At 47.1% G+C, this 288,358-nt stretch overlaps 5 protein-coding genes across 5 annotated transcripts; 3 read left to right on the top strand and 2 right to left on the bottom strand.

Moving 5' to 3' along the window:
* Positions 1–6,289: 6,289 nt before the first annotated feature.
* CAVIN2 (caveolae associated protein 2) lies at positions 6,290–64,534 on the top strand. Its single transcript, XM_056861234.1, has 4 exons — positions 6,290–6,311; positions 22,735–22,893; positions 36,736–37,535; positions 63,744–64,534. Exons 1-4 carry the CDS (start codon positions 6,290–6,292, stop codon positions 64,521–64,523), a joined length of 1,761 nt encoding a protein of 586 aa, XP_056717212.1. The 3' UTR covers positions 64,524–64,534.
* Positions 64,535–124,978: 60,444 nt separating this feature from the next.
* NABP1 (nucleic acid binding protein 1) lies at positions 124,979–133,505 on the bottom strand. Its single transcript, XM_056861540.1, has 6 exons — positions 133,421–133,505; positions 132,896–133,034; positions 129,543–129,614; positions 126,128–126,203; positions 125,899–125,965; positions 124,979–125,175 (listed from the first exon to the last, which is right to left on the bottom strand). Exons 1-6 carry the CDS (start codon positions 133,503–133,505, stop codon positions 124,979–124,981), a joined length of 636 nt encoding a protein of 211 aa, XP_056717518.1.
* A 2,566-nt stretch (positions 133,506–136,071) lies between these two features.
* On the top strand, positions 136,072–136,905 carry LOC130487989 (testis-specific serine/threonine-protein kinase 6-like). The gene has a single exon (XM_056861563.1). The coding sequence runs from the start codon at positions 136,072–136,074 to the stop codon at positions 136,903–136,905; it is 834 nt and encodes a 277-aa protein (XP_056717541.1).
* Positions 136,906–155,582: 18,677 nt separating this feature from the next.
* On the top strand, positions 155,583–156,440 carry LOC130487980 (testis-specific serine/threonine-protein kinase 6-like). The gene has a single exon (XM_056861552.1). It carries the CDS (start codon positions 155,583–155,585, stop codon positions 156,438–156,440), a length of 858 nt encoding a protein of 285 aa, XP_056717530.1.
* A 10,464-nt stretch (positions 156,441–166,904) lies between these two features.
* Positions 166,905–268,436, bottom strand: MYO1B (myosin IB). Its single transcript, XM_056861080.1, has 30 exons — positions 268,302–268,436; positions 251,073–251,188; positions 232,202–232,296; positions 229,930–230,034; positions 225,848–225,894; positions 223,011–223,074; positions 212,393–212,491; positions 211,457–211,560; positions 209,993–210,140; positions 208,841–208,959; positions 207,972–208,058; positions 207,679–207,744; positions 202,713–202,817; positions 200,216–200,278; positions 197,886–198,086; positions 196,628–196,854; positions 194,612–194,812; positions 192,308–192,401; positions 190,511–190,660; positions 189,693–189,761; positions 186,347–186,433; positions 185,927–186,013; positions 180,579–180,665; positions 178,901–178,975; positions 177,249–177,383; positions 175,985–176,091; positions 171,769–171,901; positions 170,851–171,003; positions 170,368–170,495; positions 166,905–167,067 (listed from the first exon to the last, which is right to left on the bottom strand). Exons 1-30 carry the CDS (start codon positions 268,434–268,436, stop codon positions 166,944–166,946), a joined length of 3,411 nt encoding a protein of 1,136 aa, XP_056717058.1. The 3' UTR covers positions 166,905–166,943.
* Between the last annotated feature and the right edge of the window lie 19,922 nt (positions 268,437–288,358).

Here is a 288,358-nt window from a genome sequence, read left to right as displayed (position 1 = left end):
CATCTTTGCCCCAGTTTAGGCTTTACTTTGTTACTAGATGCAAGTATGTTTGCCAGACTCCAGGTGGGGCCTGGAGATTTCCCAGAATTACAACTCATCTCCAGGCTACAGATATGAGTTGCCCCAGAGAAAATGGCTGCTCTGGAGGGTGGGCTCTATGGCATTATACCCCACTTAGGTCCCTCCCCTCACCAAACCCTGCTGCCCTTAGGGTGCACCACCAAATCTCCAAGAATAGAGTTGCCAACCTCCAGGTAAGGATTGCCGATCTCCCAGAATTACAGCTGATCTCCAGACTACAGAGGTCAATTCTCCAAGAGAAAATGGCTGCTTTGGAGGGTGGACTCTATGGCACAGTTGTGAAAACGAGACAATCAATCCGGAGATTGTTTCCACTTGCTTACATTGAATACGCAAGTTGCTTCTCTGCTTTAAATCAAGCTTCAAAGAACACCTATAATTTGAAAGACACTATTTTTGGCAAAGAAACTACGAAAGTCTTTTGGATCTACTGTGAACATTATAAACCAGCCGCTTTCTGGATTTACCTGAACAAAAACACTGTACCATCTTGTTCCAGGATACACACTTTGTGTTATCTTTGTACATATTGTCAATAGCGTTTAGAATACTTCCGTGTTCACGTCTGATGTTATGCCCTGAGCTTTTGTTGAAATTCATTGTGTTTAGGAATAGTAAAGAGTAATTGTTTCATTATAGACGGTTGAATGTGTTATTAATATTTGAGCCTTATACTGGTTTTTTGTTGAGCCACCTGGAGGTTGGCAACCCAAGACAGGCCGTGGCTTTTCGCAGCAAATAAGAATAGCCGCACGAAGGACTTGAAATCTCCGAGCGAGAAAAAAGCCTCGTCTCGGGGGCTGATTCGGCGGCACGGAAATCAATAGGAGCTGAGAGCCCATTGACTTCAAAGGGAACCGGCATCTGGGGAGAGGATTTCTATAAAGAGAAAATGAACAGGCCGTGCTAGTCGAAGGCACGTCAATTCCACCAAGGGTATTACCGATACCAGAAAAGCGACGAGGGGAGAGAGAAAATCTTAGTTAAAAGATTGCCTGCCTGATTTCTATATTTTTGGGCAAGCCAAGAACCTATTTCCTGAAGCCGGCTCCCTCCGATGCATTTTGAGGAGATTACAAAGACCCCAAATGTACGTTTAAAAAACATCCGTGGCCTATTGTTGACCTTTGAAAATCCCTGGAATAGGCATTTCTTTTTGCTGATGCAGATGTAGGAAATTCTACCTAAGTCCTAAGCGAGACCCAGAAAAATAGATAAGCACGCTTAATCCTCTTCCCTATCAGCCCCCTTTGCTCTCGCGGCCCATAGTTCGAGTCACTCCGTCAGCAGTTTTGATCATCTCGGCAGTGGGCGAATAGAATAAATTCTTCCCAGTTTCCTAAAAGTAGATGCAATTTTGCCACAGCCTACAAAGCCGGCCGGCCCTTACTGTTTCTGTTTGGGGGGGGGGATTCTTTCAGTAGGGCTGCCAGATAGGGTTGTCAACCTCCAGGTGGTAGCTGGAGATCTCCCGCTTTTACAACTGATCTCCTGCTGTCAAACCTAGCAGTAGCTAGTGGGGCATAGAATGGGAAATTTCTAGGGTTGCCAACTTCCAGGTACTAGCTGGAGATCTCCTGCCATTACAACTGATCTCCAGCCGACAGAGATCAGTTCCCCTGGAGAAAATGGCCGCTTTGGCCATTGGACTCTATGGCACTGAAGCCCCTCCCCTCCCCAAACCCCACCCTTCTCATGCTCTGCCCCCAAACCCTCCCGCCAGTGGCGAAGAGGGACCTGGCAACCCTACCAGTGACATCAGCCTAGGTCTCTCCTCATTGCCAGTAAGTCCCCCCCATCTCCCACCAGTTGCCAGGAGGGACCTGGCAACCCTATATTTCAGAAATTGTTTGTTTTATTTATAACCTTTCTATGCTGCTTTCCCACCCAAATAGGTTCACCAAGGTGTCGAACTTCAAAACATTAAAACATTTCTTTACTTCAAAGCAGTCCTGAAAATACATCTAAAATAATTCAGGAAGGACGTCGAAATGCACAAGCTCATGTATCAGTTGCACAGACCTGAAAGTGCAAAAATAGTAATGCGGTTTGCTAAAAACACCCAGTCTCCGTACCCTTCACACTCCTAATTCTCTCCAGCGTTTAGTGATGCTTTTCAGTCAGGAACGGTTAGGGAACCGTCTGACGGTGGGAGCTAATAAGGGCAAACAGCTTCCAAAGCACCCATGCAGCGCATACAAATTGTACTGACACGGTCGCCTTTGGAGACGTGGGTTAAAAATAAATTAAAAGCGGGTGGGGGGGGACACTCTTCTCATTTCAAACAGAGTCTGATATTGGTGTTGAGATCATCCTTCTTTTGGCAGGGAAAAAAGTCATCAGTTTTTTTTTTATTATTGATTCATTCATTGGAGGACCTTAATCTAGAACAGGGAACCTGAATTTGTAGGGTTGCCAACCTCCAGATGGTGGCTGAAGATCTCCCACCATTGCAACGGATGTCCAGGTGACAGAGATCAGTTCCCCTGGAGAAAATGGCCGCTTTGGCCATTGGACTCTATGGCATTGAAGCCCCTCCCCTCCCCAAACCCCGCCCTCATCAGGCTCCGCCCCAAAAACTTCCCGCCGGTGGCAAAGCGGGACTTGTCAATCCTAGCAGAGCCTGAGGAGGACATGGTTTGGGGAGGGGAGGGACTTCAGAGTCCCTATATTGAGCTATGGGCCCTCCCCAGACTACTAAGGGAGGCTGTATGAACACGGCTCCTCTTATCCAGGTGGCATCCTCACCGGTGTGAATGGGACCATTTTTCAGGTCAAGGGAAAACCTGCCTTCATCTGAATCAGAAATAGCCAATTCATACCGTCCCTTGGACTGGCTGGACAGTCGCTTGTGGAGGGGGGCTCTTGGAAGAGAGGCGGTCTTAGCCCTTCCGGACTCAGAGCCTTACATTCTGAACTTGTGGTGTAGTGGTTAAGAGCCGTGGACTCTAATCTGGAGAGCTGGGTTTGATTCCCCACTCTTCCACATGAAGCCTACTGGGTGACCTTGGGCTAGTCACAGTTCTCTCTGAACTCTCTAAGCCCCATCTACCTCACAAGGGTCATTTATGCATGGGGGTTTTACCTGAGGTTCGTTGCTCGTTGGACCCACACTTTCCTGTTGGGAGTCTACGCAGTAGCAGTCTCCAAGACCAAATCAGGAAGTATTTGAATCCCAGCCCCTTGAAATGCAGCTTTGTAATTGGCTGTAGTGAGAGAAAAGTTCCCCCCGTAACCCCACATTAAAAAAAGCATTTTAAGAGTCTTTTAAGACCAAAAACAAAAAACGGAGCTATTTAGAAGGAACTGAAGGCGGGGGACCCAAGACTCGTTTTTAAAAGCCTTCTGCTCAGAAAGAACTCTGAGGAAGCAGGAAGTATTTGAATCTCCCGCCCCTTGAAACACTGTTTTGTAATTGGCTGTATGCTTGCTGTGAGAGCTTCAAGCTTCCATGTCCCGTGCATTGCCTTATGCATGGGGCTTTCACCTGGGCTGAGCTCAGGGGAGAGGGAAGAGTCAGGTTAACAGAGGGGTGGAAAGTCCTGGGATTTGTGAGGGCTGGCAGCAAGGCCATCTCTACTGGACAGAAAACTCATGCATCACTCCAAGGAACAACAGAGGCAGACCGGGGTCGAATGTGAGTGAAAGTACCCATGCTTAAAAAATCAAGGTGTCTGTTGTGGGGAGAGGAAGAGAAGGCAATTGTCAGCTAGTCTGATTCTCATTAAAAGGTAGAGAAAGTTGGCATATAACAACCAGCTCTTCTTCTTCTTCTTCTGGCTAATGCAGAGTCTGGATGAAATGGGGAATGCACAAAATAAAAGTATATTTTGATGGTGTGTTTTTGTGTGGGTTTTTATTTTTTTGTACTTATGAGACAGTCCTATTTTTAGGCAGAAAAAAGATAAGAACACTTCTGCTTGGTATAAAGCACCTAACAGCCCTGAAGTGTTTTCTACCCACTTCTAGCAAAATACAAAGGCAGAAAATTTCTGTTCACCTCAACTCATCCACATTAGAACTCAGGAAAAAAGTGTAGAAAATGGAAAAACTGGAAAAAAATTTAATCATGGGGGTAAGGGTTGACCATAGGGATATTTCCCATTCAACAGGAAATATGGGGTAAGTGTACCAGTTAGAGTAGGGTATTGGTGAGCAGAATTCAAATCCCCACTCTGCCAAGAAGTTCACTGGGAGGGGCCGTAGCTCAGTGGTAGAGCATCTGCTTGGCATGCAGAAGGTCCCAGGTTCAATCCCTGGCTTCTCCAGGCAGTAGGTTATGTGAAAGACCTCCACCTGAGACTCTGGAGAGCCACTGCCAGTCAGTGTAAACAATACTAGCCTCGATGGACTGATGGTGGGGAGGGCCATGGCTCAGGGGCAGAACATCTGCTTGGCATGCAGAAGGTCCCAGGTTCAATCACCGGCATCTCCAATTAACAGGACATGGCAGTAGATGATGCATGGAATGATGGTGGGGAGGGGCTGTGGCTCGGTGGTAGAGCATCTGTGTGGCATGCAGAAGATCCCAGGTTCGATCCCCGGCATCTGTCAGTAGGTGTTGTGAAAGCCTGAAGCTCTGGAGAATTATTATGGAGTTCCTGTAATAAATCAAGTATATTAGTTTGAGTAGCTAAAAAAAGGCTCCGAGTAATTTGTTCCTGGCGCACACAAAGACTAGATGGGCTTTGCTGCCCACAACAGCCTTTGAGCACTCTGCCGAATTACTAGATGTTATATGAAAAATCTAACACGGAGGAAAGCAACGGTAAACCACCATTGCTTGTTAATTGCCTTGAAAGCCCCTTGCTGGGGTCACCATAAGTTGGCTGGAAATTTGACAGAACGTTGCAGACACACACACACACCAGGAGATGATGAGAAGAAGAAGAAGAAGAAGAAGAAGAAGAAGAAGAAGAAGAGTTGGTTTTTATATGCTGACTTTCTCTACCACAAGGAAGAATCAAACCAGCTTACAATCACCTTCCCTTCCCCTCCCCACAACAGATACCCTGTGAGGTAGGTGGGGCTGAGAGAGCTGTGACTAGCCCAAGGTCACCCAGATGGCTTCGTGTGTAGGAGTGGGAAAACAAACCCAGTTCACCAGATTAGCCTCCACCGCTCATGTGGAGGAGTGGGGAATCAAACCAGGTTCTCCAGATCAGAGTCCGCTGCTCCAAACCACTGCTTTTAACCACTACACCCCACTGGAACCTCTGGTCTGTCTCATCATACTGTAAGTATACCACTTAATCTACTCCAGTCCCTTACGCAGAGAATCCCAACTGAAAATTTACAACGGATTCACCCCAAACCGCTCTCTGCCCCTACTTCTCCCTTTCCCCATCTTCTCCTTTTGGTAATTTCCCCCAATAAAGATGAGGGAAATGATTTTCTTTCTTTCTTTCTTTCTTTCTTTCTTTCTTTCTTTCTTTCTTTCTTTCTTTCTTTCTTTCTTTCTTTCTTTCTTTCCATCTGAGGAAGTGAGCCCCGACTCACAAAAGTTGGTGCTGGAATAAACAGCATTCGCGTTTTATGGTGCCGTCGGACTTTTGCTTTATTTTGGGGGGAACTATACCTGCACTCTTATTGCAATAATGGCCCTACTGAGGAGGCCCTTTCATTCTGCCCCCTCGAAGCGTAGCCTCCGTCTTCCGCCGCAGAGAAGCAGACGATAATATCTTTCGGTAAGCTGTGGAAGATGAGAAGTTTTTTAAATAACTGTCCCTGAAGTGGGGCGTTCGAGTGCGCAAGGTCCTCCGTCTCAGAAAAGAAACATCATTTCCCCGTCAGATGGTGACACATTTCACACAGGGCACCTGAGAAAGGAGAGAGAACACACACTGTCTCTTGTGCCGGCACTTCTGAGGGTTTTCTCGAGGCACGGCTTTCTCAGATATATTTTCTGACAGCGAACAGGATTACTTGAAGTGTCTAGGTTTTCTGGTGTGAGTGGAGGTTTTTTTTTTAACTTGGGAAACTTTTGCATCAATAGAGAACTTGGAGAAATTCACTTTATTAAAAAAAAAAAAAGAGCCTCGCCCAACGTTACTCCGAGAGACAAACGGAAGAGGCGTGTCGGGCCTACCCACGCTTCCAAGAGCTGCACTCGTCCGAGGGTGAGATTCGAAAACAGGGTCACCAGGCTTAGCTTGGCAAACAGTGGGAGGGGTGGGATGGAGATATGGGGGGAGGGGTTGGCGCGAGCATGCTGATGTCACTGCCGGAAGGTACGAGAACATAAGAAAGGCCCTGCTGGATCAGACCCAGGCCCATCAAGTCCAGCAGTCTGCTCACACAGTGGCCAACCAGGTGCCTCTAGGAAGCCCACAAACAAGACAACTGCAGCAGCATTTTCCTGCCTGTGTTCCACAGCACCTCATATAATAGGCATGCTCCTCTGATACTAGAGAGAATAGATATGCATTGACTAGTATCCATTTGGACTAGTAGCCATGGATAGCCCCATCCTCCATCAGAACATAAGAACAGCCCTGCTGGATCAGACCAAGGCCCATCAAGTCCAGCAGTCTCTTCACACAGTGGCCAACCAGGGGCCTCTAGGAAGCCCACAAACAAGACGACTGCAGCAGCATTTTCCTGCCTGTGTTCCACAGCACCTCATATAATAGGCATGCTCCTCTGATACTAGAGAGAATAGGGATGCATCATGACTGATATTCATAAGAGTATAATAAAAGCCCTGCTGGATCAGACCGAGGCCCATCAAGTCCAGCAGTCTGCTCACAGAGTGGCCAACCAGGGGCCTCTAGAAAGCCCCCAAACAAGACGACTGCAGCACCATCCTGCCTGCGTTCCACAGCACCTAAAATAATAGGCATGCAACCATTCCATGGTTGCTCTTTAGATAAAAGGATCCCAATCCTCATTTGGTACCCCAGCTCTTGCTCAACCCTTTTCATGCCATCTTGCCCCGTCATCTCTTTTTAACAGCAAATGGTAACTCAAGCTGACATTTTTCCAGCCCGAGATGCATTCATCTCTGCTTTTACATTACCCAAGGACAATCCTAAATGTTGGCTTTTAAAGCATAACTGATCCACTAAAAGCAAGGGTTTTAAAAACAATATTCTTGGAGTGCCACGTCATGTTTTGAACGCTTCAATTTCCTTAGCATGGGGTTATGTCCTCCGGTGTCATTTTGATTGTTGACAAGTAGCATTATACAATGGGACAGATGCCTCAACACAGAAGGGAAAGCCTGTGACCCATTTCCTGGTACCTGTTAGATCATGAAGGAGGAGGAGGGGGAGGAAGAGGAAGAAAAAGAAGAGGAGGAAGAAGAGGAAAAGGAGAAGGAAGAAGAGGAGGAGGGGGAAGAAGAGCAGGAGGAGGAGGAAGAAGAGAAAGGAGGAGGAGGAAGAAGAAGAGGAAGAAGGAGGAGGAGGAAGAGGAGGAGGGGGAAGAAGAAGAGCAGGAGGAGGAAGAAGAGGAGGAGGAGGAAGAAGGAGGAGGAGGAGTTGGTTTTTGTATGCCGACTTTCTCTACCTTTTTAAGGAGAATCAAACCGGCTTACAATCACCTTCCCTTCCCCTCCCCACAACAGACACCCTGTGAGGTAGGTGAGGCTGAGAGAGCTCTGAGAGAACTGTGACTAGCCCAAGGTCACCCAGCTGGCTTCATGTGGAGGAGTGGGGAAATCAACCCAGTGGAAACATGAAGATGCCGGCTACTGAAGTGCAGATCAAGAACTGGTTACCTAGAAACGGGTGCTATTTGATCACTCTTGCCTAATATTGGATGGTTGTGGGATGTGCCATTAAGTTGCAGCCAATTTATGGTGACCCCACATGGGGTTTTCCAGGCAAGAGATGTTCAGTGGTGGTTTGCCATTGCCTGCCTCTGCGTAGCAACCTGGACGTCCCCTCCCCAACCCCCGCCCTCCTCCGGCTCCGCCTCCAGGGACCTGGCGACCCTACATATACCAGCTGCACGTCTCCAGGACACCCAAGACAGCTTTATACCTCTGCCTTAGGGTTGCCAGGTCCCTCTTCACCACTGGCAGGTTTTTGGGGCGGAGCCTGAGGAGGGTGGGGTTTGGGGAGGGGAGGGACTTCAATGCCATAGAGTCCAATTGTCCAAGAGGCCATTTTCTCCTGGTGAACTGATCTCTGTCACCTGGACATCAGTTGCAGTAGCAGGAGATCTCCAGCTACTACCTGGAGGTTGGCAACCCTACTAATGGGAGGATAATAAGATCTCTGCCGCAGTAAATTCCAACTGACCAACACAGCGGCAGCACCAATGCCAAAAGCATACGGGTGTGAGGGAGGGTCTTATGGGTACCTCCAGCAAGCCCAGTAAGGTTTTCATTCTGTGGGCAACTTCATATTTAATAGGTGTTTTTATTCTCCCAGACAGCACTTTCTATACACTGTTGATAAAACACAATGAATGAGCTGATTTTGTCCTGCCAGGCTCCGTGCCATTCAATTTACATCCGATGGTGCCCCGTACTGCCCAGCTGTTCAACTCTCTTCCCAGAAAGACAAAATTACGTTCCTTTTATTATATTACTATTATTATTATTCTAAGGAAATGACATTCCCCCCCCCACCCTTTCTCTGTCATGGAAATTTCATCTTACCTAATTTGTTTCTAAATGAAAAATGGGTTTTATTACGATATTCTCCAAATGGGCGAGAAAATGCACCAGAAATATATGATATGTACGTGGTTGTTTGTATGTGTGTATGTGTATGTGTTTAAAATGGCTTATTTTTATTTGTCTGCAATACCACCCTGATTTATTGTTATTTGGTACATGGCGAGGGGAAAAAAGAAGAATTCTCCTGCAGACTGTATGATTTAGTCGAGCTGATAAAGTAGAATCGTATTGCTTCTTTGCATATTAACTTCCCGGCAATACGATGCTTACCGCAGAACGGAAACATGTCCCCTTATCCTTCAAATATCACATATTTCACGGAGTACAAGGCCTCTCTCTCTTTGTTTTAAAGTTTTCAATTTCCCCTCAGCGGGGAACCCTTCACTGTTAGGATTTTTTTCCTTTTCTGGCTCAAAGAGAGATCTTTCGCAGGTTCCACCGAGTCTCTGAAGCCACCATCGACTTCGGAATAGGTAAATTCTGCAGGGGTTCTGGTACCCATGGCTCACACCTGCTGCCCGGGCCAGTTCGTACATGAATTTTCATCACTGGATTAGTCAGGCGACGCTTGCATGTGCAAATGAGCCGTTACGGATTAACCACCCCCAAGCAATTACCCTGAAGACACAGTATCATGAAAATAAAGCACCGTTTTGCATTTTCGATTCCTTTCAAATGTCAATTCCTTTCAAACTTGCCTCAGTGTTTGGCTCTTGTGGCCCTTTCTTACGTGCCCAGGGTAATGCTGATCGTACATTGGGGTCAGGAAGCAATTTTCCTCCAGGCCAGATTGGCCAGGGATCCTGGAGGGGCTTTTTTGCCATCTTCTGGGCATGGAGTAGGAGTCACAGGGGGTGTGGGGAGAAGGCAGTTATGAATTTCCTGCAGTGTGGAAGGGGTTGGACTAGATGACCCCGGTGGTCCCTTCCAACTCTTAAGATTCTATGATTCTCCTGCTCAAAAGTTCAGTATTATTTTGAAAGTTGTTGTCCCAGTATGATAGCAATACAAGCCATTTGTTTGATGACATTATCCTGTTTCATCTCTCCTATAGTGTGTCAATCTAATGCTATGTCCCTTCATTCTTTTTATCGGAGTACACATCAGGCCAGATCTGTGATGCTGCATGAGGTAATTTGGTGTCATGAGGTATACCAGAGTCGCGTCTTAATTCAGAGGCTGGTCCATCTAGGCTCTGTGCTTCCAGGTTTGAAGGGCACCCAAGAAGAAGACGATCACTGGTAGAGTACATATGAACACATGAAGCTGCCTTCTACTGAATCAGATCCTTGGTCCATCAGAGTCAGCATTGCCTACTCAGACTGGCAGCGGCTCTCCAGGGTCTCAGGCTAAAATGGAGGAGTGAAGAATGGCATGAGCCACTTTGAGTCCCCAATGGGGAGAAAGGTGGGGTATGGATACAGTAAATAAATAAACGCATACTATGTGGTACACCCAGAGACCCTGTTGCAACAGAAGAAGAAGAAGAAGAAGAAGAAGAAGAACAAGAACAAGAACAAGAACTTGTTTTTTATATGCTGACTTTCTGTACTACTCAAGGAAGAATCAAAGTGGCTTACAATCACCTTCCCTTCCCCTCCCCACAGACACCCCGTGAGGTACGAGAGGCAGTGAGAGCTCAAAGAGAACTGTGACTAGCCCAAGGTCACCCAGCTGGCTTCATGTGTAGGAGTGGGGCAACCAACCCAGTTCACCAGATTAGTGTCTGCCGTTCATCTGGAGGAGTGGGAAATCAAACCCAGATCTCCCCCACTCCAAACCACCACTCTTAACCACTACACCACACTGGAAGAAGAGTTGGTTTTTGTATGCCAACTTTCTCTACCATTTAAGGAAGAATCAAACCGGCTTACAATCTCCTTTCCTCCCCCTCCCCACAACAGACACCCTGTGCAGTAGGTGGGTCTGAGAGAGCTCTAAGAGAGCTGAGACTTGCCCAAGGTCACCCAGCTGGCTTCATGTGTAGGGGTGGGGAATCAAACCTGGTTCTCCAGATCAGAGCCCACCACTCCAAACCACCACTCTTAACCACTACACCACGCTGAAGAGGGGTCTTTAAAAAAAAAGATCATAGCAGCTGTGAGGAAGCCAAATTGGGTTGGGGAAATATCCCTGGGGAAGGGGGTGTTGAACCCTTCCACTACCACCCCACCACTTCCTCCTTTAAATCACCCGTCTCTGAAGGTGCCGCAGCATCGCAGATGTGTTTTCTGGTACCTACACGATCTCCTTAGTTCAACGGCACCTACATGCGGGGCCCGAAAAGAGGCAAAAATGTTAATAATAGTAACCTGCCGCTTTAACAATGTGTCTGTCGGAAGGCAGTTTTCTAAAATAGCCTGGAAATGACCAATGAAACTAGAGAGGAAAATCCTGTTATACCTTCACTAATCTTCTCTCTCTCTCTCTCCCTCCCTCCCTCCCTCCAGACTGGGAGAATTTGCAGGGAAATTGACAGAGATCAAAATCTCTCCAGCCTCACTGAGTATGCAAAGGGGAGGGGATTTCATTAAATGCCCCAATATGGGGATAGACTCAGCAGGAATAATGCAGCCCGTTTGTTCTAATCCAGATACGAAAACAAAGCAATCACTTACTTAACCTGGGCTGGTTACATTTTTATTATTATTATTATTATTACAGCATTAGGAAACCTGCACCAGCGTGCCTACCGTAGCGTGCGCATGATAGATTCAAGGTAATTTTCAAAGAAAAGAGGAGAACAGGCGATATTCGAAACTGATTGGCGGCAAAGCTGTGCCCTTCTGCATTCAACTGGATTCCTCCTTCCGAAAGAAGAAATCGAGGCAATCTGGCATGTTATGCGAGGCGCTTTATCAGATAATCATGAAGGAATGGAATCGTCCACAGCCAAAATGACCTGGGAGGCGTCCCAGTTGCAGTAAACTCTCGATGAATAGTGTTCTGCCTGCCGCACGGCCTATTTGCATTCCTGTTGCCTCCTATGGCTTCAGCCGACCCAGAGGAGTCGATTGCACACTGATGCCCACGTGCCAGGCTGCAGTTTGGGCTGCTGTGCTCTAAATGCAAACCAAAATGTGATCAAAATGATCCTGGGGCTAGAGCAGCTGCCCTATGAGGAGCGGTTAAAACACTGAGGGCTGTTTAGCTTGGAAAGAAAGTGGTTAAGGGGAGACATGATAGAGGCCTATAAAATTATGCATGGTATGGAGAGAGTGGACAGGGAGAAGCTTTTCTCCCTCTCTCATAATATTAGAACGCGGGGGTCATCTGCTGAAGCTGGAGAGTGAGAGGTTCAAAACAGAGAAAAGGAAGTATTTCTTCACACAACGCATAGTTAAATTGTGGAACTCCCTGCCCCAGGATGTGGTGATGGCTGCCAACTTGGAAGGCTTGAAGAGGGGATTGGACATGTTCATGGAGGAGAGGGGTATTCATGGCTACTAATCAAAATGGATGCTAGTCACGAAGCCCCGTGGCACAGAGTGGTAAGCTGCAGTACTGCAGTCCAAGCTCTGCTCATTTCCTGAGTTCGATCCCAACAAAAGTTGGTTTCAGGTAGCCAGCTCAAGGTTGACTCAGCCTTCCATCCTTCTGAGGTCGGTAAAATGAGTACCCACCTTGCTGGGGGTAAAGGAAAGGCGACTGGGGAAGGCACTGGCAAACCACCCCGTAAACTAAGTCTTCCTAGGAAACATCGGGATGTGACATCACCCCATGGGTCAGGAATGACCCGGTGCTTGCACAGGGGACCTTTACCTTTACCTTTTACATGATGCATACCTATTCTCTCCAGTATCAGAGGAGCATGATAGGTGCTGTGGAATACAGGCAGGACAATGCTGATGCAATCGTCTTGTTTGTGGGCTTCCTAGAGGCACCTGGTTGGCCACTGTGTGAACAGACAGCTGGACTTGATAGGCCTTGGTCTGATCCAGCAGGGCCTTTCTTATGTTCTTAGGTTCTTATGCCAACTTGTGTTACATGTTATTCTTGCAAAGAATCTTTAGGAAGAAACGGACGGTAGTTACATTAATCTGCATCCCCTTAGCAGCCCTTTTCTTTCCCCATTTACAACTCCTCAGATCCTCATGCTATTGTTTTACCTATTTCTCACTGCCTAATAAATTATCAGTAAATGCTCTCACATAAACCATTCGTTATCTTCAACATCGGGTGATTGGGAGCAGAGGCAAATTTCCGTCGATATAAATCTATGCGCATTGATTTTGCAGGCAAACAGCCTCAGAATTATATTTCAGGGCCAAGATAAATTTAATATCTTTAACATTTTTTGTGGTTCATTTTCAAAAGCTTTTCACTAGCAAGACCCTGGCCCATCTCCAACCACACATGCATGGGTGTCACGTGGAGTATTTTCCCTGCGTTCCTCTCCTTTTCGTCGCTGAATTTGCACTTGCAGAAGGAGTGAATTCACCTGTTCCCTTTCCTACTTTCAGCAAACCAACCTAGGGTTGCCAACCTCCAGGTACTAGCTGGAGATCTCCTGATATTACAACTGATCTCCAGCCAATAGGTTACACATATCCCTCAGGTCTTCCCCCTCAGCCCAAGTTTTGAGTTTCCATTAGGGTCACCAGCTCTGGGTGTGGAAATACCTGGAGTTTTTAGGGGCGGAGCCTGAGGAGGGTGGGGTTTGGAGAGGTGAGGGACTTCAATGCCAAAGAATCCATTTGCCAAAAAGCCATTTTCTCCAGGGGAACTGATCTCTATCGGCTGGAAATCAGTCGTAATAGCAGGCGATCTCCAGCTAATACCTGGAGGCTGGCGATCCTAGTTTCCATGGATTTAAGCACTTCTAAAGACCACCAAGGAAGTCCAGGGTTGCTATGCAGAGGCAGGCACTGGCAAACCACCTCTGTTAGTCTCTTGCCATGGAAACCCCAAAAAGGGGTCACCATAAGTCGGCTGCGACTTGACGGCACTTCACACACACACACACAAAGCCTGCTGCTGCCGGCACATGCCCAAATCTCTCCCGCAGGAAAGGGTGAGACGTCAAAGTGGTCAGCTTCGTCAGGATCGCGCCCACCGCTTTGCAAAAGGATTGTGCACCGAGGACTCCTTTACTTTGCCGAGGCAGGCTTTATCCATGAAGCATCCGGCTAATAGGTTAGCTAACGCTAATAGGTTAGCTAAAAACCTCCCGCCAGTGATGAAGAGAGACCTGGCAACCCTATTAAAACGGCATCTGGAAAAAGCAGGCAGAACATGCGGGGAGAGCAAGGTGACCTCTGAACAGGGTTGCCAGGTTCCTATTCGCCACCGGTGGGAGGTTTTTTGGGGCAGAGCCTGAGAAGGGAGGGGTTTGGGGAGGGGAGGGACTTCAATGCCATAGAGTCCAATTGCCAAAGCGGCCATTTTCTCCAGGTGAATTAATCTCTATCAGCTGGAGATCAGTTGTAATAGCATTTAAATACATTTTTATTTAAATGTATTTATTTACTTCATTCATTACCCTGCCTTTCACCTCCAGCTAGTACCTGGAGGTTGGCAACCCTACATTACTCACAGGCCCTCAGCAGCACACCTATTTGCTTTCTGATGGTCGAATGTACACAAAATTATTTAAAATATTGTTTAAAATTACATTCAGGCTATGTGTATAAAGTGTACATAAAACATATTTAAAACATCAGTGAATTTTGTGTTTTGCCTTGGGTCCCAGCCCCAAGATATCCCATTAAGCATTTGTAAATATTCCAAAAGATGGAAAGATCCAAAATACAGACCAGTTCTGATTCCAAGAAGTCCAGATAAGCACACTCAGCCTGTACTCTGCCACTGGTAAATGGTGAATTTCATTTAAATGTATTCATTTACTTCATTCATTACCCCGCCTTTCTCCTCCAAGGGGACTCAGGTGGGCTTACATCATTCTCCTCTCCTCCCTTTTCTCCCCTGTGAGGTAGTTTAGTCTGAGACTGAACGACTGGCCCAAGGTCACCCAGCGAGCTTCCGTGGCAGAGTGGAGATTCGAACCCGGGTCTCCCAGATCTGGTCCTGTGCTCAAACTATCACACGTTGTAGCAGTGGGATCTTCCCGCACGCCCATGTGGAATGTATTACGGAGAGGAATTCTCTGCTGGCACGGAATCGGTGGGGTGTCCCGATCCAGGAAAATAAATCAGATATACTGGGAGTAGGAGGAGGTCAAGAGGAGAGTCATGGGGTAACCCTGCCTTGGGAGGAGGAAAGACAAAATAATGTTCACTATTTAAAACATTAATATTTTTTGTTCCACTAATGAGATGCTTGGCAACATTCTCCAGATCGCTGGGGAACAAGACGGGCTGGAATCACTCGCGTGTGTGTCTTTAAAATATGCCCACGCCTTCCAGAGTTGACATAGCTGAAAATCTCAGCATATTTTTCATAGATTTCCCCCCCCCCTCGAGTTTGGCAGACCCAACGGTCGCCTTGCCAAGTGTATTTCGCAAGTTCTTGACATTTCTTTCCACTGGGCAGCCTCATCCGAGACGCAGCGCTTCTGGATATCAGCAGCTGGTGCAGTGGCTGACGAATGTCCTCCAAAAATGTCACTGGTAAAAAAACAGGGACAAATCTTACACCGGGCATCTTTACCCGCCCTCAATTATACATTAACGGGGGCTGTACTCTGCCTGGCGTGTGCATTTGGTTCGAACTCTGCCATAATTTGCTTTGCACTGATTTAAAAATATAATCTTTTGGTAAAATGTATTTGTCCGACAACACACTGCAAAAGACACCCTAGCAGCTGCTATGAGAAGCAGGGGTGCTAGGGTTGCCAACCTCCAGGTACTGTCTGGAGATCCCCTGCTATTACAACTGATCTTCAGCTGATAGAGATCAGTTCACATGGAGAAAATGGCCGCATTGGCAATTGGACTCTATGGTGTTGAAGTCCCTCCCCTCCCAAATCCCGCCCTCCTCAGGCTCTGCCCCCCAAAACCTCCCACCGGTGGCGAAGAGGGACCTGGCAACCCTAAGGGTTGCCCGTCTCCAGATGGGACCTGGAGATCTCCTGGAATTGCAACTGATCTCTGGATGATAACTGTCAGTTCCCCTGGAGAAAATGGCTGCTTTGGAGGGTGGCATCAATGGCATGATACCCCACAGAGGTCTCTCCCCTCCCTAAACCCCACCCTCCCCACGCACCCCCTCCAAGTCTCCAGGAATTCTCCATCCCTAGGGTTGCCAGCTCTGGATTGGGAAAATCCTGGAAATTTTGGGAGTCGAGCCTGTGAAGGGTGGGGTTTGGGAAAAAGAAGGACCTCAGCAGGGTCTTATATCTTAGAGTCCACCCTCCAAAGCAGCCATTTTCTCCAGGGCAACTGATCTCTGTCATCTGGCGGTCAGTTCTCTAATTCCAGGAGATCTCCAAGATGGAAGTTGGCAACCCTACCCATCCTGGAGCTGGCAACCCTAGTAAAAAGGCACTCTGCGTTTTGCTTGGATTTGGTCTGCACGCATTTGTAAGGGTGGTTCATTGGATACCAGATGGGTCCCTTCCCCACTCACAGAGATTTGCCTTCTGAGATTCTGGGTAAGGAAGTAAACCTTGAAGAATGGAGACTCAAAGAACTCATGCTAAAAAAATTAACAAGACATTCCCAAAAGCAAAAATGAGATATATTTAAAGAGGGAATGAGACCAAAAGGTAAGGACCAACCCACTAATCTGGATAATTGTAGCCTATGCCAAAGAGTGTAAAAGGTTCTTCAGTAAATATTAGGCTTGCCATTTGCCTGCTTACCCCCAGTAACCTGCCCTCGAGAAATGAAGAGGAGGGAGAAAAAAAGGACCCCGCATTGACACACTAGGAATTTCACCATGTTTCTGTGGTCTTTACCATAAAGATTCGGGGACATTTCTAGAGTCTAAGGAACTGGTCTCGGTAGTCTGGAGATCAGTTGTAATTTTAGGAGAACTCTAGCCCCTACCTGGAGGTTGGCAACCCTACAAACAGGACAATGGAGCTTAGAGTTGGGTAAGTGGGAAAAAGTAATTCCCCACAAAAAAGACCCAAACTCCCAGTTCTCAGATGACAGATTTCCACCACTTCAAACCCCTCTGCTCTTTGCTCTTGTTTTCAGGCATACACAGTATGCAATCATTTGTGTGTGTGAGGGTATGTGTAAGCATACACGCACATATATGTGGGTTAGGGTTGCTAACTGATCTCTGTAGTCTGGAGATGAGCCACAATTCCGGGGGATCCCCAGTTCCCACCTGGAGGGTGGTATCCCTAAAGTGGGTGCTTCCTAAACTAGAATTAGGATCTCCTGACTAAACAGAGCGTTGATTCACGGGGGCTTTGCGAGGAGATCCTCTATTTAAGGTTTCTACAGATGGCCAACTTTAAAAAAACACACACACACACACAGTGCCTAAATAAACCATTCCCCTGGCCTTTTGATCAACTGCAGAGTCCAAGAGATACCGGGAGAGGAAAATAGTTCTGAGTAATGCCTAAAAAATTCGAGCCTATCTTATTTGTGCACGCCTAGGGGAAAACTGGCTGATCTCCAGCCCGCACGGTTGCATACGGTTGCAGCCAGGTGGTTTTTTTTTTTCCCCACCCTGATTATGCTGTGAAAATAGAGGCCACACGTTTTCTTTTTCACAGGTGCCGTGAATCCATTTAATACAATTTATGAGACTGAATTAATTTTCACGACACGGGCAATTAATCATATGACCAGGTACCCTTCCCCTGCGCAAAGATTCATTCCAATATTGTTTTAATACTTACCTTAACCTCTCTAGATTAGGCGGGGGGGGAGTCGAGAGTGGAAGAGTTTAACACAGATCCATACTCATAAATAATTCTCCCCGGCCATCAACAAGAATGTGTGGAGCTCTGTGTGAGTCATATTTTCCTCAGGCTCGGCTGAAAGAGAGGCACCGATTTTGCTTCCCGTCCTGAGCGGGATTCGGTGGTATCTCCTGCCATCTACTGATAGCGCAAAAACCAAGCTGATGCCAAGGTTTTTAATTCGTTTGCCAGCACAAAACAGGTCAGTGGTCATTAGATTTGCATAAAACATCATCAAAATCCTAATCAAGCAGAAATCCATTCCTTTCTTCTGCTAGAGCTGGTACCTTTTCCTCTTGTTTCCTTTCCTTGCCTTTCCTTTCCAGCTTTTCCAGGTCCTATTCCCTCCAGATGAAACTGTAGCTATGCATAACTGTAGTTATGCTTTCCAACTACTTTCCGAATCTGGCTTCATCTGTAGCGTTGCCAACCTCCAGGTAGTAGCCGGAGATCTCCTGCTATTACAACTGATCGCCAGCCTATCTAGATAAGTTCACCTGGAGAAAACGGTCGCTTTGGCAATTGGACTCTGTGGCATTGAAGTCCCTCCCTTCCCCAAACCCCACCTTCCTCAGGCTGCACCCCAAAAAACCCCTACCAGTGGCGAAGAGGGACCTGGCAACCCTATTCGTCTGCTACTTGCAAACCTCAGTGGGTACATAACATTGCCAACCACTAGGTGGGGTTTGAAGCTCTCCAGGAATTACAAGTGATGTTCAGATGACAGAGATCAGTCCCCCCTGGGGAAAAATGACTGCTTTGGATGGTGGCATTATACCCCAGTGAGTAAGGTAGGGTTGCCAACCTCCAGGTAGTAGCTGGAGATCTCCTGCTATTACAACTGATCTCCAGCAGATCCAGATCGGTTCACCTGGAGAAAATGGCTCCTTTGGCCATTGGACTCTATGGCATTGAAATCCCTCCCCTCCCCAAACCCCGCCCTCCTCAGTCTGCAACCCCAAAATCTCGAGGTATTTCCCAACCAGTGCTGGCAACCCTACCAGTGAGGTCCCTCTCCTCCCCAGACCCCACCCTTCACCTCAAACCTCCCCGAATCTCCCAAATTGGAGTTGGCAATCCAAGCACACAAGTAAATGCTTGATTATTCACTTCCAATGTAATGTGCATTGGATACGGGTGCCTGTCAGAATTTTATTTTTCATAAAGAATGACAGCCAGCAATTCCACAGGCAAGCGATTCTGCGCACGTTGACTAGAAAGGAAGGGATAAGCTACCCATGACGGCAGACTCAACTCCTACTGATGGCTGCGAACTAGGGTTGTGCAAAAAAACAAAACAAAAAAATTCGGTAAATTTCAGGTTCAGGTTTATTGGGCCTGGTTTTTGTTGTTGTTGTTGTTGTTAAACCCAGAATAAGCCGAATACTCATACCAGTAAATTTGTATTTCGCCTTTATTTCCGGGTTTACCAAAACATTTGGGACCATTATAGTCTACGAGGATATTTTCGAAGCTCCTGAGGGGGCAATTTTGGAGGTAGAGTTCCCACATTTTCAGGGTAGCTTCCATGGACTCTCCTTGCACAAACCCCAAAAATTGGTGAAGATTGGATCTGGGGGTTTGATTTTATGGGGTCCCAAAAGGGTCCCCCCTGCTCCATAGAGAAGCATTGTAAACTTTATTGTACTTCTCTATGGAGAAGGGGGGACAACCCCTTCCGGACCCCATAAAATGAGAACCCCTGCCCTAATTTTGTGTTGGATTTGTGTTCGGTACCTGGAGGCTGGCATTCCTAGAGAGGCTCGTATGGCCAGCAACCCCTCCTCCTAGGGTTGCCAGCTCCGGGCTGGGAAATACCTAGAGATTTGGGGGGCAGAGCCTGAGGAGGGAGGGGTTTGGGGAGGGGAGGGACTTCAATGCCATAGAGTCCAATTGCCAGAGCAGCCATTTTCTCCAGGTGAAATGATCTCAATCGGCTGGAGATCAGTTGTAACAGCAGGAGATCTCCAGCCTAGTACCTGGAGGTTGGCAACCTTATTATGGACTACAATGCTGCTGACGGCTAGTTCACACAATATGTACCCCAAGGGTTCCCAACCCTTTGGAGCCAGCAGGCACATTTGGGCTCCTGACACAGCATGGTGGGTGCCGCCACAAAATATCTACCACGAAATGGCTGCAGCGGGAGGTACAATGGCCAGTTAGAATGAAGTTTTGCTCGGCAAAGCCCCGCCTGCCCCTGCCCACTTTATAAAAAGACTTGGTGGCACGCGGAAAGGTATCGGTGGGCACCATGATGCCCCTGATATATACAATACACACATGCAGGAGGGGGAAAGGGAAAGGATCATCTCTGCATGACAATCGAATTTAGAGGCGGGGGCTTTACCCTCTGCTATGCTAGAGGGAAAATTTAAGAAGATACCCAGGGAGGAGAGATTCTGCCCCTGTAAATCAGGGGACTTAGAAACTATTGAGCACGCCCTCCTGAACTGTAATTTTTACGCATTACCCCGTTCTAAGTTTATTGAGCCCCTCTTATTGAGAATGGGACCTGACAGGGCAGGAGAAAACATTGAGTTGCTCCTACAAGGGGATAATCCTTCAATCACTTTACAGGTTGCGAAATTTTGCTCAGCAGCAATGAAAATTCGACGCCATAGAACAGTTTCTTAGCCCAACTGGCAGAAGCGTCTCAGTTGTTATGTCTTTTTTTAAGTGTTATAAGTCTCTGACTGTAATTCTTTGTTTGTAAGAATATTTTAGTCCAAGTTTCTGGTTTTATCTGGCTAAGGGCCGTAAATAAACTATCCGTCTATCTGGAGTCGGGTGCGAGTTGCGCCAGAGTAATGCCACCGGTGCAAAAATTCTGTCACCTGTTTAAGTGGCAAAGAAAACGATTCCTGGATAAAATTGCACCCACACATGTTTGGGTTTGGGGTTCAATCGTGATATGGCTGATGATTAATTTGTGCTCTGTAGGGAAATGTCCCTCATTAGTAAATGTTTCCTTTTGGGACTGACTGTTCTCAAATCCTAACTTTGCGTAATGAGAAAAGGGGGCCCTCGAAAGAACCCGGATGGCGCTGTTTTGCGATAAGCCCTGGAGTGTTGCATATTTATTAATGTCCACGCTATACCTTAGCAGGCTTTTGACCTGCTCTTCATGGGTCAGAGAACATTTTCAGTTGTACGAGATTACTCATATCCCACACATCCTGATATTTCATGCGAGTAAGTGGAAACATTCTCCAGATCAAATGGCCTTTTCTTCATCCTCTGCCCGAGTCACCCGGTAATGTCATATCTTAATACAAAACTAACAATATATCAACTGGTACGCAACCTCTGGTATAAAATTATTTCCAAAATCACAACAATTTTTAGTACATGACTCCTCACATAATTTTTATTCAGCATATCTTTATACAATGCAGCATTCGGTCAGTACAAGATTGATTTTTTAATCATTTCTAACCCACCTTTTCCCAGCAATGTGAACATCGTTCTTCTCTCCTCCCATTTATTCTCACAACAGTTCTGTGAGGTAGGTTAGGCTGAGAGTATGTGACTTGCCCAAGGACACCTAGCAAGCTTGCACATAAGACAGGAGATTCGAACTTAGGTTTCCCAGATCCTACTTTGACACTCTAACCCTAATATCACCTTGGTGCACCAAACTGAACAAATGATGCCCTGCGAGGAAGCAGAAGAGTTGGTGTTTATATGCTGACTTGCTGTACCACTTAAGGGAGAATCAAACCAGCTTACAAACACCTTCCCTTCCCCTCCCCACAACAGACACCCTGTGAGGTAGGTGAGGCTCTAAGAGAGCTGTGACTAGCCCAAGGTCACCCAGCTAGCTTCATGTGGAGGAGTAGGGAAACCAACCCAGTTCACCAGATTAGCGTCCGCCACTCATGTGGAGGAGTAGGGAAACCAACCCAGTTCTCCAGGTGAGCCTCCGCCGCTCATGTGGAGGAGTGGGGGAATCAAGCCCGGTTCTCCAGATTAGAATCCACCGCTCCAAACCACCACTCTTAACCACTACACCACGTTGGCTTTCAGAAGAATAAAGACAGTAAAGTAAGCATGCCACTGTCCAAATCAATCACAAATGACATACTTAGCCTGATTCAGGCATGATGGCAAACCAGCGTTTGCTTCTATGGGAACAAGTTGAGGGGAATCTCTGACCTCACGCACTCTTCTCTTCCCTTCCTCCCGCATGTGTCTGGCTAATGCTTTATGAGCACTTTCACAAAACCACCATTTGCCATTGGATCTGAAGCAACGAATTACGGTTGGTGCTTTTCCTGCAAACCAGGATTCTAAATCAGGACCAACTAGGGTTACCAGTTGTGGGCTGGGAAATACCTGAGATTTTGGAAGCAGAGCCTGAAGAGGGAGAGGGGAGGGACTTCAGTGCCATAGAGTCCAATTTTGCCAAACCAGCCATTTTCTCTGGGGGAACTGATCTCTGTCGGCTGGAGATCAATTGTAATAGCGGGAGATCTCCAGCCACCACCTGGAGGTTGCCAACCCTACTCTGCCCCCTGCGGCAGCCATTAGGTGTCAGCAATTTTATTGCTGTGCCCACCATGCTGTGTCACATGAAGCTGCCTTCTACTGAATCAGACCCTCGGTCCGTCTAAGTCAGTATTGTCTACTCAGATGGGCAGCGGCTCTCCAGGGTCTCCGGCAGAGGTCTTTCACATCACCTACTTGCTGAGTCCCTTTAACTGGAGATGCCAGGGATTGAACCTGGGGCCTTCTGCATGCCAAGCAAGTGCTCGACCACTGAGCCACAGCCCCTCTCCATGGCTCTCCAGGGTCTCAGGCAGAGGTCTTTCACATCACACTTTACACACACACACACACACTTGCCGAGTCCCTTTAACTGGAGATGCCTGGGATTGAACCTGGGGCCTTTTGCATGCCAAGCAGATGTTCTACCACTGAGCCACGGCCCCAGCCCCAGAATTTCAAAGGGGCCCATAGGCTCAAAACTGGCGAGAGTTTGGAGACACCTGCTTTTAAGTCCATGTCTTTGCAGGAAAGCAAAGGAAATTACTCCAGGTTCCCCCCAACGATTCACACTTCCCACAGCTGGCTTTTCTAAAGGGCAGGAAGGCCCTGCTTTGGAAACTGGAGAGCGTCCCAAACAATTTAATTCTCATTATGCCAAAGGGTTGATCGTTACCTTTGTCTTTAAACAAAACATTCTTGTTGCGGGCAGGGGCGGGGGACGAGGACACACCGGAAACGGTGCATTTTTCGTCTTGCGGAGCGGAAAATGTCAACAGGAGGAAGGAACTGATGCAGGACAAGACGCCGAATCGAGGCGACGCCCAGCTTTGGGGCCAGGATCCGGTTGTGACTCTAGGGCTGCTTCCCCGTGAGGTGGACGAACATGTTCAATTGCACTCCAAATCATGTCTTTAAATTACGGGTGGGGAGATATTGGCAGGATATTAGGAAAAACCTGTTCACGATAAGGGCGCTTTGGGGATGGAATCGGTTGCCCAGGGATGCTGTGGGCTCACCCTCCTCATAGGTGCTTAACCAGAGATTGGAGGATTGTTTGTCAGGGATGCTTTAGGTCATCCTGCATTTGGGTCGCCAACCTCCTGTTGGTGGCCGGAGATCTCTTGCTATTGCAACTGATCTCCAGGCGACAAGAGATCACCTGGAGAAAATGGCTGCTTTGGAAGGTGGATTCTATGCCATTATACCCCACTGAAGTCCTTCCCCTCCCCAAACCCTGCCCTCCTCAGGCTCCCCCCCAAAAATCTCCAGGTATTTCCCAAACCGGTGCTGGCAACCCTTCGTGGAGAAAATGGCAGCTTTGGAAAGGGGACTGTATGGCATTATACCCTGCTGATGCTCCTCCATTCTCCAAACCCTGCCCATCCCAAGCTCCACCCTACAGTTGCCCACCTCCAGGTGGTAGCTGGAAATCCCCCACTATTATAACTGATCTCCAGGCAACAGAGATCAATTCACATAGAGAAAATGGCTGCTTTGGAAGGTGGACTCTAAGGCATTATACCCCACTGAAGTCCTTCCACTCCCCAAACCCTGCCCTCCTCAGGCTCCGCCCCCCAAATCTCCAGGTATTTCCCAACTGGGACCTGGCAATAGGGTTGCCAACCTCCAAGTGGTTGCTGGAGATCTCCCGCTATTACAACTGATCTCCAGGCGACAGAGATCAGTTGCCCTGGAGAAAATCGCCGCTTCGGCAATTGGGCTCTATGGCTTTGAAGTCCCTCCCCTCCCCAAACCCCACCCTTCTCAGGCTCCACCCCCAAAATCTCCAGGAACTTCCTAACCCAGAGTTAGCAACCCTGATCACCAACCATACCAACCATATAAGGTTGCCAAATCTGGGCTGGGAAATACCTGGAGATTTTGGGGGTGGAGCCTTAGGAGGGCAGGGTTTGGAGAGGGGAGGGACTTTAATGCCATAGAGTCCAATTGCCCAAGCGGCCATTTTCTCCAGGTGAACTGATCTCTGTCGCCTGGAGATCAGTTGTAATAGCAGGAGATCTCCAGCTAGTACCTGGAGGTTGGCAACACTGCATACAGTTCACCTTCCAAAGTAGTAGGGTTCCCAACCCCCAGGTACTAGCTGGAGATCTCCTGCTATTACAACTGATCTCCAGCCGATAGAGATCAGTTCATCTGGAGAAAATGGCCGCTTGGGCAATTGGACTCTATGGCATTGAAGTCCCTCCCCTCCCCAAATCCTGCCCTCCTCAGGCTCTGCCCCGCAAACCTCCCGCCAGTGGTGAAGAGGGACCTGGCAACCCTAGGGTGGACTGATTCCTGTTTCCTGGAGATCAGTGGGAATAGCAGGAGATCTCCAGCCACCCCCTGGAGGTTGGCGACCCTAATCAAAGGTGGCCTGACCCAACCCTTGAGACAGGGGCTACCTAAAACAATACCAGGGATGCTGTCGCTCCAGATATTCTCCTTCCATGGAGAATCGCATGGTACATCGAGGTTCCCCACACGTTCTCTCAGGTCACGGAGGGAGATGGCAGGGGACCAAAGAGGCGTCCTGCCAAGGACGGCAGGGCCTGGAATCTTCCAAGGCAGGGCTCCTCGCTGACCTCTGCTCCCCCATCTTTCCAAACACACATCCACCACTCTCTGATGGGACGGCGGCATTGTTTCGGCGCTTGAACCGAGTCCAAGAGTCGGCCTTTGCTTTCCAACGGTCCAGGAAACATTTTGTTCTCACACTCTAATGGCTCTCCTGTAATGAGCACATGAAAATAACAAGGAGGTTTGACTAAAAGCAATTGTGTGCGGTGTTTTTTCGGGGCGGGGAAGAGACGAAATTATTAAAAAGCCAAGGCCTCGGTTTTCCACTCCGGCGAGAAAACGACAAGGGTTTAAAAGCTCGCCTTTTCTGAAAGGGCAAATGCAAAAGTTGAGTTCTCCGGGGGAAAGATTTGTTTTAATTGTGTGCTTGCGGTGGAGACGCTGAATGCCAGAAGCACGGACAAACCTGGCGAAATCGCCCTATGACCAGTGCGGCAGAGAAACGGGGGCGGGGGAGAAGATTGCCCCCCAATGCGGGAGGATTGTGCCTTTCCAAATTTGCCTGCAGCTGGCAGAGGGCAACTGCTTTGCCCGTCCCTACTCCTTAACAGCCAGGGATAATTCATATCTCTGTGCTGAGATTATTATTATTCATATAGGGTGCAAGGCACTTAACAGCATACAAAACGACAGACCCCACAGCGTTTACAATCTAAACCAGAGGTCCCCAACATGGAGCCCCTAGGTTAGGGTTGCCAACTTCCAGGTACTAGCTGGAGATCTCCTGCTAATACAACTGATCTCCAGCCGACAGAGATCAGTTCACCTGGAGAAAATGGCCGCTTTGGCCATTGGACTCTATAGCATGAAGTCCCTCCCCTCCCCAAACCCCGCCCTCCTCAGGCTCCGCCCACCAAAACCTCCCACCGGTAGCAAAGAGGGACCTGGCAACCCTATACCCGGGACAAAAGCGCTTACAGGAGAGGCGCTTACCCCACTCCTACACATGAAGCCTGCTGAGTGACCTTGGGCTAGTCACAGCTCTCTCTGAACAGGTGTCTGTTGTGGGGAGGGGAAGGTGATTGCAGGCCGGTTTGATTCTTCCTTAAATGGTAGAGAAAATCGGCATATAAAAACCAAGACTTCTTCTTCTTTTTGATTCTTTCCTTCTCCAAACCCTCATTGCATCTGCAAAATAAGCGTGCATGGCCTGAACTGTTTGAGATGGGAGTGGCACTGCCTGCTTCCTGGCCTCTGTAAAGAGATGCCACTGACTGGGGAGAGCAGAGAAGGAGAAAGTGAGACACCCCCAGGGTGTTTTATCAAAGTGACATCAACCAGAACCCCAATCCATTAACACCTCACCTTCCATTGTCCTCAGCGTCTAGCTGGGTGTGTTGGCAAGAGCTTTGCATTAATCTTTGGTGTTTATCTCCGCTCAGCAGATTTATTTCGCTGCCTGGTCAATTCTTCAAATTCCTGATTCGGTACCCTCTCGGTAATATAAATTGCCTGGAGACGGTGCAGCTTCACTTAGGCAACACTCTTCGCCATATAGTCCATGTAAGGTTGCCAGCCTCCAGGTGGTGGCTGGAGACCTCCTGATCTCCAGACGACAGGGATCGGTTCACCTGGAGAAAATGGCTGCTTTGGCAACTGGACTCTATGGCATTATACCCCATTGTAGTCCCTCCCCTCCCTAAACCCCGTCCTACTCAGGCTCCACCCCCCAAATCTCCGGGTAATTCCCAACCCAAAGCTGGCAACCCTACTTGACACCATTCCGCGGGCCGACAGGGGGACTTGCCAGCAGCAAACTAAAGCCTAGCATGCTATCACCGGTGATGCAGTCACATCACTTCCAGCTCCACCCCCAAAATATGAAAATATGATACTATGGATTGGTCCATGGGGGGAGGGAAAGGGGGGGAAAGGGGGAAATTTGTATTGGAAGAAGGAAAGTGTAAATTGTAATTATAAAGGTATGGAAATGTAAAATGACCTCCAATGCAATAAAAAAGATATTTAAAAAAATAGTTGTAATAGCAGGAGATCTTCAGCTAGTACCTGGAGGTTGGCAACCCTAGGGCCTTGGTCTGATCCAGCAGGGCTTTTCTTATGTTCTTATGCCTTAGGGTTGCCAACCTCCAGGTACTAGCTGGAGATCTCCTGCTATTACAGCTGATCTCCAGCCGACAGAGATCAGTTCACCTGGAGAAAACAGCTGCTTTGGCAATTGGACTCTATGGCATTGAAGCCCCTCCCCTCCCCAAACCCCGCCCTCCCCAGGCTCTTCCGCCGGTGGTGAAGAGGGACCTGGCAACCCTAATTTGCCTTTAAATGGGGGGGGGGTGCCAGGTCTGGGTCGGGAAATTCCTGGAGATTAGGGGTGGAGCCTGAGGAGGGAGGGGGTTTGGGGAGGGTAGGAATTTCAATGGGGTATAATGCCATAGAGTCCACCCTCTGTCTCTCTCTCACACACACACAGAACCAAGGCACCTGCTTTTAACCCTTTGCTCTCCGGTTGCACCAGAGGGTTCTAAAGACACACCTTAGGGTTGCCAGCTCTGGGTTGGGAAATACCTGAAGATTTTGGGGGCGGAGCCTGAGGAGGGCAGGGCTTGGGGAGGGACTTCAATGCCACAGAGTCCAATTGCCACCGCGGTCATTTTCTCCAGGAGGACTGATCTCTATCGGCTGGAGATCAGTTGTAATAGCAGGAGATCTCCAGCTGGTACCTGGAGGTAGGGAACCATAACACCGCTCCAGTTGGGGTTACCTTGACTAAAAGGTTTGAGAATGTGGGCTGTGAGAAAGAACGTCACTGCAGCAACCAAAGCACTTAACGTGAAACAGAAGAACACTCTGACCCATTTTCAGGGTCACGATATGTTCCCACGGTTGGAGAGGGGGCAGAAGAGGCTTCGGCGCCTTCCAGACAATTGTTTCCTTCACACAATCATTGTGCATTTGTTACTAAATTTTTGTGCAGGGCCCAGATATCTTTCCTCAAGAACGCTTTCCTGTGGTGGGAATATTTATAGCATTCATGAGTTTGCTCTCTTCCTAAAGGCACCTGAGGTGGTACTTTTAACAGTGGAACGATGTTATTCTTTTCTCAGTAAATGCATGCATTACTATGGCAAGTACTATGCATAAAGTTGTCCTGGGTACCTACAGGGCTGTAGCTTGGAGTGGGGGGGAGGAGGGAAGCTGCCACCCCTGTGGCATGCCTCTCCTACCCGGCTAGGGTTGCCAACCTCCAGGTACTAGCTGGAGATCTGCTATTACATTGATCTCCAGCCGATAAGAGATCAGTTCCCCTGGAGAAAATGGCCACTTTGGCAATTGGACTCTATGGCATTGAAGCCCCTCTCTTCCACAAACCCCACCCTTTTCAGGCCCCGCCCCCAAACCTCCCACTGGTGGCAAAGAGGGACCTGGCAACCCTATACCCGGCACAAAAGCGCTTACAGGAGAGGCAGATCTGCTGCCCTCTCTGCATGTCACAGGGGTGGTGGCTGCCCCCCCACAGTTACAGCCCTGAGTACCTATTGGCTAGTACCTGTGCCATCATTAAAGATATGCTTTTCAATCATGCCTCCAATTCATGCTCGTGCCATTTTGTGCTATTTCTGGTTTTTAAAAAGTTAATAATAGTGTTGGTTTGGGAGGGAAGGCAGCATATGGTATAGCCCAACCGTGTCAGGTCTTGAGAGCTAAGCAGGGTTAGTACTTAGGTGGGAGGCCACTCAAGGCAGTGAGCCAGCGTGGTGTAGTGGTTAAGAGTGGCGGACTCTAATCTGGAGAACTGGGTTCGATTCCCCACTCCGCCACACAAAGCCAGCTGGGTGACCTTGGGCCTCTCACAGTTCTCTCTGAACTCTCTCAGCCCCACCCACCTCAAGGAGTCTGTTGTGGGGAGGGGAAGGGAAGGCGATTGTAAGCCGGTTTGATTCTTCCTTAAATGGTAGAGAAAGTTGGCATATAAAAACCAGCTCTTCTTCTTCTTCTCTGCAGAGGAAGGCAATGGCCAGCCACCTCTGCTTCTCACTTGTCTTGAAAGCCCCTTGCTGAGGTTGCCACAAGTCAGTCGTGACTTGACACAGCACTTAGATATGGCCCTGCTGCAGTCTTCCTCATCTCCAGTGCTGGAGAGTGGACATCTGCCCACATTTTGGAGTATCCCCCATAACATAAGGTTAATCTTCCACCAACCCATAGTGCTGGAACAGGACAAGTATAGCTCTAAGAATAGCATTTGGGCTTTTTAACTATTTGAAATTGTTCAAGACTTTCTAGTCCTTGGCTCCACCATCAACCCAAAGGGAGACTACAGCCAAGAAATCGGAAGGAGATTGAGGCTGGGAAGAGCAGCCATGAAGGAGCTAGAAAAGATTTTGAAGTGCAAGGATGTGTCACTGGCCACCAAGACTAGATTCATTCATGCCATCATATTCCCTATTACTACGTATGGGTGTGAAAGCTGGACAGTGAAGAAAGCTGATAGGAAGAAAATAGATTCCTTTGAAATGTAGTGTTGGAGGAGAGTGTTACGGATACCCTGGACCTCCAAAAAGACAAATCAGTGGGTTATAGATCAAATCAAGCCTGAACTGACCCTAGAAGCTAAAATGACTAAACTGATGTTGTCGTATTTTGGTCACGTCATGAGACGACAAGAGTCACTGGAAAAGACAGTCATGCTAGGAAAAGTTGAGGGCAGCAGGAAAAGAGGAAGACCCAACAAGAGATGGATGGACTCAATAAAGGAAGCCACAGCCTTCAATTTGCAAGATCTGAGCAAGGCTGTCAAAGTTAGGACATTTTGGAGGACTTTCATTCATAGGGTCACCATGAGTTGGAAGCGACTTGACGGCACTTAACACACACACACAACCATTTAGAAACGCTCGTTGTGTACAAGACAATATACTCTGGTTTTTTATGCACAGGTTGTTTCCATCACTGTCAAGCCTCAGGTACTTTGGGGCTTTGTTTCCATTATGCATGTATTTTCCGACCTTTAGAAGTTGCCTTGCTCTCCCTTCGCGTTTTCCCCATGTTTTTTGAATGCCATTTTACCCCGAGTGTAATGCCTGCTTCGATCCCAAATCAAAACTTGGTCCTGTGCATACTTGCCAATTTGGGGTTTCCTCCCCACGCCCATTCTCACTTCTCCCTCCCACTTGTCTTCCCCCTTATCCAACCCTTCCCCTGGAAGCTGGGATACCATGAGGCTGCTAATTTGGTCAGTTTCACAGCAAGTGTGGTCAGTTTCAAACCTCAGCCTGATAGAACAGGGGTTTTTGTGTGTGTTTTGCAACTAGTGAGAAAGCTAGCAAGAAGTTCTGAAGCTCCACATTTCCTCTTGGTGATGCATAAATTTAACCCTACGTACTCCCAGAATTTCTTCGGGGGGGGGGAAGCCCCTGTGCATAGTGATTTGAGAATTCGAGTTCAAACACTGCATCGAGAGAGCAACACATCCAGCGGAAACTACCCATGCATAAAAGGCCTCTGTTTCTATCATATCTGAAGAGAAGTGAGCTGTGGTTCATGAAAGCTCATACCCTGCCAGATATTTTGTTAGTCTTTAAGGTGCTGCTGGACACTTGCTCTGTTTCACTCATTCAGCAATTCTTCCAGAAGCCAGCTAGAGACAAGATTTAATGAAACTTAAAATAGCTCACTGGGCATGGATTTGTACTTGCTTGAAATTAAGATTGCCACAAATGTTTTTCCTCTTTGGAATAAATAAATAATTTATAAATTATCTCGAACTATTTGGAACTTCCTGTGGGGAAGAACTATTTCCTGAAAACAACCTTCTTTGTGAGAACGTTTCTTTCCCTGCCCCTCTTGGCTGAAACTGGTTCCCCATCTGATCTCTGTCACCTGGAGATCGGTTGTAATAGTGGGAGATCTCCAGCTAGTACCTGGAGGCTGGCAACCCTACTTACAAGGTTGTAATATATGCATCAGGATCACTCACGCAAAGCGCTTTGAGCACTGGCTGCACGATATAAATGCCGACATTATCTCGATGTACATCTCAGATCAGGCGCATCGGACCTCCCAGCAGGGAAACCGTTTCTCCTCCAAAACCAGCTGGGCTGGCCGCCCTCCCTTGCCCACTTAACATTCATACATGACTCCCTCTTTATGTGCCTGAACATTCCCCCTTCTTAGCGGCGGGCAAGTGTCCAGGTGCCAGGAGCTCTCTGCCTTGGCAGCCGGCCGGCAGCCAATTAATCCAGTTTGGAGAGTTGAGGTCCACCTGCCTATGAGCGACAGAGGCAGTTCGAGCTGTGTCCCCATCAAGAAGAAGAAGAGTTGGTTTTTATATGCCAACTTTCTCTACCACTTAAGGAAGACTGAATCCGGCTTACAATCACCTTCCCTTCCCCTCCCAAGAGACACCCTGTGAGGTAGGTGGGGCTGAGAGAGCTGTGACTGGCCCAAGGTCACCCAGCCGGCTTTGTGTGGAGGAGTGGAGAAACCAATCCAGTTCACCAGATTATCCTCCGCCGCTCACGTGGAGGAGCGGGGAATCAAACTCGGTCCTCCAGATCAGAGTCCACAGCTCCAAACCACCGCTCTTAACCACTACACCACGCTGGCTCAAGAGGCGAAGCAGAATCCGCTGTCCTCCCCACATTGCAGGGCAGCTTCAGAGTCTCCCATGGTATGGCGGAGGGGCTTGGTGAATATGCCACCGAAACCGCTCTCGGTCGCTCCAGATTCCCTCTTCGCATCAGACTGTGAAATTGTTGGCAAACCCTTGGGCAATCTGGAGGTTCCTCGGTGTGTTCCAAAAACATTATTTTTCTTAATTTAATTCTATTTTGAAACTATTTTCTGCTGCCTTTCTTCCCAACGTAGAGTCCCTAAGGCGGCAAGCAATCAAAAACATTAAAACGATTTTTAAAAACACGCTCATGTTGCCAACCTCCAGGTACTAGTTGGAGGTCTCCTGCTATTACAACTGATCTCCAGCCGATAGAGGTCAATTCCCCTGGAGAAAATGGCTGCTTTGGCCATTGGACTCTATGGCATTGAAGTCCCTCCCCAAACTCCGCCCTCCTCAGGCTCCACCCCCAAATCGTCCAGGTTTTCCCGAACCCTGAGCTGGCTGGCTACCCTACAGCCATTCCTTTATTTAAAATCTGCAATTGCGTTTCTCTACATGGTATGAGAACTATATAATGTATCCCATACCAAAAGTGGATGGACTTGTTTGGTCAGAGTTCTCTGCTGGAATCTGGTTCTGAGCAGCATCTCTGCTACCTCGGGACATGGAGATGGGGAAACACGGTGTCTCCGGGGAGTTCCCTTGCGGTGAACTCGATGGGCTAGTTCTGCTTCCTCTGGAAGGAACTCCTCAATTTGTAGCAAGGACGGAATCCCCTTTCTTCCCCGGGCCAGATGCATTAGTGACCGAAGGGCGTCTCCTTCATCTGGATATGCCACCTAGATCGAGGCTGTTCTTGGCAAGGAAGGGCTGGTACGGTTGCCCACTCCCGCTTGGTGGAGTGGTTAACAGCAGTGGACTCAAATCTGGAGAACCCAGTTCAATTCCCCACTCCTCCACACTGCCTTTTCTCCTGCTCCAGCAGGCAGCCCCAGATTCCAGTTCGTTTCCTTTGCTGTGTGGAAGATCATCAGTCCCTTCCTTGTTCTCTCTTATTGAGGGGCTTATTTTGTCTGGGTTTAGGGATGTCTGCAGACCTGGCTCATTTGTTGTCTCTTCAGATGAGCTTCTGACATCAGCTATATGGATGGTTGCAGTGCCCTCCACCTGTGGCCCTGGCTCAGGCTGATGCACTAATGCTGTTGAGGGCAGGGTAGTTGTTGCACTTCTAATGAGATGATTCTTCATGGGCTCCCGTCTGTCAATGGGCCATTGCTTTTCAGGGACTATATTATCACCCACCCTTGGCCCCTGCTTAGGCAGGTGCAATGATGGTGCTGTTGAGGGCATTGAGGTTGTTGTACTTGCTATAAGACTGTTCCTCAGTCTCCATTCTATCCGTGACCCATTGCTGTTCCCCATCTGACAACGCCAAGAAATCTTCTCTGACATTGTCCTCCAAATCTTCAGAATCCATTGCTGAATCCAGTATAGTTCTAAGATTGTTTGGAGAGTCTGACCAGCTAATTAGATCCATTTGACTGTTATTATTTGACATTAATTGATTTATTATTATTTGGATGTGAGGGCGATCTGGCTGCGATCAGAGTCCACCGCTCCAAACCACCACTCTTAACCACTACACCACGCTGGCTCTCCAGTAGGTGTAATTCAGCAGTCTCTCTTTCTAATCTCCCCTGGAAATTCCTTTGTAAGAAAACTGCTACTCTTAAATCAGCAACTGAATGTCCTGGAAGGTTAAAATGTTCCCCCACTGGTTTCTGAATGTTGTGGTTTCTGAGGTCAGATATTATGTCCATTCAATCTTTGTCGCAGGTACTGGCCTGTTTGTCCAATGTAGAGGGTGGAAGGGCATTGCTGGCACGTGATGGCATAAACCACGTTAGAAAATGATCTTGAGTATGATCTTGAGTATGAGTATCTCAAGAGTATAATCTTGAGATAGTATGAGTGACATTGCTGGGCCCCGTGATGATGTTGCTAGGATCTATATGAGACCAAAGTTGGCACCTTGGTCATAGAGTTGGAAGGGACCACCAGTTGGAATCATAGAATTGGAAGGGACCACCAGGGTCATCTAGTCCAACCCCCTGCACAATGCAGGAAATTCACAACTACCTCCCCACACACACACCCAGTGACCCCCTACTCCATGCCCAGAAGATGGCCAAGATGCCCTCCCTCTCATGATCTGCCTGAGGTCATAGAATCAGCATTGCTGACAGATGGCCATCTAGCCTCTGCTTAAAAACCTCCAAGGAAGGAGAGCCCACAACCTCCCGAGGAAGCCTGTTCCACTGAGGAACTGCTCTAACTGTTAGAAAATTCTTCCTAATGTCTAGACGGAAACTCTTCTGATTTAATTTCAACCCGTTGGTTTCGGTCCGACCTTCTGGGGTAACAGAAAACAACTCGGCACCCTCCTCCATATGACAGCCCTTCAAGTACTTGAAGATGATTATCATATCACCTCACAGTCTTCTTTTCTTCAGGCTAAACATACCCAGCTCCTTCAACCTTTCCTCATAGGACTTGGTCTCCAGACCCCTCACCATCTTTGTTGCCTTCCTCTGGACACATTCCAGCTTGTCTACATCCTTCCTAAATTGCGGTGCCCAAAACTGAACACAACACTCTAGGTGAGGTCTAACCAGAGCAGAGTAGAGCGACACCATCACTTCACGTGATCTGGACACTATACTTTGGTGCAGGCCTTGGTACCAGAGTTCATGTAGCTCATCACTGCAGATGAGAAGTTGTTTTAGGTTAGCAGGCTATCTGTAAGCAAGATCTAATACATCTGTTAAGTAAGATCTAATACACCCAGAAGACATCTACAAGACACCTACAAGATCCTGGTATACATCACTGATAGTCATTCGAGTGAAAGACAGATGTTTCATGATGCTGAGGGCGGGAAGAGAAGTTCCCAGCTGTTGCACAAGAATGTAGGAATGCATTGAGGGAAAGACCTATCCAGGGCGGGGCAGGGTGTGTATCCCCTTGGCTATTTTTCTCAGAGGACTTCCTTTAGATTCGGGAGAATGAATGCTGATTAATGGGGGAAGAAGAGATAAGGGCCGATTAACTCTTTCCAAGCCAGCTGTCTGCTCAAAATCTCTTTGCCCCAGCTCTATCCACAGCGGACCCAGGTGGGAAGGGGGCCTTTTGAATTCACAGGGGGCTAAACTGCCCTTTCATTTCGCACCTCCGGCCGACTCTCACCCTTCTTTGCACTTTAAAAGGCAGCCCTGGGAGAAGAGCACATTCCAACCCATCCCAGAGATCACCTGGGCAGGTATTCCGATTCGGTGCATTCCTACACCCCTTCAGAAGGACCTGGGGGCACTGCAATAGGCAATTATGGCATCTAAATGACAATGGGACCAAGGACATTCAGACTGGGGAGGGCCATCCACATCTCGGAAGGGCATCCCTCTCCCTGGCACTCCTGCTAATCAGGTGAACTGGGTTGGTTTCTCCACTCCTCCACATGAAGACTGCTGGGTGACCTTGGGCCAGTCAAGGGCTTTCTTGTTATGCCATGCAAGTAATTATTATTCCCCCCCCCATTGCAGTTTTCATAGAATCATAGAGTTGGAAGGGATCTCCAGGGTCACAACTACCTCCCCCGTTTAATCTGGGGGCTCTCCAGCCCCCACCTGGAGGTTGGCAACCACTCTGCAGGCCACCCCCCCATTGCTGCCAAGGAACTTTCTTGTTGCTGTTGTTTAAATTATCTCGCGATTGTCATTATTATTCCCCTCCCATTGCAGTTTTAACCGGGGGGGGTCTCCAGCCCCCACCTGGAGGTCGGCAACCCCCCTGCAGGCCGCCCCCATTGCTGCCAGCCAACTTCCTTGCGATCCCGTCCAAGCCATTCTTATTTTTTATCTCCTTCTCTCCCCATGCAGTTTTAATGGGGGGGGGGCGGTCTCCAGCCCCCACCTGGAGATTGGCAACCCCTCTGCAGCAGGCAGCTCCCGTTGTTGCCAATGGACCTTATTCTTCTCGTTGTTGCTGTTATAATATTACTTTAAATAATCCCGCGCAAATCATTATTATTCTCCTTCTCTCCCCCTGCAGTTTTAATCCTGGAGACTGGCAACCTCCCCGCAGGCCGCCCCCGTCGCTGCCAGCCAACTTCCTTGCGCTCCGGTCCAAGGCATTCTCGTTTTTTATCTCCGTCTCTCCCCCTGCCGTTTTAATGGGGGGGGGTCTCCCGCCCCCTCCTGGAGATTGGCAACCTCCCCGCAGGCCGCCCCCCCCGCCCCCGTCGCTGCCAGCCAACTTCCTTGCGCTCCGGTCCAAGGCATTCTCGTTTTTTATCTCCTTCTCTCCCCCTGCCGTTTTAATGGGGAGGGGTCTCCCGCCCCCTCCTGGAGACTGGCAACGCCCCCGTCGCTGCCAGCCAACTTCATTGCGCTCCGGTCCAAGGCATTTTCGTTTTTTATCTCCTTCTCTCCCCCTGCCGTTTTAATGGGGGGGTCTCCCGCCCCCTCCTGGAGATTGGCAACGCCCCCGTCGCTGCCAGCCAACTTCCTCGCGCTCCGGCCCAAGGCATTTTCGTTTTTTATCTCCTTCTCTCCCCTGCCGTTTTAATGGGGGGGGGTCTCCCGCCCCCTCCTGGAGATTGGCAACGCCCCCGTCGCTGCCAGCCAACTTCATTGCGCTCCGGTCCAAGGCATTCTCGTTTTTTATCTCCTTCTCTCCCCCTGCCGTTTTAATGGGGGGGGGGTCTCCCGCCCCCTCCTGGAGATTGGCAACGCCCCCGTCGCTGCCAGCCAACTTCCTTGCGCTCCGGCCCAAGGCATTCTCGTTTTTTATCTCCTTCTCTCCCCCTGAAGTTTTAATGGGGGGGGGGGTCTCCCGCCCCCTCCTGGAGATTGGCAACGCCCCCGTCGCTGCCAGCCAAGTTCCTTGCGCTGCGGCCCAAGGCATTCTCGTTTTTTATCTCCTTCTCTCCCCCTGACGTTTTAATGGGGGGGGTCTCCCGCCCCCTCCTGGAGATTGGCAACCTTCCCGCAGGCCGCCCCCGTGGCTGCCAGCCACCTTCCTTGCGCTCCGGTCCAAGGCATTCTCGTTTTTTATCTCCTTCTCTCCCCCTGACGTTTTAATGGGGGGGGTCTCCCGCCCCCTCCTGGAGATTGGCAACCTTCCCGCAGGCCGCCCCCGTGGCTGCCAGCCACCTTCCTTGCGCTCCGGTCCAAGGCATTCTCGTTTTTTATCTCCTTCTCTCCCCCTGACGTTTTAATGGGGGGGGTCTCCCGCCCCCTCCTGGAGATTGGCAACCTTCCCGCAGGCCGCCCCCGTGGCTGCCAGCCACCTTCCTTGCGCTCCGGTCCAAGGCATTCTCGTTTTTTATCTCCTTCTCTCCCCCTGCAGTTTTAATGGGGGGGGGGTCTCCCGCCCCCTCCTGGAGATTGGCAACCTCCCCGCAGGCCGCCCCCCCGCCCCCCGTCGCTGCCAGCCAACTTCCTTGCGCTCCGGTCCAAGGCATTCTCGTTTCCCTCCTCCCTCCCTCCCTGCCTGCAGTTCCCGTCGAGGCGAAGGCCGCGGGGAGGAGAGGGGAGCCCTGCGAGGCGGCGCCGCCTCCCGCCCCCGCTGCCCGGGATCCCCCGCCCCGTCCGGCCCCGGCCCGCCCCGCCGCCCGGCCCCATAAAGGGCGAGCGCGGAGGGCGGCGCCGGGGAGCCGGCGTTGGCGTGGCGGGGCGCCGGGTGGTCAGCGAGAGCGGGGCCGGAGCTCGGCCGCGCCGTCGGGGAGGCGCCGGATCCCTGGGTGGAGGCTGCTCGTGCTGCCGCTTGGCCCCGGCCGGCGGCGGCGGCGGCGGCGGCGGCGGGGCCTGGGCAGGCTGGCCAGCATGGGCGAAGACGGGGCGGCGGGCGAGGCGCGGCCGGAGGGCGGCGGCGCCAGCCCGGTGCCGTCGGGCAGCCGCAGCCCCAGCCTGCAGCCGGCGGCGGGGGGCTCCGGGGGGGCGTCGGCGGGGGGCGGCGAGGGGGGCGCGCAGGTGAACGCCATCACGGTGCTGACGCTGCTGGACAAGCTGGTGCACATGCTGGAGGCGGTGCAGGAGAAGCAGCAGCGCATGGAGGGCCGGCAGCTGGAGCTGGAGGCGGCCGTCAAGGGGGTGCAGGGCGACCTGGGCAAGCTGTGCAAGAGCCACGCCTCCACCAGCAACACGGTGGCCAAGCTGCTGGAGAAGTCGCGCAAGGTCAGCGCCCACACCCGCGACGTGCGCGAGCGCATGGACCGCCAGTGCGCCCAGGTCAAGCGGCTGGAGCACAACCACGCCCAGCTCCTGCGCAGGAACCACTTCAAGGTGCTCATCTTCCAGGTGCGTGGCCCGGCCGGCCCCGGGGGGGGGTGCGGGGGGGAGCAAGCCCAGAACCGTTGAGGGGCTTGGTCTCAGTGGTAGAGCATCGCTGCTGGGCGTGCGGGAGGTCCCGGGTTCAATCCCTGGCATCTCCAGTTTTCTCCATCTGGAGAAACTGGACTCTATGGGATTGTACCCCGTTGAAGTCCCTCCCCAACCTCGCCCTCCTCAGGCTCCACCCACAAAATCTGCAGGCATTTTCTAACCCAAAGCAGGCAACCATACCCCTCCCCAAATCCTGGCCTCAGGCTCCCCCTCCCAAATCGCAGAACTCAAAAATAAGCCCATGGGTAGAGTTTTGAGAATTGGGATGGAGAAAAGGTGCATCTAGAGCACTGGTTCCCAGCCAGGGGTCCACGCACCCCCAGGGGTCCGCGAGAACTAAATTAAGGTCCGCAAAACAAAGTTATAAACCCATAATAAATTAATATTTTCAATTAAAAGTTCTCTATTATAAAAATATATATATTCAAATATTATTCTAAGTTTAATGTTTAACTAACAGTTATGATTAAAGTTTATTTTCAAATTCTCAGAATTTTTTTGAACCTTGGGGTCCCTGCACCGAATAAAAAAGTCCTAGTGGTCCCTGGTCAAAAAAAGGTTGGGAACCACTGATCTAGAGAGTGGCAAATCCAAGGCAAAAGCTCCAGGGCATAAATGGGCTTGGTTAGGGGAGGCATTAGGGTTGCCAGTACTGGGTTGGGAAATACCTGGAGATTTTGGAGGTGGAGCCTGAGGAGGGTGGGGTTTGGGGAGGGGAGGGACTTCAGTGGTGTTTAATGCCACAGAGTCCACCTTCCAAACCGTCCATTTTCTCCAGGGGAACTGATCTCTATTGCCTAGAGACCAGTTGTAATAGCAGGAGATCTCCAGCCACCACCTGGAGGTTGACAAGCCTAGGATGCAATGTTAGGGTGCTTCCCCCCCCCAAAGCAGCCTATATATTGGGCTTTGCTCGGAGGCTCTACCCATTGGCATTTCTGTTTTATTGTAAGATTTGTACCTGTGTGAGCCTCCCTGGGCCCAGCTTCTTTGCTGGGGAGGGCAGGATATAAGTTTAATAGAATAAATAAATAACCAATGGTGCGTTTATTGGTTCCATATTTCTCCCTTGGCCCGTTTATACCCTGCCTTTCTCTCCAGAGGGGACCCGAAGTGCCTTGCTTTTATTTTTCTCTCCTCTGTTTTTATCCTCACAACAGTCCTGTGAGGTAGGTTAGGCTGAGAGCCTGTGACTGGCCCAATATCACCCAGTGAGCTTTCGTGGCCGAGTTTGGATTCGAACCTGGCTCTCCCAGATCCTAGTCTGACATTCCAACCACTACACCCAATAGAGACCTGAAACGGCTTTGCAGCCTCTTCTTTCTTCCATTGTAACCTCACCGCAACTTTGTGAGTTAGAATAGGCCGAGAGAGTGTGCGTGTATGTCGCTAACTTCAGCCACCCAGCATGCTGCCCTGGAGAGGAAGGATTTGAACCTATGTCTCGCACACTGTCTAACCATTACACCACGCTGGCCCTTAGGGAGGGGCTGTGGCTCAGTGGCAGAGCCTCTGCTTGGCATGCAGAAGGTCCCAGGTTCAATACCCGGCATCTCCAGTTGAAGGGACCAGGCAAGTAGGTGATGGGAAAGACCCCTGCCTGAGACCCCGGAGAGCTGCTGCCGGTCTGGGTAGACAATACTGACTTTGATGGACCGAGGGTCTGATTCAGTAGAAGGCAGCTTCATGTGTTCATGTGCTGATGCTTGCCCCTTGGGGGAAAATATCTCTTAAGTGTTCATTTGCATCTCTGTGTTTGTCAATTACATTCATACAGGTCTGGGCTCTTTTGCGGTGTCTCCAAAACGCTCCTTGCGTGTGTAGCCCCCTTTTGTTTTCTCGTATGTAAGATTCCTTAAAAGGTTTCCTGTTCAGGCCACAGACCCGGCCTTGTTCGGCATTGGCAAATATGCCGCATCCTGCACCTTCCAGTCATCCCCAAGGCCTTGAGGCCTTCCCTTTACAGATCTATGGGCTTAATCCACTCAACTTTGCTCCCAACTAGTCTGCGAAGAGTTCCTTTCTCCCTCGCTGCCTGTCTCCAGGCTGTACTCTCAGACTTCCCGTTTATTGCTTTTCCCTCCCTCCCTTCCACCCAATGCGCACACCCAAAACTATAAATTTCTAAAAACAAGGGATGTGCCAGCAGTCTTGCGCGGGCTGGAAGCCGTTTCCCGAAGGATTTCCAGATGCAGTTCTGTCATTGCTCTGCACGCGCACAGAGGCACTCCTGATAATCGATTGCCTTGCAGATAAGCAGTTACCCACCCAGGCAGAAAACGGGGTCTAGAGTCTGGCTTCCCGTTGAGCCAAGAATCGTCCCGACTGCCAGCGTCTACAGCCATTCTAAGCATGTCTACTTGGAAGTAATTGTCATCTGCCTTGAGTCTCAGCTAGAAGGGCAGGCTATAAATAATGCAAATACTTTCTTTTCACTGAGGCTTATTCGCGTGAAAGGGTTCTTATGATAGCTGCTAGATCAAATCTTTTTGCCATTTAAAATTTTTTAGCTAGGCGTGGATCGCTGTCACAGAATGTGAATCTGTGCTCCGAAATTCCACTCCGTCAACAGCGGCCGGCATTTGCTGGCACCGCGGTCCTGCCCAGAGGTTGGCATGTACCTGGCTGACTTCTGCCTCCCTTCATTTCGACAAACAATCGCTGCTGGTTTTAGGAAGTAATGTGCGATGTTTTTAATGTGTTTGGAAGTTGTTGTGTTTGGATGTCCTGACAGCTGCTGGCATGATATTCACTAGGTTAGGTGGTTTCGGTTTTTGTTTTTCATGGAAGGTTTTGCATTGGATTTGTCACTCTATAGATGCACATTTTCCCCATCTGAATTCTCAAAGCTCTGCATGGCAGCTTATTGTTGAGTTTTGAGAATATGGATGGGGAAACAGTGCATCTAAAGAGTGGCAAATCCAATGCAAAACCTTCCATGAATAAATGGTTCTTGTTTTGGATAGTTCGCTGCCGTTTCCTTTCACATGGAAACAGCAACCAAGGGGGCACAGAGGTCATCCTTAAAAGGGTCTCCCCCGATTCCGTCTTCATTTCGTGCCAAACTTTCAAGCTGTTGAAATCAGCAAAGCCACCATTTCCACCAAGGGAAGGAGCGTCCCAGAAAAGGCAGTGGCGCTTACTACAAAATTAAGGAGGGTAGGGAGGGTTGTTAGTTAGTTACTATACTCAGAACAACCCTGCGAGGTGGGGTAGGCGGAGAATGTGTGACTGGTCGCTCAGGAAGCTTTGTGGTAGAGCGGGGATTCGAACCAGGGTCTCCCAGAGCCCAATTCAACACTTTAACCACTACACCAGGCTGGTGCCGGTGTTTTAAGGTTGCCAGCTCCAGGCTGGGAAATTCCTGGAGATGTTGGGAGGGGAGTCTGGGGAGGGCGGGGTGTAGGGAAGGGAGATCTCCCGGCCCCACCTGGAGGTTGGCAACCTGAAGGTATTTAGCAGTGCAATCTTAAGTTACACCTTTCTAGGACTGTTGACTTCAATGGCGTTAGAAGGGTGTAACTTGATTTAGGATTGCGTTGCAGGTCATAGCCTGGACATAAAATACGCCCTTTCCTTTTTTAATGCTGGTATTTTTTCCCCTTTAAAAAAAAATCACATGCTGTTTTTAAAGTATTCCTAAAAACAGAACTTTTGCCTCAATTGTTGTTCCTAAGGATCTTGTTTTGGGACCTGGGCCAAACAGCAAAGATTTGATTAGCGGGCCAAGAAAGTTTTTTGTATAGTTCCCCTCCCAAGAGGTTTTTTTTCTCACACTTTGCCCTTTTCAACAGGGCCCGCTTGTTTCTTAGAGCAAAGCAAGATCAGCCCAATCGTATCCTTGGGGTTGCCCGCTCTGGGTTGGGAAATACCTAGAACTTTAGGGGGTGGAGCCTGAGGAGGGCAGGGTTTGGGGAGAGGGGAACCTCGGCAGGGTACAGCACCAGAGCCCCCCACCCTGAAGCAGCCATTTTCTCCAGGAGAACCGATTTGTCATCTGGAGATCAATTGCAATAGCTGGAGATCTCTGGGTCCCACCTGGAGGTTAGCAACCCATGGCCCTCCTTGGGTTGTGTTTGACTAAAAAATGCTCGCACTGTGTCTTGGATTGTGATTTTCTGGGCTGCGGATCAGCCCGACATTCCTGCATGTAGATGCGATCCTATCCTAGGTGTGGTAAAAAGGTCAGTCTTGCTTCAAGAGGTTTCAAAAGATTTCAGAACAGCCACTAAGTGTTTTTCCTCACACCCAGCTGTTTCCTAGATACCCTGTCCAATATGCATTTAGTTACTTTAGAAATAACACCTTTGAAGGGTTAGAAGAAGAAGAGTTGGCTTTTATATGCCGACGTTCTCTCCCACTTAAGGAAGAATCAAACTGGTTTACAATCACCTTCCCCTCCCCACAAGGGACACCCTGTGAGGAAGGTGGGGCTGAGAGAGCTCTGAGAGAACTGTGACTACCCTAAGGTCACCCAGCTGGCTTCATGTGGAGGAGTGGGGAAACCAACCTGGTTCTCCAGATTAGCCTCTGCCGCTGATGTGGAGGAGTGGGGAATCAAACCTGGTTCTCCAGATCAGAGTCCACCACTCCTAACCACCGCTCTTAACCACTACACCACGCTGTTCAGTGCTCTGACAGTTACTTTGGTGTAAGGCTGTTCAGATCTGTGGGCTTAGACAGGAGTAACTCTGCATAGGACCGCCATGTAACTTTTGAGTTTTGTTTAGTTTTTTGAGTTCAGCTGCCAGGGTGACAAACCTGTGCTTTAATATTGTCGAAGGCTTTCACGGTCAGAGTTCATTGGTTCTTGTAGGTTATCCGGGCTGTGTAACCGTGGTCTTGGAATTTTCTTTCCTGACGTTTCGCCAGCAACTGTGGCAGGCATCTTCAGAGTAGTAACACTGAAGGAGAGACACTGTCCTTCAGTGTTACTACTCTGAAGATGCCTGCCACAGTTGCTGGCGAAACGTCAGGAAAGAAAATTCCAAGACCACGGTTACACAGCCCGGATAACCTACAAGAACTGTGCTTTAATGTTATGGAAATGCACAGCTCATGGGAAAACTTCTTACTAGTGGCTGGTTAAAAGCTCCAAGTTAAGAAAATAGGGTGAAAGTTTAACTGTCCCTGGAGTGAATGTTCTTACGAACAAGGTTTCTTGAAAAACGAACGTACCCGTGGCAGAATGTACCTGAAGCCGTTGCAGTGAAAATAACCAGCAGTCGTCAACACCTTGAAAGGCAGCGTGGTGTAGTGGTTGAGAGCGGCGGACTCTAATCTGGAGAACCGGGTTCGATTCCCCGCTCCTCCACATGAAGCCCTGCTGGGTGAACTTGGGCCAGTCACAGTTAGCTCTGAACTCTCTCAGCCCACCCAGAGGCAGGCAATGGCAAACCACCTCCGAACGTGTCTTGCCTTGAAAACCCTACAGGGTCGCCATAAGGACTTGACGGCACACACGCTGACATGCACACACTTGGTCACCTTAAAAACGTATATAATTAAGTGCTGTCACGTTGCAACCTCTTTTTTCAAGGCAAGAGATAAGCAGAGGCAGTTTGTCATTGCCTACCCCTGCATAGCAACCCTAATTCACAGTGGGTAGCCGTGTTAGTCTGTTTGCAGTAGTCAAAAAGGGCAAGAGTCCAGTAGCACCTTAAAGACTAACAAAAATATTTTCTGGTAGGGTAGGAGCTTTCGTGAGCCACAGCTCACTTCTTCAGATACAGCTAGAATGTGAATCCATCGGTCTTTAAGTAGAGGAACAGTATGTAAATGTGAAAAGCCTGCTATTCACATTTACATACTGTTCCTCTACTTAAAGACCGATGGATTCACATTCTAGCTGTGGCTCACGAAAGCTCATACCCTACCAGAAAATATTTTTGTTAGTCTTTAAGGTGCTACTGGACTCTTGCCCTTTTTGACTATAGCAACCCTAGACTTCCTTGGTGGTCTCCCATCCAAGTATTAACCAGGGACGACCCTGTTTAGCTTATGAGATCTGATGAGATCAGGCTAGCCTGGCCCATCCAGGTCAGGGCAAGAGATCTCCAGCCGCCACCTTGAGGTTGGCAACCCTAGTGATGGGGAAAGCGGGCAGATCTGGCATGCCGATCCAGGGGTTAACCTCTGTCATAACGTGGCATAATGCCCATTCTGTCAGGAATTCACTCTGCAGGAGGTCTTGTCTCCACCCCCCTCCTTCGACAGTGAGAGAAATTCAAAGTGGGGAAAGAGAGAGAAAAATTCAGCCACACCCATATTGTAAATTCTTTTTGAGGACGAGAGAAGCTCTTGGAAAATGCAAAGACATATTTCATATTTTTTTTTTAAAGGAGATAAACCAGTTTCAGAGAGAGCTGTTGTAAACCGGGGGCACGCTTACCCATTGCATCAAGCTCTTAGTAACTTTGCTCCAGTTAGTATCCTGTTTGAGCCTCCTGGACCGAATGAGGCATTCCCCGCCCGTCGTTTTCTCTACCACCTGGGTTGAGCACCCCAGGCAGGCTGCCAGTGACTTAAAAACCTGTTTCCACTAGAGGAAGAGGGAAAGGTTTCTCGCAAGTCTCTCCCCAGCCAGACAGACCATCAGCAAACCTGTACGCACTTACTTAGAAATAAGCGCAAACTCCGTGAGACTGGCTTCCCAGTTGGGCTGGCAGTCAAAAGTATTCTGGCTTTACGGTAGCATGGCATTTTTAAGACACGGAGTTACTTCTGCTAACCACACCCACATTTCAAAAGCATGTTTTATTGAATTTCCTGCCTTTTTGTTTTTGACTGCCCGGCTTGTGTGGATTTACTCAACCAGTACATTTTTATCCCGCCCTTTTCCCAAAGGAGTTCAGGGTGGTATACTTCATTCTCCTCCATTTTATCATCACATGAACACATGAAGTTGCCAAATACTGAATCAGACCCTTGGTCCATCAAAGTCAGTATTGTCTACTCAGACCGGCAGCGGCTCTCCAGGGTCTCAGGCAGAGGTCTTTCACATCACCTACTTGCCTAGTCCCGTTAACTGGAGATGTTGGGGATTGAACCTGGAATCTTTTGCATGCCAAGCAGATGCTCTGCCACTGAGCCACAGCTCCTCCCCGTCACAACAAAATAGGCTAGGCTGAGAGATGTGTCACCCAGCAAGCTTCCAATGCAGACTGGAGATTCGAACCTGGGTCTCCCGGATCCTGGTCCAACACTCTAACCCCGGGCTCTGAAGTTCTGAAACAGGATCTGCACATCCAGTCAAAAGCCTTGCTGAGCACATGCCCGACCTGGCCCTGCCCGCTTTCTGAAAACCCTTGGCAGGCACCAGGAAATGTGTAGGTTGGGCACCCCATTGCTCTAACCACTGTACCACACTGACCTGTTGGCATTTTATGCTGATAGTGTTTATTTTATACCTCGGTTAACACCTGTGACTTGATGTTATCTGTTTTTGTATTATGACATGCTGGCTTTAAGTAGGTTTTTGTCATTTGCTAGCTTTAAGTAGCTGTTAGGATTGGCTTTGTAGCTGTTTTGATTTAGTTTTCAACTGTTTTATTGTGGAGTTGTGTTTAAACCGGTTGTAAACGGCCTCCGATTGTTCTCTGAAAGGGCACACAAAAACAAGCAAGCTGAAATAAATAACTAAAAAATTTTCTCTCTCTCTCTTCTCTTTATACCATGATTTTTATCGTGACTCTGTTGTAACACTTTCCTCTACTCCAAAACTTGCAGCGCGTTGGCTACTAAAGTTATCGAGCATGCCTGCTGAAAGGAATGGGTGTTTTGTGCGCGCCTTCCTCTTGCCCACTGGACGTTGTTTTGTTTCCCACATCAGTTTTTATAAATAAGACCCATTCTTTGCTATTTTCGTGGTACAAAGCAATCAAACGGATATGGCGTTTTCCAGATCGGAGTGGTGACTGATACAAGTGCATTTGTCTGCGCGTGGTTTTATAGCGTGCATAATTATGCAGAATATGTGCGTGTGCAAATTTCTTGTGCGGACCACGCACCAGCAGGCGCACCGTCAAATAGCCATTTTTTTCCCCTCCCTGCTGTGCAGAAAAATAGAAAAATGTTGGGGGAATCCCTGCAGGCTGTTAAGGGTTCATTACAAAGAGGAGACTGTATTCTTCTCAATCATTGGACGTTGTTATTTAAACACAGGATGTTTGTTTTAGCTGTTACGTTTGTGTTCTGTCCCACCTCGGAGGGAACCAAGGATCCGTTACCCACCTCAACACACCACCGCCCCATTTTATCCTCACAACAGCCCTGTGAGGTATGCCAGGGTGAGGGATAATGACAGACTCAAGGCCACCCAGCCATAGACTCAATGAGTTGGAAGGGACCATCAGGGTCATCTAGTCCAACCCCCTGCACAATGCAGGACATTCACAACTACCTCCCCCCCACACACACCCCAGTGACCCCTGCTCCATGCCCGTCTTAACAGCTGAGGAGGGTCTTCTCAGTCCGTCCCTCATCATACCAGACCAAACTAGAAGAAGGGTTGGTTTTTATATGCCGATTTTCTCTACCTTAAAAGAGTCCCAGACTGGCTTACCTTCCTCTCCCCACAACAGGCACCTTGTGAGGTAGGTGGGGCTGAGGGAGTTTGGAGAGAACTGAGCCTAGCCCAAGGCCACCCAGCTGGCTTCATGTGGAGGAGTGGGGAATCGAACCCGGTTCTCCAGGTTAGAATCCGCCGCTCTTAACCACTGCACCACGCTGGTTCGTTTTTATGCACTGCAAGTATAATCTCGCCAGTGGCTGTTTTCTTAATTGCCTGGGCTAAACTGGAATCCTTTTCCAGGTCAGGCAGGTGACAAAGCTGTCAATGGGAAGAGCTCTGCTTCGTTTTATTTCTTTCAGGATACCAGCGTCTCCCCAATGACTGCTGTAGCAATAGGAAAGCAGGCGGGCTGGTTTTTCTTTAGCTTTAGGAAAAAAAACATGGGCTGTGAGCTTTTGTTAGACGGGTGCAATCGTGGAATCGTTGGGTGTCTTTTTTTAGTTTACTCTAGATAAGGTCTTCAAACATTAGGGCTGCCAAATGTGGGCTGGGAAATCCCTGGAGATTTGGGAGAAGAGGGGCTGGGGAAGGGTTGCCAAATTTCAGGTGGGGCCTGGAGATCTCTCGGGGTTACAGCCGATCTCCAAATTACAGAGCTCAGTTCCCCTGGAGAAAATGGTTGCTTTGGAGGGTGGGCTGAATGGAGTTATATCCTGCGAGGGTCCCTCTGAGAGCCTGGAGAGAATAGGTTTGCATCATGGCTAGTATTCATTTTGTATATAACCTCGCTTCCTGGCTTTTGAGAGCCAGTGTGGTGTAGTGGTTAAAAGTGGTGGTCTGGAGCAGTGGACTCTGATCTGGAGAACCGGGTCTGATTCCCCACTCCTCCACATGAGCGGTGGAGGCTAATCTGGTGAACTGGATGTGTTTCCCCACTCCTACACACGAAGCTAGCTGGGGGACCTTGGGCTAGTCACAGCTCTCTCAGCCCCACCTACCTCACAGGGTGTCTGTTGTGGGGAGGGGAAGGTGATTGTAAGCCAGTTTGATTCTCTCTTAAGTGGCAGAGAAAGTCGGCATATAAAAACTAACCTTCTTTGTGGTTGGCTCCACCTCCTGTGGCAGCCATTGTGCGGTAGTGCCCACCACCCAGTGTCTGAATTAGGTGCCTGCAAGCTCAGAAAGGTTGGGGGGCCCTGGTTCTGAGCCTCTTAGGACCAATCTGGCCTATTCAGTTCTGACCTATTCAGTTAAAAACTTTCTTGTGTTTAAAAAAAAACCCTCTGCTTGCTTTTTTATAGGATCAGCCGTGCACATTCCATCTCCTTTTTTAGCAGCGGCTGGGATTATACGAACTCTAAATTTGAATCAAGTATGCGAGACATTCTGCTCAGTTCTGAAAAACTGCAGCCCTGGGAACTGCGTCTGTATATGTGTTTTTGTGTGTGCTCAACTTCGACCGAGGGCATTTGCGTGTTGTGTGACCGCTTCTTTGCTTTCCTGCTAAACCCCTCCAAAATGCGACTTTAAATGCATCAAGGGGGCCTGGACGGAAAACATTTGGTGGCGCGTGCCAGCTAGCCTCCACTCCTTTCCCTCTAGGAACGGCCCCGCCTGTGCCCCATTGTTCTCCTCGAAACCAGATCAGGAAAACATCCCAGCGCGTTTTGGGGATTCTGCACTCTGCTTTTTACTGCTTTGTCCCAAGAGGAAGCTTAAAATCTCTCCATGCCACTGCTGCTTTAAAATAGATACTGGACACGGATTTTAATGAACAGCTAGATTAATGTACATTTGCTTGGAAACAAGTACCAGGAAATTAAGTGGATGGTCCGGGTTAACCCGATTTCATCGGATCTCATAAGCTAAAAGCAGGGTAGGCCCTGGTTAGTACATGGATGGGAAGCCAACAAGGAGTTCCAGGGTTGTTATGCAGAGGCAATGGAAAACCACCTCTGTTTGTCTCTTGCCTTGAAAACCCCTATAGGGTCGCCAAACACGGCTGTGACTTGTACTGATGGTGCGATCAGAGTTACTCCGGTGTACGCCTATTGACATCAGCAGGTGTGATTTTCCATAGAATTGCAAACAAATTATGTATTACTCTAGGATTCTGTGGTTGTAGAATTTGGAATTATTATTTTTTTTGCAAGGTTTAATAGTAAGGGTAGAGTGGAGGGGGAGAGCGTGGGGCAGGCGTGACAGGAATCCATGAACACATGAAGCTGCCTTATACGGAATCAGACCCTTGGTCCATCAGTCAGTATTGTCTGCTCAGACAGGCAGTGGCTCTCCAGGGTCTCAGGCAGAGGTCTTTCCCATCACCTACTTGCCTGGTCCCTTTAACTGGAGATGCCGGGGACTGAACCTGGGACCTTCTGCATGCCAAGCAGGTGCTCTACCACTGAGCCACGGCCCCTCCCCATCTACCCCGTGGAGCAGGAATCCCTTCTCTCTTGCCAAAAAAAGAGTTCCACGACAACCCTCTTTAGTTATTACCAAATTCTGTGTGTGTCCCCCCCCCCCCCGACACACAAATCTTGAGACCTAGAAACTTGCTTAATCGGAATGAATATCTCTTCTCTCTTAGGCCTGGCAACGTGAGGGCTGAGGCCACCCCCCTCGTATCGGATTTTTTAAAAACTCCTTTATGTTGTGGCTTGTTCAAAAATGTCCTAGGAAACTTTTGTTTAGAGTTTTAGAACAAGGGCCAAATTAGACAAGATGCTGTCCCCAGGTTTGCCTCCATTTTGAAGAGTCCTAGAATGCCTTTGAACAGCGCTGGGGAAACCAGTTCTGGTCATAGGGTTGCCAGCTCCAGGTTAGGAAATACCTGCAGACCATTGGGGTGGAGCCTGAGGAGGGCAGGGTTTGGGGAGGGACCTCACTGCCATAGAGTCCAATGGCCAAAGCGGCCATCTTCTCCAGGGGAACTGATCTCTGTCAGCTGGAGATCAGTTGTAATAGCGGGGGATCTCCAGCTAGTACCTTGAGGTTGGCAACCCTATCTGGTTAGGACCACCACAGCATGGGTGTGTGTGGTGGGGGTCTTGCTTCCCCCTCCCTGTTTTTTCCATCCCTCAACCGCACCAGGGAGAAAGTACAGCCCCTTCATCCCCCACACTGTGGTGGTCTTTAAAACCCTCTTTAAAGCCATTCCAAGGTGTGAGACCCACCTAGGCTTGCCAGCTTCCAAGTGGTGGCTGGAGATCTCCTGCTGTTACAAGTGATTTCCAGGCGACAGATCATTTCCCCTGGAGAAAATGGCCACTTTGGCCATTGGACTCTATGGCATTATACCCTACTGAGGTCCTGCCCCTCCCCAAACCCCACCCACTTCAGGCTCCACCCCTAAAGTCTCCGGGTATTTCCCAGCACAGAGTTGGCAACCCTAGGCCACCCTGATCAGCCCGGGATCCTTCATCCTGGCTAGGGTCAGGTGGGCTTCCCAAGTGAAGAAGAAGAAGAGTTGGTTTTGTATAGGATACCCAGCTGGCTTCATGTGTAGGAGTGGGGAAACCAACCTGGTTCACCAGATTAGCTTCCGAGGTCTGAGAAGCAGAGGTGGCTGGCCATTGCCTTCCTCTGCAGAGTCTTCCTTGGTCTCCCTTCCAAGTACCGACTATGCTTTGCTTCCGCAATCTGACGAGATCGGGCTATACCATGCCGCCTTCCTTCCCTTTCCCGAAATACAACCCCCCAAAAGCCATTCTATGGGGGCTTATCACCTGGAAGGTGGGGCTGAGTCCAGTACCACTGTTGGGGGCAATAATGGGGGGGGGGAACTCTCAAGTTGTTTTGCCCCAGATCTTCTCTGCTACCCCATGAGGAGTGTTTAACCACACTTCTGCATTTGAGCAGAAATCTTGGAAAGGGGGTGGTGGGGTGGACAGATCTTCTCCATTTGGTGGGATGATAAGTCTACTGAAGAATACTTTTTTGGGGGGAGGTGCACCTGGGACCCTGAAATCCCAGCCAAAATGTAGCTGATCCTAATGAGATACGGGGGTGGGGGGTACATTAAAAAAAAAAAAAAGACTTAGCCAGGCACGGTTATACATGGCCTGACATCTTGTTAAAAGGATTTTTTTTAACACCGAGAGGTGCCTCTGTGTACAGCATTCATGCACCAGGAATCTAAGGCCTGGAGGGCAACCATGACTGTGTATTTTTTATTTCACGCAACTTGGATTTCCTAGATATCAGCCCAAAGATACTGTTAATATTCTGGGAGTGGCTGAGATACTCAACCCCAGAGTCTAAAGAACAGGCTCGCCACACCCTAGAAAGGATCTTGCAGGGAGTGCTGGCCGGCCTTCCCAGACAAACCTCTCTCAATGGTCTCTTTTATGCGGGTTTCAAAAGGAAAGACCTATTCAGTCGTTTAAAAAGAAAAGAAAGTCTTTGGACCCAGGATGAAAAGCCAAAAGAAAGAAAGGTGGGGTGAAGCGGGGGAGTGTTTAAACTTTCTGGGAGACAAACAAGCCTGATAGTTCTCCCAAAAGACAATATTAGCCTTTGGGTTTTTGTAGGAAACAAAGAACCGGTGTATGCAGAGAGTCTGAGGTTTCAGTTTAGCTCTCTGGGTACAAAAGATACAGAGTGAATTTGAGACTGCATGTACTCCTAAATACTGGGTGTTTCCACCTTGTGTGTGTGTTAAGTGCTGTCAAGTCGCTTCCGACTCATGGCGACCCTATGAATGAAAGTCCTCCAAAATGTCCTATCTTTGACAGCCTTGCTCAGATCTTGCAAATTGAAGGCTGTGGCTTCCTTTATTGAGTCAATCCATCTCTTTCCACCTTGCAGAGTAACAAATGGATGTGAAAATAAATGCATACGTTTTAGGCTTACGAATCCGATTGCCTCTGGTGGATAAGGGAGCAATCTTAAGCAGGCCTACCCAGAATACTACTAAAGCCTGTTAAGTAGTGTTTATTCCCAGGAAAGTTTTCTGGGGATGACTGTAAGAATGGCTTCCTGGTAACCTGTCATTGCACGTTTGGAAGTCAAGCAATAATAGATCTTGTAGTGTACACACAAGCGTGAATCAGCCCAAAGAGCCGTAGAAGGGCAGATAGGGAAGGGGCTGTGGCTCAGTGGTAGAGCATCTGCTTGGCATGCAGAAGGTCCCAGGTTCAGTCCCCGGCATCTGCAGTTAAAGGGACCAGGAAAGTAGGTGATGGGAAAGACCTGAAACCCTGGAGAGCCGCTGCCGGTCAGAGTAGACAATACTGACTTTGATGGACCAAGGGTCTGATTCAGTATAAGGCAGCTTCATGTGTTCAAGGGTAGATGTTTTTACACTGTTGACGCATAGGGTTGCAACTCAGGGTTTGGAAATTCCTGGAGATTTGGGAGGGGGGAGGATCCTGCAGAGGGGGGAGTTTGGGTGAAGACTTAAAGATAAAGGCAGTCCCCTGTGCAAGCACCGGGTCATTACTGACCCATGGGGGTGACGAGCAGGCCTATTATGTGAAGTGCTTTGGAACACAGGCAAGATAATCCTGTGCAGTCATCTTGTTTGGGGGCTTCCTATTATCACCTGGTTGGCCACTGTGTGAACAGACTGTTGGACTTCATGGGCCTGGGTCTGATCCAGCAGGGATTTTCTTATGTTCTTATGAATATCAGTCATGATGCATGCCCATTCTCTCTCGTATCAGAGGAGCATGCCTATTATATGAGGTGCTGTGGAACACAGTCAGGATGGTGCTGCTGCAGTCGTCTTGTTAGTGGCTTCCTAGAGGCCCCTGGTTGGCCCCTGTGTGTGAACAGACTGCTGGACTTGATGGGCCTGGGTCTGATCCAGCATGGCCTTTCTTATGTTCTTGCAGTGCAGATTCCACCCCTACCCACTGACTGGCAAACTTGCTTTCAAAAATCTTAAATACTTATCTCCCTTTTTTTTTTTAAATCCTCCAGAAGCCTATTGGTCTCTTTTAGAATTTACTGTGTCTCTTCTTGGCTTATTTCTGTTTTCTTTCCAAGATGGCTGCAGGACTCCGGGTTGTTACAAGTGGAGGCGGCACAGAAACCTAACAAAACACTGAAACGGTCATTTGCAAAGCCTGATTAAGCTTTGGCGTTGTTCCCTTTCTGCTCGGTTGGAGCCACATGACCTGCGTGATTTTTGCCGGCGCGGGTGCACGACGAACGTCACGCTGGCAGCCGCGTGCTGAAACGCAGCAAATGAATCAATTTGTGCCGCCGTCCAAAGCAGAAAGGAATATGATCGAGTTTTTTTAAAAAAACAAAAATAAATAACAATGAACTCTTTTAATAACGTGGGGGGAACGGAACGCTCTTGTTAAATTGGAGCTGCTCAGTGAATTGAAATTAAAGCCCGTTCCGGACATGGCGGTTGGTAAATATTTGATCTCAAAATGAAAGGGCAAAGAGGGCGATGGCAGATAAGAAGTTTTAATTGTCTGGTTGCTTTCCGAGAGGGACAACATGCTTCCCTGCGCCGAAATCGAGACAAAATGAGCGGTGACAGGTGCAAAAGAATGAGAGAAACAAAGAGGACCCGGGCAGTTAATGGGGGCCCTTGGAAATTTTACCGCAGTAAACCAATTAAAACCTAATAGCAATGTCTTGGCTTGGGAATTCAAATCCCCGCTCTGCCATGGAAACACCCTGGGGTGACCTTGGGCCAGTCACACACACTCGGCCTAACCTACCGCGCAGGGTTGTTGTTGTGAGGTTAAAAGGGAGGAGAGGGGAATGATGTAGGCCACCTTGGGTCCTCATTGGGGGGAAAGGCGGGGTATAAATGAAGTGAAGAAGAGTTGGTTTTTATGTGCCGACTTTCTCTACCACTTAAGAAAGAATCAAACCTGCTTACAATCGCCTTCCCCTCCCTACAACAGACACCCTGGGAGGTAGGTGGGGCTGAGAGAGCTCTAAGAGAGCTGTGACTAGCCCAAGGTCACCCAGCTGGCTTCATGTGGAAGAGTGGGGAAACCAACCCGGTTCACCAGATTAGAGTCCTAACCTACCTCTCAGGGTTGTTGTGAGGGTAATACAGTGGAGGAATACAGAACGACATAAGATGCTTCGGGCTCCCCACTGGGGGGAAAGGTGGGGCACCAATGAAGTCAGTAAATAAATATCCCAGTACTTCCACAATCAAATGAAGGTTGCAAGGCCTGTACAGGCAGCATTCTGCGTGTTCTTGACCTGCAAATAAATGTTATTTATTTGAGGATTCATTGACCCCTTTTCAAGCCAGGTAAGTTCTGGAGGCGACACCTTTCTTTTCCAGTCAACCCTTCCCTCTTGCCCTTCTATTTCTGCTTTTGCCAACTCAGGGTAGCCCTTCATCTACTGAAGCTAGGGTGGTTCCTGGAATTACAACTGATCTCCAGATAACAGAGATCAGTTCCGCGTGAGAAAACGGCTGCCTTGGAGGGTGGACTCCACAGCGTTATACCTTTTAGAGTACCCCACCCTTCCCAGAATCTCCAGGAATTTCCCAAATTGGAGTTGGCAACTCTAATTAAGCGAACTCTGGCTCATTAAACTTTGGTTTGTCTTTCAGGGGCCACAAATCTCTTTCATCGTTGAATCATCCATTGTTGAAGCATTGTGCAGGGGGTTGGACTAGATGACCCTGGTGGTCTCTTCCAACCCTATAATTCTATGATTCTATGACATTTAAATATGAAAGCCAGGGTGGTGTAGTGGTGAAGAGCGATGGTTTGGAACGGTGGTCTCTGATTTGGAGAACCGGGTTAGTTTCCCCACTCCTCCGCATGAAGCCAGCTGGGCTAGTCACAGCTCTCTCAGCCCCACCTACCTCACAGGGTGTCTGTTGTGGGGAAGAGAAGGAGATTGTGAGCCTGGTTTGATTCTCCTTAAAAGGTAGAAAAAGTCGGCATATAAAAACCAACTCTCCTCCTTCTTCAAATTCTCCTTTTGCAAGTTTCTTATGCAACTTGGTGTTGTGAAAAACTCAGGATTTCTAAAGGGTTTGGCTCCAGAAGTTGGTAACACTCTTGGCAGCAAGCTGGCACGGCTTTGCTTCTCAGAAAAATCTAGCAACTCCGACAAGACTCTTTTTGTTTTGTTTTCTCCTGTCGCCATTTCCAGTATCTGCCTGTTCCTGTACGCTTATGTCTCCGTCATGTACTCGCCTTATCGTTTTGAGCCAGATAGCGCTCTCGAGATAAACGTCCCACTGCGAGGGAAGGGGGGGGGGGAAGAAAGCATCTTTTCAGACAGGACGGGACAGAGGGGAGCGCAGAATTCAGCATTGCGATTGCCTCAAATTTGTTCCCAGTGGGAAACGGATTGTAGCACACTCCAGATATAATGTAGCCTTTCACTCATTGGAACAGAAAGCACGATCCCTTTGCCAGAACGGTTTCTTGGGAGTAAAGGGTACTGGCAGGGATGCCGCGACGCCAGTCCGCAAAAGCCCGGCAGATGTCAATTCTTATTTAGTTCCGTGGATTCCGTTTTTAAGAGAATTCTCTGTAATCTCTCCAAAGGAGGGAAGGCGGCACGGTATAGCCAGTCTCGGAAGCTAAGCAGGGCTGTTATTTGCAAGGGAGACCACCAAGGAAGTCTCTGCAGAGGAAGGCAATGGCCAACCCCCTCTGTGTCTCAGATCTCAGAAGCTAAGCAGGGTCGGTACTTGGATGGGAGACCACCAAGAAAGGCCATGCAGAGGAAGGCACTGGCCAACCCTTTCTGCTTCTCAGTTCTCGGAAGCCAAGCAGCGTTGTTATTTGGGAGGGAGACCACCAAGGAAGACTCTGCAGAGAAAGGCACTGGCCAACCCCCTCTGCTTCTCAGATCTCAGAAGCTAAGTAGGGTCGGTACTTGGATGGGAGACCACCAAGAAAGGCCGTGCAGAGGAAGGCACTGGCCAACCCCCTCTGCTTCTCAGATCTCAGAAGCTAAGCAGGGTCAGTACTTGGATGGGAGACCACCAAGAAAGGCCGTGCAGAGGAAGGCACTGGCCAACCCCCTCTGCTTCTCAGTTCTCGGAAGCCAAGCAGCGTTGTTATTTGGGAGGGAGACCACCAAGGAAGACTCTGCAGAGAAAGGCAATGGCTAACCCCCTACTTCTCAGATGCTAAGCAGGGTCGGTACTTGGATGGGAGACCACCAAGAAAGGCCATGCAGAGGAAGGCACTGGCCAACCCCCTCTGCTTCTCAGTTCTCGGAAGCCAAGCAGCGTTGTTATTTGGGAGGGAGTCCACCAAGGAAGACTCTGCAGAGAAAAGCAATGGCAAACACCGCTGCTTCTCACTTGCCTTGAAAGCCCTTTCCTGGGGTTGCCCTAAGTCGGCGCGACTTGACAGCACTGTCCACACAAACACACACACAAAAAATGTCAGATAAGATTTTCAGCTGTGATTCGGGCTCCTGGCTGGGAAACACCTCGAGATGTTGGGTGGGGGAGCCTGAGGAGGGTGGGGTTTGGGGAGGGGTGACTTTAGTCAGCTCCCAAAGCCACTTCACCCCGGGCATGCCCTCTTTAGCCGGCACGAACTTGCACTAGCAAAAAGGCAAAAAACTCTATGGAGTAGTTTCACAGGGTTTTCCAAAAATTACAATTTTTTTACCTGTATTTTTGAGCCGGCAAGGTGCTCAGGAGGTGGCGCGGTTGCGCCGTCCCCGGGCCTGACCCAACTACCCCTTCCCCCACTTTAGATTGCGCTGTAAATCACACACACACATTATTCCATTTAAACACTGAGCTTACAAAATAGATTGGCTAGGAAAGCCGTGTGTTGCAAGAGACTGTGAGGAGAGCAGTGGAAATATATTTTCATCTGGCGTGTTTTCGTTTCAGCCACTTTTTGTAAATTAGGGGGAAAGACTCTGTCCTTGAAGAGACAAATAAGAGATTATTTTCATGTGGAGCCCCTGTGCACATAGTACATGCCTTTTGCAGGGCTGTATCACTTGGGGGGTTGCTTATTTACTACTCCCCCTCCATCCCTCACAGAGATTCTCTGCATGTGGACAGCTAGTATGACAAGGAGCACTCTGGTTCCCGCATACATTCAAAGGTGGTACAGTGAATTACCAGCCAGCGTGGTGTCGTGGTTAAGAGCGGTGGTTTGGAGTGGTGGACTCCGATCTGGAGAACCGGGTTTGATTCCCCACTCCTCCACAGGAAGCCAGCTGGGTGACCTTGGGCTAGTCACAGCTCTCTTAGAGCTCTCTCAGCCCCACCAACTCTTCTTTATTTAAAGAAGCATTCCAATATCAAAGGGGAAATGCACGCTAAATCAGCAGCATTATCCTAACACCAGGAAGAATAATACAGTGCCAGTTGAACTCCATCACACTTGGGGGGGGGTGTTAAAATTCTGCTTGAAAAGAAATGTCCTAATAGCCCGTTTAAATGGGCTCCACTCACAAGTCCATCAGATGTCGATGGGTGACAGAGAATGTTCTGTTAATCGTCAAAGACAATCTCGACTTTAGAGAAGACGGCACACGTGTCAAAGATAAGGTATGTTATTGGGCCTTAGTGATAGGGGTAGTACATGGGGGGGGGAATACCCTAGGGTATCCAAGACCCAGGATGCACACTGCCTTAAGTGTTTTAGCAGCAGTGAAAACACCCTATCTGTGCAGTTTTCCGTTTTCAGTTCTTTCCGGCAGTCAGAAAAGTGATCATTATCAAGGGCCAGATCGTCCCGTGCCTAGAACGACTCGCATGGTAAATTTGTACCAAGTGAGGTTTGATTTTTTTTCCCCAATGTAACATATTTTGGAGGAGGTAGTACAGGCCGTTTTCTTCCTTCTTGGAAAATGTTTCGAAACAGCTTCCAGAATTAAGACAACGCCCAAGGAACCTGGGGGCAGGGGAGGATTCTCTCGTAGGATTCTCTCGGGATAAAATTCTTGTGCGAGGGAACCGAAGTGACCCGATTTTAAAAATGGCTAGATTTTTCAGGTTTGGCCAGTGACCGTTCAGAGCCAGTGAACTATATTTATCTGCAGGTGTTTCCATACCTGACCCTGATGCCATTCTAAATACACCTGCACACAAAAGCCTCCCCCAAACACTAGTAACTGTGTGGCCCAAGAATTCTCTGAGAAAGTTTGGAAAAGTTTGGAAATACTTTCCAAAGCGAGTTTAGGGAGCTTGCTGATTCCCTGATGTTGTTCGCACAACCTAATTATGCTGTCCAGGCAGGGAAGAGTTTGGAGAGTCACATTTTTTTTGTCCCGCCCTTCCTCAGAGGAGTTCAGGGTGGTATATGGTTCTCTCCTTTTGCGTCTCGTCCTCACAATAAACCTCTGAGGCAGGTTAGGCTGAGAGAGAGAAACTTTCCCAAGGCCACCCAGCGAGATTCATGGCTTTGAAATTGTGTCTCCCAAAACCGAGTCTAACAAACTGCTACCAAACAATGCCTCTATATTAGCTACAGCATACATTATACATCATATTTGCTTTGGCAACCGATTCAGGACAAAACCGATGTGAGCCCGATAATAGCGGAGAAACCTTGACTCCCTGCCTCCTTCCAATGGCGCTCATTCTGTTTTTAGGATTAAATGTTTATGCATTTCTTTACAGCCACAGCAAACACCGGATTTTTTTGTTTTGTTTTGTTTAATGACAGAAACCTCTTTCACAAGTTGTCCAAAGCGTACCACCATGGTGTAGTGGTTAAGAGCGGTGGTTTGGAGTGGTGGACTCTGATCTGGAGAACCGGGTTTGATTCCCCACTCCTCCACATGAGCGGTGGAGGCTAATGTGGTGACCTGGATTTGTTTTACCACTCCTCCACATGAAGCCAGCTGGGTGACCTTGGGCTAGTCACAGTTCTCTTAGAGTTCGTTCAGCCCCACCTACCTCCCAGGGTGTCTGTTGTGGGGAGGGGAAGAAAAGGTGATTGTAAGCCGGTTTGAGTCTCCCTTAAATGGTAAAGAAAGTCGGCATATAAAAACAAACTCTTCTTCTTCTACCATATCAGCCACATTGTCGGAATCAGTGAGCCTAACAGTTAAGTTTAGTCGGGCAACATAGTGGCCGCTTTCACACATGCCGAATAATGTACTTTCAATCCACTTTGCAGCTGGATTTTACTGTGTGAAACAGCAAAATCCACTTGCAAACGATCCTTAAAGTGAATCAGAAGTGGAAAGAAAGTGCATAATTCAGTATGTGTTAAGCTGTTCTACACCTATTGTATAGAAAAACCATTTTCTGCAGCCTTGACTCTGGTTTTAGACAACCTGCCCTTTAGTCATTCTCTGCTCCCATAATCCTTGATCCAAAAATCTAGGCTATCATGTTCTAAGGAATGGGGAGGTTGAACGATTCCACTGTTTATCTGGGCTGCACTTTAAAAAGATGCTAATCGAGTCCTTATGCAAATATCTTCAGTGCAAATATTTACTGAAATCAAGGAAGGGTGAAATGTAGTTGAGTGATAGCTTATGTTTCTTTATCTAGCCTCCCTTGCTATTATTTATTCACATGCCCTGTCCACATATGCATCTTGGTATCCTAGAGGTGTGTTGGGTAGAGTCTGAAACCTCATAAGAACATAAGAAAAGCCCTGCTGGATCAGACCAAGGCCCATCAGGTCCAGCAGTCTGTTCACGCCGTGGCCAACCAGGTACCTCTAGGAAGCCCACAAACAATATGACTGCAGCAGCACCATCCTGCCTGTGTTCCCCAGCACCTAAGATAATAGACATGCTCCTCTGCGACTGGGGAGAATAAGTGTGCATCTTGACTAGTATCCATTTGGACTAGTAGCCATGGATAGCCCTCTCCTCCATGAATATGTCCGCTCCCCTCTTAAAGCCTTCCAAGTTGGCAGCCATCACCACATCCTGGGGCAGGGAGTTCCACAATTTATCTATGCGTTGTGTGAAGAAATACTTCCTTTTGTCTGGTTTGAATCTCTCACCCACCAGCTTCAGCAGATGACCCCACATTCTAGTATTAGGAGAGAGGGAGAAAAGCTTCTCCCTGTCCACTCTCTCCATACCATGCACAATTTTATAGTCTTCCCTTAACCGCCTTCTTTCCAAGCTTTCCACCCGAATAAGATACTATCAGTGGCAGGGCAGAAAAATGTTTCACTGTTCATTGAGAGGGGCATGGCGGTGGTAGAGGATCTGTGTGCATGCAAAAGGGTCACAAAATCATAGAGTTGGAAGGGTAAATCTCTGGCATATCCAGTTTAAAAGGGTCAGGTAGTGAGTGACATGAAAGACCTCTACGTGACACCCTGGAGAGCTGCTGCTCCCAGAGTAGGCATTATTGGCCCAGTGGTCAGACTCCGTATAAGAAGAAGAGTTGGTTTTTATATGCCGACTTTCTCTACCACGTAAGGAAGAATCAAACTGGCTTGCACCTTCCCTTCCCTTCCCCACAACAGACACCCTGTGAGGTAGGTGGGGCTGAGAGAGCTCAAAGAGAGCTGTGACTAGCCCAAGGTCACCCAGCTGGCTTCGTGTACTGGAGTGGGGAAACCAACTGGGTTCACCAGATTAGCCTCCGCCGCTCATGTGGAGGAGTGGGGAATCAAACCTGGCTCTCCAGATTAAAGCCCACCTCTCCAAACCACTGCGCTTAACCACTACACCTTGTGAGGTAGGTGGGGCTGAGAGAGTGTGACTAGCCCAAGGTCATCCAGCTGGCTTCATGTGTAGGAGTAGGGAAACAAATCCAGTTCACCAGATTAGCCTCAGCCGCTCATGTGGAGGAGTGGGGAATCAAGCCCGATTCTCCAGATCAGACTCCACCGCTCCAAACCACCGTTCTTAACCACTACACCACGCTGGCTCCATGCACCACGCTTCGTGTGTATTACTGACAGTTTTAGTGAGTACTGTAGATACCGCCCTTCTTTGCAGGGAAGTTGGGGGCTTTGGATGATTTTATTCCTCCGGTTTTCCCCCCTTGGCGGCTTGGTTTGCGCGTGCCGGAGAAAGAGGTGACAGAATGCCGAACTGGCCGACTGAAATACACTTCAGCAAGCTGTAGATTCCAGCGCTGGCAGTTTCCTTCCCATAAACAACACCAAGCAAACAGAAAACTAGTGTGGCTGGGAGAAAGTTTCCAACACACACACCCCATCTTTGCTTACTAAGCCTGCAAATGTAAATCAGGCCTGCCTGTAAAGAGAGGAAGGGGGGGAAAAAAGGGCAAAGAGAACATCGGTGCGCCCAGGCATTGCGGCAAGTTGAACAAAACCTACGGTAGAACCCAGCAGCTCAACCCTAGCCAGTGGTGGTGTAGTGGTTAAGAGCCTGGGGCAAGTATCTGGGAGATCTGGGTTCAAATCCCGGCTTATGTTATGGAAGCTTCCTGGGTAGACCGTGGGCCGTGTCATGCACTCTCAGCCTGTCCTACCTCACAGGGTTCTTGTGAGGATAAAAGGGAGGTGAGGAAAACAGTGCACACCTCTTTGGGTCCCTGTTGGGGAGAAAGGGAGGGTACAAATAAACGGGTATGTCCTGCTTAGACCATTGAGGTAATATCTTAAAAGGGTGTAATTCTGCTTAGGATTGCTCTATAAATATCCTAAGGCCGAATCTCTTGGTCAGCTCACACACCACCTTTTCTGCTCAGCTGGAAAGAACTGTTTCTAAGCTTTCCTAAGTCCTGATTTAAACAACTGGGAACAGGGAATTGTGACATAGATAGACCAAACAACCACATACTGAATTCCTGATTCTATGTATTATACTTCTAGTTTACTTCTGCCCTTTGTTTTAACTCCAGCTCCGAAGTGATTTCACTACCCCCCTCCAGTTTCCCCCACTTCCCAGGCAAAAACTGATTTTATGGTTCCGTATTCCTTTACAGTTTATGGACAGACAGGGTGTTTGTGTGCATGTCTGGAGAAAGGATGCTCTCGTACATAATTGAGGACAAATATCCAGGTTCATCAGGGCTGAACCCTTGAACCAGTGATGAATATCAGAGGCGTGGGAGGGGAGCGCACCTGAGCAGGTGAAGAGGGCCTTCTCCCTCAGTTCATGCCATTGAAGGAACATATAATACAAAAAGTCCAACTGTCTGTTCACACAGTGGCCAACCAGGGGCCTCTGGGAATCCCACAAACAAGACGACTGCAGCAGCACCATCCTGCCTGTGCTCCACGGCACCTAATATCATAGGCATGCTCCTTTGATCTTGGAGAGAATAGGTATGCATCATTATTAGTATCCATTTTTACTAGTAGCCGTGGATAGCCATGAACATGTCCATTCCCCTCTTAAAGCCTTCCAGGTTGGCAGCCATCACCACAACCTGGGGCAGGGAGTTCCACAATTTAACTCTGCGTTGTGTGAAGAAATACTTCCTTTCCCCATTTTGAATCTCTCACCCTCCAGCTTCAGCAGATGGCCCCGCGTTCTGGCATTATGAGAGAGGGAGAAAAGCTTCTCCCTGCCCACTCTCTCCATACCATGCCTAATTTTATAGACCTCTGTCATGTCTCCCCTTAACCGCCTTCTTTTCCAGCTAAACAGCCCCGAGCGTTTTAACCGCTCCTCACAGGGCAGTCGCTCCAGTCCCCTGATCATTTTGGTTGCTCTTTTCTGCACCTGCACAAAAGGGAAGGAACTTAGGTCAAAGAGTACTGACAACTTTGATCTGAGAAGTACAGCTGCATATCATACGGAGCATACCCAGAACTGCCTGTATTGCTCTTGTTTTGCCTCAGCTTGAGACAGTGCAAATATAGCACTGGTGGTGGGAAGTGCCATGAAGTCGCAGCTGATTTATGGCAACCCCGTAGGGTTTTCAAGGCAAGAGATGAACAGAGGTGGTTTGCCATTGCCTGCCTCTGCATAGGCAACTGTGGACTTTCTTGGTGGTCTCCCATCCGAATGCTAATCAAGGCCAACCCTACTTCGCTTCTGAGATCTGACAAGATGAGGCAATCCACTTTGGTTAGTCATACCCAAAAAAAAACAAAAAAAAACCCCTCTAATGCACTAATATACTAATGCTCATTATTTGGCAGATTCTCAGATAGATACCACCTTGGTTAGTCGTACCAAAAAACCCCTCTAATATACTAATGCTAATTATTTGGCAGATTCTCAGATACCACCTTGGTTAGTCGTACGAAAAAAAACCCCTCTAATATACTAATGCTAATTATTTGGCAGATTCTCAGATAGATACCACCTTAGGTAGTCATACCAAAAAAAACCCAACCTATAGTACACTAATACTAATTATTTGGCAGAGTCTCAAGCTAGTCCATTTGAACAGAGAGTCCACCTGTGTGGAAAAGCAAAGACCGAAACACTCATTTTTTATTCTGTTGTGATTTATATTCTCCTATATGACTCCGTCGATCTCACGCTTTTCCAGTATGTTCACACGATTATCATTTATTATATTTGCTGTCTGGTAAAGACAAGGCTGTTACCCTTAGCTCATTATTTTACGGCTACTTTGAAGACGCGTTGGATGCTTCAATCAACTTATGCCTAAATGCTCATTTGCATACAGGCACTCATTTTGCATAGGAACTGGTTAGTTGTAACTACATGTGGGAGGCTTTTGGCCATGAGCACAAATCTAGATTATTCCTGGCCTCTAATGCTCCCCCCTTCTTCCCTCCCATGAGGAGCTGTGCTTGCAGACACCTTGACTTGATGTCACTTCAACTTGTTGTGGAATCTGAACGAGAGTATCTGGTTTGCTTCTGTCCTAGTGATGGAGATTCACAACCAGGATTAAACCACAATTTAGAATCCATGTTGTTGGGTGTTAAGTGCCATCAAGTCGCTTCCGACTCAAGGCGACCCTATGAATCAGTGTCCTCCAAAATGTCCTATCCTTAACAGCCTTGCTCAGATCTTGCAAACTGAGGGCTGTGGCTTCCTTTATAGAGTCAATCCATCTCTCGTTGTGTCTTCCTCTTTTACTCTTAGGATTGAAAAGTTCCACGTCTTGTTCTACAATTTCAAGCTTACCTTGATTCATGCTTCTCACATTCCATGTTCCTATTATATGCATTGAACAGTTTTGGAGTTTCCTTTTGCATCCACGTTACCTGGCAAGAAATAAACTTCAGCTTGTTAACTGGCTGCTCATAGTCGGACATCACAACAAACTGCATTAGATCGCACCGAGAAAGCGCTAACCTTGACTTCTCGTGAAGAGATAAGGGTGTGAGCCCGAGAATCTGGTCTCACCGGGAACAAACTCTGGTTTGCTGGCGATGTCTGAATAGGGGCCTACCGTTTCTGCTGACGGTAACAGTTCAACTTGGCAGGGGGGAATGGGATTCCAGAAGGGAAGGGGTGGGAGGAAAGGACGAGTCCTCTTGCATCCTGTTCTCAGTTGTGTAACCACGGTTAAGGAGCTGGCAGTGGTCCATCTGCACCGGCCCCACTAGGAACGTGGCCCAGAAAGAGTTCTGCTGTAACTGTTTTTGACAGCTCATTAGTCTTTGCCCGTGTAACAGAACAATTCCATAGGAAATAAGCGATTGTCGCTGTTTAAATGCACCGAGGCCACAACAGAACGTTTAACTTCCTTTACCTCATTATCCCAAAGAAAAATATTGATGTTGTTCAGGGCAGGGCTGTGTGTTGTTTGTCAAGTCGGTGTCATGTGAACTCTGAACAAACACATGTCGAACTCTTTGCAGGAAGAAAACGAGATCCCTGCCAGCGTGTTCGTGAAAGAACCCGTTCCCAGTATCACCGAGGGGAAGGAAGAGCCTGTTGACGAGAACAAAACTTTGGAAGACACCATGCACACCGTGGAGCTGTCGTCGGAGGACGAGGCGCACCACGACGAAGACGGCGCGGACGACAGCCTGGATGAGAAAATGGAGGAGACGAGGGCCGAGAAAATCAAGAGGTCAAGCCTGAAGAAGGTGGACAGCCTGAAGAAAGCGTTTTCCCGCCAGAACATTGAGAAGAAGATGAATAAGATCGTCTCTCCTGAACGGAGGGAGAAGATTAAGAAGTCCTTCACCCCTAACCACCAGAAGTCCACCTCCTCGAAAAGTTCGTCTTTCAAGGTCTCGCCCCTTACGTTCAACGTGAAGAAAGTTCGCGAGGGAGACGCTCCCGCAGAAACGGAAGAGAAGCCAGCAGAAGCGACCGGCAGTGAGCAGGCAGTCAACGACGAGGAAACCTCTTTCACGGAGATCCCCTCCGACCTGATCTCTCCCACTTCTCCAGCCGAAGAGGGGAAAGCCTTTGCCGATTCCCTAGAAAAAGAAACCAGGAGCGAAGAAGAAGCGGTGGTCAACAACAACGTTGAGCTCGCCATTGTCGAAGAAGACGAAGACTATGGGGCGTCCGTGCGAAGCAGAAGGGAGTATTACGAAGAAGGAAACGCGCCGGTCAGCAGGGAAACGGAACAGTCGGATGAAGAATCGAACCAAGCCGCTGTCCTGCAGTTAAACCAAACGGCGTAGGCCCTCTGAGCCTTCCTTGAGGTTTCTGAATACATGTGGCGTGTCGTTTTTCTTAGTTACATCAGTAACTAGGATATATATCTGTTCTTGCAATAAGCATGGAGCAATAGTAATTCAAGGCAGAGGGTTTAAAAAAAAACAAAAACGCAGATTTCCACACCAGGCTCATTTTTGAAACTCCAAGTGAAATGCATGGTGAAGAGGTCTGTTGCAAATGTAACTTTAATGCAATCCTGTTGACCCTATTTCACAAGCAACTCCCACAGAAAATCTCTTTCCATTATTAATTGAGAGTTAATGGTAACTGGGGGCAAGTTTAATCCCTGGAGGCATGGGTGGTCATATCTACTTTTGAAAAACTTGACACTGGTTTTATATCAATTTAATCACGCTCGGTGGGCATGTTGGGAATTTTCAGAGTTCCCTCGTTTCCCTTGACGGGGAAATGGGCCGGGCTAGCAAACCGGAGCGTGGTGTAGAAGGGCTTTCACGTTTCGTTGGGGGCGAAGCCTCCCAGCAACGTGCTCGTTCAAAGTCCTCGTTATTTTTTTCCCAGGCTGCACCCACATATCATTGGGCATCCAGTTCCAGAAATCATTTACAACTGGATTTCCCTGTGTAGACAAGACAACCCGGGAAGTGACTGATAGCTGGATTTAATGGGTAGCCCAATATCCAGTGCTGTGCAGGTGTTGCTCCAGCTATGGTGCTTTGGAAGAGTTTATTTGTGGGGAAAGAGTAAGCTTATATTGAATGAGACGCTAGTTATATTCTGCTTTGCTCGCCAGGGCTAATTGCTAGATGCTGCCCCGGGAGGCGGAGCCAGCCACACCATGGCTGCCGTCACTTACCTTCAGTCACACACGGGAGATCTTTGTGCTGTGGTGGCAGCTGTTGCCAAAACCACATTTTCAAAGAAATCTTCACACCCAATCTTATCTGCAGTGGCCAATCAGAAGCCCTGCTGGGGCAAAGCCCCACCTGGCCCCGCCCACTTTCTACAGGTGGATGCCCACCAGGTTGGGGACCCCTGCCGTAGATTGTGAACTCTGTGTTTTCCCTTCTGTGCAGGGTTACATGCCTTACCCCACGTCTGCAAAACCCATTTAGGCCTTGATGTTATGTTTTTCATGTAGTAAGTCACCATTGGGCACGGCGACCGTTTAGTTTAAACCCAGCGTCGCGTGAAAAGAGCCGGCCCTGGGGCCTCAAGGGACTGATAACTTCTTCCGCGAGGACTCCGTCATAAAACCGTTTGACCACGTGCGGACGTGTGATTAAAAAACACCGCTCCGGGCAAAACTGGCACGGTGAAGACCGCCTTGTGGTGACTTTTACCACATCAAGAAATAATATGAAAATTGGGTTTGAGCCTCAGAACTGTGTAGTATGCAACTACTGAGACAAAGCCATCCAGTTATCACGTTGCTAACTTGGTAGGGACCATATTAATCATATTTTGGGCTTTATACACAACATCCCCCCCTGGCAGTGTTCTATTAACCACCGCTTGGGGCTAGCTGATGTTTTAGTGGGAAGAGAGACCCCCCCCAAAAAAAAAACTAATATTACCACAGTTTCTAGATACGAATCCAGTAGCACTTTAGAGACCAACAAGATTTGGAGGGGGGATGAGCATTTGAGAGCTTGTATCCGATCAAAGGAGGTTTGACGCTTGAAATCTCGTACCCCCACCCCAAATCCTGTTGGCTTCTGCTACTGGACTCGAATCTCACTGTCCTACTGCAGATCAACATGGCTACGGAGCAGTGTAGTGGTTAAGAGCGGTTGGTTTGAAGAAGTGGACTCTGATCTGGAGAGCCGGGTTTGATTCCCCGCTCCTCCACATGAGTGGCGGAGGCTAATCTGGTGAACCCGGTTGGTTTCCCCACGCATGAAGCCAGCTCTCTCAGCCCCACCTACCTCACAGGGTGTCTGTTGTGGGGAGGGGAAGGGAAGGTGATTGTAAGCCGGTTTGATCCTTCCGTAAGTGGGAGAGAAAGTCGACATAAAATACCAACTCTTCTTCTTCTACCCTCTGAAACTATCTTCATTAGTGGAACTGTGCTAATAGTGAAATGCAATTGAATCGGATAGGGGCTGCTGAGGACATGTTTGGCTTTGTAATGTGTCCGCCCCCATTACAAAGAACCAAATGAAAAGTGAGGGCTTAAATCATCACCCATGGGTGAGACGGTGAGACACGTGGATTTATCTACAGGATGTATTTAAAACACCTGCCTACACTGGTTTAGGATAAAGCCCCTTGAAGAGCTCAGAGTGGAACCACGCCTTCCTCTTTTTTTCCGGAGGTCCTTAGGAGACCTCCGATCAAGGGAAGGGATACATCACGGGGAACGCTGATCGCTGGGGGAAGTTGTGCTTTGACGCACTTCACTCGCGCATTTGCTTTCCCCGAAGGAGAATTACACTGCCATCCTAAACATTTAGGATTGACTTTGACTTTGATGGACGTAAGAAGGATGTAACTTTATTTGGGATTGCAGAGTCTGATGTTCGAACCGCTGATGGGGAGCTGAGCAAGAAAACGAAGTGAGTGTATATATAATTAAACTTAGCATACATGCTCTAGCTTACTCTGCATTCATGGGTTCCAAGTATACTGATTCAATAATGGTTGTGTATATATACATGTATATTTTATTTTGGTCTATTTTAAGAGAAAAGCAGATTTTTTTAAAAGAAATGCTGTTTGCCTAATCAACTATGTTTAATTGGCAAAAGAGAGAGACATGTTGTAAAGCAGACGTAGATTACAGGCAGATATGCACCAAACTACTGTATTTAAGAGTGTAACATGAGAACTGGTTTGGCATGTTTGCCATATAATCTGAGAGAATATTTGATGAAAATACAGGAGGGAATTGGATAGTAAAATCCCACCAAACTAACGAAGACCTGCTTCTCAGTAGTACAAGGAAAACTTATCTTGAAAGATATATTTTCATTCCATGCTTACAAGTAGGGGTGCTTTGGAAAAATTATCAACAGAGTCTTTTGAAAGAGATTGTACAGTAGATGGCCACAATCCAGAATGGAGTGATGCATGTTTTCACCCCATCAATTCCCACGGGGTTTAAGCATGCATCTTCCAATTGTATGAAGATCATTGTGTATCATGAAGGAATCTCAAAAGTCTCACGTATGGTCTGGCAAATGTCCAGCAATACCACATTAACACGAGTTAATGTTGACAGTGCCCATTGAGTAGTAGACCGGTGAATTTGAACTGTCTTCATATTTTTGAACATTTATCAGATGCCTTAAGTGATTGTCAACATTCTCCTGTAGTTTTTTAAAACAGATTTCAAGTCCAGTAGCACCTTAAAGATCAACCATTTTTGGTCAACCAGCATCTAAAGAAAGGAGCTGTGACTCTCGAAATCTTACACCCTGGAAAAAATATTTGGTCTTTATGGGGCTACTGGACTCGAATCTTGCTCTTCGTCAGACAAAATGAGCTTTGACTCACAAAAGCTTACACCCCGGGAAATCTTTTGCTGGCTTTTAATGTGCTACTGGACTCAAAGTTTGTTCTACTACTACAAACTAATACTTTACCCACATAAAATTATCTCCACATATTGAACATTCACTGTGATCGTTAGAATTTATGTTCACATGGGGGGAAAGCATGGACTGTTTTGAAAAAGATGGGAGAATTTTTACTCTTTTTAGTTAGCATTGTCAGAAAATGTTACGCCACCTTGTATTTGTATTGTGGGACATACCAGTTACAGACAGCAATGAGCACAATTCTGTGCAACATACCAGTTACAAACAGCAATGAGCACAATTCTGTGCAACATACCAGTTACAAACTTGTATGTTGCAATTCTGTGCAACATACCAGTTACAAACAGCAATGAGCACAATCCACCAGGAACTTGTGTGCAAGCCCAAGGGGAAATTCGCTCATGCCCAGTTCTAATGCATTTTGGCAGGGCTTTGCAGCTGCCCCGGTACAGGGCTTGTTTTGGTAGAGTTTTCTTTCAAATGTTGCATTTTGTGTTATGTACTGGACTTAGCAATGATATAGCCTCTGAGTATTATAGTTTGCAACCAGCCGTTGGGCGTGGCCAGAAACTAAAATGCATTCCTTTTGCGTATTAGATCTCTTTGAATAACCCATTCCACTTAATTATAAATGTAAACCAGCAACAAGCCTACAAGTGCCTGACGACCTTGTTTTGTTTGTATGTATGCTTTTCTTTCAATGCCGATAAATCTGCTTTTATATAATATTGCACTAAAGCCTTGTTCCTCCCCCCCCCCCAGATATATTTAGAACCGCAAATTAAGAAAGTCTTGTAAGAAAAGATATCTACGACGGCAAACTATGCAACGAAAGCAGCTTCCTGCAATCATTTGTCACTGGGTGTTTAATCAGTGTTGATTTTTTTAAAAAGCCGGACTATTGATAGTTGATTTTTTTTTAAATAAAAAATGCAACATTATGAGCAAGCTGTAATCAGTAGAGATAATTGTGATATAATCGGCACAGATGCATCTTACTTTACATTAATAACACTGTAACGTTGCCTGTTAACTAACTGAAGACGTGAGCAAGTCAATAAAAAAAAATCAAACTTAACTGAGTTGCTTTTTGTCTGGGCAAAGTCATTGAGGAACTTCACGGAAAACCATGCTGATCTCATTATTCTTTCACTTCAGTCCAGCGAGCGAGAGAGAGCCGTGCAAAGAAGCAGGCTTTGGCATCATGCACAGCTGAATGTGCGTTCTCTTTCCCATTGCGATCATTTTCTGGCTCGCGTTGAACTCGCTGGATCAACATAAGAACATAAGGAAAGCCCTGCTGGATCAGACACAGGCCCATCAAGTCCAGCAGGCTGTTCACACAGTGGCCAACCAGGGGCCTCTAGGAAGCCCACAAGCAAGATTACTGCAGCAGCAGCATCCTGTCCATGTTCCCCAGCACCTAATATCATAGCATGCTCCTCTGATCCTGGAGAGAATAGGTATGCCTCATGACTAGTATTCATAAGAACATAAGAGCCCTGCTGGATCAGACCAAAGCCCATCAAGTCCAGCAGTCTGGCCAACCAGGGGCCTCTAGGAAGCCTACGAACAAGACAACTGCAACAGCATTGTCCTTCCTTTATTCCACAAGACCTAATATAATAGGCATGCTCCTAGAAAGAATGGGTATACATCATGACTAGTAGCCATTTTGACTAGTAGCCATGAATACCCCTCTCCTCCATGAACATGTCCACTCCCTTCTTCTAGCCTTCCAAGTTGGCAACCATCGCCCCATCCTGGGGCAGGGAGTTCCACAAGTTAACTCTGCGTTAACAACCTTTGATGTAGATGTGTTGCAAGTAGCTGAGGGTCTAGAGTAAGGATCCTCAACGTGAAGACCTTGGCACCCGCTGACACCTTTCCTGGTGCCCACTAAGTAAATGAGAAAGTAGGTGGGGCTTCTGCCCAGCAGGGCTTCTGATTGGCCACTGGAGATCAGAGAGGCTGCGCGAATTCAAATAATGTGGTTTTGATGACAGTCACCACTACAGTGTTGATTTTATTCTCTCCCACAGCTCTTTCCTGGTAGGGGTTTTTTTTGTGTGTGTTTTGGGTTTTTTTTTTAATTGCTCCTTTTGTTCCCTGCTTCCATCAAGTGTGGCTCTTCCTCTCATGGCAGCCACTTTCTGGCTGGCTCTGATTCCAGTGGTGGCCATTTTATGACCGTGTGTAATAACTCCAAAGGTGCCCACAGGCTCAGAAAGGTTGGGGATCCTTAGAGATTGTAAACACCTTTCCCCAAATTCTGATGCCCATTGGTGTTTTTTAAAAAAAACAAAAAAAACACGATCTGCAGAGGGGATTTTGAGCAGAAAAATGGGATGAGGAGGGATTGCAGAAGAAGAGTTGGGTTTTATATGCCGACGTTCTCTACCACTTATGGAAGAATCAAACCATCTTATAATCTCCTTCCCCTCCCCACAACAGACACCCTGTGAGGTGGGTGGGGCTGAGAGAGTTGTGACTAGTCCAAGGTCACCCAGATGGCTTCATGTGCAGGAGTGAGGAAACAAATCCAGTCCACCAGATTAGCCGCCACCGCTCATGTGGAGGAGTGGGGAATTAGTCCACAGCTCCAAACCACTGCTCTTAACCACTACACCACGCTGGCTTTCTTTAAAGCCCTCCCCCTGCTGTTTCTCAGCTCAAAATCCCTTTAAGTCCCTTTAGAGCTGGAAGACAGGAGCTCCCAGATACAAGTTTGCAGATGATGACCCTCTTGTGTCTTATTTTTAAATAAAGGAACAATACTGGTATTGTTAAGAGATAGAGTGCCTCTTTCTCAAATTCAGCTGCTAAGTGGGCACCTCTGCATTTCCTATTGTATCACACTAGACTTTTAATCCGGTACCTTAAAGAGATCTCCGAGCAGAAGCGTTTTGAAGGGGATGCTCTGTTTATTCACACAGATAAAACTTATGTCTTAAGGAGTGCCACACAGTCTTTAGAAGGCTTAATTTTACTGACAGGCCGAAGCATGCATGTTTAACCTTCTAGGGATAGCTGTCAAATTTCCACAGCTTTAAAACGCTTGCAAGGGAATTGAGCATCATGTTTGCATCTCATTCTCGGCTGTGCCAGTATTGTTTATATTCTTGCAAGCTTTAAGTCAAACAATGCAGCGACTGGAGGAAGTGGTCGCCAACAGACCTATTTTTATTTGGTGTTTCATGATGCTAGGATGAAAATTAAGGCTGTCTGCTTCAAGAATATATTTTAAAACTTTTGAAATGAAACAATAAGAACCACCATGGGCTCTCCACATTTAAAAAGAAAAAAGCAATGTGGATTTAGAGTGTGTAAGGAAGCAAAATTGTTTCTGGAGGCACCCCTCTCCCAAAAATAAACTTTCTAGCAGGTAAAATGGCAACCTTTAAGAGATTATATTTTTTTTAAAAAATGGAGGAAATTATATATAAAGAATCAACAGTCCTTCCATTCCTACTATGTGATCTCCCACAATCTACTGCTTTCTCAAAATTCCCAGCAAACATTTTCACTGCAGAGATATAAGGGGGAAAGTACGTTCCTTGACAATGAAAAGGGCTATAGACATCCTTTAAAAGGAAAGCAGAGAATTCAGATCAACTAGTAGATTATGGTAAAATATTGTTATTGAATTATGGTATACCAATTGCCTGTTGTTGTTTTTTAAGTACTCCAAAAGCCGCCCGGTGGTGTGGCAGAGAAAATGTCATCTGCAAGAGTCCAACCAAAGGGAAATGGTGCCGATACAGTTGGGACCTTAAAAAAAAAAGTGAGCCTTCTGTCCAGACGGTTTTCTAAAACCCAACCAGGTCTGAGAAAGAATGCCCCAAGTACAGGAAAGGGCTAGAAAGTAGACAATCAGAGGGCGATATAGCTCAAAAAAAAAGTTCACTGCAGTTTAGAAGCCAAGGTAGATTTATAAAAGTGTCGTGTGGATGCAGTCCACATTCAGCAATTGTCACAGAGGCTGGCTGGTGTACCTAACATTCTCGTCAATCTGTTTCTTAACTCATCATTCCTTAAGTGATTCCCAGATATGGCACATAGTGGGGTTGTTCTTTCCATTTTTGGAATGGACCACAGACGGAATTTGCAACTGCGCCCAGTGTGGTGTAGTGGTTAAGAGCGGTGGTTTGGAGCGTTGGACTCTGATCTGGAGAACCGGGTTCGATTCCCCACTCCTCCACATGAGCAGCGGAGGCTAATCTGGTGAACTGGATTCATTTTCCCCACTCCTACACACAAAGCCAGGTGGGTGACCTTGGGCTAGTCACAGCTCTCTTAGAGCTCTCTCAGCCCCACCTACCCCACAGTGTGTCTGTTGTGGGGAGGGGAAGGGAAGGTGATTGTAAGCCAGTTTGAGTCTCCCTTAAGTGGTAGAGAAAGTCGGCATATAAAAACCAACTCTTCTTCCATGCTCCATACATACCCAGCTAGCTCTGGAGTGCTGGAGGAAACTCTGGAGGAGGGTGGATGTGAAAACATGCAGAAAGGGAGGTTCTTCTGTAACAAGGTTCGTAGTTCAGACTCAGATAAAGATGGAAGGGGCAGAGCAGGTCAAAGGCTGGTTGCCAAACGTTTGTCCAAATAAGTTAAAGTGCATTGCAGTACGGAGATGTTTTCCCAGGTTCCTCCTCCTCCTCCTTTGTGAGCCCAGCGCCGGTTATGAAGACGTACCATGCAAGAGACGACAAAGCGTGACAAAGGTAGCACGCACACAGTTATCAGCCAAGCACTCCTAAGGAAACCTCTCCTAACTGACGTCTGTCCGTTCTAAGCCCAGGGGCTTCGTTGGCAAGGCTCCCGGTAACAACAGGGATTTCCCGTTGAGCGAGGCCTCTAGAAACTCATCTTCCAGATGTGTGGGGGGGGGCCTGGCTTGCATCGCTGAACTTTGGGCAAGTCCAGCGGGCTAGCAGTACCCCCGGACGCCTCCCTAATCCCGTCTGCATGGTTCCCTACCCAAATAAATAAAAGGTTTTGTTTGGTCAGCAAAGCCGAGCTAACACCGCAGCGGAAGCGCAGGCTTTATTCCGCTTTTACTGCCTCGCTGGCATCACAAGCTACATTTCCATTCCTCGGGCTTTTTCTTTTAACTACAAATACAGCAGCAGTTTCTGGTCTCCGAGACACGGGAAAAAACCTCCTTTGGGGTCCGTGACTTGTACGCAGGGTTGCCAACCTCCAGGTACTAGTTTTGCTCCACTTCTGAATTTTGTAGTAACAAGGTTGCAAGAAAGGTATGTTTCGCAGTATTAGAATTTTAAATGATTAGACTCACACACAGAAAAGTTTTACTCATCTGAAAACTTCTATGCCTTTAATGTTTGTAAGCCACTTTGAGTCCTGTGTTCCAGGAGAAAAGCAGCCTATAAATATGCTAAATAAAAATGAATGAATACTTGGTCAAAATGAGGCAAGCTTCTCAACTCCAACTTTCCCTTTTAACCCCCCTCTCCCCGGCCAAAAAACCCAAGAGTTGGCTCACACATTCACACACCAAGCTGATACAATCCCCTCCTGCTATTACAATGGATCTCCAGCCGATAGAGATCGGTTCCCCTGGCGAAAATGGCCGCTTTGGCAATTGGACTCTATGGCATTGAAGTCCCTCCCTTCCCCAAACCCCGCCCTCAGCCTCCGCCCCAAAACTCTCCAGGTATTTCCCAACCCGGAGCTGGCAACCCTACTTGTACAGAAAGGTCAGATGAAGTGGGAAAGTGGAAACATGACCAAGGTTCATTCCATTCTTAAGTCTTAGGGCACAAACGCCCTCCTCTCCAGATCTCCCTCCACTAGGCCAAACTACTAGGGTTACCAGGTCCCTCTTTGCCACCGGCAGGAGGTTTTGGGGGTGGAGGGAGCCTGAGGAGGGTGAGTTTTGGGGAGGGGAGGGACTTCAATGCCATATTGTCCAATTTCCAAAGTGGCCATTTCTTCCAGGTCAGAGGTTCCCAAACTGTGCTCCACTATGCTACTGTGTCTAATCTTATACGTTGTTGTTGTAAATCAACCACAAATGTATACAACACATCACAAATACAACATTCAACATACATACAGATCCACCTCAAATGATGATGAGGTAAAGGAAACAATTCATATATGAAATGTCTCTTAAGAGTACAAATATCATTCTTCTGCGCTCATCTCATTGCAGGTAAGTAGGAGAGTATTAATGTTCAAGGGGGGGAAACTTCATGGAGGATCCGGCCGTTTCAGATTCTTTGCCTATGAATTCTTCATCAGTCCTTCAAAAACGTTCCTCTTCTATTGCACACCTTAATACTATTTTTCAAAGTGCTGGATACAAGTTATTTCCCACGAAGGGTGACATTCAAAAGTACCTGGAGGTTGGCAACCCGATCTCCGGGCCCCACCTGGCGGCTGAGAACCCTAGTTCCAAGAGGAACTCTTCTTTCAATCAGGTCTGTAATGCAAAAACAACGCCTGTCTTGGCCAGGATTCTCGTTCGCACTGCAAATGTTTCTCCTCTGCAACGGGCTCAGAGGTAAGGTGGGCCCTTCAGCGTGAAAACACCCTTAATGCATGGGCAGCAAAAAGCTTCCAGATTTCCTCTACCTCGTTGCTGAGTTCCTTGCTAGCACCCGTCCTGTTTTTTTCCAATAACTGGGTGCGGCCCTCTCACTTCACAGTTAAAAAAGAAAAAGAAAAGAAAGAAAAAAAGTTTTCCTTTAAAAGCGAGGTTGTGTTCTTTTCAGCCTTGTGATTGAAAGCTTTTTTTTTTTCCTGCGTTCTCGGGCTGTCTGGTTCCACAAGATACACTCCGCTGTTGATACAAAGTCCGTTTGCTTTTTTGGCGAAAGGAAAGTTTGGCTATTTATCTTCCTTTCAAATCGGGGGATTAATATCTGCGTGACGGTTGGCACCGGCTCCCTTCGCCATAGCGACGCTCCGGGGAACATAAACCATGAGTCACAATTCCTCCCCAGAAGGCATTTCTTTTTCTAATTATGATCGGCCGAGAGATCTCGAAATGCATTCCCCCGTTACGTACTTTGGACTTTACCGACTTCGGAGTCTGCTTCTAAGCGGGATGCACCGGGCAGGAGGACTCGGGGACCTCTCTTAAGTATGGCCGTGTCGGGCTAAAGAGGCTTAAATTTGGGATTTTCCCCCCTACCCTCCAGGCTGGGAGCTGCCGGTCGGGACAGATCCCAGACTTCTGCTACCTAATAAGGCTACCCTGAGGGATAATTCATATCAGCTTGGCAGGAAACCTCATTAGGCACCCACCGCTGTAGGAGACTCCCTTCAGACATGATCTGAACGAGTTCCTATCATTAGAAATTGAATTTATTCGGACCTGCTCCCCGGCCCAATTCCCAATGCAGCTTTCGGGAGCCAAGCAGCTGTATACAGCCACGGAAAGTTTCCCAGGCTTCTGCAGTTTGTGACACTGCTCAGTTGCAAACCCCAGGTGTAACAGAGGACAGGACGGCCATCCATATTGCATTGCGCCGATGGCTATGAAGCGGTCGATTGGCGGGGCCACCGTGATGGCGGAATTGCTGTCAGAATAATTCCGGTGTTTAGCAGTCCAATTTCTAAAATTGAGGAAAGGGAAAGAGGCTGTAAGGCTGGGAATGCTGCCGCACGCAGGCCCTAGGGATGGAAAGAGTTTTTTGGGGTAGGCTGAGGATGGAGAAGAGATCTTAGGAGGTAGAAGAAGAAGAAGAATTGGTTTTTATATGCCGACTTTCTCTACCACTTAAGGGAGACTCAAACCGGCCTGCAATCACTTTCCCTTCCCCCTCCCCACAACAGAAGTGGGTGGGGCTGGGAGAGCTGTGACTAGCCCAAGGTCACCCAGCTGGCTTCGTGTGTAGGAGTGGGGAAACAAATCCAGTTCTCCAGATTAGCCTCCGCTGCTCATGTGGAGGAGTGGGGAATCAAACCCGGTTCTCCAGATTAGCGCCCGCCGCTCATGTGGAGGAGGGGGGAATCAAATCCGGATCTCCAGATGAGAGTCCGCAGCTATTAACCACTACACCACGCTGCCTCGCATTGGGCCATTCTCGGAAGATTACTTTCTTGTCTTCCCCCTTTCGCTGCTGTTCAAAACGCAGTGGAAATGAGCCATTGGACTGAACCCATTATGCAAATTTCCCAAAGGTTTACACATTCATACCCAGGAAGTGGCCTTTTGGTCTTCATAAAAGAAACACAAAACATGGTAACCCTAAGATATAAATAATATGTCATATGTTAGCCAGTTCTTTTGACCTGAGGAAATATTGCTTCTCTTGCTGTATTATGACTTTGTGATTCATAGAATCATAAAATCATAGAGTTGGAAGGGACCACCAGGGTTATCTAGTCCAACCCCCTGCACAATGCAGGAAATTCACAACTACCTCTCCCCCCACATCCCCAGTGACCCCAACCCTCCCCCTGCAATGCAGGATCCCACAATCAAAGCACTCCCAACAGATTAAGAGATGATAATTGCCATTGTGGTGTAGTGGTTAAGGGTGGTAGTTTGGAGCGGTGGAGTCTGATCTGGAGAACGGGGTTTGATTCCCCACTCCTCCACATGAAGCCAGCTGGGTGACCGTGGGCTAGTCACAGCTCTCTTAGAGCTCTCTTTGCCCCACCTACCTCACAAGGTGTCTATTGTGGGGACAGGGTTGCCAGGTCCCTCTTCGCCATCAGTGGGAGGTTTTTGGGGTGAAGCCTGAGAAGGGCAGGATTTTGGGAGGGGAGGGACTTGAATTGCCAAACTGGCCATTTTTCTCCAGGTGAACAGATCTCTATCGGCTGAAGATCAGTTGTAATAGCAGGAGATCTCCATCTAGTACCTGGAGGTTGGGGAGAGGAAGGGAAGGTGGTTGCAAGCCGGTTTGATTCTTCCTTAACTGGTAGAGAAAGTCGGCATATAAAAACCAACTCTTCTTCTTTCGTCAATGTATATCGAAGAATGTCATGAAAACATTAAAATAAATAGGTTGTTTTTAATAAGTCCTGGCTGGGGAAGATTACAAGAGGCAACAATATTGAGAAAGAAAAAATTAAGTCTGCCTCATTGATTTCACTGCCAGCACTTGTATCTCTCCACTTGCCTCCTGTCGTTACGTTCTTAAGATGAGGAAATTATCCTTGCAAGCCATTCCTTGTTTTCAAATACAAGCCGCAGCTATTATGTCATACATGGAAGCTCGATTTCCTTTCACCCAAAGGGATGAAAGACAACAGGGTGCAGAATTAAAATATCTTAAACTGGGAAGCAAAAGGAATAAAGAGACCATCTCCGGTTCCACACCGTGATCCTTTGCCACATTCCACGTTCCATATTTGCATGGGCTTTGCTACTATTGCACGGATATGGATTGTATCTATGGTGAGACCACGCGTGGAATACTGTGTACAGTTCTGGTCACCACACCTAAAAAAGGATACTGCAGAGCTTGAGAAGGTGCAGAAAAGAGCAACCAAAATGACCAGGGGACTGGAGCAACTGTCCTATGGGGAGCGGTTAAAACGCTTAGGGCTGTTTAGCCAGGAAAGAAGGCGGTTGAGGGGAGACACGATAGAGGTCTATAAAATTATGCAGGGTTTGGAGAGAGTGGACAGGGAGAAGGTTTTTTCTCTCTCTTTCATAATACCAGAACACGGGGTCATCTGCTGAAGCTGGAGGGTGAGAGATTCAAAACAGTGAAAAGGGAGTATTTCTTCACACAACACATAGTTAAATTGTGGAACTCCCTGCCCCAGGATGTGGTGATGGCTGCCAACTTGGAAGGCTTTAAGAAGGGGGTGGACATGTTCATGGAAGAGAGGGGAGTGAACATGTTCATCATGGAGGAGAGGAATATTCATGGCTATTAGTAAAAATGGATGCTAGTCATGATGCATCCCTATACTCTCCAGGATCAGAGGATCATGCCTATTATATCAAGTGCTTTGGAACACACAGGCAGGATAATGCTGCTGCAGCCGTCTTGTTTGTGGGCTTCCTGGAGGCCCTTGGTTGGCTACTGTGTGAACAGACTGCTGGACTTGATGGGCCTTGATCTGATCCAGCATGGCTTTTCTTATGTTTTTAGGAATACTAGTCATGATGCATCCCTATACTCTCCAGGATCAGAAAAGCATGCCTATTGTATTGGGTGCTGTGGAACACAGGCAGGACAATGCTGCTGCAGTTGTCTTGTTTGTGGGCTTCCTAGAGGCCCCTGGTTGGCCACTGTGTGAACAGACTGCTGGTCTTGATGGACCTTGGTCTGATCCAGCAGGGCCTTTCTTATGTTCTTATGTGCTATGTATTATGTGCCATGTATTAAACATTGGTCCAAATACCGATGTAATTTCGTCTGAGTCTGTTATTACTGGTATTTTGGAGTTGCTTAACACTTTAACTTAAGCGTCAGATTTCCTTGGGGCTAGACACCAGCCCAGAGGATTTTTCCCTCAGCCACAATACAGTGGGGAAATATTTGGCAGAAGTACCAATTAAAAGATTTACATCTGAGCACAGATGAATTTTAAATCAAGTAGTAACAATCCAAGAAATCAATTTTGTTATGAAAACAACTTAAGAAGGATAAAGTACCTGGACCGGGTGGTCTGACAGCAATTTATTATAAATGTTTTGAAGAAATATTAGCAATGCCCTTACAAATAGTAATGAATGAAATACAAGAAAGAAATATTATACCACCCATATGGCAAGAAGCTAATATAAATTTACTTATATTCTTTATTATTTACTTATATGACACAACTTTAAGGTTGACAATGAGGAAATTGAAATTGTTGAAGACTTCCTATTCCTTGGCTCCATCTTCAACCAAAAGGGAGACTGCAGCCAAGAAATCAGCAAGAGACTGAGACTGTGAAGGGCAGCCATGAAGGAGCTAGAAAAGATTTTGAAGTGTAAGGATGTGTCACTGGCCACCAAGATCAGGTTAATTCATGCCATTGTATTCCCTATTACTATGTATGGGTGTGAAAGCTGGACAATGAAGAAAGCTGATAGGAAGAAAGTAGATTACTTTGAAATGTGTTGGAGGAGTGTGTTATGGATACCGTGGACTGCCAAAAAGAAACAAATAAGTAGGTTATAGATCAAATCAAGCCTGATCTGACCCTAGAAGCTAGAATGACTAAACTGAGTGTATCGTATTTTGGTCACATTATGAGAAGACAAGAGTCACTGGAAAAGACAGTCATGCTAGGAAACGTTGAGGGCAGCAGGAAAAGAGGAAGACCCAACAATAGATGGATGGACTCAATAAAGGAAGCCACAGCCCTCAGTTTGCAAGATCTGAGCAAGGCTGTCAAAGATAGGACATTTTGGAGGACATTGATTCATAGGGTCGCCATGAGTCGGAAGCGACTTGACAGCGCTTATCACACACACATGACATTGAAGTCCCTCCCCTCCCCAAATCCTGCCCTCTACAGGCTCTGCCCCCAAAACCTCCCACCGGTGGTGAAGAAGAAGAGTTGGTTTTTATATGCCAACTTTCTCTACCACTCAAGGGAGAATCAAACCAGCTTACAATCCCCTTCCCTTCCCCTCCCCACAACAGACACCCTGCGAGGTGGGTGGGGCTGAGAGAGCTGTGACTAGCCCAAGGCCACCCAGCCGGCTTCGTGTGTAGAAGTGGGGAAACGAATCCAGTTCACCAGATTAGCTTCCACCGCTCACGTGGAGGAGTGGGGAATCAAACCCGGTTCTCCAGATCGGAGTCCACCATGCCAAACCACTGCTCTTAACCACTACACCACGCTAGCCCAGGCACAAAACAGTTGAGGACCCCTGTTCTACACAGTGCCAGTGTAGCTCTGAAGAATCTGGCTGTACAATTATTTCTTTGCATTGAGACATGCCCCTAAATTGTCCCTGAATTTGCACTTAAGACAAATACTACAAAAAATTATCTTACTTAGCCATTGGTCCCACAGGTCTCGTTTTTAAACTAAGCGTTTCTTCCAGTTCCAGTCACAGGAGATTTGGAGAAAGTGATACTCGACTCATTTAACATTGTGGTCTGAGCGATTAACTGGCCGAGCAATTTCATTGTGCACTGGATTCTTCTCGCAACTCACAGACTGGCCTTATTCCAAGAGCATGGGCATTTCCGAGGACAGATTAAAACCCTTCCCTTTTAGAAGGTGCTGAATAAAGTTACAATAAATATGTTCATTTGCAAACAGCGTCCAGTTCATACCCTGTAAATTCCCAGATTAATAAGGATCATTCTTCCTTTAATGCTTTCCAATGGCCATTCAGAAATTCTATGCATTTCGGTATTCATTCGGAACTACAGTCCACACAACCACTGACACTAAAGTTGCCAGGTCCCTCTTTGCCACCGGGGGCAGGTTTTTGGGGTGGAGCCTGAGGAGGGGAGGGTTTGGGGAGGGGAGGGACTTCGATGCCATAGAGTCCAATGGCCAAAGCGGCCATTTTCTCCAGGTGAACTGCTCTCTTATCGGCTGGAGACCAGTTGTAATAGCAGGAGATCTCCAGCTAGTACCTGGAGGTTGACAACCCTAACTGACACAGAAGTTCAACGTTCAGTGATGAAACCCATGGAACCACTTTATAGTTCAGTGAATAGACTCATACTTATTTGATTATTGGTCTCCAAACAGTGCTCTTAACCACTACACCATGCTGGCTCTCAAGATGTGTGTGTGTGTGTTAAGTGCCGTCAAGTCGCTTCCGACTCATGGCGACCCTATGAATGAAAGTCCTCCAAAATGTCCTAACTTTGACAGCCTTGTTCAGATCTTGCAAATTGAAGGCTGTGGCTTCCTTTATTGAGTCAATCCATCTCTTGTTGGGTCTTCCTCTTTTCCTGCTGTTATTATGTATGAACAATAAAGCTCATGATTAATGTTCGGCAAGAATGACATTCGAGGGACTCTGCTATGAAGGCATTGGGAAAAACCAGAAACCATGCCAGCATCTATCAACGCAATCAGGATTTCTGAGTGAAGTCAAGATAACCCTCTGAGGTGGAACAAAGTCTCAAATACCAACTCACTCATGGTTGCAGTGGGTTTCCTATGCTATGTGACAGAAACACAAAAGCAATATCACTTCACATTTACCTCATAGCTTTACTGTACCTTAATATTGAACATTACTTTTTTAAAATACGGAGCTATGATTTACATTCTTTGACCATTTTCTACAGGATTTTAGCAATTTCTCCACAGATGGTTATCAGGATTAATTGGCCCGTTCTATGAATCTGAAATGGATTAATACCCTTTTTTTGATAGCTCTGCATTTTGTTCGGTTTTACTGCATAACTGTATATGGTTATTGTTAGGTATTATAATTAATAATTACTTTAATTAGGACTTTATGATTTTAGCACTTTTTCCACAGATGGTTTTCTGGATTAATTAGACGGTTCTACAAATTCAGGCTTGCAAATACCCAAAAGGGAGCAATCCAAAAGAGGGAGCAATCCTAAATAGGTCTACTCAGAAGAAAGTCCTGTTTTATTCAGTGGGGTTTATTCCTAGGAAAGTGTTTTTGGGATGGCAGCCTAAACTGATCATCTTGGCTACCCATTCAAGAACCAGGTTTGATTCCCCACTCCTCCACATGAGTGGCAGAGGCTAATCTGGTGGACTGGATTTGTTTCCCCAGTCCTACACACAAAACCAGCTGGGTGATCTTGGGCTAATCACAGTTCTCTCCGAACTCTCTCAGCCCCACCTACCCCACAAGGTGTCTGTTGTGGGAGGGGAAGGGAAGGTAATTGTAAGCCGGTTTGATTCTTCCTTAAGTGGTAGAGAAAGTCAGCATATCAGAAACAACTCTTCTTCTTCTTCTTCTTGCTCAAGTCTATTCAGTGGCCTTTACCATTGAGTTGACATCTGAACATGGGTCCTTCCAACAATCAAACTGCAAAGCCCATTCATGGATTCACAAGTGTTCAGTCAGCTACAACTAAACCAAAAATAAAACAGGGTCAAATAGGTCCAGAGAACTGGGGGAGGCATGATAATTTTTTTAATTATTTGCAACTTCATAGTTTTAATCTAGAGGCCGTGGCCTCTATGCCCTGTTTGTTTGGCCCTCCAGAGGAACAGGTTGGCCACTGTGTGAGACAGGATGCTGGACTAGATGGACCGCTGGTCTGATCCAGCAGGGATCTTCAGAGGCTCTTATCAGGAGAAGGCCTCGGCCTCTATGACCTGTTGTTGGCCCTCCAGAGGAACAGGTTGGCCACTATGTGAGACAGGATGCTGGACTAAATGGACCCCTGGTCTGATCCAGCAGGGTTCTTGTTATGGTCTCTTTGTTGGTCCTTCACAGAAACTGGTTGGCCACTGTATGAAAGAAGATGCAGGACAAGATGGACCCCTGGTCTGATCCAGCAGGTTTCTTGTTATGGTCTCTTTGTTGGTCCTTCACAGAAACTGGTTGACCACTGTATGAAAGAAGATGCAGGACAAGATGGACCCCTGGTCTGATCCAGCAGGTTTCTTGTTATGGTCTCTTTGTTGGTCCTTCACAGAAACTGGTTGGCCACTGTATGAAAGAAGATGCAGGACAAGATGGACCACTGGTCTGTTCCAGCAGGGCTCGTCTCATGTTCTTAAGGTATTCTGTTTTAATGAGAACATATTGCCCTGTGGTGTATGGTGCTAGCACTCCTGTAATTTTCAGTAATTTGACTGGATTAATAAAGCACTTTCTTGTTTGTTTGGCCAAGTCTTTATGCAATAATACCACTGTATAAATATCTCTTTTCAGAACTGGACTTTGGGAGGGAAGGATAATAACAATGCTTATAATTACTATAATAACTTATGATTACTATAATAACTGTAATAATTAAGTTAAAACTAATGTTACAAATGTATAAATGTAATAATTAAAAGAATTTAACAAGAACATTTTAAAGCCTTGTAACAGGATAAACTCTCAAGAGCAGAATCTGTAATTTTGCCATCGAAACAGTACAGCAGAAAAGTTCATTTGGGGTCTTTTATTGTTTTTATCAGGAATTTACCTGTGCCACTAAAAAGTATAGAAGGGGGAAGGGTTGAATTGGAGAAAAGAGGTGCGTGGGATGAAGAAACCGGAAAGGTCAGGTGAACAGAATCAAAAGACTTCCAGAAACTCGCAATGTGTGTGTGTGCGAATGTGTGTATAATCGCTTCACTGAATGAACTCGCCCATGAACTTTTCTTCCTTCAGAATTTCTGCTTGATTATATCACAAAAGCACAGCAGCCGTAGCCGAGTTCTGCTTCAGAGTAAAGGGGGAGAAAAATAATCCCGCTGCCGCCTGCCCATATTTGTTTCAGATGAATTTTCGGCAGGAATTGGATCTATCAATCAAGCAACCCACGTCCGAGAGTTTTTCCACATCTCACGCTGTGTTTCAGCAGCGTTTCCTTACCTTGCGGCTGCTTTCCGAAAGCCCTGCGTGAACAGGAGTCAAGTAAATGAAATCTAAACCAGCCCTTAGCGCAAAATCTAGGGCAGCAACCTCCGAAATGGCACCTGCGGGTGCCGTGAAGCTCTCCTCCGACCTGTTTCCTAGTGCCAGCTCACCCCTCGAGCCTGGGAATGAGACTCCAAGGACCTTGAAAGGAATGGGGAGCAACGGGCAATCTTTGCACTACCCCGTGGCAGGGGTGGGAAGTGCCGTAAAGTCGCAGCCGACTTCTGGCTATCCCATAAGGTTCAAAGAAGAAGAAAAGGTGCACAGCACCAGAGGTTGCAAGACATTTAAATAACAAATGGTAGCGACTATGAGAACATACAAAATAGTTGTAAGAAAAGTTCAAAAAAAAAATTGTGAGACGTGTGTGACAAGGGGGGGGGGAATCTCTCCCACATCTCCTCCTCCTTCGTTTCACCTCAGATAACTGAGACACGGAGGCTTTATTCGGTTCAACAATAAAATAGCTGCATTTTATTATACTTTACAGGGAAAGGTATTGGAGGAAAAAGTAATATTTAAGAAAAGGCACACTTTTTTTACGTAAAGAATGAGTTGCTCAACAAGCACAGCACAGGTGTTATTTTACTTAACCCAAGCTTCCAACTCTTTAAGGTAGCTTAGTCCCAGAACCTGCACACAAAGGTTCAGGTGTATACCCTGGTGCCTAAAACTAGTCCTTTTTCTCACCATCAGACAGAAGTCTGATCTGTAAGCTGTTATAAGGCCTGGACCTGATTATACAACCTAATGTGGGTTATAGCTTCCCAAGAGGATCCTCTGTGTGTCTGTTGTTAATCATAGAATCATAGAGTTGGAAGGGACCACCAGGGTCATCTAGTCCAACCCCCTGCACAATGCAGGAAATTCACAACTACCTCCCCACAGCCCCAGTGACCCCTACTCCATGCCCAGAAGATGGCCAAGATCCCCTCCCTCTCATGGTCTGCCTACGGTCATAGAATCAGCATTGCTGACAGATGGCCATCTAACCTCTTCTTAAAAACCTCCAGGGAAGGAAAGCCCACCATCTCCCGAGGAAGCCTGTTCCACTGAGGAACCGCTCTGTTAGAAAATTCTTCCTAATGTTTAGACGGAAACTCTTTTGATTTAATTTCAACCCGTTGGCTCTGGTCCGACCTTGTGGGGCAACAGAAAATAATTATTCTTCAGGTCCAGTTAGACGACGTCACAGGCTGAGCCCCTTAGAAACTGCTATGGAACGGAGAGTATCTTGTGTGTTTGAGTCCCAAGAAGAAATGGAAGGAAAATAACCTGCCAAGTGCCTTCCGTTGTAAATTTTCCACAATCTCGCTTGAGAAATCCACAGCTCGTAACTGGAAAGACTTGCTAGAGCTATTTCTTCCCTGCTCCCTCTGGAATTTTCTTCCCTCTCTCATATTTATTCAGAAATGTCTCGCGCTCTGGCTTCCTTCACTTTTTCTGTTTTAAGTTGCTCCGTGCTCTCTTGGGATTGTTACACAACAGCTCGCTTTGTAAGGAAAGTTCCCAGTTCTAAAATGAAACCATTCGGTAGCTGCCCTGAATCGGTAGATTTAGTCGTTGTTCTACGAGATCTAAAAAGCGATCCTCATAGTGAATCCATCCCAGCACTGTGCACAGACAAGAGTTCTCTAGGAATTCAGGCAGAGAGCTTTCTCAACTGGAATGCCCAAAATTCTTTATGGGGAGAAGTCAAAGATTGAACCCAAGAATTAGGGTGGCCAACTCTGGGTTGAACACACATGAAGCTGCCTTATACTGAATCAGACCCCTGGTCCATCAAAGTCAGACCGGCAGCAGCTCTCCAGGGTCTCAGGCAGAGGTCTTTCACATCACCTACTTGCCTGGTCCCTTTAACTGGAGATGCCAGGGATTGAACTGAGCCAGGGAAGTTCCTGGAGATTTGGGAGTGGAGCTTGGGAAAGGCAGGGTTTGGGGAAGGGAGGAATATTAGCAGGGTATAATGCCACAGAGTCCACCCTCCAAAGCAGCCATTTTCTCCAGGGGAAACTCAACTGATTTCTGTTGTCTGTAAATCAGTCTTAATTCCACGGGATCTCCAGGCGCAACCTGGAGGTTGGCAACTCTAGCCAATTGGAACTTGATTCCGCTTTCCAAATGTTTTTTTTTTAAAAAAAAACATGCTCCACCAAACAAGAGAAGGGAGAGAGAGGAAGGCAAGTCCGCTGGCACCATAACTAGCAACGATCATGCCTGTCACAGGCTGCAAAGTGTGAATATGGCCATTGTCTCTGCACAAGCACACAGATGAATACTGCATTTATTGACTCTCTTCTGTGCATCGCTCAGAAACAGTACTTGCGCTCACCAGTCTAATTTTCTGAAGCCCAGGGCCTTTTATGCGTGGCTGTTTCCCTCATCGTTACTCCTCCAATGACTTAGCTCAGTGGTAGCTCAGTGGTAGATCATCTTCTTGGCATGCAGAAGGTCCCAGGTCCAATCCTCGGCATCTCCAGTTAAAAGGGATCGGGCAAGTAGGTGATGTGAAAGACCTCTGCCTGAGACCCTGGAGAGGCGCTGTTGGTCTGAGTAGACAATACCGACTTTGGTGGAGCAAGGGTCTGATTCAGTATATGGCAGCTTCATGTGTTCATGTGTGACTTGGGGTCTTTGTGTTGATTATGCATGCCGTTTCTGACAGTCAGAGGTTGCTTTGCTCTCCCCCTGCGTTTCGCCACATGTTGCCCGCATTCTGAAATTCGAGATAAAACAGAACATAAGAATATAAGAAAAGCCCTGCTGGATCAGACCCAGGCCCATCAAGTCCAGCAGTCTGTTCACACAGAGGCCAACCAGCTGCCTCTAGGAAGCCCACAAACCAGACAACTTCAGCAGCATTGTCCTGCCTGTGTTCCCCAGCACCTAATATCATAGGCACGCTCCTCTGATCCTGGAGAGAATAGGTATGCATCATGACTAGTATTCATAAGAACATAAGAAAAGCCATGCTGGATCAGAGCAAGGCCCATCAAGTCCAGCAGTCTGTTCAAGCAGCGGCCAACCACGTGCCTCTAGGAAGCCCCCAAGCAAGACGACTGCAGCAGCAGCATCCTGCCTGTTCCACAGCAGCTAATATAATAGGCATGTGTGAGGGTTCCCAACCTCCCTGTGCAAACTCCATAAAATCACTTGTTCAGACGGTCATGCAGAAACAAGGAACTTTATTGGAAGCTTCAGGTTAGTATAGGCCTTACAATGGCAAAGTTGCAAGTGCTAGCAATTTCACAAAGACAGAATTATAACCCCTACAGGGAAGCAGATGTCAAAAGCATGTTATGGGAATCTACAAGATAATTGTGCATGGTACAGGAACATCAAAGACCTCAGGAAGCTCGTTATTACTATCTACACACCAAGGCCATAGCTGGTGGGAGGGAGTCGGAGAGAGCAAGGGAGGAGGATGGTGGGAAGAGACATTCCAACCTGGGGCCTGCTGGACGCAGCGCCTGAACCAAAGAAAGGCAAAAGGCCTGGACTGCTTTTATGAGTCCGGGGGGGGGGGGGGAGCACACAAAGCAAAAGCTTACAGACCCTTACAGCATGCTCTTCTGATGCTGGAAAGAACAGGACTCTGAAAACGGGGAAATGCAGGGGGAGAACAAGGTGACCCCTGAAGGTCGGAAACGGCATGCAGAATCAAAACAAAGACCCAAAGTCATCGGAAGGGTGACCACAAGGGAAACAGCCATGCATAAAAGCCCCAAGAGAAAAGTAAACCCTGCTCCCTGTGAGGTCCATAGCAATATGGAAAGCATAGGGCACGGCTTCATAATTTCCAGGCTCCCCCGCCCTCTGTGCAGGGTGTGCTTAGAGGTGTTCGTCCTCTATTGACATCCGCCCCCCAAGTAGCTGTGTGAAAAGGCTTGTACTCAAAGTAGAGTTGCCAGGTCCCTCTTCGCCACCAGTGGGAGGTTTTTGGGGCGGAGCCTGAGAAGGGTAGGTTTTGGGGAGGGGAGGGACTTCAATGCCATAGAGTCCAATTGCCAAAGCAGCCGTTTTCTCCAGGTGCACTGATCTCAATAGGCTGGAGATCAGTTGTAATATCAGGAGATCTCCAGCTGATACCTAGAGGTTGGCAACCCTAGCTCAAAGCCTCTACTGACTCTTGAACAACAAAATCAAATAACTCCATCGGGACAAAGACAATATAATCCCACACACACCCCTGCCTGCCTCCCAAACCATCTCAGCTCCATGAGAAGTTGCTTCCAGGATGCAACAGGGGTGGTCCAGTCAGGACTGAGTCATCCACTGCATAAAACATTTGCTATCTGCACACCTGGGAGAGGGAAAGAAAACAGCACACAGTCTAGAAGGCTGGCTTCAGGAGTTTGAGGAGGACACGGCCAGCCTAGACACATGATCCCAAGACACATGGAGCCTGAGGAGAGGACAAACAGGATCCTCCCGTGGCCCATTCTGCTAAGGAAAATGGTTTGGAAGTGAAGGTAAAAGCGCTTCCCTGTCAGGATCAGGCGTCTGTCCCTACCATCCCATAAGCAAACTCATCCAGGCAGGTAGCTCTGAAGCAGTAATACTTTATTAGGAGCAACAGGAAAGATTAAAGAACTGACTGTCTACAAACAGGTAAGGCTTGTAATGAGGAATCCTTGGCAGGTTACATGTTTAAAAGCAATACAGGCTCTGGAAGTAAACATGGCGAAGCAGCTCCGAGATAAGGAGTTCCCAGGAGGAAAGACTAAACAGCAGCTTGGCATCTGCACTGCCTGCGAAAACAGGACAGGCGAAACTGTACACAGAGTTCACAGGCATGAGAACCAAGGTCTTGACATCCAGCCAAACGCTGGCCTAACTCATGTCAAGAGCCTTTACTACAGACGGAGAGAGCAAGGCCTGACATTCCCTTCACAGTGCTCCAAGCCACACAGAGTGGTGGAGCGGAAGAAGAAGAAGAAAAGAAGAAGAGGAAGAGGAAGAGGAGGAAGAGGAAGAAGAAGAAGAAGAAGAAGAAGAAGAAGAAGAAGTAGAAGAAGAATTGGTTTTTATACCCTGCTTTTCCCTAACTTTAAGAAGTCTCAATGTGGCTTACAATCGCCTTCTATCCCCTCTCTACTACTGGCACCTTATGAGGTAGGTGAGGCTGAGATAGTTCTGAGAGAACTGTGACTAGCCCAAGGTCACCCAGCAGGCTTCATGTGGAGGAGTGGGGAAACCAACCTGGTTCATAGGGCTGCCAACCTCCAGGTACTAGCTGGAGATCTCCTGCTGTTACAACTGATCTCCAGCCGATAGAGATCAGTTCAAGTGGAGAAAATGGCTGCTTTGGCAATTGGCCTCTATGGCATTGAAGTCCCTCCCCTCCCCAAACCCCACCCTCCTCAGGCTCCAACCCCAAAATGTCCAGGTATTTCCCAACCCGGAGATGCAACCCTACTGATTCACCAGATTACAGTCCGCCACTCTTAACCACTATGCCACGCTGAGTCCCCCAAAGTACATGTGACTGCAAGTCCTGTTGGAAGACCTCTGACCTGATTCACGTCACATAAAGCTGGGCCTTCCCCTTTTGCCAGGAAGAGGCAGGGCATGCTAACAAAGCAATAATGCTTTGGATCTTCTCGGGTGGTCCATGCAAAATAAGAATTGGAGCAATTGTTCGTCTCTTTTTCTGATCCTCAGCCTGGAGAATACATCACCATCCAAAATCAGCCTGGAGGCTCTGCTTATAAATTTCTTTCCCTTTTTATACTGAACGGTTCATTGGCTACATCATTCTGTCTTTCATTTCACCCTTCGCTAATTGTGAAATCCAGTATATTGGGTCGCTGTTTTCTAATTGTGAAACCCAGTTTGTGGGATGTATTATGATTCCCCCCCCCCAATTATTCTCTAAAAGTATAATCCAGTTTTATTGCACCATTCATTGAGTCTATTATACAGGCCTCTTTTGGCACTGTTCCTATTCAGCTGCAATCCGCCTTAAGTCGCAACGAGGAAGGCAGACAATAAACTAAGTAAATACATAGATGCTATCACACAAAAAGTTCAAGCTGTTATGGTCCAAAGATGTTAGCTTACTCAAAAGTAGAACGTCAGTTTCTTCTCTAGGAATGTGGAACAGTTGTCATCCAGTGTAGTATTGTGGTTAAGAGCAGTGGTTTGGAGCTGTGGACGTTAATCTTGTGAACTGGGTTGGTTTCCCCACTCCTACACATGAAGCCAGCTGGGTGGCCTTGGGCTAGTCACAGCTCTCTTCGAGCTCTCTCAGCCCCACCTACCTCACAAGGGTGTCTGTTGTGGGGACAGGGTTGCCAGGTCCCTCTTCGCCATCAGTGGGAGGTTTTTGGGGTGAAGCCTGAGAAGGGCAGGATTTTGGGAAGGGAGGGACTTGAATTGCCAAACTGGCCATTTTTCTCCAGGTGAACAGATCTCTATCGGCTGGAGATCAGTTGTAATAGCAGGAGATCTCCAGCTAGTACCTGGAGGTTGGCAAACCTATGTGGGGAGGGGAAGGGAAGGTGATTGTAAGCCAGTTTGATTCTTCCTTAAGTGGTACAGAAAGTCGGCATATAAAAGCCAACTCTTCTTCTTGATCATCCACAAAAAGTTTATGATGATAAAAAGGTATAGGATTGCTCGATCAAAAGGAGCTCTGTACTGCCCAACTCCATTGAATGTTCCATGAAGCCTTTATGTTCGGAACTGAGTGTCACTTAATTCATACCATAGTCGTCCCCATTACTATGTATGGGTATGAAAGTTGGACAATGAAGAAAGCTGACAGGAAGAAAGTAGTCTCCTTTGAAATGTGGTGAAATGAGGAGAGTTTTACAGAGTTTTACAAAGACCGTGGACAGCCAAAAAAGACAAATTCGTGGGTTCTCGATCAAATCAAGCCTGAACTCTCCCTAGAAGCTAAAATGACTCAACTGAGGCTATCGTACTTTGGACACATCATGAGAAGGCAAAACTCACTGGGGAAGACCATAATGCTAAGGAAAAGTGGAAGGCAGCAGGAAAAGAGGAAGACCCAACATGAGATGGAATGTTTCTAGAAAGGAAGCCATGGCCTGTTTTCTGTTCAGACCAGAACCAACCGGTTGAAATTAAATCAAAAGAGTTTCTGCCTGGACATTAGGAAGAATTTTCTAGCAGTTAGAGCGGTTCTTCAGTGGAACAGGCTTCCTCGTGAGGTGGTAAGTGCTCCTTCCCTGGAGGTTTTTAAGCAGAGGCTAGATGGCCATCTGTCAGCAATGCTGATTCTATGACCTTAGGCAGTTCATGAGAGGGAGGGCATCTTGGCCATCTTCTGGGTATGGAGTAGGGGGTCACTGCGGGGGAGGTAGTTGTGAATTTCCTGCATTGTGCAGGGGGCTGGACTAGATGACCCTGGTGGTCTCTTCAAACTCTATGATTCTATGACCTTCACTTTGCAAGACCTGAGCTGGGCTGTTAACAAGGGTACGTTTTGGAGGTCATTAATGTACAGGCTCGCCATAAGTCAGAAGCGACTTGATGGCATTTAACACAAGCATACACATAAGGGTCACTTACATTTATTCCATAATAAAATAATAAATCAAGGACCCATTGAGCGAAATCTACTTTGGACGCCCACAGAGACCACAAAGGCAACAGATTCTGGGGCAAGTTCACATAGTCTCTAGTGCACCAGCAACACAATCTGAGAATGATATTTTAGCAAATCGTCCTCTTGTTTCAGCTGTCGGCAGGACATTCAATCTGGCAAGCATAAAAGCATAATTTCAGGAAAGGCTTTGACCTGTATTTTGGAAACCAGGCCCTGATCCTGGCAACAGTATTTCCCATGACATATGTTAGTAGGGTTGCCAGCCTCCAGGTTACATTCCACCCTTTGACCATCCTCTCCTTCTCCCTCTAATCCCCCCTAGGACTCTAAGAAATTCCCTCCAGTAACTATCATGAGTAGGGCTATGCAAAAAAAAAACATTTTGGGTGTTTTTTGGGTTTGGGTTTATCAAACCTGGACATTGGGTTTATCAAACCTGGAAAACCTGGATTTTTCAAAAAAAATCAGGTGTGATAAACCCAAACCCCCAAAATACTGGAAAAACCTGAATCTGTCGGATCAGCCCGACCGGCCTTCTCCAGGGTCCAAAGAACCCTGGAAGCCTGGGGAGGGCAGGGTTTAGGGAGGGACCTCAGCAGGGTGTGACGCCATGGAGCCCACCTTCCAAAGCAGCTAATGCGATCCTGGGGTGCATCACGAGATGTCATAGTTCCGCTGTACACAGCATTGGTCAGGCTGCACCTGGAGTATTGTGTGCAGTTCTGGAGGCCTCGCTTCAAAAAGGATGTGGACAGAATGGAGGCGGGTGCAGAGGAGAGCGACGAGGATGATCAGGGGCCTGGAGACCAAGCCCTATGAAGAAAGGCTGAGGGACTTGGGAATGTTCAATCTGGAGAAGAGGAGGTTGAGGGGGGACATGATTGCTCTCTTTAAGTATTTGAAGGGCTGTCGCTTAGAGGAGGGCAGGGAGCTGTTCCTGTTGGCAACAGAGGACAGGACTCGCAATAATGTGTTGAAATTGTGAAAGGAAAGTTACCGGCTGGATATTGTGTGTGTGTGTGTGTTAAGTGCTGTCAAGTCGCTTCTGACTCATGGCGACCCTATGAATCAAAGTCCTCCAAAATGTCCTATCTTTGACAGCCTTGCTCAGATCTTGCAAGTTGAGGGCTGTGGCTTCCTTTATTGAGTCAATCCATCTCTTGTTGGGTCTTCCTCTTTTCCTGCTGCCCTCAACTTCTCCTGGCTTTTAGGAAAAAGTTTTTTACAGTAAGAGTTGTTCGACAGTGGAATCAGCTCCCTAGGGAGGTGGTGAGCTCCCCCTCACTGGCAGTCTTTAAGCAGAGTCCGGACAAGCATTTGCCAGGGATGCTCTAGGCTGATCCTGCATTGAGCAGGGGGGTTGGACTAGATGGCCTCGATGGCCCCTTCCAGCTCTAGGATTCTATGATTTTCTCCAGGGGGACTGATCCCTCCCAATCAGCTGAACATTGGTGGGCCAGGGCTGCAATTGCTTGGAGGTTTCCCATCATGAGTGGACAAATGGGCACCCTAGCCCAACACATTTCAAACGTTAACTGCATCATATAAGCAAATCAGAAATGCACAGTTCAAAATGCTCCCTCTTTACGTTCGGTGACTCATGGATGGCGCCACCTCTCGCTGCCGTGCTGGACACCATGCACGAAGTTGCAAACACAAATCAGAACACTACCCCAATCAGCCGCTAGGATAATTCACCCCTCCCTCCCCAGAACAGAAGAGTATTGCAACCCTAAGCCACCCATCCATCATGGCCCACGGATTAAATGAGTCACACAGGCAGTAAAATCTTTGCCATGGCCCGGTGCGCTCATTCGCTACAGCAAGCCCAGGCAAAGCTGCTGCACAAAGCCATGTCTCTCTCGCAGAGCCGCATACCGGACTGATGTCACTCGCTGCCGATGCAAAGAATGCAAGGAACAATACAGGGGCAAGACCCCGCTGTCACTTCAACGGTTCGTGGCAATCGTAAGTCAGCTCCGATTAAGAGATCAGCCAGCAAGCAGATGCTCGGGCAGCGCTAGGCAAAGCCCGCCGTTGATGAAAAACCCGCCCTGCCGAAAACACAGCAGGGCCCGGACGCTTCTATTAAGTTAGCTGTATTACATTAGCATTGTTTTGATTTTATTAAATTTTGTATTTACGGTGTAAGAACATACAAAAGGCCATGTTGGATCAGACCCAGGCCCAACAAGTCCAGCAGTCTGTTCACACAGTGGCCAACCAGGTGCCTCTAGGAAGCCCACAAGCAAGATGGCTGCAGCAGCACCATCCTGCCTGTGTTCCACAACACCTCATAGAAAAGGCCTGCTTCTCTGATCCTGGAGAGAATACGTAAGCATCATGACTAGTATTTAAGAAAGATGTAGACAAGCTGGAATGGGTCCAGAGGAGGGCAACATAGATGGTGAGGAGCCTGGAGACCAAGTCCTATGCGGAAAGGTTGAATGAGCTGGGTTGTTTCCCATTGCTCCAGAAGGTTGGACCAGAACCAACGGGTTGAAATTAAATCAAAAGAGTTTCCGTCTAGGCATTAGGAAGAATCTTCCAACAGTTAGAGTGGTTCCTCAGTGGAACAGGCTTCCTTGGGAGGTGGCAAGCTCTCCTTCCCTGGAGGTTTTTAAGCAGAAGCTAGATGGCCATCTGTCAGCAATGCTGATTCTATGACCGTAGGCAGATCATGAGAAGGAGGGCACCTTGGCCATCTTCTGGGCATTGAGTAGGCGTCACTGGACTTCCTGTAGAGCGTTTGGTCCGAGCGCCATTGTTTCCTGGGGGCTCCCAGGAAACACCAAGAGTCGTTTAGATTTGGAGTGCAAAAAGCACTCCAACTCGGTCCTAAATAGTGGATCGGGAAGCAGGAAATTCCCCTGCAGCCTTCAAGAGCGGTTTGGACTCCCATATTCTCTGAGAGAGCTTTTTTAAGCCTCCCGTAGAGTTGGAAGTTGTCCCCGCCGGCATAGGGGCTACCATTGCCACGGACGACTCTTTGGATTATAGGCTTTGACCTCCTCTATACATTAACATCAAATAATCTATGAAAAGAACAAGAAGCCTCACCTTTGGAAGTCAGAGTGAGTAAAAAGACACTTTTTGCCTTTATCTTGATTGGGAAGACCTGAACGACGATAAAAACACCTACGAAAACAGGCGACTCCCTGCCCAGCGTAACGAGACTTTTAAAATAAACAAATGCCATTAAATGAACTGACTAAGACCTTATCAACTTGATCAGTGAGTAGACACAATAAAAGGGACTTGTGAATGACTTTACAACTACCAATTAAATGCTTTGAGGGGAGGGAGGGAGACGAAAACCTTCCCCCCCCACTTCCGGCTTCTTTGATTCAATGTCCAGCCACGTCGCCTCTTAAGACCGGAAGATAACAAGAAGGGCTTTGTTACCATCGAAAAGACAGGGCAGATTGGAAGACTTGAAGTGAATCTCCCCGGTGTAACCATCAAATCGTTCCTACTACTTAACCACCGAGAGGAGACGACGCAGGGTCTATGATACTGCAGTTTCCTGTCTACTTTCTTTTCTTTATCTGTGCTGCTTTGAAGCATAATTGAGGATATCTTGAAAATTACAAAGCCTGCTTCTATATAAGAATACAAGCAGATATGTCAAACAAGAGGATGGAAGAGATGTTACTCAAACAAATGGACATGTTTGCAGTGCAACAAGATTTAGTCTTTGAAAAACAACAAGCGCTCTCACATCAAGCATTTCAACTAGCTGAGGTGATGAATATCCTATTTAAATCAATTAATGGAAAACTGGACACAATTATTGAGGAGATCCACAATATGAAGACCCAAGATTTTAAAGAGGTAGCTGCAAGTGACCAGCAGGCAAGGAGAGAGAGCAACATGAGAGAACTCAATACCTCTACAATTTACTTGTCTGAGTCACTGCTGACGGGAGGAGCATTATTATCCCAAGAAAACACTTCCTGGCAGCCAGCGATGGAGGGAGACATGATGAAGGATTTTACCAAGAAGATGCTGGAAATTTTAACAAGAAGCCAATGGATACAATCACCGGGATCTTCTTTTACATCTTCAGAGGCCAGAATTGCAGCTACTATATTGAAAAACGGGGGGTGGGGATTGGGAAATAAAGAAGGACTGGCAGATCCCCTCCCAAAACAAGATAATGGCTAAAATGATGCTTATTTTTGGGGTGTAAGGGAGCCACGGTGGATTTACTTTGATGAATTTTTAATGGGAAAATTTGTTTATGTATTGATCTAATCCCTTTAATTTAGAATAATAGAATGTTATATAGAGACAATGATGATAATATTATAACTAGGTAGGACTTGAAATTGCTTATAGAAGTAGTATAGATAGCTTAAAGCAAGTTTGTATGAGAGAAAATAAGGATTAGAAATTAATTTGAAATGCAAAAGTGTTAACCAGTAGAATTAGTGACTGAAGAAGATGCGGGGAAGTCACATATAGTAGATAGCATAGAATATTATAGATAACATATTCTCAGTAATAGCAATGAACTTTTTTTTGTTACAAGCAGTTACAACTGAATATATTGTTGAGATATGTTTATTTTAGTTGAATTGTAGAAAATAATAAAAATAATTAAAAAAAAAAAAGAGTAGGCGTCACTGGGGGTATTGGGGGGGGAGGTAGTTGTGAATTTCCTGCATTGTGCAGGGGGCTGGACTAGATGACCCTGGTGTTCCCTTCCAACTCTATGATTCTAGTAGCCTTGGATAGCCCTCTCCTCCATGAACAAGTTCACTCCCCTCTTAAAGCCTTCCAAGTTGGCCGCCATCACCACATCCTGGGTCAGGGAGTTCCACAGTTAAACTCTGCTTTGTGTGAAGAAATACTTCCTTTTCTCTGTTTTGAATCTCTCATCCTCCAGCTTCAGCAGCTGACCTCACGTTCTAGTATTATGAGAGAGATAAAAGCTTCTCCCTGTCCAATCTGTGTATCTATGATGTTAGCCGCCCTGAGCTCGGTTTTCCTGGGGGATATAAATAAAATTTCTATTCTATTCTCTTCTATTCTGCACTCAGGAGACTTTCTGTGCTCATCGAGGTGTGAAAAAGTTATCAATTGGGGGGGGATGTGGCATGTTAAGACTGGGCAGGGGTGGACTCATGGTAGGTCGAGATGAGGGGGTAAGGTTGGCAGATCCAGGTTGGGAAACTCCTGGAGATCTGGGGATGGAGCCCGGGGAGGGCAGGGACCTCAGTGGGGTACAACATCATAAAGTCCGCCCTCCAAAGCTCCCATTTTGTCCTGGGGAACGCATCTCCATAGTTTGGAGATGAGCTGCAATTTGGGTCCCACCTGGAGGCTGGCATTCCTAGTCAGTAGAATTGTACTGATGGAAGAGTCAGGAGGGGATATTTCATCCCCCCCCCCTCTTCTCTGCATCCTACCAGCCTACAGGTCTGTTTCCCTAAGCACATCCCATGTCCTCAGGGATATTTTTTCTGAGGGTACAAAGAGAATGCAGAGGATGAGAGGAATCTGGGGGAAACTCATGAACACATGAAGCTGCCTTATACTGAATCAGACCCTTGGTCCATCAAAGTAAGTATTGTCTACTCAGACCGGCAGCAGCTCTCCAGGGTCTCGGGCAGAGGTCTTCCACATCACGTACTTGCCGGGTCCCTTTAACTGGAGATGCTGGGGATTGACTCTACTAACTGGGACCGTCTGCATGCTGAGCAGATGCTCTACCAATGAGCCATGGCCCCTCCCTATCATTGGTCCATCATGGTCAGTATTGTCTACTCAGACTGGCAGCAGCTCTCCAGGGTCTCAGGCAAAGGTCTTTCACATAACCTACTTGCTTGGTCCCTTTAACTGGAGATGCCAGGGATTGAGCCTGGGACCTTCTGCATGCCAAGCAGATGCTCTACCACTGAGCCATGGCCCCTCTCTATCATTGGTCCATCATGGTCAGTATTGTCTACTCAGACTGGCAGCGTCTCTCCAGGGTCTCAGGCAGAGGTCTTCCACATCACCTACTTGCCGGGTCCCTTTAACTGGCGAGGCCGGGGATTGAACCTGGGACCTTCTGCATGCCAAGCAGATGCTTTACAAACTGAGCCACAGCTCCTCCCACCTTCCTCACAAGAAAACGCCATTATGCTTAAAACCGAACCAAAAATACATGCCGTCGACAAAAACTCGAAAGGCTGATCAAAAATCCAAGGAGACGAATTAATGCTCGCACTTGCTGAGTTTAACATTATATATTGCACGTCATGAAAGAAAGCTATTAGCAAACAGAGATCTCTACGGAGATGCTTAGGGTGCGTGTTGGTGCTCTTAATTCTCCACCCCCCACGGTGCAAAAGCCAAACCACTTCAAGAATAGCAATTAAGCGTCAGGCCCGGTGAAAAAGGCCCACTTCCCACACCAGGGGCTATAAACAGACTCGGTATCTTTCTCTGTAAATGTCATCCGGAGGCAGGCTAGAAATGTGTTGTGGAGGGAGGGGGAAGATGCTTACCCAAGGCATACGCGGTAATGGAACTCAAACGCTCGCTGCTCTCCGTGGGCTCCAACGGCAGGCGCATAATTTGCGTGGCTTGAGATTTGCCCCGTCACACCTTTCAGAACAGGACTGAACACGAAGTACGGCGGGATTTCTCTCCCCCCCCCTTTTCTGAATGTGTAGTGCAAAACAGAAAATAGCGGGTAGTAAAATATGTAGGGTTGCCAACCTCCAGGTAACAGCTGGAGATCTCCTGCTATCACAATTGATCTCCAGACTACCAAGGTTAGTTCCACTGGAGAAAATGGATGCTTTGGCGGATGGACTCTATGGCATTATACCCTGCTGAGGTCCCCCCTCTCCCCAAACCCCACCAGGCTCTACCCCCAAAAAAAAATCTCCAGGAATTTCCTAATCTGGAGTTAGCAACGCTAAAAATATAGGGTTGCCAACCTCCCTGTAGTAGCTGGAGATTTCCTGCTATTACAACAGATCTCCAGCCAAAAGAGATCAGTTCCCCTGGAGAAAAGGGCCACTTGGGCAATTGGACTCTATGGCATTGAAGTCCCTCCCCTCCCCAAACCCTGCCCTCCTCAGGCTACGCCCCAAAAACCTCCCGCCGGTGGCGAAGAGGGACCTGGCAACCCTATAAAAATATGAGTTTTTTTTTCAATGGCCCGATTTGGTCTTGTTTCCCCACTGGACTGTCCAAACACAGATAGATACTGACTGTTTACCTTGTGCTTAGAATAGTCAAAATGCTTCACAGCAGCCCTTGTGACTCTTGGCAAAGGTAGACCTGCGTTTTGGGGACATAAAGTTGAGTCTGGAAGATAAGAACTCTGCAAAAGGAAACCAACGTCTAGGACAAGGGTGTCGAACTGAATTGCTACGAGGGTTGGATCTGACATAAATGCCCCTTGGCCAGGCTGGGCTGTGCCTCGGCCAGTCCAGATCAAGAGCCGGGGGTGGCTGCCTCGGCTGGCTCGCGGGTCAGATAAGAGCAACCAAGGGGGCTGGATCTGGCCCTTGGGCCTTATTTTTGACACCCCTGGTCTAGGTCTTTCATCACACCCTCCCTCCAGGCCTAAAGAAGGGTGTGCTTGGTGCTCTTCCCTTCCTTGGTTATCACAACAACCCTGTGAGGTAGGTGTAGGGTTGCCATGTCCCCACTCACCTTCGGCAGGAGGTTTCTGTGCCGATCTTGTGTGTGCGCGTGCCTCCTCGCAAGGAGCCTTAGTCTACTCAAACACTTAGTTTGAGAGGTAAAGGGCCACAGCAACCCTATACCACTCAAACTAAGGGTTTAAGAAGTCTAAGGCTCCTCGCGAGGCGGCACTTCCGGTTGTAAACCCCCGGTAATGTGCCCCTCTGCCCGCCGACCAGCTGAGGGCCAGCGGGCAGAGGGGCACATTACCGGGGGTTTGCCCGTCACCAGCGGGCCCCTGGCAACCCTAGGTAGGTGAGACTGCGAGAGACTGACACACAGCCGTAATCGTTTCGCTGTTCCACTGTTAATGGCTCAATTCCATCCACTGCAGACCTTGGTGCCTGAAATTCCCTTGCAGCGGGGAAGGGGGTGGGCCTGAAACTGTGGGACAACCTACCAAAGCAGAGTCCTTCAATACTGACCTTACTTGCCGGTTGCAAATTCAGCCTGGCTGTCTTTTTTCTAAGGACATGCCTAAGCTCCTTCTGTGACCTCGAATGCAGAATTTGATTGTGCTGTTCGACAAGGCAGAATTGGGGTTCTTAACTTCTGGAATCATTAAGAACATAAGAACCGCCCTGCGGGATCAGACCCAGGCCCACTAAATCCAGCAGTCTGTTCACACAGTGGCCCACCAGGTGCCTCTAGGAACCCCCAAACAAGATGACTGCAGCAGCATTTATCCTGCCTGCGTTCCACAGCACCTCATTTAATAGGCATGGTCCTCTGATCCTGGAGAGAACAGGTGTGCATCATGACCAGTATCCATTTTTACTAGTCGCCATGAATTGCCCTCTCCTCCATGAACATGTCCGCGCCCCTCTTCTTGTTCATTTCTTCTTGATTCAAGTATCTGGTCCTATTCTTTTGGTGTTTAGCATAAATGGCTTTGAGCCCTGACCTGGCTGGCCCAGGCCAGGTCTCAGAAGCTAAGCAGGGTCGGCCCTGGTTAGTACTTGGATGGGAGACCACCAAGGAAGTCCAGGGTCTCTATGCAGAGGCAGGCAATGGCAAAGCATCTCTGTTCATCTCTTGCCTTGATCTGGATGGCTCAGGCTATCCCGGCTTCCTCAGATCTTGGAAGCTAAGCAGGGTCAGCCCTGGTTAGTAATTGGATGGGAGACCACCAAGGAAGTCCAGGGTCGCTACGCAGAGGCAGGCAATGGCAAACCACCTCTTTCCTTGAAAACCCCATGAGGGATTGTCATAAGACGGCTGCCACTTGACAGCACGTTATACACACACAAGCTGGTTTGAATGGTGGAAAGAAATGAATTTTTTAAGTAAATACCAGTGCTGGGAAAAGTTGGGTATTCTCACCCAGAAGAAATGCCCAGAATGATGAGTCCTCCCAGCCATTTCTCTCTTGTTTTCCTCCACAATAAACTGTTAATGCCTAACAAGGAAACTGGATCGCACAGTCAGATATAAACTGCTTTTTTAAACCAAGCATGGCAGGATGTTTGTTCATAGAAACAACGTGCATATAATTGCTGGAAGCCAACAGCGCAGGCCGTCCGCGCCGGCTTTAATGCCGAAAGGCATCACCGTCTGCTTGTCACCTCTAATGGTATGTCTTTAAGGAATCTGTCGCGGGTACCTCGTCAGACTCATAAAACTGGGAACTTGCGTTAACAGACAGGGAGGTCCCTGAAGGCACGGGGAGCACAGGCCAGATTGAAGCAGACAGTTAATTTGTAGCTGTAAAGAAATAATGATATCCTCATAAAACAGCTCTAAAAAAAAATCAGATTCTTCTTAGACTGCTGAAACCCACACAATGTATATATACATACGGTAGTTGACATATGCAATTTAGCAGAGGGTCTAAGAAAAGGGGGAGGGAAATCACGCAGGTGTTTCATCCCGTAGATCAATACTTCCATCTGCTGGATGTAGACGGAATTTAATGCTTAAGATGACTCCGTGTTCAAACTGGCTTGGGCTGTGGGCGGGGGTGTATATTTTATTTAAAATATTGTCGAAGGCTTTCACGGTCAGAGTTCATTGGTTCTTGTAAATTATCCGGGCTGTGTAACCGTGGTCTTGGTATTTTGTTTCCTGACGTTTCGCCAGCAGCTGTGGCAGGCATCTTCAGAGGAGTAACACTGAAGGACAGGGTCTCTCAGTGTCAAGTGTGTAGGAAGAGTAATATATAGTCATATATATAGTAATATATAGTTATCTGGATACTGACAGGACAATGATTAGCACATTACCTTTGTTACTTTTTGCAGGACAATGATTCAGCTCAAACCCAACCCCTTTCTGACTATTTATTACTCTTCCTACACACTTGACACTGAGAGACACTGTCCTTCAGTGTTACTCCTCTGAAGATGCCTGCCACAGCTGCTATATTTTATTTATTTGCATTATTTATGGTCTGCCTTTCCCACTGGGCAGGAGCCCTGTGGCGCAGAGTGGTAAGCTGCAGTACTGCAGTCCAAGCTCTTCTCACGACCTGAGTTCGATCCCAACAGAAGTCGGTTTCAGGTAGCCGGCTCAAGGTTGACTCAGCCTTCCATCCTTCCGAGGTCGGTAAAAAGAGTACCCGGCTCTCTGGGGGTAAAGGTAAGATGACCTGGGAAGGCACTGGCAAACCACCCCATAAGCAAAGTCTGCCTAGTAAACGCCGGGATGTGACGTCACCCCATGGGTCAGGAATGACCCGGTGCTTGCACAGGGGACCTTTACCTTTACCTTTTTCTCACTGGGACTCAAGGCAGATTACGCAGAGCGGGTCAACAGAATCAACAAGACGGGACGTTCAGTAAACAATGCAACAGGATTTGGGTTGTAGATCCAACTAGTGGTCTAAAAAAACCCAGATCTGAAGCAAAGCATAAGTGTTAATATGACATATTAAATGATGCAGAATTACCCCATAGGATTCAACCCACAGCAAACTATACACAGCGCTATAGACCACAACCCCCAGTGTGGTGTATTGGTAAAGAGCGGTGGACTCTAATCTGTTGAACCGGGTTGGTTCCCCCACTCCTACACATGAAGACTGCTGGGTGACCTTGGGCTAGTCACAGCTCTCAGCCCCACCTACTTCACAAGGTGTCTGTTGTGGGGAGAGGAAGGGAAGGCGACTGTAAGCCAGTTTGATTCTCCTTAAAAGGTAGAGAATGTCGACATATAAAAACCAACCTAATCTATTTCTTCTTCTTCATCGTGTGTGTGTATGTCATGGATCTGAATACTCATGCCCTGCTTGCGTGTAGGGTTAATCTCTTCTGCACCCAGAAATGCTGGTTTGTTTATCCTTCTACAGCACTGCTTTCATTGGACGTCACTCTTCTAGATTGGTAAATATCACCCAAAACCTAATTCTGTCTCCCACCCCTCCACCCTTTAGTTGCCTTAGCTCTTGTGTGAATAGTGTGTGTGTTTATATTGTGTGCTTGGAACTATTTTATAACAAAACTTCATTTTATTTGACAAACTGCCTTGAGAGTTTTCCAAGGGACTTATCCCTGTATACAAAGGTTTAAAAGATCCTGGTTACCAAACCTCTCGTCAGGCTTAGTCTCCAATTCTAATTCCCAATACTCTGGTTTCTCTTCAAATCATATAACTCTTTCACCTCCTATGCTAATTCCCCCCAACTAAAGCAGAGACAATCTAATGTGGGTAAAAGCAGTTGGTGATTTTGTCCATTTGGGGTTGGCACCTGCAAGACCCTACTGGAATGAGCAATGCTGTCATCTAGTATCTTGGAAGCTTCTTGAAAGCTCTCTATGCGCAAAAGTGCCTCTAAGTACAATTTTTTAAAAAATGGCCATTGGGGGAGTAACGTACGGTTTGTCGACCTCCAGATGGGACTTGGGAATCTCCCAGAATTACAGCTGATCTCTAGAGATGAGTTGTACTGGAGATGGCTACAGAGATGAGTTGTACTGGAGAAAACAGCTGCTTTGGAGGGTGGACTTTGAGGCATTATTCTCCGCTGAAGTTCCTCCCCCCAAACCCCGCCCTCCTCAGGCTCCGCCCCTGAAATTTCCAGGAATTTCCTGACTCAGAGTTGGCAACCCCAGGGCGCTATGGTGCCTCTTCAACTTGACATTTCTGCAGAAAATAGCAACCAAAATTATCAGGGGGCTAGATAAGGTTTCCAAGTCCCTCTTCGCCACAGGCGGGAGGTTTTTTGGGTGGAACCTGAGGAGGGTGGGGTTTGAGGAGGGGAGGGGCTTCAATGCCATAGAGTCTAATTGCCAAAGTGGCCATTTTCTCCAGGTGAACTGACCGTTATCGGCTGGAGATCAGTTGTAATAGCGGGAGATCTCCAGCTGCTACCTGGAGGTTGGCAACCCTAGGGCTAGCGCAACTGCCCTATGAGGAGCGGTTGAAACGCTTAGGGCTGTTTAGCCTGGAAAGAAGGTGGTTAAGGGGAGATATGATAGAGGTCTATAAAACTATGCATGGTATGGAGAGAGCGGACAGGGAGAAGCTTTTCTCCCACTCTCATAATACCAGAACACGGGGGTCATCTGCTGAAGCTGGAGGGTGAGAGATTCAAAACAGATAAAAGGAAGTATTTCTTCATACAGCGCATAGTTAAATTGTGGAACTCCCTGCTCCAGGATGTAGTGATGGCTGCCAACCTGGAAGGCTTCAAGAGGGGAGTAGATATGTTCATGGAGGATAAAACTATCCATGACTGCTAGGCAAAGTGGACACTAGTTATGATGCATACCTATTTTCTCCTGGATCAGATGAGTGTGCCTATTGTATTAGGTGCCGTGGAACACAGGCAGGATAATGCTGCTGCAGTCGTCTTGTTTGTGGGCTTCCTTGAGGCACTTGGTTGGCCACAGTGTGATCAGACGGCTGGACTTGATGGGCCTGGGTCTGATCCAGCAGGGCTTTTCTTATTTTCTTATGTCCTTATAGGGTTGCCAGCTCCAGGTTGGGAAATACCTGGAGATTTTGGTGGCGGAGCCTGAGGAGGGCGGGTTTGGGGAGGGGATGGACTTCAATGCCATACAGTTGCCAAAGTGGCCGTTTTCTCCAGGTGAACTGATCTCTATCAGCTGGAGATCAGTTGTAATAACAGGAGATCTCCAGCTACTAACTGGAAGTTGGCAACCCTATGTTCTTATGGCATGCTTAAGGCCTCGGGATATCTGAATCCAGCCCTGCTTGGGACAGTGCAGAAGGGCTGAAAAGAAGTCCACCAGGAGTGCTGTCAGCTTACAAAACAAGCATTTGAAATCTTTCCTTTCCAAAGGCAGGGCCTGGGACCCAGGGCCCAGTTTGACATCCCAGCATGTGAATGATGAAATGATCTTAAGACACACCTGAATGCCCGGCACTTGCTTTCTCCTCCTTCAGTTTCCACAAGCCGGGCACGAGGAAAGGGATGCAAATGTGCTGCTTAATGCTGAAACCTTTCAAGAGCCGGGTGAGCAACGCTGGCTGCTTGTCAGACAGAATGTGCGTGTGTGTGCATGCTTTATAGACAGTACTTCCAAACACACTTAACTAAGGAGTACGAAACATGGAGCTCAGTAAAACAGTAGAATGGAGCGATGGAATCCGAGCTGGAGAACCAGGTTTGATTCCCCTCTCCTCCACATGAGCAGCGGAGGCTAATCTGGCGAACCGGGTTGGTTTCCCTACTCCTCCACGAAGCCAGCTGGGTGATCTTGGGCTAGTCACAACTCTCTTAGAGCTCTCTCAGCCTCACCTACCTCACAGGATGCCTGTTGTGGGGAGAGGTAGGGAAGGTGATTGTAAGGCAGTTTAAGTCTCCCTTAAGTGGTAGAGAAAGTCGGCATATAAAAACCAACTCTTCTTCTTCTACAGGCATACCTTGTTTTATTGCGCCTCACTTTATTGCACGTTGCAGATATTGCGTTCTTACCAATTGAAGGTTTGTGGCATCTCCAGCCGATAGAGATCAGTTCCCCTGGAGAAAATGGCCACTTTGGCAATTGGACTCTATGGCATTGAAGCCCCTCCCCTCTCCAAATCCCGCCCTCCTCAGGCTCCGCCCCAAAAACCTCCCACCGGTGGTGAAGAGGGACCTGGCAACCCTAATTACAACTGATCTCCAGCCGATAGAGATCAGTTCCCCTGGAGAAAATGGCTGCTTGGGCAACTGGACTCTATGCCATTGAAGTCCCTCCCCCCTCCCCCAAAACCTGTCCTCCTCGGTGACCTGGCAACCCCAGTGTTAAGATTGTCCTGCACATATGCTTCATCTCCTTCCCACATACCTAGACAGCCATTTACCTCTGAGCAAGAGCTCTCAGATCTCTCCATCCTCTCCTGACTGAAGGATTAAACCCAGAAGCCGTGATCTGACCTCTTCTTAGCCCAAGATAATGTTCACACGGGAATTTCTCTTTGATTTCTCTGGCCCAGCTCCTGATGACACTGGGCCTCTGCAGTCAATTGACTAGGTCCCATGAAGATCTTCCCACCATATACAAATAGTTAAAAAAGAAATTGGCGTCCTGTGTATCACTACGTCACTACTGGGGAAAACCAAGAAGTGACATTGGGTGGCTCTAGGAATTGCTAGAAACGCTATGGGTTTTGGCAATTCCTAGAGCTACCCCCATGTCACTTCCAGGATTTCCCTGAAAGTGACTTAGCGGCACGCAGGACATCTCAGCCCCCCCATGTTCCTGAACACATGAACACATGAAGCTGCCTTATACTGAATCAGACCCTTGGTCCATCGAAGTTAGTATTGTCTACTCAGACCGGCAGCGGCTCTCCGGGGTCTCAGGTAGAGGTCTTTCACATCACCTACTTGCCCGGTTTATAGAATCATAAGTTGGAAGGGACCACCAGAGTCATCCAGTCCAACCCCCTGCACAACGCAGGAAACTCACAACTACCTCCCCCCCACACCCCCAGTGACCCCCCCACTCCATGCCCAGAAGATGGCCAAGATGCCCTCCCTCTCATGATCTGCCTAAGGTCATAGAATCAGCATTGCTGACAGATGGCCATCTAACCTCTGCTTAAAAACCTCCAGGGAAGGAGAGCTCACCACCTCCCGAGGAAGCCTGTTCCACTGAGGTTCCTTTAACTGGAGATGCCGGGGGTTGAACCTGGAACATTCTGCATGCCAAGCAGATGCTCTAGCACTGAGCCACAGCCCCTCCTTCAGGAGTCCCTGCTCCCGAAACCGCCCACTAGTTGGCCTGGCATCCCTAGCGGACTGCCGGGCAGTGCCACAGCGTATGCCAGAAAGTCAGCTATCCAGACGACCCCATCATGGTATACCAGGATGAATTCAACGGTCGCAGATCCTCCGGCTTCCTCGATGGAAGCCATCCTCCTGTTATTCATTCCCTTTCCGGTATTATCACAGGGGGGAAGTAGGAGTTGCTGGTCCTCTGGCTGCGTTTCAAATTCTGTTTGAAAAGAGTGCAAAACTACGAGCGTGTTGCGAAGTTCCTAGTCCCTGGGGGGGTTGACCTGCCCTCATTCAACAGGGCGAGTCTTATAAAGCGGCGCTGAGCGCCTCGCGGCGGTCACGCCGTTAATACCCTGGGCCTTTTGAAGTCTCTCAGTCCTGGTGTGCGAGATTATTAGACTCCCCGCTCCAGTCACCAGAAAGATGGAGATGAAAGTACCCGCTTCCCAGCAGAGGGATCGCCTTTATAATCCGGCTAATCTCTTGCTGCAAATTTAGGCAGGGGGTGCATTCTGCTGGGGGGAAGAAAATGCCCAGAAAGTTACGTTTTGCAGCATTCTCTCTGGTTCTTTCATTCTGTCGAAGGGTTATCGTCACTGACCTTCCAGCCGCGGCCAACGCTGCCAACATCCGATCATGTCCTTCAGCGTAACAAGGAGACCACAGAATGCTACTTTGCACTTCCTATGCCGAGTAACAATGTTTACATAATTTGGGGACGCAATAAAGCTATGGGAAAGACTGCATGCGCAGGTATTATTATACGTTGAATTTTTGATTTTTCTTTCAAAGGAGGGAAAAACTGAGAATAAAAGAACATAAGAAAGGCCCTGCTGGATCAGACCAAGGCCCATCAAGTCCAGCAGTCTGTTCACACCGTGGCCAACTAGGTGCCTAAGGGAAAAGGTTGCCAACCTCCAGGTACTAGCTGGAGATCTCCTGCTATTACAACTGATCTCCAGCCAACAGAGATCAGTTTGGCAATTGGACTCTATGGCATTGAAGTCCCTCCCCTCCCCAAACCCTGCCCTCCTCAGGCTCACCCCCAAAAACCTCCCGCCGGTGATGAAGAGGGACCTGGCAACCCTACTCTAGGAAGGCCACAAGCAAGACGACCGCAGCAGCATTATCCTGGCTGTGTTCCACAGCAAAGAATATAATAGGTGTGCTCCTCTGATACTGTAGGCTCACTCATCTGTAACCTGGGTTTTGAATTAGGGTTGCCAACCTCCAGGTACTAGCAGGAGATGTCCTGCCGTTACAACTGATCTCCAGCCGATAGAGATCAGTTCTCCTGGAAAAAATGGCCACTTTGGCAATTGGACTCTATGGCATTGAAGTCCCTCCCCTCCCTAAACCCTGCCCTCTTCAGGCTGCGCCCCAAAAACCTCCTGCCAATGGCAAAGAGGGACCTGGCAACCCTAGTTTTGAACGCTCACAGTTATAAGCCCAGCACTGGATTGTTGCCATAGGGCAGGGGTCGGCAAACTCATTAGTCAAAAGAGCCAAATATCAACAGTACAACGATTGAGATTTCTTTTGAGAGCCAAATTTCTTAAATTTAAACTATATATAGGTAGGTACACTGTTTATTAACTTAATAAACTTTAATTAAAGTTTTAAGTCTTAATTAAACTAAAGGTATACTGAATAAAACTTGATATCATACTTAATAGTGATCTTATTTATTGATAAAAATTAAATTGTAAGTCCCTGCCATTTCCCCCGCATCATCCGGATTCCTCATCTGGAGGCCTGGTCTACCTCCATAAAAGCCTATTGGTAGACCTGGCCTCCGGCTGAGTCCCATTGGGAGGTCAGGTCTACCCACTGGCTTTCTTGGCAGTAGACCTGGCCTCCGGAGGCTCTTAGAAGCCAATTGGTAGACCTGGCCTCTGAAGGGGGACTTTCCCCCCCCCCCCCGTCCTCGGAGTCCAGGTCTACCGCCAAGAAAGGTCTACCGCCAATGGGACTCAGCCGGAGGCCAGGTCTACCAAAGGAAGCCCTCCCCACCCAACAGCTGATAGGCGGGGGGGGGCAGGAACCGCCGAGCTGCCCACCCAGCAATCATGCGGCTAGAGGGGAGGGGAGGTTTTAGCCTCCCAACCACTGAGGGAAAGGGAAAGGGGGACCCGGCCATTCTCCATGGCGGGGGGCGGGGAGAGACAGCGTGCCCGCTCGCCCGCTCTCTGTCAGGTGCGCCGGCTCCGCAGCCCGGCTGCCGGCGCAAGTGGGCACAAGAGCAGGGGCTCTGAACCAAGTTCGGAGAGCTGCACTCAACGGGCCAAAGAGCCACATGTGGCTCTGGAGCCGCAGTTTTGAGAGCCCTGCCATAGGGTACATGTTGAGGCTCAGACCCCCCTCTGCAGGGTACCTCTTAGGGTTGCTAACTCCCACTTGGGAAATACCTGGAGATTTTGGGGAGGTGGAGCCTAAGAAAGGTGGTGTTTGGGAAGGGGATGGAACTCAGTGGGGTGTCATGCCATAGAGCCCACCTCCCCAGGCGTCCGTGTTCTCCAGGGGAGCTGATCTCTGTCGTCTGAGATCAGATGTAATCCTGGGAGACCCCACCAAGCCCACTTCTGAATTATGGGAATCAGGCACGATTCTGTTCAAAATGCAAATCTGAAATGAAAAGGCATGTGGTTGGCCTGAGAAGTCAGTACGTACAGGACAGCTGCTTGGAGCTGTAGAGATGGCTCTGTCATGGTCCCTTTTCTAAGGCCTTTTATGCATGGCTGTTTCCCTCCCAGTCACCCCTACCTCATTCGGGTCTTTGCCTCACTCTCCCCCTGCATTTCCCTGTGTTTTGCCCGTGTTTTCAAATTCGAGATAAAACTGGTCTCTTAAAACACGCCCGAAATGTAGGGAAAGGCAGGGGGAGAGAGAGGCAGCCTCTGACGTTTGGAAATAGCTTGCATAATCAACACAGTATTGATCATGCATGGTGTAGCGTGGTATAGTGGTTAAGAGCAGTGGTTTGGAGCGGTGGACTCTGATCTGGAGAACGGGGTTTGGTTCCCCACTCCTCCACATGAGCGGCGGAGGCTAATCTGGTGAACCAGCTTGCTTTCCCCACTCCTCCACATGAAGCCAGCTGGGTGACCTTGGGCTTGTCACAGCTCTCTTAGAGCTCTCTCAGCCCCACCTACCTCACAGGGTGTCTGTTGTGGGGAGGGGAAGGGAAGGTGGTTGTAAGCCGGTTTGATTCTTCCTAAAGTGGTAGAGAAAGTCAGCATATAAAAACCAACTCTTCTTCTTCTTCTTCACCTGAAGTCATCGGAGGGGTGACGGCGAAAGAAACAGCCATGCATGGAAGGCCTAAGAGAGATTGAGTGCCAGACGGCTGATGTGACATGAAATTCCCCACTCACGGAATAGAGGAAAACAAATCGCCCGGGGTCGACGGTACCTAGGTAATCACTGCAAGAAATAGGCGAGACACTTTGACAATCAGCACGAGGCACGAGAGTTGGCTTATTTACTCAATAGAAAACACTTCGCAGTCATTCATAATTACCCCCTCAATACAAAGCAATTTTATGATTTAAAAGAATGCTTTAATTCCGAAAGGGGCCTGGCCGCGCACCAGCAATCAGCGCCGATCTTGGCAGCCGTTCAGGCAGCCGCCGTCGACGGCGGCTGTAATTCCATCTCATTATCGTGTTTACAGGCACATGCGCCAGAATCAGGTAACTCGGGAAGAGATGGAGAGGGACTCAAGCGCACCGCCGGGCAGCCGATTGGCATTTCTTTCTGCGCGCGCGGGGAAGAGAGTCGGCACTCGATTTGGGTCACCCTCCGCTCACTCCCAAACTTCATGCTGGAAACGGAAAGGCTCAACATTGGTCATATTAACACATGTCCAGTGAAAAAATCATGTTATGGCTTTGTGAAAGCCAGCGTGGTGTAGTGGTTAAGAGTGGTGGCTTGGAGGGGTGGACTCTAATCTGGAGAACCGGGTTTGGTTTCCCTACTCCTCCATATGAGCGGCGGATGCTAATCTGGTGAACTGGATTTGTTTCCCCATTCCCCCCCCCCCCGCCCATGAAGCCAGCTGGGTGACCTTGGGCTAGTCACAGCTCTCTTAGATCTTTATCAGCCTCACCTACCACACAGGGTGTCTGTTGTGGGGAGGGGGAGAGAAGGTGACTGTAAGCCGGTATGATTCTTCCTTAAGTGGTAGAGAAAGTCGGCATATAAAAACCAACTCTCCTCCTCCTCCTCCTCCTAACCCTTGCCTGCCCTGTTGGCTTTGGGGAAAGGAGACTTTTGGCTGCGAGTAGGGGGGAAAGAGGAGAAAGGGGAGGGGAGGAATGAACAGGAGCGGCATTGCTGCCCCCCGTCTGCGGGCCGTCCGGGGCAGTTGCTCTCTTTCGCCCCTCCCTAGATTCAGCCCTAACTGGGCTGCACCTTCACAGTACAGAACATTGTATGTAAACTAACAGAATTAGAAAATCCTTTCTCCGTCACGCGCACACCACAAACTTGACTCTGATCCTTTTATGCTGCGTTTGGCGCCTCTGTAAAAGCAGATCATTTCAGGCTCAGAAAAGACCGTGCTCCATCATGCATTGTTTAGAGGAATCAAATTTTAACTATCCCTCTAAAACTCTCATTAAAATGAGCCCGGGTTTACCTGCCGTGACATTAATGAATTCTAATCCAGTGATTACTCCGTGTTACATTAATTAGCACTAATCCAATGATTACCTGGTGTTACATTCGGGCTGTTAAGAGCGACGTCCTGAACAGACTTGCCAGAACGGCGCATTTTCCTTTTTCCAGGAAGCGGGAAGTAAGATTTAATATCTGTTTAAACATGCAAATATCCCAATACTGGAGGAGGCAGCCTTTCTTGTCGGTGTGGAAGGCCAAAATCCAGAGGGAAAAGAAGGTTTCAGGGAAGGGAGGCCAAGAGGCGACAGGAAGGAAACAGGGAAAGGACAGAGAAACCAGGGGTATGGGTGGAAGGGGGACTGGGAGAGAAGAAGAAAGGTTTTTTAGAGAGAGAAAACTGAGAAAGGAAAGTCTACGGGAGGATGGGCTAATACCACAGTACTCAAGATAAGGGTTTGGTGTGTAGGGTTTGATTGCCTTTGGGGTGTTGTTTAAAAATGGTGTTATGCTGACAAATGACAAAGAAGATGAGATGAAAAGGAAGTTTAGAATACTAACATAAGAACATAAGAAAGGCCCTGCTGGATCAGACCCAGGCCCATCAAGTCCAACAGTCTGCTCACACAGTGGCCAACCAGGTGCCTCTAGGAAGCCACAAACAAGACCACTGCAGCAGCACCATCCTGCCTGTGCTCCACAGCACCTAATATAATAGGCATGCTCATCTGATACTAAAGAGCATAGGTATGTATCATGACTAGTATCCATAAGAACATAAAAAAGCCCTGCTGGATCAGACCAAGGCCCATCAAGTCCAGCAGTCTGTTCACAGAGTGGCCAACCAGGTGCCTCTAGGAAGCCCACAAACAAGACAACTGCAGCACCACCGTCCTGCCTGTGATCCAAAGCACTGAATATATTAGGCATGTTCTCTGATCCTGGAGAGGATAGATATGCATCATGACTAGTATCCATTTTTACTAGTAGCCACGGATAGCCCTCTCCTCCATGAACATGTGCCCTCCCCTCTTAAAGCCTTCCAAGTTGGCAGCCATCACCACCTCCTGGGGCAGGGAGTTCCACAATTTAATTAATTTCCATAAGAGTGAAAGTGTTGGGGTGTTTTTTTGTTTCTTTGTTTTTGCCATCAAGTCGCAGCTGACTTATGGCAACCCTGTAAAGTTTTCAAGGCAAGAGACGAACAGAGGTGGTTTGCCATTGCCTGCCTCTGCGTAGCGACCCTGGACTTCCTTGGTGGGCTCCCATCCAAGTAGTAACCGAGTCCAGCCTGCTTAAGCTTCCGAGATCTGATGAGATCGGGCTAGCCTGGGCTATCAATGCCATGGCGAAAGTGTTGTAGAAAGAGTGTATTGATAATGTGAATAAGGATGTTGGTGACCAGAGCGCTTGGCATAATTTTGCAAGGATTTGGTTGAAATGAAAAACATAAAATCCAAGGTCATGCTACTATGCTACGCAGTCATTGTTCCAAAAGACAAACAGAATATAATTGCACATCTGTTGTCAGCTGCTAGACTAGTATTTGCAAGATATTGGAAATCAGCCCTAAGTCCTACAGTTGACGAGGGGATTCTGAAACGTAAGGAAATCTTTCTCCTAATCAATCTGACAAATTTAAAGAAAGGAAATGCACAACTGCAAGGAACGTATCTTGTAAAAATATAGTGTCTATTCCTATGTTTATATTGTAGCATACTAATAAACCTTTTTTCTGGAAGAAGAAGAAGAAGAAGAAGAAGAAGAAGAAGAAGAAGAAGAAGAAGAAGAAGAAGAAGAAGAAGAAGAAGGAGTTGGTTTTTATATGCGGACTTTCTCTACCACTTAAGGGAGACTCAAACCGGCTTACAATCACCTTCCCTTCCCCTCCCCACAACAGACACCCTGTGAGGTAGGGGAGGCTGAGAAAGTTCTAAGAGAGCTGTGACCAGCACAAGGTCACCCATCTGGCTTCATGTGTAGGACTGGGGAAACCAACCTGGTTTACCAGATTAGAGTCCGTCCCAAGTACTTACTTTGCCCAAGTAAGCAAACTGGATATCTTTGCCAACAGTTATCACTTTGCCTGCCGTACCATTTCCTGCCACGAGATGGATGCAACGAATACATTTCCCAAAGTTTTACACCAGAATACGGTTGTAAGGACAGATCAAGTCCGGGTCATCCCTGCCTAGACTGGACACCTCCAAGGACAGATGCAGGGTCACAAACAAGGGAACATTGCCTTTGGTTCCATAGCAAAAGAAAGTGAGAAAGTTCAACAGAATAAATAATGGAGAGAATTAATGATGAAGAGAGGGGGAAATGTTTAATGTAGAAGTGGGGAGACGAGAAAAACAGCCTGCAGGGCCAGCTGGGGAAAAGAAAACCACGTTTCACATCTTCGGCATCCTCAGCTATCAAATAGAGCCAGGGTGGTGTAGTGGCTAAGAGCGTGGTTTGGAGCGGTGGAGTCTGATCTGGAAGACCGGGTTTGATTCCCCTACTCCTCCACGTGAAGCTAGCTGGGTGGCCTTGGGCTAGTCACAGCTCTCTCAGCCCCACCTACCTCACAGGGTGTCTGTTGTGGGGAGGGAAGGTGATTGTAAGCCGGTTTGAGTCTCCCTTAAATGGTAGAGAAAATTGGCATATAAAAACCAACTGTTCTTCTTCAAATCCCTAGACCCCAACAGTGAAGACACTACTGGCGGGCGGGGGGGAGGTGTAACTCTTCTGTGACGTTAGACTCTTCTGACACCAGTTCAGGGGATCACTTTTATGCCTTCCTCTTGTGCTGTCAAGGAAAAATACTCAGGAAGTCTACGAGAATGTCTTCTGCATGAATTTATAAGGCCCTGAAAGTGAATTTTGGGCCCCCTGCCAACCAATTCCATCTTGTAACATCCCCAGATATTGGCCCCATACTGCCGCCGTAGCTTCCTAGAGAAAGAACTTTTCAAGTAGCCCCAGTGAATCGATTGACTGTTTTAATTAGAAAATATATTTTTGATTTTTTTTGTGTGTTGTTTTGTTTTTCCTGCAGAGGAGTTCTAGCACTCCGCACTCGTTTTATCTGCGATTCATGATGTACGGGAGAAGCAGTGGCTTTGGAAATTGCCATTCATGAAAAATGGTTATTATTTTTGTTTTATTCCCTTTCTCCCTCCCTCCCTCGCTCCCTCCCTCCCTCTCTCTCTCTCTCTCTCTCTAGGGTGCCAACCAAGTGTTTGGGAAATTCCTGGAGATTTGGGGGAGTGGAGCATGGAGAGGGTGGTGTTGAGGAAGGGGAGGGACCTATGGAGTCCACCCTCCAAAGCAGTCTTTCTCTCCAGGGGAACTGATCTCTGTAATCTGGAGAACAGTTATAATACCAGGAGATCTCCAGGCCCCATCTGGAGGTTGGCAGCCCTGTTACCCACACAGCCTGCACCATCGCAGAAGGCTTACAGCTATAGCTCCCAATTTGGGGGCAAACCTATGTTTGGACCGTACAACTTGAAAATGTGCCTGGTAGGAACTCGGTTTGCCAGGTCCCTCCTGGCCACAGGCTGGGAATGGGGTTAGTGCTGCCAGGTCCCTCTCCGCCACCAGAAGGAGTTTTTTGGGGCGGAGCCTGAGGAGGGGAGGGTTTGGGGAAGGGAGGGACTTCAAGGCCATAGAGTCCAATTCCCAAAGCAGGTCTGATACAAAGCCCTCATGTCTCTCCCCAACCCACACAAGGCGTTTCTAACATAAAGGTTGCTAGGGTTGCCAACCTCCAGGTACTAGCTGGAGATCTTCTGCGATTACCGCTGATCTCCAGCCGATAGAGATCATTGCTGTCTCTGCTGACACTCCACATAGGGTTGCCAGGTCCCTCTTCGCCACCGGCGGGAGTTTTTTGCGGCAGGGCCTGAGCAGGGGGGGTTTGGGGAGGGGGGGGACTTCAATGCCATAGAGTCCAATTGTCCAAGTGGCCATTTTCTCCAGGGGAACTGATCGCTGTCAGGTGGAGATCAGTTGTAATAGCAGGAGATCTCCAGCTAGTACCTGGAGGTTGGCAACTTTAGGTAAAAAGCACTCTTAGTCACTTCTGCAACCTAGGTGTTCAGATTCAGAAACAAAAACAGAATCATTGAATTTGTGTTAGCATTATTTTGCTTGGGCTACAGAGAAATCAAGATGCGTTCGCTGAAATGCTAGCACAAAAGGCCCTGGCTAATCCGCACAGTACATAGATTCCGAAAGCCTTCCATTTACTTGCCAGATAATTTGTCCCCATCCAAATTTGCGCTGGTTTGTCAACAGGGGAGGTGACCTCTTTTGCTGCACCTTCACAAATTAGAGCACAGGGAAGCCATTTAGCATTCAGGGAAAGCAATCGGGTTGTCAGAGTTTGGCAGCTGACTCCCAAAATAGAACTGAGAAGGAAACCTCTAGCAAATGGTAGCTTGTGCAGAAAAATCACAGCGCTCATAAATGAGGGCAGCCCTAAAAGTCCATCAGGAACAAAGGCAAAAATCAGGACAAAATAAATAAGAATCACCCCAAAGCAGAGAGCTGGAAAAGCAAAATTATTTGTGCATGTATCCACAACTAAAGTGTAGGAAGATGCTCCTTTATAGCTAGGGTTGCCAACCTCCAGGTACTAGCTGGAGATCTCCTGCTGTTACAACTGATCTCCAGCCGATAGAGATCAATTCCCCTGGAGAAAATGGCCACTTCGGCAATTGGACCCTATACCTGGGGGTTTGGGGGGTCGAGCCTGAGGAGTGTGGGGTTGGGGAGGGGAGGGGCTTCATTGAGGTGTAATGCCATAGAGTCCACCTTCCAAAGCAGCCCTTTTCTCCAGGCGAACTCATCTCTGTTGTCTGGAGATCAATCATAATAGCGGGAAATCTCCAGGCCCCACCTGGAGGTTGGCAATCTTAGAACTGGCAATCCTAGCATAATGCCATATAGTCCACCATTTAAGGGTAAAGAGTAATGCTTCAGGTCACAAACTGGCAACCCCAATAATGCAATTTGTGGTGGGTAGTTGGCATCACCCCCTGGCACAGTGGTGTGCATTTGACCTTGTCAACAGAAAAGAAAATGCTAACCACTGCAACGGAAGGAAGCTTTTGAAGTTTTACAAACTGGCTGTGCTTTTAAATGGGATTCCCTGGTGGCTGCTTTTAAATGCTTAGTACAGAAGAAAGTCAGCCTAGTTTTAATTAAACTTCAATTAAAACTTGACCCTTCTCTGTAACCAAGGAACTGCAACCATCAAGCTGGGAGACAGAGAAAGCAATTAATTTTATTGCAAAAATGCTTATTAGGTTCCTAAAATATATAGTTTCAATTCTGAATACAGAAAGCTAATTTTTGGGTTCTTTCTTTCTTTTTGCAGACTGAACTATTTTGTTATCAGCTGTTAATCAATGTTCAGGTTATATAAAGTTTCCCCCCTTGTAGTAAACTTTTCCTTATAGTAAACTTTGCAGAAAGTCATGGCGAGAAGATAGAGCTACTGCTGTTTTCTGTGATCTGCCTCCTCTGTGCCCCTAGTGGCTGCATTACATAATTGCTTTAGAAGTAAAATAAATTGAAATGCATTTGCTAAATGCAGTATGATGCTGGCTTCAGGGACCTTCCAGGAATTTTGTCCTTTCAATCCCCTGCCCTGCCTCACTCTTGGCAGCCCTGAAAACCTGCTGTCTGATCCCTAATTGGAGATAGTGGGGGTTGAACCCAGGACCACCTGCACTCCAAGCGGCTGCTCTGCCACTGAACCACAGCCCCTAACACACAACACATGCTGTCAACAGCCCTCTTAGGACATTTGCCCCAATAATTTGGTACTCAGAGATTTAAAAACTCTGTGATCTAGGTTGTTTTTGTACTTTTGGGGTTTTTTAAAATTCAAATTCCACTGAAAATAGCATTAAAAGAGAGATAAGATTGCAGTACTTCAACAAAATAGATTCCAAGCTGCAATCAACCAAGATCTCCAGTTTCCCTTTGCCTCCTCGGTGATCATGCTGATTAGCTCAAATTAAACCGCATGCCAAACAAACAGGAAAGAGGAAAGGCGAACATTTCCCTAACAGCCAAGTGCCATTACAATATAAGAAAAACAAAAATAGCCTCCCCCATGTACCTTGGCTCCCCTGTTAAATCTTGAAAGACGCTTCACCCTGACAGATGGCTGTGCATTCCCAGAATGCCCCTCAGGGGCCATTAGAAGAGGCTGATAAGTTCTAGGATGGAGAGAGCTATCAAAGCCAACCCAAGTCAAGGCAAAATTAACACCAGTTCTTTGTTTTTTACATCCCACTACAAGATACTGTAACTCACTCTATGTTAGTGTTGCCAATCTCCATGTACTAGCTGGAGATCTCCTGCTATTACAGCTGATCTCCAGCCAATAGAGATCAGTTCCCCTGGAGAAAATGGCGGCTTTGGCCATTGGACTCTATGGCATTGAAGTCCCTCCCCTCCCCAAACCCCACCCTAAGAACATAAGAACATAAGAAAGGCCCTACTGGATCAGACCAAGGCCCATCAGGTCCAGCAGTCTGTTCACACACTGGCCAACCAGGTGCCTCTAGGAAGCCCACAAACAAGACAACTGCAGCAGCACCATCCTGCCTGGGTTCCACAGCACTGAATATAATAGGCATGCTCCTCTGATACTAGAGAGAATAGGTATGCAGCATGACTAGTATCCATTTTAACTAATAGCCATGAATACCCCTTTCCTCCATGAACATATCCATTCCCCTCTTAAAGCCCTCCAAGTTGAGCCCTCCTCAGGCTCTGCCCCAAAAACCTCCTGCTGGTAGCAAAGAGGGACCTGGCAACCCTACTCTACTTAGGGCTGCCCTTGAAATTCATTCGACTGCTCCAGCTGGTACAGAAAGTGGCAGTGAGGCTCCTTGCCAGGCCTCGCCCTGAGACCAGATACAGCCAGTGCTCTGTCAACTGCACTGGCTCCAGCTGGAGCATCAGATTAGGTTCAAGGTGCTGGTTTTGGCCTTTAAAGCCTTACATGGTCTGGGACCCTCGTACCTCTGCTGGTATACCCTCCAAAGGACTTTATGATCTGCTAATAATGTAGACAAGCTGGAACATGTCCAGAGGAGGGCAACAAAAATGGTGAGGGGTCTGGAGACCAAGTCCTATGAGGAAAGGTTGAGGGATCCAACCTGGATCTGGCAACCCTATGCCCTCATCCCCTACCAGTGGCCGGGGGGACCTGGCAACCCTATCTGTGGCATTAGACCTGGAGATTTTGTGGGTGGAGCCTGAGGAGGGGAGGGTTTGGGGAGGGGAGGGACTTCAATGCCCTAGGGCAGAGGTGTCAAGCATGTGGCCCGCAGGCCGGATTCGGCTCCTGGAGGGCTTTTATCTGGCCCGCAGAGCCGAGGCTCCTAGTCCCCCTCTCCCCTCTCCCTCATCCTTTTCTGGCTTCCGGGGCCCGTGCATGGCCGGGGAGGGAGTGGGGAAGGCTTCTGCCCAGTTGCACAGGGCTGCGTGTGCGGCCATGTGTGTGGGGAGGCTTCAGCCTGGTCACGCCGGGCCATGGGGCCGTGTGCGCGGGGAAAAGGCTTTTCTTTTTTCTTCCCCTTTTTCTGTCACTCTCTTTCCTTTTCTTTCTCTCCCTCTCTTTCTCCCTCTTTTTCTGTCACTCTCTCCCTTTCTTTCTTTCTCTCCCTCCCTCCCTCCTTTTCTTTCTTTCTTTCGTATTTATTTATTTATTTATTTATGTGCACATGGCCCGGCCCGGCGAAGTGACATTTGTGTTATATCCAGCCCTCCTAACAAATGAGTTCAACACCCCCGCCCTAGAGTCCAATTGCCAAAGCGACCAGTTTCTCAAGGTGAATGGATCTCTATCGGCTGGAGATCAGTTGCAATAGCAGGAGATCTCCAGCTACTACCTAGTATCCCAAGGGAACCTGTTGACATTGCTGTGGCTTAATATTGAACCTTAGTGGACTTTGCAATATTTTGGAATACTATGGAATAGATGATATAATGTGGGGCTGAAGAAACCAAGGGGAAACGGCCGTCCCCCATCTTTTGGATTTATACCTAAGGGATATCCTATGGAACTGATCATCTTTGAAACATTAAGAAGAGGACATTTTTGCCTGTGAAATATACTGTGATCTTTGTGCTTTAATGTATATATTAGTCACACATTGGTTAGGTTTAATTGCTACACACTGTTTGTCCTTTGGCTTTATCACGTATTATATACTTGTTTGCTATATCTTGGCTCTGTGCATTTGTGTACCATTTACCCGTGCTAATTTCCAAACCTTGAAGGTATGGGCACGGAGGTGCCCTTGTTTTTGTTTTGCTTACTACCTGGAGGCTGGCAAACCTAATCTAGCCTCTGCTTAAAGAGCCAGCATGGTGTAGTGGTTAAAGAGCGGTGGTTTGGAGAGGTGGACTCTGATCTGGAGAACCGGGTTTGATTCCCCTACTCCTCCACATGAGTGGCGGAGGCTAATCTGGTGAACCGGGTTGCTTTCCCCACTCCTCCACATGAAGCCAGCTGGGTGGCCTTGGGCTAGTCACAATTCTCTCTCAGCCCCACCTACCTCCCAGGGTGTCTGTTGTGGGGAGGGGAAGGGAAGGTGATTGTAAGCCGGTTTGATTCTCCCTTAAGTGGCAGAGAAAGTCGGCATATAAAAACCAACTCTTCTTCTTCTTCTCCTCCTCCTCCTCCAAACAAGGAGAGCCCGCCACCTCTCGAGGTAGCCTTTTCCACTGAGGAACTGCTCTGTCAGAAAGTGACTGAGTGCTCCGGACAGATCATCCTGACACAGATTCCGGCTTCATGTTTAATTACCAGCTCTTTTTTTAAAAGGACTGACTTCATCTCCATTATGAGGTAGCTCGAGCTGTGGTTCTACGTGGTCAGAAAGCACTCGGTATAATTATAGCATTGGCTACAGGGCTGGACCGGTTACGCAGGTCGTTCCATCAGCCTCATGATGGCCACAGGTGCTCAGAGTCACCAGGCAAAAAAAAAAAAGCCCCATGACCCTCACTGCAAATTAATACTACAGGGCTTGACCGGGAAGCAGAAGGCGGGTGATAATGCGTACCAGGCACTCAAATGCAGCCGTCCATGTTCAGCCACCTTCCTTGAAGAGACACTGACATTCCCTCTTGCACATCATTTCCCCTCATCTGCATCTGAGGGAAGGGCTGTGGCTCAGTGTTTGAGCATCTGCTTGGCATGGAGAAGGCCCCAGGTTCAATCCCCGGCGTCTCCAGTTAAAGAGACCAGGCAAGTAGGTGATGTGAAAGACCTCTGCCTGATACCCTGGAGAGCTGCTGCCAGTCTGAGTAGATAATACTGACTTTGATGGACCAAGGGCCTGATTCAGTATAAGATAGCTTCATGTGTTCATGTGTTCACTTAAGTATATAATCCTTTGGGGAGGGGCCATGGCTCAGTGGTAGAGGCTCTGTTTGGCATGCAGAAGGTCCCAGGTTCAGTCCCTCCCCGGCATTTCCAGTTAAAGGGACTAGGCAAGAAGGTGATGGGAAAGACCTCTGTCTGAGACCCTGCAGAGCTGCTGCCAGTCTGAGTAGACAATACTGACGTTGATGGACCAAGGGTCTGATTCAGTAGAAGGCAGCTTCATGTGTTCTCCACAACTCCTTCAAGGAGCTCAAGATGGGAATTGGGGGGGGGGGACTCTATAGCCTTATATCCCATTGAAGTCCCTCCCAAAACTCTATCCCCAGATCTACAAGGCTTTCCATTCTTGGGCTTGCCCACCTTAGATGGCACACAAGTTCCCCCTTCCCAGTGTTGACCTCCCAGTAGCGTTGACAGCTCCAGGTTGGGAAATACCTGAAGAATTTGGGGGCGGAGCCTGAGGAGGGCAGGGTTTGGGGATGGACTTCAATGCCATAGAGTCCAATGGCCAAAGCAGCCGTTTTCTCCAGAGGAACTGATCTCTGTCCGTTGTAATAATGGGAGATCTCCAGCTAGTACCTGGAGGTTGGCAACCCTAAACCCACCAGGAGACCCTGGGCCCAGCAATCTCAAAACCCGATCTGTTTGTTTGAGCTTTCCTGTGTCAACAGCATTGCTGTACTTGATGTAGCCATTGCAAAATACTCAACATAGCTTAAGTCCCTTTTTTTTCAAGTTTAAAAACAGTTTTAGAAAACGTACTGTTGTTGTATGACTGGGGTTTAGGTAACATACTAAGGCGGGCTAGATTCCTTTTCCTGTTATGGCAAACTGGATCTCTGAGGCCCTAACCAGATATGTATTTACTTGACGTTTTAATTTAAATTGTATTTTATTGGCTGTTAGCCACCTTGAGCCCAACCTTGGTTAGGAAAGGCAGGGTAGAAGTCTAATTAATAATAATAATAATAATACTTCCAAGGTTGAGGTAAGAATTATATAAAGGGATGTATGTGTGATGTGAATAGTTGCCTTGGATCCCTGATCAGGGAGGAAAAGCAAGGCATAAATAAATAACAAACTTGAGAACTTTTAACATCGGGGAGCTATTTTTTTTTTAAATCTACTCTAGTAGAGAATTCTAGACAGCTCAAAAGGTTTGTATCATCCAATTTTTAAGCAGAGGCTAGATGGCCATCTGTCAGCAATGCTGATTTTATTACCTTAAGCGCACCATGAGAGGGAGGGCATCTTGGCTATCTTCTGGGCATGGAGCAGGGGTCACCGTGTGGGTGGGTGGGGAGGTCTTTGTGAACGTCCTGCATTGTGCAGGGGGTTGGACTAGATGACCCTGGTGGTCCCTTCCAACTCTATGATTCTAATTTCAGCCCTTCTGCCATAATAAGCCTGGCTAAGGTTCAATTTTATATGTTCAGACATGACCCTGCTAATTGAGTCATTATGAACTCTCTTTTATTGTATGTATGTGCTTGGTGTGGTGGTATAATGTATTCATGTGGCTTTTTTGGTTCACGGTAGGTACAGATGTCGCTCTCCGTGAGCCAGAGTACTTCTCTAGCCATTACACCACACTGGCTGCGTAGGGGACAACAGTACTTCGTGGGACCAATAAATGGGCATCAAACACCATGTTATGAATTTACAAGGACAAGAGGAACAGCATCTACAAGTGAAAAAAGGCTTTCGCTTAAAATGTAGAGGCTCCAAGCAAAAGGCTTCTCTCTGCAAACGCTAGCTACCTTCTCCCACCACTGGTGCAACACACTTTCCATGCCCCTTGACCAGAAGCCCCCAATCCTTTTTGAGCCTGCAGATGCAAAATGGCCACCATATTTCTGTGAATATCACTTACCTAAGCATAATTGTTGCATTTTGCAGTAGACTGAAGGCCTATGCATTTCTCAAGTATCTATAATTATGTCAAAAAATAAACATTCCATTGAGTATTGTGGTAATTCCCCGCTCTCGATTCCTGCAGGAAACCAACAAGGGTCAGTTCTCCAAAGATAGACCTGTTTTTATGCTTGCATGTCTCCGGGTGGGCCCCTCACCACCAGGAAATATTCCTTTTTTCCACTTAATGTGTTTGTGTGCTGTCAAGTCACTTCTGACTCATGGCGACCCTATGAAATCAATGTCCTCCAAAACGTCCTACCCTTAACAGCCTTACTCAGGTCTGCAAACTGAGGGCCGTAGCTTTTCTTAGAGTCAATCCCATCTCATGTTGGGCCTCCCTCTTCTCCTGCTGCTTTCAAGCTTTTCCTAGTGTTACCATCTTTTCCAAGGAGTTTTGTCTTCTCATATAATGTGACCACTTGCATGCTACGCAATAGATACACCTTCACCACTGAAGTGTTGTGCTTTTGAAAATTCATGCTTGACAAAATGAAAAAAAAAAAAACATCAGGGGAATGCAAAGCATCTTGCTAAAGTGTGTGAATGAAGACTGAAAGGGGATACGATAACTAGTACTTGACGGGCTGTCATAGAGAGGGTGCCGAGTTGTTTTCTGTTGCCCCAGAAGGATCAGACCAGAACCAAGTTGAAATTAAATCAAAAGAGTTTCCATCTAGACATCAGGAAGAACTTTCTAACAGTTAGAGGGGTTCCTCAGTGGAACAGGCTTCCTCGGGAGGTGGTGGGCTCTCCTTCCCTGGAGGTTTTGAAGCACAGGCATCTGTCGGCAATGCTGATTCTATGACCTTAGGCAGATGAGAGGGAGGGCATCTTGGCCATCTTCTGGGTGTGGAGTAGGGGTTACCTGGGATGTGGGGGCGGGAGGTAGTTGTGAATTTCCTGCATTGTGCAGGGGGGTGGACTAGATGACCCTGGTGGTCCCTTCCAACTGAATGATTCTATGATAAGAACCATCTGACTCATAAAACCGCTCACTCAGAAATAAGTCAACAGTATGCGTTTCCAAGCAAGTACAATCAGGGTTGACACAAAAAGAAGATAGAAAAAGCCATCAAAGAGATCAGATTAGAGATGCCTATCTTGACAAAGGGGGGGGGGAAGGTTAGATTTTTCTTTTGAAATGTGGTTAGTGCAACTTTTATTGACGAGGTCCGCTTTCAGAAAAAAGTTAACGACAACAACGATGGGAGAAGCAGTCATTTTACAGCATTCCAATAAATTCCAAACGTGATCCCAACAGTGACCAGACAGACTTGATTCTGAGGGTTATTGGGTACAAACCCCCAAGAGTATTTACATTGTCTTACAAGGAGATGTGTAATTTTTTTGACAAAGACCTTCAGACCCTGCAGATTTTCCTTTTTATGCTTAGTTGCTTGAAAACAATCTGCATTAACTGCCTTGACACCGCATTTCTAGAGATCTAGGTATTAGCTTTGTAAGTAAAATCAGGCGTGTCTCAATCAGGCACTCGAGAGTTCAAGTTGCTAAGAATCCCAAGAGGGGTCTCCCATCAGCACTGACCAGTTCTCTTGCCGTCTCCTCTCCACAGCAGTTTGGCCCGATGGCCGCAAACCAGCAGAAATAAAGGGACCAAGTCTTGCCCTCGACTGAACCCCTTTTACTACAAGTGTGAGATTTACCAGCGCCATCCTAAGCAGTTACACCCTGCTAAGTCTGCTTCTAAGGGCTGAGAAGAGCTTAGCCCTGCTGAGAACCGCACCGGAAGCATCCAAACGCTCTCCTATTGTGAAAAAAGGAGACGGCACAAAGAGGAAAAACCAAGGAACTAAAACGTTCAAATGCATAGGGGTTGGGTTTTTCCACCACTGGCACAGGGCGGCATGTAGATGCTCCTCACCTAGATAATGATAGTCACGAACAGCTGTACCATACTTCTATGATTCTATAAACTGGCCATTGTACCACCCTTATTTTCAGCGAGACTCCTGCTGACGTCATACTGAAGATGCTCCGCCGCACCCTTTAAGAGGATTAGAACTCAGTTCTGAAATGCATGGTCAGAATCAGAATTTTCCAAGCCATGTTTAATATCTCTTGCCTAACAGGGGTGACTTGCGCAACTCAGGCGTTTTATGCATGGCTGTTTCCCTTGCAGACACCCCGCCCCGACTACTTCGGGGCTTTCTTTTGATTATGCATGCATTTCCCAATCTTCAGAGGTCGCCTCGCTCTCCCTGTTTTCTGGATGCTCGCGAAACACAGGGGAAAACGTGCAGGGAGAGCAAGGTGACCTCTGATGGTCAGAAATGGCACACATAATCAAAACAAAGCCCCAAAGTAGTCAGGGGGGGGGGGATGACCGCGAGGGAAACAGCCCTGCATAAAAGGTTGCTGCTTCCCAAAGGGTCACAAAAGGAATCTGCTTGGACTTACTCCAGAGTATTTCACATGGGATCACGGAAGGAGCAGCATGCATGGTTTGGCAAGAGAAACTTGGCCTTCTCCAGTCAAACACAGTCGTTCCCCAAACCAGAGAACATATCACTCTTCTCCATGCTAGCAGCGCTGGACGCTTTATCTGCATTTATTGCTGGGTCACTTTAACAAGATTGGATGATGTAGACCAGGGGGGGCCCTCTTCGTTCTGGAGCTCCTGCTAGCCACACGGGGCTCACAGAAAGAGGAAAGAGACGTCTTAAGGCTGTATGGCTGGCTAAGCTCAAAAGGAACAGGGGGGGGGGAAAACAGAACTCTAAAATAAACACCCAAACATAAAAAATCAGCTTTCATTTTTGGGGGGGAGGAACCCACCTCTAATTTTCAACAAAGAACCCCTGATTTTTAAACTAGGACCCCTATTTTAAGACAGGTTCCCCTCCCTGAAATATAAGATATCAGCAGCTTCACGGCATTTTCTTGGGGAGAGGGATGCAAAGGGGGGTTGGGGGGGAGACACACGACAGAATCCTACTTTCCGTGCAACAGAAAGCAGGAACTGAAAGGACAAACCCTTTTCACAGTCGCCATAAATAAAAGTGCAGTTAAGTGTTTCAAGTAGGGTGTGCCGTTTAGACTGAGCGCGAGGCAGTTTGGGGCTCGGTCATCTTTTGGAGGCCCTGCGAGGGTCCCTCCCATTACTTATGGTGACCGGGAGGGGGCGAGGGTTATTTGACGGTGCCGCTGTGGAAGAAGAGGCGGGGGCCCTTCCGCTGGCCCTCCCTGTTCCTGCATAGGAGGCCGGATTACTGTACCCCGACGATAACCCGCTCCCCTCAGACGCTGCCTGTAAGCCGTTTCCTGAAAAAAAAGGGGAACAGAAGACTGCATCAGAACTACTTCAGGGTGCGACTCTCAGCTAAGGAACATTTAGTATTAGGAGGCCTGGAAAGGCATCTGGGGAGACCACGAAATCTCCAAGGGCAGATTGCTTTTGCAAACACTCGTGTGAGGGTAGAAGAGTTGGTTTCTATATGCCAACTTTCTCTACCACTTAAGGAAGAATCAAACCAGCTTACAATCGCCTTCCCTTCCCCTCCCCACAGACACCCTGTGAGGTAGGTGGGGATGAGAGCTGTGACTAGCCCACGGTCACCCAGCTGGCTTCATGTGTAGGAGTGGGGAAACCAATCCAGTTCACCAGATTAGCCTCCGCCGGTTATGCGGAGGAGTGGGGAATCAAACCCGGTTCTCCAGGTCAGAGTCCACCACTCCAAACCACTACACCACGCTGGCTCTGTATTAAAACATGACACGGCAGCAAACCCAGTTTTGATCCTGTGATTGTTGTTTGTTTGTGGTTTTTCGTGTGGAGGAGTGGGGAAACCAACCCGGTTCACCAGATCAGAGTCCGCAGCTCACGTGGAGGAGTGGGGAATCAAACCCGGCTCTCCAGATCAGAGTCCATCGCTCCATCTGTGAGCAGAACCATCTGTGAGCAGAAGACAAGACAGGCGGAAAGCTTGGATCCAAACAGTGGAATTCACGAACTCGTTTCCAAAATTGAAAACAGAAGAGACTTACCAGTTGGCCCAAAAGTACAAGTACCCATATTAGTTGGCAGAAGGGAATTACTCTGTTCTCCTGGCCCCTTTAAGAGAAATACAGACAGACAAATTAAGATACCAGCCGCAAGGAGTACACGGCTCCTCAGATGTCTGCGAAAGATGCCCAAATGACCTTCGGCGTGTTGTTACTCTTGGTTTCAACGCCTGTCACTACCCATCTGGGCAGCTCCCGGGAACAAACGTACCACTTTGCCGGGCTGCCCCAGGTGGTCGGAGTTGGGGTCGCTGAAGTTGGGCACTTCGGAATACACCATGCAGAACCTGTTAACGAATAAACACGACCGTCAGACGCAGGAAGGCGCCTCAGGCACAGATTTGGGTCTCGCGTGGTTCAATTGTGGAACTCCCTGCCCCAGGATGTGGTGATGGCTGCCAACTTGGAAGGCTTTAAGAGGGGAGTGGAGGGCTATCCATGGCTACTAGTCAAAATAGATACTAGTCATGATGTATACCTATTCTCTCCAGGATCAGAAGAGCATGCCCAATATATTAGGTGCTGTGGAACGAAGGCAGGATGCTGCTGTAGTCGTCTTGTTTGTGGACTTCCTAGAGGCACCTGGTTGGCCACTAAGTGAACAGGCCTTGGTCTGATCCAGCAGGGCCTTTCTTATGTTCTTACTATGCACACCTATTCAGTAAGTCCCACCAAAGTCACTAAGGACAGGATGTTAAAAGGCCAAGGGTTGTTTCCAGATTATGATTTCCACTATTGGGAATTTCCACTGATTCCTCCTTCCTGCTGCAGGCCCCCTCCCCAACGTTGTTCCCCAGGGCCCTCTATTCCCCAGGAACAACATATCATTGAGATCAGCAGGCCACTGAGGAAGGGGAGAGGCAGGATAGTCCTGTTTCCCCGATGGGAAATTTAGACTGGCTCCAATCCCAAATCCATACCTCAGCCTGTGATATTATGAAGTCGCCCCTGTTGAAATCTACTGTTCCAAACAAGAACATTTCAAGGTGCAGCTTAATACAGATTCAAAAACCTAGCAAACGGCTTCACAAATCCCACGGTGCCTGGAGATTTCTTTGCTGCGCCAAGTATTTCCAGCAATGTTTTTTTATTTTGTTGTGTTCTCTCAGGGCAGCTCAGTAGACGTGCAAACTTACCATTTCATATCAGGATATGTTTTTGCTGGACGGCATAAAACGACAAGTGCATGAATTTAACTGCTTGTTTATTCATTTCTTAACTGGCTGCTTTCTAGAGTGGCTTCGATATTCAATTAAACAGAGTTTTTTAAAGCAATGACGGAAGTTATGAGAAATTGGGGAGAAGCTGGGTTAGGGACAGATGTTAGCTTTTCACTGCGATGATAAACCTGGGTTACCTATACTGACTTACAAACTACAACCATTTTCGCCAGAGCTTTAACAAAATTATGAGAAGCTGTGAAGAGTTTAGGATTAGGTTTTGGTGGCAGCAATACGGTCAATTAAAGCACAAAACCCTGAGGACTGGAAAATGTATCTGGCTCCGAGAGCCAAAAAAAAACTGGTTGAAGGCTGGCCTGGTAGCTCTCAGGTTGGAACAGATCTCTTTGCTCTATGACCCTACTGTCTCCATTACCCGTCATTCATCCTTCATGTACTATGACTGAAGAATACAGCATATTCCCTACCTGGCTCCTCAATATTCTATATTGCCTACCCTAACTTACAAAAACAGAATTTGGGAAATCAGTATTAAGCTCGCTCAACCCCAAGTTCTGTTGCCAGGGAGGGTCAAATTCTGAAACAGAATCATCGTTCAAGGTAAGCAAACATGCCTGTTGCATTTTCTCAGTAGAACACTACTTTAAACGTTGCCTATTGGGGCATCAAGCAATTTCATCACCAAAAAAAAAGTATTTCTATTTCTCTCTCATGCCATTCATCCAGCTTAAAAACTTAACCATTTCCCCCCTAAGAATCACAGAGTTGGAAGGAACCAGCAGGGTCATCTAGTCTAACCCCCTGCACAATGCAGGAAATTCACAACTGCCTCCGCTCCCACACACACCCCAGTAAATCCTACTCCATGCCAGAAGACGGCAACAAAAACCCTCCAGGATCCCTGGCCAATATGGCCTGGAGGAAAATTCCTTCCTGACCCCTAAGTGGCAATTGGCATTTCCCTGGGCATGCAAGAAAGGGCCACGAGAGCCAAGCACTGGCTCCAACCTTCCTGCCTACGTTCACAGAATCAGCATTGCTGACAGATGGCCATCTAGCCTCTGCTTAAAAACCTCCAAAGAAAGAGAGCCCACCACCTCCCGAGGAAGCCTGTTCCACTGAGGAACCACTCTGTCAGGAAGTTCTAACATTTAGCCGGAAACTCTTTTTATTTAAGAGTACAGGTTTCTCTAGATATTCCTCCACTTTCACTTCTGCTGAAAGTTAAAGAGGCGACGTTTTGCAAGTTCAGGCAGAGATGCTGCCATCGTAAACGGTTTTTCTGTCCCAGTTACAAAATTCCCACCGATATTACAGCACTTTTTGTCCTGGTTCTCTCATGAGTGTTCGTCACTTGGGAGGCGGCCGGCCAGGAGGTACCAACCAAATATTGGGAAGCATGGCAGATAAAGCAAGATGACACAGAAATTCTGCTTGGAATGGTTATTCCTGCAAGGGGGGGGGGTGGTCGTGCAAGTCAAGTCGCTATCCGAGCGTACATCTGTGAATGAGCCCCCAAAGTAGACGGCTGAGCTCCCAGATTCAGAACCTGTGATTCAATGCGAACCATATGAAAGGGAGGGGTCGTGGCTCAGTGGTAGAGCACCTGCTTGGCATGCAGAAGGTAACAGGTTCAATCCCCGGCATCTCCAGTTAAAGGGACTAGGCAAGTAGATGATGTGAAAGACCCCTGCCTGAGACCCTGGAGAGCCTTGGAGGGGCTGTGGCTCAGTGGTAGAGCATCTGCTTGGCATGCAGAAGGTCCCAGGTTCAATCCCCGGCATCTCCAGTTTAAGGGGCCAGGCAAGTAGGTGATGGGAAAGATCTCTGCCTGAAACCCTGGAGAGCCGCTGCCAGTCTGAGTAGACAATACTGACTTTGATGGACCAAGGGTCTGATTCAGCACAAGGCAGCTTCACATGTGTTCATATGCCAGCAAAGCAAACCAACGGCCTGGCCCACAGAGCTTGGATGACCATCATTACGACTCACCAGACAGAGGGGGAAATTTACCTTTACACCCCTGGCAGAGGCTGGCTCCTCCAGAGTAGTGCGGAAGCTCGCATTGCGGCCGCCTCTACCGTGCCTAGCCTGTGGATAAATAGAGGACTTCAGTTTTTTAACCCTGCAAGTCCTTCGGCGCAATAATCCAGAAGCGACCACTGGCGGGCCTCCACTTACCTGTTGACAAATGTTTTCAGGTGAAGGAACCTGGGCCAGACAGAACCCACGATGGAACCCAAATCATCCCTTAACCCCAACCGGGACTCCCGTACACTTATCTGAACTGGATGCTCACAACCAAAACTCTTTGGCATGGACAATAAAGCCCCTTTAAGCTAATAAAGAGACCGTGGGGTGCGTGTTTCCTTCGGGCCTGTCCACAGACCACAGTTCATACCTACCAGTAAGGCCTGCAAACTAGCGTAAATATGAGATACTCACTCCCCGATTTTTTGAAGTTCTCCTCCCCTTCCGGTGTAAAGTGTAAGACATCCTTTCCAGAGAGATGCGTACCTAGCCAAGAGAGCACCAGCAGCGTTAGAAGGAAAACTGGACAACGAATCCTGTTTGCCAATCCAAAAGACAGGGCCCGGACAAAATTCAGTGCGTCTGTACCCCACTGATTGCAACTGGCGAGTATGGCACGCGATTAATCCTCTGCCGCTGAAATCAACTGGGTTCTTACGGGCTTAACCTTGGACAGATTGTGTCCAAAACACAACAAAACGACCTGCCAGTCAGTCGGCCAATAATGGATCCGCTCACCAGTTATTCAAATGTTTGTCTGGTCAGCAACAAGCCACATAGTATGATCCCTGGACCTAGAAATCTATACAACACAAAAGACAAGATGCGTTTTTCATGCCCTGTGCAAAGAGACGCCAAGCAATCTGACTCTCGAAAGTGGAAAAATGGCACAAAAACATCTATGGAGAACAGCAAGAAAATGTATTTCAGAATCATTTTCTAAACAACCTCAAAATAAAATAGCAACCCTGCCTGTGTTCCTCTGCATCTATTACAAACAGAGTTACAGCACCCTGGGAGAGAATATGTTTTCCCTGCTAATTGGTCTCTTACAAAGCACGCCAGATTCTCGGTTGTGATTAAAGATAGCCCACCAAAGGAGGAGGGAGAAAGCATCTGCTTGTCATACAAAAGGTCCCAGGTTCAATTCCAGGCATCTCCAGTTAAAGGGACCGGGCAAGTAAGTGATGTGGCCTGAGACCTTGGAGAGCAGCTGCCGGTCTGAGTAGACAATACTGGCTTTGATGGGCCAAGGATCTGACTCAGTATGAGGCAGCTTCATGTGATAATCCATCTTACCACTCTGCGCCACAGGGCTCCTTTCAAGATATGGGGGGGGGGGAAGACCTGTCCCCTCCCTTCTTACTAGCATAGTTTTGCTCAAGAGGTCACCCCCCCCTTAGCTTGGCCCACTGGAAAACCTGGGCTTGCCTTGCACAGAATAACTCAGCAAAGAAAAGGGAACACACAGAGGACAGGAAAAGGAAGTTGACAGCTGTTTTCCTATCTTTCTTCAAGCCACTGCATTTTACAGAAATGAGTCACGCGTCGGCCTAGTTAACAGGCCTGACTGGGAACGCAGCTAGATTATGACGGGTACGGAACTGAGGGCTGAAACCCAAGCCCCATTCAATCTTGTATCTAATGCCACGGCCGGCCAGGAAAAGGAAGCGTCCTTCCCCCGGACTCTCACCCCACAGGCTTTCTCTCAGGACTGCAGATGGACACAGCGGTGGAATGGGGAGGTTTTGCTATCCTGGAAGCCTCTGGCTGCCAAAGCAGCTGCAGCAACCCCCAGCCCCCATACGCCTCTGGGGCAGGCCAAGCTTTAAGCACAAAGGGCGGCCTCTGCCCCGGCCTTACTTAGGGCTGCCAATTTCCAGGTGGGTTACAATAATGAAAAACACCTGTGCCAGAGATAACTTCGTTAAAGAAAATGGCAGCATGGAGGCTCAAAAATATCCAACCACACTGGAATTAAACAATAAACCATATAATGATATATAAGCATTCATTCATGCAATTCTCCAAGTGTAAATCAGCATGCAGCCAACCGGCTTTCTTCCAATGCAACATAAAAGCTGAGGTTGTCTTCTTTCTACTTGGAGCTGATGAAAGCCCTTGAAACGTCCACCAAGACTAGCCACACGTTCTCCTTTCCTTTTTTTTTGGTCATGGACACTCTGGACCGTGTTTTATAATTGCAACGGATCGGACTACTGAAATATTGAGACTGTTTGTTTGCAATTTCGGGATGGGAGTCTCCCGCCCATTTCCGGAGCTATTTTGTGTTTATATCTTGACTTGAACGTTAGTCGGGATCGACTGCATGCTGATTTACACTTGGAGAATTGCATGAATGAATGCTTATATATCATTATATGGTTTATTGTTTAATTCCAGTGTGGTTAGATATTTTTGAGCCTCCGTGCCGCCAACCTCCAGGTGGGGCCTGCAGATCTCCCGGGATTACAAGGGACCCCCAGACCACAGAAATCAGTCCACTTGGAAAAAATTGCTTAACACATGAAGTTGCCATATACTGAATCAGACCCTCTGTCCATCCAAGTCAGTATTGCGTACTCAGACCAGCAGTGGCTCTCCAGGGTCTCAGGCAGAGGTCTTTCACATCACCTACCTGCCTGGTCCCTTTAACTGGAGATGCCAGGGATTGAACCTGGGGCCTTCTGCATGCCAAGCAGATGCTTTGCCACTGAGCCACAGCCCCTCCCTATTGCTCTCCAGGGTCTCAGGCAGAGGTCTTTCACATCGCCTACTTGCCTCGTTCCTTTAACTGGATATGCTGGGGATTGAACCTGGGACCTTCTGCATGCCAAGCAGAGGCTACGGCCCCTCCCCTTTAGAGGGTGGACCCCATGGCATTCTACCTGCTTTCCCCAGGCCCCGCCCTCAAATTTCCGGGGAATTTCTCAACCGGTCGTTGGCAATCCTAGCTGTACGACAAGAGTCCCAGAGGACGAAAAGGGGAAAAAAAATATTTTTTGTTGTGGGTTCGAGTCTACTCTGCTGGAAGCAGCTTGTGCTCCAAGAAACGCTTCAGCCTAGAAGGTGACACGGGACTTTTTGTTTTTTTGCAGCGACATATTAACAACTGGAATCTGTCAGGCTGTTCAAAGACCAGCAAAGGAATTCTGTTCCTGTCCTCCTCCCCGATATGAAACTCCTTTTTAAAAAACTTACTTTAATTCATACCCTGCCTTGTCTTCCCAGTGGGGATCCAAAGTGGCTTACATCGTTCTCCTCTCTCATATTTTAACGTCACAACAACCCTGTGAGGTGGGTGAGGCTGAGAGAGCATGTGACTGGCCCAAGGTCGCTCAGCGAGCGTCCACCGCAGAGCAAGGATTCAAAACCAGGAGTATCCCAGATCCTCGTCTGACACATTGGCTCTCTTTTTGAAAAGCGAGACACAAGACAAGGCTGATTTCAACCTCCTCCTGGCACGAGGTCCGGGTTTGAGCAAACAGGAACACTCAGAAGCGGCTTAGTGTTTAAGAGTGTCAGACTAGTATCTGGGAGACCCAGGTTCAAATCCTCACTTGTGCCATGGAAGCTCGTTGGGTGCCTCTGGGCCAGCCACTCTCTCGCCCTCACCTACCTCACAAGGGTGTCGTGAAGATAAAAAGAAAGGAGAATGACGTTAAGCCTTCGGGTCCCTATCGGAGAAGACGGCAGGGTATAGATGAATTAAATTTTAAAAATTAATTAAAGAGGTCGGGCTGCCCAGCCACATGCCCACGACGTACCCTTTGGTCAGCCGGATGATGTCGCCCGGTTGGATGAGGCCGCCCAGCTCGTCCCACACCGAGATGGTGACGCTGCCCGTCTTGTCGGCCACCTTGCAGGATCGCACCTCGTGTCCGTCTTTGGTCTTGGTGACCCGCCCTGCAGGGGGGAAAGTTAAAGGGGGGGGGAGAGCAAGCAGAGAGAAAGCAGGACATGAGCGGATCTGGAAGAGCACCAGCTTAACATGCCACCTTAATATCTTGTTAAAATGAAAGTTTGCTTAGAACTAAAACTCAGGAATAACATTTTAAAAAATAATTAAATCATGAGAAATCCAAATATATAGAGATCTGTAACGAGCGAAACCTGCTCTCTGCTGCCTGCTTGGGGCCAGGAGAGGAAATCAGCCCAGCCTGGGGGGGGGGCCTGCATCTTCACCCCCCCTGCCAAGAGACCACGTGTCACCAGCTCTTTACACACCACGCTGCTCCAGAGGAGACCTGCAAAAGGGGGGGTTAGGAGCCCCTGGCCCGCCCCCCACTTACCGATCTCCAGCACAATAAAGACGACATTTAAATTTTTCAGCCCGGGCTTTATGTCTTTTATGAAGTGGTAGGTGTCGTTGGCCATGGCGCTACTCGCGAGGAGGAAGGCACCCGGGCAGGGCGGGGATGCAAAGGAAGGGGGTGCAAAGGAAGGGGGGGTTGCAAGGCGTGGATCGGGACCACCCACTGTGGAGGGGGGGAAGGCGTGGTGGGTGGGCGCAGGAGGCACGCGCGGCTCTCCTCGCGTGTAGGCCGGAGCGGGAAGAGCCACAGGGCGCGGGGGGGGGGGTGTTTTCGAGAAATAAGGGCTGCTCAGCCAGGGAAGGAAGCGGCTCCTTCCCCCGCACTGAGCCCCGCAGCTCGGGCCCTTTTCGTGGACGGCAACCGGGGAGAGGGGCTTGCTTTCAGCCCCCTTCCCTCGCTTCAGCAACGCCGCTTTCACACGTGCTTCCCAAAACACGCGTGCACCAGCCACTGCAACCCCACCGCTTCCCCCAGCCTCTCTAAAGGAAGCATGTGGCTGCGGCCGGCTTTTTAAAGCGGGCGGGCCGTACCATTTCCCCGACTCTCGAGGGGGGGAGCAGGCAGGGTTTGGGAAAAGAAGGCCAACGAGAAGGGGGGAAAGGACGGGGAAATCTGCACACAGGGAGTTCCGATGCCCCTTTTAAACCCTGCTCTGGCCCTCCCCGCGCCCAGGCTGTGCCCGTGTTACGGATGGAGCGGTCCGAAGTGGCTGGTTGTCCCCCCCCCCGCGGGCGGAATGGACGCGCCCTCTGGAACGCGGAGACTCCAGAATGGAACGGAGTGTGACAAAGCGCCCCGTGAGAGGCGCTGATTGGCTGGCGGGGCTCCTTTTGTCCTCTGGCCTAGAATCTTTGCATCCTCCCCCGCCCCCTTCCCCTCTCTCGCCCCCCTCCCTCCACGCTCTTGGGGAGGGGGTGGGGAGGGCGGAGCCTGTCTGGCCAGAAGGGCGAGACTGCAGACTCATCATGACGCCTGGCTAAAGGAATCGGGGCTGGGCGATTGTTGTTGTTGTTAAAACATTATTATTATTATTATTATTATTATTATTATTAATAATAATAATAATAATAATAATAATAATAATAATAAATAATAATAATAATACATAATAATATTTGCAAAGCCATGGACTTTCTCCCACTGTCTCCCCCCACCCTTCTAAACGCGAGTGAGAAAATGCATCTTTTATTCCTTCTCTTCCCCCCTTCTCCTCCCCCCCGGCTCTGGGGGGGGGGAGGTCGAGCATGGTTAAAGGTCACAAAGCCTGGCTAAAGGAATCAGGGCTGGCCTATTATTATTATTATTATTATTATTTGCAAAGCCCTGGACTCTGACTTCCTCCCACTGTCTCCCCCCACCCTTCTAAATTCAAGTGAGAAAATTCATCTTTTATTCCTTCTCTTCCCCCCTTCTCCTCCCCCCCCGGCTCTGGGGGGGGGGGAGGTCGAGCATGGTTAAAGGTCACAAAGCCTGGCTAAAGGAATCAGGGCTGGCCTATTATTATTATTATTATTATTTGCAAAGCCCTGGACTCTGACTTCCTCCCACTGTCTCCCCCCACCCTTCTAAATGCGAGTGAGAAAATTCATCTTTTATTCCTTCTCTTCCCCCCTTCTCCTCCCCCCGGCTCTTGGGGGGGGGAGGTCGAGCATTGTTAAAGATCACAAAGCCTGGCTAAAGGAATCAGGGCTGGGCTATTATTATTATTATTATTATTATTATTATTATTATTATTATTATATGCAAAGCCCTGGACTCTGACTTTCTCCCACTGTCTCCCCCCCACCCTTCTAAATGCGAGTGAGAAAATGCATCTTTTATTCCAGAGCTAAATTTCTGGATAGGATCTTGAAAGGCGTACATTTCTGTTCTGAAACCGAAAAACAGATTTTTCTACTATCAGACTCTGGTGCACACGTGACTTATAAGAATGTCTCAATTTGCCCTGGCGGCTAAGAAGATAAGAGCCCTCGAGGCTGCAAAGAAGGAAAGTGTTTAGGCATAGCAAGTGAGAGCACTTTTAGTTTTAATGGATTTCCCCCCTTTATTGTATAATAATAAATTGTTTTACTTTTTATCCTGTAACTAATTTTTAAATCAGTTTTCTTTGAACATGGCTGCTTTGGAAGGTGGACTCTATGGCATTACACCCTACTGAAGTCCCTTCTCTCCCCAAATCTCACCCTCCTCAGGCTCCACCCCCAAAATGTCCAGGTATTTCACAACTTGGAGTTGGCAACCCCAGTGAGCTCACCTTTGGAATCTGGTGGCACGGCCCAGATCCCTCAACGAGAATTGGAGTTAATAGTATTTGAAAAGACGTGGAGATAGACCTGAATCAGTGACAGGACATCAAACCTTGCCGAGGTTGTAGCTCAGCTGAAATTATTCACTCTGTTCCCAAAGGGATTAGGTGCCTGCCACCACTGATTATGTGCAGGGACGCATAGCGCATGACACTCTTCGCACTTCACAATACCTGTATGAGTAGTGATGACTTCGAAGCCTGGCCTCCACAAGGCACATGGGGAGTGAGGGACTGGAGATGCCATTCACAATGGGTTGAAGCGCTGAGACCCAGAAAGGCAGAAAGAAACTGACGACGTTTTCATCTGCACCAGGTCACCATGTCCAAGGGTTCCAGGGGAGACAAGCTTTTGGGCGACCTGGGGTTCAAACTGGGCCAAACCCTCGGGGAAGGCAGCTATTCCAAGGTCCGGGTCGCCACCTCCATCAAGTACAAGGGCCCTCTGGCGATCAAGATGGTGGACCGCCGCCGGGCCCCTCGTGACTTCGTCGAAAAGTTCCTGCCGCGAGAGTTGTCCATCCTGCGAGGGATCCGGCACCCGCACATCGTGAGGGTCTACGAGTTCATCGAGGTGTGCAACGGGATGCTCTACATCATCATGGAGGCGGCCTCGACGGACCTGTTGCAACTGGTCCAGCAGGAAGGGAAGCTCCCCTGTGCCCCGGAAGCGCGGGACATCTTCGCCCAGGTTGTGGGGGCCGTGCGCTACCTCCACGACCGGCATCTGGTACACCGTGACCTCAAGTGCGAGAACGTGCTGCTCACTTCCGACGGCCGCCGAGTGAAACTGACCGATTTCGGCTTCGGCAAGGAGTCACGGGGGTACCCGGAACTGAGCACCACGTACTGCGGGTCGGCCGCTTACGCCTCCCCCGAGGTGCTCATGGGCACCCCCTACGATGCCAAGAAATACGACATGTGGAGCCTGGGCATCATGCTCTACGTGATGATTACCGGATCCATGCCCTTTGACGACACCCACATCCATAGCATGCCCTGCCACCAGAAAAGAGGGCCCGTGTTTCCCGAAGACCTGCCCGATTTATCGGAGCCCTGCAAAGGGCTCGTGAACCAGCTGCTCCAGTTCAGTCCAGAATCCCGGCCCTGTGTGGGACAAGTCGCAAAGAACGGCTGGCTGAAGGGGACCACGTAAGCGGGATGGCCGGCCTGACTCCTGAACCATTGGGGCAGCCACGACTCCAACCGGAGGAAGCCCCTTCGGGGGGGGGGGACATGTTAACAGAACGATGAGCGTGTAGAGTCACGGGGAAGAGGTTTCTAAGATGTTGAGCTTGGGAAGTAGGTAGGCCAATCGGTTCTGGGAGGGGAAGACGACTTCGACACAGGTTCCTCCGAAATTGAGGGACTTGCTTGTAAGCAAATGTATTTAAGTTTGGGGTGCTGATGAGATCTTTTGAACCCCCCGTTTCTTGTGTTGGCTTTATTATTTCTCAGTTGTCTGGCGCAAAAGGCATTTTTCTTTAATGGAAAGGGACAACCCAAGGTTGGTTGGTTTACGACCAACAAAGGAACGCTGTTCAAGGGTCACTATTTTGGCATTCTGGCCTTGTTTAAGGGAGCACACTCTACTTAGGATACTCCTGATAACTAGGGGGCCAACCTCCAGTAGCTGGAGATCTCCCACCAACTGATCTCCAGCCAATAGAGGTCAGTTCCCCTGGAGAAAATGGCCACCTTGGCCATGGAACTCTATGGCATTGAAGTCCCTCAATAATCTCCAGGTATTTCCCAACCCAGAGCTAGCAACACATGTATTTTATAGCTGTGGTACACACAAACATAGACTCTCAAAAAACGGAATCTCCGCTCTGCCATGGAAGCTTGCTGGGTGATTTTGGGCCACTCACACACTCTCACCCTAACCTACCTCACAGGTAGGGTTGCCAGTTTCCAGGTGGTGACTGGAGATCTCCTGCTATTACAACTCCAGCCAATAGAGATCAGTTCCCCTGAAGAAAACGGCCGCTTTAGCCATTGGACTCTATGGCATCGAAGTCCCTCCTCTCCCCAAACTCCGCCCGCCTCAGGCTCCACTCCAAAAATCTCCCGGCGGTGGCAAAGAAGGACCTGGCAACCCTACTCACAGAGTTGTTAGGAGGATAAAATGGAGGGGAGGGGAATGAGGTAAACCACTTCTGCTTCCCAGTGAGGAGAAAGGAAGGGGAAGAAATGAAGTAAATGAACAAATAAATATAAACAAATACTCTAATAAATCTAGATTTGCCGTTGTATGTACCAAAGCTGGAAATTATGCATGTTGTTCTATTAATATAAAATGGAGACTGCATTTCTTCAAGAGGATTGTGCATGAGGAGCGGGCCGTGGCTCAGTGGTAGGGCGTCTGCTTGGCATGCAGAAGGTCCCAGGTTCAATCCTCGGCATCTCCTGTTAAAGGGACTGGGCAAGTAGGTGATGTGAAAGACCCCTGCCTGAGACCCTGGAGAGTAGACAATACTGACTTGGATGGACCAAGGGTCTGATTCAGTATAAAGCAGCTTCATGTGCTCAATATCCCCATGCGCACAGTTTATTTTCTTCATTTGTTTCCAGCTTTTCTCCCCAGTAGGGACCCTCTCCGCTATTTTATCCTTACAACAACCCTGTGAGGTAGAATCATAGAATCATAGAGTTGGTACTACCAGGGTCATCTAGTCCAACCCCCTGCACAATGCAGGAAATTAACAACTACCTCCCCCCACATCCCCTGTGACCCCAACCCTCCCCCCACCATGCAGGATCCCACACTCAAAACACTCACGACAGATGGCCATCTAGCCTCTGCTTAAAGACCTCCAAAGATGGGGACTCCACCGCCCTCCGAGGCAGCACATTCCACCGTTGAACAGCCCTCACCGTCAGAAAGTTCTTCCTAATATTTAGGTGGAATTGCTTTTCTATTAGTTTAAATCCATTACTCCGTGTCCTAGTCTCTGGAGCAACAGAGAACAAGCTAGTTCCCTCATCAACATGACATCCCTTCAAATATTTTAACATGGCTATCATGTCTCCCCTCAACCTTCTCTTCTCTAAACTAAACAAACCCAACTCCCTAAGTCTCTCCTCATAGGGCATGGATTCCAGACCTCTGACCATTCTGGTCGCCCTCCACGCTCCAACTTGTCAACATCCTTCTTAAATTGTGGAGCCCAAAACTTGACACAGTATTCCAAGTGAGATCTGACCAATGCAGAATACAGTGGTAGTATTGCTTCCCTTGATCTAGACACGATACTCCTATTGATGCAGCCCAGAATTGCATTGACCTTCTTAGCCGCCATATCACACTGTTGACTCATGTTCAGTTTGTGGTCCACTAAGAGTCCCAGATCTCTGTCACATGTACTGTTGTCAAGCCAACTCTCTCCCATCCTGTACCTGTGCCTTATGTTGTTTCTGCCTAGGTGAAGTACTTTACACTTCTCCCTATTGAAATCCATTTTATTTTGCTTATGGCCCAGCTCTCCAGTCTATCGAGGTCATTCTGAACTCTGACCCTCCCCTCCGGGGTATTAACTACCCCTCCTAACTTGGTGTCATCTGCAAATTTGATTAGCATACTCTCTATTCCATCATCCAAGTCATTTATAAAAATACTGAGTAGTACCGGTCCCAGGACAGACCCCTGTGGCACCCCACTGGTCACTCTTCTCCAGGACAAAGTTGTGCCATTAATGAGCACCCTTTGGGTTCAGTTGGTCAACCAATTACCAATCCACCTAACAGTAGCAGTGTCCAGCCACTAGGCGGATAACATGTGACTAGCCCAAGGTTACCGAATGAGCTTCCAAGGCAGAGTGGGGATCCGAACTTGGGTCTTCCAGGTCCTATTCTGACATTTGAACCGCTACACCGCACTGGCTCAACACTGGATCTGCCAACATCATAACAACTGATCAGAGCTTAAGAGATGAGAGAATCCTACAGGAATACAGAGTTAGATCACAGTCCTCCACAAGATTCCTGAGGACTGCAAAGGGCAGACTCAGGTTATGTATAGGGTTGCCAGCTCCAGGTTGGGAAATACCTGGAGATTTGAGGGGTGGAGCCTGAGGAGGGCGGGGTATGTGGAGGGGAGGGACTTCAATGGGGTATAATGCCATTGGGGTATAATTCTTTGGAGTCCTCCTTCCAAAGCAGCCATTTTCTCCAGGGGAACGGATCTCTGTTGCCTGGAGATCAGTTGTAATCCTGGGAGATCTCCAACCACCACCTAGAGGTTGGCCATCCTAGAGAGCCAGTGTGGTGGTGTGGTTAAGAGCGGTGGTTTGAAGCGGTAGACTCTAATCTGGAGAATCCGGTTTGATTCCCCACTCCTCCACGTGAGCGGCCGAGTCTAATCTGGTGAACTGGGTTGATTTCCCCACTCCACATGAAGCCAGCTGGGTGACCTTGGGCTAATCACAGTTCTCTCAGAACTCTCTCAGCCCCACCTACTTCACAAGGTGTCTGTTGTGGTGAGGGGAAGGTAAGGAGACTGTAAGCCGGTTTGATTCTTCCTTAAGTGGTAGAGAAAGTTTGAGCTTGGTCAAAATGCAGAAAACTGTATGTGTTCCCTAGAATGTCAGATCCAAATATTCACAACGTAAATGGGGTTATTTAAAATGCACGGTTTCCACTCCGCCCTGCTTTACAGCCACGTGGCTTCAGTTCAGGCCAGGATTCCTCAGCGTATAGCTGGCAGACAGCTAAGTCACTAAGAATAGACGTTGGGTCATTCTTGTGAAATTATTTAGGCTATTGTCATCAGACAATTTACCCCTAAGGAATCCCATTGGCTTCGATGGGATTGTTCCCTTAATGATGAGTTTGAGGACTGTTTAATACCTTACGGCGTTCAAACACAGTGTATGAAAGAACAACAAATGTCCTTCCAGTAAAGGAAACAGTATAACCTGAATGTATAGGTATACCAGGTGGTGAAGTTCAAAAGCCAAAGTTCTGTTGGCTGCCGTCCTACACACACTAACAAGGAAGTAAATTTTCACTGAAGAAAACAGGGCTTGTTTGTGAGCAAATGTATCCCGGATCGGGCAGCATGATCCTTTTTAACTAAATCGGACCTGTAAATTCTCAGGCACGATTGTGACCCTACAAACCGAAACGTTCTAAATATTTCAGGATAATTCATTAAAAAAAAAAAGTTAATTATAGAGATCCTTAAATTCAGCTTGTTGCATAAATTCCCTTCCACTGTAGGTTATTATATCCCAGAATCATGTTAGGATGTCCCACAAGTAACAAGAGATGAAAATCACCAGAAAGCTGGAAAAGTAGTTGAACGCCTGAAATCCAGTAGTCAATGGTAGGATATTTTTGGTGGTGAAAAGTGGACAGGTATGAAGTACTAACAAAACACAGAGGTAGAAAACATTTAACTCACGTACAGTTCATGTGTTAAGTACATTTATGCTGTTCAAGGATTCCAGAGTGGTTTGCAGTCTTAACAGCCTGGGGAGGGGGCAGGGGGCATATCTAGAATGTATCTCACTTTCCCCCCCAATTCTGTCCATCACACCCTTCCAGGTAGCCTGCTATTACAACTGATTGACAGCCGATAGAGATCCATTCACCTGGAGAAAATGGTCGCTTGGGCAATTGGACTCTATGGCACTGAAGTCCCTCCCCTCCTCAAACCCCGCCCTCCTCAAGCTTCACCCCAAAAACCTCCCGCCGGTGGCGAAGAGGGACCTGGCAACCCTACCTCTATGTCTTCAAAACATAGCAGGGCCTTCATCCCATTTATAGGGTTGCTAAGCGTGGTGTAGGAAATTCCTGGAGATTTGGGGCTCCAGCCTGGGGAGGGTGAGGTTTAGGGGATGGTCCTCGGCGGTCCTCAGTGGAGTGGAATGCCCTAGAGACCACCCTCTGAAGCTGCCATAGGGGAACTGATCTCTGTAGTCTGGAGATCAGGTCTAACTTCAGGAGATCTCCAGTCCCCATCTGGAGGTTGGCAACCCCACCTCAGTAGCCACTGCAGATGTCCTGAGGTCAGGTGAGGCGAGGGTAAGACTGGCAGGAAAAATGGCCGTCACCGCCTCAGATATGACCACAGGTTCCGACGTTACCAGAGGTGGACAGGAAGCAGCTTCCGTACTACTGAGGTAAGAGGGCGGGGAAGCCACCTGTTTTGATTTTATCAGTTCCGAAAAGTTCGCCTCGGGAGCCAGCCCCGTCCTTTGCCGCCACCGCAAATTTTTGGCTTCCAGTTAAGCCACTGGCCCCAGAGTGCCGCGCACGTTCTGCTGAAAGGTTTGCTTCTTGGTCGAAGTATTTCCGGCCCCCTGCGCGCCACCTCGAAGAAAGATTCGAAGCAGCTTGCAAGCACGGCTGATACCGCACGATGAAAGAATAATAGAATCATAGAGTTGGAAGGGGCCACCAGGGTCATCTAGTCCAACCCCCTGCACAATGCAGGAAATTCACAACTAGCGTCCATGGGAAACGATGCTGAAACGCGTAACAGCCGAAACTTCAAGCGTCAAGGAAAATGTAGTCTAGAGTTGACGAATTCTGTAAAGAAACATGTGGATTGCTGTTGTTGTTTTTTGTCAGAGATGGTATAGCTCTAACTCAAGTAAGATCGAGTAACCAGTTTTACCTGTTCCTCGCAATTTCCTGACTACTGGGGCATTTCTGCCAAAGGTGAATCACAGAGTAAGAGCAAATTAGCAGTTTGCCAGATGAGGCCTGTTCACCCTTAGCTCGTCTAGATCTGGTCAGATTCCAAGCTTGAAGGATGTCTCAACAGGTACACCAGAGGACAAAGTTGAGAAAACAGCAGCATAAGTTGTGAGCCTGAGATGCTAGGGGTGTGTGTGTGTGTCAGGGCCACTGAGAGGTAACCTAGGCTGAAACAGAGACTCGGTGCCATCTGTCAGTAGTCAGTGATGGATAGAAGAAGAGTTGGTTTTTATATGCCGACTTTCTCTACCACTTAAGAAGAATCAAACCGGTTTACAATCACCTTCCCTTCCCCTCCCCACAACAGACACCCTGTGAGGTGGGTAGGGCTGAGAGAGCTGTGACTAGCCCAAGGTCACCCAGCTGGCTTTGTGTGTAGGAGTGGGGAAACAAACCCCGTTCACCAGATCAGATTCCACTGCTCCAAACGACTAAGGGAGAAAATGATGGAGGTTTACAAAATTATGCACGGGGTGGAGAGAGTGTTGACAAAGAGAACTTTTTTCTCCCAAAATACTAGAACTCGAGAGCATCCAATGAAGATGATGGGCAGTGGATTTAGGACGGATGAAAGGAAATAGCAATTTACACAAAGAGTGATTACAATGTGGAATTCTCTGCCAGAGGATGTAGAGATGGTCACAGGCGCGGACAGCTTTAAAAGGGGATTAGACAGATTCATGGAGGTTTATTGGTGGCTACCAGCCATGGTGACTAAAGGGAACCTCCATTTTCAGAGGCAGTCAACCTCCGAATTCCAGTGCCAGAAGGCAACATCAGGGGAAGACCTCGACCTCTATGTCTTGTTGTTGGCCCTGCAGAGTGATTGGGGTGCCGCTGCGTGAGACAATATGCTGGACTAAGTGGGCCCCTGGCCTGATCCAGCAGGGCTCTTCTGATGTTCTTCTGATGTTCACATTTAAATACATGGGGTATTTCTCCAACCACATCATGATCGTTATTCTCCATTTAACTTGTCCTCTTCAACCACTTCTCCAGCATGGCGTAGTGTTTAAGAGCAGTGGTTTGGAGCGGGGGACTCTGATTTGGAGAACCGGGTTCGATTCCCCACTCCTCCACATGAGCGGCGGAGGTTAATCTGGTGAACTGGATACGTTTCCCCACTCCTCCACATAAAGCCAGCTGGGTGACCTTGGGCTAGTCATAGTTCTCTTCCAACTCTCTCAGCTCCACCTACCTCACAGGGAGTCTGTTGTGGGGAGGGGAAGGGAAGGTGATTGAAAGCCGATTTGAGTCTCCCTTAAGTGGTAGCGAAAGTCGGCATATAAAAACCAACTCTTCTTCTTCTTCTTAGTCAGTTTCATGGTGGGTGTCAGTCAATTTCATGGCCAGTGTTGGTCAGTTTCAGTGCCGACAAAACACTATCTGCAGGAGGAAGGGACCCACGCATACGTGTCTTTTTACGCTAGAAAAGTGGGGTGGCAAGCCACGTAACAATGACAACATCGCTGACCACTCCCGTTGGTTCAGACGCTCCATGTTTTTCCTGGCTACGTGCGGAAATTTACTCTGAGTAACCCCAAGTAAATCCAGGAATTAATTCTAGGGGGAAAGCCCCTGCGCAGAGCGATTTGAAAATTCTGCAAATACTGTGCATCGAGAGCAGTAAATCCAGCTGAAACAACCAGAGCATAAAAGGCCTATGTTAGGCCTATTTTGGCCCAAGTGAAAATCCAGGAAAAAGTTGGCACATGGGACTGAACCAAAACAAAAAAAGATGTAGCTTCTTCCTTCAACCTAAACGGTGGTGTTCTCAAGGTGGGAGCCAGCGTGGTGTAGTGGTTAAGAGCGGAGGTTTGGAGCAGTGGACTCTGATCTGGAGAACCGGGTTCGCTTCCCCACTCCTCCACGTGAGCATCGGAGGCTAATCTGGTGAACTGGATTTGGTTCCCCACTACTACACACAAAGCCAGCTGGGTGACCTTGGGCTAGTCACAGCTCTCTTTGAGCTCTCTCAGCCCCACCTACCTCACAGGGTGTCTGTTGTGGGGAGCGGAAGGTGATTGTAAGCAAGTTTGAGTTTCACACATGAATACATGAAGCTGCCTTCTACTGAATCAGACCCTCGGTCCATCAAAGTCAGTATTGTCTACTCAGACTGGCAGCGGCTCTCCAAGGTCTCAGGCAGGGGTCTTTCACATCACCTACCTACCTAGTCCCTTTAACTGGAGATGCTGGGGATTGAACCTGGGACCGAGCATGCCGAGCTGATGCTCTACCACTGAGCCACAGCCCCTCCCTTACGTGGTAGAGAAAGTCAGCATATAAAAACCAACTCTTCTCTCTTCTTCTTCTTCTTCTTCTTCTTTTCCGCAGATGCTCCTCTGAACAGGCAGCCTGATCGTTTCCAGAACTGGCAATTAAATCAGTTTTGGCAAACCAAGGGCTGTTTGCTTGGGTGGAAGGGAGGCCAAGAAACCTGCCCAGAGTGACTAAACAGGCTTACCTTCTCCTGCGCGATAAGCAGGGGTTGCCATGGCAGCGAGAGCATTTCGAAGCCCTGCGCCTAAGTGCTCATTAGGTGCCCGGAGCCGTTTCCCAGCTGAGTTGGGTTGCATAATTAGAAGCAGAAATTGCTAAACCGCCACCGTCGCTAAAAAAACACGCAACAGATTTTAGCAAAACAACAGGACAATTACATACAGCATGAGGCGCAACATGCTGAAGGTCAACTTACTTTAGAACCAGCTCATAGAATCATAGAATGATAGAGTCAGAAGGGACCTCCAGGGTCATCTAGTCCAACCCCCTGCACCATGCAGGAAATTCGCAACTTGCTCCCACACACACACACGCACCCCAGAGACCCCTTGTAATGTATTCAATTGGGAAGCAAGACTTGCACTGAGCTTGAAGTTTACCCCAGGCTCCTTCGCCTGCATTTCTCATTGGACTATGGACCATAGCCGCCCAATCACGGACTTGGGGGGGTGGCTCCGGGGGGGGCTGGGATTGGCATATAAATCAGGGGTATTGTGCTATTCAGGCAATTCAGTTCAGTTCCTTCTGGAGCTCCATTCTGGTTGAGTTCAATTCCAGTTGTTTATAAAGTGGTTGTTGTTGGAACGCCGTCTCTGGCCTTGTGTATTACCCATGCATATATAATACCCCTAATCCATGCCCAGGAGCCCCATGGCGCAGAGTGGTAAGCTGCAGTACTGCAGTCCAAGTTCTGCTCATGACCTGAGTTCAATCCCAACGGAAGCTGGTTTCAGGAAGCCGGCTCAAGGTGGACTCAGCCTTCCATCCTTCCGAGGTCGGTAAAATGAGTACCCAGCTTGCTGGGGGTAAAGGGAAGATGACTGGGGAAGGCACTGGCAAACTGGGGAAGGCACTTCTAAACAAAGTCTGCCTAGGAAACGTCGGGATGTGACGTCATCCCATGGGTCAGGAATGACCCGGTGCCTGCCCAGGGGACCTTTACCTTTACCTTTAATCTATGCCCAGAAGATGGCAAAAAAAAGAAGAAGATGGCCAACCCAGAGCTGGCAACCCTCAACCCTGGCTTGAATACAGATCTCAGAGTGAATGTGGTCTTTTCCCCCATCCTAATTTCCAGAAAGTTCCCATCCCCGTGAGGGTTGGCCTCTACTGCTATGACAACCAGTCCAGTCCGCCGCTCCTCTCTCGTGAAGTTGTAAAAAAGAACGCTGACGGAAGAACTGCTTTTTAAAAAGCCAGCTAGGAGGGGATCATGGCGAAACTTTCAGACTCAGCTGTAAAACGGTAGTAGGTGTAGCAATATGGAAAAAAGTCATTGTGTTGTGGTACCTGGGAGGAGCCAGGAAAAGGCAAATGCAACCCCCACTTTCTGTTTCTCCTCCATTGGGGTCTGAGCAGAGTGAGAGAAGTAGGGTTGCCAACTCCGGATTGGGAAATACCTGGAGATTTGGGGGGTGGAGCCTGAGGAAGACAGGGTTTGGGGAGGGGAGGGAATACAATGGGGTATAATGCCATAGAGTCCTCCTTCCAAAGTGGCTGTTTGCTCCAGGTGAACAGATGTCTGTCACCTGGAGATCAATTGTAATAGCAGGAGATAAGGTTGCTACCTCCGGGTTGGGAAATACCTGGAGATTGGGGGTGGAGCCTGAGGAGGGTGGAGTTTGGGGAGGGGAGGGACTTCAATGCCATAGAGTCCAATTGCCAAGGAAGCCATTTTCTCCAGGGGAACTGATCTCCATCGGCTGGAGATTAGCTGTAATAGCAGGAGATCTCCAGCTACTACCTGGAGGTTGGCAATCCTACCACCTAGAGGTTGGCAACCCTATTTGTAATGCTTAATAACAAAGAAGGGAGCTTGGAAAATAAGTGGAGGTTGAAGAGTTAAACACTCTCTGCCTAGGGTTGCCAATCTCCAGGTACTAGCCGGCGATCTCCTGCTATTACAACTGATCTCCATCCAATAGAGATCAGTTCCCCTGGAGAAAATGGCCGCTTTGGCTATTGGACTCTATGGCACTGAAGTCCCTCCCCTCCCCAGACACGCCCTCCTCAGGCTCCGCCCCAAAAACCTCCCACCGGTGGCGAAGAGGGACCTGGCAACCCTAACTCTGCCCTGCACAGCTCCAAGGCAAACTGAGGCCTGCAATTTTTCCTTTTGTGGACATGATCTTCATTTTATGTGTTTGAGACCCCAGGCAGCAATCCTGCATGAACTGGGAGTAGACCTCATCAACCAGTGTAGCAGGACTTACTTCAGAAGAAGATTGAGCTCCATGAGAAATTATAACACCATTAAAAAAAACCCGATATCCTCTATGGGTTTTTGCTGTTTGGGATTGCTGAAGTTTGGGATTGATGAATAAGAGAAGAGCAGTGCCATCTACAGCAGGCAAAGAGACTAGACTTAGCATGCGTGCCTGAATTGGCTTGATATTCTTAAGGGCACATCTACAGTTAAACTTTCTGGTCCTTCCCTTCTTCCAAGGAACTCTGCGAGACGTAGTTCTGTGAAGGGAGCTGCCCACAAATCCTCAAGCATGCTAGGGAGCCAGCGTGGTACAGTGGTTAAGAGTGGTGGTTTGGAGCGGTGGAGTCTGATCTGGAGAACCGGGTTCGATTCCCCACTTCTCCACGTGAGCGGCAGAGGCTACGGAGAACCGGGATAGTTTCCCCACTCCTCCAAACCGGCTTACAATCACCTTCCCCTCCCCACAACAGACACCCTGTGAGGTAGGTGGGGCTGAGAGGGCTGTGACTAGCCCAAGGTCACCCAGCTGGCTTCATGTATAGGAGTGGGGGAAACAAATCCAGTTTACCAGATTAGCGTCCGCCGCTCATGTGGAGGAGTGGGGAATCAAACCCGGTTCCCCAGATCAGAGTCCACCGCTCCAAAACCACCGCTCTTAACCACTATACCAAACTGGCAATTATCATCTCTCAGTTATCATCTCTTAATCCCAATTGAGGAATACGTAAATAACCGTTGACTTTATTCTTGGGCAGTCTTTCCATTTCCCAACCTTTTGTTTGTAGAAACTGCCCCAGTGATTCTGTTTCTCTCCCCCCGCCTTTCTTGCCGAATCTCGCTTTTGTGGTTCTCTTCACTGATCTCACAGAAACCCGTACATGCAATGAGAAAACAACTCCCGTTAGGAGAAAGGAGCTTTTTATTTTCTCCAGATGCAAAAAAATTTGCTGCGTTTTTATTCTTTTTTAAAAAAAAAAAAACCCTGATAATGGGACCAACATTTTCCATCATTTATCGCAGCTCTTCCTCTTTTTTTTTTATTGAGCTGTGCTTCTGTTCTTAATCTGGGTTGCTTAGTTCGTCATCAAATATAGCCAGGTAGCAATTTTCTCCTCTGTTTTTCTCTACCTATTACAGAAAGAATAGGCCGCTGAACCACGTTTATTCAATCCTTATCTTTTTCATTTACTGATCCTTCAAATATTTGCCTTCTTATATAACTTTAATGGAAAATTTCCCACCCCTGCATTTTCGTTTCTGCTTGGCTGTATAACAGAGGACGAACGTTTTCTACCTAAGGCTTCAGCCGAAAACAAATTTCCTGTTTCTCCAAAATATCCCCCCCTTGTTCATTTACAAAAAGAGTCTTTAATGGTAATTAGGGGCACCAGCAGTTCAAAGTTAAGTGCCTGTTTATTATTCTTAATTGGAAAGGTGTATCTGCCAACGGCATAAGAATTTATTAAGGAAGATAATGACTGGATACGTTGCTATGGTTGTACAGTCTTCTGGTTATGTGCATAATACTTTTCAGATGGCAAAAATAACCTTCGAGTCCTTCCAGATGTGAACACGTGTCAAAATTAGGGTTGCCAACCTCCAGGTGGTCGCTGGAGATCTCCTGCTACCACAACTGATCTCCAGGTGGAAGAGATCAGTTCATCGGGAGAAAACGGCCCCTTTGGAAGGTGGACTCTGTGGCATTATACCCCATTGAAGTCCCTCTCCTCCCCAAACCCCACCCACCCTTCTCAGGCTCCACGCCCAATATCTCCAGGTATTCCCCAACCCGGAGCTGGCAACCCTAGGTGAATGCATTTGCAAAAGGAACCGTAGCAAACCAGGGCACACCGCATGCTTAATGGGCAGAGGCCTGCAAAGACCACATCACAGGATAAACTTCCCCCGTTTTATTGAAGCACTTCCAAGGCTAATAGCCGCGAATACAAATTGCAATGATAATTATTCGCTAATAACCTTGGGGGAGAACATTACCAGGCCTCTGTGAGTAAAAAGTAAAAGCGTTTGTGTGAACTCTACAGGAAGTGTGACAAGCAGCAGATTCCAAGAGACTTGGATAATTTCGCATATCACAGTCAACACCTGAGGGGGGGGATAAATTGAAACTGGTTGGTGTGTTTTAAATGCCGCCCATTAGCTGAAAGCAGAGGGTTTAAAAAAAAATAATCTAAATGTCTATTCAAGCTCCTGTTCAAAGTCACGATCTTAACTGCTTCAGGAGTCTCTCCTACTTCCCCGACCTTCTCCAGAATCATAAAGGAGCCTAATTTTAGCTCTCTGTCTTTCTTTACTCTGCTTTGGGGGGAGCGGGAGGGAGATCTTGGAAACTCTTTATAAAACCAGCCTCCAGAGAGTTGGGTTTTTAAAAAAAGGAAGCCAAGTTAATGCCTGTCGCCCATCACCTGTCAATGAACGCAACCAAATGATACTTGGATGGCTTTTATCTTGGATGGCTGGGGCACACACATTTCTGGAGATATTTCTAATCACCTCTCCTTCGCCCCCATCGCCCTCCACAAAGACACCAGCATAGCTATTTCTTAATACTAAAATCCTGAACACTATTTTTTTCCAGGTTTCAGTTAATTACGTCGTGTTTCAGGGGTAAGAGGGTTGCCCGGTCCCTCTTCGCCACCGGCGGGAGGTTTTTGAAGGCAGGGTTTGGGGAGGGGAGGGGCTTCAATGCCATAGAGTCCAATTGCCAAAGTGGCCATTTTCTCCAGGGGAACTGATCTCTATTGGCTTGAGATCAGTTGTAATAGCAGGAGATCTCCAGCTAGTACCTGGAGATTCCCCGCTCCTCCACATGCAGCCTGCTGGGTGACCTTGGGCCAGTTGCAGTTATCTCAGAACTCTCTCAGCCCCACCTTCCTCACAGGGGGTTTGTTGGGGGAGGGAGGAAGGGCAGGCAATTTTAAGCTGCTTTGAGACTCCTTAGGGGCCCCGTGGCGCAGAGTGGTAAGCTGCAGTACTGCAGTCCAAGCTCTGCTCACAGCCTGAGTTCGATCCCGACAGAAGTTGGTTTCAGGTAGCCGGCTCAAGGTTGACTCAGCCTTCCATCCTTTTGAGGTCAGTCAAATGAGTACCCAGCTTGCTGGGGGTAAAAGGAAGATGACTGAGGAAGGCACTGGCAAACCACCCAGCAAATAAAGTCTGCCTAGTAAACGTCGGGATGTGACGTCACCCCATGGGTCAGGAATGACCCGGTGCTTGCACAGGGGACCTTTACCTTTTCTGAGACTCCTTATGGCAGAGAAAAGAGGGGTATAAAAACCAACTCTTCTTCTTTTCTTCATAACATCTTAAAGACCAGACAGATTTTCCAAGGTGGCCCAGGGTAGCCTGATCTTGTCAGATATTGGCAGCTAAGCAGGGTCAGCCCTGCTTAGTACTTGGATAGGAGGCAGGCAACAACAAACCCCCTTTGAAATTGTCACTTACCTTGAAAACCCTACAGCTGTGACTTGATGGCACTTAACACACACACACACACAAGCTTTGGAGAGTCAAAGCACCCTTCTTCTGTTATACAAGTATTCAAGTTGTCTGTTACACAAGTTCTTGGGAGAAGAAGCTGAAATCTCAGTTCCCACATTTGGTTTCATAAGCTCTTTTCTACAGACACATTAAAAAAAAAAACCCCAAAAATTTAGATGTTAAGATAAACCATGTTCCCCACTTACATTTTCCAAAATAAGTGAAAAACATGTGTCTGTTTGTTTGTTTTCCGTTCTTTCCTATGACCTTGGCTGAACGGTCTCACAGATTGCTGGTGATCTTTTTCCTTGACCACAAATAGGAACGATGAAAAAAGAATATTTCAGTTATTTACAAACTCCGCAGCCCTGGCCCCACACACACACACCCAGCATCGGCTGCAGGTTTTGCACACTCTAGGACAACCTGAAGACCAGGTCCCATGAGGAAAGGCTGAAGGAGCTGGGTATGTTTAGCCTGGAGAGGGGAAGACCGAGAGGTGATAAGATACCCATCTTCAAGTACTTGAAGGGCTGTCATAGAGAGGATGGTGCGGAGTTGTTTTCTGTTTCTCCAGAAGATAGGAGCAGAACCAGCGGGTTGAAATTAAATCAAAAAGGTTTCCGGATAAACATTAGGAAGAACTGATCTCGATTGTGTGCTATATAGAGATATAAACACCAGGGGGCAGTAAGGGAGCGTATAAAAAACAGGCATATTTGAAAAGCAAAGCCATTCCACTGAAATACAAACTCAAATCTTGGGGTAAAATCCTAGTCTCTTCACTACAGGAAGCCAGCACAGTATAGGGGTCAGGGTGTTGGGCTGGGCCCTGGGGAGACCCGGGTTCAAATCCCTGCTTAGCCGCATCGCTCAGCTGTTGAGCTGGAGGCTGTCCAGGTCTCACCTACCCCGTAGAGGGTTGCCAGGTTGCCCCTGGCCATCGATGGATTGAGGGTTGCCTGATCCAGGTTGGAAAGCTCCTGGAAATTTGAGGATGGAGCCAGGGGAGGACAGGGACCTCAGCAGGGTACAATGCCATAGAGTCCACCCGCCAACGCAACTGATCTCTGCAGTCTGGAGGTGAGTTGTAATTCCAGGAAATCCCCAGGCCCCACATGGAGGCTGGCATCCCTATCCATGGTTGTTGTAAGGCCAACATCACAAAGAGAAGAACTCAGGACCCTGCCCTGAGATGTCTGGAGAAAGGGCAGTACAAAACATGATACAGACAGACAGACAGACAGACAGACAGACAGACAGACAGACAGACAGACAGATAGATAGATAGATAGATAGATAGATAGATAGATGAAGAGTTGGCTTTTATATGCCAACTTTCTCTATCATTTAAGGAAGAATCAAACCAGCTTACAATCGCCTTCCCTTCCACACCCCACAACAGACACCTTGTGAGGTAGGTGGGGCTAAGAGAGCGGTGAATAGCCTAAGGTCACCCAGCTGGCTTCATGGGCAGGAGTGAGGAAACAAATCCAGTTCACCAGATGAGCCTCCTCCGCTCATGTGGAGGAGTGGGGAATTGAACCTGGTTCTCTGGATCAGATGTCCACCACGCTCCCAACCACCTCTCTTAACCACTACACCATGCTGGATGGATGGATGGATGGAGAGAGATGGATAGATGAATGGATGGATGGATGGATGGATGGACGGAGAGGGAGTGGGGAGGGAGGGAAGGATAGATGATACCTCCAGGCTGATTCACACAACACTCAATATTTCTTCACCCTATGACTCAGAGCTGGGTGCTTATGCCCCAATATTTCATTCCTTGGATCCTGATTCTCTGATAAAAACACATGAAGCTGCCTTATACTGAATCAGACCTTTGGTCCATTAAAATCAGTATTGTCTACTCAGACCAGCAGCGGCTCTCCAGGGTCTCAGGCGGAGGTCTTTTACATCACCTACTTGCCTAGTCCTTTTAACTGGAGATGCCAGGGATTGAACCTGGGACCTTCTGCATGCCAAGCAGATGCTCTACCACTGAGACCCTATGATATTTGTCTGCAGTCATTGTGATCCACAATATTTCCTTCCAGGGCATTCAGTTCTGCCATTATGGCCCAAGCACGCGATCCAGCCACAACCACTGTCCTCACAGATGGGTGCTTCTTCTAACAGCTCCTCTGAGGAAGAAAAGCGTCTCTGCATTTCTCAGTGGGAACTGAGCCAGGTTAGGGGATTCTGAACTCGCTGAAGGCAAACTAGGAAAAAATCCCCCAAAGGACTTCACTCTCTGTTCTAGGCTAACCTCCCTGCATTCATCTATGCCAGCGGTTCCCAAACTTCTCGGGCCACCGCCCCCTTGGTTCCACAAACTCAACCCCAGCGCCCCCTACCCTACCCTATAAAAAGCATGATTCAAAATAGGGGTTTGCATGACTCACTAAAGAAGACAATAACAATAAAATTTCAAAACAGTAACATTGAATTGCACATCTATTCAAAATCAAATTAAAACTTATTTAGTTGGAATTTATTCAACAGAACTGATGAACTTGATCTAGTGGTACCAGCTCTTTAACGTCTGGGGGAAAAATTCTGATAGTTCCCACCAAATTTCCCAGCATGGTGCCGCAGCTTGATCTATTGTAAATTAGTGAACAACACAGTTGAAGGGGCCCACCTCTAGCACCCCCTGCTTCCCTCTTGCCTGTTAGTGCCCCCCTAGGTAATCCCACCCCCCGGAGGTGGAACTGCCCACTTTGGGAACCACTGATCTATGCTGAAAAGCGTATATCTCTCAGAGCTGGTCTAAAGTCACTGCAGCTATGATTCACAGGAAATGCCTGGAATTAATAAACTACCCTCAAAAGTCAAGAGCTTCCTATAGTTGGCCAAAAACTGGATTTTCCCCCCATACTAAAATAAGAACATTTGTGGTGGCATCATTCAGATCCAAGCTGGACTCTCTCCCCCAACTTCAGATTTTGGATGTGGGCTCCTTTATTCCTCTGCTTTGGTTTCAATTATCGGTTTGAGCAAACATAACCCCCCCCCCCCGTTTCTTCCACGTTTCCACTCTCCCTTCCGAGTTTTCCCCCTCCTTTCCCATCCTCTAGGCAAGCCTGGAAGTTGGAGGAATGCCTCGGGTAGAAGAGACATTCTGTCAGTCTCAGGCGTCTGCCTCTAGCACCCCTCAAGCATACTCATCCAGACAGGTAGATCTGAAGCAGTAAAACTTTATTAGGAACTAAAAAGCAAATTAAAAGAACTAACTGCACGCAGGCAGGCAAGGTTAGTAATGGAGACCCAGTATGTCAACTTATGTCAAGAGGCCGTCTGGCTCTTGCGTACAGTGAAGAACCTGACACATTCCTGACTCAACCACTTCAATAGGAACTCTATAATTAAACATAAGAACATAAGACAGGCCATGCTGGATCAGAACAAGGGCCACCAAGTCCAGCAGTCTGTTCACACAGTGGCCAACCTGGTGCCTCTAGGAAGCCCATAAACAAGATGGCTGCAGCAGCATTATCCTGCCTGTGTTCCATGGCACCTAATAGAATAGGCATGCTCCTTGGATACTGGAGAGAATAGGTGTGCATCATGACTAGTATACATTTTGACTAGTAGCCATGGATAGCCCTCTCCTCAGTGAACATGTCCACTCCCCTCTTAAAGCCTTCCAAGTTGGCAGCCATCACCCCATCCTGGGGCAGGGAGTTCCACAATTTAACTCTTCGTCGTGTGAAGAAATCCTTCCTTTTTTTCATTTTGAATCTCTCCCCCTCCAGCTTCAGCAGATGACCCCGCGTTCTGGTATTATGAGAAAGGATTCTCTGGGTCTGGCCCTGGAAAGGAGATGGGACGTGGGGCAGGGCACGAGAAATCTTCTCCGCTCTCGTCCCTTGGCAGATAGCAAAGCGAATTCTGTTAAGTCCTTCTGCTTCTTCTGTGATGTCCAAGGGCAAGATGCTGAAGATGGCCAAGAACCAATACAGTGAGTTGGAGAAGGCACTAATGTCTGAGAACAGGGCCCATTGGGAACTGGACAGAAATGCCGAGCAGTAAAAAAAAATCAAAGCTGAGGGTGACAGAGAAGCTCTTCCAGGCCAGTGGAAACCAGTAGGTTTTGGGTGTGTAAAGTGCCGTCAAGTTGCAGCCGATTTATGGTGACCTCTTATGGGGTTTTCAAGGCAAGAAACTAACAGAGGTGGTTGGCCAGTGCCTTCCTCTGCATGGCAACCCTGGTATTCCTTGGTGGTCTCCCATCCAAATACTAACCAGGGCTGACCCTGCTTAGCTTCCGAGATCTGACGAGATCGGGCTAGACCATGCTGCCTAACCAGTAGATTATCCCTGGGTCACATGACTCTAATCTGGCGAACCAGGTTTGTCTCCCCACTCCTCCACATGAGCAGCGGACTCTAATCTGGTGAACCGGGTTTGATTCCCCACTCCTCCATATGAAGCCAGCTGGGTGACCTTGGGCTAGTCACAGTTTTCTCTGAACTCTCTCAGCCCCACCTACCTCACAAGGTGCCTGTTGCGAGGAGGGGAAGGAGATTGTAAGCCAGTTTGAGACTCCTTAAGGGTAGAGAAAATTGGGGTATAAAAACCAACTCTTCTTCTTCTTCTTCTTCTTCTTCAAAAGGTATACTGGTAAATGTAAACAAGGGATCCCAAGGTCTCCCTTGAGTTTATGCAAGCGCTAATGGCAGATGAAATGAAGACAGCCAACCCATCCCTGGCAACGCCAAGAGGGAGTGACCCATGACACCCCTTGGGCATCACAATACCCAAGCTGTCTGTATGATGCTCCTGCCTTGAGCACTCAGTGGGGGAAATGGGGGGGTGAAGATCAACACCTACCGCACACAATGGGTTAAAGCCTTCAGCCCTAGCTTTACAATCAAACGCCCCGGTCATTCCCATCCGAACTCTGCACCATGTCGAAGAGTTCTGGAGGGGACAGATGGCTTAGCGAGCTCGGCTACAAGCTGGGCCAGACGTTGGGCGAGGGGAGCTATTCCAAGGTGCGGGTGGCCACTTCGGCCAAGTACAAAGGGCCGCTAGCCATCAAGGTGGTAGACCGACGCCGGGCGCCCCCTGACTTTGTTCACAAGTTCCTCCCGCGAGAGCTCTCCATCTTACGGACCATACGCCACCCCAACATTGTGCGGGTCTTTGAGTTCATCGAGGTCTGCAACGGGAAGCTGTACATAGTGATGGAAGCCGCCTCCACCGACCTGTTACAGCTGGTGCAACAGCTGGGGAACCTGCCCTGCACCCCAGAAGCGCGGGACATCTTCTCCCAGGTCGTGGGGGCCGTACGCTACCTGCATGACCGCAACCTGGTGCACCGCGACCTCAAGTGTGAGAACGTGCTGCTCACCGCAGACACCCGCCGGGCGAAGCTGACCGACTTCGGCTTTGGCAGGGAATCGCGTGGGTACCCGGACCTGAGCACCACCTACTGCGGATCCGCGGCCTACGCCTCCCCTGAGGTGCTGCTGGGTATTCCCTACGACCCCAAGAAGTACGACATCTGGAGCTTGGGAGTCGTGCTGTACGTGATGGTCACCGGCTGCATGCCCTTTGATGACACCCACATCCACAGTATGCCTCGACGCCAGAAGAAGGGGGTCTTCTATCCAGACGGCATTCCCACCTTGCCTGACCCCTGCAAAGTTTTGATCGCCCAGCTGCTGCAGTTTAGTCCCGCCTCCCGACCAGGGGTGGGGCAAGTGGCCAAAAGCAGCTGGCTGAAAAGTGGACTCATCAACAAAGAAACCCCTCCGAGGTAGACCCGCGCCGGGATAGACTTGCGCGGCTCTGGCCTCGACCTGACCAGAGCACTTGGCGGGAAAAGAAAGGACGCTAAAGTACTATCGACAAAGAGGATGGAAGCCGTGCGAGAGGCACGGGAGCCCGTCTGCGGCGTTCAGAGGGGTGATATTAATTGGGTGCTACGGGAGAGCCTTTGAAGGAATGACGCAAAGCCCGAAGGAGACTGCACCTAAAGATTTCCACGACATGGTGTATTGGCGGTTGTACGGGTGGGTTGGGGGCGCTAAACGTTGACCAAAGGATACCTAGGATGCTGGGAAGAGTGGATGGCAGAGCAGGTTGTGATGGCAGAAAAGGGCCATGACCCTCTTCGAAAGGCTTGGACTTCATAGTGGGACCCCCCCGCTCACCGATTTGTGGGTGAGGCAGTGAGACGTACAGCCGCAAAACGTTGTCTGAAGTCTAATACACAAATAAACCCTGAAGCTCCCATATGGTGACCTCTCTGTGCTTCTCGTCCTTTCTACGTCGTTTCTTTTAGTACACCCCCAGCTGAGGTTTGTAATGATACGCACACTCTGGAGTGCCTTCATCTTACAAGGAGACAGCTAGATTTTAGGGGCCCTGACCTGGATGGACCAGGCTAGCCTGATCTTGTCCAATCTCGAAAGCTAAGCAGGATCAGTCCTGGTTAGCATTTGGACGGGAGACCACCAAGGAAGTCTTAAGGCTGCTATGCAGAGGCAGGCCATGGCAAACCTAGGGTTGCCACCAGGCCCCTCTTCGCCACCGGTGGGAGGTTTTTGGGGCGGAGCTGGAGGAGGGCGGGGTTTGGGGACTCGGCATCAAACCTTAGCTATGACTGCTCAAAGGGTTATTGAGTAGGGTTGCCAGCTCCAGGTTGGGAAATATCTGGAGATTTTTTTTTTGGGGGGGGGGTCCTGAGGAGGGTGGGGTTTGGGGAGGGGAAGGACTTCAATGGAGTATAATGCCATAGAGTCCACCTTCCAAAGCGGCCATTTTCTCCACAACTGTCGCCTGGAGATCAGTTGTAATAGCGGGAGATCTCCAGCTACCACCTGGAGGTTGGCAGCCCTATTGTTGTGAGACTAGAATGCTGTTTTGACCTCTCTACAGGAGGGGTGGGAAAGAAGCTCAAGATCAGAACAACCCTGCAGAATGGATGAAACTAGGTTTCCCAGGTCCCTCTTTACCACAAGCGGGAGGTTTTTGGGGTGGAGCCTGAGGAGGGTGGGGTTTGGGGAGGGGAGGGACCTCAATGCCATAGAGTCCAATGGCCAAAGGGACCATTTCCTCCAGGGGAACTGATCTCTATCAGCCGGAGATCAGTTGTAATAGCAGGAGATCTCCAGCTAGGAGGTTGGCAACCCTAGGTCTCCTTGAATTACAACTAATCTCCAGACTACAGAGTTCAGTTCCCCTGGAGAAATTGGCTGCTTTGGAGGATGGACTCAATGGCACTCAGGATGAACCCTGCTGAGGTTCCCCACTCCCCAAACCCTCCCCCTCCTGCTCCATCCCCATATCTCCAGGAATTTCCCAACCTGGAGACCAACTTTGTTGCGTATCAGTTTGCCCTGCAGCTTCCCTAGTCAATACAGGCACCTGAACAACCCTCTCCAAATGACCCTGAATGTATCTATCCTGCTGTGCAGGTAGAATTATTGTTGTTGCTGCTGCTGCTGATGTTATATCCCACCTTTCTCCCCAATGCGGCTTACACTGTTCTCGTTTCCTCCGTTTTATTCTCAAGACAACCCTGTGAGGTTGTATATACCAAAGTCGTGATGTATTGACTGCGAAGCCTGGTTGTGTATGACGCCATTCGTGAAGCCATTCAACATTTACAGCTTGCATCTACAAATCCCACCCCCCACCCCTGAAAAATCTTTGGATTTTATTAATTCCATTTGTAGATCATTTCTCCCATTTTTTTTTAAACCCTAACAAACGGAAATACTCCAAGTGTGATTAATCTGGCACCAGCAACAAATCGACCTCGGCGGGTGCATCTGTCCAGAATCCCGGGGACGATCATGGGACATGCGGCGAATGTTTCGAGAGGACGTTTCCCCTCGAGAAGCTTGGGAAAGCAGCAGGGGTGAAAAGGACAAGGAGACACGTGGTGGGGGGAGCTGGATACCCCACAAGCCCTCCTCTCCGAGCAGATGGTAATCTCAGTAAGGTCACTAGCTAACTGCATGTGCTGGAACGGTTTAGGAGAGTCGGAAGGAAGGGGGCGGGAAATCAAACTCAGTTGCAAGTCTTATCACTGCTAAGCTTCACATTCTGAAAATTGCATTAAACTGTAGGTTTAAAATATGAACCCTCGTGATGGTTGGATTTTGCAAATAGCACATTTGAAAACTGTTTTTTTCATGCTAGTTTTCTCCCATTGTGAGCACCCTGTAGAGCAGGCTTGTCCAAACTGCGTCCCCCGGGCCGCATGCGGCCCCGGCGGCTATGAATGCAGCCCAACACAAAACTGTAAACTTACTTAAAACATTATTAATCAGCTATCGTTAGTGTTAGTGTATTTTATGTGTGGCCCAAGACAATTCTTCTTCTTCCAATGTGGCCCAGGGAAGCCAAAAGATTGGACACCCCTGCTGTAGAGGCCGAGGCCTTCTCCTGATAAGAACATAAGAAGAGCCCTGCTGGATTGGACCAGTGGTTTATCTAGTCCAGCCTTAGGGTTGCCAACCTCCAGGTGGTGGCTGGAGATCTCCCACTATTACAGAGATCAGTTCACCTGGCTGCTTTGGCCATTGGACTCAATGGCACTGAAGTCCCTCCCTGCCTCAAACCCCGCCCTCCTCAGGACAGAGATCTCCAGCCACCACCTGGAGGTTGGCAGTCCTAGTAAGAGGATGGGGCTAGAATTGGGGAGGGCCAAGTCAAAATCCCCCACTTGCCACAAAACTTCCTGCGTGACCTTGGGCCGGTCACACACTTTCAGCCGAGCCAACCTCACAGGGGTGTTGAGAGGATAACATGCACTAAATAATACAAGAGCTAGTGTAATGGAGTGGTTAGAGTGTCAGACTAGGAGACTTTGAATCCCCGCTCTGCTATAGAATCACACTGGCTGACCTTGGGCCAGTCACAAACTCTCCGCCTAGCCTACCTCACAGGGTTGCTGTGACAAAAAAGGGAGAAGAGGAAAAACGATGTAAGATGGGGAGGAAACCATGGCTCAGTGGACAAGCCTCTGTTTGGCATGCAGAAGGTTCAATCCCTGACATCTCCAGTTAAAAGGATCAGGTAGAAGGTGGTGTGAAAGACCTCAGTTTGAGACCCTGGAGAGCTGCTGCCAGTCTGAGTAGACAATGCTGATCTTGGCAGACCAATGATGTGATTCAGTATAAGGTAACTCCATGTGGTTATGTGTATATAGGGTTGCCAAGTCCCTCTTCGCCACCGGCGGGAAGTTTTGGGGGCAAAACTGAGGAGGGTGGGGTTTGGGGAGGGGAGGGACTTCAATGCCATAGAGTCCAATGGCCAAAGTGGCCTTTTTCTCCAGGTGAACTGATCTCAATCAGCTGGAGTTCAGTTGTAATAACAGAAGATCTCCAGCTACTACCTGGAGGTTGGCAACCCTATGTGTATAAGGGAGGGGCTGTGGCTCAGTGGAAGAGCCTCTGCTTGGCATGCAGATGGTCCCAGGTTCAATCCCTGGCATCTCCAGTAGGAAAGACCAGGCCGTAGGTGATGTGAAAGACCCTTACCTGAGACCCTGGAGAGCTGCTGCCAGTGTGAGTACACAACGCTGACCTTGATGGACCGAGGGTCTGATTCTGTGTAAGGCAGCTTCAGGGGTTCATGTGCCACTTTGGGTCCCTATCGGAGAGAAAGGTAGGGTTGCCAGGTCCCTCTTCGCCACCGGCGGGAGGTTTTTGGGGTGGAGCCTGAGGAGGGCAGGGTTTGGGGAGGGGAGGGACTTCAATGCCATAGAGTCCAATGGCCAAAGCAGCCCTTTTCTCCAGGTGAACTGATCTCTATTGGCTGGAGATCAGTTGTGATAGCAGATCTCCAGCTACAACACGGAGGTTGGCAAACCTAGAGAAAGGCGGGATATAAACGAAGTAAAGAAGTTGCCTTTCCTTGTTGATGGTTCTTGATGTCGAAAGCTTGATTCTGGGGACTGACACCAGGCCAGAACAACTGGCAGTTGAAAGAGGGTTTTTTCTGTCAGGGAGGGGGGGAAAGCCAGCTTGCAGAGGCTGCTGATTCTTTACCTGAAGGCTGGGCCTAGCTAGGGTTGACAGGTGACCGGCATCCAGGGTGGTATGATGGCCAGTGTGGTGTAGTGGTTAAGAGAGGTGGTTTGAAGCGGTGGGCTCTGATCTTGACAACCGGGTAGGATTCCCCCCTCCTCCACATCAGCGGAGGATGCTAATCTGGTGAACCGGGTTGGTTTCCACACTCCTCCCCATGAAGCCAACTGGGCAACCTTGGGTTAGTCACAGTTGTCTTAGAGCTCACAGGGGGTCTGTTGTGGGGAGGGGAAGGTGATTGTAAGCTGGTTTGATTCTTCCTTAAGCAGTAGAGAAAGTTGGCATATAAAAACCAACTCTTCTTCTCTTTTTCATTCCAAACCCTGTGACTGAAGGCAATTTGTGAATGTGTGGCTTGGGGGGAAAGGGCCAATTTACCATCCAGATTTTTTAATAAATAAATAAAACCATGGAGATGAATTATGCCATGTGTAAAAGCGAGGAAAAGAATCCAGTTCACCAGATTAGCCTCCGTCGCTCATGTGGAGGAGTGGGGAATCCAACTTGGTTCTCCAGATCACTCCATCACTCCAAACCACCGCTCTTAACCACTACATCACGCTGGCTCTGACCTGAATTCTGGAGTGGTGATAAGTGCTGTCAAGTCACAGGCAACTTATGTCAACCCTGTAGGGTTTGCCCAGTGACCCTGGACTTTCTTGGTGGTCTCCTATCCAAATCCTAACCAGGACTGACCCTGCTTAGCTTCCAAGACCTGATGAGATCGGGCTTTCCTGGGCCACCCAGGCCAGGGCAAGAGACATTCAGAGGTGGGTTGCCATTGCCTGCCTCTGCGTAGCAACCCTGGACTTCCTTGGTGGTCAACTATCCAAGCGTCCAAGATCAGGCTAGCCTGGGTGATCCAGGTCAGGGCTAATTTTGGAGTAGTCCCTGAAAAGTCCATAGGGCTATTTTTCCATGCCAAACTTCTTTTGAAAAGCTCTGCTGCTCAGCTTCTGAAGTCCAGCGTCAGTCAAGCATTTTTCAACAAGTGTCTATTTCCCAATGCGTGATTGTATTAGAATTCCCCCCCCCCTTTCTCTGAAGAGCACAGAAGACATCTCCATAGTCTTTGGAGGAGCTGAACCTAAATTTCCTCGGAGACAGCAGAAAAAGAAATGCTTGCAAACAAAGAACTGAGGATCAGGGCAAAGGTTGGGAGACCAGAGAACCGGCACTTTAAAGTTCAGGAACTTTCCCAGCACGCTGAATTGTGGGAACTTTTGCTTTACCAGGGAAGAGCTGTGCTATTTTTAACGTTTTTTATTATACAGTTTGTCACAAGTTGTCTCGGGAGACTATCAACAATCATGTTTCAAACACACACAAAAACCCAAACCCTTAAACATTTCCCCACTTGCGATGTAAAACATCTGGAACGAAGGAACAAGCTCCCAGAAGGCATCGACGGCTCATTTCTTAGTTCAGGTCTCATTTGTACACATTTAAACCGATTGGTTTGTAAAGCTGCTGGAACGCTCCTTCAATATGGACGGATGGGTTTGCTTGGGGGAGGGGAAAGGAAGCTCCCCCTCCCAAGAAGACCGGCGCTTTAGCCCATTCTGTGCGGCACTGAATTCCAACCATTCGTACATAGTTTCCCCAAAATATAGGCTATAAAAGATTTGGGCTGGAAAGCGGCCAGCAGGATCTGACCATGAAAGTACGCTCGCATGGGGAGGGGCTGCGGCTCAGTGGTTGAGCCTCTGCTTTACATGCAGAAGGTGCCATGTTTAATCCCCGGCATCTCCAGTTGAAGGGACCAGGCAAGTAGGTGATGTGAAAGACCCCTTGTCTGAGACCCTGGAGAACCGCAGCCAGTCTGAGTAGACAATACTGACTTAGATGGACCAGGGGTCTGATTCAATATAAGGCAGCTTCATGTGTTCATGTGTTCAACACCTGATCTGTAAAGCATCCTGGCCTCCCAACACCCCGTTCGCCGTCTGCTCCTATACGCTGTGTCACACACAAGAAAAAAAACTGATTTTGGAGAGAGACAGAAAATGAAGAACCGTCTGTCCAAATACTGCTGCTATACTGTTCTGCGTCACCTGCTCCTCGTTTGTAACCTAGTTTGGAGCAACATTTCGGAAGATCCTTTTAGAGCTGCTTCTGGCACATAGTTAAATGGTGGCACTCCCTGCCCCAGGATGTGGTGATGGCTGCCAACTTGGAAGGCTTGAAGAGGGGGAGTGGACATGTTCATGGAGGGGAGGGCTATCTGTGGCGACTAGTCAACATGAATACTAGTCATGATGCATACCTATTCTGTCTACAGTATCAAAGGAGTATGACTATTATCTTAGGTGCTGTGGAACACAGGCAGGATAATGTTGCTGCAGCCATCTTATTTGGGTGCTTTTTAGAGGCACCTGGTTGGCCCCTGTGTGAACAGACTGCTGCACTTGATGGGCCTCGGTCTGATCCAGCAGGGCTTTCCTTATGTTCTTATGAATACTAGTCATGATGCATACTTATTCTCTCCAGCATCTGAGGAGCATGCCTATTGGCAATTGGCCATAAAGCAATTACCAGCAGCATTTAACGCAGTTCGCCCTTGAATGCTTGAAAAAAATACTTCAAAGTTGCTGATGAAGCTTTTGTGAAACGCAATATGACTGGCCTTGCGTTTGCACCCGACGGATATGCCTCTGCGGACCATGAAAGGTCCCTGTTCAGATACTTTCACAACTTACTTTGAGGCTTTGTGACTATGAACAATTGTGCTGTTAATAAATTGCAATTCCACATTCTGTAATTTTGTTGTTATATTGTATGCATGTGTTTTTCTGGACTTTGCATTTGGTTTATTTCTAGGCATGAAGTCAATGCCCAGTAAATATTGATTGTTTTCTTAACACACGGCATATGTCTGTTTGTGTACCGTGATTTATTTTGAGCCTTCGTGCTATTTCCTAAGGTATTCTATTATGGCACAGGTTGCTTGTTTTATTAACCACCTGGAAGTTGGCAACCCTACTTCTACCCCTATACCAACTTCCCCTGAGGCTCCAAAGTCTGTGCTTGCATGATGTGGCTCAGTCTATTCCTTCTAACAGTCAGAGTCTCCGCTACAAACTGCGTGCAAACGTTTTGCAGCTGTAAACCAGCCTATGTTGTGTTGCTCCCCATTTAAAGCAATACCGTAATCTTGTGGGTAAAGTGACATGTGCGGTACTGTTTAGCATCTGGGTTTGTGTGTGTGTCAGATGTGCTTCCAAACACACTACAAACAACTTGCTTCACTTCTAAAGTTGGGTTCCTTAACAGATACTAACTTGCCTGCAGCTTCCCCCAGCTGGATAATGTTGTTTACTCACAAATTTTCTTGTGGGGAGATGCACGTTGATGCAAAATGCTGCTTTTCTGATAAGGCATTGCTGGAAAACGGCACCGTTCGTTTGGTCCCTTGGATCACTGGTATGGCTTTCCTGCATGCATGCTCCGAAAAGAAAGCCAAGTGGTAGTTTGAAGGCCAAGCCAACATGGGGTGTAAAAATAGCACTCTCGTTCAGACAACAGACTGTGCCCCAGACTCAGAGGGGTGACGGCTTGACCCAATGACTCCTGGTTCCAATATATGTGTCGCTTAAATGGGACAATGACTGTCATTTTGGAATGGCCTACCACAGGAGGTCAGAAAAGCTCCCACTCTCCTGGCTTTCTGTAAACTACGAAAAACTGAATAATTCAGGAGGGCTTTTTTTGCACTAGTAATAGGGACGCGCTGTAATGAAACGATTTGGAAAGAATGCTTTGGCAAAGTGATAGGGACTCCAGTTCTAGTTCAAAATGAGCACCTGAATGCAAACGAGCATTTAGGCGAAACTTGATTATAAGTTTCAGTGTATATCCAAAGCAGCCATTAAGTAATAGACTCCGTGATAACATAAGCAGGACAGAATGTTGGGAACTGATTCTGCACACGGAGAGCAATAGAAAATGTGCGATTCACCCACTCTATCATGTGTGCATTTTGCTTGTCATGTTTGGGGAGAAGTTTTCTGGTTCAGACTGTGAAATTACTACAAGCATACCTCGGAGATATTGCGGGTTTGGTTTCAGACCGTCGCAATAAAGCGGATATCGCAATAAAGCGAATCACACTAATTTTCTTTGATTTCCCAGTGCATATAAAAGTTGTTTGCACTATGCTGTAGTCTATTAAGTGTGCAATATCATTATGTCTAAAAAATGTAATAATAATGAAAAGGTTTGACGTATTGTGAAAATTACCAAAATGTGATACGAAGGGAGTACGTGCTGTTGGAAAAATGGTGTCGATAGACTTGCTCGAAAACGCAATATCCGCAAAGCGCAATAAAACGAGGTGCACCTCTATATACCATAAATACGAAATGCACCTCTATATACCATAAATTCCATCAACTCCAATTTGGTACTTGGGCATTACATACGAGGTCCAAGAGAAATGGCAAGCTATTAAAAATATCTTCAAAAGATCTTTAAAGCCACTTTGTCCAAGATCTAACGGGAAAGACTCTGAATTGCAAATGCAGAAGTACTGATTTTTATTTTAGATGGCCACTCATCTGAAGAAAAAACAACACCCTTGATGGATCTGCTTTGCTTAACATCTCTACTTTGCAGCATTAATACAGTTTTGGAACCCTTAATAAGTAACATGATGCCAGACAAAGTGATTTCAAAGCTTTTCTTTATTTATACTTGGGCTTTTAGCATTGCACATTTTGTGCAGTAATCTCTCCTGGAAGGCAAGTTCTTGCATCATACTGAGAATACAATAAGGTCTAAAACCATCCGTAGATCAACAAAACCGAACAATCACATACACACAATCTCCTTTAGCTAACTTCTGCCTAAACACTTGACAAAGACACCCCATAAATCATCATTCTTGGCTAATTCTCCTGGTTTATACAAGGCTTTAAGATTGCAATCCGAATTCAGAAAGTTTAGAACGCAGGTCTTGACTGTAAAGTGTTTCTGTGCACACGATACATATCAGGTGCACAAACTTATATAAAACTGTTTGAAATACAAAAATATGGTTATCACAAGAGTACCAAACAGCACAGAACTAGAACAATTATTTACCATGAATATCAAATGTATGTACATCGTCTCCAACAGTGATAGATGTAGTGTACATCTGGAAACTCTCCCTTTGGACTGAACACAGTACCGACCCAATTTCAGTCTTCAGAACAACAGATACACAGGATGTCCCAATCCCTGTCTTTTTCCGACAGAATTTATTATAAATAAGTTTCGCAAGCTGTATAAATGCTTTATTGCACATTGTACAGACATGTGCCAATGTCCGGGGTTTAAAAAAAAAAAAGATTTGAACCCTTCATTTGACAGACATGTTGTTTGAAATCATCTGCACTTGGTTTCCCCATGAGAGCAACTGTACGCTCTGGAGCTTTAACATTTAAAGGTTAATTTTAAATGGATGAGGAAACCCTATGTAAAACAAAGAACGTGTCATGGGCTACATGACTACAAGTAGCCCCCTAAAATACATGTTGCCTGCCTAATGGACTCCTACGGCTTCCTACACTTGAAAAGGCATTAAAAGCTCACAATTAAAAAGCCCGCTGCAAAACTCCTGGCTTCTTCGATGCAAATAAAACATAAACATATGCAGCTGCTGCATATGTAGTCATACATTCTTTCTGCCTTGCAGAACCAAGGGTTTCCTGCCCTAGATGCTCCCATTACAGAGCGGCTCTGTGCTGTTTACAATTAACGGAGTAACCGCTTCTCTTAGGGAATTTTGCCAGAGCCAATCCTGGCTTGCCATTAACCCTTTGGACTGAGCTTTGCCCCAGAACAGAACGAGGAAAGAGACGCAAGGAACGCCTTCCCAGCGCAGCCTGTGTAGCCGGAGGGGCGGGATTCCAGGATAACAAGGATGAAGAACGGGGCTATAAGGTATATGGGCCTGTAATAAGCAGCACTAAAAAAGTGAGGAATAAATAAAAACCATTACAAGTATGAGAAGACATCTGGTCTGCCTATAATACTCGGTCAGCAGACAAAGCCCACGTACGGACAGTAGAGATTATCATACTAAAACATCTTTGTGTCGATAACTTAGTTACATCTTTCAGCAAGGGCCTCCCAAAGCTACTGGCAGAACGCCCCTCCTGATCCCCCAACCCCAACCCCGCTAAAATTGCACCATTACAAAGAACGGGTTCGTGTAAAGTAGGAGAGAACACAAGAGAATTAAGGCACAGCAACTTCAAGAAGCCGGTTGTTTTTTCGCTTGCAAGTTGGAATGTTGCCATTTTTCTGGTTCCCCCGCACGAACTTCACGCACACTTTGTCCTGTCTGAACTGAACAAGAAACCTAGAACAATAAAAACAGGTTTCGATTAGGGATGTAGAGTTCAGTGCGGTTGAACGCGTTGATCTTTGTACAGTTCGTTGTTTAGGTGTTCTCTGCAATGGCATGGAAATGCACAAGGCGTGAGGAATTCCCCAATCTTTTCCATATCATCAATAAAAACAGAGCAAGTGAATTATGAAGCAGCCTGATATCAGCAGATCTTGGAAGCTAAGCAGGGTTAGCCCTGGTTAGTACTTGGATGGGAGACTACAAGGAAGTCCAAAGTTGCTAGGCAGATGCAGGCAATGGCAAACCACCTCTGTCTCTTGCCTTGGGAATCATATGAGGGGTCGCCATGAGTCAGTTCCAATTTGATGACATTTAATTATTATAAGTGAACAAATGGGGGCCCATGAAATTTGCCGGGGGGAATCTCTCCCCCCATTGCTGAGCCTGCTGAGGCCGCCCCCTCTCGGTTGGGGAGCCCACTGCAGGCTTGCCAGCTGAGGCAGCAACAACCCCGCTCCAGTCCCAATCTCTATGCAGTTGTCAGTGTCCCGCCGGTCCAGAGCAGCTGCCTCTAGGCCGGGAGGGGAATGCTGGCAGCCACCAATAGTAAGTGCATTCCCTGCGCATGCGCACAGAAAGGTTTGTTTAGTTTTGGGGGGATTTAACCCCCCAGATTTTTTAAGTTTCAGATTTTTCTGCAAGCCTAGGGGGTCCCCTAAATCTGCAGAAAAACCTGTTGGGGTCAGTCTGCTCCCTATCTGCGGATTTATGTATCTGCAAGCAGGAGGCAGACTTGGGAATTAGATATACAGTTTACGCTATTTCATATTTCTCTCTTCAAAGTTTCTGGTTTTTCACAGTTGGAAACGTGCAGGACATCTTGCGTCAGGGCCAGTCCTCCCATTCTGCAAACTGAGACAACCTGCTTCAGGCAGCAAATTTTTGGCAGAATGTTGTCAGTTATTTATACTATTTGGGAGTGAGGGAGCAGAGTGTTTGGATTGTCTGCCTGGGGCATCAAAATGTGTTACGGTTCACCGAGTACAAAAGCTAATTCTCACCTTAGAAAGACCATTAAAGAAGGTTCAAAGGCAACAATTATAGAAAACATAAACAAATATTACACAAGGTGTAAAAGTCTCGGCACCGCCAAAGGTACCCAATTTCAGTTCTACCTTCACAGAACCAGCCGTAACTTTTCCGATTCTGCTAGTCTTCCAGCAGTAAAAAATATATAGATATATATACTATTATGGAAAAGGACAAAAACAAAGAAGGCCAGGATCTCCCGCCCAATCCCCTTTTAGGCCAGGCTAATTTAAAAAAAATAAACGAGAGAAAGAGAGATTTCTGACCAACTATATCTACTGGTAAGGGAAGAGACGAGGTTTTCCTGACAACCACAGCAGATCCAGATGCCTCACGATCTATCACTACATTTTATTTTTATTCATTATATCCTGGCTTTCTGGCCTCACAACGGCCACCAAGGCGGCTAACAAATGAAAACATACGCCGTAGAACCACATTTTAAAACCATGAAAACCACCCCGAGGTACGCATCCTTAAAACAAATAAAAGCAGAGCCAAAATACATACAAAAAGAAGTAAAAACATCGCTCAGGAAGGAGGGTTCACTGAAGTAATGCCAAATAAAACCAAAAAGGTCTTTGCCCACTGGCAAAAGATGGCAACAGACGGGGACAGATAAATCTCCCTGGGGAGACAATTCCAAGGTTTTCGTGCCCCTACCGAGAAAGTAGGGTATAAAAACCAACTCCTCTTCTTCTTCACTACATCATACTGGCTCTCGGTTCAAACTATGTTTAAAGGATACACTCCTGTCAGAGAGCAGGCCTCATGCTCCATACCGAATCTTTCCCCCACCTGTCTTCGTCTCGCAACTTTCAGATGGGGCCAGACACTTTGACTTTATTTATTGCTGCATACCATAATACGGCGATCCTAAATCTGCACCCATCAGTTTGTGTATGCAACAACTCGAATCCTTCCACTGAGTGTCAGTCATAATACTATGTGTGGCGTTGGTGCGTATGAGATCCCCGACCAAACAAATGTGCTAAATAGTTATCAAACACCAAGATGCACTCGGACTTACCCCTCAAGTACATCAACCACTGAAAGTGCAATAAATTAAATGCACTGATTCTTGTAGGTTATCCGGGCTGTGTAACCGTGGTCTTGGTTACACAGCCCGGATAACCTACAAGAACCAATGAACTCTGACCGTGAAAGCCTTCGACAATAAATTAAATGCACTTTTTAATCGTATTACGGGAAAACCTCAGCTCCTCCTCCAGATGAAAGCCAACGTGGGCATTTTTGCTCATGCCAAACACACTAAAAATTCATAAGCCTCGGTTTCTTCCCAGACCCTCTGGCAAGCAAGGAATTCTACAGCAATAAATTAGTGCAAGAGTGAGGGTATGTTGCCAGACTCCATTTTACGAGAACACACACTGCAATTACTAGGAGGGGCTGATTTGGCTGTCTCTCCTTCACGGGAAGGCCGAGCGCTCACAGGATGCAATCAATTATGTCCCATGCATTCCTAATAGTGAAGCTGGCTCTACGATGAAAGAATTTCCTATGGACCTGTGGCCATGCTCAGATACCAGGAGGAGACCTAACAGGGTAGGTTGTGACATAAACACCTTCACACTTGACCCGCAGGAGTATTATGTAGATAAGCCTGGGAAGTGGTCAGGGAGAGGGGACGGAAAAGGGACAGAAAAGAACGGGGAAGGTTCCTCTGTGAAAACGGTCTTAGGCCAAGGGGGAAGATCAAACATGGCTCACACCTTTAGTCAGGGAGGAAGGGGGAAAGAAAGGATGAAGCAGGGCCTTCTGTGTTGTGGCACCTGCACTACATGTTCCCTGTCCAGGTATATTAAGTTACATTTTTTGCTTGCAGGTAAATACTTCCTTTTTTTTACAAGCTTTTCCTGGGTGATAATTTGTTAATATCATGTGTTTCTTTTCTGTTTTTTTTAATACTGAAATTTCTTCTTTTTTATGCTCTGTAACTTTGTAACATTTACATTGTTCCAGACCCGGATAGCCCAATCTTGTCAGATCTCAGAAGCTAAGCAGGGTCAGCCCTGATTAATATTTAGATGGGAGACTACCAAGAAAGCCCAGGGTTGCTGCACAGAGAAAGGCAATGACAAACCACTTGCCTCATCTTTTGCCTTGAAAACACTACGGGGTTGCTCTAAATCAGTTGTGACCTGAGGCAAAGAAAAAAAATTGAATATTTTTTGGCATTAAAAACATGCAGAGCCCACATACTCATCAGATATTTCAATGCTGAGCTTCTGGTTGGTTTGGCTGAGCGTGGTCCTGTAAAGCTTGGTAGCCATTTCGATCAGATGATCACTGCTGAACAGGAAATCCCCCTTTCCGGCTGCTCCAGACCCCTGGCAGAGAAAGGAGATCCCGTGTTGAAACCAATAATGTGAAGAAGAACAGTTGGGTTTTATTGCTCGATTTACCTTTTTAAGGAGACTCAACCCGGCTTACAATCGCCTTCCCTTCCCCTCCCTACAACAGATACCTTGTGAGGTAAGTGGGGCTGAGAGAGTTCAGAGAGGACTGTGACTAGCCCAAGGTCACCCAGCAGGCTTTCTGTGGAGAAGTGGGGAATCAAACCCGGTTCTCCAGATTAGGGTCCGCCACTCATGTGGAGGAGTGGGGAGTCCACCACTCTTCACCACTACACCACGCTGGCTCTGTGTGTGTTTGTGTGCTCATCCTCCAAGACTGGATACCTACCTCTCTGAGATGTACGGCAAAGAAGCCATCACTCTGAGAGCTCATGGACACTTTAGTGACATCCTCCAGGGGAACCTCTGACTTGATGTGCCCTGACTTCTGATCCGCCAGCAGGACGTGATTTTTCGTGAGCAAGAAAATCCTTGCAGTGCACTGAGGAAGAACGAGAAGTCATTTCTGACCCTGTAGAAGCACGTGTTCCACAACACCTTTGCAAGTCCAAATTTGGGGCCATGTTTTCAAAAGTCTGGGTGATCTGTGAGGCCCGCCGAATAAAGCGGCCACTGAGCCTCTCAGGATGAACAGCCCACCGACAAGTGGGATTCAATTAGAAGTTTCTTGCTCGGTGGCCATCTTCAAGGCACCCACCCCCTCTCGGTTGCAGACAAGATGATGGTTCGGAGCTGCTATAAGGGGAGGGGCTTCCCCTCAGACAGAGCCTTAGTCTGGAACAGCCTCTATATTGTATTTCCTACAACTGAATTAACTAGAAAAATATACAACCTGTAATATATTTTTTTTAAAGAACAGAGAAAAGGGATACCCCACTGGACTCAAACTGACCGAGCCTTTGACGAGCCGTGCTGGCAATCCCAAAACAAGAAACGAAGCCAACCCCAAGGCTCCATGTTGGAAAACACACTGGGCAGCCCACTCCGGAAACGGTGAGAACAACACTTCACGGGAAGTATCGATTTCTCACGGTTGTTGGGTTCACGATACGTAAAAACTAGAACACTGGAATACGAAATGCAATCGCTGCTGCTAACCTACCGCAGTGAGGAGTCCAGTGAAACACTCGTGCAACACAAAAGAAAATAATATACCGGGTTAAAGAGGTCTCATAATGTGAGTTTAGGACAAATTAAGCCTCTTCCGCATCAGGATCTTTCCTCATCTGGACACGGCTATTCCTACCTTCCCGTTCGCTCTGTTGATTTTGTTTACTACTTCGGCAATGATAATTTTCTCCTCCACGGCGTCTTTTAGTTTTTTATACTTGGGGTTCTTGCTGATTTCGAGGTAAGCCCCTTGGAAAGGCTGCCCGACGCTTTAGGGAGACAAAAGGGAACAAAAAGTTAAGAAGGGATCGGTAAGAGAAGGAGCCCCGTGGCGCAGAGTGGTAAGCTGCAGTACTGCAGTCCAAGCTCTGCTCACAACCTAAATTTGATCCCAACGGAAGTGGGTTTTAGGTAGCCGGCTCAAGGTTGACTCAGCCTCCCATCCATCCGAGGTCAGTAAAATGAGCACCCGGCTTGCTGGGGGTAAAGGGAAGATGACTGGGGAAGGCACTAGCAAACCACACCGTAAAACAAAGTCTGCCTAGTAAATGTCAGGATGTGATGTCATCCCATGGGTCAGGAATGACCTGGTGCTTGCACAGGGGACCTTTACCTTTTAAGAGAAGGAATTGGGGACCACTTGGACATAAGTGTAACTTGGCTTGCAAGTAATTCTGTGCTTGAGTGTAGAGCATTACTCCAGTCTAGGCCCACTGAAATGAATGGGCTTAGACTGGAGCAACTCTCCGTAGGATTGCCCTGTACGTTCAGTATGCAAAGGCAGGGAAGTTGATTCACTTTTCTTTAAAAAAAACAAAAACAAATAAATAAGAAGATTGACATCTGCAGAAAATATAAGTAATATGCTAAGGTCAGCAGATGAGTTAATCATATACATCTTTAAGACAAATCATATTACAATAAGTAACAATATAAATGTAAAGCAAAATATAGATAGATCACAATGGGTAGCTGTGTTAGTCTGTCACTAGCAATAGAAAAGAGCAGGAGTCCAGTAGCACCTTCAAGACTAACAAAACTTCTGGCAGGGTGTGAGCTTTTGTGAGCCACAGCTCACTTCTTCAGATACACCTAGAATGTGATTCCATCTATCCTTAAGTAGAGATGGAATCACATTCTAGGTGTATCTGAAGTGAGCAAAATATAGATGTTTAAGAAAGTTAGATATGAAATGCAAGAAGCTCCTTACATGATAAGAGAAATGCAAATAGTATGAGTTAATGTTATTGCTGAATGTAAGAAAATAAGAAACTAAGTTGAATAAATGGTAGAGATAATAATCCGACGGCTGACTCCAGGACAGAATAAAGCACACAATGTAATGTTTTATGTGAGTTACGTGTTTTGTAAAATGTATGTGTTATGTTTTATTTTGTATGTTGTGTGTATTTGTAAGTTTTAAGTTTAAATAAAAATTTAAAACATTAAACAAACAAAAAAGCAACGAATAAATAAAGGCCAATAACAATCGTGGGTTTGTATGCACAACTGCTTTGGATGGTTTTGCATTTATTACAGGTCTTTTCTTGAACGGCACGTGGAAGGAGACCTTCCTTGCTGTCAGCTGCAAGAGAGAAGAAGAAAGGGCGTGCTGCAGTTCCTTAGAACTAGTCCAGTGGCTCTGACCTGCAGTACATCGGGTGATTGGGGTGAACACCAGCCCCGACTGATCGGAACTCAGGCCCGGTTTGCACCTGCCGAAGAATGAGACAGCAGAATGGCACAGACAGCTGCGGGCTGCTTTGTTGGGGCATTCCAGCTCTGAATGTTCCTTTGCATGAAAGAACCTCCATGCAAGTAGAAAAGGAGCTTCTGCCTCCTGTCTTCGGTGTGATGGTTTTCTACTGGCGGGGAGTTTGTCACATAAAGGATATTCCAAAAGGTGATTCTGTATGATGCTGTACCTGCCGCCTGAAGCAGGTACAGCCCATTTAACTGCGCTGGCATTCTACCTCTTGACCCTCCCTCATTTGTCCACCTTGCAAATCAGGCTCTCCACTGCAGACGAGTAGACCATAGGCTGCTGGCAGGAATGAAACCGACCGGGGGTGGGTGGGGGAACCAGCTCATCTCTCCTGTCCCATAATCCGCCATGTTTTAAAGAGCTTTCTTGGAAGGATAAAAAACAGTTCCACAGCCCAAATCGGGTTAATTTCAAAAACAGAAAGAGATTCGTGAAGTGAGAAGTTCAGATTCGTGCAGTGAGAAGTTCAGAAACAGAACTTCTCACTGCACGAATTCCTCAAAGTTTCAAAACTTATGTTTGCTGCCTTTATCGCATGAGATAAGTACGTCTGCTTCCGAAGGGGAGAGAAGAAAGAATGCAGACCGTGTTATTCTCCCACAAGCAATGTGAATTGGGCAATTCCCCACACACACATACACACCACCTGACATGCCGGGAACAAACAGTGCTGGTTGAGATTCAGCAGGAATGCAGACTTTTACCTGTCTGAGAAACCGATAAGAGAAACTAGTAGTCAAGGACTTAAGTCAGGAACTGTAATTCTGTGAAAAAGACCTGAGCATGAGAGGTTGCAAGACGCGAACCTCGCAACAGGAAAATAATCCTCTCCTTTTTCATTTTTAAAGCACGACAGCGCACAATGGGTGTTTCCGATGTATCCTCATATCTGTAAGCATCCCACTCATTTATCTCACAACAGGCACCTGCTCTGCTTCACTGTATTATACTAAAAAATGGAATATGTTCGGGGGGGGGGAGTTCCACACTCCACGGGGTTAAAAATAACTCTGTCCTATTTTTCTCATTTCTCTCCACTGCTGCTAAAGACAACAAGGAGCTATAGGAGGTAAGGAAGCAAATAAGCAGAGAGAGACAGAGAGAGAGAGATGCAAGTCAGCCGCCTGTTGTAGCAGCTGTTAGACCAGAGAGCTGCTACAGTCACCCAAAGGCTTCTTCATAGGCTCTGGGTGCGAACTGTCTCTTTGAGTGGAGACTGCTGGTCACAAACCAAATCCGAACAGACTGCTGGACTTGATGGGCCTTGGTCTGATTCAGCAGGGCTTTTCTTATGTTCTTATGAATATTAGTCATGGTACATGCCCATTCTCTCCAGGATCAGAGGAGAGTGCCTATTATCTTAGGTGCTGTGGAAGGCAGGCAGGATAATGCTGCCATGGTCGTCTTGTTTGTGGGCTTCCTAGAGGCACCTGGTTGGCCACTGAACAGTGCTGGACTGGATGGGCCTTGGTCTGATCCAGCATGGCTTTTCTTATATACACAGAATCAGAGTTGGAGGGGACCACTAGGGTCATGTAGTCCACCCCCTTGTACAGTGCAGGAATTCCACAACTACTTCCCCCCCACATCCCCAGTGACCCTTACTCCATGCCCAGAAGATGGCCAAGGTGCCCTCCCTCTCATAGAATAGAATAGAATAGAATCATAGAATCATAGAGTTGGAAGGGACCACCAGGGTCATCAAGTCCAACCCCCTGCAGAATGCAGGAAATTCACAACTACCTCCCACACACTCCTAGTGACCAGAAGATGGCCAAGATGCCCTCCCTCTCATCATCTGCCTAAAGTCATAGAATCAGCATTGCTGACAGATGGCCATCTAACCTCTTCTTAAAAACCTCCAGGGAAGGAGAGCTTACCACCTCCCGGGGAAGCCTGATTCCACTGAGGAACCGCTCTGTTAGAAAATTCTTCCTAATGTCTAGACGGAAACTCTTTTGATTTAATTTCAACCCGTTGGTTCTGGTCCGACCTTCTTGGGCAAAAGAAAACAACTTGGCACCATGAACTGCCTAAGGTCATAGAACCAGCATTGCTGATAGATGGCCATCTAGCCTCTGCTTAAAAACCTCTAGGGAAGGAGTGCTTACCACCTCCCGAGGAAGCCTGTTCCACTGAGGAACAGCTCTATTCTTATGTCCCCATCATTTTTTGAGCCTGCAGGCACCTTTGGAGTTCTGGCACAGCGTGGTGGGCACAGCCACACAATGGTTGCTGCAGGAGGAGAAGCCAGCCACAAAATGGCTCCCGCAGCTTACCTTCAGTCACACGGTGAAGATCTTTGTGCTGTGGTCACCGCTGCCGTCAAAGCAACGCTTTTAGATATCTGCACAGCCCATCCAATCTCCAATGGCCAATCAGGAACCTGGCTGGGCAAAAGCCCCCCTTGGACCCACCTACTTTCTAAACACACTTGGTGGGAGCCAGGAAGGTGCCGATGGGCACTATGGCACCCTTGGCACCATGCTGGAGACCACTGGCCTACCAAAATCTCTCCAGTCTCCCAGAAGCGAGGCCGTTTTTATCGGGCAGCCTCTGCTCAGGCAGAAAAAACAGTTCTTTTTACCTTGATGGATATAAAGCTTTTTTGTCCTTGAAGAGCTCGCTGGCTTCCAGTTTTTCTTCATAAATGGCTTTCTTCTGATCCGTGAACCCGTCTCTGTATTTTTTACACTGCAAGAAGCATGATGGATGGAATCACAAAAATTATTCTTTGAGAACGGCTTCCGCTGGCGTGACTTGCTATTCAATATGCATTTTTCTAAAGCATTTCTGGTTTGAATCCATTTTCTGCCTTCCCTCATTTAACCACCAAACAATATGCCACAAAATCAAGTTAGTCTTTAATGTGGTAAAAAGCACCCCCAGCACATTCTACCTGCATACCACCTGATCCTTAAACAACTTATCGAGCTACAATGTGTTTGCTAAACCATGAGACACTAACCACAGTGACAATAAGATTTATGTATTCTTCAGTTGCTTTTTTTGTTGTTTTAAAACTAGTAAAACTAACACGCACACCAGTGTATGTGTGGTGAGTAAAGTACACATCAACTAGGAAAGGGTTACTATTAAGATTTATCTTTATCCTTTTCTGCTTTAATTTCAGCTGTTTTCATTGAGTGCCCTTGAACACATGAACACATGAAGCTGCCTTCTACTGAATCAGACCCTTGGTCCATCAAAGTCAGTATTGTCTACTCTGATCGGCAGCGGCTCTCCAGGGTCTCAGGCTGAGGTCTTTCCCATCACCTACTTGCCTAGTCCCTTTAACTGGAGATGCTGGGGATTGAACCTGGGACTTTCTGCATGCCAAGCAGATGCTCTACCACTGAACCACGACCCCGCTCTATGGCTCTCCAGGGTCTCAGGCAGAGGCCTTTCACATCACCTACTTGCCTGGTCCCTTTAACTGGAGATGATGAGCTTTGAGCCTGGGACCTTCTGCATGCCAAGCAGATGCTCTACCACTGAGCTACGGCCCTTCTCAGGCAAGCAGAGAAAAAGCAACACTGAATCCAACGAAAACACCTGGATAATGCCAAAATTGTCCGCTATGCCCATTGCAAGCCTTATGTAACGTAACTTAATGATTACCTGAACTGTCAGAACTGAAGACCATACAAGTACGACCTGGATTCTCCACTCAACAAGTTGGGATCTAAACGCTATTCAGTTTCTCTTGATCGGGGCCCCTGTCTATAATAATGGCATATTCACAGCAGCTACTGGAGGTTTTTATTTATTTTTATTTTTTTGAAGTATCCCCAACTTTTAATGAAAAACAGAATATTAACATCATAGGGATTGATGCTATTTAACGCTACCCTCCATAAGTGGAATATCCTCTTCAGTTCTTTGTGTGTTGAATCCAAGAAAAGGTAAGGCCTTGCAGGCCAGTTTTTGTCTATCGGTGATAAAGAAGGCACCTTATTCTTCATTTCCAGTAAATACTTTTGTATCTGCATTAAGAAAAAGAAAGGCATTCTGATTAATCGAGGCTTCCTGAAATATTCAATTAGGACCGTGTTCCCTGTTAAAAGGCTCAACATATTCACACATAATCCAGTTTCGTGAAAATTAAAAACTACTATGTTTCTAAATACAGACTGAGAAGTTGCCATAGCAGACTGGAATTGCATCAATACATTATGTATTCCCAAAGCACTCAAAAGGTTTGTTTTCTGTGTTACATCCTAGGAGACAGGACTATTTATTTGTTTGTTTGTGTTAAGGGGGCCTTAATTTTCATTTTTCATCTTAGTAGAAAATTGTGAACAATCAGATCTGAGACAATTTGTGGAGCTTTAGGTGATACGCTTGACTCCATGACATACTGAGGGAGGGTGCTTTACACGGTAGCTGAAAATAGATCGTTATGATTTTTCACACAATGCATAGTTAAACCGTGGAACTCCCTGCCCCGGGATGTGGTGATGGCTGCCAACTTGGAAGGCTTTAAGAGGGGAGTGGACATGTTCATGGATGAGAGAGCTATTCATAGCTGCTAGTCAAAATGGATACTAGTCATGATGCATACCTATTCTCTCCAGGATCAGAGGAGCAGGCTTATTATATTAGGTGCCGTGGAGCACAGGAAGGATAACACTGCTGCAGTCGTCTTGTTTGTGGGCTTCCTAGAGGCACCTGGTTGGCCGCTGTGTGAACAGACTGCTGGACTTGATAGGCCTTGGTCTGATCCAGCAGGGCTTTCCTTATGCTCTTATGTTCACAATGACAGGGAAACGTGTTAATCTTGATACCTGGGACCGTTGCTGCTGCATTCCAGCTCTATGCAAAAGAGCAACGTATTTACAGATTATGGCAGGGGTCTGCAACCTTTTTCAGCCTGAGGGCACCTTTGGACTTCTGACAGAGGGTGGTGAGCACAACCACAAAATGCTTCCTCAGGAGCCAGAGCCAATGATAAAATGGCTGCCACAGAAGGTGGAGCCAACCACAAAATGCCAGGGAGCGAGAATATGCATAACTCTAATACTGTGGTAACTTGTCAATATTTCAGGCACCAGCTCAGTAAAATGAACCCATTTTTTTAATACATTTTCTTGCATGGTCCCTGCTTACCTTCAGTCACACAGTGAAGATCCTTGTGCTGAAGCAACTTTTTAAAACTCTGCACAGCCAATCAGATCTCCAGTGGCCAATCGGAAGCTCTGCTGGGCAAAAGCCCCACCTGGCCCCACCCATTCTAAATACACTTGGCACCTGGAAAGGAGCTGGCGGGTACCATAGCGCCCACAGGCACCAATCTGGAGATCCCTGGTTTATGGCATAGGTATTGCAAATAATTCGGGAGTCATGGTGTGATTTGCTATGTAACATAAAAACAGGAGATTCCTTAAATCAGCCCTTTCTGTACATCATAAGAAATATCTCCAAAGGGCCACGTTATTCTTTTCCAGGTAAAACAACACTGTTGAACAAATACTTAGAACGTTATGACTATGAAAGTACGTACGATTTTCTGAAGGATGAACTCATAAATTTTCCTTCCTGCGTTGGCTCGGAAAAATTTCCTGTACTCTCTACGGACCTGACAAATTAAAATGATCCATGTCAGTATTCAGGCGTTTTTATTTTTAACACTATATCAACTTTATAAGACAACTAGCAGTTGAACTTCAGCAGAGCCCTACAGAAGTAAGTCCACAGACAAGATTCTCTCTAGAAGCTCCTTAAACACGGTTCTTTTCTATGACGGGGTGTTTTAGAAAAATGAAAATAAAAGCCGCTTTTGGTGATGTCTACATCCACCCACAGCCTGGAAAGAATCCCACCCAGATTCACCACCACAGGGAGAATTAGGCCTCTCTATCAGTAGGGTTTTCTCACGTTAGCTGATGTCATACACACAGCAAATCTCCTTTCCTGCCCAATAGCATTCATGAGTCAGATTTTTTTTGGGGGGGGGGATCTTTTAGGGAAAAAACAAGTTGGGTGCAGTTAGCAATTAATGTTGAACACATGAAGTTGCCTTACACTGAATCAGACCCACGGTCCATCAAAGTCAGTATTGTCTACTCAGACCGGCAGCGGCTCTCCAGGGTCTCAGGCAGAGGTCTTTCACTTCGCCTACTTGCCTAGTCCCTTTAACTGGAGATGCTGGGGATTGAACCTTGGACCTTTTGCATGCCCCCAAAAAACAGTGCTGGTATTCATATGTAAGGTTGCACCAATTTCCCCCCATAGGACTTGGGAAAGCCCCCCCCCCCCAAAGGTGCCGGTTCTCAGTACCAGTGAGTAAAGGTAGTCCCCCTGTGCAAGCACTGGGTCATTACTTACCCATGGGGTGACGTCACATCCCAATGTTTACCAGGCAGACTGTGTCTACAGGGTGGTTCACTGTTGCCTTCCCCAGTCGTCTACACTTTAACCCCAGCAAGCCAAGTACTCATTTTACCGACCTCGGAAGGATGGAAGGCTGAGTCAACCTTGAACCGGCTGCCTGAAACCAACTTCCGTCGGGATCGAACTCAGCTCATGAGCAGAGCTTTTGGCTGCAGTGCTGCAGTTTACCCCTCTGCCCCCACGGGGCTCCAGTGAGTGCCAACACAAAAAAGGCCCTGCCAATACCATTCTTTCTAATATGCATTCACTTCAAGTGACTTTGACTGGTTCGGTTCCCCCTCATTTCTGTCCCTTAGTAACTGAAGCTATTAAAAAAGCACTGGATATTCGCCTCTGAATTTAGAATTTGGGGGGAATAATATACCAGACGGGGGAAATGAAAATGAAAATCACAGTGGTTTCCTACTGAAGCAAGAGGAAGGTTTAGAAAAGAACAGCCTGAAATCGCTGCATCCTGAACTGTTGCCAACTCAAGTCAGGGTCAATAACAGTAACAGCATCCTTCCGGGACATTTCAGGTTTCCCTCTGATAATCCACGTTCCTGGTAAAATTAGCAGGGTGTTCAAAACTAAAGGCAGCTGCACAGAGACTTTAAAAAACACTGCACGGGGTTTAGCGCAATAGCTTTTTTTTTTAATTTAAAAAAAGTCCATGGGGGGAAAAATTGTTAAACATCATGCTTTGCTCTAGCAAATCCCAGCACACCCGAAAGTCGATTACAGGTTAGTAGGCGCCACGCTTTATCGAGTTCATTATTGACACAAGGGAGTCGTTTTGAGAAAGGTACCTTCAGTCCAAGCCAGTAAGCCCAAATGACCGCAACGGCATGCTTACGCCTAGCTTCCTCCTTCAAGCGTTTCAACTCCCTTCGAGCCTAGAATGTTTTAGATAGTGAATCACAGAGACAGCCTAATGCAGACACCACAAACGACAGGAAAGAGGGTTTTTTTGCCCATCGACAGAGCGGAAGATGCAGGAAGATGGGAAAACAAAAGGCAACCTCGGAGACTTCACGTGGATGGGGTCAAAGCGTGGCCAGCCCGCTAAGCCGATTCACCAGTCAGGAGCAGCGGAGCCCCCCTCTCTGTGCTGGCACTATCCTAGGGCACGTTATGTTTGCCTGTCGTAAAGGCGGATTGATCCCCCAAAGGAGGGGTCTGCAACCTTTCACCATCAGGGAGCCAAAGGATGTCAAAACTCAAAGCGCGACAACGAGCCGGTCGAAGAAAGCTTGTTTGCGTAAATGAAATGACTACATAATTTAACGTAACAGATATGTCGATTAATGATCCAGAAGGGTTTTCAGCAGCCCAAACTCTGGCTGTTCTGAGTGCTTTATTACAAAGCGGCACCCATGTGGTCTCATGATGCCCTTTTATGCATGGCTGTCTCCCTCGCGGTCCCCCCTCCGACAACCTGAGGTCTTTGTTTGGATTACGCATGCCGTTTCCAACCGTCGCCTTGTTCTCCCCCTGCGTTTCGAAGGACCTGTTTTATCTCGAATTTAAAAACGGGAGCAAAGCATGGGGAAATGCAGGGGGAGAGCGAGGTGACCCCTGACGGTCAGAAACGGCACGCATAATCCAAACAAAGACCCGAAGCTGTCGAAGGGGTGACCACGAGGGAAACAGACATGCATAAAAAGGGTGCAATGTTCATAAATATACACTGCGGCATCCCAGCCAATGCTTTTCGTTTTAGTGCCTGCGCATGGGGCCAACTTAGAATTACTGGTAACTGCTCACCTCTCTCATCTCCCTTTCCGTACATAATCTCCAAGAAGTCCTTGAGTCTCTTAAATTTTTTTGCCTGCCATTATTCTAGCATCCCACTACATATAGCTTAATGGAAAGATTTTCTTTTCTTTTTAAAAGGGCTATATTAGGTTTCCCAGCAGCCCAAATAACGAAGCTTAGCCCCAGCTCGTCAGATTTGGGAAGCTAAGCCAGCTTGGCCGCTGTCAGTACTTGGATGGGCAACCGTCAAGGAAATCCAGGGTCGGTATACAGAAGCAGGCAATGGCAAACGGTCTCTGAGTGTCTCTTGCCTTGAGCAGCCCATGGATAGGGTCGCCATGATGACTTGACAGCACATTATTCATTTCATTAATGAGGTTTCCTAGGGAGACACCTTTGGCTCTACAACTGTCAGGTTGCAGACCCCTGCCCCTCCAAAAGGATGTTAATTCAAAGCAGCCATCAGATGCCAGCCAACATACCCAGTTCACCAAAGGCTGGTACCTGAAGCGCAAATGGGACCGAGCCAAGGACTTCTGGCAATTCTACTGGCAGGTCATACTCAGCTCTCTGCAAGAGTATGCAGGTTGAGTATCCCTTATCCGGACTGCTTAATATTTCAGATCTTTTCGTATTTTGCAATATTTCCATATGCATAATGATTAGGGTTGCCGGAAATACCTGGAGATTTTGGGGGGTGGAGCCTGAGGAGGGGGAGGGACTTCAGTGCCATAGAGTCCAATTGCCAAAGTGGCCATTTTCTCCAGGGGAGCTAATCTCTATCGGCTGAAGATCAGTTGTAATAGCAGGAGATTTCCAGCCACCACCTGGAGGTTGGCAACCTTAATAATGTGGATGGGACCCAAGTCTAAATACAAAATTCATTTAGGTTTTATATATGTTTTATATACACTTTATACACATAGCCTGAATGTAATTTTAAACAATATTTTAAATAATTTTGTGTACTTTGAACCATCAGAAAGCAAATTGGCATGCCGCTGAGGGCCTGTGAGTAATGCCTGCGTGCCGGCTCAAAAAGTCTGGTTTTCGGGTCAGTTTGGATATCGGCTGTCCGGATAAGGGGTACTCAACCTGTACTATTCTTAAGAGCATTGGTGCCCAAGCGTGTTCTTCCAAAATCTTGTAAATTAACCTTTTATCTATCACCACAGAGACATGCAACATAAATACCCCATTGCATACATAATATTTTGGTACCTATAAAACAAGGGGACTGGGGAAACATGATGTTTTTTTCCCCCTTAATAGAGCACAAAATAAATAAATAAAACTAAATGTGCAGGCATGAGTTTCTGCCATTCCTTTTTTTGCAGTTTAGTATTAGTAGAGGGACAGACACCCGCTGTGTTTAAACGGACAGACACGACGTCACATACTGGCCATAGTGATGCACCTGCAGCCTGCTCATCTTTAGAAAAGATTTGTTTTGCAAACGTGGTTTCAAATATCACAATGTCAAACCTGTTATTTAAGTCTGTATTTAAAAAAAGTTTTACAAGGGAGCACCTTTTAGTTTTTATCATGAGACACATTAGTAAGTAAAGAAAAATTGCAGTATATTAGTTTTTGAAGAAAGTTATCTTCTGCCTTTCCCGTTTTGTCATATTTCTGTAATGGCTGGTTTGGGACCAATTTATGGACTTCTTTCACAGCAAAACTTTTGTTTTTGTTTCGCTATCAGCTTACACTAAGAAAGGACAGCAATAAAAGAATTTTTCGTATGAGGGTTCATCGCACGATCTCAGTTACTTGAACTGGAAACAACTCACCCATACTGTGCAAAAAGAATTTCCATTGGTTATCTAAAAGGCTAGCTTCATCTCAAGACAAACTACCCAAATCCTGATCCAACACAATTTCACTTCAGCATTATCTTAGCCCTTAATGCTAAATAAAGCTAAATCTGGTTCTTCAAACTGGAACCCCAAACTACTAATTCTGATATATCCTCTCTGAAGTTCAAGTTTTGTTTTGTTGTTCGTAAATCTACTTCTCCATCTAGCCCAGAACTTGTTGTGTTGACTCATGACAGCCCTGAGGTTTCAGGCAGTGGCTCCATCCCAGTCCTGATGCCACTGGAGATGGCAGGGACCGAACTCAGGGCCTTCTGCATGCAAACTAAGCTCTCTGATTGTGGCACAGGGCCTGCACCAAGAGGAGGACTCAGCAGGGCATGGAGGAGGAGACTACCGGTGGTGAGCAAAGATGGACAATGGTGGGGAAGGGGAGAGGAGACAGAGAAGCTGCCACTACCAACCCAGAAATGGGTACATATTGGGGGACCCTTAAAGGGAGGGAAAGTCTCTTGATTGGAGCCCACAGGATCAGGGAGCTGACAAGTTCAGCTAGGGCAGGGGTGTCAAACATTCGGCCCACGGGCCGAATCCGACCCCTTGAAAGCTCTTATCCGGCCTGTGAGCCAGCCGAGGCAGCCACCTCCCCCAGTCCTGAGGTGTCAATGATCAAAGACTATTAAATAACAGAAAACACTGTAAGAGTATTATTGATTTAAGCATGTTTGTATTTTAAGTAAAAAAAGAGAGTAAAAAATAATATGATTAATTGGCTTTGCCTCTGTCTTCTATAAAGTTTGTATCTCCGGCACCTGGCATTACATTTTATGGATACAGTTGGCTCGGCCCAACCAAGTGACATTCATGTCATATTCGGCCCTTGTAACAAATGAGTTTGACACCCATGGGCTAGGGTATTTCAGTGGGACCTCCTTTGTCAAAGGGAAAATGCAGAGACTGAAATTCTTGGCATTTTCCCCTCCAGAGCCGGTTATTCAGACTTGCATATTACTCAGTTGCTCTTGGAAAAAATATCTGAACAAAGCATCATCCTGGATTTCCGACACTGGCATTTTCCTTTGACAAACTCATAATAAAGGAACAAGCAAAACAGCATTTCTGAAAATGAGCTCCGTAAAGCTACAGTAGTATGATGGAGAATCGACTGACTGAATCGTTGGCGTACCTACAGAGGACCTCGGGCAGCCCAAAACTGGTAATGGTTTGTCACCTCCATTTCTAAGGCATCGGTGTTTTGCCATGGGTATCATAGGGCGAAATTTCTATACCCAGAACACACCGCGGGGAGGCACAATGTTTAATTTTGTGCCGAAACCCTCATGGGATAGAGGAACAGGAGCTGGGGCTGAGGGCTAACTAGCAACACCCTGCCTTTTCTAACTGCCCTATCAGCACCGCCTTTGGCTGCTTCCCTTACCCAGTCTGAAGACCGACCTGCTGCTCACAACTCTTCTCTCCCCATGTAGCATGGCCTGCCCCCGAGAATCCTCCCATATGCCCCCAAAGCTCCCCCCACCACCAAACTCCTGCCCCCAGTATAAACATTCCTCTCGTCGACATCTCCTTTTCTACCGACCAAACAATTTCAAACCCAACTCCTGGTTGGTAAATGCTGGCAAAATGCTGGACGCCCGCGCTGCTAGCTTTGAGCAGGGTTTCGGGAGAAGCAGATGCTGCGTCGTGCACGCGCCGCCATTCGTAGGCCATTCTCTTTGGGTTACTATTTCTCTTTGGCATTATTTCTTCGTCCTAAAGATGACTCGGGAAAGGTTGACTGAAACATGAAACCGGGAGGCAAATGCATGTCCCCGCGGGACTTTGCATTTGCACAATTTTTGTTTCAATTAGGCTGCTGCTTGAGCAAGCCGTGTGACTGCTGTGCACAGCCCGGTTTAAACTGTGTAAACTGTGTAAAGTTTAAACTGTGTAAAGTCCCACAGGAGTGTGGGTTTGCCTCCCGCATGTCATGTTTCAATCAAGCCTCACTCATATAGAGTTCTATATGCCTTGATGGGAACTGGAGGAATCCAGAAAAAGATCTCAGGCCTTCTGTTTACATGTTAACATGTCAACTCTTTTTTTAAAACGAGAAACCATCTTTAATAATGTTTCAGAATAAAAGAGAGTGTGCCGTGCCCTAAAATGTGAAGCATAGAACTGCTGTGAATTTAAATTTTATTATAGCTGTGTTAACAGCGTTTGTGTGGGACCCAAATGAAATCGACTACTGCAAGTGCATACTGAAAACGACCTTTCGCTGTGAAGCACAGGGGTTTAGTTCAACACTTTTTAGAGATCTAGTCTACTCGTTTGCAAACTAGGTATCTAATGGCTTGTTAGCAAAGCAAGTAATCAGAGCGACGCAGCCGGGCATGCCAAGAGGGGTATTTCAGCAGGAAATTTTGCAGCGAAGATGGATACCGACGGCTACCAATGATGGCATGCCGATGTTCACTAAGCCAGTTTGTAAGAAGGATTAATTCTTGCTCTTTTGCTACGGACGAAGATTGAGCGTTGGTGGTTAAGGAAGGGGGGGGTCACATGACGTTTGCACGGAGTACCTTAAATCCAAGCCAGCAAGCCCAAATAGCAGCAATAGCAAGTTTATTCCTAGCCGCCTCCTTCAGCCGCCTCAGCTCCCTTCGCGCCTGTGGTGCATTTGGAAACGAATGACAGAAAAATTTTGAGACAGAAAAGGCTGCTTCAATTTCCAAGTGGAGAGAGAGCAAGGGGGAGAGAGAGAAACGGAAAAAAAGAAACCAAGTAATTTCATACGGTGAAAACGAGAGCGTGAGCTGGTTTTTCTGGGCTGAAACCTCTTAACGTACAGCCGGGTGAGGGGAGAAAGAAAGGGGAGGAAAATAAGGTGAGCGATGTAACTTAAAGCAACTGAAAACGCTTCCGGCGGATCTCTTATCTCGAGGACCTTCGCTCCAAATGGTGGTTCTAAAACAACAGGCGCCCGTTGCGGGGCTTCTCACCTGAGCGCCATGCCAATAGGCTGCAATGGTTGTGACCGCTTCTTTGCAGCGTTTCTGGTGCTTCAGTGCTCGCAGCAGCTTTCGAGCCTATGAAAAATCCCCCCATGCAAGAAAAAAGTTACCATGAGCCACAGACTTAGGGGCATATTGTCACTAGTGCTGCTTCCACTGGTGTAATCTGGGTCTAAAAAACCAGACACATGGTGCTCAATATAAGCTGAAGCCATTGCTCTGAGAAAGCAGGGTGGTCTAACTCTTCCCTCCCCACATTTTTTCCCCACTTGGAAATGGCCTGCCCTGTGCTTAAACCCAGGTAAGGAAAAAGACAGTTATGCTTTCTTGGTGCCGGTCCCCCTTCACAGCTGACTAATGGCAATCCCGTAGAGCAGGGGTGTCGAATTCATTTATTACAAGGGATGGATATGACATAAATGTCACTTGGTCGGGCCGGGCTATACCTCGCCATGATTAGCATTTGAATGGGAGACCAGCATGGTGTAGTGGTTAAGAACGGTAGTTTGGAGCAGCGGACTCTGATCTCGAGAACCGGGTTTGATTCCTCACTCCTCCACGTGAGCAGCGGATGCTAATCTAGTGAACTGGATTTGTTTCCCCGCTTCTCCACACAAAGCCAGCTGGGTGACCCTGGGCTAGCCCCACTCTCTCCACCCCACCTACCTCACAAGGTGTCTCTTGTGGGGAGGGGAAGGGAAGGGGATTGTAAGCCGGTTTGATTCTTCCTTAAGTGGTAGAGAAAGTCGGCATATAAAAACCAACTCTGCTTCTTCTCACCAGCCCAGATCAGGACTGGAGGGCGTGGCGGCCTTGGCTGGCTCACGGGCCGGATAAGAGCTCTCAAGGGGCCAGATCCCCACGGGCTTTATGTTTGACATCACTGCGTAGGGTTTTCAAGGCAAGAGATGAACACAGGGGGTTTTGCCCGTGCCCAGATAGCAACCCTGGACTTCCCTGGTGGTCTCCCATTCAAATACTAATCAGGGCTGACCCTGCTTAGCTTCCGAGATCTGCTGAGATCGGGCTAGCCTGGGCCATCCAAGTTAGGGCAAATAGGTGGTAGTAAGTGCCATCAAGTCACAGCTAACTTATGGAGAGCTCTAGCAGTTTTCAAGGCAAGAGACGTTCAGAGGTGGTTGGACACTGCCTGCCTCTGCGTAGTGACCCTGGACTTCCTTGGTGGTCTCCCATCCGAGGACTAACCAGGGCCGACCCTGCTTAGCTTCTGAGATCCAATGAGATCAGGCGAGTGTAGACTATCCTAGTCAGTGGTCTTTTCCCATACTCGGACTAAAAGCAGAGAGCCCATTTTTCATTAAGGTCATGGAGGAAAAGACCTGTTTCATCCAAGGTCCCTCAAGGGCTTCTTTTAGGGCAAAACTGCACATCTCGAGCCCCAAATTAAGGCACTCAAGCATCACATGTGGTTTGGCCATCCGACAACGTATGGGGTTGACAATACGTCCGCCTCCCTCTCCCCTAAATAAATGACAAAAGGCATCTCAATTCTTTTATCTAAATCTTCGGATTTAACTAATTTCTGTCAACTATGTCTTGGGCTTAAGGTACTAAACATAGTAACAGGAAGGGCTTTTAAAGGAGAGCCTTTTTTCCTAAGAGATGTTACCAGTAGAAATCAGACTGGCGCCCAAACTAAATTTCCCAGACTCATCTAATTCTCTTGTTGATTTGGGATTCTAAGCCACAAACAATCATCTTCCTAAAATACTCAACAGATTACATACAGTGCAGATCCTAGAGGAAGCTCAAATTAAACAAGATTGTATTTTCAGCACTATAGTCCAAACAATTTTTCCCCCAATAGACATTTCACTCAACAATTCTTTTGCATTTTGAATTCTTATGGCAGAGGAAACAGGAAACGCTGGTATACTTGAAAGCTGGAACTAAATACAAGGTGGCCAAGATCGATTTCCAAACCCCAGCATGCCTAATATATTAGGTGCTGTGGAACTCAGGCAGGATAATGCTGCTGCAGTCATCTTTTTTGTGGGCTTCCTAGAGGCACCTGGTTGGCCCCTGTGTGAACAGGCTGCTGGACTTGATGGGCCTGGGTCTGATCCAGCAGCATTATCCTGCCTGTGTTCCACAGCACCCAATATCCTAGGCATGCCCCTCTGATACTGAAGAGAATAGGTATGCATCATGACTAGTATACATAAGAACATAAGAAAAGCCATGCTGGATCAGACCAAGGCCCACCAAGTCCAGCAGTCTGTTCACGCAGTGGCCAACAAAGTGCCTCTAAAAAGCCCCCAAACAGGACGACTGCAGCAGCATTATCCTGCCTGTATTCCACAGCACATAGTATCATAGGCATGCTCCTCTGATCCTGGAGAGCATAGGCATGCATCATGACTAGTATCCATCGCTTCTCGGCCTTTTGGCTAAGATCAAGTGTGTGTGACTAGTATCCATTTTTTACTAGTGGCCATGGATAGCCCACTCCTCCTTGAATATGTCCACTCCCCTCTTAAAGCCTACCATTAAAGCCTTTCATCCTCTGCCCCAAGGGGAAAGAGAGAGAGACAAGAAAGATGTAAACCTAGTGGGAAACTGTACGTTCCGTGCTTTGTGCGTCACAGAAAGTGGTACCACCACAATGTCATTCATTGCCAAGTTATTTTTTTGTTGTGTCACTATTCAAGGTGGGGTTTCTTAGTATTCCTGATCATGGTGCTCGAATCTCCCACCACAATAGCGTAGGCCAAGATACTGGTAGATTCTCTCGATTCCAGGTCTGAGTAGCTGGACATGGCAACTATTCTGAGGACAGTTTTTTACGGTGGTCAGAGGACTTGAACAGGATTTGGGAGACCCAGGCTGACATTCCCATCTGGCCATGAAACTACCCAGGGGGCCAGCGTGGTGTAGTGGTTAAAAGCAGTGGTTTGGAGTGGTGGGTTTGATTCCCAGCTCCTCCACATGAGCGGCGGAGGCTAATCTGGTGAGCTGGATTTTGTTTCCCCACTCCTACACATGAAGCCAGCTGGGCGACCTTGGGCGAGTCACACTCTCTCAGCCCCACCTACCTCACAGGGTGTCTGCTATGGGGAGGGGAAGGGAAGGCGATTGTAAGCCGGTTTGATTCTCCCTTAAGTGGCAGAAAAAGTCAGCATATAAAAACCAACTCTTCTTCTTAGACCGAGCACTCTTTCAACCTAATCTACCTCACAGGGTTGTTATGGAGATAGAATGGAGGGGAAGAACTCTGCTCAGCTCCTTGGGAGGAAGGAAGGGATCAAAACACAAGAAACAGCGGTCACAGTGGGCAGAGGGATAAAAGCACATTCTGAATAGACAAACTCACCTGCCACCCTCTGATATACGACTGAACCACGACGGCAGAACTCTTGGTCCGCTGGTACCGCTTCTGTTGCTGCAGTGAAGACAAACGTGCACGCGTATCAAAACGGCGAATCGGGTTTCTAAAACATATGAGCACTCATTGAACCATCTTGATCTCATCAGTTCTTGGCTGCTTTGCAGGGTCGGCCCTGGTTGGTACTTGGATGGGAGACCACCAAGGAAGTCCAAGGTTGCTACGCAGAGGCAGGCAATGGCAAACCACCTCTGTTCGTCTCTTGCCTTGAAAACCCTACGGGTTAACTGCTATCTCTCCACTAGGCCAAGGTCTATGCTAGTTTTGCTATAACCTATCAAGTTTAGTTCAAAATGCTATTTTTGACTTACAGAAGGTACAGACGCATTCTCGATGAGCAGTCTTACAAATATGAAGCTCTCTCTGCTGCGGCAGAGACCACTGATACAAAGCTGTCTGGTTTTTATAGTGTAGAGGAAATGGCCTTTTAGAGGCTCACTAGCTGGAGGCCTTAAAACAAACACAGAGAGAGACCTTGGATGACAGAAAAGTCTAAGTTTATTTTACCGGTAAAAGGAGCGCTCAGCCCCTAGCCATGGGCTAGAAGATGACGTCTTGTCTTAAGGCCTCCAGCTAGTGAACCTCAAAAAGGCCATTTCCTCTTCAATAGCAAGTGATTTTTTTCCCAATATGTCTTTTAATTAGGAATGTATAACACCATGTTTCATTTTAAATGCATTATTATCTGTAAGGAGCCCTCAAGACATGACGGGATAAGGACCTGCATAAATGAAACCCCGTCTTACCGCGTATCTCCTGTACCAGGCAGCGATCACAACCTGACTTCTTTTCATGAGCAGGAACTGCGATCGGCACCTCCAGCCCCTATAGATCTTCTGGATTAATGTCGCCAAATCCTCCAGGCGCTGTTTCCGCAGGTCTTCTAATTTGAAGAGCTACGAGGATTGAGTAGGTTTGGAGGGAGGAGGAGAAAGAGGAGAAGAAGCAGAAGAAGCACAGAATAAAAAAAAAAGTTTACCAGGATATGTTCCCCCCATGGTCTTTGCTAGGCAGTGGAACCAGAAAACCTCCCCTAAGATACATGACTGGTTGTCAAAAATAAAAGGGGTGTAGTGGTTAAGGGCAGTGGTTTGGAGCGGTGGACTCTGACCTGGAGAACCGGGTTGGTTTCCCCATTCCTCCACATGAAGCCAGCTGGGTGACCTTGGGCTAGTCACAGCTCTATTAAGAGCTCTCTCAGCCCCACCTACCTCACAGGGTGTCTGTTGTGGGGAGGGGAAGGGAAGGTGGTTGTAAGCCGGTTTGAGACTCCCTTAAGTGGTAGAGAAAGTCAGCATATAAAAACCAACTCTTCTTCTTCTATTTCAGTGAAGCAAACCACTTACCAAAAAATAATGATGATGATATTAATAGTGTAGACAACAACCACTGAAAGAATGGATAAGAACCATTCAAAGAATGGAAATGTTCATTTTATAATAAGATATAGTTTCGGTTAAGCGAGAACGGGCTACGGATGCAGGGTTGTAAAGTACTTTATGTGACTTTATGTGATTATGTAACTATTTGTTTTTCATTTATGTATCTATTTACTGTTGACTGTCCGTTTTTATTAATAAAACTTTTTAACAAAAGTACAGAATTAAAAAAAAGTTTACCAGGATATGTTCCCCCGCTCTCCAAAGAAAGCAAGTGAAATACAGCGATGGGAAATGCAGTCGTGGATATGGGGAAACATGCCGCCATAGGCAAGATTTGAGTCCCACAGCACCGACAAAATATCCAGGGTAAAAGCTTTCGAGAGTTGAAGCTCCCTTCCTCAGGTAGGGACTTTCAAAAGCTTATATCCTGGACACCTAGTTGGTCTTTAAGGGGCTACAGAATTCAAATCTTCTTCTACTGAAGATCATCATGGTTACCCACCTTAAGCTAGGCCAGATAGGATGCTTATTGAATGGCTTTGGGCAAGTGACCCTCTCCGTTTCACCTATGTTGTGAGGCTGTTATTACAAAATGCGGCTCCAGTGGAGCCGTAAAATACAAACACGATGAATCCTGCAAACTTTTTTTATCTGCAGTTCAGGAAGGACACGCAACTTTGTGTGGCATAGTGGTTAAGAGCGGCGGGCTCTAATCTGAAAACCGGGTTTGATTCCCCAATCCTCCACGAGCAGCGGACTCTGATCTGGTGAACCGGATTCAATTCACCGCTCCTCCACATGAAGCCTGCTGGGTGACCTTGGGCTAGTCACAGCTTTCTCTGAACTCTCTCAGCCCCACCTACCTCACAAGGTGCCTGTTGTGGGGAGGGGAAGGGAAGGCAATTGTAAGCCACTTTGAGACTCCTTAAAGGTAGAGAAAATGAGGTATTGAAACCAACTCTGCTTCTTCTTTCAAAGGATGTGGGGCTAAGCTTGGCAGATGGCAGGTCACTGTCATAAAAAATAGCCTGACTACCACGTACTCCGCAGGTATTTGGGTTTTCCCTCCAAAAAACCTTCATTAACCCTCAATTCCTCAACAATCTGAACAAGACAGACAAATCTTTCAAGGTGCTTTTGAGAAAGGGTTCGTTTACGTACTGTTCTAGGATTGCGGATGAATATTTTCGATCTACCGAAGGCATACTCTTCTTCAGGAATCTCCAGGTCATTAAATAGTACCTCTACTCCGGCCCTATTTAAAGAAAGCATACAAATGTTTTGAAACTATTATAGCTGCCACAAAACTTAAAAACTTGCTGCATTTGGCATCAGCAGTCTGAATGGGTGGGGGGGAAACCCAGGATTGTCGGGGGTACATAAAAGCCGCGAATAACATTTTTTCCATTCTGTTTTGTAAAAAACATTATGGCCCAGAAGGGCAAAAATACAATGCAAACAGATAAGACTTCTGCTCTGATAAAAGATTAGACTCTGCTTCAAAACCAGCTTGCGCAATTGTCAAAGCGATAAAACACTTTGCACAACATTTACACAAAACGGCAACAAAAAAAGTTGCCATTTAAGCACTGTGAAGGCTGACCAAGATCCTGAAAACACTTTTCCCCACAGCTGAAGGGCCACAGAGATGTCACAGAGACAGCCAACCAAATCTCCGTTAAACAACCACCCAATCCTTGCATGTCTTTTACTGAATGTCAGATTTCTAGGAAAATGCACACAGATTGATTTTTGTTTGTTTGTTTGTTTTTTCAAATTTATAGCCCGTCCTCATCCTCAGTGAGCCAGGCTCAGGGAGGGTAACAATAATTAAAACACATAAATCATCCAAGTATCATTAAAACATCAATTGATGACGTCAGGATTAGTCAGTGCGACTGTTCCGAGTGGGATCACTCCATGTGTGCAAAGGGCCATCAGGTTGAAGCCGACTCATGGCAACCTTGTAGGGTTTTCAAGGCAAGAGATGTTCAGAAGTGGTTTGCCATTGCCTGCCTCTGCATAGTGACCCTAGCCTTCCTTGGTGGTCTCCCATCCACATACTAACCATGGCAGACCCTGCTAAGCTTCTGAGATCTGATGAGATTGGGCTAACCTCCAGGTCAGGGCCGATTACGCTAAAATCACATGCAAATTAAATGGGTGTACCTGCATTTGGGGAGGGGCCATGGCTCAGTGGTAGAGCATCACTGCTTGGCATGCAGAAGGTCCCAGGTTCAATCCCCGGCATCTCCAGTTAAAGGGACTAGGCAAGTAGGTGATGGGAAAGACCTCTGCCTGAGACCCTGGAGAGCTGCTGCCGGTCTGAGTAAATAATACTGACCTCGATGGACCAAGGGTCTGATTCAGTATAAGGCAGCTTCATGTGTTCATGGGTTGTATTTCTGGGGAGAGGAGGGGCTATAGCTCAATGGTAGAGCATCTGCTTGGCATGCAGAAGGTCCCAGGTTCCATCCCTGGCATCTCCAGTTAAAGGGACTAGGCAAGTAGTGATGGGAAAGACCACTGCCTGAGACCTTGGAGAGCCCCTGCCAGTCTGAGCAGACAATATTGATTCTGATGGACCAAGAGTCTGATTCAGTATAAGGTAGCTTCATGTGTTCATGTGTAAATGGAGAGTATTCCTTTCATGTGAAGACACGATTGCTCCAATGTTTGAGGAGGGGATGTGGCTCAGTGGTAGAGCATCTGCTTGGCATGCAGAAGGTCCCAGGTTCAATCTCCAGTTAAAGGGACTAGGCAAGTAGATGATGTGAAGAACCCCTGCCTGAGACCCTGGAGAGCCGCTGCCAGTCTGAGTAGACAATACTGACTTTGATGTACCAAGGGATTCAGTACAAGGCAGCTTTGTGTATTAATGTGTTTATTATTAAGAGCCCAAGATATAATCCTGCACCCTTCCTCACTTCGGCCAGTGGTTAACCGTGGTGGTTTGGAGCGATGGTGTCTGATCTGGAGAACTGGGGTTGATTCCCCACTCCTCCACATGAGTGGCGGAGGCTAATCTGGTGAACTGGATTTGTTTCCTCTCTCCTACACAATGAAGCCAGCTGGGTGACCTTGGGTGAGTCACAGCTCTCTTAGAGCTCTCTCAGCCCCACCTACCTCACAGGGTGTCTGCAGTGGGGAGGGGAAGGTGATTATCAGCCGGTTTGATTCTCCCTTAAGTGGTAGAGAAAGTCGGCATATAAAAACCAACTCTTCTTCTTCTTTTTGGCTTCGGATGGGCCACTGGTGATCTGATTGTGCAGGTTTTTGCAGCCGTTGCTTTGGCAGCAGCTGCCACCACAGCACAAGGATCTTCACTGTGTGACTGAAGGTACACTGCGGCAACCACTTTGTGGTCACACCTACCACGCAGGGTCAGAATTCCCAAGGTGCCCACGGGCTTAAAAAGTTTGCAGATCTCTTCCTTAGGATGCCGAAACTTGTAAGAATCCTTACCTGGCCCGGCCTCTCCAACGGGGCCACGTTTGCTTGCAGAGCATTTTATACCTTTCCAAACAAGGTTCGTACGGCTGCCTGAACGCGTATCCCGCCCTCCGAACTCGGACATTTTCCAGGAGCCCCAAATAGTGAACCTGATGACCCACCAGCGCCTCGCTGAAGACGTGGGCGGCTTTTTTGTCGTTCGGCTTGATGCACCTACGAGTAAAAATATTGTACTGTTAACTTCTTGCGTGCAACATTAAGCAGTGTCAAGCAGCTTCCTAAATGGACCCTCCACTCTGTAATAAACTGCTTACACTCCCCCCCCAAAAAATATTCTTCCTGTACATTCACCTGTAAACAGGTTCACATATTTGTTTTGAGTCTCCCATGAAAAGAAGCCAGCTTGTGAACACATGAACACATGAAGCTGCCTTCTACTGAATCAGACCCTTGGTCCATCAAAGTCAGTATTGGGGGTTACCGCATTATGTATTCCCAGCGATGTATTAAGAGTTTGAAAACGTTATTAAAAACATCGCTTTAAAAGGGTTTTTGGGTGTCACGGCTAAAAAATGGTTGGAAGATGTCTTCACAGCTAAAGGGGCCAAATAAAGTGCGAGCAGTATTTTTTTATAACAGTTTCAAATTCTTAATACATCAGTGGGAATATATAGAAAGTGCGAACAGTATTTTTTATAACATTTTCAAACTCTTAATACATCGCTGGGAATACATAACACTGTCTACTTAGACCGGCAGTAGCTCTCCAGGGTCTCAGGTAAAGAAGGTCTTTCACATGTGATTTGTCTCTTCAGCACTATGACTTGTCTCTTCAGCACTGGAGCTACTTGGGTGAAATTGGGATTGCAGGCAGTTTAATGCAGCAGGTGTTTTAATTGTTTTATTGCTTGCATGAGCAGAGAATAGATCCCCCCCTGAGGAAGCTTATGCGAAATGCATAGGGGTACTTTAAATATTACATTTTTATTCCCTGGCACCAATTGTTGCTTTTTGTCTCTGTTTTGTTTTGGTGCGGCTCCCTTCCTTTCTGCTGGATTACTGGCATTTCAATTTGCACACGCTAATTTCAAACGGAACCAAACCTCCAAAGAAGAGACGCAGACAACCTGCTGAGATTGTGAGTGGGATATAAATTTGTTCTCAGCTTGAGACGTCGTCAGAACTGGCCCGAGTCAGCAAATGTGCTTTAAGCTGACCAAGTGCCTTTGTGTTATTACCTATCGACTAATTGCAGGTGAGCACGCAATCTGTCAGTATCTGCTCAATATTCAGCGTTTCATGTGCACTGGACCTAATAAAAATTATATTAACTCTGGAGTTAATATAAACTCTTAGGGCTGTTTAGCTTGGAAAGAAGGCAGTTAAGAGGAGACATAATAGATGTCTATAAAATTATGCATGCCCATTCTGTTGGTGCTGTGGAATACAGGCAGGATAATGCTGCTGCAGTCATCTTGTTTGTGGGCTTCCTAGAGACACCTTAACCACCTTCTTTCCAAGCTAAACAGCCTTAAGCGTTTTAACTGCTCTTCATAGGGCAGTTGCTCTATAAACACGTATAATATTGGTTGCTCTTTTCTGCACCTTCTCATTGAACCATCAGAAAGCAAAGGTGTAACTATCTCCCCAAAACACCTGTATCAGCTGTTAAACAAAAGCAACAATGAACAAACTAACAACGGCAGGCTTTCAGTCTCCACCTAAAATGCAGTGTACCCTGCATTTTATTTTTTTAGGTGAGAGGAAACATTGAAAGCAGGCAACATGGATCTGCCTGCATGCTCGAAGGGTCTGGTTTTCAGATCACTCCGGACATGGGATGGCCGGATGAGGGATACTCTCCCTGTATAAATAACAAGGCGCAACCTTTTCTTGCAGTACAATGCTCAGGTGGCAAGTGGAACCAACCCCTCCTCCCTAGACAACCTTCCTGGCATCCATTAGTTACTTTTCCTTCATCGAACTATAAGTAATCACTTTCTAAAGCTTTAATTCCTTAGAGGTTACCTGATGTAGTTGGGATTTTTAGTTTGTAAGTTTTTCATCAAGGTTGCCACGGAAGACTTGAACTGTGAACCGGCCGTGGGAGGTCTCTTTAAGTTAATCTTGGCCGGGTTTCCTTCTGGGAAGAGTGATTTGATGAGGGGGTGGTTGGCTTTCCACATGGCTTGCGACAGGTCGCGGTACAGCAGGTCGTTATTCTTGTCTACAAATCCTTCCACTTGATACATCACCTGAAGGGGGCAGACCGATAAGCAATCACAAATGAACAAAAGAAGCAAAAACAAATTTCATGAGTCAGAGTGGATAATCAGTTGGGAGGGCCTGACTGCTTACACACACACCCCAAATATTCTTCCTGTATGTTCACCCGTAAACAGGCTCACATATTTACATGTTTCCTTTGTTATGAATCTCCTGTGAAAAGAAGCAAGCTTCTGGCTTGTCTCTTCAGCGTTGTGGCTTGTCTCTTCAGCACTGGAGCTACTTGGGTGAAACCAGGAAAGAAAACTAAGCCTTCCTGTGATTCTCTTTTATATATATTTATATATATATATTTGAGGGGGGTAGAAGAGAAAGTCCAGTCTACTGGTCTGCAGTAGAAGAGAAAGTGCAGTAGCACCTTAAAAGGCAACAAGATCTCCAGTGTACAAGCTTTTGTGAGTCAAAGCTCCCTTCTTCAGCTCAAAAGCTTATACCCCAGAAATCTTGTTGCTCTTTAAAGTGCTACTGAACTCGAATCTTATTCTTCTTTATTTGTGTATGTATGTCCGTTTGTCCATGCGCACCCGTGGAGTATCTCCTTTCTTGGAATCTTAATTTCCTTTCCTTTCCCTGGATTTAACAGCCACTAGCAATCCATCTTAATTTATATATGCTCCTGGAACTTCAAAAGCAACCATGTTTTCAAGTGTCCAAAGCCGGAATGACAAAACAGTGCATAGTAGAAGTTGAAGAACTGGTTTTTAGACGCCGATTTTAAGGAGAATCAAACCAATTTACAATCTCCTTCCCTTCCTCTCCCCACAACAGACACCTTGTGAGGTAGGTGAGGCTGAGAGAGCTCGAGGAGAACTTGACTAGCCCAAGGTCACCCAGCAGGCTTCATATGTAGGAGTGGGGAAAGCAACCCGGTCCATCAGACTAGAGTCTTGCCGCTCATGTGGAGGAGTGGGGAATCGAACCCAGTTCTCCAGATCAGAGCCCACCACTCTTAACCACTTCACCACATTGGTAAAGTCATCACGGAGGTACATATGTTTACCTTGCCAGCGTAATGTTGAATTCTGAAGCAACTGTGGGGCAGCGAGGTGTCGTTCAAGAAGCGCGAACACTTGCTCATGCGGCTTTCGAAGTGCTGGTGAGTGGCACAGACCTGGTTCAGCTTTTCTAAGAAGGTGTCATCAGTAACAACCCCGGGCCGGAGGCATTCCTCGTCGAGCATCGCCAAGATCCCGTTCTGATTCTGCCATTGAACAATAAGGTCGGTTCAGGTGGAGTTCAACCACTGCGCACAATAATGAATGTTCCCAGCACTACCACGGGAACCTACACAAGATATTAGCCAACCAAATCTCCAATCTTAAATCAGGCAGGATGTATCCCACATGAAGCTGCCTTTAAAAGCAGTCAGATAGTCTCTCTTCAGAGTTTTCCCATGTCTTTTAACTATTTGATCCTTTAACTAAAGGCATCTGGGATTATATATGGAGTTTTCGCCGGCAGAGAAGATGCTCTACCACACAGCTACAAAACCTCTTTTTAAATATTTTTAATTTTATAATATAACAATAATAATTGAAACAAAAAATACAGAAAAACACACACACACAAAAGAACATAGATACAAAAAGAATATGAACTACAAAAAAAATAAATAGAAAAACAGCCAGATAAAATAAATAACACTGAGAATACTACCACTCATAAAGATGATCTCACATGCTTGAACCAAGATATTTGACAGCTACTATCTAGAAGCTGTGACTAAACTGAGGCTGTTGTACTTTGGACACATTATGAGAAGACAAGAGTCCCTGGAAAAGACAACAATGCTAGGAAAGGTTGAAGGCAGCAGGAAAAGAGGAAGACCCAACATGAGATGGATGGACTCTATCAAGGAAGCCACGGTCCTCAGTTTGCAAGATCTGAGCAAGGCTGTTAAGGATAGGATGTTTTGGAGGACATTGATTCATAGGGTTGCCATGAGTTGGAAGCAACTTGACAGCACTTAACACACACACACTATCTTTAGTATCATTAAGAAAACAAATTACTACCCTTTAGTTTCTTAATAAACTATAACCATAACACAAATATGTTATTAGTTTATGTTTATTATATAATCCTGAACTACTTTTTTAAAAAAATGCTGTTTGCAAGGTAAAAATGTGCTTGTACTATCGCCATTCGTGGTCACATGAACACAACTGAAGCTGCCTTATGCTGAATCAGACCTGTGGTCCATCAAGGTCAGTACTGTCTACTCAGACTGGCAGCGGCTCTCCAGGGTCTCAGGCTGAGGTCCTTCACATCACCATCTACTAAATCTTTTTAGCTGGAGGTCATGAAGATCGAACCTGGGACCCTCTGCTTGCCAAGCAGATGTTCTGCCACTGAGCTGCGCCCCCCCCCCATTAGGCATCTGTTTAATTCGATATGCTAATCAGAAACAACTGTCTCCATCTCATCTTGCATGATTTCATTGGTAAGGGTAGGAAAAGGTGCTGGAAGAATGCCAAGAGGGAAGAGGAGATCAGAGATAGCGGGACCCAAGATAATCTGCTGGTTGAAAATATTTGGTACTGCAGAATAACTGGATATTGCTGGGTCTGTGCCCTGTCTCATTGTAAAGCACGATCCCAAAGCCGATGTTTTAGGTTGAAGGTAAAGTTGCCACATTTCCTAAGGCAGAGCTCCTGTGCCGTTAGAAACTGCCTGACCAAGATGCAGAGGTAGAAGATGGAGGAGGAGTTGATTTTTATATGCCGACTTTCTTTATTACTTAAGGAAGAATCAAACCGGCTTACAATCACCTTCCTTTCCCTTCCCCACAACAGACACCCTGTGAGGTAGGTGGGGCTGAGAGAGTTCGGAGAGAACTGTGACTGGCCCAAGGTCACCCAGCTGGCTTCGTGTGGGTGAGTGGGGAATCGAACCCAGTTCTCCCTATAAGAGTCCATCGCTCTTAACCACTACACCACACTGCCTCTGTTGAAGTGCCATCTTCAGGTACAAGCATATGTTGTCTCTGAAGTATATCTTGACAAACCACCAAGCTCTTTGGTTTGCCTTCCTTTTAAAAGCATAATTTCACCTTGACAGGGGGTCCTGGTCATTTTTTGCAAGAGACTGACAGCAGAGCTTACTCAAATTCCCCCCTACAGAATGTTTTCCGAAACAGGGAAACAAGAATACACTGCACAGAGTTACAAATGCTCTTATGCCAGGAAGGAATAATAGAATGCAACACGTTCTTTGCGGAAATACATAAACCATCACACAGCAAACCTAACGAAATGACATCAACAGAATAAGGACATCCCAGAAAAGCACGTCACACATTTCATATTCAGAACAGTGATGACGACTTACGTTTTCTATTAGGTCACAAATGATAGCATTGTTGAAGTACTCGATGTGGGTCCATTCGATGCCCTATTGAAAGCAAACAGAGGTATAAAACAGTGGGCAGAAAAGACTTTTTAAGGACTGAACTAGCCAGGCTGGACACTCCTAAGTACACTTATGCAGAAATCAGGTCCCAATGAGTTTGATGCAACGCTCCCACGCAGAGCACACTTGGGATTTCGGCTTTAGATTCTTATTTTTCGAAGGGATTTTAGATGGGCATTATTGTTATTGAGGAGGTCCACTCCATCTCACAAACCATGTCGAGGGCAAAACCTGCCAACGGGGGCCTGGAGAAAAAAAATCCTGTCCCTTTAACAACAGCAGCAGCAGCAGCAGCAGAAGAAGAAGATGAAGAAGAAGAAGAAGAGTTGGTTTTTATATGCCAACTTTCTCTACCACTTAAGGGAGAATCAAATCGGCTTACAATCACCTTCCTTTCCCCTCCCCACACCAGACACCCTGTGAGGTAGGTGGGGCTGAGAGAGTGTGACTAGCCCAAGGCCACCCAGCTGGCTTCATGTGTTCGAATGGGGAAACAAATCCAGTTCACCAGATTAGCCTCCGCCGCTCATGTGGAGGAGTGGGGAATCAAACCCGGTTCCCCAGATCAGAGTCCACTGACCAAATCACTGCTCTTAACCACTACACCACGTTGGCTCTCTGTTCCACATGTTTTGATAGCTTTTCTCCTAAGAACATTAGCTTGCTCAGTGACTAACGATGCAGCGTAAGATTATAAGGCATTAAGGATCAGTGGGAAATGTGGTAAGGAAACCAGAACAATAATCATGTAAAGATGATGCTTTATACAAAGTTGTTTTTATACATGTGCCCTATTATAAAGGGAGGTAGAGGAAGCATCTTAAAAGTATTTCTGTGTGGATCGGGGGGTGGGTGTCCTTAATTGGCAAGAAGATGGAGGGCCTTTGTTTAAATACTGCCCCCTGCCCCCCTCCTAGCATCACAATTATATCTGCGGCTTTCGCATTTTGTCAAAAATGCAGGAGTTGCTCGGCGTCGCTGGAGCAAAACGAGCGTCTCTGAACAGCTGCCAGACTTGCCGTCCATTCCATTCCCCCGTCTGTGTCAATTTCCCATGCACTTATTGAAATGGAGCCAATAAACCCCCTTTTAGCGCGAAGCTGAGAGTCGATCGTACTTTGTGCAATCCCCACAGAGTTTAGAAGGGGAGTCCCTCCGACTCTTCGGTCTGATTTTCGCCTGGAGATTGGGTGAGGGGACAACCCCTAAATTTCAGGGACGCTCCCTGTAACAGACACCGCAGTCCCAGTGGCCCAAGATCAGGGCCCAAGGGACAAACAGTAGCCCAGGCAAGCATTCTTCAATACATGGGCCATATCTCCCCCTTCCTGAGTTACCTTGGTGTATACTTGCAGTATAGGGCCAGGGAAATAAAACAGAAAGCGTGCGGCATCTTAAAGATTTCCAGGACTTTATGGACACATGTTCCCAAGAGTGGAAAGCCTAAACCAGGGGTGTCAAACGTAAGGCCTGTGGGCCAAATCCAGCCCCTTGAGAGCTCTTATCCAGCCCCCAAGCCACCCGAGACAGGCACTACATACTTATTGAACCCATCCCAATCTGGGTGCTGCCGGCTCGCCAGTGGAGGCAGCCACCCCACCACCACACTCTCAATTGGCAGCCACCACCACCCCCAGGGTCCTGATCTGGGTTGGCGAGGCATGGCCCGGCCCAACCAAGTGACATTTATGTCATATCTGGCCCTTGTAACAAATGAATTTGACACTCCTGGCCTACATACTTATTGAACCAAGTCGTGAGATACAGTCTGTTGTTTCTACGTTTCCACTGGGCTCAAGGAGAATAAAAAAGAATCTTCTGCACACCCAAGTCCCTTTAATTCTCACATGCGTACTGGGGGGGGGGGCAATCCAGATGTTGGCCTTACTCCTTTCCTATCTAGATTCGAAGGCCCCTCTGCTCTTGACCTAGAGTGTCACAAAGCTGGAGAGATTCTAAACAGAGAAAAAGAAGCATTTCTTCACACGCCTAGTTAAATTGTGGAGCTCCCTGCCCCAGGAAATGATGGCTGCCAACTTGGAGGGCTTTAAGAGGGGAGTGGGCATGTCCATGGAGAAGAGGGCTATTCACGGCTACTAGTCATGATGCATACCAATTCTCTCCAGTATCAGATGAGCAAGCCTATTATACATTAGGTGCGGTGGAACGCAGGCAGGATGGTGCTGCTGCAGTCACCTTGTTTGTGGGCTTCCTAGAGGCACCTGGTTGGCCACTGTGTGAATAGACTGCTGGACTTGATGGGCCTGGGTCTGATCCAGCAGGGCCTTTCCTACGTTTTGCATCTTTTTCTGAGCCACCTGGTGGACTCATGGAGTGGAAAGGCGGCCATCAACATTCCAAGTAAATGGATATCAATGAACTGCGAGGAAGAACATGGGAGACCGAGGAGCCTCACCTCTCGTATGTACTCCTCCTGCTCTTCTTTCAACGTGAGCTCAATGAAGATCTGCTGCAGCTTCTCGTTGCAGTAGTTGATAATGAACTGCTCGAAACTGTTATCCTGCAAAACGAAAAGGAGGAGGAGGAGAAGAAGAGTTGGTTTTTATACCCCGCTTTTCTCTTCCTTTAAGGAGTCTCAAAGTGGCTTACAATCACCTTCCCTGCCCCTCCCTACAACAGACAGGCTTCATGTGGAGGAGCAGGGAAACAACCCAGTTCACCAAATTAGAGTCCCCTGCTCTTAACCAGCTGGCTTCACGTGGAGGAGTGGGGAATCAAACCCGGTTCAGATCAGAGTCCACCGCTCCAAACCACCGCTCTTAACCACTACACCACGCTGCCTCTCAAAGATCAAAACCAGCGCCTTGAACCTGATCCGGTACTCCAACTGGAGCCAGTGAAGTTGGCAAAGAACTGGCTAAATGTGCTCCCGGATCGAGGCCCCAGTAAGGAGCCTCACCGCAGCATTCAGCACCAGCTGGAGTCTCTGGATTGGTCTCAGGGGCAGCCCTACATAGAGCGAATTACACCATTTGCCATGAGCTAAAAATCTGGCGTCCCTAGGTGCCTGTGATTATTCTTTCAGGTATTCCTCAGTAGTTTAAGTGTGAACCTTGACCCTTTAAAAACAAATGGCAGTTTTCCCACGGATTTTGAGAGAACCCTAAAAACAGCACAGTTCTGCTTGCTCATGAGTCACATCCTTTCCAGCACAATAACTCAGCCAGTTACCCGCCAGGCACCCTCCCAACACACATTTGTCCTTTCTACATTTCACTGTATTGCCAGCTCAGCGCTCAAACTCAGCAACACCGCTCTGTTTACTATTTATGACGCATTCCCCATCTAATCTACTGCACATATCCTCCAACTATCCAAGCAAACAGGGTTAGGAATCTCAGAATTCCTCCACCGTTGTCCTCTTCATGATGAGAAAGAAGAGCAAACTAGCCGTGAAAAGCATTTTGGATGAGGCCATCATGTGACTGAAGCAAATGAACCTGAATAAGAAGGATCTACATCATACTTAAAGAAAAAAATTTTTAACGAATGAACCGTTCATTTGACAGCTACTAGATAAAGCTAAGTATTCCTAGCGTAATGGCCCGGGGGAAAGCAAATTAACCTGACGTTTCTCCTTGATCGAGAACTGTGATGCGCGTTTCTCTCTCAAGCTAGGGAAGTTCATTAATGCTAAAGAGAGGGCTCTTCAAAAGGCACTCGGATAATATTTAATGCAAAACTGGAAATGTATGCATTAGCTAGATTAATATAGCGCTCTCAATCAGTACAGCAAACGTTAGCATTTGATGAGCTCTTTAATAATGAATCAATTCAGGCACGATAAGTAAAATGTTAAGAATGGATTCTGTTTTCCTCTTGAAGACTTGCACAGGGCTGGTTCATGTGTGTTCAGTTCTAGAAATACTGTCTGATCCAGCAGGGATCTTCTGATGTTCTCTATGCCCTGTTGTTGGCTCTCCAGAGGAACTGGTTGGCCACTGTGAGACAGGATGCTAGACTAGATGGACTCCTGGTCCACCCAGCAGGGCTCTTGTTATGTTCTTATCAGGGGAAGGCCTCAGCTTCCATGCCCTGTTGTTGGACCTCCAGAGTGACTGACTGGCCACTGTGTGAGACATGATGCTGGGCTAGATGGACCACTGGGCTTTTCTTCATCCACTAAATGGTTCCAGTGTGTGTGTGTGTGTGTTAAGTGCCGTCAAGTCGCTTCCGACTCATGGCAACCCTATGAATGAAAGTCCTCCAAAATGTCCTATCTTTGACAGCCTTGCTCAGATCTTGCAAATTGAAGGCTGTGGCTTCCTCTATTGAGTCAATCCAGTAGGGCTCTTCATATGTTCTTATCAAGGGAACACCTCGGCCTCTACACACTGTTGTTGGACCTCCAGAGGAACAGGTTGGCCACTGTGAGACAGGATGCTGGACTAGATGGACCCCTGGTCCATCCAGCAGGGCTCCTCTTATGTTCTTAACAGGGGAAGGCCTCGGCCTCTGTGCCCTGCTGGTTTGGCCCTCCAGGGCAACTGGTTGGCCACTGGGTGAGACAGGAGGCTGGACTGGATGGACCACTGGTCTGATCCAGCAGGGCTCGTCTTGTGGGATTAAAACAGCACAGAAGGCGTTAGCAATTTGCCTGAGAACAGAACTGAAATCAACAGGTTTATGCAAACGCCAGTTCCAAAGTTCATTAGACAAACAGCTCTCCACAAGGCATGCTGGGTTTTCAAAATACCTTTCCCAATTCTTTCCTCTCTTTCAATGCCTGCCCACCATTTCAACCCCCCCTTTTCTCTCAACTATGCCGGCCTCTTACCCCTATGTCATACATCCATGGTTGGGGTCCTTGCAATTGAAGGATTTATTTTTTATGTTTAATCTCGGAGAGAACAAACAATTTGCCACCCAAACAACACGGAGTAATTAGCTCCTGGGGGAAAACCTCACAAACATCCCCTGGAAATAAGGCAGGAAGGCATCGCGGCTGTTTCTTCACACACGGCTGCCGTTGGCTCATCTTCCTCAGTAATGAATTCTGTCCTTTCCTTTATTAGAGTCAGCGTACAAAACATCGGCGTACAACTGAAGCTGGTAACAGACCAACTCTACTTGGGTTCTCTCCTTCCTTAAAACAGTACTTTGTGGAGAAGGGCGGGACAGACGTTTTAGAAATAAATATTTAGACCTCTTGGCTCAACAACTCTTTTAAAAAGCGAGTGATGAGGAAACGTAGTTGAGGACTGTGGCATTCCAACGTATTTCAAGACTGTGCTGCGTGTACATTTGTATTCTACATAATTTCTGGCCTTACAGGAGCTCCATAAGGCAGAAATGGAGGAGAGGGGTATTCATGGCTAGTAGTAAAAATGAATACTAGTCATGATGCATACCTATTCTCTCCAGTCTCAGAAGAGCATGCCTATTATATTAGGCGCTGTGGAAGACAGGCAGGACAATGCTGCTGCAGTCATCTTGTTCCTAGAGGCACCTGGTCGGCCTCTGTGTGAACAGACTGCTGGCCTTGATGGACCTTGGTCTGATCCAGCAGGGCTTTTCTTATGTTCTTATGCATACTAGTCATGGTGCATACCTATTCTCTCCAGGATCGAAGGATCATGCCTAATATATTAGGTGTGGTGGAACAAAGGTAGGAGAATGCTGCTGCAGTTGTCTTGTTTGTGGGCTTCCTAGAGGAACCTGGTTGGCCACTGTGTGCACTGCTGGACTTGATGGGCCTGGGTCTGATCCAGCAGGGCCTTTCTTATGTTCTTAAATGAGTTTGGGAAACAAGCACATCAGGAAGAGTACAAAGGTAGCTTGCATTTTCTTGATATTTTTATATCCGTGCAAGTTGGCTGGTCTACATGAAGGTCATTGCAAACTTTAAGTTATTGGATGTAAACCTGGAAAATTATGCAAAGTGATACACGTGCATTCTGCAAGCATGCTAGTACTCATCTAGGAGTTATGATGGAAAAACAGGATAAAAATTTGACAGAAAGAGGCTGCAGCTCCCGGCTTAGCATACAGTGGATAACAAGCAAATGGCTCTAAGCACGTATAAGCAAATATGTGTGTGTCAACATTGACTTCAGGGTGTGTGCACACAGTCTTTGGACTACCAAAGTCATGCAACTTTGTTTGCCTGAAATTTAATCCAGAGGGATTTACTTTAAGCATACACCACTTACACCAAACACCCGTAAGTCTGCTCAATGAGTTCTTGAAAAGGCAAGTTGGCTTTTCTGCTTTTAAGTAAACTCACCCACTGATTTTACTGGCACCTGCCTAAATCCCACCTGTCTCAGAAATGAGTGCTGGGCCTTCCAGAGCCTCAAAAGCAATCCTGTATTTTCTGGCAATAGTTATACCAAGGTCAGCAGTTACATAGAAAGAAAAGGCACAATTTTATTGCTCTGCTAAACCAAGGTAGTTGAAGATGTGTTATTTCTTGTTATCAACAATACAAAGCAATCATGATTGTAAGCCACCTTGAGCTAATACAGAACAGATTCACATATACATATGTGAAATAACATTTAGACTTTAAATAAACTAACAAGAAAAGTGATGTAATTAATACTCGTGATCCTTCATGGAGGGCTGAAAGAATTCTTCATGATCATTACAGTAAGTTGGGTTTCACAGGCTTGCTGAACATGTATGTTACACATGAAGCTGCCATATACTGAATCAGACCCTTGGTCCATTCAAGTCAGTACTGGCTACTCAAACTGGCAGCAGCTCTCCAGGGTCTCAGGCAGAGGTCTTTCGTATCACCCGATCCCACACTGGGGATTGAACCTGGGATCTTCTGCTTGCCAAATAGATGCTCTACCACTAAGAGATGCTCTATCACTGAGCCACAGCCCCTCATGCAAATCTCTCCCCCCGCCTCGAGAAACCTGTTAGATATATGCATGGAACGCCCCCAAAATATATGTGGGGAGAGTGACCATTTCCCCCCACATTTCCCCTTTTTGTCACTGGTGGAAAATATAGTGACAATATAGCCGTAATGTTAAGTCTCCAGCTCAAGCACCGGGTCATTCCTGACCCATGGGGTGACGTCACATCCCGAATTTTACTAGGCAGACTTTGTTTATGGGGTGGTTTGCCAGTGCCTTCCCCAGTCATCTATACTTTACCCCCAGCAAACTGGGTACTAATTTTACCGACCTCGGAAGGATGGAAGGCTGAGTCAACCTTGAGCCGGCTACCTGAAACCCACTTCCGTCGGGATGGAACTCAGGTCGTGAGCAGAGCTTGGACTGCAGTACTGCAGCTTACCACTCTGCGCCTCGGGGCTCCTTAATACAGCCGTACAACATTGCATTTATTCTTCCCGTAGTATTAGATACATCATATCTTGTTACAGGCAGGATAATAAAGAAAAGTACCTCAAAAATTTCAAAGCCGTAGATGTCCAGAACTCCCATGACTTTCTTCCTTACTTTCGTTTGTGCCTAGAAGAAAGCCAGCATTACTTTCATGTGCTTAATTGAGATTTCAGTAAGACTGTCCAATCTTTATTATGACAGAACAATCTTTTATTTGGGGAAAAAAACATTATAAGAGTACAGCTATTCTTAACCCCCTGACACCGTATCAGTACTGTGCTGCAAAAGGACGCACGCACACTGTTATTCTCCAACTCATTCATTCTAATTACATTGATTTCAGATAACGTTACCTTAATGCTCTCATTGATTCTGGTAACAAGCCAAGAGAAGAGTCTACTGTAAAGATTCTTTGCCAGAGCATCCCGCGCATAGTAAGCCTAATTAAAAACAAAAGAAACATACAAATTTTAGAGATATTTGCGATTGTCACAGACACTATTTGCCTCTGGTATGTCTTAACAAGGAGGCAGCCCAGACCATGTTTGTTCGGGGTTGCTTTCGAGAAATATCAGAATGTGAGGGAATTTCTGGTTGGTTTATTAAAAGACTGGTAAACTGCCTTTGTCATTATGAATTCACCCTGTGGGGAGCTGCCTAAAATTGAAGAAGAAGAAGAAGAAGGAGAAGGAGGAGAAGGAGGAGAAGGAGAAGGAGAAGGAGGAGGAGGAGAAGGAGAAGGAGAAGGAGGAGAAGAGGAGGAGGAGGAGGCGGTTTTTATACCTTGATTTTCTCTACATTTAAGGAGTCTCAGACCGGCTTACAATTGCCTTCCCTTCCTCTACCCACAAGAGACACCTTGTGAGGTAGGTGAGGCTGAGAAAGTTCAGAGAGAACAGTGACTGGCCCAAGGTCACCCAGCAAGCTTCATATGAAAAAGCGGGGAAACAAACCCGGTTCCCCAGAGTAGAGTCCGCCGCTCCTAACCACTACACCACGCTGTAGATTCAGGAGTCCCACCTTGGGCTTGGTTCTGAAAAGCTCCCCTAGGAACCACCCAAGACAGAGAACCGTTTGTATTTCCACAATGGTGTCATGGGGGGACATTTCTCCCCCTCAAAGAGTACCAATTAAAGGCTTTACCTCAGACCACACGCAAGCTGCTACAACGAAGAGAAAATTCTTCCTACGTGTCTTAACATACATAAACACCTGCAGATACCTGAGCCACATTTAGGGTTGTGGAGACCTTCTCCTGCTTGGCTTCAACGGTTCGGAAGCTGAAGGCCCTTTCCAGCACCGACTGATCGATGCCCGTCAGCTCACATATTTCTTTGAGTTCTGAGGAAGCAAAGGACCTCCACTTATCTCATTTTGGTCTTTTTTTAAAAACAAACAAACACCAATTACATGCATTAACAACGCTAAAATAAGTTATGTGCTTATAGTCATAAACTCAAAGACCTAGTGACTCAGAGGGAAGTATCTTTGAGACAAGAGAATCAGAGCTGGAATGCATGTTACAGCCAGGGTGAGGAAGCTACCAAGAATAACACGCCATGGAAATCGCCGAGTCTGAACCCGTTGGAAGATTTATCGCGTGGCGCTGCTTTGAGTCTCCGTGCCATCTCTGGTGATGGCCAGCAACATGGGGGCAGTGTTGAGGAAGCAACACAGTGTCACAGAAGAGAATCATAGAGTTGGAAGGTACCACCAGGGTCATCTAGTCCAACCCCCTGAACAATGCAGGAAGTTCACAACTACCTCCCCCCCCACACCCCCAGTGACCACTACTCCATGCCCAGAAGATGGGGGTGGGGGTGGAACCTCCAGGATCCCTGGCCAATCTGGCCTGGAGGAAAATTGCTTCCTGACCCCAGAGTGACAATCAGCATTACCCTGGGCATGTAAGAGTTCAGAGAGAACTATGATTAGCCCAAGGTCACCCAGCAGGCTTCATGTGGAGGAGTGGGGAATCAAACCCGGTTCTCCAGATTAGAGTCCACCACTCTTAACCACTTTACCACGCTGGCTCCCAATTCTCACATGTGTCGCCCAACATGCATAGCCATTTTAGTTTGACTCTGCTCTTTGGATTCAGCCTAGACAAAAGACCAACTCCAAGCCTTGTGCACATTTCTTAGAACCATAGAATCATAGAGTAGGAAGGGACCAACAGGGTCATCTAGTCCAACCCCCTGCACAATGCAGGAAATTCCAAACTATCTCCCCCCACACCCCCAGTGACCCCTCCTCCATGCCCAGAAGATTCTTATTCACCTCCTTATTCAACAAGTGTTTCCAGAGCCAAAATAAATCTAAAATCAAAGTGAAGATAAATCTTAGTAGACTCAAGGCTATAAACATGAATTACCATTTTTATCTTTGATTTTACTTTCGTCCAAGCCATTCACCCGGGATTCAGGCTTGAACTCGATATTCCCCAATTTTAAAACGGCGGCAACCATTTCGAAAACCGACTGCGTTTCGTGGTCCATAAATCCCACAATCTGCATGGCATTCTGGAAAAGGGAAATTGAGATGCATTACACTTAAAAAAACAAAAACGTTTCCCCCTTCCTGCAAGGAGCTCGTCAGAGAGAAGGGTGGCATTCTCGGCCACATCCGATCCCCCAGTCACCCCACGAGAGAGAGGAGGAGAGGCTGGCTGAAAAGTCAATCGAAGAGCTTCCTGGCTGGGTTGGGATGAAGCCCAGTCCTTCTCAGCCCAAGCTTGACACTCTAACCACTCAGCAACACTGTCTCCCACCAAGCACAGCACAGCGGGATTAGCCCACAGCAAACCGTAGCAGCAGAGTAAAACATTTCTTTATCGACATTATAAAAGGAAGCATGCCTACGTTTGCTCATACTGTCAGCAATTAAGTCTACCTGTGGCAGTGAATTATCTTCAAATCTTATGATTCAAGAGCTGGAATCTGATAAAGACAAGTACTAACAAAACTAGAAAAAGAGTTGGTTTTTAATATGCCAATTTTCTCTACCTTTTAAGGAGAATCAAACTGGATTACAATCCCTTCCTCTCCCCACAACAGACACCCTGTGAGGTAGGTGGGTCTGAGAGAGTTCGGAGAGGACTGTGACTGGCCCAAGGTCACCCAGCTGTTTAGATCCGGCCATTTTCCTGATCTAAACAGCCTGCCCATCCTCACTTCTGCCAGAAAATAAGCAGCTACACAGGAATCTTTGATTCCCCTGCACCAATATCTGATAAAATTAGCAATCCCTCTGCAGATGCTTTTAAGTGGAAAGTCAAATTGTCAGGAGACTCAGGCACAGACAGGGTGGCCGACTTCAGCTTGGCAAATTCCTGGTGGTTTGGGGGCTGCACCTTCGGGGAGGGGAAGGAACTCAGCGGGGATGGGATTCCATCTGGTCCACCCTCTGAAGCTGCCGTTTCCTCCAGGGGAACCGATTTCTATGGTCTAAAATATCAACTGTAATTCCGGGAGAACTCCAGGCCCCACCTGGAGGTTGGCAACCCTAGTCATAAAGCCCACTACCTGAAGCTACCATTTCCTCCAGGGGAACTGACCTCTATGGTCTAAAAGATCGACTGTAATTCCAGGATAACTCCAGGTCTCACTGGAAGGTCGGCAACCCTATAGATCTCCTGCATCTGACCTCGTGCATAGACATTATTTTCAAACCTTATGTTTTAAGGAGACTGAATCACGTGGCTTGAAATGTGAGACTCTCGATCAACTAGCTAGAAACCTCAGACATTTAAGAATGCTGTCCCAGGGCAAGCTGCCAGCATTAACACTTCGAGCTTAAGCTGAACCGGTTCCGAACCCAAAGTGACGCCAGTCCTTACCCTAACAGTTCTGAAGTTGGCCGCATCGTCCACGCCGTTCACTTTCGCGGAGTCCAGGCTCAGGTAGTTGTATCGACTGAAATCTCGCTCCAGCTTCAGTTTCTCTGACGAAAGGAAATGAAGTATTTTGAACGCCAAGAGTCCCCTTAGCGGTCTTTGCTCGGCAATAAGCAGGATGCTCACGTACAATGTGCAAAGCAAACACGTTTTATATAAAACCCGCTGAAATACATGTGGCAAGTCTTGGCCAATTGTAGACCTGTGCCAACCTTTACATTGTGGGAAAGGGTACTGAATGCATAGTGACAGAGCAACACCAGAATCCTTGGATGAGACATATGTCCTTCATCCTTTTCAGTGTGCCTTCAGGGCAGGGTTTGGGATTGAGATGGTTTTAGTGGCACTTGTAGATGAACTCTGTCTCCAGATCGCTAAAGAGAATGTATCTCTGTTTGTTGTTAGAATTGTCAGTAGCCTTTGATACGGTGGATAACCCAATACTGGAAAGTGAAGTGCCTGGAAAATGAAGTGAGTCTGGGTTACGGATACCGGGGACTGCCAAAAAAAAAAACAAATCAGTGGGTTACAGATCAAATCAAGCCTGAACTGACCCTAGAAGCTAAAATGACTAAACTGAGGCTATTGTATTTTGGTCATGTCATGAGACGACAAGAGTCACTGGGAAAGACAGTCATGCTAGGAAAACTTGAGGGCAGCAGAAAAAGAGGAAGACCCAACAAGAGATGGATGGACTCTATAAAGGAAGCCACAGCCCTCAGTTTGCAAGACCTGAGCAAGGCTGTTAAAAATAAGACATTTTGGAGGGCATCGATTCATAGGGTCGTCATGAGTCGGAAGCGACTTGACGGCACTTAACACACACACACACGATTCTATTTGATAGAATTTTTCTAAAAGGCAGCGCTGTATACTTACGAAGCATCTCTTCAGATCCGCCAGACAAAATCTGATAGAAAATGTGAAAGTTTCTTTCACCTCTCGGTTGCTTAACGACCCGGGATTTCTCCAACAGATCTAAACGTAAAACAGTGCAGTGATTAGTTTTCCACCGCTCAAGCGTGTCTCTTCTTCGTCACTAGTACGTATGTATCGGGACCATCAGGGAGAGAAGCAATGTTTGGGAAACAGAGGTAGAATCATCCAAGCCCTCTGCCTGCTCCCAATTTCCTAACCACAGTCAGATGACCACAGTATGCGCACACACATCTGTCCATAGAGGTACACACATCTGCAAAAGCCTCCCTTTAACCGTAACTCGCCAGTGGGGCCTTTTTAATTGAACGCCGTCTCCCGTTACGCAGAAGAACAGAGCTTCCATTCACCGCGCCTTTTGTCAAAAGGCCCTGTGTACACTGTGCTAATTGCAGGAGGCGACATGGAGACCCAAAGCTGCTGGTAACTTTCTGAAATATTAATAAGCCGTATTGTGCTGCGTCTTGTTCTGGAAGCTGACAGAGCGTTAAACAAAGTAGGAGAATTACAGGGATAACTTGTCTCCGTCACGCACTGAGGCCCGTAGAGGGGAAGGCCAGGTCTACTAGTAAATGTGCACTTAAGGAACGTGGTACAAGTCCGAAAGTGGAGGCGGTGGTTGCCCTGACTTAAATGATGCTGTGAATGTGAAGCCAACCTTTTCCCATTATTAATTCCAGCTATTTATACGTTGAAAGGGGTTTCCGTAATAATCTAACATAAATCTTTACTTTTCCGTAATAATCTAACATAAATCTTTACTTTGATGCATGATCCAGACAACGTGTTCTTTGACAGATTTAATTTGCGCAGTGGGAAGAAGAAGAAGAAGAAGAAGAAGAAGAAGAAGGAAGAGGAGGAGGAGGAGGAGGAGGAGGAGAAGGAGAAGGAGAAGGAGAAGGAGAAGGAGAAGGAGAAGGAGGAGGAAGAGGAGAAGGAGGAGGAGGAGAAGAAGAGTTGGTTTTTACACGCCGACTTTCTCTACCACTTAAGGGAGAAATCAAACCGGCTTACAATCACCTTCCTTTCCCCTCCCCACAACAGACACCCTGTGAGGTAGGTGGGGCTGAGAGAGCTCTAAGAGAGCTGTGACTAGCCCAAGGCCACCCAGCTGGCTTCATTGTGTAGGAGAGAGAGAGGAAACAAACCCAGTTCACCAGATTAGCCTCTGCCGCTCATGTGGAGGAGTGGGGAATTGAACCCAGATCAGAGTCCACCAGGTCATGTGGAGGAGTGGGGAATCGAACCCAGATCAGAATCTCCAGATCAGAGTCCACCGCTCCAAACCACCACTCTTAACCACTACACCACGCTGACTCTCAAACCAAAGTATGGTTTGAACATGTTTCAGTAATTATTTTTCTGTGCCGTGGCAGGGATATACATATGGGGTTGATCACTGCTGAATTGTCTGGCTGCACCACGTTTAGATCAGGGGTCCCCAACCTTTTTGAGCCTGTGGGCATTTTTTGGAATTCGGACATAGTACGGTGGGCACATCCACAAAATAACTGGCACAAAATGGTTGCTGCAGGAGGCGGAGCCAGCTAAAAAATGGCTGCCGCAGCTTACGTTCGGTCATACAGTGAAGATCCTTGTGCTGTGGGGGCAGCTGCTGCCAAAGCAACGTTTTTACAAATCTGCACAGTCAATCCGATCTCCAATGGCAAAAGGCTCACTTGTAGGGTCACCAAATTCCAGGTGGTGGCTGAAGATCTCCTGGGATTAAAACTCCAGGTGATAGAGATCAGTTCACCTGGAGAAAATGGCTGCTTTGGAAGATGGACTCTATGGCATTCTACCCCATTGAAACCCCCTCCCCAAACCGCGCCCTCCTCAGGTTTCACTCCAAAAATCTCCAAATATTCTGCATTGCTTTAAAAAGGGTAAGGGCCAAGCAAACTCCACCACCACTGAGTCTGTACCACCACCCCTGCGATGATGGTTAACACTAACTACTCAAGAGGGCTGCATGTGTCAGGCACTAAGGAACCTAACTGTACAGTGGTCAGAGACCACTCAACACATAGTTAAATTGTGGAACTCCCTGCCCCAGGATGTGGTGATGGCTGCCAACTTGGAAGGCTTGAAGAGGGGAGTGGACATGTTCATGGAGGAGAGGGGTATTCATGGCTACTAGTCAAAATGGCTACTAGCCATGATGCATACCTATTCTCTCCAGGATCAGAGGAGCATGCCTATTATCTTGTGTGCTGTGGAACGCAGGCAAGACAATGCTGCTGCAGTCGTCTTGCTTGTGGGCTTCCTAGAGGCACCTGGTTGGCCTCTGTGTGAACAGACTGCTGGACTTGATGGGTCTTGGTCTGATCCAGCAGGGCTTCTCTTATGTTCTTATGTTCTTACCAAAAAGATGTTTGTCTCTCAGATGCTACTGGACTCAAATCTAACTGTTCCACTGCAGACCAACATGGCTACTTTCTGAAACTGTGGACACGTCTAGGAGTATGGGTCACGTCTAGGCGTATGGGTCACTAGGGGTGCGGGGGGGGGGGAAGGTAGTTTGGAATTTCCTGCATTGTGCAGGGGGTTGGACTAGATAAGCCTGGTGGACTAGATAACCCAACTCTATGATTCTCTCTTTCTCCTACAAGCCAAGATCCCTTCACAGTTTCCATGTACCATCATTTCCTCCCCTGCATTGGAGGGCTTTCTTCCACTAACTACAGAAATGGCAAGAGAAAGAAAGAAAGAAAAAAAAACAAGAGAAAAAAACACACCTCGCTCCATATTTATGTCAAGTCTGTGACATTCAAAGGGGACCGTACCCAGAATGCTGCCAACACCCCATATGGGCCCTGCTGATAATTTCCCTTGCCAGCAAAAACATTATTGATGTGATCTTTGGATTCACTGAAAGCCATAATGTATGATAATGAATCCTGTGATTTACGCACCCTATAAAGCCAAGTAATTGAGTCCTGCTTGCAATATATGCTTATGTTGGTCGTGCAGATGAAGAGCAGAAAAGCGGAAGGAGCTGAACAAAGCTTGGAAAACGCAGCAGTTTGAAAGACAAAGCAAAAAAAAAGCATTTTGAACAAGCAACTGCAGGCAGAATGGAAGGTGCTTTACCCCAGCGATTACTGAATTAGAAGAAGACGACGAGTTGGTTTTTATATGCCGACTTTCTCTAAGGAAGAATCAAAAGGGTTTACAATCACCTTCCCTTCCCCTCCCCACAACAGACACCCTGCGAGGTAGGTGGGGCTGAGAGAGCTCTAAGAGGGCTGCAGCTAGCCCAAGTTGACCCAGCTGGCTTCATGTGGAGGAGTGGGGAATCAAACCCGGTTCTCCAGATCAGAGTCCTTAACCATCTCCCATTGTTACAAGAGGCAGCGAACAGTGGCTGGAGAGTGTGAGCATGGCGTAGGCGCCAGAGAACTATGTGTCTTCCTAAAGGCACTTGTCGGGCACCAGGAAAGGTGTCAGCTGGCACCCAGGCACCCACGGGCATCACGTTTGGGGACGCCTGGCCCACCCAATCCCACATGTCATTTTTAAACAAAAGTATGTGGGCAATCCCCTAGGTGTCCTCCTTTACACACACACCTCCGGGACCACCACAGACTCAATGTCGCCATAGAGGCGCACTTGACATAAGCAAATTGTGTTGTGATTTACTCAGCAGGTTTGCTTTTGCCGGCATGGTATAGTGGTTAAGAGCAGTGGTTTGGAGCGGTGGACTCTGATCGGGAGGAAAGGGTTCGATTCCCCATTCCTCCAGATGAGCGGTGGATGCTAATCTGGTGAACCAGGTTGGTTTCCCCTCTCCTACATACGAAGCCAACTGGACTCTGATCTGAAGAACCGGGTTTGATTCCCCACTCCTCCACATGACCGGCGGAGGCTAATCTGGTGAACTGGATTTGTTTCCCCACTCCTACACATGAAGCCAGCTGGGTGACATTGGGCTAGTCACAGTTCTCTTAGAGCTCTCTCAGCCCCACCTACCTCACAGGGTGTCTGTTGTGGGGAGGGGAAGGGAAGGTGATTGTAAGCCGGTTTGATTCTCCCTTAAGTGGTAGAGAAAGTCGGCATATAAAAACCAACTCCTCCTCCTCCTCCTCTTCTTCTTCGCCTCGCTACACGCTGTTCATTCATTCGCCTCCTCTCTGCCTTGCAAAATTATCGCATGGGAAAGGAATTCCACAGTATGTATCTGGTTTTGTCGAACGCTTACGGGAGACCGACACAAACGCATTTCTGTGCTTGCAGTAAAAATGAACTGGCAAAATACTGGACGCCGGCCCGGCTGTAATTACTCACACGCCTCCGGGGGCTTTAATACAGTTTCCTGAGCATGTTCATTTAGTTCTGTTAGATGTGCCCAGCCCTCTCCCGGCTTTGCTACAGAGCAGATTTCTTTAAAAAAGGGAAGTGAAAATAATTAGCAATTTCCCAATGCAAACATTCCCGGTTCAGCCCTTACGGAAATGTTCCAGAAAGCAGTGACAGGTAGGAAACCAGATATTTACGATAACGAGAAGCGACCATTCCCCATTCCCAATCTTGGGTCAACCGAGGCTCGGCTAACAAAAAACAGAGAGGACAATTCTCCTTCCTTACTGCAGCTCTTTCTGCTGTGTGGGGTTTTCTTCGGGAGAACTGCAGAGGGGCTTTTGGGGTGGGGGGGCTAGTCACACGGAGCTTCTGTGGGAAGGCAAGCTAGATCCACGCTGGCAAGTTCCTTGAGGTTGCCTTGTGCAAGGTCCAACCCATTGAACATGGGAATGTAAGAAAGGCCCTGCTGGATCAGACCGAGGCCCATCAAGTCCAGCAGTCTGTTCACACAGTGGCCAACCAGGTGCCTTTAGGAAGCCACAAACAAGACGAGTGCAGCAGCACCATCCTGCCTGTGTTCCACCGCACCCAAAATAATAGGCATGCTCCTCTGATACTAGAGAGAATAGGTATGCATCATGACTAGTATCCATTTTCACTAGTAGCCATGGATAGCCCCATCCTACATAAGAACATAAGGAAAGGCCCTGCTGGATCAGACCAAGGCCCATCAAGTCCAGCAGTCTGTTCACACAGTGGCCAACCAGGTGCCTCTAGGAAGCCAACAAACAAGATGACTTCGTCAGCATTGCCCTGCCTGTGTTCCACAGCACCTGATATAATACATATAAGAACATAAGACAAGCCCTGCTGGATCAGACCAAGGCCCATCGAGTGCAGCAGTCTGTTCACCCAGTGGCAGGTTAATTCATGCCATCGTATTCCCTGTAACTATGTATGGCCGTGATAGCTGGACAATTAAGAAAGCTGACAGGAAGAAAGTGGATTCCATTGAAACATGATGTTGGAAGAGAATGTTACGGGTACCATGGACCGCCCAAAAAAAAATAATCCGTGAGTTCCAGATCAAAGCGAGCCTCACCTGTCCCTAGAAGCAAAAATGACTAAACTGAGGATATCGTACATTGGTTACATTATGAGAAGACAAGAGTCACTGGAAAAGACAGTCATACTAGGAAAAGTTGAGGGCAGCAGGAAAAGAGGAAGACCCAACAAGAGATAGATTGACTCTATAAAGGAAGCCACAGCCCTCAGTTTGCAAGATCTGAGCAAGGCTGTCAAAGACAGGACGTTTTGGAGGACTTTCATTCATACGGTCGCCATGAGTTGGAAGCAACTTGATGGCACTCAACACACACACACATGATGGCCCAATAAGGTAATTAAAACACTCATTTATGACTCCCGCTGGAGTGCTAGTAGCCCGCATATGCGCCAGCGTGTTCTCCTTATGACTTTGGCCAGACAAGACAGATGACTCAGCCACCCCAGGGTTACTTGGAGTGGCTAAGGGCATACCTGTGCCATGGGTTGCCGAGGGCACAGAGAGCAGACAGCAGCTGTACATAAATGCCAACTCAATATGCATCTGCCCACAAATAGACAGAAGTTACATTAAGCCGTCTGCATCGAACAAAATCCATTTCCTGCCATTCTGATCATAGAAGTTTCTAACTTTCCACTCCTTCAGTTGCCTTACAAATTGAATTCACATTTGGGAAAAGAATGGAAATACAGGCATAACTCGGCGATACTGTGGGTTCGGTTCCAGACCACTGCAACAAAGTGAGTCACACATATTTTTGGGTTTCCCAGTGCATATAAAAGTTAGGTTTACACTATACTGCAGTCTATTAAGTGTGCAAAAGCATTGTGTCTAAAACAACCCACGTGCACACCTTAATTAAAGAATACTTTTTTGCTAAAAATGCAGCGCAGAGACAGGAAGCGAGCACATGCTGTTGGAAAAGAAGAAGAAGAAGAAGATGATGATGATGATGGTGATGGTGATGATGATGATGATGATTTGGTTTTTATATGCCGGCTTTCTCTACCACTTAAGGGAGATATACACCAGCTTACAATCACCTTTCCTTCCCCTCCCTACAACAGACCCTGTGAGGTAGGAGCAGCTGAGAGAGTGTGACCAGCCCAAGGTCACCCAGCTGGCTTTGTGTGTAGGAGTGGGGAATCAAACCCGGTTCTCCAGATTAGCGTCCACTGCTCCAAACCACCGCTCTTAACCACCACACCACTACACCACACCAACGAAGAGTTGCCACGGAACTTCAACGTGTAAAAAACGCAATATCTGCGAGGGGCAATAAAGCAAAGTGCGGTAAGACGAGGTGTGCCTGTATACATCTCCGCCCAAACTAGATAGTCCGAAGTTACATTAAGACGGCTGTATCGCACACAAATGCATTTCCTGCCGTTTTGATGGTAGAAGGTTCTGACTTTCCATTCCTTCAGTTGCCTTACAAATTGAATTCACATTCGGGGAAAAGAATGGAAACACATCAGAAGGAAGAAATAAATGTCACCAGTTTAATATACTCCGAACGCTCCAGGAACAGATATTTTTAGCCGTTTCCCCTTTTTCCAGTCTCCAGCAGATACTATCATCCTGGCCCCTTCTTTTTTGTGGCAAGCAGCTAAGTTAAAAGTTAAATATAAACACCCAGCTCGACAAACCACACATTTCCTTCCAAGACTAGTGTGTCATCCCAAAGGGCTAGAGAAAAGGAGGGGGGGGGACTTCACACGGAGGAATTCTGCCCGCACGAGGATTAGTGTCTCACTTTAACTGCTTCTGCAGAGCGGTAGCAAATTCAGAATCCCACGGGAGCCAAAAACAGAGTATTATTAGTAGCTTCAGAAAGACGGGAAGGGAAGCGTTTTAACCCCTCCTCATAGGGCAGTTGCTCTAGCCCCCCTGAACATTTTGGTTGCTCTTTTCCGCACCTTCTCAAGCTCTGCAATATCCTTTTTTCGGTGTGGTGACCAGAACATTACACAGTATTCCAAGTATGGTCTCACCGTAGATTTGTACAAGGGCAGGATGATAGCAGCAAGTTTTATTCTCTATTCCTTGTCTAATTATGGACAGCATGGAATTTGCCTTTTTCACAGCAGCCGTGCACCGGGCTGTCCGCCGGGTCTCTTTTTCAGGCATAACATCTGCGAACAGCTTCAGATTCCCATATGTCCAGACCCAACTGAGTGAGAAAACTGACATCCAGCATGCCATAGGGAGTAGGATGAGGGAGACGTGGTTCTGAATGCGTGTTTGACCTCTGCAACTCATCAGATGTTTTGGACTACTCTCTCTCAACCCTCGCTTCCCTCAGACTTTTTGCAAAGGTTCAGTGGGGAAGGGAGACAATTGTTCTGTTGCTCCAGAAGGTCAGACCAGAAACAACGGGTTGAAATTAAATCGAAAGAGTCTCCCTCTAGACATTAGGAAGAATTTAACAGTTAGCACGGTTCCTCAGTGGAACAGGCTTCCTCGGGAGGTGGTGAGCTCTCCTTCCCTGGAGGTTTTTCAGAAGAGGTTAGATGGCCATCTGTCAGCAATGCTGGTTCTGTAACCTTAGGCAGATCGAGAGAGGGAGGGCACCTTGGCCATCTTCTGGGTATGCAGTAGGGGGTCACTGGGGGTGTGGGGGGGAGGTAGTTGTGAATGGTCTGCATTGTGCAGGGGGTTGGACTAGATGACCCTGGTAGTCCCTTCCAACTCTGTGATTCTGCCCTGATCTCCTTGGGGGGAGGGCTAGTTAACCCAGGGTTTGTCAAATCCCAGGTGCCGGGCCACCATGGCACCTACAAATTTCTTTTTTTTAAAGTGACTTTTATTTAGGAAATGTTTCAACAGGTCAAACGTTAAGAAAAATTAAGTCGGTACAAACCAGTCCTGGAAAATATGGGTGTATGCATTTTATACATATTACAGAAAAAGAACAAAAACATGTTTTTGCAGAGATATTGCCCCACCCCTTATCCAGAGACTCTACTGAGCATCAAGGGTGTCCCTTGGTGACAATACCATATCAGGAGAAGTTACCTGCATATCGATTTGAGAAATTTATATCCCATCTCAGAAAAGCCCTTTTGGTTTCCAGAAAATAAAATAGTAATAGGGCACCTACAAATTTCTTGTGGACCCTAATCTTTTCAGCAATTATTTTTATTGTAAGGTTTTTATTGTGGCAACAGCTACAGTCACCCCCTTATTTATTTACAGACTACAACCCTTTTCTCATATCACAGCTTGTACAATATTACAAAACAACTGTGAAGAGCTTAAAAGCAGATTTTGTGCTAGCAATAATGAGAAAATAATGGTCATTAAAATACAAAACCCCAAAGGCTCAAAAAAGAGTCTGGGGTCCACATTTTGTGGCTGGCTCCTAGGACCAAAGAACATTTTTCAAGGCCTGTGGTAACAGTCTAAGTCAGGCTGTGTGCGCCCTCTCACCTGCCGACACCTTTCCTGGTGCCCGCCAAGTAGGGTTGCTAGCTCCAGGTTGGGAAATATCTGGAGATTTTGGGGGGCGGAGCCTGAGGAGGGCAGGGTTTGGGGATGGGAGGGGCTTCAATACCATAGAGTCCAATTGCCAACGCGGCCATTTTCTCCAGGTGAACCGATCTCTATGGGATGGAGTTCAGTTGTAAGAGCAGGCGATCAAGTCAAGTTTATTGATACGGTCTATTTGACCAGCCAGAAGTTAGTATATCAGATTGCCTAACTTGATAAAACTGTAAAAACTATTTACAAATGGCAAAAAATGATAAACAAAATCCGGTATTAATAAGATATAAAACATTAATGCATAACACAAAAGTGGCTTGCCAACTTAAAATTACTAAAAGTATAAAAGTATAAAAGAATTTCACAGGTTTTTTTCCACCCTATTTTCACATATTTTAATTGCGATGGTGCAGAATTTGGCAGTGGGGAGTGAAAGATGAGGAATCTCCCCCATCAGACGCTTTTTAGACAGGAACTCAGCCAACTTGTCTGAGAATCCACTGATCAGGGGAGCAATAAGTCTGATATGAGCCCCATGATAAAATGAACAGCTGAACAATACATGTTCGATAGTTTCTATGTCACCTGTCCTACAAGGGCACAGCCTTTCAGAGCAGAAGATCTCCAGCCACCACCTGGAGGTTATTATAATAAATGGCAGCACGTGGCTTCAAAGATAATATAATGAGAATATACCAACTGGAAAAGAAAACAATATTTATAGAATATAATGATTCTATTTTTTGGAAAATCCAAAACACAACATATATTCGTAAACACTGTGTTGAAAGCCACACAGAAACCTCACTGGGTCTGAAATAACAAAAAAAATGTATATATACAGATTGCTTTTAACAATCTGTGTGGCTTTCAACACAGTGTTTATGAATATATGTTGTGTTTTGGATTTTCCAAAAAATAGAATTATTATATTCTATAATATTGTTTTCTTTTCCAGTTGGTATATTTCACATTATATTATCTTTGAAGCCATGTGCTGCCATTTATTATACTTTCTACTACTTCCAGCATAGGTATTTTCTTCTTTCAACCACCTGGAGGTTGGCAACCCCACTGCCAAGGTTTTTTTTTTGGGAGGGGGGTAAGTAGCCAGGGCCAGCTGGGGCTTTTGTGTAGCGAGGCTTCGGACTGGACACTAAAGATCTGACCGGATGTACAGCTTTTTAAAATCTACTGCCACCATGGCTCGAGGACGTGTGGCTGAAGGTAAGCCATGGCGACAATTTTGTGGTTGGCTCCGCCTCCTGCAGCAGCCATTTTTTGACGGCACCCACCTTACTCTGCCAGGATTGCAAAGGTGCCCGCAGGCTCAAAAAAGTCGGGCACTCCCGGTCTAAATAAATAAAAGCTGCAGGACGGGTGGAGAGATTTGGAGCAGGCAAATGATTTGCAAGGCATCTCTCTTCCATCTATCCATCCATTTGTTAACCCCAGGTTTTTAAAATCTTGAAGCCGCTCACTTGTGCAAGGGGAAGAAAAGCCCTCCGGAAAAACAATTACAGGTCACCCGACCCTGGGTCATTTCAACGACACATCATTTCGCGAATTTTCCATCCTTTTTTTTGCACACAACCGGACTGAAGAATCATCGCCGCCAACCTCCAAAATAAATTACCCTTCCCTTTCAGAGGTGTAACTTAAGCCATAAAACGTCTCCCGCGTCCAAAAATCAATGCCAGAACTCACAGTTGCTTATGACTCCACCGAGAGGGTCGCCTTTGAAATCGAACTCAATGTCCATGTACTTTCCCTGTGAAGAGAACGTGAAGAACTTCAGAAACGGGCAGAAAAAGCGAAGCAGGTATCTCAAAAGGGGCTCTTTGGATTTCGAGCTGTATTGGTACGCATACCCTGATAAACATTTCTAAAGTGGTGGAGGTTCCACCACTTCTGCAAGTTGAATAGGTTAATAGGTGGAACTCCCTGCCCCAGGATGTGGTGATGACTGCCAACTTGGAAGGCTTTAAGAGGGGAGTGGAGGGCTATCCATGGCTACTAGTCAAAATGGATGGTAGTCATGATGCATACCCGTTCTCTACAGTATCAGAGGACCATGCCTATTCTATGAGGTGCTCTTAACCCCTAAACCACGTTGGCTATCAAACTGATGCTATCATATTGAACAGCTGAATGAGAGACGCCGCGTACAAACTCAAGACAGGAAGACAGCATCCCGAAAGAAAGAGACGTGCTATTTCTGCCGCTTGGTTTTAGGCAGCCGACCAAGCCGAGGATAGCATTAAAAAAAAAACTTATATAATTGCAGGTTTCTGTCACCAGACAGCATCAGATGTAGCCTTCGGGCCCCTATTTTAGCACCTGAGTCCAATACCGTGTCTTGCTAACAAAGCAAAATAAAACCCTTGCCTACGCAGTTTGATTCTTCGATCAGGGTAGCCAGTAGCACCTAAAAGCACCTATGTTTCACCTCATATGGCTGTTTGCATTTCAACAGGAGGACAAACAAACCTGTAACGCTTTTGGTCCAGGCTTGTTTTCCGAAAACATAACATAAAAGTACAAGTTTTATGGGGTGGAGGTGGGACATGGACTGTCATATAGACCAAACAACAGCTTCTTTCCACCCGGCTAAGCTACTGAAAAATATATCCGTGTGCCCGAATGACTGTTTTTCACCAGTGGTGTAGTGGTTAAGAGCGGTGGTTTGGAGCGGTGGACTCTGATCTGGAGAACCGGGTTTGACTCCCCACTCCTACACACAAAGTCAGCTGAGTGAACTTGGGCTAGTCACAGTTCTCTGCAAAGTCACATGAACACACAAAGCTGCCTTCTCCTGAATCAGACCCTCGGTCCATCAAAGTCAGTATTGTCTGCTCAGACCGGAAGCTGCTCTCCAGGGTCTCAGGCAGAGGTCTTTCCCATCACCTACTTGCCTAGTCCCTTTAACTGGAGATGCCGGGGATTGAACCTGGGACCTTCTGCATGCCAAGCAGAGGCTCTGCCACAGCCCCTCTCCAAAGCTCTCCAGGGGCAGAGGTCTTTCACATCACCTACTTGCCTAGTCCCTTTAACTGGAGATGCCGGGGATTGAACCTGGGACCCTCTGCCTGCCAAGCAGATGCTCTACCACTGAGCCACGGCCCCTCCCACTCTCTCTCTCAGCCCCACCTACCTCTCAGGGTGTCTGTTGTGGGGAGGGGAAGGAAAGGTGATTGTAAGCCGGTTTGAGTCTCCCTTAGGTGGTAGAGAAAGTTGCCATATAAAAGCCAACTCTTCTTCTTCTTCTACTTTAAGCTAATGATTTTGATGGAGACAATTGCAAATTCTCTAACTGCAGAGAATTTCCTCAGCCTGCAAATTCCGCTTTCAACGCTGGCTTTCAACGGTCATTTCATTTACGTAGCACCTTGGAAATTAATTTGTTTTCCTTCCTTTTGATACCCCAGCTTCAATTTTTACCTTCGTAAGTCACATCAGAATTCTAATAACTGGGTTATTTCTTTCTGCCCTAGGAGTTATAAGTCTCAAGAACTAGGTCATTTTTGCCAGCGCTTCCCTGCTCTAATGTGTTTCCAGTGATCTATGGAGCACTACTGTGTTACCCATTAAATCCCACATACAATTTTTTTTTGCCATCAAGTTACAGCTGATTTACGGCAGCCCTGTAGGGTTTTCAAGACAAGAGACGTTCAGAGGTGGTTTGCCATTGCCTGCCTCCGCATCACACCCCTGGTATTCCTCGGAGGTCTCCCATCCAAATACTAGCCAGGGTCAGGGCTGAGTGTGTGTGACTGGCCCAAGGTCACCCAGCAAGATTTTCTCTGCCTTTTAAGGAGAACAAAACTGGCTTACAGTCTCCTTCCCTTCCTCTCCCCATAACAGACACCTTGTGAGGTAGGTGGGGCTGAGAGGAGAGAACTGTGACTAGCCCAAGGTCACTCAGCAGGCTTCATGTGTAGGAGTGGAGGAAAGCAACCCGGTTCTCCAGATTAGAGTCCACCGCTCTTAACCACTACACTGCACTGGCTCTAACTTTAAGAGATGGTTTATATACCTTAGTAGGCATCTGACCTTCTAGTCCATGAATTCATCCTCCACTGTTTAGTATTTCAAGTTATAAGCGGGGGCGGGAGTAGACGGAACCCGCCAGATTTCTCCTCAAATTAATTCTACTTTTTCCAGCCCTTAAGTGGTTGCCGTGAAGCACAAATACAGTTCCTCAGACACTTGTACAATGTGAAATGAGTTGACCAGAGACCTAGCAAAGCATTAAAATTAACATCTGGCTTATAAAAGCTCAGCCAACTAATGAAAGTTTTAAGGGGCTGGGTAGACTCAGGTTCGAATCCCCTGAGTTCCCACGGCAGCTTTTTGTTTGCCTTGCTTTCAGAAACGGTACAGTACAGAACACGCGCGACCTCGCAGTGTCTTGATAAACAAAATAAATCACATATACAAAGACAAAAAAAGGGAGAAAAAAGGAAGCTATAAAGATTAGAAAACATCACTTCTATTGGGTTTTCTATAATGGATGCTGCTCCACATTTTATATGGATACTTACAAATCTAGAGGAGTTATCATTCCTTATGGTTTTGGCATTTCCGAAAGCTGGAAGAAAAATGGAGAGAGAAGTAAAATGTACACGAATATAGGTAAATATTCAAGTCAAACAAGAGAAAAAATCAATTTGGGTACATGGTAGCGTTATGTCCTAGTATTCTGACAGAGCGGTTCCTCAGTGGAACAGGCTTCCTTGGGAGGTGGTAAGCTCTCCTTCCCTGGAGGTTTTTAAGCAGAGGCTAGATGGCCATCTGTCAGCAATGCTGATTCTATGACCTTAGGCAGATCGTGAGAGGGAGGGTAGGAAGGATTGTGCCTGTGTTTTGCTCTCATGGCTCCTTTCTTACACGCCCAGGCCAATCGCCACTTTTGGGTCAGGAAGCAATTTTCCTCCAGGCCAGACTGGCCAGGGATCATGGACGGTTCCCCCCCCCCCATCATCTGGGCAAGGAGCAGGGGTCACTGGGGGGAGGAGGAGGGGAGGCAGTTTTGAATGTCCTGCATTGTGAAGGGGGTTGGACTAGATGACCCTGGTGGTCCCTTCCAAGTCTGATTCTGTGATGGATAGCTGCCACAATTCAAAGATAATTTTGTATGTAAAAGGACACAAAACATGGAGGGACTCTATAACAACCATCATTTTGTATGTGAACCGTTTTATGGAGATCGATTAGATGTACTGTTCATGAACATAACTGGGCAGGGAGGCGAAGCTCCTTTGGAGCCAGTGTGACCCCGCGCCACCTTATCATGGGAAAAAAATGGCACCTACGTCATCCTGGGGGAAAACACGCCGGCGTCAGGGAGCTGCAAAGCTGCGCTGGCCCCCGTCACCAGCACAGCCACGCCTGCAGGGAATTCCCAGAAGGGAAAGCCCACACCGGTGGGGGGAGCGTTCCCGGGCCATTCCAAGGGGTGGAGCTGATGTTAGTTAGCGTCCAAACCCCTTTCGCCCCAGAAATGCCCCCTCAAGCTGCGGCGTTGCTACACCACCTTTTCAGGTGGCATAGCCACGCTTTGCTCTATGGGGGCATTTTCGCTTTTTTATTTTAAAATTCTTTTTTTCTGTCCTTTCGGCAGCCAGGATGCCTCTGAGGAGGTGGTGCGGCTGTGCCGCACCCAGCTGCCATGGATCTACCCCCTTCAGGAATGGGCTGTATGACTAAATGTGTTTACTTTGTACTGACTCTCAAATTCAAATTCAAATTTATTTAGTCAAAGACCAGCAGAATCTGATACAATACCAAAAAATGTGTTGAAACTCTCTAATATTATTAATACAGTAAAATAATAATTCCCTGATCTAAATGCATAGGCTTCTAGGTGCTTCTAGGTGCTACTCCAACATTACAGGAATAGACATATCTATATACATAGATACTTACATACAAATATATACATACATATATATATATACATACATACATACATATATATATATATACACACACACACACACACACACACACACAAATATATACATAGAGAGAGAGAACACAAGAGTCACTGGAAAAGACAATAATGCTAGGAAAAGTGGAAGGCCTCAGGAAAACAGGAAGACCCAACAAGAGATGGATTGACTCAATAAAGGAAGCCACAGCCCTCAATTTGCAAGATCTGAGCAGGGATGTCAAAGATAGGACATTTTGGAGGACGTTGATTCATAGGGTCGCCATGAGTCGGAAGCGACTTGATGGCACTTAACACACACATGCATTACATCTAAGAGGTTACATTTAAATACACATAGAACTTTATACAGGGAGCTGGTCTGACTCTCAATGAGTCTAACATGCAAATTATAATTTCAGCTTGAGGTAGAAGAAAACTGCTTCTGGGGGAAAACTAAGGTCACTCACTGGCAGCGGAAAGAAATATTCTTGAGGCTTAAGATGGAGAAAAACGAGCAATAGCTGCATGTTTCATATTTACACAGCCTTTCCGAATTACTCACGGTGGCTTACAATACACTGCAAGCAGTTTCATGCCTAACAAGAGGACTTGGTATATACAACTCTATATCTATACACATGCCTCCCCATCTATCCGGTCATCTGTCCAGCATCTCCAAATGTCAGCGATGACTAGATGGTTGAGAATGATGCAGGGGGGAGCTATTTGTGATTTTGGGTATGGCGGCCAGCTTCTAGTACATACAACCAGGTTAACGGTAGTTCCCCCCAATATGATTGTATCCTCCTATAAACAAATGTGTCGAAGACCTGGCAACATAAAGCACATATAAACAAATACTATGCCGTGCTTTGATGCATTTTAGAAAACAGGTATTCTCCTTGTAGCAAGGGAAGGCGGCATGGTATAGCCTGATCTCGTCAGATTTCGGCAGCTAAGCGGGGTCGATACTTGGATGGGAGACCAACAAGGAAGTCTCTGTGGAGGAAGGCAATGGCAAACCTCCTCTGTTTCTCACTTGTCTTGAAAGCCCCTTGCGATTGGATCACACTTACATACATATTCTCCTTGTAGACCCACATCCAACCCCCAGGGCGACACCCCAAAAATCTCATTTTTGATTGCCAAGACACCATTAGGAATTCATGTGATGCAGAAGATTCAGAAACACTTTTTTTTAGTTCACAGCTGCCATTGGGGGAAGGGAAGACATTATGGGTATCAGGTGCAGGTTGGGAAATTCCTGGAAAAGTGGGGGTAGATCCTGGAGACAGCGGGATTGTGGAAAGGGAGGGACCTCAGCAGGGTATAATGCCACAAAGTCCACTCTCCAAAGCTGCCATTCTCTACACGGGAACTGATCTCTGTCATCTGGAGAGCAGTTATAATTCGGGGGGGATCTTCAGGCCACGCCTGGAGGTTGGCATCCACAGTAGACACGGGGGACTGATTCATTTTCTCCATCTAAATCCTGCATTCCCCCTAGCAAATTTTTGCTCTGCGAGGGAAAGCATACAAGCTTCCCCAGTTCACCACCCCCCCACCCCCCATGGCTGCTTTAAACTAAAGGGAGGAAAAATGGAGGAGGGGGAATATCCGAATCATGAAACGTCTGCACCGCATCTAGTTTGACTCTTTGCAATGATGATGACCTAACTGCATTCTGGCCCTCCTGACTCACGGGACGAAAGCGCCCACTGCTGTGGACAGAATCGGGCCCTCTGTCTGCCCTTTCCACAAATACACAATCAACGTTCAAGTCGCTGATATTTCCGCGGGTGGGAAAATGTTGTTTCTGCTTTAACAAATTTGCATTTCAAGACTTCCCCGGATCAAAAGCGCTGAAAGCCAAACAACAGAATATGTTGCTGGATAAGTTTTGGGATAAATGAAATAATTGTTTTTGGGGGGGGAATCTTAATGCAGAGTGCCGTTTGCAAGCAATAAATCATCTTTCAGGAACCGGGCCTTGGGGCTGCATAACATTACTCCCGTTGCGAAACACTGGGATCTTTTATAAATGATGCAAATCTAATACAAATGGTCCATTATAAAAGTCTGGAGACACATTCTTCAATTTCACCATAAGCTCATTGTTTCCCTATCTGCCTCTACAGTAGCTGCACCGGTTGGAATGCAGAGTGCGTTTACTGGAAACTTACTGGACAGGCAAAATTCTTATTGACAATTATAACGACGATCTGCTGGACAGCGTGGTGTAGTGGTTAAGAGCGGCGGTGTGGAGAAATGGAATCAGCTATCTAGGGAAATGGTGAGGCTCCCTCTCATTGGCAGTCTTCAAGCAGAGGCTGGACAAGCACTTGTCAGGGATGCTCTAGGCTGATCCTTCCTTAAGCAGGGGGTTGGACTAGATGGCCTGTATAGCCCCTTCCAACTCTATGATCCTACGAGGCCAAGGCAGAATATGTAAATGTACAAATATACCTGAAACATGAAGATCAGGTGAGAGGAGAAACGGGAACAAGCCTCCAAGACCTTTCCACCCCTCATTTGTGGGAGTTGCAGAAGATCAAATAAACTTTTGACCAGCTGAATTGTTTGTTTCCCATTATCGCAGTGAAAACCTTTTCGCTGCATGTTCAGAAAAATTGACAATAGTGTGTGGACAGCAACGCATCCATCAGTAGATGTTCGTCGCTAAATTCTTACCTTCAAGCACAGGATTAGACTGCAGGAGTTGTTCCTTCACTTGATTCACTTCCGCTCCCTTGCCACAAACGGCGGCTACGTAAGACATGACAAGTTTGCTGGCTTCTACAGATTAAAAGAAGAGTTAAAATTAGAGCAAGTCCATCCAATTTACTGCTACCAATCCCTGAAATATGAAACTATGCATCGTTAAATTGTGGAACTCCCTGCCCCAGGACGTGGTGATGGCTACCAACTTGGAAGGCTTTAAGAGGGGAGTGGACATGTTCATAGAGGAGAGGGCTATCCATAGTCAAAATGGCTCCTAGTCATGATGCATACCTATTATCTCCATGAGCATGCCTGTTATCTTAGGTGCTGTGGAACACAGGCAGGATGCTGCTGCTGCAGTCGTCTTGTTTGTGGGCTTCCTAGAGGCACCTGTTGGCCACTGTGTGAACAGACTGCTGGACCTGATGGGCCAGGGTCTGATCCAGCATGGCTTTTCTTATGTTCGTAAATAAACCCGGAAACATTTTGCTCAGGTTCAAGGTTTATTTTCTGGATTTGCCTACTTTAAAGCAAACTGAATTTTTTGCAGTGTGGCAATGAGCAGGCAAGGAAAGAAAGGACCTGCAACAAGGATCACATAACAAGTCTTCTGTTTTCGCCGTCACATTTTAATATTATTCCTTTCTCTCCGAATTCCTTGCTCACTGAAACTCAGAGTGAACACCCAAAAGATTAAGTCAAAAAGCATCACATGCACTCAGTTGCTTTCCCAATTGCTTGCTGTATCTGAGAAAGGGTTTTTTTTCCAGGAGAAGTGTGAATTTGCATTTGGAATATTCCCTCCATCGTGCCATCTCAGGCAATATGAGAAGAAGAAGAAGAAGAAGAAGAAGAAGAAGAAGAAGAAGAAGAAGAAGAAGAAGACTTGGTTTTTATATGCCGACTTTCTCTACCACTTAAGGAAGAATCAAACCGGCTTACGATCACCTTCCCTTCCCCTCCCCACAACAGGCACCCTGTGAGGTAGGTGGGGCTGAGAGAGTTCAGAGAGAACTGTGACTAGCCCAAGGTCACCCAGCTGGCTTCCTGTGCAGAAGTGGGGAAACCAACCTGGATCACAAGATTAGAATCCACCGCTCATGTGTAGGAGTGGGGAATCGAACCTGATTCTCCAAATTAGAGTTCACCGCTCCAGGTAGCCAAGGAGAAATATGGCAATGAATTTCTTCTTAGCTACTGTGTGTATGTGATGTGCCGTCAAGTATCTTTCGACTTACAGCGACCCTGTGAAGAAATGACCTCCAAAATGTCCTATCGTCAATGGCTGTGCTCAGGTCTTGTAAACTGGCCTTGGCTACTACCATAAGAAGAAATAGGGAATCAAAAGTGACTGATTCTGTCAAGTCAGACAATCCCTTGTGCAAAACAAATTGCCTCCCAGCTGTGGAAAGCCTAACTCTGTTGAAACTAGTGAACCTGACAGCTCTCCTTGAACAAGGCACGCCATTTCCTTACCTTTCGACGGGAATTATTCCAGACCTGCGTTAGGAAGCACTGAAACAGAAAACTATGGGGACTCGAAGTAGGGGACTGTGCTGATACGATGACCTTAGAATTATCCAGACATTAAGAGGCCCGCTATTCAAGAATAAACCCAACTCTTTGATCCAAGTGGAGCTTTGAGCAAATATCCAAGGTTTTTTTTTAAAGGAGAAACAGTTTGGCTTTAAAAGAGACTAATAATCCTGTATCTTCTGCACAGGCTGTGTAAGGCAGGGTCCCCAAACTTGTTGAGCCTGCGGGCACCTTTGGCTTTCTGATCTCGCCAGATCTCGATGGTATTGGAGCCAGGTAATCTGTTCATTGATTTCACTATATTCCATTAAGGCACATTTATTATCCTTCCATACCAATAAGTCTTGATAAGTAAGAAATTGTGCTGGTCTCAGTGGTTTCAATGTCAGCATCTCTTGTGTATCAGCATCTCTTGTGTAATGATCTCGCCAGATCTCGAATGCTACGCAGGGTCAGCCCTGGTGAGTATTTGCATGGGAGTCCAGGGTTGCTACGCAGAGGCAGGCGATGGCCAACCGCCTCTGAACGTCTCTTGCCTTGAATACCCTACGGGGTCACCACAAGTCAGCTGCGACTTGACGGCACTTCCCACCTCCATCGTCACAGGGAAAACAGCATGCTCCTGCTATCACGAAGCCGTCAGGCCCAGAGATCCCACAAATGGCTCCAAAAAGAGCGTTTTTATATGAAGGAAGCGGTACCTCACCTGTTTTTCCAGCTCCACTCTCTCCGGTGATTAGTATACACTGATCTTTATCCTGGTCCCTCAGAGATCGGTACGCCTCGTCCGACAGGGCAAAGCTATAGAGGGGAAATGTGATTAATTGAAGAAGACAGGTAAGACACCATGCATGATGCGCGCACTGTATTCTGCTGACACGGCGGTCAAGGGGAAAACATTGCTATCTAGGTCATTCCTATCACTATTGAGCAGGAACAAAGCGGATCTAATTCTTCCAGCCTCAGACACAAGAATTTCTCCACATTTGTCTGATAAAAGTTGGACTGATAGTTGAGAAAACATGTCCAAGTGAGTGCAAGCAACCATTGGGGATGGTGGGGGGGGTAGTAGTAGCAGTAGTAGTAGAAGCAGTAGTAGTAGTAGTAGTAGCAGCAGCAGCAGAAGCAGCAGCAGCAGCAGCAGCAGAAGAAGAAGAAGAAGAAGAAGAAGAAGAAGAAGAAGAAGAAGAAGAAGAAGAAGAGGAAGAGGAGGAGGAGGAGGAGGAGGAGGAGGAGGAGGAGGAGGAGGAGGAGGAAAAGTTGGTTTTTATATGCCGACTGTCTCTACCACTTAAGGAAGAATCAAACAGGCTTACAATCACCTTCCCTTCCCCTTCACCTCCCCACAACAGACACCCTGAGGTAGGTGGGGCTGAGAGAGCTCTAAGAGAGCTGTGACTCGCCCAAGGATACCCAGTTGGCTTCATGTGGAGGAGTAGGGAAACAAATCCAGTTCACCAGATTAGCCTCCGCCACTTATGTGGAGGAGTGGGAGAACCAACCCAGTTCACCCGATTAGAGTCTATCACTCATGTGGAGTGGGGAAACACACCCGGTTCTCCAGATTAAAGTCCGCTACTCATGTGGAGGAGTGGGGAAACCAACCCGGATGTCAAGATTAGAGTCCACCGCTCATGTGGAGAAGTGGGGAAACCAACCCAGTTGTCCAGATTAAAGACCACCGCTCATGTGGAGGAGTGGTGAAACCAACTCAGTTCTCCAGATTAGAGTCTGCTACTCATGTGGAGGAGTGGGGAAACCAACCCAGTTCTCCAGATTAGAGTCCGCTACTCATTTGGAGGAGTGGGTAAACCAACCCGGTTCTCCAGATTAGCCTCCGCCGCTCATGTGGAGGAGTGTGGAATCGAACCCGGTTCTCAGAGTCAACGGCTCCTAACCACCGCTCATAACCACTATTCCACAATGGCTTTTACACATAAGAGACCCGGCAGCCATTTGCATCTCTCCCATAATCTGCTTTTGGCACTGAATATCAGCTTGCATTGATTCTCATCTACTGCCTGTGTAATTTATGCAATCCTGAATTTGACTTTAAAAAATGTACAGAAGGTCAATGGCTTCAAATAACGACTAAAGTTATTAAAGCACTGGAATGTGTTTTTTTTGCAGCAGGGGGAGCGATGAAATGTACCCCTTTTCCACTGAGTGCGTTTCACAGTGTTGTACCACCACCTTCATCTGCATCAGTGTTAGCTCCTGCATGTTACTGAGACTGAACCTGTCAATTGACTTGCATTAAAGATCAAAATTCCATTTTAGATTAACTCATTTTTATGGGTCACGCTTCAGTGTAATTAAAAACAATTTAATTAAAATTAGATGTGATTTAACCTCTTAAAATTTAAAGAAAAAGTAATCCATCTTTAATCCACCATGGTTATTGCAGGTTCCCTCCCCCCCATAATAATTGCCGGCACAATTGTTACGATTACTGGCCAGACATGCTGTCTGACCTTTTTCCAGGGCATGAGGACTTCTATTTATACCAGTGGTTCCCAACCTTTTTTTGACCAGGGACCACTAGGACTTTTTTGTTCGATGCAGGGACCCCAAGGTTCAAAATAAAAATTCAGAGAATTTGAAAATAAACTTTAATCATAACTGTTAGTTAAACATTAAACTTAGAATAATATTTGAATATATATTTTTATAATAGAAAACTTTTAATTGAAAAATATTAATTTATTATTTGTTTATAACTTTGTTTCGCGGACCTTAATTTAGTTCTCGCGGACCCCTGGGGGTCCATGGACCCCCGGTTGGGAACCAGTGATTTATACAGACATATTGTGTGTGTGTGTGTGTGTGTGTGAGAGAGAGAGAGAGAGAGAGAGAGAGATTCGATAAATTAGATAAATTAGATAAGATATGGGTGGCCCTATAACAAATTACAGAAGGAAATATGTATGTGTGGAGAGGGCGGAATATCTGAAATAAACCAAAGGAAAACATTTTCCAAGACGTGACTTAGAACTGCTTAGGAAAAAGGACACTGAAGAAGAAGAAGAACTGGATTACAATTGCCTTGCCTTCCCCTCCCCAAAACAGACACCTTGTGAGGTAGGTGGGGCTGAGAGAGTTCGGAGAGAGCTGTGACTGGCCCAGGGTCACCCAGCAGGCTTCATGTGGAGGAGTGGGGAAACCAACCCAGTTCACCAGATTAGAGTCCACCACTACTAACCACCACACCTTGCTGGCTCTGCAGAACATTTATGCAAAAAGAACAGCAACGCAAAAATTTTATCATTCACAGAAACACAAAATTAATATAAACAAGCGCCCATTTAGAAACTGGTTTTTCGATGTTAAACTTTTTAAACCAAGCACATATGGTGCTTGTAGAAACATAAATATTGTTTGCCAAGTTTTCCGGCTAGATGCTTTATAGACGTTTGGAAACCGCATTCAGAAAGAGGACAAAGGCCTGGAAGAAAGTTTTAAGAAATTCTATCTTTCGTCCATGTCAGCTGTCTTTCATGGCAACCAGAAACCACTGGCTGAGCTCGCTAAACCCCAATGACGTGGTGCTTTCAAACGGCCTCTCCTCTCCGGGAAAACTCCTCGGATACAAATATTGAATGGCTCGATCCGCCAGCAGCCATTTTTAGACTGACCACAAGTGGCGACCCATGAGCCTTGGCCGCAAACTCGCCGATTCAACATTTACGGAGGCCTCTGCCATGTCAACCTTGACTCAGCCAAGCTCAATGTAACCAAGAGCAGCTGGATTTTACACAGGGCTTTAAATTACTTTCCAGCGTTAATATCCACCTCTTCCGCATTAGCTGTGCTTCTGGACCCCATTGATATGAGGAAGTTTGTCGAAACGCCGTCTTAAAGGATAAGCGACATCTCGTCGAGGATTTATCCAGAGGATATCACTGTGGTTCTGGCTGGCACAAATAACTAGCAATTTAAAACTTCCTCCTTCCGTCTAATAGTATATGATATTGTATGAGACAGCGTGGTGCGGTGGTTAAGAGCAGCGGACTCTAATCTGGGGAACCGGGGTCGATTCCCTACTTCGCCCTACGAAGCCTGCTGGGTGACCTTGGGCCGGTCCTCTCCGAACTCTCTCAGCCCACGCAGAGGCAGGCAATGGCAAACCACCTCCAAATGTCTCTTGCTTTGAAAAACCTGCCTATGGGGTCGCCATAAGTCGCAGGCAACGTATGGAGACCCCATAGGTAGGTTTTCCAAGGCAAGAGACGTTCGGAGGTGGTTTGCCATTGCCTGCCTCCGTGTCATGCCCCTGACTCTTGCCAGGGTTGATGCTGAGAGTGTGTGACTGGCCCAAGGTCACCAAGCAAGTTTCCATGGCGGAGTGGGGATTCGAACCTGGGGTTCCCAGATCCTAATCCAACACCTTGACCACTACACTACAGAAGAAGAAGAAGAAGAAGAAGAAGAAGAAGAAGAAGAAGAAGAAGAAGAAGAAGAAGAAGAAGAAGAAGAAGAAGAAGAAGAAGAAGAAGAAGAAGTTGTAGTAGTAGTAGTAGTGTCAGGTAGAGGTATTTCACTTCACCTGCTGCTTGGTCTTTTTTAAGTGGAGATGCCAGGGATTGAACCTGGGACCTCCCGCATGCCAACAAGGTAAATTAAAAAAAATTATGCACACACACACACACACAAAAACCCTCCTGATGCTCAGCGCAGCATCTGATACTGTGCAAAGGGACACGGTAAAAAAGGAAAACCAGCAGTCCACAGAGAGAAGCATTTTCTGCTCAGACACAAGGCGGTTTTTGTGCCATCCTTTTCGATACCGGCCCTTAACTAAACGCTAAATGGGGAATATCAGTGTCGTTGTTCCTTTTAACAACTCAGCCTCGAGTATTTTGAAAGGAACAACAATCTGCTCTGAATACCAGAGAAGCCGCTCAGGAGAGAAGCGGCAGATTGTAAGGGTAATGATAATGCAGTCAAGTTAGAATTATGTGCAGCAAGGTAGATACAGAATATTCAGGAGGGTAACCCTGTTACTCTATAGTAGTAGGACAAAGCTCCATTTGTCAGATATAAGTAAGAATGAAGAGTGGCGGGTCCCCTACAGAGAAGCTTCAAAGGGAGATTACAAGGCTGAATCGCTGAACAAGAATACATTAACGAATTCAGGACAATGGTCCTGCCAGGGCTAAATAGGGACACAGGATTCTTACCCAAATTCAGATGCTAATTTTCTGCCTTCCCAACCTCTATGCTTATTGCTCAGCTTCAATCAAGCTGATGGTGCTTTGCATTGTTGGTCTGCATCCTGGCTCCAGCTGGCTCCATCCAGCTGCATCCTGGCTCCAGCCAGCATGGTATAGTGGTTAAGAGCGGTGGTTTGGAGCAGTGGACTCTGATCTGGATTCCCCACCCCTCCATATGAGCGGCAGATGCTAATCTGGTGAACCCGGTTGGTTTCCCCACTCCTACGCATGAAGCCAACTGGGTGACCTTGGGCTAGTCACACTCTCTCAGCCCCACCTACCTCACAGGGTGTCTGTTGTGGGGAGAGGAAGGGATGGTGATTATAAGCCGGGTTGATTCTTCCTTAAGTAGTGGAGAAAGTCATCATATAAACACCAACTCCTCCTCCTTCTCTCTCCCGCCTGCCTCAGCATGGGCTGAGAGAGTTCAGAGAGAGCTGTGACTGGCCCAATGTCACCCAGCAGGCTTCCTGTGGAGGAGCAGGGAATCGAACCCGGTTCTCCAGATTACAGTTCACTGCTTTTAACCACTACACCCCAATGGCTCTGGTGCTACTAGACTCAAATATTGTTCTACAGAATATTCAGAAGCACAGAAGAATACATATGAAAGAATCATCAATAATCATTATTTTTGCTGAGAAGGGAAATACAACAACCATTACCAGTGGCCTTTAAAAAAAACTCCATTGCTTCAAAACTACACTTCACACAGAATTTGAAACTGGGAAGGATAATATATGCACCACTGTGTCTTATCATGGGAGCTACTGAGAATCCTAAGGACATTTAAAGGGTTCCTGTGCATTCAAAAAAAAGAGGTAGTAAGTACAGGCAACCAGCAATGCCTTACTTGCTTGCAACGCATCCCCCTTGGATTTCAGAAGCATTTAAATGTCAGTTGTCATTTTCCTGCTCCAGTTTACTTAAATGCATTAGCTATTTTGTCACACTCTGCTGAAAGAAAGAGCCCTGGCCCGGGTGGCACAGCCTAGCCCGATCTCGTCAGACCTTTTAAAGCCTTCCAAGTTGGCAGCCATCACCACCTCCTGGGGCAGGGAGTTCCACAATTTCACTATGCGTTGTGTGAAGAAATACTTCCTTTTCTCTGTTTTGAATCTCTCACCCTCCAGCTTCAGCAGATGACCCCCGCGTCCTGGTATTATGAGAGAGGGAGGAAAGCTTTTCGGGAGGAGAGCGGGATAAAAATATACTGCATAAATCCCATTTTCACTCTTAGCAACATTTAGCCATCTGTAGATGATGAGCGAACCCATCACTCTGTGACGGCGAATGGCAACGTATCAATGCGTATCCCCTCATATCGTTAACATCCCTAGCTATAAACCTCAACTGAATGCCAGTCTTCAGAGCGGCTGTGTAATTACGGAACCCAATACCGTTCTTCTCGTTTTAAGAGTTTCAAACCATCTGTTGCAAATTATTTCGCCAAGATGTCAGCAAGGCTGCGCTTGAAAATGAAAGGGGAGCTTGTTGGAAAGGATTCGTGTCGAAAGCAAGCATATCAGTCGACCGCAGTAAGAAACCCTCCCCTGACCGAGTTTCTTCTGGATGACATTTAAGCATTGGAATAATTTACTCCTTTAAAACTACCTATTAAAATTGCTCCATGTTGGCCCCCTTCCTTTTGTAAAATTATATTTCAGAGATGCAAGGATTCCATCAGGGCTTTTTCTCTCCAGTTTTTATTTGCAACTTACACGGTATTCAATTTTTTAAAAGCCGATCATCATTAGGTTCGTTTCAGAAGGGAATTCACAATCCCACAATCGTATTCTAGGGGGGAGGGGCCGTGGCTCGGTGGTAGAGCATCTGCTTGGCATGCAGAAGGTCCCAGGTTCAATCCCCGGCATCTCCAGTTCAAGGGCCTAGGCAAGTAGGTGATGTGAAAGACCTCTGTCTGAGACCCTAGAGGGCCATATCATAGGGAGGGGCCATGGCTCAGTGGTAGACCATCTGCTTGGCATGCAGAAGGTCCCAGGTTCAATCCCCGGCATCTCCAGTTAAAGGAACCAGGCAAGTAGGTGATGTGAAAGACCTCTACCTGAGACCCTGGAGAGCCACTGCAAGTCTGAGGAGACAATACTGACTTTGATGGACCAGTATAAGGCAGCTTCATGTGTTCATGTCATGAGTCCCCAATGGAAGACAGGAGACAGGCAAATCTCCCTGGGGAAAGAGTTCCAGAGTTCTAGTGCCATGACCGAGAAGGCCCTGTCCCAGGGTGCCACCTGCTTAAACTCAGAAGGTGGAGGAAACCAACGTAGGGCCTCCGAAGACGACTATGGTGGTCAGATGGGTTCATAAGGGAGCATGCAGCCCTTCGGGCATGCTTAGACTTCAATTATGGCAACCTTTCAATGAAAGGGAGCTTCAGATTCATGAAAGAGCTACTAAGGACACACACACACCTAGGGTTGCCAGAGCCAGGTTGGGAAATACCTGGAGATTTTTGTGGAGGAGCCTGAGGAGGGAGGGGATTGGGGAGGGGTTTCAATGCCATAGAGTCCAATGGCCAACGCGGCCATTTTCTCCAGGTGAATTGATCTCTATCGGCTGGAGATCGGTTGTAATAGCAGGAGATTTCCAGCTAGCATGTGGAGGTTTAATACAAAAAATACAGCACAAGGCTCACAAAATGCTTAACCCATAATGCAAGAAATGTTTATAGTTCACCATAAGTAAACATTTCTTGCATTGTGGGTTAAGCATTTTGTGAGCCTTGTGCTGTATTTTTTGTATTAAGCCACACTTATTGCAGCATAGGGGATTACTTTTGTTTGTTTCTAGTACCTGGCGGTTGGCAACCCTATACATATTTGCTCTTCATGGCATGACTGATGTTGGCACCCTCTGACTACCTCAAGACATGAGCAGGGAGTGGTCTCTTCAGCCAAAGTCTTTTGTGATTTGTTAGGCAAAATCTTTAGGCAAATTATTTCAAAACCCATCAACATCCCCCCCCCCAAAACACACACACACAAAGCCAAGTAGTCACAATTTTCAACCAAGAAGGGAAGCCGTTCTTTTTTTTTTAATGTGGCGTCACCTGCCTCTTTTTTTATTTCACGTGCCCATTTCTCCCAGATGCCTGCAATTCCCCCTGACAACACAGCTCTTCTCTTTCCTGAGATCTGTCCTTCCACAGTTGCCATAAGAGGTTGCCGTGCTTGAGTTCCAGCGTGGTGTAGTGGTTAAGAGCAGGGGACTCTAATCTGGAGAACCGGGTTTGATTCCCCACTCCTGCACATGAGCGGCGGACTGTAATCTGGAGAACCGGGTTCAATTCCCCATTTCTCCAAATGAGCGGTGGACTCTAATCTGGAGGACCGGGTTCAATTCCCCACTCCTCCCAGTTCTCCAGATTAGAGTCCGCCACTCATGTGGTGGAGTGGGGAATTGAACCCGGTCCTCCAGATTAATGAGTGGCGGACTCTAATCTGGAGAACTGGGTTCAATGCCCCATTCCTCCAAATGAGCGGCGGACTCTAATCTGGAGAGCCGGGTTCAATTCCCCACTTTCCCCCATGAGCGGCGGACTCTAATCTGGTGAACCGGGTTGGTTTCTCCACTCCGCCACATGAAGCCTGCTGGGTGACCTTGGGCTAGTCCTCTCCGAACTCTCTCAACCCCACCTACCTTCACAAGGGTTTGTTGTGGGGAGAGGAAGGGAAGGTGATTGTAAGCCGGTTTGATTCTCCTTAAAAAGGTAGAGAAAGTTGGCATATAAAAACCAACTCTTCTTCTTCGAAGAGGGAATTGTCTTTCTAGCATAACGGCTGCCTTCGAGATACTCCCTTCACTGACCTTCTTACCACACTTGTTCTTCTGCAGTGCGTTCTCCTCACCAGTCAAACCCGCGCTTGTTCATGGCAGGTGGCAGATCCCTCTTCTACAATGCCCCACCATCTGGAAGGCCCTCCGAGCCTTCAGGGCTAATTGACCCCCCCAGTTCTTTTCAAACCCCACAACGCTGGTTCCCACATAGGTCCTAGCTCTTAAATGCTCCCTGAAGGGGAAAGACAAAATCAGCCAATGCGCATTTCTCTTCCTCATTATCAGAGTCTCAAAGCGGGGTGCCGCGTACGTCTCTCGTCTGCAATACGCGCAGCTTGGATTTATTTGTTTCTCTTTAAGTTCCCGTAGAAATGTATTAAGTTTGAGCCACGGCGTTAATTATTCAAAGCGATTTCTCGGCAAAATGGCACCGGAGCATCAATTTGATTCAGCGCTTTAGATGGAAATGTAAGGAAGAGAAAATTGCCTTCCAAGTATTTTACGATTTTTTAGTAGGGTGGGAAATAGGAGGGGGGGCATAAAAGAGAAAGGGAATGGGACTCAATGCTAAAAATAGGAAGTCTTCACATTTGCAAATTTTACAATGAACAGCTGCAATTCCTACGTTTAACATATACACTAAAGGAAAAGACGGAGTTCATGCATCTTGGAAATCACCTGGTCTTGCCTCTGCTGCCCAGGTTCCCTGGATACGCTAGCCACACAAGTCATGACAGTGAGCGGAGGAGGCTAATCTGGTGAACCGGGTTCAAATCCCCATTCCTCCACATGAAGCCAGCTGGATGACCTTGGGCTAGTCACAGCCCTCTCCGCTCTCTCAGCCCCACCTACCTCACAGGGTATCTGTTGTGGGGAGGGGAAGGGAAGGTGATTGTAAGCCGGTTTGATTCTTGCTTAAGTGGTAGAGAAAGTTGGCATATAAAAACCAACTCTTCTTCCACTAAAGACCAACATGGTTTTCCACCTGAAAACGGGCTTAACTATTGCTACAAGTTACTAGAGGTCCATCTTAAACACGGGCAAGGCCGGCAAGGGATTTGTGTAAAGGTTTGATTTTATTAAAATGGTCTCAACACTGTCAAGGTCCATCTCGTATCACACCCGTCGAGGGATTTGCGTTCCCAACAGTCAACGTGTAACTTTTTCTACTCCTTCCCATAACTCACAAAGCCTTCTTTTTCGCCGGTAAAACTATTAGTCACATAAAAAATCCAGATGGCACATATGGTGGCCTTGTTATTTATTAAAGACCAGGGCTGGGAGATTCCGGCTTTCAGCTTGTCAAAGAATAGACCGCTGCTAAGAATTTCGGGCAACCCGCTCATTATTGTTACTTTAAAGAACGGCCTTGGGGCAGCAGATGGATGCTATTCATACGCTGTTAAAATTGGAAAGGGGGGGGAATTAAGGCCTTAAACATAATGGGCCATTTTCCAATGAAAGGGATTGGCAGCTGCCCTTAATTGCGGCTAATACGACCATTAGTGGTTGTGATCGCCAATTGCAATTAAACATAAGCAGACCAAGTCATTCCTACTCTCGCGTTTGTCGGATTCACACAGAGTTGTACACAGACCGTTCTTATTTCCTCTTACTTTGTAGCTCGATTCCTTTAAAAAAAAGTATCCTCAGCATTCTTTATGCATTGACTTCCTTTTCCTTGAGGGATTGATTGACAAACGGTTTCCCAAGATGCGTCGAATCTACCGAGAAACCCATCTGACAAAATCCGCTGGTTCCCAAGTTTACATTTTTGGAAAAACATCCTTCCTCTAAAACACAATCAGAAAGCCTGCCGACTTCCTCGTTTCGAAATCTAAGATTACCTCCCATTTTAAGGCAACAGAACCACTTCTATGTCTGAGAAGACTGAGAGGTGATATGATAACCATCTTCAAGTACTTGAAGGGCTGTCATATAGGGGATGGTGCCAAGTCGTTTTCTGTTGCTCCAGAAGGTCGGACTAGAACCAACGGGTTGAAATTAAATCAAAAAAGTTTCCGTCTAGACATTAGAAAAAACTTTCTAACAGAGCGGTTCCTCAGTGGAACAGGCTTCCTTTGGAGGCGATGAGCTCTCCTTCCCTGGAGGTTTTTAAGCAGAGGCTAGATGGCCATCTGTCAGCAATGCTGATTCTATAACCTTAGGCGGATCATGAGAGAAAGGGCACCTTGGTCATCTTCTGGGCATGGAGTAGGGGTCACTGAGGTGTGTGTGGGGGAGGTAGTTGTGAAATTCCTGCAGTGTGCAGGGGGTTGGACTAGATGACCCTGGTGGTCCCTTCCAACTCTATGATTCTATTAGGTGAGAATTTATTGGCTAAAATGACAGCTTACCCAACTTACGTTGCAACAAAGCTCATGACTTCATATTAAGCAGTCTTAGGCCTGGTGTTGGACAATGCCTCCCTTTTCAGTGCCCAGGATAGAGCAGGGTCAACATCCATGAATTCATGTGTGTGTGTTAAGTGCCGTCAAGTCGCTTTCAACTCATGGCGACCATATGAATCAATGTCCTCCAAAACACCCTATCCTTAACAGCCTTGCTCAGGTCTTGCGAAATGAGGGCCATGGCTTCCTTTATAGAGTCAATCCATCTCTTGTTGGGACCTTCTGCATACCAAGCAGATCATCCACCACTGAGCCACAGCCCCTAAAAACAGCTTCCTAAAAAGAGTCATCATCATTAAATACTCCAGTCACAAAGACATTTCAGTTCTTTCTCACACAAGTTAGTTGACCTACTGAAACAATAAAAGAGATCTTCAAACACTCTTAGGTATTTTGCAGGAATCTTGGAACATTACAAAAGGATTATGCCCCCAAAACAGGATTGGCTGTTCTCTATGACTACTGAGCAGTAAAAGAACTTGCGACAGGAAATGCAGACACTGTTACAGGCAAAGCATTTTAACTATTTCTGATTCATAACTTTGATATACAAGTACAAGAACATTATGCACTTCAGATAGAAGCATTTTGAAATATCTTTTGATAGTCGCAGCAAATTGGAATTTAGTTTAGGAATACATGCAGGAGCTGATCTTCACACACGTTGGATAACGCACTTTCAATGTGTTCTAGAAGTCATTTGCAAATGGATTTTTCTGTTTCACACGGGTCATTTATGCAGGGGAAGTATGTGTTTGGTTTGCTGCACAGTTTTCTGATCCGAATTCTCAAACATCATGAGGGCTCTCTCCCACAAAGAAATTCCAGGAGTACCTTGTGATTAATTAGGCATCCCCATTGAATCAGGGAGCTTCTAAGTCCCTCCCCCTGAAAACGCAGCCTTGTTGCAGTTTACTTGGAGGGGGCGGGTCAGCTCTTAAAGGGGCTGCTCTCTGTCTGTGCGTGGCCTTTTGCAAAACTGGGTATTCCTCCTGTCCTTTCTTCCACAGCTCCCTGCCAGGAGCTGCCTTCCAGCCTCTCTTTGGTTGGTGCCTTCCTGCACATTTAATGAAGGTTTCACTCCCTCTTTTGTGCTTCGCTTTGAGGGAAGGGGTTGGATGGGAGGGACAGACATGTGGGAGGGAGAAGCCAGGATGGGCATGGGGAGAGAAACCCTAAAGTTAGGACTATGCAAGAGAATGGTGGGGATTTGCCTCGCTCTTGCCTCGAAGCAGAATTTAAATTTGTTATAAAACAGCATCCTAGAACTGCGGGGAAAGAACGAGGCGGGAGCGAAGTCACTTCTGAAGATGGGTAAAATCATAATGCAAAGGAAGCCTGGAAGCAGTCCTGCAGGGATTGCAAGCTAAATACCCCTGCATAAACAGCCACAGGAAAATCCAGTTGAAAACAACTGCTAAAGTGCATTATCCAACATGTGCGAAAGCCACCTGGGTTTGCAAGGAATAGGCATGTAACAACAGAAAGCCAAATATTTCAAAATCTCACACAAGATACCTTGCGACCTTAACTCTTTTAGGAACATTTGGATCACTATATGTACCTTAATTCAACCTCTGCTTAGTCCACACAAAGCACAGCTGACTGATAGGGCCAACCTAAATAGAACTGGGGGTGGGGGAAAGTACCGTCAATTTGCAGTTGATTTATGGCGACCTGGTAGGGTTTTCAAGGCAAGAGATGAACAGAGGTGGTTTGCCATTGCCTGGCTCTGCATAAGCAACCCCAGATGTCCTTGGTGGTCTCCCATCCATGTATTAACCAGGGCTGTCCCTGCTTAGTTTCTGAGATCTAACAGTAGAATTATAGCCCTCTTAGTCCACTTAAAGCCTTTCTTCTGATGGATTTAGAAGGGTGTAACTCTACTTAGGACAGCACTGCCAAAGACTTTTAATAAAACTGTTTTATATCCCAGAAAGTGAACCATACATAGTTTTCTTAATGAAGAGCAGATATTTTCTTAAAAATTAAGTTTGGTCACATCAAAACACTATTTGAGATTTTGCCTAAATCGTAAATCCTTGCAATATCATCCTTACTGGAAAAGACAATAATGCCAGGAAAAGTGGGAGGAAGCAGGAAAAGAGCATGAGACAGATTGACTCAATCAAGGCCCTCCGTTTGTAAGACCTGAGCAAGGCTGTTAACGATAGGACATTTTGGATGGCATTACTTCATAGGGTCGCCATAAGTCAGAAGCGATTTGACGGCACTCAACACACACAACTTCCTCTAAAACAGTCTTCCTGATGGAAGGCAAACAACAATAACCTCTTCCAGCTGCCAAACGTGTTCTGATTTTTACATTTCTGCTGCTACATTCAATATGCATCAACTTCCTTAGATCTAGAAAAGTTGAGACTATATCCACCAATATCAAAAGCAAACTCTTAAGCAGGCCTTAATACCGCTCATATACGAACAATGTCTTAGAGCAACCCTTGTAAGAAGATGGTAAAGAAAAGGGTTTCGTAAGCAGGGCACTTGTTGCCTGCCTTATAAAAAAAGTTCTGCTGGGGGCCTCTTAGGAAAAGAATTCCACATAGCTGGGGACAATGCAAAACATGTGCATCACGGCACAAAGATCTGCGGCCTGAGGGAATGTCATGCGCACAGCCACCACATATAAATCTGTGAAAATCCAGCGTCCTGAAAAGTTGGTTTCATTGTTCATTTTGGACACCTTCATTTGGACAACTAAGTTGGACACCAACTTAGTTACACAAGGATCGATGTGAAAGTCACCACAATGATTTAGAGTCCCGGCGTGAGTTTGTAAAGAGGCACGCAAACATTTGCACACTTAAATTTAACCACGTCGCTTCAATCTGCACTTATATTCCAGTGCAGAATCTAAGCACCACTTGGACAGTTTTCATGCTGTCAGCAGTTCTCAGTACTGCAAGCATTATGACTTCTCTTCTTCCCACACTGGCTACTTTACAAAGATTCTCTCTAAACTTCAGCTCTCATGCATGAACCACAAGTTCCACAAAAAAATGTGTATCCATGTTAGTGTATAAAGCATAGCTCAAGGTCAGAGACAATGCCTTATTAAAAAAAGAAACGGTAATAACATCAATACTGGTGAGACTTAATAAAATACATTTCTAGTACATTTAATAACAGTTAGATAACATAACAGCTAGACAGAATTTAGCAGTTAGGATTGCCAGGTCCCTCTTCGCTAGAAGCGGGAGCCTGAGGAGGATGGGGTTTAGGGATGAGAGGGACTTCAATGCAATAGAGTCCTATTGCCAAAGCAGCCATTTTCTCCAGGGGAACTGATCTCTATTGGCTGGAGATCAGTTGTAATAGCAAGAGATCTCCAGCTAGTACCTGGAGATTAAATCCAGATCATATCACGTTTCGCTTGCTTCATCAGCCTACTGCGAAATATTATTTAGAATCTCTGAAATTGACCTCCGTGGGTTCTGCTTCTCTCTGGCAATGTACCTGGAGGTTGGCAACCCTACTAGCAACGTATGCAGCATATCACTTCTTTTTTTTTCTTTCTTTTTTGAACTGTCAAGTTCAAGGCAAGAGACAAACAGAGGTGGTTTGCCATTGCCTGACTCTGCGTAGCAACCCTGGACTTCCTTTCCTTGGTGGTCTCCCATCCAAGTACTAACCAAGTTGACCCTGCTTAGCTTCTGAGTGCTTCCATTCTTCTGAGTAATGGAAATATGGCAGAGGTGAATCAGACTCACTGGTAGGGTTCTCAACTGCTCAGTTGTGGCAGACAATTGCCCGTGAATCAACTGCGCTACCCGCTGACTATCAGCTGGTTTACCCCAGAAGTAATGGGGCCACTCTATTATTTATTTATTTATTTATTTATTTATTTATTTATCATATTTATCGCCTGCCCTCATTCCTAGCGAGCCAGACTCAGAGCGGGTAACTACTCTAGCACATTCCTGCAAAAACTCTGTCGTTTCCATAGAGCAGTGTTCGTCATTCTGGGCTATCATTGTTCCACAAGTGGAACAATTTTTGAAAAGCGCCATTACCGTAAAACTCTTCATAACAGAATCAGAAAAAGGAAAGCGGGCGCGATCCACACATCCTCTCTCCACGGTGGCAAGGAGAGAACTGAGGGATGGCCGATCCCCCTCCCCTCCGTCATGCGGGAAACTGATGGAGGGGGAGAGGAGGCGTCCCTTCTAGAAGCTTTCCAGACTAAAAGTTCTCTGTGACCGGCCTGCGCATTCGCAGTACCCATGTGGGACTACACAGAGGCCAGGACGATGAGTTTCAGCATTATACAAAGCCCGGGTTTAAAAATACTATGGGCCCAAACGGGCAAGAGTGACATTCCACTGATTTTAACAGAAAAGGTTTAAGCACCTGCCTCACTCTCCCGATGAAACCAATAGGACTTAACAGCGCTTAGCTTTGGCTGGATCGTGCCCGAAGTTGATTCTATGCTTATGATTAACAAAACAAAACACAATGCACAACGCAAAAGCAGCAAATCCAACTGAATCAGCCTCCCACATAGGAAACTATTTGCTGGTTTCTCGTTCTCCCGCCAACTGCATTGTCATGAGAGTCTACTCAGCGTATTGCATCAAATTAGCACAAGAAAGGCATTTTGGCAACGGGAAAGGAATTCCGCATCGGAATTTGAACGACAGGTCAACTCAGATAAGGCGAAGTAGAAACAACCCAGCAAATAACACTCTGACCTGCAATATGAATGGTAGACCATCCTTAGGATCTCACATACCAGTATGGAGGAGGAGGAGGAGTTGGTGTTTATATGCCGACTTTCTTTACCACTTAAGGCAGAATCAAACTGGCTTACAATCACCTTCCCTTCCGCTCACCTTAACAGACACCCTGTGAGGTAGGTGGGGCTGAGGGAGCTCTATCAGAGCTGTGACTAGGCCAAGGTCACCCAACTGGATTTATGTGGAGGAGTGGGGAAACAAACCCAGTTCACCAGATTAAGTGGAGGACTGGGGAATCAAGCCCGGTTCTCCAGATCAGAGTCCACCGCTCCAAACCACCGCTCTTCACCACTACACCACTCTGGCTCTCACAAGCCCTCACAGATGCTCAGCAAAGGGCTTCGAGCGGGATTTCGTCACTCCCATCAGAGCAGTTCTTTTATCAGCCGTTCTTGAAACCTAGGATATATTCAGTCCCTCCCTAAATACTTCAGGGCAGTTATAATTGCCTCAGAGCGCCCTACCACTCAGACGTCTGTCACAGAGCTTCGTTCTAAAGCTTAGGGCTTCTTGAAATACTTGTAAACCACGCAGATCTTAATCTAGGTGAGTCCCAATGAAGGTAGAAAAACCAGCACGGATGAGTCTTTGCCACAAGAGGCTGAGGCTGCAGCAACAAGCATGGCTCGAAACACCAGTCCCGAGCGTCCTGAGCAAACCCACGTCCCGTGAACAAAACTTTGTGCATTAAAATGAGGAATCTGTCAGGAAGCAACCCATCACAAGGATTACAGAAAGTTACGAGAAGGGGGGGGAATCAACAGCAGATCTGACATCACAAGCAAAATGATCAAGTATTCAGAATGATATCCAGGTTGAGTATCCCTTATCCGGACTGCTTGGGACCAGAAGTGGTCTGTATTTCGGATCTTTCTGTATATTGGAATATTTTGACATTTTTGCACATACCTAATGATCGTGCTTCGGGGCTTCCTTTCGATTATGCATGCTGTTTTAGCCAGAATCTGGAAAACACGGGCAAAATGCACAGAGAGGCGACCGCTGACGGGCGGAAAAGGCATGCAGAATAAACAGGAAGCCCCGAAGCAGTCGGCGGGGGGTGACAGTGGGGGAAACGTCCCTGCATAAAAAGCCTGGCCTAACCATTCAGGTCAGGGCAGTATCCTATGAATATCCAATCCTACATAAATATGTTTCAGGAGGGTAGCTGTGTTAGTCTGTGGTAGAAGAGCTAGATTTGAGTCCACTTGCGCCTTGGGCCAGTCACAGTTCTCTCAGAACTCTCTCAGCCCATGCAGCAGCCGGCAACGGAAAACCACCTCTGAACGTCTCTTGCATTAGAAACCCTTCAGGCTCGCCATAAGTCATAAGCTGTGACTTGACGGAGCACTCACACCCAGCACCTTAAAGACCAATGAGGTTATCACGATGTGAGCTGTCGAAAATCAAATCTTCCTTCGTCAGATACCACAGAACACAGAGTCCGCGATCTGTGGGTACCTGAATGGTTACTGATATCTGAAGAAGGGAGCTTCGACTTGAATTAGGGTTGCCAGCTCCGGGTTGAGAATTACCTGGAGCTTTTTGGGGGTGGAGCCTGAGGAGGGCGGGGTTTGGGGAGGGGAGGGACTTCAATGCCATAGGGCCCGATGGCCACAGCGGCCGTTTTCTCCAGGGGAACTGATCTCTATCACCTAGAGATCGACTGTAATAGCAGGAGCTCTCCAGGCACCACCTGGAGGTTGGCAACCTGAAATTGAATCTAGGTGAGGGGGAAGAATGTTTCTTTAATGTCTGGATTGTGGATTTCCCAGAGGCATCTGGCTAGGGTTGCCAGGTAGGTAGGATTGGCGGGCCTGCCAATCCACCCAGCCGCTCTAGAGCCGCAGCTGCGTGCAAGCGCATGCACACGACAGCACGTCCGGTTTCATTTCCGGAAGCACCGCATCGCCACGGCTGCTTTTGCACTCATTGGGGGTGCAAATTTTGGAGGTTTGAGTGTTAAATCGGCCACGGCGACGCCGTGCTTCCAGAAGTAAAACCTGTCAACGTGTGCATGCGTTTGTGCGTGAGCCCCGCCCCCTAAAACCTCCTTCCGATCGGTAGGAGGGACCTGGCAACCCCACATTTGGCTATTCACTTGGCAACCAGATGCCTGGGTGACACAGACCCCCTGTCTGATCCTGAAGGGCTCTTCTTATGGTACCAGACCATAAAGACCCAAAGAGGAAACGGCAAAAAGGCATAGCCAAGCGACTCCTAGGAGGTCTGATGCTTGGCGAAGGACTAGAACGGCTCGCTTTAGAACGGAGTCAAGCATAGAGGACCGTTCATTGCCGCAATCAAACACAAGAGCCCCATTCAAAAACAAGGGAATGTCTTTCACATCCAATACGCTTCGGAGTTATCATTTTTCTCTCTGAGAATACAGGAGACATATTTCTTCGCTCGTACCTCCGTGGAACCGGGCAATTCAATACTCTCATACACTCTTTCATTGTTAACCAGCCTTCCCGAGGTATAAACATTCAGGACATAAACTGCTTACGCAGAGAAAAGTTGTGATAGCCGAAGCACAAGACAGGGTCAGTTAAGCGCGGCGACGCTCCCAATGAAACAAAACACTCTAACTGTGAGTAGTCCCACGGACTCCAATGAGTACCAAGTACACAAACCCCCGTTGGCTTATGGCCCCTTCTTCCTAGCCTCCAGGCATTGCAGAAATTCCACAGCTATTCTTAAAATGCCCGAGTCTAGCAGGTGCTGTACTCAAACTGGAGGTTATTTTAGGGGACGAGTTCTTTGCAGATGTTTTTAATGACTATCTTAATGCGCCGTTTCAAATCGGAACGGCGAGCAGTTCTTATCAAAGCACTCTAGCTTTTATACCAAGGAAATGCCTATTAATCCGAGCTCAGAATTATTCACCCCATGCAATTTGCAGACTTTATTCAAAGGGCAATGGTCAGGTTTTCAGAAAACTCTAGGCAAGGAATGTTATGATGAAGGAGAGAGAAAGAGGGAAGATTATCACCAGCAGAAGGAATAACTAAAAAGGATTGATAGTCTACAGGTGGAAATTCACATTACTGAGGCAAACATGGACACCCCCTCAACTTCATTCCATTTTATTTATTACTATTTAATAGGCTTATTTACCTCTTCTCCAAAAGAGTATTGTCCAAAGAGGTTTACATAAAATCTATCACTTTTGCTAACTTTCCTGATGCCTAACAGTATTCCGACAAATTGCGAATCTCCTTCTGTGTTCTGTTTGTAACTAGTGGTTTGCCACTCGTTTCTCTAGGTTCACAGACCTGGTTTGTGGTTTAGATTAAGAAGAACGGTCTCATCTTTCTTTCATAATACTGGGTCACACCAGTGGATTGCAAATGCCTTCCCCCTCTCGACACAATTTCTTCTGGCACCAGACTTACATGTGAGGGCTGAGTTCGTAGAAGTTTCTGTTTCGGTATTCTTCCACCTTCTCCGGGGAATAAATAGGCAGCGATCTGTAAGGATTGACCGATATCACCACACTGCCGATGTAAGTCTGCAGAAGAAGAAGAAGAAAATGTACAGTGGGGTTTTAACAGAAGATACTGCAATGCATCTACCAAGTTATTTTTAGGCATATGGGGTTCTTCTAGAGCATCCGTACTGAAAACTGGTCTTCCTTACGATCGTCCTATTGTCAGAAGTAAATGTTGAAGACGTGCCTTTCACACCTACAAACACCGGTTGATTTGCAAATCATTCTCTGACAGATGTTGATACAGAGGATACATGACTTCAAGAAGCAGGGGAAAGTTACAAACTTTCAGATTTTGCTTTGATGGCCAAACTAACACAACTGGTCAATATGAAACCAATGGAAGAATTCGAGTTGAAATGGCAGCCTTTTTATGATTATTATTCAGGTGGTAAATAAACAATCTAATGTATCAGATAATGACTTAGTAGAGAATTTGCAGTGATATATAAAGTGTAGGTATGTTTAAGATATTTGATAGAGAGGATAAATTGTGACTTTTAAGATGTTCTAGGGTTTAGAATTATCTGGTAATATTCTTTTCTTTCCTTTTAAATACAAACTATATTAAGGCTTGGAGGACGAAATTATGTTCTATTTCATTTTTCCCCTTTCCCTTCCTTTTCTTTTCTGTACCCCAAATATATAAAATAAAATAATAATAAAAAAGAAGCAGAGGAAAGTCCACAGAGAACGCACACAGGGTTACATACACTGACCCATTCGCACCTGGTATAACTCATATTTCTTTATGATGGAAAGTGAATAGTTTGGATAAAGATAAAGCTAGCTAGACTAGACTAGAAGAAGAGTTGGTTTTTGTACCTCAACTTTCTCTACCTTTAAGGAGTCTCAAAGAGGCTTCCAATCACCTTCCCTTCCTCCTCCACCCCCACAACAGGCACCTTGTGAGGTTGGTGGGGCTGAGAGAGTCTGGAGAGAACTGTGACTGGCCCAGGGCCACCCAGCTGGCTTCATGTGTAGGAGTGGGGAAACCAACCTGGTTCACCAGATGAGAGTCCGCTGCTCATGTGGAGGAGCAGGGAATCAAACCTGGTTCTCCAGATTACAGTCCACCGCTCTTAACCACTACCCCACGCTGGCTCTCAAAGGGCAAAGACTACCTTACATCTTACTGCCTTAAGACATCTGGAAGCCAGTCCTCTTTCTCTTAGCAACCACAAACAATGTCATCCAAAGGGCCACCATTTTGGAAAGACCTCCAGTCATGTTCCCAAGTCTCAAGCACAGCTTCCAATGATCTATCGCCACATTGTAAACTGAGCTCATTTGAGGTCTGGATCCAGCGAATTCCCAGTGGAAGGCCCCGAAAGTCACGGATGTTTCACACATTCTCCCCTGACAGACTTTGCTGACCATGGGAAAGTTTGTGACCAAGGTTTTTGGGATCCATGGAGCCAGTCAACCATTGCAGTTTGGAAGGCTACAGTGGGGAGGGGATGAAAAGGAATGCTTCCCTTCTACGGCATGGAAGTATGCGTAGGCCTAATTTAATGTGTTTATGCTTTCCTGGCATTGCAAAATTAGGAAATTGCCTCTTCTCACTCTTCTGTCAGCAGAACTGCGCTGACAAGAGGCAGAAAGGGCCTGCAGCATACGAAAGAAAGAAAGAAAGAAAGAAAGAAAGAAAGAAAGAAAGAAAGAAAGAAAGAAAGAAAGAAAGAAAGAAAGAAAGAAAGAAAGAAAGAAGAAAGAAAGAAAGAAGGGAGGGAGGGAGGGAGGGAGGGAGGGAGGGAGGAGAGAGAGAGAGAGAGAGAGAGAGAAAGAAAGAAAGAAAGAAAGAAAGAAAGAAAGAAAGAAAGAAAGAAAGAAAGAAAGAAAGAAAGAAAGAAAGAAAGAAAGGAGGGAGGGAGAGAAAGAGAGAAAGAGAGAAAGAGAGAAAGAGAGAAGAGAGAGAGAAAGAAAGAAAGAAAGAAAGAAAGAAAGAAAGAAAGAAAGAAAGAAAGAAAGAAAGAAAGAAAGAAAGAAAGAAAGGAGGGAGGGAGGGGAGGGAGGGAGGGAGGGAGGGAGGGAGAGAGAGAGAGAGAGAGAGAGAAAGAAAGAAAGAAAGAAAGAAAGAAAGAAAGAAAGAAAGAAAGAAAGAAAGAAAGAAAGAAAGAAAGAAAGAAAGAAAGAAAGAAAGAAAGAAAGAAAGGAGGGAGGGAGAGAAAGAGAGAAAGAGAGAAAGAAAGAGAGAGAGAAAGAAAGAAAGAAAGAGGAAAAAAGGAAGGAAGAAAGGGGAGGGAGGGGAGGGAGGGGAGGGAGGGGAGGTAAGGGAAAGGAAAGACCCAAGTATTTACTAATTCTTAAGAACAATCTGGCATAATTAAATCTTCATATGTTACTGATGTTCATTTACTTTATTTAAGCGCTTTAGGCTGTTTTTCTCCCTGGTGGAATATCATGGTCCTCAACTCTTATTATCAAATGACCGTGGGGTGGGGGTGGGGGGTGAGAATCGACAGCAGGAAGAGAAAACAGATCAATTGCCGTTTGATATCATAAAACCAGGAAAAAGTCTTCAAAAATTAAGGACGCAATACTCAAATAACTAAGCCACAAAATCGCTCTATCTTTTAGATGGCAAAACTGTTTGAGGAAAATCTTTTTTTTTTTAAATCTGTGGATCTCCTAAAGGGAAAATTAGACAAGGCACAACATACACAAAAGATTGATAGGTTTTGTCAAAAACTATTATTTAGAATTGCGGCGGGGGGGGGTTATCAAAGCCACGCTGAGCACAAGAAAACCGATGTACTCCATACCTAGTTTAGCCCCATCTTAAAACAACTAAAATTTTGCAGGGTCAACGATTTATGGACCGAAGGCTCTCCCACATGTGCCTACGCTTAAACTGAAGTATGTTTAAATGCAAGTTACTCCTTTGGTTTGGGCATATGACACAGGAGTCGGCGTGGTGTAGTGGTTAAGAGCGGTGGTTTGATGGGAGTCTGATCTGGAGAACTGGGTTTGATTCCCCACTCCTCCACATAAGCAGCGGAAGCTAATCTGGTGAACCAGGTTGGTTTCCCCACTCCTCCACACAAAGCCAGCTGGGTGACCTTGGGCTAGCCACAGCTCTCTCAGCCCCACCTGCCTCACAGGGTGTCTGTATTGGGGAGGGGAAGGGAAGGCGATTGTAAGCCGGTTTGATTCTTCCTTAAGTGGTAGGGAAAGTTGGTATATAAAAACCAACTCTTCTTCTTCTAGTCTCCGTGTCTAAGGAGGTCCCGCTACCACAATCCCACCATGTAGCTCTTCACTCTAAGGTTAACTGTATGGCACTTTCAGGAGAAAGGACTTTTTAAATTTTTCCAGGGAAAACAGAACTTTCCCACACAAAGATCTTCCTTCCCAGCAGGACTCCAACATAAACAGAGCAGAGATATAAATGACTTAATTCCTCGAGCATGGAGCAAATGCAGATGCATTCCAGGGATGAAAACAGAAGTCCTGGGGTTGAGGGGTGTGTGGAAATGCCGCCGCATCCGAGGGATCTGAATATCCTTAGCTTGCCGGGTGTTCTTCTATGCAGCTACTAATTTTAAAGACCCAAGGATTGGTCTTGTGACTAAATCAGGGGGGGGAGAGAAGATTATGTGGATTCCAGCCTCTGCTTTACCACAGGCCTAGTTATGAGCTGGAACAAGGTCCTCTGTACATCCATAACACCTGCGGTTAATACCCAGGATAAAAAAAGGTTGTTTCTTGCATTCCGGCTGCTACTACATTAGACAGGTTTCCAAAACCTAAATCACTGCAGGCCTCTAAACATTAAGGATCTAATCGTTTAAGCCTCTGGGTCTGGAACATGAACGAAATCAGTAGAAAAAACAGCAGAGAGATTTGTACTTATGCACATCTGAAGCTGCCTTATACTGAATCTGGCCGTTGGTCCGTCAAAGTCACATAGGGTTGCCAACATCCAGGTGGTGGTGAAAGAAGGAACCTATGCTGAAAATAGTGGTAACTGTACAAAGAGGCAGCACGTGGCTCAAATTAATAAACATCAAAAAAAAAACACAATTGTGTTTGTCTTACTGTCAAATGTGTTGAAAATAGACCACCAAAACAAATGAAAAGTGTGTCAAAAACACACACACAATAGCCTCGGAGGGCTAGCCTCGCAGGGCTTAAGGCAGTGCCAATAGGCTGAAAATATAGGAAAGCCGAACAGCTAAACAAAAATAAAGCCTCCCGGGCTGAATATAAACCAAAAAAGATATGGTTATAAGCAATACCCAACAATAGTGGTGGTTGTAAGCAATACACAACAATGGTGGTATTACAATCACAATAGTAACAAAACAAAACAACAATGCGGTCCAAGGTGGGTCCGTCGCAAAGACGCGTTTCGAATCTTCTTCAGTTTGCCGACCCAACCACTTTTAGAGAAGGAATTAGAACTTAGTAGAATAGTTCATCACATGTATAACCCCATCTGATACTACAAGATGTTAAGGCTATCCCTCCGAGGCTATTGTGTGTGTGTTTTTGACACACTTTTCATTTGTTTTGGTGGTCTATTTTCAATACATTTGACAGTAAGACAAACACAATTGTTGTTTTTTGATGTTTATTAATTTGAGCCACGTGCTGCCTCTTTGTACAGTTACAACATCCGGGTGGTGGCTGGAGAGCTCCCGCATTGAACACGTGAAGCTGCCTTCTACTGAATCAGACCCTCGGTCCATCAACGTCAGTATTGTCTACTCAAACTGGCAGCGGCTCTCCAGGGTCTCAGGCGGAGGTCTTTCACATCGCTTACTTGCTTAGTCCCTTTAATGGAGATGCCTGGGATTGAACCTGGGACCTTCTGCATGCTAAGCAGTTGCTCTACCACTGCGCTACAGCCCCTCCCCACTGCAACCAACACGGAAAACAGGAACGTGAACGCAGTGGGGTGGCAATAGCCTTAGTTTTAGTCATTTTAGCTTCTAGAGACAGTCCAGGCTTCATTCGATCTAAAACCCACTGATTTGTATGGGGTTTTTTTGGGTGGTCCACGGTATCCGTAACACTCTCCTCCAACACCACATTTCAAAGGAATCTACTTTCTTCCTATCAGCTTTCTTCATTGTCCAGCTTTCACACCCATACATAGTAATAGGGAATACGATGGCTTGAATTAACTTGATCATGGTCGCCAGTGACACATCCTTACACTTCAAAATCTTTTCTAGCTCCTTCGTGGCTGCCCTTCTCAGTTTCAGCCTCCTTCTGATTTCTTGGCTGCAGCCTCCCTTTTGGTTGACGATGGAGCCAAGGAATAGAAAGTCTTGAACAATTTCGATTTCCTCACTTTCCCCGTAACCCAGCACAAAGTTAAGAATGGGTAAACCATTCATGTCAGTAGTTTTCAGCTCACCTAGCTCTACCTCGGATCACCACTCTTGTCTTCAGGGTAAAGTATCTTGCTGAGGGCCTTTAAATATGCACAAGGGAACCAGACATGCGGGCGCGACAGGATGGGGGCGAAAAACTGCATTATGCTTCTATTCTTATCTACAACCCAATCCGCCACCCCCAAGGGAATTCCCAAACCCGTCTGCACCTGCTAGCATTCCCCCAGGTCAGTTGAAAAGACCATTTTGTAACCTCAGTTGAATGTATAGGCTAGCAATTAGATCCCATCAGAATGCAGACAAAGCCTCAAAGTGTTTAACTCATCCTAGCACCTTCTTCCCCCTATCTCGACACTCGGGAGATTCCACAGCTGGCCCCAACTAGGGCAAAAAAGTGGCCAGGGACAAAAGGTATTTCCAAAAAAAGGATCCTGGATCCAATCTCCCATCTAGCAATCCAGCTTGGCTTCTCGTCTCGGTCCTCTACACTGCCCGAGCGGCAACACGACCTATGTGTGTTACAACTACTGACTCATGCGTTTGCAAGATCGGCACCAGGCAGACCGAGCAGGTTTACACAGGCAAATCCCATCACACGCCAAGGCAATGATTAAGGCTTTGTATCAGCGGGATCAGCACATGCAAAACGTTTTGCACTATTCTGAACACATGAACACATAAAGCTGCCTTATACTGAATCAGCCCCTTGGTCCATCAAAGTCAGTATTGTCTACTCTGACCAGCAGCAGCTCTCCAGGGTCTCAGGCAGAGGTCTTTCCCATCACCTACTTGCCTAGTCCCTTTAACTGGAGATGCCGGGGATTGAACCTGGGACCTTCTGCATGCCAAGCAGATGCTCTACCACTGAGCCACGGCCCCTCCCCACATGCCTTTGTGGAACTCAGAGTACACATCAGTTCTCCCCTTTGTAAAAGCCCCAAATTATGTTTTATATCAGATTAAGGACAGATTAAGTATGTCTTCTACCTGGGAATTAAGATCACAGGGAGAGGCTCCTCTGACTGTCCCGACCATCAAAGAAGCCGGTCTGGTGGGCTAATGAGAGATGACCTTTTTGGTGGTAGCCCGCTCGATTTTGGAACAACTTCCCCAGGGAAGGTGCAGTTGCCCGCCCCCCTCCAATTGCCAATATTCAGGAGGCAGTTGAAGACAGTTTTATTTAGGATTGCATCTGCCTAATCTGGTTTTTATTGACTGGCAGTCTTAATTGAGATTTTAAATTGTGGTCTTTTATGTGTTTTCTATTGTTGTCGTTGTATTTACACTGTAAGTAGCCTTGAGCCCTGACCTGGATGGCCCAGGCTAGCCTGATCTCATCAGATCTCAGAAGATAAGCAGGGTCAGTCCTGGTTTGTATTTGGATGGGAGACCACCAAGGAATACCAGGGTTGCTGTGCAGAGGAAGGCACTGGCAAACCACCTCTGTTCATCTCTTGCCTTGATCTGGATGGCCCAGGCTAGCCCGATCACATCAGATCTCGGAAGCTAAGAGGAAGAGAAGAGTTGGTTTTTATATGCCAACTTTCTATACCACTTAAAGGAGAATCAAACCAGTTTACAATCACCTTCCCTTCTCCTCCCCACAACAGACACCCTGTGAGGGAGGTGGGGCTGAGAGAGCTCTAAGAGAGCTGTGACTATCCCAAGGTCATCCAGCTGGCTTTGTGTGTAGAAGTGGGGAAACCAACCCGGTTCACCAGATTACAGACCGCCGCTCATGTGGAGGAGCGGGGAATCAAACCCGGTTCTCCAGATTAGAGGGCACAGCTCCAAACCACCACTCTTAACCACTGCACCACGCTGGTCAGCCCTGGTTAGTATTTGGATGGGAGACCACCAAGGAATACCAGGGTTGCTATGTGGAGGAAGGCAATGGCCAACCACCTCTGTTAGTCTCTCGCCTTGAAAATCCCATAAGGGGTCCCCCATAAGTCGGCTACGACTTGACAGCACTTTACACACACACACACACACACACACACAGAAGTAGCCTTGAGATCCACACAGCTGAAAGGCAGCTAGTAACTGCTTTAAATAAAGAAATAACATTAAAACGCAAGCATTCATGGACTCCTTGGAATGGGACGTTCCCACTTTCTTTTCCTGCCGCAGTCTGCTCAGGGCCACCCCCCTCCCCTCCAATTTTGTCTGTGGGGACACGAGGACGCTGCTTGCCCATTACGGCGTACCAGAGACGATCCCATGTTTGGTATGATGCTGCGGACTGGAAATGTGTTCAGGACCCCCCTCCCAGCTCCAGGCAGATTACCGCCAGCCGTCCTTGGAAAAAGCAGAGCTTTCTCATTTCCCTAACCGCGGAGAGGGGAGGGGGTGGAAAGCGACAGCTCACCAGGGACTGGATGCCAGAGATCCCTGGGAATTGCAAGAGAGGTGGGGAGAGTAGTGTGTCTCGCCAGACGGAGCTCTGAGAAGGGGGCGGCGGGGGGGAGCCGATGCCTAGCCGGTGCTCGGAAAAATCACAGGACGGAAGGGAAAGGGATGAAAGAGGTCAAAGAGGTCGACAGTCCTGCACTGGAAACAAGCATCAGGTTTGCTGATGTGTCCTGAAAGCACTCTACGGCTGTTTCCCCGCGGTCACCCTGCCGCCCCCCACTACTTCACCATTCATTTTGATTCTGCGTGCGTTTTCCGACCTTCAGAAGTCGCCTCGCTCTCCCCATGCATTTCCACGCATTTCCCAAGGGGAGAGCGAGGCAACCTCGGAAGGCCGGGAAATGCATTTCCCCACGCCTTTCCCCCGCGTTTTCTGGATGCTGGCAGCAACTACCCTATGAGGAATGTTTAAAACGCTTAGGGCTGTTGAGCTTGGAAAGAAAGTGGTTAAGGGGAGACATGAGAGAGGTCTATAAAATTATGCATGGTTTGGAGAGAGTGGACAGGGAGAAGCTTTTCTCCCTCTCTCATCATACCAGAACGCGGGGTCATCTGCTGAAGCTGGAGGGAGAGGGATTCAAAACGGATAAAAGGAAGTATTTCTTCACACAACACATTGTTAAATTGTGGAACTCCCTGCCCCAGGATGGGGTGATGGCTGCCAACTTGGAAGGCTTGAAGAGGGGAGTGGATATGTTCATGGAGGAGAGGGGTATCTATGGCTACTAGTAAAAATGGATACTAGTCATGATGCATACCTATACTCTCCAGGATCAGAGGAGCGTGCCTATTATATCAGGTGCTGTGGAACGCAGGCAGGATGGTGCTGAAGTTGTCTTGCTTATGGGCTTCCCGGAGGCACCTGGTTGGCCAGTATGTGAACAGTCTGCTAGACTTGATGGACCTTGGTCTGATCCAGCAGGGCCTTTCTTATGTTCTAGACTCTTACATGCATTCTCACATCAGACACAACAAATCCCTACATTTGGGAGCTCCAAGGCAACCAAGCACAAGACGATGGAAAAATCCTCCATTCGTCCGTGGGCATCTTGGCCCAATGCCAACGGAGTCAGCAATTTCGCTTGTTTTCATAAGCACATTCTCCAGCTCCGTAAGGCAGCTAGATACTCAACCCCTGTAAAGCTGCTATGAAAAATCGTACGAAAATATAACTAATTTCAGAAACTGGTTCCAACACGCTGTTTTTTCAAAGCGTTAGGCTGTCTCTCTTTACGCCCTTCCCCCGTGTTCTTTAAAATACATGCGCGTCTGGCCACCTATGTTTAGAGACTCGGTGGCCTGCAATAGCACACCGTAAAGATCTTTCCTGCTAGGAAAAAATAGTATTTTTAAAAAAGAATGCTTCCCCGCCCTGGAATATTTCTAACACTGTTATGTAATTATCTCTCCAAAAAGACACCGAAACGAGAAACCTTCAATTCGTACGTCTCGCTCTGAAATCAAGCACAGCTTTCATCCGTGCCGAGTTGTATGTAATCTGTAGTTTGGCTTATGGGGGGTGACAGCCTCCACCCTGATTTTAAAGACAAATGAAAAGCAGCTTTTTTAAGAAGAACAGCTATTTTAAGAAGAACAGCTGGGAGGCTGATTTGCAAACATAGATCTATTACAGTTGCCAACTTCCAGGTGGGGCCTGGAGATCTCCCAGAATTACAACTGAGCTCCAGGTTACAGAGATCAGTTCCCCTGGAGAAAATAGCTGCTATGTGCTGCGTGCTGTTTTTGCTTAGTTACTTTTTGTTATTTCCAGCATTGGTTGTTTGTGAGTTTTGCTAGGTAACCTCCAGGTACTACCTGGAGAAATCCTGCTATTACAACTGATCTCCAGCAGATAGAGGTCAGTTCACTTGGAGAAAATGGCTGCTTTGGCAATTGGACTCTATGGCATTGAAGTCCCTCCCCTTCCCAAAACCTGCCCTCCTCAGGCTCCTCCCCAAAAACCTCCCGCAGGTGGCAAAGAGAGACCTGGCAACCTTACTTTTAAGGAGAATCAAACCAGCTTACAATCCCTTCCCCTCTCCACAACAGACACCTTGTGAGGCAGGAGGGACTGAGAAAGCTCTAAGAGAGCTGTGACTAGCCCAAGGTTTGATTCCCCGCTCCTCCACATGAGCCGCAGACTCTAAGCTGGGGTTTCATACAATCCAAAATGCGTAGAAGCGAAGGTCTCTGTTTATTTTAATTCTTTCTTTTTTTTAGTGAAAAACGTTTAATAACTGGTTGAGGGACATTTTTCCCCCTTGAACTTTACAGGCCTTCTGAAAAGATTTATAGTCTTCACTGTGTCTCCTCAAGACTGTCTCCTGATCACTTTTTTTTAAAAAGTATTTTGCAGCGTCGGCTGCTTTGCAAGATGCATTCTCTATATACCGCTCAATGACTGCTGATCGACAGCGTCTTCCTTCCATCGTCCGCTTGGAAACAGGCCTTCAAAGCGGAGGGCCCGTTTGTGCAAAATCACCGCTGGATACATACATCCAAGCATAGACAGAAGCGGCAGTAGGGACCTAGGCGTGAAATTTATCATCTTCACCTGTACAGTTGAAAACATAAGTACCTCTCAACCATTTCTTGTTCTCCCCATTCTGAAGAAGAAAAAGAAGAGGAGGAGGAGGAGGAGAAAGAAAAGTTGGTTTTTATATGCCAACTTTCTCTACCACTTAAGGAAGGATCAAACCAATCTTGGGCCAGTCACAGTTCTCTCAGAACTCTCTCAGCCCCACCTACCTCACAGGGTGTCTGTTGTGGGGAGAGGAAGGGAAGGAGATTGTAAGCTGGTGTGAAACTCCTTAAAAGTAGAGAAAGTCAGCATATAAAAAGAAACTCTTCTTTTTTTACAGTTCTGAAAGATACAACTCCAAACCATGACACAGAGAAAGTCTCATTTGGAACCCAACTCTTTTTGTTAAAATTATTCACACATGACTACTGCATTAATGTCAGGTGTTTTTTTTCGCGTCCCACCACGTATTTCACTCGACAGCAGCTTTTGAAACATTAATTCCAATATTTGGTGTACGATCAGGTTATACTTTCTAGAAAATGCCGACCATCGTCATTTTTTTGCCCTGACTCAAAGGGAAACGGGAACCGCATGCTAACTCTACACTACTGTACTTGTCTATGCAAACAGACCAGTAAAAAGAACAGAATGGAGGAACAGAGAAAGAAAGGTCTATGACTGACTATGGCAAATATGAGAGACGGACAGAAGGACAGCAAGCCGGAAGCCAGAACGAAAAGAGCTAAACCCATAAACTGTACCTCTATTCCCTATGTGCTTTGCGTTGCTGGTTGCTTTAAATACATTGCTAGGTTTTTGTTTCATTTAGCTGCTTGGGTTTGTGGCTTTATGAATATCTCGGAAGCCAGGTAGGGTCAGTGCTTGGATGGGAGACCACCAAGGAAGACTTTGCAGAGGAAGGCAATGGCAAAACACCTCTCCTTCTCAGATCTCGAAAGCTAGGTAGGGTCAGTGCTTGGATAGGAGACCACCAAGGAAGACTCTGCAGAGGAAGGCAATGGCAAAACACCTCTCCTTTTCAGATCTCGAAAGCTAGGTAGGGTCAGAGCTTGGATAAGAGACCACCAAGGAAGACTCTGCAGAGGAAGACAGTGGCAAACCACCTCTCCTTCTCAGATCTCAAAAGCTAGGTAGGGTCAGTGCTTGGATAGGAGCCCACCAAGGAAGACTCTGCAGAGGAAGACAGTGGCAAACCACTGCTCCTTCTCAGATCTCAGAAGCCAGGTAGAGTCAGTGTTTGGATGGGAGACCACCAAGAAAGACCCTGCAGAGGAAGGCAATGGCAAACCCCCTCTGCTTCTCAGATCTCGGAAACTAGGTAGGGTCAGTGCTTGGACAGGAGACGACCAAGGAAGACCCTGCAGAGGAAGGCAATGGCAAACCACCTCTGCTCAATCACTTGCCTTGAAAAACTTCAGGGGTCACCATAAGTCAGCTGCAATTTGACAACCCTTTACACACGCACATGGGAATCTTTGCTGTTAGATTCAAATGTTATGCTATCTTGTAATCCATTCACTGATTGCCTGGCATCATCATATTTTGTAATCCACTTATACTGATCAACTGAATATTTTTTATCATGCTCGTAATCGGCCTTGGGTGCCAGTGAGAAAGGCTGACTACAACTGAAAATAATAATAATAATAAAAAACAATAAAACCGGGTAACTTAAGCTCTAAACTACATAGTGGGAAGAGAACGAGGAAAGATGTTTTTAGAACATTTCTCCCCCACCTTATCTCCTCAGACTCAAGGTGATTTTCCCTTGGGGCAATGGGAGGGAGGGGAAATTGCAAAGCAGAGCAAGAATTCAGGCAAGGGAAAATAGGGTAGGGGGTCAGGAATGGGGTGGGGTTGAGTGGGGAGATCAGCCTCCGTCTTCTCCCTTCGGCAAATCCCACTCCGCTCCGGAACCACCAAACCGCTTCTAAACCTTCGCCAAGGTTGAAAAGTATTTTCAGACCTTGAAATGAGTCAAGCTGAAAGAGAGTAATGCGGACACAGAGTCACTTTCCCTGTCAGCTACTCATACGCCAAACCAATGCACAGAGCAGTTTGACACTATGGGGAGGGGAGTGTTGCCAGGTCCCCCCTGGCCGCTGGTGGGGTATGGGTGGGTAGGGTTGCCAGATCCAGGTTGGGAAACCCTTAGAGATTTGGGGGTGGGGCCTGAGGAGGACAGGGACCTCAGTGGGGTACAGTGCCGTAGAGTTCACCCGCCAGAGCATCCATTTTATCCAGGTGAACTGATCTCTGTAGTCTGGAGGTGAGCTTGTATTTGAAGGGCTGTCACTCAGGGGAGGGCAGGGAGCTGTTCCTGTTGGCATCAGAGGAGAGGACTTGCAATAATGGGTTTAAATTGCAGGCGGAGCGGTACCGGCTGGATATTAGGGGGGAAAGTTTTTTTACAGTAAAAGTTGCTTGACAGTGGAATCGGCTACCCAGGGAGGTGGTGAGCTCCCCCTCACTGGCAGTCTTTAAGCAGAGGCTGGACAAGCACTTGTCAGGGATGCTCTAGGCTGATCCTGCATTGAGCAGAGGGTTAGACTAGATGACCTGTATGGCCCCTTCCAACTCTATGATTGTATAATTCTGTAATTCCGGGGGATACCCAGGTCACACCTGGAGGCTGGCATCCCTGGGGGAGGGAGTAGAGCACTTACAGCACACCTATTGACTGCACTTCTTTTGAAAAAATTAGTAGCCCTTTCATTGATTCATGCTCCCTAAAGAATGGCGGTCATAATCCACAAGTCCCACATAGACAGCGTAGTCCTCTACTCTCATACGAAGAAGAAGAGTTGGTTTTTATATGCCAATTCCTCTTCCTCTTAAAGGAGAATCAAGCCGGCTTACAATCACCTCCCCTTCCCCTCCCCACAACAGACACCCTGTGAGGTAGGTAGGGCTGAGAAAGCTGTGACTAGCCCAAGGTCACCCAGCAGGCTTCATGCGTAAGAGCAGGGAAACAAACCCGGTTCTCCAGATCAGAGTCCACCGCTCCAAACCACCGCTCTTAACCACTACACCACGTTGAAGAGAATCCTTAGTAGGGAACGTTTTGTTTGCCTCAGGCTTCCCCTTTTTACAGAACAAAGTCTCAAATTTCAGTCAACAGAATTCTAATGAAGTATATAATGTTTGCAGGGGGGTCGTGCAACATCACCATGGGGCCGTGAAAAAAGCAAGCGCCTCAAAACCCACACCGTAGTACAATACCATTGGTTTGGAGTAGAAACAACATTCCTGGCATTGCTTGGAAAAGAAAGTTATGAAGCGGTACAAATCGGGCCGCGGGTACCTGATGTATCAGCCTGGGGTGGGGGGAGAAGCTGTTTGTTTTTATTGGCATTTGACCGTTTTTCTAACCACAAAGGACTTTGCTTTCATCTTCTAGGTCCTGTCCTGAACAGCATACATGAGTCAACAATGACTTTGAGGGCAACTGACCAGTCGGGTTGTGCGAGGCCCAGGAGAAGATGCCACCTGCTTCGAAGTTGGAAATTCAAACAAACCCAAGGGGAGTTTAATACTCAACAACCAACAAACAAATAGGGGAGTTGGGTTTTGGAGGGAGACGGGATAGAGGTACCCTTGGACTAGGCAGGGAGTTCAACAGGGACTGTAGGGATGACATAAGAACATAAGAAAAGCCCTGCTGGATCAGACCAAGGCCCATCAAGTCCAGCAGTCTGTTCACACGGTGGCCAACCAGGGGCCTCTAGGAAGCCCACAGATTACACGACTGCAGCAGCATTGTCCTGCCTGTGCTCCACCGCACCCAAAATAATAGGCATGCTCATCTGATTCTGGAGAGAATAGGTATGCATAATGACTAGTATCCATAAGCACATAAGAAAAGCCCTGCTGGATCAGACCAAGGCCCATCAAGCCCAGCAGTCCGTTCACACAGTGGCCAACCAGGTGCCACTTAGAGAGCTCTAAGAGAACTGTGACTAACCCAAGGTCACCCAGCTGGCTTCATGTGGAGGAGAGGGGAATCAAACCCGGATCTCCAGATCAGAATCCACTGCTCCAAACCATCGCTCTTCACGACTACACCATGCTGGGAGCGAAGGAAGCTCAAATCAGTCTACAGCAGGGGTGTCGAACTCAATTGTTACGAGGGCCGGTTATGACATAAATGTCACTTGGTTGGATCGGGCCATGCCTCGCCAGCCCTCATCGGACGTGGGGCGGGGGTGGCTGCCTCAGCTGGCTCGTGGGCCGAGTATGAGCTCTCAAGGGGCTGAATCTGGCCCCCGTACCTTACACTTGACACCTCTGGTCTGGGGGCGGGGAAAACCCTACAGATCTAAGGCCGATGTCATATGCTGCAGAGAGACAGACTCCAGTTAGCCCCAAAAGATACATCAAGAAACAGAATAATGACTAATAACTGGAGAAACTATGATAATGAGTTTTGTATCTCTTTGTTTTTGTTTTCTAAAAAATGATTTTCGGTGTTTTTTTTCCTTTCCTCCTTATTATTAATACTATATGATTATTGCTTATCGAAATGCATTAAATAAGGGGAAAGTACAATAATACCACAATGACTTATAACAACTAGAAATTATGAATACAAAGGAGATTTTAGATATTGTAGGGAGGGAGGAAGACGGTGGGGAAGTCAATAATCAATTATATGTAATATTGAAGACATACACCTAGCAATCCTTTAATTTTTTTTATATTGGCCTATATAAGATGTATTGTCAAATGATATGCAGACAATTACTGAAAAACAAATACATATATAAAAAGAAACAGAATAATGACTGACGACGCCTCTTATTTCCCCACCGGATTTAAAGTTCTGTTTCTTAAAAAGCGCACAATGTTTCGAGTCCTTTGATCTCATGCAGACCAATGAATGCAGGACTGCTACAGAATCCTTTTGCCAACACGCATATCCCAAAGCGTTTGTCTTTTTTTCAGTTTCACAAGCCGGTTTAGAACCAAACAAACTAAAGACAAACCGTCTCCTTTTCAGCCGGGTCACTCAACGGCAGGTTGACCTTACAAAGTGCTAGCCTGGAAGGGGGTTGTTTGTTTGTCTTGCAGTTTCAGTTTTTTATCTTGCAATCACTGCACACATTACACCACACAGTAACTTGATACAGAAAAAAGGGGGGAAGGGAAGAAAAGAAGAAGGGCCCTGACAACAATTCATTCAAAAGCATTTTAAAAAAAAGGGCTAGCTTGGCTTTAACAAAGAAACAGAGAGAGACAGAGAGGGGATGATAAAAGGAACACATAAAGCTGCTTTATACTGAATCAGACCCTGGTTCCATCAAAGTCAATATTGTCTACTCACACCGGCAGCATCTCTCCAGGGTCTCAGGCAGAGGTCTTTCCCATCATCTACTTGCCTGGTCCCTTTAGCTGGAGACACCGGGGATTGAACCTGGGACCTTCCGCATGCCAAGCAGATGCTCTACCACTGAGCCACAGCCCCTCTCCAAAGCTCTCCAGGGTCTCAGGCAGAGGTCTTTCCCATCATCTACTTGCCTGGTCCCTTTAGCTGGAGACACCGGGGATTGAACCTGGGACCTTCTGCATGCCAAGCAGATGCTCTACCACTGAGCCACAGCCCCTCTCCAAAGCTCTCCAGGGTATCAGGCAGAGGTCTTTCCCATCATCTACTTGCCTGGTCCCTTTAGCTGGAGACACCGGGGATTGAACCTGGGACCTTCTGCATGCCAAGCAGATGCTCTACCACTGAGCCACGGCCCATCCCTACAGATCCCTACTGAGGGCGTGCATCCTTAAGATGCAGAAGCATTCTTGGGACACTCCAGTGCATGAGCACTTGTTTCTTTTTACTTTCAAGAGCAGCACCCAACAGGCCAAAAGCACACTGTTTCGCTCTGAACTGCAAAGACTGGCACCTGAAAAACCACCCCCCACCAGGTTAGTTGTGTGTCAAGTGCCATCAAGTGGCTTCCGACTCATGGCAACCCTATGAATCAACGTCCTCCAAAACGTCCTCTCTTTGACAGCCTTGCTCAGGTCTTGCAAATTGAGGGCTGTGGCTTCCTTTATTGAGTCCATCCATCTCTTGTTGGGTCTTCCTCTTTTCCTGCTGCCCTCAACTTTTCCTAGCATAATTGTCTTTTCCAGCGACTCTTGTCTTCCCATAATGTGACCAAAATACAACAGCTTCAGTTGAGTCATTTTAGCTTCTAGGGTCAGTTCAGGCTTGATTTGATCTAGAACCCACTGTTTTTTTTGGGGGGGGGGCAGTCCAGGGTATCCATAACACTCTCCTCCAACACCACATTTCAAAGGGATCTACTTTCTTCCTATCAGCTTTCTTCATTGTCCAGCTTTCGCACCCATACTTAGTAATCCCTTAAAAGAAAACAAAAGATGCAAAAAACTCACACCGAGCATATCTGGTTTCATCCACTCCAGCCAGCAATGAAACACACGTAATTCCAACAAGAGGTTGAGAAAGACAAGGGAAATTAACGGCGAGCTAAGTACACAATCTTACGGCCTGGCAACCAAACCCTTCAATTCCCATAATTGTAAATCTGCTTTGTGCATATATGTCCTGTAAGGTTATCTGGACATTTCCTCAGCAGGCTTTTTGCGGGAGGCTGAACGGGGACAGTGACAACCACCCCGCCTCCCCTTACCCGCTGAAGAATGTGTTTCGAAGACAGTTGCCTTTACTATCTAGTCTTAACAACAGCCATTTACACCAAGGTTTAGATTCAGGAAAAAGATGCACCCGATCCTGGCATTACTACACAACCACCCTTTTGTAAGTTTCCACATAAGCTCCTGCATATGGATATTTTGGCAGGGTACTCACGTATATCTCGTTGTGATCGAAACGCTTTTGGAGATTACTGAGAAAGGATTCCTCCGTGAGGGGTTCCAGAAGCACCATATCTCCGACCCCGATCATATTGTCCAGAAGAGATGTCTTTGCCTCCATCTTTGCCATTTTCCTCTACTGTAGAAAACAGAAAAGAACAGGCAGGAAGATTAACTTTTTAATACACGTTCAGGTTGCCTAGACACAAGAACGAAGTACTTCTGATGACATTTTTAAGGCACACCAAAGCCAGGAGAGGGGGGGGGGAGAAAGCATTTAGGAAAAGATTGTTCACAGCAGGCAGCCGTAATCAAAGAAAGATATGGAACAGAAGCACTGAAAGCACTCGAGAGTCGAGAGCCGTCAAGGTCAGAAAACAACAGTTTCCACTGTCTGCCTTTTGCAGTATAGGCAGCTATGAAAAAAAAAATTATTCAGGAAGGCGGCAGGCGCCAACGGAGAAGAGCGCAGATTTCCTACACCTAGAAACAGTTTTGTCCTCTTACCCGTCTGGGCTATCACAAAACAATGATTTTACAAACCTGTGGCTGGAATAAGCAGTCTTGCAAGGTTCTCAAAACTTGCATTTGCCAAGGTTTTTGCTCCTTTAAAAAGGTAAAGGTCCCCTTGCAAGCACTGGGTCATTCCTGACCCATGGGGTGACATCACATCCCGACGTTTCCTAGGCAGACTTTGTTTACGGGGTGGTTTGCCAGGGCCTTCCCCAGTCATCTTCCCTTTACCCCCAGCAAGCTGGGTACTCATTTTACCGACCTCGTAAGGAAGGAAGGCGGAGTCAACCTTGAGCTGGCTACCTGAAACCGAGCAAGAGTCCAGTAGCACCTTAAAGACTAACAAAATTTCTGGCAGGGTATGAGCTTTTGTGAGCCACAGCTCACTTCTTCAGATACAGGAATCCCATATCTCTATTCAATCCAGGAGAATGCACTGTCTTGCGCTTTCTCCTGGATTGAATAGAGGTATGGGTTTCCTGTCTCATCGCCAATGCTGATTTCTCCACGCCTGCTGCCCCTCAGCATATCACACCTAATCCAATCGCACCTGCTAATGTCATTTACTTGCTTTTGACATTTACATTGCCATTGTGTGACTAATCCACTCTTTTCTACTAAAAGATAGATGGACTCACATTCTAGCTGTATGTGAAGCAGTGAGCTGTGGCTCACGGAAGCTCATACCCTGCCAGGAATTTTGTTAGTCTTTAAGGTGCTACTGGACTCTTGATCTTTTCTACTTCTGAACAGCTCCAGGATTGACTGGGAATCGGCTGCAGCCCCTCTGCCTTCCAAAGCTGCCTTTGCTGGAATTCCTCCACATACAGGAGAAACTAAAAACACAAGAGATCTGAAGTTGAAAAGCTGTCCAACCCAACCAAAACAGGACTACAGCCTTACTACACCTCTCAGGGGTGTCTACACCGAAGAACTCCCTTCCATTTGCACATTTCCAAACAGGCGCTATTACATTATAGGCGCCCGAGCGAAATGAAACCGTTTCACGTTAAGTAAATACGCACCAATGGGTTCGAATCGGAAGGAGCTGTCAGGGAGCCCAGAGGAAAACCGATAAGGCGCATATATCCAGACCCTAAACGTGCAAACATTTGTGCAGAAGTTGCAACGGACGCATGGGAAGTCAGAGGCACGACCTATGGGCACGATTCCAAAGCTTCCATCCCCCCTCCCTGCAAGAATACAGTTCTGCCAAGACCGACCGTCTGCACAGGGCTTTGAATTGCTAGATTCTGATAATGCAATTCCTAGAGGGGGAGATCATGAAAAGAATAGCCGCTGCCAAGCCAATTTCTATTTATAGAGCACGCATCTTCTCAAATGGCCTGATCTTACACTTCAGTAGCCCAATAATTCAACTCACGAATGCCGGAAGCTATCATTAATGGACGCTGTTTTAATTACAGAAAGTGGTACGGGAAGGGACTGTATTCTCTCCAGAAATTCTCTCCGTTCTCATTGCTATGAAAATGGCACCCCTCGGGAAGAATCCTCAAGCGCCCTTGGTTAGAAATGCAAAAGCCCAGGGGCGGACTGCCTATTGATCTTGCAGGGAAATTTTTCCAGGTGACTGGTAGGGTTCCCAATCTCCAGGTAGTGGCTGGAGATCTCCCGCTATTACCACTGATCTCCAGGGAACAAGAGATCAGTTCCCCTGGAGAAAATGGGCTTTTTGGCAATTGTGACTCTATGGCATTGAAGTCCCTCCCTTCCCTAAACCCCACTCTCCCAGGTTCCACCCTCAAATATCCAGGTATTTCTGAACCTGGAGTTGGTAGGGTTGCCAGCCTCCAGGTGGTAGCTAGAGATCTCCTGCTATTACAACTGATCTCTTGGCAACAGGGATCAGTTTCCCTGGAGAAAATGGCCACTTCTGCCATCTGGACTCTATGACATGGAAGTCCCTTCCCTCTCCAAACCCCACCCTCCTCAAGCATCGCCCCCAAAATTTCCAGGTATTTCTCAACCCGGAGCTGGCAACCCTAGCCACCGTCCTAGAGGGCCGCTGGTGGCCAGGAGAAAGCAGAGTCAAGCCCCAGCAATTTTGCCCGAGCCTCAGGGGCCGCTTGGCCCAGGCCCCTCGCCAAGGACGGCAATTGACATTTGCTCTCCGAGTGTCGCCTCCGGAGCGGCTTCCAGTTTGGCAGATGATGCAGCGGGTGACTGAATGTCTGATATTGGCTCTGCTGAGCTTTGGGGCCCTGCGATGCGGGCTTGTGACACAGTAGGAGCCGCTCGGCTTGTGTCGCCCCAGGACCCTTTTCACTTCCTAGTCCAATCCTGCAAATGCCCCCTGCGGAAACAGTTACCCACTTAGGTATGCATCATGACTAGTATTCATTTTGACTAGTAGGCATGGATAGCCCTATCCTCCATGAACATGTCCACTCCCTTCTTAAACCCTCTCTTAAAGCCTTCCAGGTTGGCAGACGTAACCACCATCCAACAATGTGTTGTGTAAAGAAATACTTCCTTTCAGTAGGCACTAAAGACAGACATGGGGTTAGTTAGATAAGAAAGGACTTACTCTAAAATACCAGTTTAATTCTCTACTTTTTACCTTTTGCTGGGGGACTACAGCACATTAATATATAAACACTGGGAAGATCATCATCTTGAAGGAAGTTTGAAAGGGCTAAAAATGGAGGCTAAAATAAAATTATGTCCCACATTAGAAAAACCCACAGACATGTCCTAAAAGATGCTTATTTTGTTATATAGTAGTCAGTGAGATTGCCTGAATGAATGAATGAATGAATGAATGAATGAATGAATGAGCTAACGAACAAACAAACAAACAGAGAATGCACTCTGGGGAATCCAAAAGGTTGACAAGTACAGAATTTATTCTTCAAAATATTATGATTTGAAAGTTGTGTTACTGGACTTCTGTTTTGTTTTACAACAACAACAACAAGAGTTGCTTTTTATATGCCGACTTTCTCTCCCACTTATAGAATCATAGAATCATAGAGTTGGAAGGGACCACCAGGGTCATTTAGTCCAACCCCCTGCAAATGCAGGACATTCACAACTACCTCCCCCCCCACACCCCCAGTGACCAGAAGATGGCTAAGATGCCTTCCCTCTCATCAACTGCCTAAGGTCACAGAATCAGCATTGCTGACAAATGGCCATCTAATCTCTTCTTAAAAACCCTCCAGGGAAGGAGAGTTTACCACCTCTTGAGGAAGCCTGTTCCACTGAGGAACTGCTCTAAATGTTAGAAAATTCTTTCTAATTCTTCCTTAAGACTCAAACCACCTTACAATCACCTTCCCTTCCCCACAACAGACACTCTGTGAGGTAGGTGGGGCTGAGAGTGTGTGACTAACCCAAGGTCACCCAGCTGGCTTCGTGTGGGGGAGTGGGGAAACAAATCCAGTTCACCAGATTAGCGTCCACCGCTCATGTGTAGGAGTGGGGGAATCAAACCCGGTTCTCCAGATCAGAGTCCACTGCTCCAAACCACTGCTCTTAACCACTACACCACGCTGGCTCTCAGGTAGGGAGATAAATCTCATTATTCAATAATAACAGAATAAAAGGTGAAATAAAGGGTTGTTGGGGACATGGCAGAGAGACAGCAAACTGATTCTCTGCACCTGTCTCCACTGAAATATCAACCCTTGAGGGGGTTGCCTGTCTGCATAGTAACCCTGGACGTCCTTGGTGGTCTCCCATCCAAGAACTAACCAGGGCCGACCCCACTTAGCTTTACCTTCTGAGATCGGGCTACCCTGGGGCTTACAGGTCAGTATGACTCTCACTGCGAGACGTTAAAGTAAATATGAGAAGAGTTAGGAAAGAGAAGGAAAAAGGAGGAGAAGGGAAGATTTAAACTCCCCCAGTCTCAGCCAAAGAAACCCACACTAGCCTCCTAGCACCTGCAATATCCAGAACAACTTTACAAACCAGATACACATCTATTGTCGTACGCAGGCTATCCACAACGTTAGCATCAAATGCATTCTGTCAAAAGTCTCCAATCCAGAACACACTTGCTGATGGTAAAGCCAGCCACAATTTATTTAAATTGGAGACATATTATTCAGCTTAGGCAACTGTTACCTGAAAGTGTTGCTGGCATCCTTACAAAAAGATGTAAATCAGGGGTGTCAAACATACGCCGAGGGGCCGGATTCGACCCCTTGAGAGCTCTTATTCAGCCTGCGAGGCAACCACCCCGCTCTCTCGATCTGGGCTGGCAAGGCCCGGCCCGGCCAAGTGACATTTATGTCATGCCCGGCCCTCGTAATAATTGAGTTCGACACCCCTGATGTAAATCTTTTACTTTCCCCGTGAACATTTCACCTAAAAATCTGTACAGAAGGGGTAGGGGCAGCCATTCCACGGTAGCGTCCACTATGGTGTCTCAAAATTCCAGACGTGTCTACAGGCTCAACAGGGTAGGGGATTCTGTTTCAGAACACAGGCCGTGGCTCAGTGGTAGAGCATCTCCGTGGCAAGCAGATGGTCCCAGGTTCAATCCCCAGCATCTCCAGTTAAAGGGACTAGGCAAGTAGGTGATGTGAAAGACCTCTGCCTGAGACCCTGGAGAGCTGCTTCCAGTCTGAGTAGACAATACTGACTTTGATGGACCAAGGGATTCAGTAGAAGGCAGCTTCATGTGTTCATGTGTTCTTTCTAGGGGGAAGGGCTGTGGCTCAGTGGTAGAGCATCTCTGCTTGGCGTGCAGAAGGTCCCAGGTTCAATCCTTGGCATCTCCAGTTCAACGGACTAGGCAGGTAGGTAATGTGAAAGACCCCTGCCTGAGACCCTGGAGAGCCACCGCCAGTCTGAGTAGACAATGATGACTTTGATGGACCAAGGGTCTGATTCAGTAGAAGGCATCTTCAGGTGTCCAACACATTTAAAAGCAACAAGCATGGATTCTGCAGAGGGAAGGCTCACCAAAATTTCAGATTTATCCAAGACGTCAACAAGTGTACAGACAGAGCCCATCTGGCAGCCATGACACTGTGTATTTTCATGAAGCTGTTGTCACTTTGCACGAACAAAAGATGCCTGGAGAACATTATGAACAGACAAGCCTTCTGTTGCCGTTCCTGACTTCCAGAGCTATGTCTACGAGGAACTCTTGGTCAAGGATAACGTGCAGTCATCAAATCCCTTCACAGGCCATACAGATCATATCGAAAGGCTTGGCACAGGGGCGTGGAGGTCCTGTTGACGTTGAAATCCAAGCCAACCAGTGTTTTCCAGAAACAGAGCACGCAGGTGAACATTTTTGGCCAGAAAAAGAGTTAGACGTCAATTGTGCAAATCTGATGATTAGGTATGAAAGAAATGGTCATACAAGCAACACCTGGCAAGATACTATTGGCTGCAGTCTCCCCCTCTTGGAGGTACTGATGAGTACTGACCCCCAAGCACTTGTAAGGGATGCTCTAGAGTCTAGGCTGATCATGCATTAAGCAGGGGGTTGGACTAGATGGCCTGTATGATCTCTTCCAACTCCAGGATGCTGTTATTCTAACTGACACATGGTGACCCCATCCACAGGGCATTCCAGGCCAGAGACAAGCAGAGGTGGTTTGCTGTCGCCCTTCTTCCGTGTAGCAACTTCAGCCTTCCAAGGTGGGTTTTCCCATCCAAATACTAACCATGGCCGGCCTTGCTTAGCTTCCAAGCTCTAAATGTGTTGGATTAGATTACTGCTATTGGGGAGAACCCTTTTAAGAGCCAGCGTGGCGTAGTGGTTAAAAGCGACGGACTCTAATCTGGAGAAACGGGTTCGATTCCCCACTCCTCCACCTGAAGCTTGCTGGGTGACCTTGGCCATCACAGCTCTCTCCAAACTCTCTCAGCCCCACCTACCTCACAGGATGTCTGTTGTGGGGAGAGGAAGGGAAGGCGATTGTAAGCTGGTTTAAGTCTCCTTAAAGGTAGAGGGAAATGAGGTATAAAAACCAACTCTTCTTCTTCTTAAGAAAGTTTAGGAGTTATATTTGACACAGAATGCTGTGATTTGAGGCTTAGCAGGATTTGCGTATGGAGATACACCACTCCGGTGCTTGTTGGCTGCACTAGTTCCCAATTTGTCTCTGGGCTCAATTCCAGGTGCTGTTTTTATTACTCTGAAAGACCCGGACCCTGTAAACCTGAGGTAGTATCTCTAGGCATTCTTGGTCCTGAAGTTGACAGCCTGCTTTGGAGCTCTTCTTCTTCCGAGAGGTTCCCTCTGCAACCACCCGGGTTTCTCGGTGCTTGCCAAGATCCAGAGCAGTTCTTCATTAATAAGAATGTGCAGTCAGCAAACCCTTTAAAGATCCTATCCAGCACAGTGTAGTGGTTAAGGTTGCAGTGAACTCTAATCTGGTAAACCAGGTTGGTTTCCCCACTCCTCTACATGAAGCCAGCGGAATGACCTTGAGCTAGTCACAGTTCTCTCAATACTCTCTCAGCCCCACCCACCTCACAAGGTGTCTGTTGTGGGGAGGGGAAGGGAAGCTGATTGTAAGCCGGTTTGATTCTTCCTTAAGTGGTAGAGAAAGTCGGCATATAGAAGCCAACTCTTCTTCTGCTTCTGCTTCTTTAAAAAGGTATTCAAAGTAATAAAAAATCCTAACAAGGGCATTTGTGGCTTTTTTAGTCCGAAGCCACGCATCTCAGTTTTTACCACTCTACAATTACATGCTACCTCCCATACTAAATGCATCACGGCTATGGAATTAGGAATGCGCAAGTAGCCAAACCATTAAACTTCATATTCCAACCCTGCTACATAAAGAGGTACTTCTACTAACAAATGCACAATAGCAAACTTTAAAGCCCTTCCTGACTTGGGACTCACATATTTGAAGGACTGTCTCCTTCCATATGTCCCTGTGTACCAGGGTGGATGAAAATCACTGTGTGTTTTTTTTTAATTTAAAAAATTGGGTTGTTAAAATTTTATCAGGGGAGGGGTCATTTAAATCATATTTTTTTAAAATAAAATGCTTTTTGAGGAAAAATCTATATAAACATAGTTTTCTGTTTAAGATACTTTATAATCCAAAGCCTTATACTTCAAAGCAAATCATATAAACAAAACAGTTGCTTCGATACTTATCTGTGGAACATTTGTAATAGCTGTTTCCATCAGATGTTACACACATGCCTATGGAAATAACATTAGCTATGCAAATCTTGCTTCTGTTTCCAAAGAGGTGTTGTTATGGGAGCGACCATTATGTCATATGGGGGAAATTATACACAGGTGTGTTAGGTCCAAATGCACACCTGCCTTGCGTAAAGGGCTACAGTAAAACTAAACTCTCCAACTTGCTTCACGTCAGCCAAACGGCAGCACACAAATGTCTCAGGGACCAATTTGCAGCAGCATGTAAAAATGTTCAGCCTTCGGTTTCGAGAAACATTTCGGCTGTGGTCATCTCTAGAAAAGTATTTCCTTAGAGTAATAAGGGTGCTTTCACACATCCTGAAAAATGCACTTTCGATCCACTTTCAATGCACAGTTTGCAGCTGGATCAGTTTGCTGTTTCAGTGTGTGAAACAGCAAACTCCACTTGCAAATGATCGTTAAAATGTATTGAAAGTGGATGGAAAGTCCATTATTCAGCATTTGTGAAAGCACCCTGTGGAACTCAACAAGATCATAGAATCATAGAATTGGAAGGGACAACCAGGGTCATCTAGTCCAAACCCCTGTACAATGCAGGAAATTCACAACTACCTCCCCCACACACACCCAGTGACCACTGCTCCATGCCCAGAAGATGGCCAAGATGCTTTCCCTCTCACGATCTAGCTAAGGACACTGAATCAGCATTGCTGACAGATGGCCATCTAGCCTCTGCTTAAAAACCACCAGGGAAGGAGAGCTTACCACCTCCCGAGGAAACCTGTTCCACTGAGGAACCACTCTGTCAAAAAATTCTTCCTAATGTCTAGACAAAAACTCTTTTAATTTCAACCCATTGGTTCTGATCTGACCTTCTGGGGCAACAGAAAACAACTCGGCACCATCCTCTATATGACAGCCCTTCAAGTACTTGAAGATGGTTATCAGCTTGTCTACATCTTTCTTAAACTGCAGTGCCCAAAACTGAACAAGATGTTAAAGACATCCACAATTAGATCTCCAACCACTGTCTCCGGACATTGCAAGCCCTTCGATTTGGTTTGGGATCAAGGTACAGAAACGAAGGAGGCTTACAGGACAATCCTATGCTGAATTCCTCTAGTCTAAGCCCATGGAAAGAGAGCCAGCATGGTGTAGTTAAGAACGGTGGATTCTAATCTGGAGAACTGGGTTCGATTCCCCATTCCACATGAAGCCTGTTGGGTGACCTCGGGCCGGTCACAGTTCTCTCTGAACTCTCTCAGCCCATGTGGAGGCAGGCAATGACAAACCAAATCCAAACATCTCTTGCCTTGAAAACCCCTATGGGGTCGTCGTAAATCATCTGTGACTTGACGGGACTTACCACCACCACCAAGCTTATTGAAATGAATGGGCTTAGACTGGAGTAACCCTTCTTAGGATCACACCATTAAGTTCTTCCCCCTCCACGTGCCGTTTCTAGGCCAGAAATGTCCTCCTCCCCACGCTACCATTAACCCTAACACAGAAAATAAAGTGTCACTTGGCTAATGGCTGTGGGGGGGGGGATTTCTCTCAAGGAAAGGACCCAGAAGGAAGAGTTAAATTGTCCACTGCCCTTGAATCATAGCCCCAATTAATAGGGAGAGGGACCCATGAAGCTGCCTTATACTGAATCAGACCCCTGGTCCATCGAAGTCAGACCGGCAACGGCTCTCCAGGGTCTCAGGCAGAGGTCCTTCACATCACCTACCTGCCTGGTCCCTTTAACCGGAGATGCTGGGGATTGAACCTGAGACCTTCTGAATGCCAAGCAGATGCTCTACCACTGAGCCACGGCCCCTCCCCATATAATTTTAAAGAAAACTAAAAACTCCAGAGATACAACTGCGGAGTTTCAGCGTCTCGTACGATTAACAAGAGCAAAACTGCACACCAGGAGGAGGAATAAAGTTAACAAAGCGCATTTTACTATTTGTATCCCAAGTGACAATTCATACGCCCTCTAGAATTACACTGCTTCTTTTCAAAAAAATTTTAATGCAGCTATAAACTTCTTTAAAACTAAAGTCTGATGTTATCTTTTGACCTTAGGTTACACAGGTAGAATGTGTACAACTCTCAGAGAACAGAATGTATTCCTGGGGCCTTTGTTTATTTTGTTGTCAGAGTAGACACCGGTGTATGCTGTGAGTCAACCTTTATCCTAAAGTTGCAGCATTTCTTTTCTTCCAAAAGAGACCTTCCTAAAAAGATAAACATAGCATCCCACACTAAAGTTGCAATCAGATAACTTGCTTAACCTTGCCAAAGTAAAACACATGCAGCCAAAGTAAAACATATATGCCCTTCCCTTCCCATGTAAAGAACTGTGGTTAAAAACTAATTCGTTACTCATCATGGGAAGAAGAAGAAGAAGAAGAAGAAGAAGAAGAAGAAGAAGAAGAAGAAGAAGAAGAAGAAGAAGAAGAAGAAGAAGAACAAGAACAAGAAGAAGAACAAGAAGAAGAAGAAGCAGGGGAGGAGGAGGAGGAGAAAGAGTTGTTGGTTTTTATACCCTGCTTTTCTCTACCTTTAAGGAGTCTCAAAGCAGCTTACAATCGCCTTCCCTTCCTCTCCCCACAACAGACACCTTGTGAGGTAGGTGAGACTGAGACCGTTCTGAGAGAACTGTGACTAGCCCAAGGTCACTCAGCAGGCTTCATGTGGAGGAGGGGGGAAACCAACCCGGTTCACCAGACTAGAGTCCACCACTCATGTGGAGGAGTGGGGAACCAAACAGGCTCAGATTCCCTGAGGAGGTGGATCTAACTCTGTTCCACCCACATGCCCGTTTCTATAGGTCACAAGTAACTTAGGTTAGTTTTGAACCATGATTCTCCATGCAAGAATGGAAGAACAAGGAATGCACGTGAAGCTGCCTTTTACTGAGTCAGACCCTTGGTCCATCAAGGTCAGTATTGCCTACTCAGGCTGGCAGCAGCTCTCCAGGCTCTCAGGCAGAGGTCTTTCATATCACCTACTACTTGATCCTTTTAACTAGAGATGCCAGGGATTGAACCCGGGACCTTCTACAATGCCAAGCAGATGCTCTATCCCTGAGCTATGGTCTCTCCCCACCCCAGCAAGCGCATGAAGCTGCCATATATTGCATGAATGAGCCTGACGGGGGAGTTCTGTCCCATTTTCACTTAACCACGGTTAAGACAAATGTCTGAATTTGGCCTGTGGCTGCATCCAAAAGTCACACCGAACTGTGGTTCTCACCAAGCACAGTCTAGAATCCAACACGCAGGCTGTGTTTCAAATGTACAGGCAAGCTATGGCCATATGCAGTTCCCAGAGCGCCTGAACGCTCTCCCAAACCATCTGCCTGACCTTTTGGCTTACAATACAACACATGCTCTGCCTTGTTACTATGGGCAAGCCATGCCAAGGACTCGGATGCTCAGAACCCTTTAAACTGTTCCCATTACATTTATTCCTTTACAAAAAACAAATTTAAGCCGAGTTCTCTGCTACCCTTGCCTTCTTTTGCTGTTATACTGGGAACTGTCTCTGCCCGTCTCTTGGAGACTAACTGATGGTCAGCAAAAATGAACCCTCCAAGCCCTTACAAGATGGGCATTTATCTCTCTGATGCTGTAATACTACAGGTAAGAGAGATCGATGCCCACCCCTCGTAAAACGATGCACCGAGGACCTTTCAAATTTGTCAGTATTTGAACGTAAGGTATATAGATGGCAATTGTGTATGGACTTATTTTTAGGTATTTGGAAACCATTTATAGGAATTTGTGTGTACATTCCGCAGTCACTGTTATATTTTTTTGTTTCCACTTAAGATATACTTTCTCCCCTTTTTTTCTTTCCCTTTTTTTAAAATTGGTTACTGGATTTTGAGGGTTCCCCCCTTTTTTTTGATCTTTGTTGTTGTAAGAAATGTTTAATTTTTAAAAAAAAAACTTTACAAAAATCAAGGACCAGTTTTACAGAGGGATTTGCTGTAAAGTAAACAAAAAGCAAGTTTATGGAAAGATCATAGAATCATAGAGTTGGAAGGGACCACCAAATGGCCCTGACCTGGGTGGCCCAGGAAAGAAGAAGAAGAGTTGGTTTTTATATGCCGACTTTCTCTACCACTTAAGGGAGACTCAAACCGGCTAACAATCACCTTCCCTTCCCCACAACAAACACCCTGTGAGGTAGGTGGGGCTGAGAGAGCTCGAAAAGAGCTGTGACAAGCCCAAGGTCACAAAGCTGGCTTCGTGAGTAGGAGTGGAGAAACAAATCCAGTTCACCAGATTAGCCTCCACCGCTCACGTGGAAGAGTGGGGGATCAAACCCAGTTCTCCAGGTCAGAGTCCACTGCTCCAAACCACCGCTCTTAACCACTACACCATGATCATCAGATCTCAAAAGTTAAGCAGGGTCAACCCTGGTTAGTGCTTGGATGGGAGACCACCTTTGTTTGTCCCTTGCTTCGGCCTGGATGGCCTTGGATAGCCCAATCTGATCAGATCTTGGAAGCTAAGCAGGGTTGGCCCTGGTTAATACCTGGATGGGAGGTCACCAAGTAAGTGCATGGTTTCACGCAGAGACAGGAGATGGCAAAACCGCCTCTGTTGGTCTCTTGCCTGGAAAACCCCACAGGTCTCTGTTAAGTTGGATGCAACTTGACAGCACTTTACACATGCTCATGCCCACACACACACATAGAAAGAGAGAAGTAGAAAAGAGCAAGAATCCAGTAGCACCTTAAAGACTAACAAAATTTCTGGCACGGTCTGAGCTTTGGAGAGAGAGACAGATTTGTGCTGAGGGCAAACTAGAAACCGGAGGAACAGGAGCCCCATGAACCAGTGAGTGCAGATGTTATATTTTCGTTTTCCGTCCACTCAGGATTCTTGTCTCCGTGGCCTGGCTGCCTCAGTCGTACCATAAGCACCATCTGCCAAATCCAGACATCCTGGCAAGATGCAATTTGCTGAAACTCAAGGTATGCAAACCCACTTACAACATATTGTCGAAGGCTTTCACGGTCAGAGTTCATCGGTTCTAGTAGGTTATCCGGGCTGGCATATTTTTTTTTAAAAAAAAAAACCAACAACAACCAACAATCAAAGGATCAAAACTGGGTTTGCTGCCGTGTGATGTTTTAATACAGAGCCAGCGTGGTGTAGTGGTTAAGAATGGTGGACTCTGATCTGGAGAACAGGGTTCGATTCCCCACTCCTCCACATGAAGCCAGCTGGGTGACCTTGGGCCAGTCACAGTTCTCTCAGAACCCTCTCAGCCCACACAGAGGCAGGCAATGGCAAACCACCTCCGGCCGTCTCTTGCCTTGAAAACCCTACGGGGTCGCCGTGCGTCAGCTGTGGCTTGACGGTACGCACACAGAGACACGTTTAAACGCCGCTCTTGCAAGCTCTGATGGTTGAGTCACCATCACGCAATTAAATAATATTTCCTTGATTGGAAACCACTCAGCTAAGAGTTTTGCAGGATATAATTTTTAAAAAAATAAATCATTCATATGCGGAAAGGCCCTCAGGCGCGGCAAGATGATTAACGCGACACAATATTATAATGGTTTTCATGAACACTTGGATGGCAGGTCTTCGCTAGAGGGAGATGAATGGAAGCGCACTCTTGATCTACTAGTTGAATGCAAAAGTTCACAATGAAATAGCTCTTCTCTTGTTACCTTAATTGCTTTAATTCCTCCCCTCCCCCTTAAACTCTTCCCCTGTTTCCTAATCCAGAAAACCTCCTTCACAACATATCTTCCCTGACTCATCCCAAAGTCACAGGGGTTGGTCACACGGCTCGCTATTACACAGGCTCCGATTGCCAGAGCAAAAATGGGAAGAGGATCCAAACAAGCAAGCCAAGCGCAGTTAATTGGCAGCGTGCCGCGCTAAAAGGGTCTGGAGAATTGCCCAAGGATAGCAAAGACATCCAACCTGCTACAAAGCCACAAATCACATTATAAGATCCCTGCGCTTATCAGCATTGCCGTCAATTCTAGAAAGCCTTGGTGGTGCTAGGTGGAAAGTCCCGCCAAGTAGCAGCAGACTTATGGTGACCCCATAGGGTTTTCAAGGCAAGCGACTGAGCAGAGGTGGTTAGCCATTGCCCTCCTCTGCAAAGCCTTCCTTGGTGGTCTCCCAAGTACCAACCCTGCTTATTTTCCGATATCTGAGAATCAGAGGTGGTTTGCGATTGCCTTCCTCTGAAGAGAAGAAGAGTTGGTTTTTATATGCCGACTTACATACAGAAGAAGAGTTGGTTTCTATATGCTGACTTGCTTTACCACTTAAGGAAGAATCATACTGGCTTACAATCTCCTTCCCTTCCCCTCCCCACAACAGACACCCTGTGAGGGAGGTGGGGCTGAGAGAGCTCTAAGAGAGCAGTGACTAGCCCAAGGTCACCCAGCTGGCTTCGTGTGGAGGAGTGGGGAAACCAACCCGGTTCACCAGATTAGCCTCCGCCGCTCACGTGGAGGAGTGGGGAATCAAACCCGGTTCTCCAGACTAGAGTCCACTGCTTCTAAGCACCACTCTTAACCACTGCACCACACTGGCTCTTGGGGATGGGACCCAAGTCTAAACAGAGAATTCATTTATGTTTTATATGCACTTTATGCACATAGCCTGAATGTAATTATAAGCAATGTCTTAAAATAATTGTGTATACGAAGCATTAGAAAGCAAAGGTGTGAGAGGGGCTTGGTATGCAGCTGAGGGCCTGTGAGTAATGCCCGCATGTCGGCTCAAAATGTCCGGTTTTCGGGTTAGTCCGGTTTCTGGATGTCTGGTTAAGGGATACTCAACCTGTAGCAAATGGAGGCCTGCCTGACTTCATGAAGCTTCACACCTGGGTTGGATTCCAGTTCAGTAGCAACTTAAGAGACCCATTAGATTTCCAGAGTATGAGCTTTCGAGAGTGACAGATCCCTTTGTCAGATGGAGCTTTGACTCTTGAGAGCCAGCGTGGTATAGTGTTTAAGAGCAGTGGGTTGGAGCGGTGGACTCTGATCTGGAGAACCAGGTCCGATTCCCCACTCCTCCACATGAGCAGCAGAGGCTAATCTGGTGAACCGGGTTGGTTTCCCCACTCCTCCACATGAAGCCAGCTGGGTGACCTCGGGCTAGTCACAATCTCTCAGCCTCACCTACCTCACAGGGTATCTGTTGTGGGGAGGGGAAGGGAAGTCGGCATATAAAAGGGGAAGGGGAAGGTGATTGTAGGCCGGTTTGATTCTTCTTTAAGTGGTAGAGAAAGTCGGCATGTGAAAACCAACTCTTCTTCTTCTTCTTCTCCTGTAATGTTGCAACAGTATCTCCACGTATGCTGTCCATGAAGCCAGCTGGGTGACCTTGGACCTAGTCACAGTTCTCTCCAAACTCTCTCAGCCCCACCTACCTCACAGGGTGTCTGTTGTGGGGAAACGTATGGAAGGAGATTGTAAGCCGGTATGATTCTTCCTTAAGTGGTAGAGAAAGTCGGCATATGAAAACCAACTCTTCTTCTTCTTCTTCATTACGTATATGCAAATACTCCCAAAATACAGAACGCTTCTGGTCCCAAGCATCCCGGATAAGGGATGCTCAACCTGTACTTGATAGTTCACTGCTGCTCTACCTTCCTCCCAGGTACGTTGATGGCATACAAAGACAGCAGAGAAGAAGCCAAAAGCAGACACCGCAGCGTGGTGATAAAGGAAGGCGCCTGGCCTTAAACGGCCAGAGGCGGTAGTTGCAAAGCTGTGATCCCTTACATCTGGGTTCATTCCAAGAGGGTGCAGCGTTCCTGCCCGCAGGTCCTTAAGGTGGCTCGTAACCCGGTAATTATGACACAGCAAAGAACTGCAGTCTGAATGTGTAAGTGATGCAACCGGAAAACACCCATCTCTCACGGCTCCTTCGGTCTCCTCCATCTCATCACGATGAAACGGCCGAGCGACTTAACCCACGTCAAACTAGGGTTGCCAACCTCCAGGTACTTCAATTCAAATTCACACAGAAATCATATTATCAAGAATATCACAATTATATTTCAATACCTAAGTCTACAATATAGAAAATACAACCAACATAGTCACATACAAAATAGTGGTTTCACATCAAAATTCACAAAAGTGTAAATACAGGTAAGTATATAAATATCCAAATCTAATCTATAGGTGTCTAGTAATATTCCTTTCATAACAGGCTCAAGATTCATCAAGATTTACCTGTATTTACACTTTTGTGAATTTTGATGTGAAACCCCTATTTTGTATGTGACTATGTTGGTTGTATTTTCTACTATATTGTAGACTTAAATACTATATTGTAGACTTAGATACTGGAATATAGTTGTGATATTCTTGATAATATGATTTCTGTGTGAATCTGAATTGAACTACTGAGTACACAGAAGTGTCTATCTTTTGCCAACCTCCAGATACTAGCTGGAGATTGTAGGGGGAATTCTGCTTCTGGTTCTTTGTGATTGGATTTCTCTGCCTGCTCACTTACCAAAAGCAGAGCCCAGAGAATTTGACAGGAAAGATAGACCTTGCACACAAGATACTCTTAAACAGCATACCAAACGTATAACAGTAAACCATGAAGTTTATTGGACTTACAAGAGAATAAAAGGCAAAGAAAGAAGCAATACTTGGCTCAATATATATGACAGAATTTAACAAACCCACATACAAGTTGACACACAAACAAACAGCTAGCAGAGTATTCTTGGGTCGTTCCCAAGAAGAGACAGAGATGGCAACCACAAATTATGGAGCCTGGTCTCTCCTTGAGAAGGACAAAGGACTGGGCAGCTGGACTAGCCTTTTATAGGCTAAACCGTGAGAAGGGGGTCCCAACTGGACACCGCCTTTCAAATTCTTCAGGAGATGGGTTTTCGCAAATCATGGCTAATCTTGTTTGGAAAATATCCTGTTCCAAAATAAGTTTCCCAGATCCAGAATCTCTGACAACATAAGCAGACAATTTGCTGCCTGTCTAAATGACCTTGCTATCCCTAAACATAATTTTGGGGCACCTAATGTGTTTTGGCTGACTAACTTCTAGCAATGCAATCTCCTGTACCCTTTAAGGTCAGAAGCCTTGTTGAAGCTGGGTCAGCTAGAGGCCTGCCCCTTAAAAGCCATAGTCAGGCCTTCATGTGGCTTCTAAGCTACAGGTTATAATATTAAGGTATAAAGATGGTTCTTCTTAAGCCAAACTAATGTTTAATATAAAAATTCTCACCACAGAGATCTCCCACTATTACAACTGACCTCCAGGGGACAGAGATCAGTTCCCCTGGAGAAAATGGCCACTTTGGCCATTGGACTCTAGGGCATTGAAGTCCCTCCCCTCCCCAAACCCCGCCTTCCTCAGGCTCCGCCCCAAAAACCTCCCACTGGTGGCGAAGAGGGCAACCCTACGTCAAACTATAGACAGAAGTGAGCGACTTTGTGATTGTGGATCAGGGAGTTTGGCATTTTTTTGTACATTGTAAAAAGCACGATCTCGCCAGAGACAAATGGATCACAATACACATTTAGAGGTGGGGACCTGCCCCAAAGCAAGAGATAGTTGCAAAGTTATTGGCTGATACTGACCCAAATGTAACCCTTGCAGTGGCAAAAAATTTATCTATGGTTTTTAATGATACCTCTTTTTAACTGTACTGTTTAGATGTTATATTTTGTATGTTTGGGTATTTATGTATTATGGAATGTATTGAATTTGTTTTGCTCATGACCTGTTGGTCCACGAGCATAAAGAATGGAATAAAGGAATAAAGGAATGGACAGAAGCAAGATTATGTTGCCCCTCAAGAGAGCTACGGGTTCAGGGACAGCCTAGAATTGTAAACTTCCTTTCATTAAAAGAGAAAATATTTTTTAAAACAACAACAACACAGAATTATAGTTATGGAAGCAAAGAAAAAACGTCCTTTTTTGCTAGCTACAATTTCTGGAAGCCTACCAACACTTTTCGCGCTTTTTCTCCTCGTTCATCGTAACGAAAAAAGGGTGGATGAAAATGATCCACCAAAATGAAACTCCCAATTAAACAAGTCACTGGGCAGGTTACATTCCGGTTTGCTTTGTTTCCCCTTTTGTCGTTCTAATTCCCAGAGCTTCGCTCCGGTACTGTTATTGCTGCTGAAGAAAGATGAGATTAGAACGAGGCATGAAGATCTTCTCTTCCCACAACGATCAGAAATGTGATGATCTCGGGGGACCTTGGGAAGACAGATTCCCCACCCCCAAACGGCTGCAGCTTTCTAGTGGAAAACGTAATGGCCTGATCACGTTTCAAATGCTAAGTCTGCTAGGATGTGGAACTAAATCTTAGATGTCTCATTCATGTTTTGAATCTCTCACCTTCCAGCTTCAGCAGATGATCCCATGTTCTAGTACTATGAGAGAGGGAGAAAAGCATGGTAGAGCCTCTGCCTGGCAGGCAGAAGGTCCCAGGTTCAATCACCGGCATCTCCAGCTAAAAGGAACAGGTGACAAATGTTGTGAAAAACCTCTACCTGAGACCACGAAGAGCCGCTGCCAGTCTGAGTAGACATTACTGATCTTGATGGACCGAGGGCGGCTTTGTTTGTGGGTTCAAACCACACTTCCGCTTCTAACCAATACCTGAAGGCATGCCGTTTCCAAAGCTACTGTTCTTGCAGCTCATATTTGCATAGAGTGACCCAACTGTTTACACAGCAGTCCTGTATTTGACTGGGTATCAGGCCAAGCATGGGGCATTGCAACGGTAAGGCTGTGTTGCTTCAGACTCAAGGGTCATATATGCACAAAGAGCTTCTCCCAACAGTATCTTGAGCACTCTACCTAGAGGAAACCGCAAGAGCACAGCTCCTGCCCAACTGAAATGCTGGAAGGGCAAAGCCAAGGAAGCAAGAGGCTACGCCAACAAGGCTCCAGTTCTCAGGAGCAACACCGGGGTCGGAAGGGTCCAGTTGGTGGTGGTTCTACTTCCTGTCCCATGGCCTAGGACTGTTGATGTTACCAAGCAGTCCTGGAAAGAGGGATGGTGCAGCGGTTCCTCTACCATCAAAGATGAGGTTCCAAAGAACAACAACCAACTCCCAGCCCTGTATTTTGCCTGGCATGGCTCCCTGGCCAATCTGCCATACCATACTAGTGCAAAAGGTGACGGTTTGCCCAGCCTGTCAGATGGATAGATGGATGGACGGACAGACAGACAGAAGAACAAGAGCTGGTTTTTATACCCCGCTTTTCTCTACTCTTAAGAAGTCTCAAATTGGCTTATAATCACCTCTCTTCCCCACAACAGGACTTCCTGGAAGGTCCTTAAAGGGATCTGTCTGTCTGTCCGTCTGTCTGTCTGTCTATCTATCTGAGAGTTAGAGTGGTGTGGTGGTTAAGAGAGGTGGTTTGGAGCGGTGGACTCTAACCTGGAGAACCGGGTTTGATTCCCCACTCCTCCACATAAGCGGCGGAGGCTAATCTGGTGAACCGGATTGGTTTCCCCGCTCCTCCCCATGAAGCCAGCTGGGTGACCTTGGGCTAGTCACAATCTCTCAGCCGCACCTACCTCACAGGGTGTCTGTTGTGGGGAGGGGAAGAGAAGGTGATTGTAAGCTGGTTTGATTCTTCTTTAAGTGGTAGAGAAAGTCGGCATATAAAAAACAACTCTTCTTCTCCAGAGAGGAAAACCCATTAAATAAATATCCACCTTCACCATACACACTCCAGGAAAATTATTCCAAATTCTAATAAGAGACGTCAGAATTAATGAGAAAGTGGCATGATCTAATTTGGCACAGAGTGATTAACAGATTCTCAAAGCATCCATTAACTCTGGCCACCATAACGGCAGTTGCCTCTTCCACTAAAGAGGAAAGTGCACAAAAAGCAGGACAACATGACATTGTGGTTCCAGCAAAGACAGCGGCAGATGGGAAGGAAAGGAGCGTCTTTGGGCCATCCAACCTGGGCAACGTCTCTTAAGGGCTTGACGAAGCCAACCATTCACGCAGGGAAAGGCAGGTCACTGAATACCAGACTTGAACTGAAAACCAGACAATGGGATTGGCTGGCATGAACACACATGAACACATGAAACTGCCTTCTACTGAATCAGACCCTTGGTCCATCAAAGTCAGTACTGTCTACTCAGACCGGCAGCGGCTCTCCAGGGTCTCACATCACTTACTTGCCTGGTCCCTTTAACTGGAGATGCCGAGGATTGAACCTGGGACCTTCTGCATACCAAGCAGATGCTCTACCAATGAGCCACAGCCCCTCCCCAAGGGTTGAGAACATATGAACACATGAAGCTGCCTTACACTGAATCAGACCCTTGGTCCATCAAATTCAGTATCGCCTACTCAGACCAGCAGCGGCTCTCCAGGGTCTCAGGCAGAGGTCTTTCACATCACCTACTTGGCTAGTC

Source organism: Euleptes europaea, chromosome 15, assembly GCF_029931775.1.
Source record: "Euleptes europaea isolate rEulEur1 chromosome 15, rEulEur1.hap1, whole genome shotgun sequence".
NCBI classification, from domain to species: Eukaryota; Metazoa; Chordata; class Lepidosauria; order Squamata; family Sphaerodactylidae; genus Euleptes; species Euleptes europaea.
Note: the sequence above shows the minus strand (reverse complement) of the source record. Positions and strands in the feature narration are given on the sequence as shown.

Bases quoted from the DNA above. Each gene is read 5' to 3' on its own strand.
- CAVIN2 (XM_056861234.1), top strand. From the start codon at position 6,290: ATGCTGATGTCACTGCCGGAAG. The intron at 6,312-22,734 runs GTACGAGAACAT...TGTTGCGGGCAG, and splicing joins GCTGATGTCACTGCCGGAAG to GGGCGGGGGACGAGGACACA. The intron at 37,536-63,743 runs GTGCGTGGCCCG...AACTCTTTGCAG, and splicing joins TCAAGGTGCTCATCTTCCAG to GAAGAAAACGAGATCCCTGC.
- NABP1 (XM_056861540.1), bottom strand. From the start codon at position 133,505: ATGGCCAACGACACCTACCACTTCATAAAAGACATAAAGCCCGGGCTG. The intron at 133,035-133,420 runs GTAAGTGGGGGG...TCCCCCCTGCAG, and splicing joins CTTTATTGTGCTGGAGATCG to GGCGGGTCACCAAGACCAAA. The intron at 125,176-125,898 runs GTAAGTCTCTTC...CTTTTTTTTCAG, and splicing joins TTGTACTTTTGGGCCAACTG to GAAACGGCTTACAGGCAGCG.
- LOC130487989 (XM_056861563.1), top strand. From the start codon at position 136,072: ATGTCCAAGGGTTCCAGGGGAGACAAGCTTTTGGGCGACCTGGGGTTC.
- LOC130487980 (XM_056861552.1), top strand. From the start codon at position 155,583: ATGTCGAAGAGTTCTGGAGGGGACAGATGGCTTAGCGAGCTCGGCTAC.
- MYO1B (XM_056861080.1), bottom strand. From the start codon at position 268,436: ATGGCAAAGATGGAGGCAAAGACATCTCTTCTGGACAATATGATCGGG. The intron at 223,075-225,847 runs GTAAGTATCCAT...TTCTCTTCACAG, and splicing joins ATGATAACTCCTCTAGATTT to GGAAAGTACATGGACATTGA. The intron at 170,496-170,850 runs GTAGGTATCCAG...TTTCTCTGCCAG, and splicing joins TTGCCGTACATCTCAGAGAG to GGGTCTGGAGCAGCCGGAAA.